Here is a 288,358-nt window from a genome sequence, read left to right on the forward strand (position 1 = left end):
CTTATGATAATTTGGAAGTAGCCATTCATACTGCAAAAATATGGATCTTCATTTGATTTCTCCATTTTACACTTAATGTTTCTGTGAATGTTGTACATTTTCTATCATTTTATTTGAGTCTTTTGTTCTCCTTAACCTCTAGTTTTGTATTTTAATGTTTGTTACCCTGCTTGAAATGAAATATCTGCTTGTAAAAAATAAAGACATTATAGATTATAAATGAGTATAACTTATGCATCTTTTTCATTGTTTCTTTACATTACATATTTGTCTATACTTTTTGAATACCAAAAAAAAAAATTGTATGTATTTTCTTTCATGTAGATGTGTGTTTTGTTTCCAGATGCCATTGTTATTTATTTCTTTTTAATTTCCTGTAGCAAGACTATGTATGTTTTGAGTATATAAATAAACTCTAAATCCAAGCCTTGTTTAAGTCTTTAAAGCTTTCCCTGGACTATAGCACCAAATGATGTCCTGGGATTATCATATTGAGAATCTGATGTGGGTAATAAGAAAAAAAAAAAGCATGTGTCGAAGTCTGCCAGTAGGCTAGCGTTTGTACTTAAGGAACTGTAATCTTCCATGAGCTGACCTCTGCTGAGTCTGACTGCTTCCTGCTGATTGGCTAAGACACTAAGTAGCAGTAAATTGGCCCACAGCTTCTTTACAAGCAACAAGTTGCTGCAGTTCTACACCCGAGTATTTTCGAGACAATGGGTATCTGGTGCCAGAAAGTTAAAATTTTTGCAATTACTAGCTAGAATGTTCTTAAAAACTATGTATTTATAGTTTGATTTAAAACATTTGAAGAGATACAGACTTTCCTCCCAGGGGAAGGTGGTGAAGGTGGTCAAGGACACCTGAGCATATTTTACTTTTTCTGCCATGGATTTTTTTACTGGGCCAAAACTTCTGGATTTTAAGAATTCACCGCCACATCTTCAGTTCAACAAGTATGTCCTGACAGGATACCGGCCTATATCCACTTACAGAGACTGTCTGCGGAGTTTGTTATATCTGCACAATGAAATTGGGAACATCTATACACATGGTATGAAAAATATCCTAATTTGCATTGTAACTTCTGGAATTTGTTTAACATACCGTCTGCTGTAAAGTAACGGAGCTGTAAATGAATTTTGCAGATGTAAAAAATTAATTTAGAATGCCTGTATTATCCCACTAATGGGAAAGTTATTGAAACAAGATGGGGAAATCCAATGGCCTTCTTAAAGAGAAGGGGAACCTTCTGAATATGTAATTTATGCCTACTTTCTCCACCATTCACCTAAGTGACACTCTACGGAAGCGTGCGTAAATAGCATTACAGGAGATTAGATCTAATCCTTGTCAGGGATTTGCTGTCTTGGAAGTGATGCTGTGTAATTGGTGTGATTGGTAAAAGTGCAGTAAAAATTCTGGAGGCCAAAATTTTGTTAAGTTCTTGGAAATATGTAATATATTTTCTTTGGAATTTTGTGGATTTTAGAATACATTTTAATGTATGTCTCAGTATTAAAAAGTCATGTTAACCCTAAAGCATACTATCATATTTGATAAAAAAAAATTCAAAACTTTGCAGTAAAAACCGTCCTAGAAATCTACATGCCTTCTGCCATCTGATTGATAGTTTTTAGCAAGTAAAAGGTCTTTTAGTATAATTCAAAAATTTCCATTCAGTTACGTGACTTTTTGCTGTGAAATCTTTACATATTAAATGCAAGAATAACTTTCATATTGTTTGTAATATTACAAGATTAACAATTACTGGACTGAAGCATATACAGTACCTGATTATCCATACATGTTTTAATCATGTTAAAAATTTATCAAATATGATACATCAGGCTGGGGAATGTTTAAGTCTTCACTTCTCAATCATTATATTGCATTGCATTGCTTTGCATCAGCTCCATGAAATAAAAAAAACTACAGAGCTTTTATCATAAAACTAAGCATTTAAATATCATCTTACTAAAACATTATTGGGAGGTATGGAGTGACAAGTGATATATATATATATATATATATATATATATATATATATATATATATATATATATATATATATATATATATATATAATGCATTTTATTAAATTTGTATGTTTTTATGTTTATGTTCAAATTGATTTACATTTTACATTGCAAGCTATCAGAATTTTGTCTTACTTTTTTATCATATAAATATCAGGAGCTGCACCAAATTGAATATTTTTGCTCTAATGTGTTTTTTCCCTCCTGGAGCTCCATATTTTATTATATCTTGCTATATGAGCCATAAAAGTCTGATGTATTCAATATACTACATGGAAAAACGTATTGGGATACCTGACCATTACAAAAGCAGGGACTTTAATGATATTGCATTTTAAATACAGAGACATTAAAATAGAGTTTGTCTCCTCTTTGCAGCTATAATAGCTTCTACTCTTCTGGGAAGCTTTCTACAAGATTTTGATTTTGTGTTTTTGTGAGGTCAGACACTGATGCTGGACGAGAAGGTCTGGCTTGCAATCTTCCTTTCCATTTCATCCCAAAAGTGTTTGATGGGGTTGATGTCAGGGCTCTGTGCAGGCCAGTCAAGTTCTTCCACACCAAACTCATCCTACCATGTCTTTATGGACCTTGCTTTGTGCTCCTATCACTGTATGGCTGTGTGGCATCCTATCACAGTACCACGCGTATGTGTGTGTATATGCAGAATACATGGATAGGTACTTGATTTTAAAAAGCACAGGATATTACTGGAATATTATCAAGAAATTTGTACAATTCCATAATCTGTATGTCTCCAATTTACAGGGAACGTTTGATTGAAAACGCCAATATTAAGAATGTTAGTGAACCCATTTGGCTTGATCATTACATCAACTCTATCACAGTAATTAATTTCACTCAAATCAAACCAGTCTTATATTCTAACACATTCTTTCTTGGTGTTTTGTCCATCAGGTATCCCCTTCATCTGTTTTTTGCTGTTTTTGCCTTTGAGTATCCCATGGGCTGAAGTCGAGTGGTGGATAGGAGTGGTGCATTATTTGGCTTGTCTCTCTCCCACCGTTTGTTCAGTATTCTACCATCTCTTCATGAACCATGAGGGTGGAGCACCTATTTATGACACACTGCTGTGCTTCGACATGTTTGGTGTCTGTCTCGTCAACACTCTTGGTAAGCTCCAAAATTTAGGACTATACAGAGATTCCTGTTATATACACTGCATTGATGAGCCAATGAAAATTCTGATTCCTTAATTAAATATAAATAAAATCTTGTTAAAGTCTAGCTAAAACTTAAGTAGCTCTATATGTTTTCTTCTATATTGTGATGTGCATATACAAAAATTATCAAAAAAAAGTCTTGCACACATCACCAGAGAGAAAGTTTGTTGTTTTCACTGGGACACTGACGGTCATCATGTAAATTAATAAGAGTAATAAAATGTAAAAAAAAAAAAAAAAAAAAAAAAAAAAAGTAAACATTTGTACTCAAAATACAAATACTTGCATGTTTATAACATGCATTTAGAAAATAGTTTGTTTTTTCATTTCATGTTAACTTTAACACATTATTTATGTCCATTGTAAGTACCTCTATAACCTTGATTTAAAAAAAAAAATAATAATAATAGGGGAGTGCAGGGTGAGTTGAACCCCTTTTTACCCATGATGTGTTTAAAGCGAGCAGATGACAGTAATGGGTACACCTTAAATATGTACATAAATTTCAGGATGTGGTGCATCCTTGGGAATAATATTCACACCTGTCTTGTTTGGTTCGATTGAATCGAACTCAAGTTCGGTTCCCCCTTTGGTGCGGATCTTTTGGGCAAGTGTGAATACAGCAATCGCACTTGGGTGCGGACCAAACAAACTCTGGTATGGTTGAATGGATAAACCAATGAATGGATGACCTTGAATACATGTGTGGTTTTGTTTACAGTTTCTGGTTCACTTGCAAAAAAACTTGTGAAAGCAAACCCGACCAAAAAATAAATAAAAAATCAACATTGTATTTGGTCCAGACCAAAACAAGTGAATAGCAGACTTTTCTGGTGTGAATACTTAAAGGGTTAGTTCACCAAAAAATGAAAATTAGACTGTGTTTTACTTACCCTCGAAGCATCCTAGGTGTATATGCCTTTCTTCTTTAAGACGAATCCCGTTCTAAAAATGTTCCTGGCTATTCCAAGCTCTATCACTGCAGTCAGCGGGTGTTGCAATTGAACAGTCCACAGGTCACCAAATAAAGCTTGCGCATTCATAGTAAAACGTGCCTCACACGGCTCTGGGGGATGAATAAAGGCCCCCTGTAGCGAATCCATGAGTTTTTGTAAGAAAAATATTTCAAAATTAATAAACACTTTTCACGCACTTTTGCTGACTGTCATACACTGAAGCAGTTCCAGCGGATGACGTAAGACGCGCAGCGTTGCGTGATTAGTGACAAATGCAGAGAGAGAACAAAACAAAATGCTGGTCACGAATTAGAAGTACAAACCGAGTATTTGTAAAGAAAAATGTCGCAAGATTTCAATATAAACCAAGAGGAGACTGGTTTTCTTTGCTAAAGTAAGGAAACTTTGCTTCCTTTTCTCCTTTAATTAAATTTGCAAGACTAACATATCTCAGAGGCATGCGTGCTGCGTATACGTGCTGCATCATCCACCAGAACTGCTTCAGTGTATGACAGTCAGCGGAAGTGACAGAAAAGTGTTTAATACGTTTGAAATATGGATATTTTTCTTACAAAAACACATGGATTCGCTACAGGGGGCCTTTATTCATCCCCCGGAGCTGTTTGCTATTATGAATGCGCGAGCTTTATTTGACGACTTGTGGACTGTTCAACTGCAACACCCACTGACTGCAATGATAGAGCTTGGAATACCCAGGGAAATTTTTAATATACTATAACTTCGACTGGAAGGAGATGACTGAAAGGAGAAAGTCATATACACCTAGGATGCTTCGAGTGTCAGTAAAACACAGTCTGATTTTCATGTTTGGGTGAACTAATCCTTTAATTTGGGTCTAAAATAAACTGCTTTCAAAATATGGCTTTCCAAAGAAAAAAAAGTGGTCTCTTGGCTCAACTTGCCTCCAGTGTCTGGTAAATTGAGCCTAGGGAGAGGGCAAGTAGAGCCACATGGAATTAAACTTTGCCACTGATTATGCTAAAGTAAAACTGAATATTTTAACCTCATGCTGTCAAAGAAAGAGAAATTCAATAAAAATGACTTAAAATCTATGTGTGAGCCTTGTGATGAGAAGATTTCAGAACAAAAAGTTCAAATTGAAGATCAAAAAAACCTGACCTTACAGAAATGGGATAATAGTACTTAAAAATGTTGCAGGGAAATACAATTTCATAAAAACTTAAGTGGCCAATTCTCATAAACAAGGCCTATTTAAAATGTACAGAACAAAATCAAGTTCAAAACAGAACAAAATCAAATCATGTTTGGTGTAAATTAAATATAATGTATAATTACAGTAAAATAATAGTTTATAATCATAAGAAGGGGTGAGCCACTGGCATTTCTAGAATCAGAAACACTTCTTACATAATAAAAATACACTAAAGCTGCATTTGAAATCAGTCCCTTTTCCATTTGGTGAATGGCACATAGGAATAGTGAGCATGTCAAACAGTAGAAATATGCTTTCCATATGGGAAAATGAAGCCCTTGACATTATCAACAGCACTTAAGTAGATCAACACTGCTATGCCCCAACATAAAATTTGATTTAGAAATGTACATCATCACTACTGAAACTGTCACTGTTTTGTAGCAAGTTTCAAATGAAATCTAAATATGGGAACTTTTAGCCTACACTTATTAGGGCATTTGTATTTCTAAACGGGGGCCTCGAAATCGCATTCCAAGGGGAGGTCACCCTTGGTTGAAATTGCATTCTCACTGTGCCAACACTACTGGAAAAAGGAAAAAGCTAAACCTAGCCTAAGTTGGTTGATTGGTTTTAGAGGGCTTTTGACCACTTCTGGTTGGGAGACTAGCTGACCAACCAACTTAAACCAACTCAGCCAGGCTGGAAGACCAGCCAAGCAGTTTAGGCTGGTTTTATCAGTTCAGTTTGTTTGTAGTTTTTTTCCAGCAGGGGACGCTGTTTATTGATTCTTTCAAGTGCCATTATTCAATGAATTCCATGTACTTTTCTTTTTGCAGGTGCTCTTCCAATCATTCACATAACTTTGTTGTGTTACCCATCCTCCCGACGTGTGGCGATGTTGGCATATCTCCTGCTCTCTGGCTACGGTGTTCACCGCGCTGTCTCTGCTCAGAGTAATGTACACCGCCTGCAATCTTTTGCCTGGCAGGCGATCTTCCGATTCATTCTCTTTATGTTGCGTCTTACTGGTGCAGGCAGAGGAAGCCCTGCATCCCTTCGCCTCTACCTCACTATGGATACACTTGCATTGCTAGGAGGACTAGTCAATATTTCCCGCCTTCCAGAGCGCTTCAGTCCTGGACGGTTTGACTACTGGTTTAATAGTCACCAGATTATGCACATCATGGTCGTCCTTTCCATTGTGTACTTACACTGGGGAACTCTGGAGGATTTAACATGGTTAAAGGGATATCACTGTCCCAGTGAATAAACTTAAAGACTTATAATTCATCATGATATTTAAAGAACTACAGCGAAATAACTGTAAAACCCAAAGTGTGATGGTACTATGGTAAAGTGTTGATATAATTTGTTTATGCCATGGTACTTTCTTTAAAATACATATTTACAGCTACCAAGTGACATGAAGTTGCACTACAGACGTTAATGGCACACAACCTTGGATGTCAACAACAAAAGACAGGGAAAGAGTCTGTTACCTTTGGTTGATAGTCTAATGTTTTACTATTTTATGCATGCACAATCATATGGTTAGTTGCCCTGTACACTATTTGCATTTAGGGCTGTTTTCCCTGCTACCATATTAAAACAGACCTACAACCCATAGAGTTGAGAAACAATAACATGGTGCAAATCACAAAAAAAGTAAAGCTCTTTAAAAAGGAGTACAATTTTTGTTTCTTAAAAGCTTTCTCTGGTGAAGTTGTGTCAACATAGTGACACAGTAGTGAATAATGAAATGTGAAATATTGCACTTTATCCTTCTAAATTTCAGAAATCAGATTCAGATGATTGTATTCTGGATAACACTACCGTTGACAAATCTGATGCTTTCTGTTTAAATGGTGCTACATATGTCAAATATGAAACGTATATCAATATAAAATATTACTTTAATTAAACAAGCTGGACTTGAAGGTCTTTGAAAGTCTTTCTCTGTAAGTCTCTGAATTATACCATCTGGGCACATGTGGGGAAATTAGAATACATTTGAGAGTATGCACTCATATTTTAAATTTTCAACACTAAAATTTGACAACTTGCACTGGAGGCTGACGGGTAAATTTACCCTTATGGCACATGCATAAAATGTGCTTTAAACTTAAAAACGTATACACTTTTGAAATATAGTCCTTCACAAAGTAGTACAAAATAATGAATTCAGGTACTCACACATTCCTTGAAAAAAGACATCAGTTGGACTTCATGATTTTATCGCAGTGACAGGTACACAGATATTTTATGTTCAGTAAACATGACTAAATTCAGATGTAATTTGAGGTTTAGTGTTAATTTATGGTTATCAAAAGAAATTACTCAACTAAGGAGTCACTTTAAGCATACTTTAGTTTTTACACAAATGCTGAATATAGCCAAATTGCACAGCGTTTTAAAGTATACTCTAGGCTGTCGACACATGACCAGTAGAAAGTTTCTGCATCCACTGTCTGTGCTATTAGCCTGCTGCTGTAGTGAAACTGCAACTATTGTGTATAAATTAAACAAAAGAAAAAAAAATTGTGAGAAAGGTCTTTTATAAACTTTTGCATGGCAAAGTGTGTATTGTGATCAGAGCTACTGCCATGACAGTGTGATGTTACTTAGCTAGTTTGTGATTTAAGTTTTTGTCTTCTGTGTAAAAATAACTTACTTGGGTGTATATATATATATATTTTTGTAATAAAAATAAGCTTCTGTTTCTTAAACTTGGTACTGATAACAGCTTTACATTATTTACCTTAGCCTACCTTTGGGGTCTTTGCTATATTCCAATATCATTATGCCTCAATTAGCTAGTTATAGATTAAGAGTTGTTGATTTAGATGCGCGTTTAATCAGTTATTTTGTCAAAATAACACTCTGTTCCATAAATGCATTGTCTGCTGGTTTATTTAGCTACTTTTTACCACATTAAGTATGCCTCTTAGTACTGTAAGATATAGGATATAGGATATAAGATATATTTTAATGTTAATGTGCAAAATAACACCGAACCACACTTGTGGGTTTGTTACTGTTACAATTAAAAATCGTAGAAGAGTAAAAACATTACAGGCAGACACTGGTATGATCTAAGCAAGACAGCTACAACAAATAAATCTGATTGTGGGTGTGTTAGATTTATAGTCCGCGAATAATCAAGCACTGATAAGAATTAATCATATTGGCAGCACTGAGGGGCCCCCCATGTAAAATTATGATTAGGGCCAGATAAAGGCTTGTGTCGGTTTTTTATTATAAAAGAAATATAACTTAATTTATTTCAACAAATCTATAGTCAATATAAATGCTGCATCTATCGTGTGCAACATGTTGTCTGACTGACATGCCCCCAAATCAAAAACTCAGGGCTTAAATAAAAGCTCTGAGTTACCCACTCATAATTACGACTTTGTGATGCCATTTATGTGCATTAAACTCATAAAAATTATCTTTCCTGCAAGACTTGAATGCATCATAAAACAAAAGTCATTCTCATCAAAGTTGTTACATTAAATCTAAGCTGCATATTGACTGGAAACTGCTCCGGCACGGCTAGGTAACTTGCATTTGTATCGCTTTTGGAGTCTAAAGTGTGTGATATTGTAAATAGAATTTACAGCATTGTGTTTATGCTTAGCACTGGCCTTTTTAGTGTGACTACTTGGGTATGTTTGACACCACTTCTGTATGTAACAAACTGTGACACTGGACAAAGGACTGGTCAAACATGCATAGCAATTTCTGAATAGAATCTTATCACCTCTAAGAACCGAATTTTAAAATTGACACCAATGGGTATTATTCTGAGTAGTGCATATAGAGAAACAGTTGAACATTTACTGTGGGTGTTTTCAAACCTGGCTCGTCTGGAGCATTTGTTTCGAAACCTGCACATATTCTTACTTTGTGTGGTTTGTTTTTCATTCATAATTGTTATTCTCTGAAACAGGTGCTTTGCAAGAATGCTATGCAAATAATCCACAGGTCTGAAATGCCATAAGACTCTAGATTAATTTGCAATTATTTACAATTAAGTGTTGTTTCAAAGACTGCCAAGTACCCCCTTTGCAATGTGGATTATTATACATCTTTGATAAGCTAGCAGACAAAGAATTTATAAAGTAATATACGCTTCATAAAAGTACTTTTTAACATTCTTCAGCTTTCCTACTTAATAAATCACTCGAAATAATCATAATTATACTGGTGTTTTGTGGTGTTTCAACTGATTTCACATCCTTTATTAAGGCCATAACTGAGTCTCAGTCCATTTAGTCCAAACTGGGAAGCATTTCCACCCTTTCATACCAAATCCTTTTGCACAAGAGCATGATGTTAGTCTTCATCAGAGCTGCTGTCCTCCTCAGCGTCAGACACATCAGCGATGGGGAACCTCAGGATGGCCGCCACTCCACTCAGCTGATTCAACTCTACAGAGACAAATCACACGTCAGTCACATGACGATCCAATATAATTCTCTCTGAAACAAAGACTATAGAAAAGAAACTTACGTTCTCCAGATACATGTAGGCTTGAGAATATTCTAAAAATATTATTAAGCAGGAAAAAAAATATATTATTATAGAGTTAAATATTTTGGATAATATAAGAATATGACCATACTGGATTGAAAATCATATGAATACCTGACATTTCCTCCATTTTCCTTCACGTTGTCTACAAGCCGAACATACCGGCTGCGGGTGGCTATGTCTTGATGTCTATCATGAAAAAAAATTATAATAAAATAATAATAATAAATAAATAAATGAATTTTTTTGATGACGTACACAATTGCAACAGGAAAGATCATTACATTAGGAATGTATTACTTATTAAATGTACCTAAATAGTTTGTCACTGATCATCAAGATGTCAACGGCTAAAGCTTCACTCGCTCTTTCCACATGAGCCAATCTGTACAAAGCAAAAGCTTTATTAATACATGTAATGATTGTTTAAGACAATGTCTCAAGAACACGTTACATAGCACAAATGTTTTGGTTACACAGTCCACTTTAGACATTCTACTAACTATAGAAGTAACGTTGCTAGTGCTACTACATGTCAACTAACTCTCATTAAGAGTATTAGTAGACTTAGGTTAGGGTTAGTAGAATAATTTGACACATACTTGCAAAGATACTTAAAGTCAGTAGAAAGTCTGATGGGGGTCCTTCAAAATAAAGTGTTAGCAGATATTAGTCTACTAATACTCTAATGGCTGGTAGTTGACATGTAGTTCCAAAGTTCCATACAGTTAGTAGTATATCTAAAGTGGACTATCAAAATAAAGTGGTACCAATGCTTTTTTTTTTCTTCTCCTTGACACTCTGTGTAACATTGACAGGAATGAATTTAAATGGTAGTGATTTTAAGCACCCATAGAAAGCTCGATCAGGCTCCTGTTGAAGCATCTTGTAAAAGTCTTCCAAAGCCTTGACCTCTCCAGATGCCTAAACAGAAAAAAAACACATTAAACATGACACTGTGCTTGCAGAAGGCTACAAGCTATATGGGCAAATGTACAAATCTAAACTTAATCACCTTGGTGTCAGACAATCGGGCCGTGACTGCTGGATCACACAGCACTTCTGTAGAAGTAAAATCTCACATTTATACTGTCACTTTAAAACAACAAGTCCCATCAAACCCTCTTTTTCTATGACAGCATATTTAAGCATTTTAATTATGTATTTTTTCATGCATGCCTAAGGTTAGTAATTTGGATAAATCATATCTATCCATCTATATATCTATCTATACATAAAATATGAAATATGTAGGATAAAAAATCTATGCATAAAATCATTTATAATGAAAATGTAAGTTTTGTGTATGTGTTTTCAGTTGTTCCTTTGTTTTGTTTTGTTCAGAAATTTACACTAAATTTTTTTAAAGTTTGGAAAATGTTTGTATGTAGATATCACACACATTTGCACTTCCATTTGGTTAGTCAAAGTGACTGATTTCACTGCATTCAACAGTGAATTTCAGTGTTTCCATTAGTATGCAGAATCCACAACTTTGTGGCATGTTGTAGTGTTATTTGTTCACTTGGTGTGTGTCAAATAGATGACCATTTTAATAGTTGCCATAGAAACAACATTTTCATAATATTTCTAAACCGAGCAATTTTGGACCACTATATTGGAGCATGAACGTTTTGTGTAACAAATGATTAAAATAATACTGCTTATTTATTTGCCATTTCCAATTTTGACATGCATGTGTGTAATGTAGCTGTATGTGAATGTAAACAATCTACAAAGCTGTAAAGCCGAAAGTGCACGATAAATAAAGTTATTGTCTCCCAAAATAAAGAATTGACTCTGTACAGCCTAAACAAGTTGTTAGTAATCTGAATCCTACTTCTGTGAAGGCTAAAACGTTTGCTTAATTCCCGCCTATGTTCTACGTTGGCCGGCCACGAACAACTTGACCCCGTCCACAAACACATCATTTTACTGACGAAGGCTTCTCGTGGAGTTGAAAGATGGCTTAGTACCCTGTTTATTTGGACCAGCTGGCTCCACTGAATCCCAATCTCAAAGTATGATAAAAAATAAATGTTTATATTTTCTATCGAGCATTCAGAATACAGAATTATGACAATGGGCATATCGTTTCCGACACGCAATGTACACGGTAGACCAATCACAACAGACTGGGCCATCTGACCAATCAGAGCAGAGTAGGCTCAAGGAAAGGAGGGGTTTAGAGAGACAACCTTAGAACCACTTTAAATCGCTGGAAAATTAGGTGATATTAAATGCATATTTTGAGAAAACGAAAGTGTTTTTTGACCTTACATGCATGTAAACTTATTGTAGAAGACTTGCAAAACAATATTAGGAACCTTAAAAATGGCATAATAGGGGCACTTTAATGTTGTGTATTTTAATTTCATTTAATTACAAGTCAGCCAACAATGCCCCAAATAAATATAAAATTGTTTCTGCTTTTGCACACCCTAGTGGATTTGTTTAATTTTTTAGTTTTAATGTGTGATTGATTTATTGATGAATTATGTTTGATTCCGCATACGCATGTCCATTAAGACCACGAGGCGTGCTCCGCAGCAGACTTCTACCCGACTTCTACTTTATCACCATTCAGGCAAAAGTTTGCTTCAAGAATCACCACACAGCTGACGTGATCTTATTGCTAGCACACCCTGAGCACATGAGTTATTAGACATATCAGCATAATTTTCCAAATCGGGCCGATGCAGAGTTATATATTTTAAGCCTTTATTGGCCGATTCCGATAACCTTCTGGTAATATTGTGCATTCCTACTTGTCAATTATGATAGTTATTCACATCTATACTTTTAAAACTGAACTGAGCATTGACCTTTGAGTGAATATTTGTGTCCAGATGAGGAGTGCACCACCATGAATTTGGATCTGTTCTCCAGGAGAATTTTACAGTCTTGCCTCACAGCCTCTTTAAAGAGGTACGAGATGAACTGATCTTTCACAAATCCTGGACTGGCCACCAGAACACACTTCACCACTGAGAAACACATAAATACAACAAAAATATAAGAATTTAATCGTCCACTGTCCATCCTTATTATCTGAATAAAATAAAAATAAAAATACCATCAAAACTGAAGTGTCTCAGAATGCCCTGCATGACAGCCTCATAAAATCTCTCTAATGCCTGAAAGAGAACACAGTGTCACTGCATGCAATTTGCAATTTTGTTTCAATATCAGAATTTAAAATATACATGCAGTAACAGTAGAGGGATCTATTGCAGCACATACAGGAACAATCGTTGCTATCTATTGTGTTCCTTACTCATTATATTGATGGATTACGGTTTACAAAATAAGAAAAATATATATATATATATATAAATCTATTGACCACTGTCCTTGTTATTTGCTCAATATAATGATAAACAAATACATTGTCAGATTTTTTGTCACAAAGTTTTATTGATTCACCTTGTCATGTTGGGCACAACTGCCTTTCCTCTTGCGGGGGATGGTAACCTCAACCTTCGCCCTTACTAAGGTCATGGCTGGAGTCACAAGAACCAGATTGGCCAGACCTTCCTGCATCACAACAGCAGCCACATCTGCTTTCTGAGCGGGATCACATGCCTGCTCTATAGATACAGGCAGAATCAGGGTTCAAATAAACTACAGATTAGCTGGATCAGATTCATTAACTTTTTAGTATGCTCATGGCTGCTCTGTGCCATGCAGTGAAAGTGAATGGTGATTGCAGTTGTCAAGCCATTAAGATACTTGAAATACGACTACAAAATTCAGCTCTTTTTCTCACACAATAAGGTGAAGGCACACATGAATCAAGTTTCTTTACATAGTTTAGTTCACTTGAAGCTGAAGTGCCTGTAAATGCCAACATAGTAACTTGAATCATATTAATAATAATTAAAAAAAAAAAAAAAGGAACCACTTGCCCTTTAGGTCTTACTCACACTTTTTGTCAAACCAATATGAAAGCATTAAAACCATACTTAAGCATGGCAAATGTAAAAAGTCACTTTCACAATTTCATCTATTTTTATTTTAGTTTGTGTGGGAAATGATTGTAAAGATACCAGATACACGGGAAAAGGCCATTTTAGAGCTTGATAGCTGTGATTACCATCCATTTTCACTGCATGAAAGTAGAAAGCAGTGTGATTTATTTGCAAAATATTTTTTTGTGTTTCACAGAAGAAAATAAGTTACTGTTTTCAAACGTGGATGTCTACATAATATTATAAAAATAATATTATTATTACAAATATCTAAAATAATAAATAATAAAAAACATTTAATAATTGTTTTTCTTTCTTTTTATAAAATAGTTCTGCATTTTACTTATTAATATTGTTACGGGAAATTGTTATCAGCCAGAAAAGCTTTTTTAGTTTTAGTTTGAAAATACACTAAAAACACGCCAACACATTACCAATTCTGTCCAACACCACACTGTCCCAGGCTTTTTTGGCAAGAGTGAACTTCCTGTTGAGCTCCAGCTCAATGGTATGGTAGGCACCCATCTGCATATGATGCAAGAGACGAAACATGATTTAATTCATTCAAGCTTTCACATTTAGACTAAATTAGCATATGGAATATTCCCTGAGGGTCCGTATCTGTTATTCACCTTAATATTCAAACATATTAAGTATAAATTCTATTTGAGGTGTAAAGTTAGCACTAATTTTAACACACTATTTATATCATACATTTACTAAATTTCTATGTCATAAGTAAGAAGGGCAACAAACAATTCTAAATGCATCCTGACCTTCACATACTGGTTCTCCTGGATGTTTGTTCCTTTGACTCTGAGCTGACAGGCCTGGGAATCAAAGTCTATCGTCTCCACACATAAAGTCAGTGTGGTGCGCACACGTGAACTGCCCACACTGCCTGTGGAGGACTCTGTCTGCACTTTCCTGTTTGTGACATCAGATTGTTTTCATTGAATAGAAAAATATCCGATAATAAGGGTGATAAACCAAAACTGGATAAAATGGAGGTCAGTATGGTCAAAAAAAAAAAAACACAGACCTGATGGTTGAGGCTCTGAGGCTGTCGCCCACCTGCAGCAGGTTGTAGGTGTGCCACATGTCCTCTGCTTCCTCAGGGATTAGTGTCACCTGACTGAAAAAAATCCACAAACATAAAAAAGAAATTTTCACGTTTGTGTTGCCTACTTTGCTCATGTAAGTTTATTCCAAGGGAAGTCAGACCAGACTCGGCAGCTATTTTCAGTCATGCAAGTACTGCTTCATTCTGATTGAATGGGGAAATACTGAAATCATGAAATCTACTTATTTTTTAATAACATAATTATTAAAATCTGACATTAATGGCATCATAAATTGTTTCTTACCCTCAAATAATGACAATAAATAATATATTTCACATTGATTTGTTTGTCTGACTATTTCATGGTGAAAAGCAGACTAAGATATAACAAAATATGAAAAAAAAAGTTTGATTAAAAAAAGTCTACACATCTACTTTAGCGAATTTAACTAGTCCTCTGGTGAATAAATTAAACATTTGTGTGCGAGTCTGGAGTGAATGAATTTTCATTAATTACATAATCATTAACTGAAATAAAATAACAAGGGAACATGTCCCTATTTTATTTACAGGTTTAACTAATATTATTATTATTATTTAAAACTTCTCGTACAACTCGCGCTATATTACCTCTCCAAGAACTAGCCACAATCGACCAATAGAGGACGCTATAGGATTTTTGGGCTGTGGCAATATTGTGTTTGTGAAACAATCATGCCAAGTTTGCCAAAAAAAAAACACTGACAGCATCTGAGGTATAACCACTGATCTATAATACAGAACATTTATAGATCAGTCACAATAGATCAGTGGGTTTAACGGGCGCGTTCCAAGTCAGTTCGACAAATAAAAAATCATTATACAAGGGGTCTCCAAACACCTGAAGGGTCGGTGTCCACACCTGAACCAGCTAATCAAGGTCTCACTAGGCATACTAGAAACTTCCAGGCAGGTGTGTTGAGGCAAGTTGGGGCTAAACTCTACAGGACACTAGCGCTCCAGGACCAAGTTTGGAGACCCCGGGATTATACTATCGCAATTTTATTTATACCAAAGTACTCAGTTGATGTCCTATGATACCACCACTGCATCATGGTACAACCACAGCACTCAACTCAGAATGCGCACATGATGTCCAAAAGTGGTGTACAGAAAGACGCAAGTCATGTGTTCTCAAACACTCACCCGGCATTATCCTTCTCGATGTCTTTATGAACCAACTTCATGGTCAAAGAGATTAGCTATTCAAAAACAAAATGCATATTTGAATGACAATGTTCTACTCCATTTAATCGTCGATTTAGGTAACGTTTCCGCATCAGCAGTTACACACTTTAGAATGAATCAGACGATTCGAACTGTCGCTTTCTGATCGCGTCATTGGCTGATAGATTGCGTCATTACGTCATTTCTATCTTTGGTAACTTCCGTAGGGCAGAAGAACGAATACATTTTATATTTCGAATGTATTTTTTAACAGTAACGTACATTTTATGTATAATTAGCAATTGGTGTTAATAAAGTATATTAACCATCCAATCTGAGAATTTTTTTACATCGCTATAATGACTAGGGTTAACATCGTTTAAGATTACACACTCACTGATGAATGTGGTTTTAATTTGCTTGTTACGATTAAATATAGAAAAGACTGACACAGAGAATATCCTATTGGCTCTTCGGATCTGCATTTGAAGCGTTCGTCATGAGTCGAGAATAACCAATCAGATACGCGATTTAGTGTCTACCCCGCCCCTTCAGCGTTTCCTACAACCGTCAGCGCGGTCGTGGTGCTAGTTTACCTCACGCAACGAGCTGTTGAAGGGACCATTCACGGCAATAATATCATAATATGAACTCAGGAATACTATAAGTAGTGTGATCTTCTTTTATAGAGGTTTGTTTTTGAGTTATTGTCGTGTAACTGTATCGGGCGGTTTCCTGGGTCGTCTTGTTCCTGCCTCTTTTAGCCGGCTAATCTCCAGCGAGCGACAAAATGGCTGATTCGGACAAGTTAAACATCGATTCGATCATCCAGCGCCTTTTGGAGGGTAATGAGGCGTTATTTTTTCTTATTACAAACTGTGCCTTTTTATCGTGTTTAAATAGTGATTAAGCTTCTGAAAACGTATTATTTTATTTGTGTTCAATTCGTCATCTGCAATCGAACGTATGTGTAGCTGTGTAGTATTAGGTGTAAATACGTAACACTATCAATCCAATTCAAATTTTCATTCGTATGTTAATTGACTATAATCCGAACAAAAGTTCAGCGCATGCGCAGTGCGTCAGTTGTCGCGTTCGGAAACGGAGAAAGCCACTAGGAGAATGTCACCGGTGTTGTGCCAAATTTTGACCCCCTGATTATTACCCCTTCTTTAAGGTTGCTACCAGATTGACAAGTAGTGATGGTAGAAATGCCTTTGACAGTAATACATCAACAACAGTTGATTGTTCTCCTGATGGTAGGAAATACAGTCAAAGTGTCGTTACCTGCGTTCCAGCGTGATGCTTCAGTGTCCAACATTGTCACAAGCCTATTAGTTAAAATCAAGGGAAATAAAAAACTTTGAGTTCAGTATATTGTCAATAAATACAACAAAACAAAAATACACACCATTGGAAGATATATTCACGGGTGGGTCAAAGGATCCAGAAACTAGGAGAACAGGAGAAGATAAATATCAAAATATCAGGCTATCATAAGAATGAGAGTATTAGTCAGTTATTGCAATTCTTCTGGCTCTCCAGTGGATGAACGAGGTAAACATTGAGAGAGGAGTAATATTGTTTTGTTTTTTTCTCTCTGTTCAGTTTTCTGTGGGAGATGGGCATTTTTAAATTATATCGCGATTTATGGATTATATATGCTAGATGTGGGAAATTCATGCATTTACCCATTCATACATGAATACTAATATTTATGGTTTTCAAATTATTTAGCAATGCAATATGGATGAAGAAAACTGTAGCATCGTAAAAATACCATGTGTGTTTAATGTAAAGTGTTGCATTATAGTATTATAGGCCTAGTATTACATCACATTTGTTTAAAACTTTATCTTATTATTATTACATCAGTCTTTTAAGTAGATGAGAGAGCTGATGTTTCATGGCCCTGTTGTCTGTTTTTTTTGTCATGCAACAGCAGACCTCACAACACAGTTCTTTACACACATAGAGATACATACTCAAATATGTATTTGGTATTCATAATGCTTTTATGGATGATTTTTTTTTTCTGTTTGGATTTTCAGTGAAGGGCTCCAGACCTGGTAAAAATGTTCAGTTAACTGAGCAAGAGATTCGTGGATTGTGTCTGAAATCGCGGGAAATCTTCCTTAGTCAGCCGATACTGCTGGAACTGGAGGCCCCACTCAAAATTTGTGGTAAAGTTCTGATAACTGTACACAAGTTTTTATTTTAGTTCTGATGGAGCTTTATTAAGAAAAAAATAATTTCTCTATTTCTTTCTGCAGGTGATGTTCATGGTCAGTACTATGACCTGCTCAGGCTTTTTGAGTATGGAGGATATCCTCCAGAGAGTAACTACCTGTTTCTGGGAGACTATGTAGACCGAGGCAAGCAGTCACTGGAGACCATCTGCCTGCTGCTTGCCTACAAGGTCAAATATCCAGAGAACTTCTTTCTTCTCAGAGGAAACCATGAATGTGCCTCCATCAACAGGATATATGGATTTTATGATGAATGTGAGTATATGGGGGTGTTTGGTTTGATCAAAAGCTTGGGTCATGGTCTGAAGGTCTCCCTGTGTAAAGCTATTTACTATTCAGTTTATAAGTTTTGCTTAAGTTGAAGCATTTGGATCATATAAACTACTGAGCCTGTTTATCATGTTAAATAGGGGGAGTGTGTGGAAGGAGGGGATACCCTCTAATCAAAGCAAAGCATCATGTCATCTGGTGTTTTCATTGCCTCAGAGTAGCTCAGGTCACAGTAAATGCAGGGAACTCCTCTGCACGTGCTGTGAGTGCATGCATTTAGGAATGCAACTTACAGACAGACTAAATGGAGATTAACTACAAGATTAAGAGATAATTTAGGGTGCATTCACATTTGGCAGGTTTGGTTTGATTAAAACAAACATTGGTGCGGTTGCTCTAATAATTTTGCTCTAATCACAATGCAGTTCATTTGAATAAGTGTGAATGCTGCCATCTGAACCCTGGCGTGCACCAAACGAGCGAACAGAGACTGCTGAAAAAGTGGGTCCGGTCCATGTTCAATTGAAATACAAATGCAGCATTGACCTAAACAAACCAAAGACATCTCAACAAACCAAAAAACAAATGTGAACGCTAAGCAAATGTATAATTTTCTTTTTTGGTATGGACCAAAACAACCAAGCAAACTAAATTACAAGTGTGAGGCATATACCTGAATGCAAATCACCATGTTTTTTTTTTGTTTTTTTTGGTAGGTAAAAGGAGGTATAACATCAAGCTTTGGAAGACATTCACGGACTGTTTCAATTGCTTACCAGTAGCTGCTATCGTGGATGAAAAGATTTTTTGTTGTCATGGAGGTAAGTCAGAAGTTTTCTTGAGGTTTGAAGAATCTTTAAAGACTGTTACAAAATTATCAAATGCTTGTCTGAAAGGAGTAATTTTGGACAATGGAGAAATGTAGCATTCCCTTAATGATTATAAGGTTAATGATCGTATTTATTTAGAATTTACATTGTTGCAGAATTTCTGACATGTAGGTAAAGTCATAAGTTGAGGCATCAGCATAACCAACATATGAAATATTGTATTTCTAACAAATAGAACCTAGCAACAGCATATTGTGTTAAGGTCTGCAGTGTTATAAAGCACACAATAGCTTTTCCTGTAAAATGTGCATTTATCACATGGACAGGTTTATGAAATAGTCAATGAATGGTGGACTTAAGGCTTGATGTGCTTAGTGTGGATGAATTCAAAATATTCTTTCTAAACTGTAGTTGAATGATCCTTTACCCCCAGGTCTTTCTCCAGACCTGCAATCTATGGAGCAGATCCGACGTGTGATGAGGCCCACAGACGTCCCTGACCAGGGTTTGCTCTGTGATCTGCTCTGGGCTGACCCAGATAAAGATGTCATGGGCTGGGGAGAGAATGACCGTGGTGTCTCTTTCACCTTTGGGTCTGATATTGTGGCCAAGTTCCTCCACAAACATGACATGGACCTCATATGTAGGGCCCACCAGGTAAGCAATGTAGCTTATTGAATGTAGTGTCATCACATTGTCTGTATGTAGCCAAAAGCACCATATCTTGATTGAAGAGCAGTATTTCATGGGTTTGTCTCGATTACCAGGCACTGCTGATCAGAAGAGTGTAAATGCAGTGAAAACTCAGCCCAAACATGCGTTAAATACACCTTTTACAAACAGTTGCATATGCTGACATGGCATTAAAGTCTATACTATACATACTGCATTATACTAATGTGTACTATACAGTTGCAAATGTTTTATTCAAAGTATATTATATTCAGTGCAATTAACAAATCATCTGTTACCCTTAAATATGAAGTGTGTGTACAATGTTATTTTATTAAATTATAGGGCTTATGTTCTATAGAGAGCTCGGTTAATAGCCCAGTAAGAGAGTATCAACTATAATGCTTCCTGTTTATTATACAAATGTGTTGTTATAAATGTTGAATGACACATTTATAAAACAGATCAGAGGTCAGGTAAAAAACAGATAATACATTGGTTCATGGGTTCACAGAGATCGCCCCCACTAGCAAACCATTGAAATTTCAAAAGTTATGTAATAAAGCCGTATTTACTGATTTCATATGACTTTGGCATTTTCATCTGCTCAGAATCGCTGGTTTAAAACAATTCACAAACATTTCTACGCTTCACAAAAGCAGTGTTTTACAGTGCTCATCACTAGTGGTAATAACATAGTCTTTTCGTGCAGCATTTGTGACGCATAAATCATGTGCTTTTTGAACAGGTGGTGGAGGATGGCTATGAGTTCTTCGCTAAGAGACAGTTAGTCACACTTTTCTCAGCTCCCAACTACTGCGGAGAGTTTGACAACGCAGGTGCTATGATGAGTGTTGATGAGACCCTGATGTGCTCATTTCAGGTTTGAATGTGTTCTTTTTTTTTTTTTTTTTAACTAGTAGCTACCAGGGATGCCAATTGCTCACCTTTGGGCAAAATTGACAGATTCCTAAAGAAAATCTGTGAAATTGTACTAAATATTTAATTAATATGAGTTCAGTGTATAAAGAGCATGCCAAACGACAAGATTGGATTAAATATTTCCAATCTTGGTTTATTTACATGCAACAAAATATTCAATATAAATATTCAGTAGGAAGCCTAACCTCATTATACATTGTACCTGATAAATGAATTTTAATGATTCTCTGTTTCTGTCAGATTCTGAAACCAGCGGAGAAGAAAATGCTGTCGTATGGAGGTGCAGGAGGATTTGGATCTGGTAGACCTGTAACTCCTCCACGAAACGCTGCCAAGGGTGGCAAAGTGAAGAAATAACATCAACTACTGCAATGCGCCTATACATTCTGTTCATCATTCTACCTCTCCTTCTCCTTCTCCTCTTCAACTCCAAACACCAAATCAGTGCAGGGCTTTTTTTAGCTGTCTCTGTCAAGACGAGACTCCTGGGAATCTGAGCGGTCATATGTGTGTATTTGAATGAAATGCCCCTGTGGAGTGTTGGTTTTGTATGTTAAAAAAAAAAGTGTGTTTTTGTAGAAAAAGGTTTTGTAGCATGAGTTTGTGTATGAGAGTTTCTTTTTTCTCTTTCTCTGGTAATTGCACACCTTCTACTGTGTTTTTAGCTGTTCTGGTCAATTTCCTTGTAATATATCTTCATGTCTTCAGCCATAACGTGATAATCCTTTTTAGGCCATTTATTGGACCTATGTGACGCCCTTCTCTTTAGACCAAGCCTCAGGGTCCAGCTTTTCATTCCCACTGTGGGGATGGACTTTTCCATTCCCCTTTAGCTCTAAAGCAATCTGGAAGGAGGTGATTGTGCTCTTGAACGTGCAAATCACTGGCAGTCTTCTTAATGTGAAACTTCGTCCAAGTGCTTGTCTGTTTACAGTAGTTATTGACGGCATCCTGCGGGTTTTGTCATATAGCTATTTTGGCGCAACCTTTGCTTCAAACTGCACACTCAGGTAGTATTTAGCCTGGCCTGTGGAATTTTTTTTTTTTTTTTAATAAAGATTACAATCATGTACAGTGTGCAAAGAATACCAAGTGTGAATGTCTGCAAAGTGGGTGCCATCGCTGTTTCATTTTGCACAGAAATGCACTGTTCCCGGGTTTTTTTTTTTTTTTTTTTTTTTTTTGTGATTTGTGGCTGTGTGCCACTTCGTAAACTGCAAAGCTCACCTTTTCCTGTTAAAAGGACTTTTTTTTTCTCTCTCTTTTTTTTAAAAGTAGTCATGAATTTAGACAATAAAGTGAGAATCTGGTGCAAATTTTTCTTGTTTTTGTTTTCTGTCCATGAATATTGAGTGCCTTCTAAGATGAGTGTTAAACTAATTGAGACTTTTTTTTTTTTTTTTTTTTTTTTTTTTTTTTTTTTGAAAATAGGACAATCCATTCTGATTTGCTAGCTTCCTCATCATTATGATAACTGTCTAATTACAACACGAACAGAGCTACAGTTGAAATCAAAATTATTCAACCCCCAAAAGTCAAGTTTTGTACAGAATCTTTTATTCTTTATAACTTAAAATAAACACTGCCTGTAAGCGTTTAGAATCTTCTTTCATGTCAGTACTGCAGCCTATTCCTCATTTGAAAAAAGCTTCCAGATCACCGATAATCTCTGGTTTTCATATTGCCACTGTTTTCTTCAAATTCTACCAAATATTTTCAATGAGATTCAAATCTGAAGACTAAAAAGGCAACTTTTTAGAACATTCTACGACCAATAATAATAATAATGGGAACGCATAAATCTTTCATTGAATCTTGATGAACTAAATATTCAAGTTGAAAGTCTTATATGCAATGTGTAATTCATTGAGAATAAAATGATGTGACAATGGTCAATGGAATCCAAAATCTTCAATCCACTGACAGTTAAATTCAAAATCACACGGAAAATTGAAGTTAAAAAAAAAAAAAAAAAAAATGGAACCATTGGCTTGCATGTGAAGGTTTGTGTCACTCCCAGTGAAATTCCTTCAGTGACCCACTTCCAAACTGGTCATGATTGATGACGTTGCAGGCAGAAGGAATCTCCAGACTCGTTCACGTCTTTCACATGCCCTGTGAACCTGCTCTCATCCATGGAGCCAATGGTAAACCTGCCAATTTTGGTACTGCCATATAAAGTGAAAGTGACGTGACATACAGCCAAGTATGGTGACCCATACTCGGAATTCGTGCTCTGCTTTTAACCCATCCAAAGTGCACACACACAGCAGTGAACACACACCCGGAGCAGTGGGCAGCCATTTATGCTGCGGCGCCCGGGGAGCAGTTGGGGGTTTGGTGCCTTGCTCAAGGGCACCTCAGTCGTGGTATTGAGGGTGGTATATACTGGTCCTGCTGCTGGGTTGTTGCTTTTCTACGTCCCTGTCCAGCTCTCTTTGTGCAACGTCCGTCACCTGGCATTTCCTCCATGTGCTTGAGACTTTGCTGGGAAATACACCAAACCTCCTTGTGATGGCATGTATGGATGTGCCATTCTGGAGGAACTGGTCTACCTGTGCAGCATGATTTTTTTGCAGGTACTGTCTCATGCTAAGAAGTGAGAAGGACCCTAACAAAACACAAAACTAGAGACAAATCCCCTGCAAAATCATTCCTTTTTTTTGGAGCTCACCAAACATGACAATACAAGAGTACATGGCAAATGAACCAACATACACCACAAGAGCACTATTACAGCATGTCTCATTTGATCAAAAGAATAAAACTGCAAATCCACAAAACATGTAACAATCAAGCAGTCACTGTCAGTAATGTAATGCCATATTAATGCATGGAATTGTAATTTGTTGTATGCACAAATAAGAAAGGCAAACAACAACATCAAAAAACTCAAATCAAATATCCAGCCCTAGAGCAATCCTTCCCAGTCCTTTCTAAGGACAAAGTGAATTAGCAACCTGTGTCTACAGTGAAGCCATGAGGCAACTGGGTGAGGGGGTAGTCAGCCATCTAACCCAGAAAGAATAGGATTGCTGATATTTAGTCAATAGCCAACAGGTTCTGTGGGCAACCATATAAACGTTATCCACACTATGTATCTAGATATCTATCTAGTCAGCTTGCTGATGATTCTGGTATTTTAGTCAAATAAATGCTGTATATTTTTTACTGTGTAAAAATATACTACATGCATCAAATGGTTATTTATAGGCTACCCTATACATTAATATACATGACTAAAGAAAAGAAATAGCAGTGTGGATGTTGATGGAAAAAACTAAATGTTAATTATAATTACGATTATTCTTAAATACTTACAGGTAGCAAAAAGGGGGTATTTGCAGCGATGCCATAAGTACCATTTGTTTGTTTTTTAAATTAATTCTAGAACCATTTTCCACATTCCACTATAAGCAGAATACATACAACACCTCTCTAACATTTAACATTATGCACGCTGTGTTTGGTGCTCGGGTGGTGACTAAACTAGGCCCGAGAGCTTGATGTATAACAGAGTCATTTGGAAAGCGGGGTGAAGGATTAGCCTCAAGGTAGGCCTAGGAAACATGCACAGCGACCATTCCGGAAATTGAAAATTTCCTCTATTTATAACAGCTCAAGGATGAGATCCAAGACAGCTTGTGAGGAGACCCGACAAATTCAGTCTGACGGCCTGCAGCCATCACAATTTTCAGCCATTCTGTGAGAAGCTGATTATTCATCAGTCATTTACTGGCTGTTCAATCCCTTTCGAAGAGAGAGTCATTTGGGATAAAACTCTCTTTTATGAGACTCAAAGCACCAGTACTGCTCATTTAATACAGACTTTAAGTGACAATTTCACTTGGAGTGACTGGGACTTGAGAAGATCGGAAATTAGAAAGCATGCTAGAACAATTTGTGATATGGAAACCCCATAAGGGGAACAACTTGAGTCATTTTCATTACCCCAAAAGTAAAAATTGCGATGAACTTGTGCTTGCCAAATATTACAATCAATTTTTTTCAGTTCACTGGTTTTGCTGTTTATCGCTAATATAGTCTTGGTCGTTAATCACACTGCAAATCTTACAGCTGTAATCTGAAGCAAGAGCACCAGTGTAATTATCGGGTGTCTCTACTGACTGCCACAGCACAGCTGTATTAAAAATGAAACCAATAACAGTCTCTGAATGATGTTATCCCATTCATCTCATTTTGTGAATGAAGAGACCGTCTGTATAAAATTAGAAGTTACAGCGCTCAGTGGTCTTCTATCTGCGGCCAAAAATGTTGTGCTGAAAGCCATTTTTCTGCTCTCTAAGCTAACTATTGTCACAAAAACATCAACTGTGCCCTCATTCTGGTAATCATGTATAATACTGTAACTGAATTGAATCTATTAGCTGCAATTTAATAAAATAAATCTTTTGAGTCTGGCCCTCTAGTTCAAATCTAACATTGTCCAAATATGCACATACTTGCCTACTATAATGCATGCAAACCGCAATATGTCAAATAAGCATTATATTGGCATATGAAGTATCATGGTGACAGAGAACTGAACTAAGAGCCAGGCTACCATTCAAAAGTTTGGGGTCTGTCACATTTTTTATGTATTTAAAAGAATATCTTATGGTTATCAAGAATACTTTACTTGTTTAGGAAAAAAAAAACTGTTATATGGAGAAGTATTATTACAATTTAAAAGTGTTTTCTATTTTAATTCATTTAAAAAATGTTATTTATCCAAGTGATGGTAAGTCATTATAAATTATAATAAGTAATTATCATAAATTATAAATGTGTTCACATTTTTTTAATCAATTTAATACATCCTTGCTGAATAAAAGCATAAATTAAAAAAATTAAAAATAAACTTATTGACAACTTGAGTTGTTGTGTTTAAATTAAAGACCTGATGTTATTTAATTTTCACAGCTGTTATGTCCGTTACAAAAAAAAAAAGGGCAAAGTACAACTCTAAGCTAGTAGTATATCAGGGAATATTTTTATAGTTCACACCTTCACACCCATGTAACATACTTCATCAAAGGCTGAGAGGAAATTTTGTTCAATTTCGTTCATACTTAAAAGCATTTGATTTTAGACTCATCTTAAATTTGAATTGCAAAGCTCTGAATGTTAACACAATGAAAAGAGTAAAGTAAAACAGCATATTAAAGCACCACTACACAGTTGACCTCTGCAGTCAGTTTATTTTTTAGCTTGAATCCACAAGAGAGTCAAGGTTCCATAGAAGAGTCCTCTACCTGACAGTCACAGGCTCCTCTGCATGTCTTTTTCCTCTGTAATTCTGTTTGCTTTATGAAAATCTTAAAAGAAGCTTTTAACTTATTATTAAAGGTCTAAAAGTAATGCAATCTAAAACAATAACCATACTTTTGTTTTTTGTTTTTTTCCCGTTTAAGTGCATTTTGAAGGACCCCCTTGGAATGAATTCATTTGCTGGCTTATCTACCTCTTTCAATCTTAGAGGAGACAGGCAGGCAGGCTTCTGCTGGCATCTGCTGTCATGTAACCTAGAAGAGCACCAGGGCTGTTCAGTTCAATGAGTGCTGGGATGGCATCAGCATGAGCAACACAAATCTCTCAAATTGTCCTGCTGATAAAATAGTTTAAACCAGCCTAAGGTGGTCTTCACCTAAACTGGCCAACCAGCTAAACCAGTAGAAGTCCAGGAAACCAACTTAAAATGGTTTACACTGTTTTGTCAGCAAGTTTATATCACTGAAAAGACTTCTGTCATTTTCAAATCTCTGGTTAATGTGATTTACTGTACATTCCTGGTTGGGTAGAAATATCTTGTGAAAATGGGAAAATGAAAGCAAAAAAAGAAAAAAAGAAAAAGATTCAAGATTCAAGATTTTTATTTGTCACATACACGATAGAGTATATATAACCAGCAGTGAAACGTGAGTCAGGTCCGCTCCATGGACAGTGCAGTTATTAAAGAATACAACACAGATGAAAATATACAGAAATATAGCTATGAAACAATGAAATAAAAGTAAACAATAAAAATATAAGAATAAAATATGAAAAAGATGTATACTGTGGAATTAAATATAGAATGGAAAATAATGTGCATGAAAGTACACTGTAGTTAAATATTAAGAGACCCAGGGGTGTACAAGAGGCAATGTGCATATGTGCATTATACTGTAGTCTTAAATATTAAGATACACAGGAATGTACAAGAGGCAAATGTGCAAACAGGTTGACACTGTCAGTATGTCAATGTGAGGTAGAGAATGATGAATATCTTACTGATAAAGTGAATATTAAGTGGAGACATGAAGATGTTAAGTTGGTTTTGAGTTTTAATTCTAGAATAAATTATTCAGGACATTCCGCTTTAGCTGTGTTTCTGGAGCAAAATGCATCTGAAGTGGTCGACGTTTGTCTTTTCTTTGCACTTCAATTCTCACATTTTTAAATTATACTCAAATTTTAGTATACTGTACAAATTTTAAGTACAGTTCATTTCAAACAAGGGTTTTGTATGATTTTCACTATATATTTCCCTCTATTTTTGGAAAGCACTTTATTATCCTTCCCATGGATGTATTAAATGACAGAAATCTACATGCTCACCACAAAATTTTTTTTTCTTTTTTTCCATGTGAAAAGAGTTCCCATTTAAGATTCAGATCAGGTCAAGATGAGAAGTCAAAAGTTTTCCACTTTTAGACCATGAGAACCTACTTTCTTTGGATGAAATTCTGTCCATATCTGATTACATCTAAACCAGATATATTTTAGAAAGGGTTACATATTTGGTCACACAAGCCTGAAATAAAACCCGATTTTTCTAGTTTGCCTGAAGAAATGGTGCAAATGACCATGCAAGCCTAAAATTAAACAGCTGTGAATCCAACTGTCAAAATAATTTTGATGCCACAGATTTTCAGAATGGCTGAAAAAAAGGTGTTAAAAAATGCCAGTCAGGAGTCCAATGTCATAATTTAATTTTAAATCTGCAGTGTTGGATAGGAAAAATTGTTTAAAACAATTAAACAAAAAGAGGGATTTACTAAATTGCAGCTCACAGTGATTCAGTACAGGTAATGCATTATGGGAAATGAAGTGTTTTTCCACCCTGGTCTACAAAAGATCATTTATTAAATATGATAAAATATCTATCCATCCATCCATGCAAAATTCAAAGTTGGCCCTGACAAACTTTGCTGTTTTAGGTAAAATTTCTAGTTCTTTGAATTTATGCAAATTTTACTTCAAATTCCAAATCATCCAAAGCAAAAATTTTTAGCTTTGTTTCACAGTGTCTGAAGCAACTTATTTAAAAGTATGCTTATTGCATTATTAGCATCAAAGAACTGTTTAATGCAACATTGCTGCAATAACCCAGATGCAGAGCTGTTGTCATTGTTTGGACATGAAATCTATTAATTAGACCCTCAGTTTGTGCACATGTAAATTAGCATGATTTGGTGATTTGAATCATCCAACACATGCCCTGCAAAGTATTGGCAATTAAAGGTGAGGAAAGCAGGTTGTCCAGCATGACTCACTAACTAGAGTGGTAATGGTGTCTGACAACCCGAGCGCAGACTGTGTGCTCAAGAGAGCCCCATTTGGCTCTTGGCATTTTCCCTTGTATAATCGTCCTCCAAACATGGGCTCTCTTGTCATAATATTCTGCTCTAGTTTATGTATGAGCAACTGTGCAGCAGACAGGAGCTCAGTAAACCATGCCCACATGCACAGATGATAGGAGACAGGCACATTACTGCCTGTAGAATGCATGTTTGCTCTGTAAGTATTTATACAGCATATGCACTGATTCATACTGAACGCTTGCATCCTCCAAAAGCACTCCATGTCCTCCAGACTCCAGAGGGACTGGCTGAAACTTGAGGAGGAAAGGCTATGCTGAAGTGGACTGCAAGATTAGATGACTTGAGGCAAGGGTCCAATGGGGGTATCCTGATGAATGAAACCAATATTGACATAAACACCAGAGGGCCACAAGTGGTTGAGTGATGCGGTCACCAGGTTGATTACTGTATGTTCAATCTAACTGCAACTGTCAGAGATGGATTCCAAGCTCTGCAAATGTCCTGGATGCATACGTCTGGGCATATTTCCCATGCCCTGGTAAAAGTAGGGCTGGCTTGACAATATCGATTACCAGTTTTTAAATGTGCAGTAAGTGATTTCTAAAAAAACGCTATTGTTATTTGAAATCAACAAAACAATCATGACCATACTTAAAAGGATCATGTCTTGATATGTCCGCTCCCAAATTCACAAACATGTCCTTAGTGCTGATTGGCTACAAGTGTGTTTTGGTGCTTGGTCTGATTCACTTTCAAAAGCGTTTCTCAGAAATTGCTTACTGCACCTTTAATTGATTCTCATTTTGAAGAACCAATATCAATTTAATGTGATGTGATGTGATTTAACGCCTGAGTTCAATTGGCAGTGCAGAGATTAACCAATTATCTCTTCTTTTTACTACTAGTTATAGTACAAAATAAACATGAACATCAGAAGGTATTTTAAATAAAAACAATACAACGTACTGAAATGTATCATGTCTCATGTATTCACTCATGTTGTGTTTCAAATGCAAAAAGTCGTCAAAAAAAACAGTTCGTAAACAATGCGTCACGTTACCTTTACCTCAGAAAACACACTCAAACTAACCTGTTATTGGCATCTCATTTATTGCAAGTTTTAATAAATTTGTCATAGGACAACCACAGTTTAAATGTTTGGATTTTAACAACAAATTGGAGTAGAAATATGAAAAACTGATTTAAAAAATGCTTTATTTAAACTTTAAATATTTGTACACAACTCAATAAATTGAATAAATATATCCAAACAAACTGAAATCTGAATCAAGTAGAGAAGCTTGTGAATTGAAATCTAATCAATTAGTAAAATCTGTCAATTCCCGTTAACAAAAAGGGGTAATCCATATCCGTGGGGTTAAAAAGAAGAGATATCTTGATGTATTGCATTATCCATAAAAGACAAGGGAGGGAGCAACATGGTATCAGCTCACCTATCAAGACAATTAACCAGGCACATATTAGCAGTATTCAGGGTAAAGTTGCAGCACAATGCTTTTGTATTGAAAGACTCTGCTGCAAAATAACCAGACGTATGATCCTTTTGTTACTACTACTAGCATTTTTCAAAGACTTCCCAGCCTTATTAGACATAAGGGAGATCAATATTCTTCTGCCATATGTGCTTTTATTCTTTTAAAATTGCAAGCTACAAAGTGATGTTTTAAATGTGTCTGTCTAATGCAGTGGTAATAGAAATCTTAAAGAGAAAATAAAACAGCCCATCTGGTCTTTGAAGACTAACATCTTGGCTCAATCTATTGGCAATTAAGAAAAGAGGCGTGTTGGATGAAAGAAGATGAAACTCACAAAAGTTGATCACACACATGACCAGATACCAGAGATTAGCAATTACTTAGACCAAACTAACATGACTGAGAATCAAGTTGGAAAAATGACAATATCGAGATGGATGAACGGACCGAATCTTGACCTAAATGTCAGCGAGAAACACAATCTGGTCCTGTTCGTGTCTGGTCCTGTTCACACTCCAAGTGTGTTTTGGTGCTTTATGGCTCAATAATGTTGTTCATGATAATAAAAAAATTATCTATATTAAAACACGTGCCTGACTGTTACAAATATAATCTTTTAATTCATATTGAAAAATAATTTCTAACAAAAATTAACATAAAGTAACAACATATACCTCTTATTTGACTACAGTGTAAGCATATTAATCACTATATTCACAAATATCATGCATTTTTAAACCTACTCAAGGGTCATCTTGTTGAGATTTTCAGCCTTTTGATAAGACTTTTTCTTCATTGTACCACCCACACGTTTGACTTCATGCCCCACGCAAAAATATCACCAAAAACATAATAAAACGTATTAAGGAATGCATGAATAAATTAAATTAATGAAAACATACAATAAGCGTTTATCAAAGTATATAAACAATAATTGCAAGCATGTAGTACAGATATATTTAAATTGTATTATATTCAAAGCAAATTTAAATGACTTAAAGCGCGCACTGAAAGAACTTGTTGATGGAATGTCGTTTATTTCGGGTGTAAGTAGGCTACAGTGTTATTTCTCGCAGGTCAGGTGGTTGTGTGTAAACGAGCGAATCATCTCGTCGTACTCACCCAGTCCGGGCACAAATGTGTTGAGAAACAGGCAGATGACAGCTACTGGGTAAGACATATAGAGGATGGCAGCGCGTAAAGCTCCTTTCTTCTCCCTGACTTGAACAACAACTCCGTTGGTAAAAGAAGAAACTCCTTTTTCGTTAATTTCTTTGTATTTCTGGTCCATTTCCCGATTTTTTTAAACTACTTGCAAAGCTTGAAATCCTTGTTTTGGTTTGTACTGGAACCAGAGCTTTATGTTGAAATGAGTGCGCGCAGTGAACGGTAGGCGTCACTCGGTTACTACCGTGTCAGAGTGCGATAGTACAGTAGATCGTTACACAATGGATTTAAAGTCACATAAATATAGTAAATATAGAATATAATTACCTTTCAAATCTCACTTTCATTCAGTGTTTTGGAGCCCATTGAGAACAGTGAGCTCAAGAAAGGCAAAGATAGACACCTCCTTCTGAAACTTTATCTGCTGGTTACTCTTGAACAGAAAAATTAGACAATTATTAGATAATTAAAAAATATTAATTGTGTTAAAATTTTGTCTGTTGATTTTATTTTCCCTTTAGACCACTGTCTCCCTGCTTCTCTTTGAAAATGCTGATGTGTTGCACCTTGACTGTAAAGGCCCTCCAAAACCAGAGCTGTCACAATGAACCATGCTGCAAATCAAAACTATCTGGGTCCGTTGTGTCAACAGCTGTGGGTTTGCAGCCGTGGCACATACTCAGAACACTTGCCATTTCCCAGCCTGCAGACCTGCAGTCTGCATAATTATGACAGTAGATTTTTCTTGTTCCATTATTTGAGGATGCACATACTTATCATGGGAAGAAGTGAGAAAATTATCAAACAATATGATTGATATAATAAGGATATTTTGATCAATTTAACCATCTTTCTAGAGCATCAAGTGGTTAAAATAAAAAATACTTTTTTATTTCAATTAAATGAATGCACTATTGTCACGGTTCATGAATCGGCTGTCTCACACTGAGGTGTCTGCGTGAGTGTAATTGTGTGGGTGTGGTTACTCGTTGTGTTGATTAGTGTCACCAGCTGTCGTTGATTCCACCTCCTTTATATGCCCTGTAAATTCCCTCTCATATTGTCAGATCTTTGTGGTTGTTCCTCGGTGTGTGTCCTGTCCTCGTGCCTCTTCAGCTCAGCTCTCCGTCTGGATTTCGTCAGTTCTTCGTGTCGTCTGGATGTTCCACGGTTCCTGGGGTTTCTCTACACGCTCTTCACCGCACCACCACTGGATCGCCATCTCGTCCCTGCTTCAACTACCACCTGAGTGTTTGTCCCCGACCTGTGTCTTTACTTCTGACTTTCCTTAATTAAACTTTATTTACTTGCATCTTGCATCCTCCTGTTATTTCATCACAACTATGTTATTGATTGCTTTTTATTTTATAATTAGTGTTTGATTTTGTTTTTTTACAATTTAAACATTTTGTTCTAAATTAAATGTATGCACGCAGTACCACAGCACAGACCTGAAAAGGAAATTTCCAACTTATTAAAGTGTCCTAAATCTTTAATGCTTTGAAGCACATATTAGTTTGGTCTCTTTTAATGGAGACACTAGATAATTGTTGAAGTGGAAAAAGGTGGAAAAAAATAAATATCTTTGTTGGCAGCACACAATTGCACTATAGGTGTCCTGAGTTCGAATCCCACTTCATGGACCTTTCCTGATCCCCTATCTCTCTCCCACTTCACTTCCTTTCAGTTCTGATCTAAACCCCAAAAAAACGGATATTTGTTAAAGTGAAAAAAGAGTGAAAAAGTTATAGAACTTTTAAGTTAATTTTAAAAAATTTTGTAGCCTAAAATATATATTTTCCAAAACCTGTTTTAGTTAAGCCGTAAATATACAGTAATCAAGCTGTGTTACAAATTTCAAGTTAATATCTAAAAAATTAGGTTTCAGTAAGATTTTGTTTGGGCGCAGTACCAAACGTTTTCACTAGATGAAATTTGTTTCACATTTGCTTTCAGTGCTGTCATTTTTGAGCATAAGGAGTGTGACTATACATTTTAGGACTATTTAAACTTTTCAGATTATGTCCATGATTTTGTGTGCATGTGTGTGTGTGTTTCATTCCAATGAAGTAAAAAATTTGTAAAAAATAAACAAAGAAAATATAAAAAAAATGATGAAAGAGCACCAGAGGGTTACATATAATTTGTGTAGTATTAGTATTACCATTGGTACACTCTGAAAAGAAAAGGTTCCAAAAAGAAACCTGCAGTGATTCCATAGAATAATCATTTGGGTTCTACGAAGAACCATTCAGTGGACAGTTCTTATATGCCTTTATAAAGAACCTTTTGTGCAATAGTAAGCTTCCATGGATGCAACAGGTTCAGCATGGAAGCATGCCAATAGAGAATCTTTTTTAAAAGTACTTTTCCAGAACATTTCTAGCAAACAAAAACTCTTACTTATTAAATCATCATATTCTCTAGATTTCATCTCCAAATTACTCAATATATAGAATAAGCTTCTCCAAAGTGAAAGGAATTTGTCGTTATTTTTACCCTGAAGGAATTCATTTAAATGTGCTGCTAAGACTTTTATTCGCAGTATAATTATATCAGGGTGTTCATGATAACCCAAGCGCTGAAGTTTGAAGAAGTCTGAAGGTTAATTTGTGAGGTGCATGAGCTAATGTATAGCCTGCAGACATGTGTTCCTGCTTTATTTCCTTGACCTTGGGAAAAACAGCCAAATGAAAACAGACAAATGATTTCAGTTTAGGCTGTTCTGACATTTTTATTACACACATGCACTCTTTGTGTAATGATATCATGTCAGTCTTTGGAGGCTGAAGTAATTCCACTAGTGATATTTAGATGCTCCATTCTTAAACTTAACAAACAGGAATCAGTCGTCAGACATTTTGCTATAAATATTCATGAAGGTGACCCCCCAACCATCCCAAAGTCAGTCATTTTATTGTCAGGTCACCTAGCAACAGGGTATTCTAGGGCGGATGTGGTTAATTTAAAATCTTTCTTGTATGACGTCAGCTGTAAAAGTGTAACGTGAAATGCTAAAAAGTCATTCTGGCTTTTCTTTATGCATGCATTTTGTATTCCTTGTGGTTTTAGAAACCAGGATACCAAAGAAATATCAAATGCTTTGTAATAACAGGACAATATGTTATAGCTTTCCATCTGGAGAGACAAGAGTGGCTGTGGGCTTAATATTAATGATTACTTCATATCTCATTTTTAATATTTCTTTGGCCCTTTAGGCAAAAGAGGAGGGGGGAGTGGAGATGCATGCTCAAAATATATTGCGGCTAGTTTTCATCCACCAAAGGCTGAAGAAAAAACTGTTTTATGTATTTATGTGATAGTTAGTAGTTTTGTCATAATGTCTGTTTTTAAAGCCAGCAGATCTACTATCCACTTATTGCTTTTTTTTAAACCAATTTTCAGTTTTATCACCATAATGCAGATATATGCTGGATGAAGCATAGGCAGGACAATTAATCCTGAAGTCATTTTTGCATTTTGACAGTCAAGTCTGAATACAACACATTTCAAATCCATTTGTCCACAATCTGCGATAGAAAAAACACACCGGCTGGCATCAGTGCTTGCCACCACCTGTCTGGTCTCATGTCTTATCTGCTACATCAAAGCTGTCTGGTTCAGTTGGACGCTTACTTGCAGTCTTCTGCTCTGCTCAGCTCTGCTCTTGGCTGCTGATAATTTTGGAATTAAATATTCAATTTGCAGCCCTGTGAAAGGCAAATAAAAAAGCACATGTCTCATTCCAGTTGCTCTGTAAAAAAATTTGGAAGCTTATAGGTCAAAAATGGCAAAACCTCAGAACTTATGAATGGACATTTAAAAAAGTGCACATAACTATGACATTGAGAGGCTGATAATGGTGCTAGTTAAAACCTGAAACTGCATTAGAATTGTTGTTTAACTGACCGGCTCCAATGAGATTTTAGGACTTGAATACAGGTTGAATGAGTAGAACATGGCATAGTGCTGGTGCGAGAAGAGTGATCGATCAAGAATGTCTGGAATAAGTTCTTTGAGAAGACTGAAGGGAATACAGGAATCCAAGAGCTTCAACTAGACAATGGAGAATCAAAGGAGCGGATGTAGAGGATGACTCACTTTCAAGAATGACAAAGCCTTTTATTGCCTATCCTTTATTTACTTTAGGGACTACATCTGACAAAAAGTAACTTAATTGAAGAAAACTACAAGTGAGTTAATCACAAATTAAAGTCAATTTCAAACTTGGGTCCTGGTAAAACATTTAATATATTAAAAGAAAAATACTATATTCCCAATTTATGTGTGATTTTTTTTTCTTTTTCTTTTATTACAGTTTCTAACCCTTTGGTAAAATATAAAATTAATAAAGGCTTGAAGAAAACTGAAAATAATAATAATAATAATAATAATAAAGAAAATAAGCTTGCAGAACAATACTGTATGTGTTTGTGTATATATGTGTGTATATTCTTGAACACTAAACATTTTCAGGGAAACCTAAAAGAGTAAAACTGATATACTGTAAGAAAGAAAAGGAAACAAAAACTAAAAGAAATGAAGAAGAGAGAAAAGATGAAACGACATTCAGTAGGAATGATTACATGATTAATACCTTGCGGAATATATGACATGCAAAACGGGGATGTGTATGAATAAAATCATTAATGGAACGGTTCATGTAAAAGAAAAAAGTCATGCAAAAATCTTAAGGCAAGGCATTTCTTTAAATAATGATTGTTAACATTAAATGAAAAGAAATCGGTCCCACTTTATATTGTGTCCCTTGTACCTGTGAACTTACATGGTAACTAGATGTGTACGTAGCATGTAACCACAGAGTACATATTTGTACATAGTATCTACAGCTCTAATACTGGTGTAACTACACACATGTAACAACCCACTGAATAGAATGTGTAAGTACAAATGTGTTACAGGACATTGGTAACAACACTTTTTTTCACTTCAGAAAGTACACGTGTAACAAGAATTATGTAACTACATTTTGTAACAACATGTACTCGCACAAGTTTTTACACTTCCACACGGAGTCTTCAATACTGCAGTTACCACTTTGGAATAGCCTGAAAATATATGGAAATCATGATGATTCATATGTACATACCATGTATTTGTGAACACTGAATTAGAATTAGACTGGCAGAGCTAATGCTGAATTAGAAAGTTTCACTTTGTGATACCAGTGTACTTACATGGTAAATCCTCAGGAACTGTCCACTCAATATAAAGTTTAAAATGGTCACAATTTACTGCATAATATGTAAAACAAAACTCTCTGCAACACTTTAATAAGTGTACTTACATGGCAACACATCAGGAACTGTCCACTCAATATAAAGTGTAAATTGGTCACAACTTACTGTGTAATATGTAAAACCTAATCCTCTGTGCCACACCTTAATAACAGTGTACTTACATGGCAACACTGCAGGAACTGTCCACTTAATATAAAGTGTAATTGTTAGGGTCATTGTTGTGTGCCATCAGTGTCCTTACATGATAATTTCATGTTAATTAAATGCCCAAGTATTAAACCTTGCTTGTTTCTCAGTAAGTAAAGTATAGAGGACTGCAATAAAAAAGAAAAGAATGCAGTAAAGCTAAACAATGTTTATTAACACATTACACTCAACAGTGTTACAGATTCTAAAGTAAAACTTTAGAAGTATACCTGCAGTATAGAAGTGCAGAAGAAAGTATACCTGCAGCTGGGTTACCACTAAAACAGCATAGGGGCCTTTAGACTGCCTAAAATAAAAATAAAAAACAAAAATAGAAAAACTCTATTGTGAATCTAAATATACTTTTAACAAACTTACATTGTTGTAAATGAAATACATTATACTCTCTATATCTCAACTTATATGTTATTGGTAGTAGTTTACACTCTTTTTTGGCATTTTCTATGGCAGATCTGATGTCTGCTGTCAGTGACTGAAGGCACCGCTTTGCAAAGTCGAAGAGTTTCTCCTCCTTGGCTCTGAACTTCGGGATGTTTCAGTAAAACTCTGGATCAACAAGCTGTATTTCAACCACAACAGCTGTTAATGTGAGTGTCGATCAACCCCAACTTCGGTGCATGCTTTACTGATGCTCCCTTCTTTGTTGAAGGCACGAAAAACTTTATTGTACCGCTTCAGTACATTGTCTGGGGTTGTTGCTGTAGAAAGATCAAAGCTTCTTAAGACAAAAAAAAAAAAAAAATAGTATGGGGCAAACATCAAATATTGTTATTGGTGCTTGTAACACTAGAGGCACCGGGAACTACTCTTAAACGACTAGCAAAAAATGTTGCATTTCTCAGACATTTTCAAAATGTATTAGTGTCTGAAATAAGATAGAATGAATATAAAAATAAGAAAGAAACAGTTTTGCTTCCAAAGCCACTGCCTTCTATTTACACTTCAACTCAATAAATGCATCAACACTAGAGGTCAACTGATATGTTATTTTTTTGGGACGATACCAGTAGCACTTTTAGTCAAGCAGACCAATAACCAATATTTGGTTTGTTATATTGAGTAAGTACAAGTCAACAGAACTATAAGATACAAAAACAGGATATGTGCTTACCACGTGAGCTGTGTTTGGCAGATTTTGACCTGCTAGCACTCTTTGTCTCCTTTTTATGTCCTCTTTTCCTCTTCCGAGGAATGTCGCTATCAGGTGACTCCGAAGAGGAGGAAGAAATCAGGGACTCCTCATCACTGTCACTGGTGCTTTATTCAGTGCTCATGTCCAAGATTTTCTTTACTTGCTTTTTTGCACCTCTGTCTAAGGAAACAATAACACATTTAGTTACATAAAAAGGTACACAGGTTTAGGGTGGCCACACACTAGATGATTTTCAAATCTTAACTGATTTTAAAACCATGGGAGACCACAGACATGAATACAGTTTCAACCAATTTTTAGCCTTATACTCTCCTACTCTCCACTAGACGAATTGCCCAGACCGAGAGACCACACACTTGTTGACTGTAGGAACGATTTCATACTGACATAAGATCTTACAGAGACTCAAACGTGACTAGACAAGGAAAACAAATGGAGAACAATCGATGTTGTCAGCTGGCTCTCCTGGCATGCATTTTGTTTCACAGTAAAAAACTAGGTATAAAAAAGAATATGAATAAGAAAAGAATATATCTTTCTCAGTACTCTGCTTTTGTGACATATTTGTGGCTGCCAAGTTTCAGCTATAGAAGCACGCAACATCCGGTAGGTGTGGCTTGCTCACTCTCATTGGCTATCACAGGTATCACGTCAGAGGCTGCCCTATCATAAGTCAAAAATATATCAAACATGTTTAATATTTAGAATTTCACTTTGGGGACGCTTCATTGGAAGCAGTTAAATAATTGTAATGACACCACACAACAGAGCATTTTTGGACAAAAAAGAATCATTACCCCCCACCCCCACCCCAATCGTTCAGGGGTGAAAAATCAGGTTTAAAATTGGCCTTAAATCTTCAAGTGTGTGAGACCAGCCTTAGAGAAGTAATCTGTCATGTAATACTCAGCAGTTAAGGATTGATGTGGAAGTTTAGAAATCAGCTTGTGCTGTAATTGTTAAATTCTGTAATAAAATAAGTTGATAGAGCAAAACAGATATATGTTTCTTACTTGAGAGTGTTAGGACTGTCTGATGGAGAAAATCTCATTCTTCAAGTGCCTTTATTGCCTGGGCCATGAACATCAGCTTGTCTTTTTCTGCCAAGGAGGAAGTCTCATTATCTCATCCTTTAAAAACAATGTAAAATCATCACCGGGATTTTTTTTTTTTTTTTTTTTTATGAACAAGTAATAGAAGAGCAGCTGTATCACAGCTTTTCATAAGGTCAAACAGTAAAACCCTTTCTTCTATTTTAAACTTGATGTACCACAATACAATGGATTTCCCATGTGTAATATGGCCTAAGGGTGGCATCAGTGCTAGACTAAGTATTTATATTCCCATATATGCTCAGTGGAACAAGAGTGTGATTGGCTGTTGTAGTTTTGGTTAAAGGGTTACAGATGAAAATGTGCTTGCACAAAATGAATGCTGCTCCATAACATGCTGTTTTTTTTTTTTTTTAAATAGGTCAGTGAAAGCTTCAGAATTCTTGTCCTGTTGAGTTTTCACCCAACCCTAGAAGCGAACACAGAACACAAAAGTTTTCACATGATTTGAAACAAGTTAGCTTCTCATGTCAATCACGGAAACCAAGAGGAGACTACATCTGGCTCATGTGACCATGATCTAAAATTTTAAATGCATACAACCTGTTTCATTTCCCAGTAAGTAAATACAAACTCACCTGGTTCTAGAGTTGCCACTGCAACAACGGAAAGGTCATTGTCGCCGTCTTTTCCATGGTGTCCTTAATCTATATGCTGGGCCACATCAGCTTGGTCTGTAAAAACATAAAAGGAAATGGTTAATGTTCCTGTCTGACAAATGAAGCCAAACTACAGCAACATTGAAGCAGGGACATTCTAAAACACTTATTGTGGCAGAGGTGGAAAGAGTACAAAAATATTCTACTCAAGTAAAAGTACCATTACATTAATGCAATTTTACTTAAGTACAAGTAAAAGTACCAGTCTAAAAATCTACTCAAGTAAAAGTAAAAAGTAGCTCATTTAAAATTTACTCAGAGTAAAAAGTTACATTTTAACAGTGGGAGGGAGGCAAAAATGGGACAGGCCAAGGGTGTCAAACTCAGTTCCTGGAGGGCCACAGTCCTGAACAGTTTAGATATAACCCTATTTAAACTCACCTGATCCAGCTAATCTAAACATTTAGGTTTGTTTGAAAACTACATGATATGTGTGCTGGAGCAGGGTTAGAACTAAACTCTGCAGGGCTATGGCCCTCCAGTAACTGAGTCTGACACCCCTGGGATAGGCCTATTAATCTCAAACTAGTAGTTTTTAATTAAAGGAATCAGTTATTTAGAATAGTAAGACATTTGGGCTGTTACCAGGCAAATCAGTATCAACAAACTCATCTTTTAATGCAGAGGAAATGCAGAAGCTTCATCGGACGTGGCATTTAGGTGTATTTACACACTGTTTAGTGCAGGACATGAATGCATTTAACCTGCAGTTACAAATGCATGAATAATATTTTGATATACAAGACATAAAATGTTGAATACTCATTTGAAATTATAAGAAATTAATTATTTAAAAAAAAAAAATCAAAAGATACTTTAAATGTGAAATTAAAATGGCCAGCATGTGTCAAATTAAAACTGCCAGCATATGGAACACTGCGATTGAACCGAATCATTTTTAAACGGTTGATTCATTCAGGAACGAAACACTGTCATGTTGCTCAGAGACACAAAACTGTGCTTTGGTGGCTGTGTTTGGAATTATTTTTTGTTGTAGAAATAGAGCAAAAACAGGCAATATGGTGTCTAAAACGCAAGTCTCTTAATTAACTTGTTTACTGAGCTGTTGTAAAAAAAAAAAAAAATATATATATATATATATATATATATATATATATATATATATATATATATATATATATATATATATCATGATGATTTTTGGAGTAAAAGACGGCATTTTTGTGTGATTTTTGATTTACTATATGAAATTATATTAATATGTAAATTTTGTGATAATTCTAAATCAGAGGCGTTCCCAGGAGCCCCCCCACCCCCCACCCCCACCACATGTCTTATGATAGACTTGTTGTTTTTAGTAAATTTCTCACTGCATCTGGCAGTGGCGGATCCTGGCATGTGTAGCTGCATAGGGCCGCTTTCTTCTCCTCTTTATAGTTAATTTTAGGCTGTTTCTATAGCGTGATATTTGACAGATATCGAGAGCGCATAATGTTACGTGTGATCCATGTAATGCGCGAGCACGAATCTCCACTCACAAGTGGATTTCCTTCACTCACACAAAACTGGATGTGTGCTTTTAAATATACATTGTTCTTTTATGAATTGGCTCTGTTTGTGCTCAAAGATTACGTGTATGCTCAAACGTTCTTGCATCACTGAAGACTAGAAGCGCCTTTTTTCTAATTCAGATGAGGAGTAGGCTTATCTCATTAAATGGAAGCAAGCTGATTACAGTCAGCCTTCTCTAGTTGTTTATTTTTTTAATAGCCTACTTATTTTAGTTAAGTGTTTAACTTATAAATATGCATTTGTTCTATTGTTTTATTAAGTGCATTTGTATTTTGTTGTTTTTGTATATAGTTTTGCAATAAAAGCGTATTAACCAGGTTCCAGAAATAATCACTGAGGGTGCTTCTAAAATTAGTGACGGTGCTCTAGTCTTAAAGGGATAGTTCACCCAAAAATCTAAATTATGTCATTAATGACTCACCCTCATGTCGTTCCAAACCCGTGAGACCTCCGTTCATCTTCGGAACACAGTATAAGATATTTTAGATTTAGTCCGAGAGCTTTCTGTCCCTCCATTGAGAATGTATGTACGGTATACTGTCCACGTCCAGAAAGGTAATAAAAAACATCTTCAAAGTAGTCCATGTGACATCAGAGGGTCCGTTAGAATTTTTTGAAGCATCGAAAATACATTTTGGTCCAAAAATATCAAAAACTACGACTTTATTCAGCATTGACTTTTCTCCCGGGTCTGTTATGAGCGCGTTCACAGCACATCCGGTTCGCGAACGAATCACTCGATGTAACCGGATCTTCTTGAACCAGTTCACCAAATCGAACTGAATCGTTTGAAACTGTTCGCGTCAACAATAAGCATTAATCCACAAATGACTTAAGCTGTTAACTTTTTTTAACATGGCTGACACTCCCTCTGAGTTCAAATAAACCAGTATCCCGGAGTAATTCATTTACTCAAACAGTACACTGACTGAACTGATGACCGAGCCAGATAACGAACGAAACATTGACTCGTTCTCGAGTCAAGAACCGGTTTGCATCGGTTTTCGGATCACCGGTAGTGATGGGAAGTTCTGTTCTTCTCCGCGAACCGGTTCTTTCTGACAGTTTGATTCAATAAACCGGTTGCCGAAAACGGTTCACCAGTTCTTTTGCGCTCGACGTAATGACTTCATTGGCGATGATTGCCCTTGATTCAAGCCTTCGGTTTACCCGCGCTCATAACATTAGCACAGAATCAGTTCAGAATCAATCACCAAAAGAACCAGTTCAGTTCAGACGCACTGTGTGTCAGTCTGCTTCACGCTGAATCACGCATGCGCAGTATCATCAGCTCCTCGGTTCTCGAACCGGACGCGTCCGACAGAACCGGTTCTTGACTCGAGAACGAGTCAATGTTTCGTTCGTTATCTGGCTCGGTTCAGTCAGTGTACTGTTTGAGTAAATGAATTACTCCGGGTTATTGGTTTATTTGAACTCAGAGGGAGTGTCAGCCATGTTAAAAAGTTAACAGCTTAAGTCATTTGTGGATTAATGCTTATTGTTGACGCGAACCGTTTCAAACGATTCAGTTCGATTTGGTGAACTGGTTCAAGAAGATCCGGTTACATCGAGTGATTCGTTCGCGAACCGGATGTGCTGTGAATGCGCTCATTACAGACCCGGGGGAGAGAAGTCAATGCTGAATAAAGTCGTAGTTTTTGATATTTTTGGACCAAAATGTATTTTCGATGCTTCAAAAAATTCTAACGGACCCTCTGATGTCACATGGACTACTTTGAAGATGTTTTTATTACCTTTCTGGACGTGGACAGTATACCGTACATACATTCTCAATGGAGGGACTGAAAGCTCTCGGACTAAAATATCTTATACTGTGTTCCGAAGATGAACGGAGGTCTCACGGGTTTGGAACGACATGAGGGTGAGTCATTAATGACATAATTTTGATTTTTGGGTGAACTATCCCTTTAATGCCCATTTTCACATCCCGTCTATTGCTTTGGTCATCATTGTGTCAATCACTGCTACTTCGAGAGTGATTCCCACATAAATATGCAGATGTCATTCCCGAAACTTTGCGTGTGTGTGGCTGAAAAACAAAGTTCTACATTTTAAATGGATCATAGACTAGAAAGCTTGCAAAGAGTGCTCATTACCGCTTTTTAGTGGAAGGGTGGTAATGAGAGTGCGTTTTTAGAGTGCGTTCATCACACAGTGAAAGAACGCACTCTAAATGCGCGCGCACATCATTAAAACAACAATTATGATATTATCGCAGACGATATATATTGCACACTCCGCACCACTGTCTTTTTGGCTAATTAGTGCAAAACCTCTTGCTAAAATGTCAAAGCTTCATTTTAACCTCCAATGCAACGATGCAGTTATTTAGCTTACCTCTACATGCTTGCGAAGGGCTGATGTCTTGTCGAGATTTTATAAGCTGCTAGTTTGGTCTCCCTAGGTAGGCACAGCTTACACTGCATAATAAAGCATAAATATGGCCAGGGGTTCACTTCATTTCCTTCGAGTTCAACTTCAGAATATGACGGGTCTGCATCTTGCTTGTGGTTTTAGCGCCAGTTTGCTCTCCTGCCCATTATTTATAGTAGTTTCCAGGGAGCGATTTTTTTTTTTTACTCAGTAATTAATGTGTTTTAAAATGTAGCGAAGTACAATACTTCAAAAAAATATACTTAAGTAAAAGTAAAATTACAGATTTTAAAAATTACTTTAAAAAGTAGAAGTACACAAAAAAGCTACTCAATTACAGTAACGCGAGTTACATGTAATTCGTTACTTTCCACCTCTGGTGAAAAGGCTTAACCTGGCTCGGTGTTCCAAAAATATGATAAATTATCATCAAATTTCTCTCTGACATTTTCTTTCATCAACACTTTCACCAGTCAAAAAAATCTAAATTGAAGTATGGACTTTACCTAAGCATTTTTTTTCCTCCACTGAGTAATACACCAAAAGTACGATCAAAGATCACCATATTGCTTCACACATCTCTTGTTATGAGGTCTCACCCATCTTAAAAATTTAAACTAAATTGATCTGTGGTCAAATTTGCTAATCACTGATTGTCGTTTTGGGGCATTAAGCAATTTTAAACTTTTTCACCCCTTGCAAGAAATCAACCATTGTTTTATTATAGTAAAAGTGTTTTTTATTATTATTTTTTTTTTTTTTGCATAATGACTACTATTTGTAGAACCATGGTTTTACTACAAATACCATGGTTATACGATAGTGTAGCAAAACCTTGTTTAATTTGTGGTTACCATGGTTTAACTGTAGTAATCATGTTTTGTTTTCTGTAGTAAAACCATGGTTCATTTTCATAAAGGACGTTAAGCATTTTACAATGACCTTTGCAGTACCTGGCAATATTACACAAAAAGTGGACTGAGGGGTTATATAGATGTATCACTGAAGGGAAATGATTGCATTTAATAGCAATCACATTTTGTTTTCCTCTTACCTCTGTATGAAGTACTGTGCTGCTTTGTTTACAGCTGTAACCAAGGAAACCTTTACTTCTGGTATTCCCACTGATCTATTCTATATTATAGATCAGTGGGTATTCCACAAGCGCCGCCTGCTCTCAAGATCAGTGCGTCGCTAATTACAATTATTCAATTCAATTCAAGTTTATTTGTATAGCGCTTTTTACGATACAAATCATTGCAAAGCAACTTTACAGAAAATTAAGTTTCTACAATATTTAATAGTAGCTTATCAGTGATGACTGTCAGTTTATGTGCATACGGCAGAAATGTTAAGAAAAATCAATAAAAGACGTAAACACACAGAAGATTAACGCTATTAACAGCAATTATGCAATCAAACTTGTGTTGAAAATAAAGTTTATTTTGATTATTGATTTATTGGTAGATTGTTTTTTCGATTTATTGATGAATCGGTTTATGTACTTATATTTTAGTTTTGCCCATTTTTTCCGCAAGTAAATTATTAACAAAGGGTCTTTATCATTCAACATAGACTTTTTAGAGATTTTAACCATTTTGCATTGTAATATCCTCATCAAAAAAAACATACCTGGAGTTGTGTTTTATTATGTGATGGTTATCCTTTGTCGAACTCTTCTGCAATCAAAACACTGACCCATACATACTCTAGCAAATTTCACAAGGAGGTTTCAAGTAATGTTTTCACCATGGCAGTCCTTAGGGCTCCTAAAGTAGGTTTAACATCCCGAACAAAGCTTATTAAGGAATCTTTCAGAACATATTTTCACAAAGAATAAGAATAAAACAGAATAAAATTGCAGTAAATTGCATTTTATTTTATTTTTTCCTGTAAACACACAGCTTATACCTGGGAAACAGCTTTATAGCTTATGGCTGTGAAATTGTAAACAATCCTTCGAATAAAGTGCCAATGGCATGAAACCTGAATGGAACTCACATTTGTAAACAAAGCTTATACCATCAGAGGTTGTCCAGTTAACATCTCAAAAAAAAAAAAAAAAAAAAAAAAAAAAAAAAAAAAAAAAAAAAAAAAAAAAAAAAAAAAAAAAAAACGTAATCTTGCTAAAAAAAAAAAAAAAAAAAAAAAAAAAAAAAATTTAAAAAAAAAAAAAAAAAAAAACTTGAGATAAAGGCCATTTCAAAGACAATTACAACACTGACCCAACCATAAAAAAAATACACACACAAAACGACCTGGTGTGAAAAAAGAGCAAATGGTTTAGAAAAAAAGTGCATTTCAAATAATTGTGAAAAACCACGCTTAAGCCTCTCTCATTCAGAACTGCACATTTTAAGTAAATGGTAAACAGACAAAGCCATAGTTAAACGCAATGTTGGCTTTCATTGATGTTAAAAAGTGCAATTGGAACACCAAGAAAACCTGCTTGTGTGCAAAAAAAAGGTGATAAACATTTGCATTTCAAATACATTTTAAACATTAACCTCTCTCATTCAGTCATGCTGCAAGACTGAATTATGAACTGGTAAACGACAAAGCTTTAAAAGCAATGTTATCAGCTTTTACGACTAAACATTTGCAAACAACATTGTACTGCAGAATCTGCACAAATAAAAGTCGTTGCACACTGTGATTTTCATCGGATTTAAATATGTAGTGGTCCTTTTAACAGTGCAAAATTCAAAACTGTAATAAATCGATAAAATGTTAAACAAAACAGCTTATGCATGAACTGACAGGAATTCGACTACCTGTGGGAAATGAGGCAGAACACTATTCACTCATTATTTGAGAAAAACTTTGCATTGCAGTGCAAAAAGGTCAACATGTCCAAATGTTCAGGGCTTAGGCTTGCTCTTTTTAGAGGATATTTTCCTGCCGCAGAAAACTGCCGCAGTTTACAGGTTACTCTTCTTTTTTGAAGGCTCAAAGTAAAGTGCTCCCACACTTTGGATGACTTCGTTCGATTAGTTTTATCTTCCGCTTTTTTCTTTTTCTTTCTCGAGCTTACTCCACTGCCGCCTGCCTCACCCATCACGCTGAATGCTGCAGAGACGCTGTGCTGGAAGCACGTGACATAAAACGAGGCCAGCTATTGGCTATTCGCTGCTTCTCCTGCTGTACTGGCTGAGAAAAACCTCCGGTGGCTCATTACTGCCACACTTTGGTCACCGCAGATTTAAAATATGCACGAAATGAGCCGCTTACGGCAAATAAAAAATTATTTAGCAACGAATCGATTACTAAATTAGTTGACAACTATTTTAATAATCGATTTTAATCGATTAAATCGATTAGTTGTTTCAGCTCTAAATCAAACTTATAGCAAAATGTGGTAGTTCTGTATGTTGTCTCTGGGTTAGCATCATCTGAGGTCCTCTGAGGGGCTGGCATCATCTCTTCTCAGGTGTTCTGGATCCAGACTGGAGCTTCTGTAAATCCTAGTTACCACGGGATGTAAATCCTGTGGCAAAACAGAGAAACAAATAGAGACATAATTAGCGTAGCTGCTGTTCCAGCCAAGTAAAATTAATTAGTTTAACCCAAGCTAAAGAATAATAATGCGCATTTGATCAGATATAACTGCAGTCCAAAATTATGAGATGCATTATTTGAATGCTTGGCCAAAGAGGTGTGTTTTAATCTAGATTTAAACAGAGGAAGTGTGTCTGAACCCCGAACATTATCAGGAAGGCTATTCCAGAGTTTGGGAGCCAAATGTGAAAAGGCTCTACCTCCTTTAGTGGACTTTGCTATCCTAGGTACTATCAAAAGTCCAGCGTTTTGTGACCTTAGGGAGCGTGATGGGTTGTAGCGTGGTAGAAGACTAGTTAGGTACACATGAGCTAAGCCATTAAGGGCCTTATAAGTAAGTAATTTACATTACATTTACATTTAATCTTTTAGCAGACGCTTTTATCCAAAGCGACTTACAAATGAGAACAGTAGAAACAATCAGATCAACGAGAACAACAACGGTATACAAGTGCTATGACAAGTCTCAGTTAGTCTGGTACAGAACACATAGCCAGGGTTTTTTTTTTTTTTTTTTTTTTTTTTTTTTGGGAATATGATAGAAAAGAAAAAAAGGTAAGTACTAGTATTAGTTGGTTAAGTGCAGGCGAAAAAGATGGGTCTTTAGATGTTTTTTGAAAATGAGTAAAGACTCAGCTGTTCGAATTGAGATCGGGAGGTCATTCCACCAGCTGGGAGCAGTCCAGGAAAAAGTCCGTGAGAGTGATTTTGAACCTCTTTGGGATGGCAACACAAGTAATAATATTTTGTAACTGATACAGAACTTAATAGGTAGCCAGTGCAGAGACTGTAAAATTGGGGTAATATGATCATATTTTCTTGACCTGGTAAGGACTCTAGAAGCTGCATTTTGGACTACCTGTAGCTTGTTTATTGAGGATGCAGGACAACCACCTAGCAGTGCATTACAATAGTCCAGTCTAGAGGTCATGAACGCATGAACTAGCTTTTCTGCATCAGAAACGGGTAACATGTTTCGTATTTTGTTAATGTTTCTAAGATGGAAGAATGCTGTTTTTGTAACATGGGAAATATGATTTTCAAAAGACAAGTTACTGTCTAATATAACACCCAGATTTTTGACAGTAGAGGAAGTAACAGTACATCCGTCTAATTGCAAATTGCAATCTACGAGATTCTGTAATGTTTTCTGGTCCAATAAATAATATCTCTGTCTTATCTGAATTTAATAGGAGAAAATTATTGGTCATCCATTCTTTTACATTTTTAACACACTCTGTTAGCTTAGATAATTTAGAAGTTTCATCTGGTCTTGTTGAGATTTATAGTTGAGTATCATCAGTATAACAGTGGGAAACTAATCCTGTATTTTCTAATCATATTACCAAGGGGCAACATGTATATTGAAAATAGCAGAGGACCTAGGACAGATCCTTGTGGCACTCCATATTTTACTGGTGATAAATGAGATGACTCCCCATTTAAATAAACTAAATGGTAGCGATCGGACAGGTAGGACCTAAACCATCTTAAAGCCTGCCCTTGGATACCTGTATAGTTTTGTAATCTATCTATGAGTATGTCGTGATCTATGGTGTCAAACGCAGCAATAAGATCAAGTAAAACTAGCAATGAGATGCAGCCTTGGTCTGATGCAAGAAGCAAGTCATCAGTTTCTGTGCTATGATGGGGCCTGAAACCCGACTGAAATTCTTCATAGAGATCATTTTTTTGCAGGTAGGAGAACAATTGAGCAGACACAACTTTTTCTAAAATTTTAGACATAAATGGAAGATTTGAAATGGGTCTGTAATTTGCCAGTTCACTAGGATCTAGTTGTGGTTTCTTAATAAGAGGCTTCATAACCGCCAGCTTGAATGGTTTTGGGACCTGACCTAAAGATAACGACGAGTTAATAATATTGAGAAGCGGTTTTTCTGCTACAGGTAACAACTCTTTCAGTAATTTAGTGGGTACAGGATCTAATAAACATGTTGTTGGTTTAGATCCAGTGATAAGTTTATTTAGCTCTTCCTGTCCTACAGTTGTAAAGCACTGCAGTTTATTTTTGGGTCTGATGGATAAAACTAAAGTATTAGACGCTGTAGAATCTACATTTGTTATTATATTTCTGATGGTATCTATTTTATCAGTGAAGAAATTCATAAAGTCATTACTATTTAACTGTGAGGGAATATTTAGATCAGGTGGCGTCTGGTTATTTGTTAATTTACCCACTGTGCTAAATAAAAACCTTGGATTGTTTTGGTTGTTTTCTATGAGTTTGTGGATATGATCGGCCCTGGCAGTTTTTAGAGCCTGTCTATAGCTGGACATACTGTTTTTCCATGCAATTCTAAAAACTTCCAAGTTAGTTTTTCTCCATTTGCACTCAAGACTACAAGTTTCTTTCTTGAGAGCGTGGGTATTACTGTTGTACCATGGCTCAGTACGGTTTTTCTCTAACCTTTTTCAATTTGATGGGGGCAACAGCTTCTAATGTATTAGAGAAGATAGTGCCCATGTTGCCAGTCATTTCGTCTAGTTCATGTGTATTTATGGGTACACAGAGCAGTTGAGAAAAATATTTGTGAATCTGTCTGTCAGCCAATCATCAACGCTCACACTCCCCTGAGTACTAATCATTAGCACCTGATCTCCATTACCCCGGCACTATAAAACACTCACAGAAACACCAGTTCACCGTCAAGCCTCCAACAGGAATCGACCTCACGATCTTGTCTCCAACTCACCTCGTCTTCTCAGCAAACACCAGCCATAACGTATACTCACATTTGGGAAGTTAACCTGTGTCTTTGTTCTCTTGTCCCCAGAACTCTCATGGCATTATCCGTGATCTGAATTCTCCTACATACCTCGATATCTCCTGAGTGCCCATGTGATTATTCAAACATTGTTCTCCCACTGCAAAGAGAAGAGACAAGTATTGATATTCACGTACTGTGTGGCTTTGACGTCTCGACACGTAATGAACTCACCTGGCTTTCACAGAAGCGGAATCCCCTGGCTTCCACTGACACGAACTCCACAGACCCCGCACCAAGATTGCACTTACTCACCTCTCACGAACTTTGTCTAAATAAAAGACTGTGTTGAATTCACTTACCTCAGCCTCCGTGAACTATCCTGACAGAAGGCTTGACCAACACCGATGGATTCAACACAAACTGAGGACGGCATTTCCACAAACCCTGCTCCCACACTGGTGTATATCGCGAACACAATCATTCAACCAGCGCCCTTCTCAGGCAGGGAGGAGGACTGCAATGGATTTCTGTTACAATGCTCTCTCGCACTGGACACAACATGCACATCAGTACCCCACGGATCGATCCAAAATATCCTTTATCATTCAACAGTTATCCGGGGCTGCGCTGAGGTGGGCAGAAGCACTATGGTTCCATGAAACAGTGGTCACTTCGTCGTTTCAGAATTTCTTAACCATTTTAAAGTGTTTTGCCGTCCGGTGGGTGATTCCTCAGTCAGTGAACGATTACTACATTTACGTCAAGAAAAGAAATCAAGAAAAGAAATCAGTGTCTGAGTACTCTCTTGAATTTCGAAACCCTGGCTGCAGCGAGTGGATGGAACGAGAAAGCCTTACTGACGGTGTACCGGGAAGAGCTAAATTCCGCACTACGGTTACAGCTCGCCATCTTTGATGATAATATGGGGTTAGAAAAATTCATGCAGCAAGCCCAGCGAGTTCACCTAAGATCCAAGTCATGTTATCAAGACGCACCTGCCCCAGCTTCTGTTAACCATCAGCCCGCGTCGGAGAAAATTTCTGAATCACAGCCAGAACGGATGCAAGTGGAAATGAAGAGACTGACTCCTGCTGAACGAATTCGCAGATGAGAGAATAGACTTTGCCTTTATTGTGGGAATGACAATCACTTCATACGCACTTGCCCATCTCGTCCCCCGCATCTAATGGTGAGTTCAGTCTTTCCAAAACCCTCTGTGTCCTCCCCATTAACTATCAGTGTGACTCTGAAAATTAGAGATATCGTCGTTTCAGCCACGGCCATCGTGGACTCCGGTTCAGCCGGCAACTTCATCTCGGGAAAACTCGCCAAAACCCACGATCTCCGAACGACCAGAACCCAGAAACAATACTCCATCTACGCAGTGACAGGTGAGATGATCAATCAAGGGTATGTGACCTCACAAATTGCACCTTTCACTCTCAGTATACAGAATACCCATCATGAGTCTTTCACCCCATTTGTTCTTGAGAAAAGTCAGACTGATATTATCCTAGGACGTCCGTGGCTGATCCAGCATCAACCCTCACTAGATTGGGCCACCGGAGAGATTATAAATTGGGGCTGTGATTGCAATAAGATAAATCAAGTACATTCTTCTTGTGACAAGCCAGATTCCATGATGATTAACTCTACATCTATTGAAAGCCCAAAGGAAAATGTATCCACCAGTGTTCCCTCATGCTATGCTTCCTCTTCTGATGTGTTTAACCCAATCGCAGCAGCCAAGTTACCCCCGCATCGACCTTGGGATTGCACTGTAGACCTTATACCTGGAGAGCCCATTCCTAAGGGTAGAATATACTCCCTGTCCATTCCAGAACAGACAGCGATGCGTGAGTATGTTGAAGAGACTTTGAAACAGAGATATATTAGACCATCTACCTCCCCAGCTGCAGCCAGCTTCTTCTTTGTCCCCAAGAAGGATGGTGGGTTACGACCTTGCATTGATTACAGGGCCTTAAATAAGATCACTGTGAAATTCAGTTACCTACTTCCCTTGATTCCATCCTCCCTGGAACAACTCCGTGACGCTCGCATCTTCACCAAATTAGATCTCAGGAGCGCATATAATCTGATCAGAATCCGAGAGGGAGACGAATGGAAAACAGCTTTCATCATGCCAGCTGGGCACTACGAATACCTGGTGATGCCATATGGTCTTGTTAACGCCCCTTCTGTTTTTCAGAGTTTTATGGATGAGGTCCTTCGAGAGTTCTTGAACCGATTTGCCCTTGTTTACATCGATGACATACTCATCTACTCTCGCAATGAAAGGGAACATCAACAGCACGTTACCCAGGTACTCCAGCGACTCCGAGAATTTTCCTTGTTTGTGAAGGCAGAAAAATGTATCTTTCACCCGACTTCCATGGAATTCCTAGGATGTCAGATTAACGCTAGAGGGGTAAAGATGGATGACCGCAAGACAGAAGCTATCACTTCCTGGCCTACACCCAAGTCTGTAAAGGAGCTCCAGAGGTTCTTGGGCATCGCGAACTTCTACCGACGGTTCATCGATCAATACAGTATCATCACCACCCCATTAACATCATTATTGAAGGGTAAGCCCAAGACACTCCAGTGGACTCCGGAAGCAGAACAGGCCTTCCAAGCGCTAAAGACCGCCTTCACAAAAGCCCCTTTATTACAGCACCCAGATCCAGAGAAAAAATTCATTGTGGAAGTGGATGCCTGCATTACGGGGGTGGGAGCCATCCTATCCCAATATTCTGAGCAAGCTGAAAAACCAATGCCCTGTGCTTTCTTTTCCAGGAAACTATCCTCCGCCGAAAGAAACTATGACATTGGCAATTGAGAGTTACTGGCAGTGAACCTGGCCCTCGAGGAATGGAGGTACTGGTTAGAGGGAGCCCGGCAGCCTTTCCTTGTACTCACGGATCACAAGAACCTTCAGTACCTAAAAGAAGCTAAAAGACTCAACCCTCGCCAAGCTAGGTGGGCGCTATTCTTCACCCGGTTCCATTTCCTCATATCCTACCATCCTGGGTCCAAGAACATGAGAGCTGACACCTTATCCGACACACACTGTAGAGGAAGTCCAGGAAGAACCAGAAACCATCTTGCCCACCAAACTATTTGTTAACCCGATTCAGTGGGACCTTGACAAACTACTCCGTGAACAAGCCCAAAACCAGCCCGTTCAGCCTATGTCAAGTCAAGTCAAGTCATCTTTATTTATATAGCACTTTAAACAAAAAAGATTGCATCAAAGCAACTGAACAACATTAATTAGGAAAACAGTGTGTCAATAATACAAAATGAGAGTTAAAGGCAGTTCATCACTGAATTCAGTGATGTCATCATGCAGCTCAGTTCAGTTTAAATGGTATCTGTGCAATAATTTGCAATCAAGTCAACGATATCGCTGTAAATGAAGTGTCCCCAACTAAGCAAGCCAGAGGCGACAGCGGCAAGGAACCAAAACTCCATCAGTGAGAGAATGGAGAAAAAAACCTTGGGAGAAACCAGGCTCAGTTGGGGGGCCAGTTCTCCTCTGACCAGACGAAACCAGCAGTTCAATTCCAGGCTGCAGCAAAGTCAGGTTGTGCAGAAGGATCATCTGTTTCCTGTGGTCTTGTCCCTGTGGTCGTCTGAGACAAGGTCTTTACAGGGGATCTGTCTCTGGGGCTCTAGTCCTGGTCTCTGCTGTCTTTCAGGGCTGTAGAGGTCCTTTCTAGGTGCTAATCCACCATCTGGGCTGGATACATACTGGATCCGCGTGACTGCAGTGACCATCTGACTTGGATACAGACTGGATCTGGTGGGCCACGGTGACCTCGGAATAAGAGAGAAACAGACTAATATGAGCGTAGATGCCATTCTTCTAATGATGTAGCAAGTACATCGGGTGTTATGGGAAGTGTTCCCGGTTCCGGTTTACCTAATTAATGCACGCCTAAAAATCCTTTAACGGATTTGGATATTAGAAGTGTATTAGTATGTTATGTGTAAGCCAGGTTAAAGAGATGGGTCTTTAATCTAGATTTAAACTGCAAGAGTGTGTCTGCCTCCCGAACAATGTTAGGCTAGGTGTCCAGTAGGGAAGGTCTACGTAACGGAGGATTACCGTGTGCCCCTCATCTCTGACGCTCATTCCTCGGTAGGAACCGGTCATCCAGGAGTCAATAAAACATTGTCAACTCTTCAAAGGAAGTACTGGTGGCCAAGGATGCGGGAGGATGTCATGGAGTTTATTCAAGGGTGCGCACTCTGTGCAATGACCAAGATACCTCGGCAACTACCTACTGGAAAGCTCCTTCCCTTGCCGATTCCTCAGCGCCCCTGGTCCCACATTGGAGTTGACTTCGTTACTGATCTCCCATCGTCTGACGGTAACACATGTATTCTTGTAGCCATTGATAGATTCTCCAAGGCATGTAAACTTATTCCATTGAAAGGCCTACCCACAGCCTTTGAGACTGCCGAACTTCTGTTCAATCACTTATTCCGTAATTTTGGTATTCCTGAAGATATCATTTCCGACAGGGGACCTCAATTAATTTCGAGGGTCTGGTAGTCCTTCCTTGCCTTGCTCAGCGTCAACGTCAGTCTTACTTCTGGTTACCATCCTCAGGCAAACGGGCAAACAGAACGCAAGATCCAGGATATCAGTCATTTCCTCAGGACCTTCTGCCACCGGAACCAGAACCTATGGAACAGGTACCTAGTCTGGGCCGAATATGCCCAAAATTCCCTCTGACAAACATCAACTAATCTAACCCCGTTTCAATGCATTCTTGGCTACCAACCTCCTCTGTTCCCATTGTCTGGATTGCCCTCTAATGTTCTGGCTGTAAATGACTGGTTGCGTGACAGTGAACGGGTCTGGAACCAAGCGCACCGTCACCTTCAACAAGCGGTGAATCGCCAGCAACGTTTTGCGGATACCCACTGTAAGGAAACCCCTGTCTACCAGCCCGGCCAACTAGTATGGCTGTCCACCCGGGACATCAGGTTACGGCAACCATGCAAAAAACTAAGCCCGAGGTACATTGGACCATTCCCGATAGAACGACAAATTAACCCGTCACCTACCGACTCCAACTTCCTGCCCAGTACTGGATCCACCCTACCTTTCACATCTCCCTGTTGAAACCCCATTACTTGCCTGTTTCTGTTCCCTCTGCAGACCCGGTCCCTGACGACGAACCCCCGTTGCCACCCATCGATGCGGAACCCATCTACATGGTTAAGGAGATCCTGGACTCCCAGCGCCGTGGAGGGCGGTTAGAGCACTTAATAGACTGGGAAGATTACGGATCAGAAGAGAGGTGTTGGGTGCCTCGCCAATATATTCTTGACCCAAGTCTGCTTACTGAATTTCACGCCCAGCATCCAGAGAAACCCGCTCCACGACCTCGAGGTAGACCCCCACGACGCCGGAGAGTAAGGCCCACTGACGCGGACCCTGGAGGGGGGGTGATGTCAGCCGATCATCAACGCTCACACTCCCCTGAGTACTAATCACCAGCACCTGATCTCCATTACCCCGGCACTATAAAACACTCACAGAAACACCAGTTCACCGTCAAGCCTCCAACAGGAATTGGCCTCATGATCTTGTCTCCAACTCATCTCGTCTTCTCAGCAAACGCCAGCTGTAACGTATACTCACATTTGGGAAGTTAACCTGTGTGTCTTTGTTCTCTTGTCCCCAGAACTCTCATGGCACTATCCATGATCTGAATTCTCCTACGTACCTCGATTATCTCCTGAGTGCCCATGTGATTCTTCGAACATTGTTCTCCCACTGCAAAGAGAAGAGACAAGTATTGATATTCACTTATCGTGTGGCTTTGACGTCTCGACATGTAAGCAAACTCACCTGGCTTTCACAGAAGCGGAATCCCCTGGCTTCCACGGACACGAACTCCACAGACCCCGCACCAAGATTGCACTTACTCACCTCTCACGAACTTTGTCTAAATAAAAGACAGTGTTGAATTCACTTACCTCAGCCTTCGTGTACTATCCTGTCACTGTCTTTGGTGGCTGGAACAACAGTTCTGCCCGGACGATAACGCGAAGCTATATAGTTATTATCATCAATACGCAGAATGCACGATACAAGGAAATGGTCAGTAACATCATCACTTTGAGGTACGATATCTATGTCAGTAAGATCGATTCCATGCGATATAATTAAACTAACATATGATTAAAACAATGAGTGGGCCCGGTGACATTTTGCTTTACTCTAAAACAGTTTAATAAGTCAGTAAACGCAAGTCCTAATGCATCATTTGTATTATCAACATGAATGTTTAAATCTCCGAAAATTAGCACTTTATCAGTCCAAATCCAAATATATGTATATGTTTTACCTCTCCTAATATTGTCTTGTGTTTATGATTTTTAAGTTTAATCGTGGCCGCTATTGTACTACTTGGCAGAGAAGAAAAGGCTGGGTGTTTGGGATGATGGAAGTAAATGGAGCTCGCTGCCTACCAGTCTTAAAGATGGTAAAGGACCGTTCCAGGACCACACTGATGCCCATTATCACAAGGCACATCAGAAGGGGGTCAACTGTTTACAGTGACAATTGGAGGGCATATCTTAATGCGCTACAACCACTAGGATACAGACACCTAACTGTAAACCACAGTGAAAATTTTGTGGATCCCCAAACTGGCTGTCACACACAACATATTGAACGGGCCTGGCTAGCCATCAAGGCACAGGTGTCAAGATTCAGGGGTAACAAGACTACAAAACTATTAAGAGAAGATTTTAAATTCATCCAGTGGCACTATTGGCTGGGAAGAAGAAATAGGAAAGGTGCCTTGGCACAGCTGATCCATGACATTAGAAGACCATACAGGTTTAGATTTCATTAAAGGTGTATCTTCCCAAAATGCATGATTTTTTGGCTCTAGACAGTCTCTGTTATCGAACTGTTTATGTTGTGACATTTCTTCAGATTCCGAAATTTGACTATATCATGCTAACAACTTCTAACTTGTTTTGTTAAGTTCATAGCTTACTTAAACTACTTAGGAGCGTATGCATACACAGTGTTGCAGAATGTATAGTAAACTTTGAAACATGAATGTGATAGTTTTGCTTTGATAGATATTGGGATATTATTGCACGGCACAGATTTACTTTTTATTTCCTTTATTCTTCTTTTTAATTTTCCATTTCTGATCTGACACTCTAATTACCAATTTGACTTTACAGTCACACTGTAAATTACAGTGCTCTGTTCCTGTGTAAGAACAGTGTAACTGCAATGCAACAAATACAGTTACACTTCATAATAAGTAAACAATTCCTGTGGATTCACCATGTAATTTCTCTGGTGTTACACAGTTATGATTGAACGATTACACTTTAAATTCAGTGAATATAATTTGTTTCAACACTGATGTTACACAGCGGCACCCAGCGAGTTAGGCTTTACGTATAAATTGTGGTTGGTGTCCAGAATTTTACACTTTATATTGAGTGGTCAGTTCCTGCAGTGTTGCCATGTAAGTACACTGTTATTAAAGTGTTGCACAGAGAATTAGGTTTTACATATTACACAGTAAGTTGTGACCATTTTACACTTTATATTAAGTGGTCAGTTCCAGAGGAGTTACCATGTAAGTACACTGTTATTAAAGTGTTGTACAAACGATTAGGTTTTACATATTACACAGTAAATTGACCATTTTACACTTTATATTAAGTGGTCAGTTCCTGAGGTGTTGCCATGTAAGTACACTGTTATTTAAGTGTTGCAGAAAGTTTTGTTTTACATATTACGCAGTAAATTGTGACCATTTTACACTTTATATTGAGTGGACAGTTCCTATGGATTTACAATGTAAGTGGAAGTGTAAAAACTTGTGCATGTACATATTGTTGTTACAAAATGTAGTTACATAATTCTTGTTACACGTGTACTTTCTGAAGTGAAAAAAAGTGTTTGTACTTACACATTCTATTCAGTGGGTTGTTACATGTGTGTAGTTACACCAGTATTAGAGCTGTAGATACTATGTACCAATGTGTACTTACACTGTGGTTACATGCTACGTACACACCTAGTTACCATGTTAAGTTCACAGGTACAGGGGACACAATATAAAGTGGGACCAAAAAATCTAGTAGTATGGCTATAAAGATTGAGAAATAGAATTTGATTGAATAGAAGTCAAGAAGAGATTCATGAAAAAAACAATCAGACTTCCAGTAATTCCTGAAGAAAGGACAAATTAAAAAGAAAGAGTTAACATGCCAAACCCCCACAGTTTTACACAGTAGTAACAATCAACCTCACAAATGTTGCTGACAGCCTCAGCATGCTACTTAATTTAGTAATCATCAGTCAATCACACAAACTATATAATTATTTATATAATATAATTTATTATATATTTATCTATGATGATTGTTGATGTAGTAGTACTCTACTGCACATTAAGAGATGTCATGGTTTCCTTGGTCCTGATGTCTCAACATACTGTAGATAAGAAATGCTGTAGTTATTCTCATCCTGGCCGCATGCAGAAGTGAGTGGATCTATAGGACACAAATGAAAGAGAACTCATTTATAATATATAATACAGTAATTGACTTGTTTTTGTATTTATAAAGCAATTGTTTTAAGTGTATTTTAAGTTTTTTTCTCCAGTATATTATGTTCCAGATGTGGCACCAATGTCATGCATATTGGAAGACTTTAGTGAAAGTTCTTTGATAAAGTAATCTTAATGAATTTAATTAATAACTGTACTGTACTATTAGATTTAGTAAATTTCTATTGGTGTTTGCATGCTCACTATTTGGGATCTGCATTTTTCTGTTCACCAAAAAACACAGAAATAGTTGCCGTTCACACAATAGTTGTATATGCAACATAGTTACCTGTTACATCTGGGATATAAAATTTTATAACACAACTCTACAATGTTTGTGGTTTTTACATTAGAACATTTTACTTTGTACTTTTTACATTGTTGACTATGATACATTTTTTTTTTTTAATCCTCCTGAGTTAAAAGACAACTTAAAAGAGGAGAAAATCTAACCGGTTATGTGACTCTTCAAAGTGGACCAGACCCATTTCCTCCAGCCGATGGAGTGGTGTAGTTTCTATCATTCTGACTGACTCTGATGCTTTCCTTTAAAGAGGGAAGAACAATGTCATTTTAATAATGTCCTCTAAGGGTTTAGATAATATGAAGACTTCCTAAGGTTAAACAGACAATATAAAAGATAAGAAAATCTAACAGGTCATGTGACTCTTTGAGGTGGACTAGAGTTGTTTCCTCTGGTTGGTGGAGTGGTGTAGTTTCTGATGTTCTGACTGACTCTGACACTTTCCTTTCAGGAGGGAAAAACAAAATTATAATTTTCGACAATGCTTGCTAAGGGTTTAGATAATTTTAAGACTTCCTGAATTAACAGATATCATAAAAGAGGAGAAAATCTGACCAGTCTTCTGACTCTTTGAAGAGGACTAGAGTTGTTTCCTCTGGTTGGTGGAGTGGTGTAGTTTCTGATGTTCTGACTGACTCTGACACTTTCCTTTCAGGAGGGAAAAAACAAAATTATAATTTTCGACAATGCTTGCTAAGGGTTTAGATAATTTTTAAGACTTCCTGAATTAACGGATATCATAAAAGAGGAGAAAATCTGACCAGTCTTCTGACTCTTTGAAGAGGACTAGAGTTGTTTCCTCTGGTTGGTGGAGTGGTGTAGTTTCTGATGTTCTGACTGACTCTGACACTTTCCTTTCAGGAGGGAAAAACAAAATTATCATTTGACAATGCTTACTAAGGGTTTAGATAATTTCAAGACTTCCTGAATTAACAGATATCACAAAAGAGGATAAAATCTGACCAGTCTTCTGACTCTTTGAAGAGGACTAGAGTTGTTTCCTTTGGTTGGTGAAGTGGTGTAGTTTGTGATGTTCTGACTGACCCTGATGATTTCCTTTCAGGAGGGAAAAACAAAATTATCATTTCGACAATTCTTTCAAGGGTTTAGATGATATTAAAACCTCCTGCAAATATTTGTATCAAATTTTTTGTTAGATTTTTTTGAATTTCTGAATAAATTATATGATCACATGTTCTGCTCAGTCAATTACAGACATTCACAAGGTATCTGTAACCCAGCATTTTTTGTTCTAAAAAACATAAAAGCATTAGATATATACTGTGACAAGCAGTTTACTTTGCCTCTGTGTCCACTTTAAAGAGGACAACTGACGTCTCAGGTTTGGTGTGAAGATGTGATGCCCTTAAATCCACCAAGTTCATCAGTCTCTGAACCCATCTCTCTGTCGGGTCAGCACAGATCTCCCTTTGAGCTTTTGTGATGAAACTAAAATTCAAAGAGAAGATGGTTCATGATTTCACATAACTAATTCACAATTCATTTTAATTAAGACATTACAAAAAATACTTACATGACACCAGTCCTGTGGCATTCAAGATGTGTAGTATGATAACTCTCAACCTGCTTTACTGGGATTTTTACATTTGAAAAAGAAAAGCAGCACTTGTCGGGACCTTGGCTGACTGCAGGAATAAAAGAAAAGAAAATTGTTTTAAAACACTTAATATAAATCAGTATATGAATGGGATACATTTAAAAATCAAGAAAACGCTTAACAAATATGCATTAAATTTATAATAGACTATATTGTTTGTCTAAAAACTAAATTCAATAAATAAATAAAAAGACACACATTCACTCTGAGCCAGTGAGCAGAAAGCGAAGAGCACAAGGCAGGCGATGAAAACGCAGTAGGGTCTCATGTTTGGGTCTGTGGTCGGTCGCTGATCAGATCTTGATGTGCTGGTCACTTTATCTGTGGCTGATAGCCTCGAAGATGATCACCTCACTGATGCCGTCCGCTTTATAAAGGGGTGAGCTTGTACTTTCCACGCTACAGACCTACAGGGGTTCAGTCCGACGTGGAACAAGTGACATCACAGGCACCGGGGAAAACTGTGATGTGGCCTGCAGAGGTAGTACTTCTTGTTGTACCCTTCCCCAATTCTGTGTATCTACTCTAAATCGCTGACACAGGTAACCAGGGAAATGTGGTCGATTTGAATTTTAAATATTTTGTTTCTTATTTCTTTTCCATCCAAATTCCACAGAAAACATCTTTACATTTATGATGGACCCTCATAAGGACCCCCATGTACAAATTACCTGTCTTACATCAGCATTTTCAGGTTGCATCTTCTCAAGAACATGCCCAAAGCGCTCAAGCGCAGTGCAATGCAAGAAAAGTCCCTTTCTGCAAATGCACGATGGTAAATGATGCAGGAAATGGTGAGCTCTACATTTCGGTAAAGTGGTTGAATTGAAAGTGTTTTTTGTGGTACCAACAGATTTCCACACAGTGTGATCCGAATGCAGATAGTATCAGCTATTACTCACTGAGTTTATACCACATAAATAATGCCTTATCAAGTTTCGTTATCATGTTAAAAATCTATTCAATCACAGACATATGAAAATGACTACTTACTGAGTAACATTTATGATCTTGTTTGATTTGAAATTCCCTGGTTCTTATTAAATTGCTCCTTTCATACCTTTTGTTTTTCCACTTATCTTATTTTGGGCTGCACGTGTCAGGTCGTTGTTCGTCTGTACCCACTGGCCGGCCATTAAAGCACCTCCTCGAACACCACTGCACTTGTTCTTTAATGCAGACCTGTTTAAGACACACATGACTATGAAGTCAGATATTCCAACATCAGTACTTCCATTCTTAGGTTCAAAATTGCCTCTATAACAACCATTTCTCTGTGTGAAATCTAAGCTCTTAAGATCTTAGATTTCACAGCTCTTAAGATGTGCTGTTCAGATCTAGAAGTGTTTTTTGTCAACTGCAAGCCATTCTATTCGCCGCGGGAGTTTCACTCGTTCATTCTGGTGAGCGTTTACATCCCTCCGCAAGCGCACGTAAGTCTGGCTTTACAGAAAACTCGCTGATCAGATGACAGAGACAGAACAACAACACCCAGACTCTGTTTTAATCATTCTTGGGGACTTTAATAAAGCCAATCTCTCCCGTGAACTGCCAAAATACAGACAGCATGTTACATGTCCCACCAGAGACAGTAATATATTGGATCACTGTTACACCACAATAAAGGATGCATATGACTCTGTTCCACGAGCAGCTTTGGGACTGTCTGATCACTGCCTGGTTCATCTTATACTGACCTACAGGCAAAAACTTAAATCTGCTAAACCTGTAGTAAAGACTGTAAAGAGATGGACCAACGAAACAGAGCAGGATTTAAAAGCCTGTTTTGACCTCACTGATTGGAGTGTTTTTGAAGCTGCTACCACCGATCTGGACGAACTCACAGAGACTGTAACATCCTATATTAGTTTCTGTGAGGATATATGCATTCATACCAGGACTTATTTAACATTCAACAACGATAAGCCATGGTTTACAGCAAAACTCAGACATCTTCGTCAGGCCAAAGAGGATGCCTACAGAAATGGGGACAGAGTCTTGTATAATCAGGCCAGAAAAACACACTGAACAAAGAGATTAGAGCGGCTAAAAGGACCTACTCTAAAAAGCTGGAAGACCAGTTTACTTCCAACGACTCAACTTCAGTATGGAAAGGACTGAGAGCCATTACCAACTACAAGACACCATCCCCCTGCACTGAGGCTAATCAATGACTTGCTAACGACCTGAATGGGTTTTATTGTAGATTTGAAACACCCCACATCCATTCTGATCATCTCTCTACACAACCGTTAACACCTCCTGCAATCCCCCTCTCCACACCTCCTGCTCTTCAAATTAGTGAAAACGATGTGCGCCAGGTCTTCAGGAAGAACAAAAGAAGAAAAGCACCAGGCCCAGATGGTGTTACACCAGCCTGTCTGAGAACCTGTGCTGACCAATTGGCCCCCATCTTTTCACAGATCTTCAACAGATCTCTGGAGTTGTGTGAAGTGCCGTCCTGCTTCAAACGCTCCACCATCATCCCCGTTTCAAAGAAACCCAAGATAACAGGACTTAACAACTACAGACCTGTGGCTCTAACGTCTGTCATCATGAAGTCATTTGAAAAACTGGTTCTGGCTTATCTGAAGGACATCACTGGACCCTTACTGGACCCCCTGCAGTTTGCTTACCGAGCAAACAGGTCCGTGGATGATGGAATCATCATGGGATTGCACTTCATCCTGCAACATCTGGGCAAAACAGGGACTTATGTGAGGATCCTGTTTGTGGACTTTAGTTCGGCTTTCAACACCATCATCCCAACAGCCCTCCAGACCAAACTGACCCAGCTCTCTGTTCCTAGCTCTTTCTGTCAGTGGATCACCAGCTTTCTGACAGATAGGCAACAGCTAGTGAGACTGGGGAAATTCATGTCAAATAGCTGCTCCACCAATACTGGTGCCCCTCAGGGATGTGTTCTCTCCCCACTGCTCTTCTCCCTCTACACCAATGACTGAACCGCTAAAGACCCCTCTGTCAAGCTCCTGAAGTTTGCAGACGACACTACAGTCATCGGCCTCATTCAGGACGGTGACGAGTCTGCTTACAGACAAGAGGTTGAGCAGCTGGCTGTCTGGTGCAGTCTTAACAACCTGGAGCTGAACACTCTCAAAACAGTGGAGATGATTGTGGACTTCAGGAGAAACCCCACTGCACTCCCCCCACTCACCATCATAGACAGCACTGTGGCTGCAGTGGAGTCATTCAGATTCATGGGAACCACCATCTCTCAGGATCTGAAGTGGGACAATCACATTGACTCCATTGTTAAAAAGGCCCAACAAAGGTTGTACTTCTTTCGCCAGCTGAGGAAGTTTAACCTGCCACAGGAGCTGCTGAAACAGTTCTATTCTGCCATCATTGAGTCTGTCCTGTGCACTTCAATAAATGTGTGGTTTGGTTCAGCTACAAAATCAGACATCAGAAGACTACAGAGAACGGTTCGGACTGCTGAAAGAATTATTGGTGCTCCCCTGCCCTCCCTTCAAGAACTGTATACATCCAGAGTGAGGAAAAGGGCTCAGAAAATCACTCTGGATCCCTCTCATCCAAGTTACCCCCTTTTTGAACTTTTGCCATCTGGACGGCGCTTCAGAGCCGCAAATACCAGGACAGTCAGGCACAAGAACAGTTTCTTCCCCCAGACAATCTACCTCATGAACAGTTAAATGTTCACCACTTATGCAAAAAATGTGCAATATTCTTATATTTATTTGTTACCCCTCCATCCAAGTACATCTCTGCATCTTACTCTATTCTAATCCATTATCATCTAAAGCACAACTGTTCATACAATTTATTTATTTGCAATTTGTTTTTTGTTTTTTGTTGTTGTTGTTGTCTCTGTGTACTGGAAGCTTATGTCACTAAAACAAATTCCTTGTATGCGTAAGCATACTTGGCAATAAAGCTCTTTCTGATTCTGATTCTGATTCTGATCTTACTGTATATAATTAGTGTATTTCAAACATGACTGCCACCACAACAACATACACACCATTTTGTCAGTTTTGCAGGATATTTTGTGACTTATATTTAGTGATATGAATAATGCAACTTGTCTATAGCAATGTGTCAGCATTATATTTAGAATCGTTATATCCTGTTCTTAGTGTTCTTGATGCTTACTGCATAAACTTTGGTTTTCATTTCTCTTGACTTCCTGCTAAGCCAAAGTTTATTCAAAGGTGCATGCTTCTTCTTTTTTAAAGTAATACTTCACAAAAAAATAATAACAATAAAAAATAAATACAAAATAATTTAATCAACTTTACGTTGTTCCCGTTGACTTTTACTGTATGGACAACAAGAGTTGAAACAATCTTCGAAATATCTTCTTTAGTGTTTCACAGAAAGTCATTTAAAGTGAACTATGCCTTTAATGACTTTAGAAATCAAATCTCTGAAGAAAAGGACTCTAAATACATTATAAAATATCAACACACCAAAACCAAAACAAAATACAAATATTTCATATATTTCTGTATAGCAATTAGTTACCAGTTTCTAAATGGGCCAAGCTGGATTTTCTGTAGTATTTAAACCTAACATAAAAATGTAGTTTAAAATTTGTGGTTGCTTGTCTGACAATGTACAAGCAAAAAGATCAAGTATCTATCTATTTATAGATAGATAGGCTTCAGCTGTCTTTGACTCATGCATAGGCAGGTGTTGGTTTTTGCAAAAGCAAGATATGAAACCACAAAGCTCCAAATAGAACCACATAGGGAGGTCAGGTCGATGAGAACATCATATTTTTCTCTTTCAACGCCACGTTTACTGGGTATTTAAATGCCAATAATTTCTCATCTTTATATAAATAAAATGTATATAAATATTATTATGTAAATTTATTCAGATAAATACTAATATTTATTACTTCTGCTACTAATAATAACAGTTGTTATGATTATTTCATATACACACTGTAAAAAGTGATAACATTCACATTCATGTTCTATGAACTAACCTTTAAAAATTACTTTCAGTAATATTGAATAGTATATATATACATTTATACTAGGGCTGTCAAATGATTAATCACGATTAATCACATCCAAAATAAAAGTTTTGTTTACATAATATATGTATGTGTACAGGGTATATTTATTATGTATATATAAATACACACACATAAATTATATATTTAGAAAATATTTACATGTATATACATTTATATATTTATATTCTTATATTTTATATTATATATAAATATATTTAATATATAAGCATAACATATTCTTCTTAAATATATACATGCATGTGTGTGTATTTATATTTTTAATGTTTTTGAAAGAAGTTTCTTCTGCTCATCAAGCCTGCATTTATTTGATCAAAAATGCAGAAAATATTGTGATATATTATTACAATTTAAAATAATTCTTTTTAAATTTATTATACTTTAAATTATCATTTATTTCTGTGATGCAAAGCTGAATTTTTAGGATCATTATCACATGATCCTTTAGAAATCATTCTAATATGATGATTCATTATCAAAGTTGGAAACAGTTCTGCTGCTTAATATTTTTTTCAGAACATGTGATAATTTTTTAGGATACTTTGATGAATAAAAAGTAAAAAAAAAGAAAAGAAAGAAGCTATGTTTTTAAAATATAAATATTTTGTAATAACAATATACACTACTGGTCAGTAATTTGGGGTCAGTAATTTTTTTTGCTTTCTTTTTTTTTTTTTTTTTTTTAAAAATCAATACTTTTATTCAGCAAGGATGTGTTAAATTGATAAAAAGTGATAGTAAAGAAAATATATTATTAGAATATATATTATTAGAATTTTTATTTTTATTTTGAATAAATGCAGTTCTTTTTAACCTTTTATTCATCAAATATATTAGACAGCAGAACTGTTTCCAACACTCATAATAAATCAGAATATTAGAATGATTTCTAAATGATCATGTGATAGACTGGATGTGACACTGAAGGCTGGAGTAATGATGCTGAAAATTCAGCTTTGCATCACAGGAATAAATTATTTTTTTAAAGTATATTCAAATAGAAAACTATTATTTTAAGTTGTAATAATATTTCACAATATTACTGTTTTTTTGATCAAATAAATGCAGGCTTTATGAGCATAAGAGACTTCTTTCAAAAACATTAAAAATAGTAATGTTTCCAAACTTTTGTTCTGTGCTGTATATATACATACACACACACACACAGACACACACACACATTTTTTACTTAACTTTTAATATAATATAATATAATAAAATAACTAAAATTTGATTTCTCACCTACGTGTTTTTATAAAAAATTATCAATCAAATGAAACTGCTCTTCATCTTTGTTATGAACCCAGTATGGGTCATATTTGTTGGTTGCTTGTTTTTTTCTTTGTTTATTTTGCAGGATGGGGTAAGGGTGAGTGACATCATGATGGCTGAGGATTTACCCCTGTGTTGAAACTGATGCCGGCAGATTTAAGCAGTTCCCTTCAGTTGTGTGGGGCTCACTTTCTTTCTTCGTGTTGCTTTTGTCCCGTTCTTTTCTAATTTAATCTTACTTTAATAAATGTTATTCCTTTTTCTTATCATGATCCAACGTGGTGTCTCCTTCTTTGTCGCGGCTTGCGAGCCGGCCGTGACAATCCTGGTCCTGCAGCTTAAAGCTACTGTCTAAAAAAACTCCTACATATCCTTTCATGCTCACAGGCTATTTTTCTCTTTACACAGGATACAAGAAGCTGATAAAGGCCTAGAAAAACAGGAATATGTACCTTTCTAAAAAGTACTGTCTGTATTTTTGACTTTTTTCAACCCTTTCCTTATCTACTTACGTAATATCTGCTGTCAGAAACCCTGTGCTGTCTTAGGACTGTAATTTTTCATTAACTGGATGCTGTTCATCATTGTTATCAATTGAGCAAGAACCTGCACAGCTATGAGAAACAAACAGACTCATTCTTAACAAACCCCTGTGAACCTAAACTTATCATACATTGTAAGAAGGAAACTCACTATAAATGGCATTCCAGAAAAGTTAACGATTTCTCAAAACTTTAAATAAACCATGTACATTGTTGCATAAAAGTAGTTGATGATAGAAATGTAAACAGGTATGATCGCTCTGACAAATAACTGGATTGATATAAAAGAAAGGAAACCTCTACAGTCACCCATAAAATGGCAAACAGTATTGCTCTAGTATTATTTACTATACTGTTACAGTATTTATTAATTTTTTTTTATATGTATTTATTTTTCAGTTTTCATTTTATTTTAAGTTTTAGGTGTTTTGTTGTGAAAATGCCAATGTTGACTGAGTCAGTGGCCAACTGTGCACTGAATTTCTTGGATTATCACACTGATAAACCACAGACATATAGCTTTTTGGTTTGGTTAACTAGTGACATTGGGAGGAAAAACTACATTGTCTACATGGAACAGATACTATAATCATTAGTCACTTCATAGCAAATGTGTTTCAAAACAAACTTAAAGCTGCAGTCCGTTACTTTTTTGTGTTCAAAATTTCTATAATAAGCGAGTACACCATGGATCTATTTTCCAAACAGTGTTTTTGGCTCGTCCTGAATCACTACGGTACACCTATAATAAGTATTTATATTTGGACTATTTAGAGCGCCAAAAGTTACGGACTGCAGCTTTAAGGACAAATAGAACATTATTTTACAACTGGTAAATGGAATTTTTTTAGCTAAAATGAAAATCCTGTCATTATTTACTCTTTGTGTGTGTGTTCTACAGATAAAATAATGGCATGTTTGTTGTGAATGATATGAGGGTGAGTATATAATAAAATAATTTAAATTTTTTGAGAGAAGTATTGCTTTAAAATTCACATTTATCTTAAAACATGTCCAAACACACAAATCAGTGTCTTGAAACTCTTATATGGGGCAGGGGCTCTGACCCAGGAGAGCACAGCTGGGAACTCTTTCAGCTGAGTTTGGGAAAATTCCTCATGAGACGAGACTATCAAAAAGATCTAAACAAACTCTAACAAGAGCACAAGAAGACTGAAGATGATCACTAATGCAACCCAAATGTATTATTTGCTTTAAATAAAGGATGGTAGATAAAGAAATGAATTTCAATGTGTTTTCTGACTACACAACAATTACAACAGTCATGTATCTAGTTATCAGCTTTTAGAGGTTACATGCTGTTACAATGACCTTGGAAATGTAATAAGTACCCAGAGCACAGCAGCAATGGCTCATAATTCTTTCCACCTCTCTCAGACCCAGAAGACTGCTTGTTCTTCTCAAAAAACATCTTTCAGTATTTTTCTTTATCTATCCCTCATACGTTATCACCTCATCAGTTTTCTCAAGCTGTAAATCTGCCAAATGAAAAATCACATGATGAACTTTGCCCAAACACAAGACTTTTGTGATCATCTTCGTTCCATCCTCCGCACATGCCCTCACCCCAAAGGTCAAAGATCAGTCTTTCAGCGCATTACATCTCTGTGTGAATGCATTTGGCTTGTGAATGAAAAATTCCCAAAGGCTTGCATTGACGGGGGACCTGAACCATACAGTAACAAGGGACAGAAAAATCAAAAACAGCTGATCTAGGTTAGTATGTAACTGCTATTGGCCACTCAGAATACTCAAGCAACAATACCTTAACAACCATTCAATGTATTTTAATTGTAAATTTAGAAAAACAACAGCTTGTATTTTCTATAAAAATAAATCGTGTGTGTGTATGTGTATGTATATATATACATACATACAGGTGCATCTCAAAAAGTATCGTGAAAAGTGAATTTTTTTCTGTAACTTATTTCAAAAAGTGAAACTTTCATATATTCTAGATTCATTACATGTAAAGTAAAACATTTCAAAAGTATTTTTTGTTTTAATTGCAATTATTAGAGCTTAAAGCTCATGAAAGTCAAAGATCAAGTATCTCAAAATATTAGAATATTTCCTAAGATCAATCAAAGAAAGGATTTGCAAAACAGAAAAGTTCAAGTTCTTTAAAGGGGTCATATGAAGCTGCTAAAAATAACATTATTTTGTGTATTTGGTGTAATGAAATGTGTTTATGTGGTTTAAGGTAAAAAACACATTATTTTCCACATACTGTACATTATTGTTTTTCCACTATGCCCCGCCTTCTGAAAAGCATCGATTTTAAAATGGGTCATCGCTCTGAAAAGCCAGGTGTGCTGTGATTGGCCAGCTATCCAGCATGTTGTGATGGCCCGAATGCCTCAAGCATGTGACGGAAATGTTATGCCCCTTAACATATTTTGATGCCTTGTCCGACCGGAGCGACAAAACATAAACACAAAACCCATTATAAACGTGATATAAACATGATTTCTAGTCATGTCTTCTTTTAGAAGGCCAAACAAAGTAGTTTCCCTTTCTCAATGAAACAGTGTCACACTGTGCCTTGAGTGAGCAGAGGCCAGAGGCCTAGAGTGAGCCACGGTCTAGAGTGAACCGTGGCCGGCTTGAATGAGCAGTGGCAGGCGTCTTGAGGTGGATTCTATGAAGTAGCGTACCTTGTGCTTGCGGCAATCACATGTGACGACCCCTGGCTGGACTCCGCTTCGTCCACGGTGAAAGCCGATTCTGCGATCCACAGTGCAATGTTGATGTATTTCCTACCCAATTTCTTCCTTCCAGTCAACTTTGCATTTAATATGCTCAGATACAGCACTCTGTGAACAGCCACCCCTTTCAGTAATGACCTTCTGTGACTTATCCTTTTTGTGGAGGGTGTCAATGATTGTCTTCTGGACCATTGTCAAGTCAGCAGTCTTCCACATTATTGTGGTTTCAAAGAACAGGAGATACCCGGAATTTAACTGTAGGGATGGTCATTTAATGAAACTCAAATGTAAATATTCTAATATTTTGAGATACTGGGTTTTTTACTTTCATGAGCTGTAAGCTCTAATCATCAAAATAAAATAAATAAAAAATGAATAAAAAACTTTTGAAATGATAATAACATGTAATAAATCTATATTATATGAAAGTTTAATTTTTTTAAATAAGTTACAAGAAAAATTTACTTTTTCATGAATTTTTTATTTTCTGAGATGCACCTGTATAAATATACACCCCTGTGTAGGCTTTACAACAACAGAGTCAAGCAATTCCCATGAGGCAACAGGCTATCATCTGTGATAATCACCACTACAGGAAGTGTGCAGAAATGCATCAAAACAAACTAGACCTCTGTGATAAATATGAATGGACCATTGTCTCATCACAAGTGGGTTGGGTTCTACATTTGGCCAAAACATACAGAACAGTGCCCTTGTATGTCCTTCACCCATGCTAGGAAGAGAAGTTCAAGACTTGGCCATGACTGAACAAGATTCCCCACTCTGCCCACAGGGATATTGCTCCCAGCCCACTCACAGAGATAGATTTCTACTGCATCCTATTTTTACTGCTAAACACTTGGAAAACACTGAGAACAACTACATACTGTAACCACAGATATCACAATGTCAGACTGCACGTACACAAGTAACTTTACATGGAAAGGAGCTTTTTTGGGTTACTTATAACTGTGTGCTCTGGAATGACCAGCAGATCCAACTAAGCTAATAGAATATGCTATAATAATTATTTTTTACACTCAGCCCTGATAAGAAGTGATTTCTTCATTAGAAATCTCAGTGTCCATTAATTGTAAGAAAAATAATCAGCTGCCTTTCATGGTTTAATATAAATTAATATTTATTTTACAAATTTATGCCAAAATAATTGATTGATTCATTTTGTAAAGGAGAAACATATTGAACAGACTCACTACAGTAATAAAGGCTTAATATTTTTTTTGTGGTAAAGACCAAAAAAAAAAGGAAGAAAAAATCCTTACAGCATCTTTAAAGGTGAAGTATGAAGTTACTGCGCTACTAGTGCCACCTAGTGGAACTACAAAAAATAAAGCAAATTTTCAAACAACCTTTACAAACGTCCCTTACACTATATTCACCCTTAATATACGAGTATTATCTTTACAATGTCTTAATATTTTATCTCGGGCTTGACAATAAAGTGCTAACATGTTTGGAAAAAGACAGTAAAGAGCTAACATGTTGGGCAAAAACTTAAGCTCAGTTTACCTGTCCAAAAGAAACAATGCAATTTCCGTGTTTCAATTGAAATTCAAACATTCCATCAAATTCCTCCATCCTGTGAAAGCACCGCCAGCATTTTCCCTTCTTTTACCCTGTTCTCTACGTCTGTGTATTTTTGTAAGTCTTCATATTTTAGCTTGCAACCAAATCTTATTTTTTTTCCCCCATGTTAGCTTGGTTCCCACACTGGATAAACACGCTCTGGCTCAGTCTGCTACAGAAGCCACGCCCCAGTTCATGCTATTGATCAAGCTGGAATGATTGACGTATCTGATCTGACGCTCCAAATATTTTGATGGTGTCAGGGAGGCTCAGTGTTGTTTACACTTTTGGGGTAGATGAACCCATGCATAGGTATAGTAGTGAATGAAAATTACATTGGTTTAATTTAACCCTTGTGCGCTCCTCATTTGAGTCACACTCATGGTCTTCACAGTCAAAAGTGACTGGACACCTGAAATGTAACTTTTATTTTCTTCAGTAAAATCAATCTAATATATTTTTGTTCAATAACATTTTTTATTTTATTTTTTTATTTTGAGATTTCATGGTACTAATTAATATTTATGCAATAATTATGATCAATTTTTCCCATTGAAAATAGTACTTTTAAAAAATATATAGTATTTTTTTGTAATTGCTTAAATTATTTTTCAATTAATGCAGTATTTCAGATTAAAATAGAGACTAGGCCTTTATAATCCAATTTTTGAAGGCAGAATAGCATCTCCTGGTGAGAGCAAAAAAAGAAAAACCTGTAATTTCATGGTGTCAGAGGCTTGTGAATTCCCTAGTTTTTAGTTTTTATACATAATTGTTTACTTTTATTAGGTTGTGGATTTAAATGTATATTAAGGCACTCTCAAAGACTACTTTTCTTTTTGTCAAGGTTTATAATTGTTGTTGTTTTAAATGTTGATTTGAAGTGTAGTTTTTTTTTTTTTTTTTTTTTTTTTTTTTGCATTATTATTACTACATTCAAACCTGAGCACAGAAAGCACTTTGTTACACAAAACATTAAAATTCTATAAAAATGTAACAAAAACTAACAGGAATGCTTCATCAGAGCTTAATCCTTCTGGGTCTGATCTGATTTTAATCTCTTTTTTCAGTTCTCTGACTCATTTTGGCTATATGGTTATAGCCATACCAATTCATTTGAGTATGTATAATATAAAGTGTGTGTCTATGAGTGTGTGTAAGTAAGTGTGTGTGAGTGGATGTATCCGTTTTACACTCTTGATGTTTTAGAGTGTACCCCTTCCTTGCTGTCCATTTTTTTTACCGCATTGTAGTCAAATTATTGATTTTATTTTACATAGTTGCAGTGTTAAAGTCACACCAGTTCAGAGGTGTGTATGTGTGTGTACAAGTGTGTGTCCACGCGTGTGTGAGTTGATGTGTTGATTTTGCACTCTAGATGTTTTAGAGTTTCACCCCTTCATTGCTGTGCAATTTTTTCAGCATTATGTGGGATTTGTAGATTTTACACATAAAAATGGTCCGTGTACGTTTTGATAGTTTGTTTTTCCATTTGAAATGAAATAAGCAGAAATGAGAAAACGGTCGTTTTCTTGTTTTGGACTGACAGATCTGTATGACCTCTTGGTGGACATTCTGGTCTTTGTTTTCAGCCATACCAAAGAGTCACAGGTTCCACCGTCGTGAATAGTTTTCCAGCTCAGTAATTCGGGGAGAGGGGGGAAATTTAGGTCCCCGAGGGAGATCACAGGAACATCTACCATGCAGTAGTCGTGTAGGTTGTTCACAAGCGGATTGTGCATTGATACCTGCATGCTGCTGTAGTTGTGGGATGCTAGCTAGCGATGCTGTTAGGCGAGGTTTTTCCCCACGTGTGTTGTTAAGAGGCGAGAATTCTATACGATACAAGCTTAACAATAAGATGACACGGTGCACTTAATTCTGCATTAAGGTATCTCCAAAAATATACTTTAAGTAACTATAAATCACTAATATGCAAGTCAGAAGGTGAACAGCTCCGAAGCGTAGGACTCACACCGTTATGTTCACACACAACCCGTAAAGGTCCCGTAATGACGTGTGACATCAGGATGTGACATGTAATGCAAAGCCAAAAATGCTAGGCACGTTAACTTTCCTTTAAGCTGGCGAACAATCTCAGCTTCAGCTTTGCCTAGTGATGAACTACTTGATCTCTGCTTCATTACAGTTTGCACATATTTTTTCGTTGCGAACGTTGATCTGCCTTTAAAACACCAGGTAAAAGAGTTGCGCAATAACGTACGTCATCACTACGACACGCCATTGGTTCTGGCTTTTGTTCACACAGAGCTCGTTGCAGGTTGTTGCTGTGGGCCCCCTTGAAAATGCATTCCGGAAGGAGGGACCCTTCAAGCCCGGGGCCCCTAGAAATATCACCACCTTTTGCCCTGCTAGCAATGACCATGTGTAAACCCCGGGGTAAAAGGCACCTTTGATATTATTTTTATCTAAACCACTAGATGGCACAAAAACGTTGCGTAGCACTGGCTTTAGGGGGCCCAAGGCGGTCGCCTACCTTTGCCTAATGGGTAAGTCTGTGAGTCTGTGAGAATGTAAGACTGTGAGTTGTTCTTTAATATTATTAAAGAACAACTCACAGTCTTACATTCATAGCTTGAGGCACCATTTCTACGTCCTTATGAAAGAGTTGTTCACAAAGCATGTGGTTTTGCTGTCATTAACAGTTTGCCACGGGCACAGAGGCCACATACACCATAATCTTTGGTCCATAACTAAATATTCAAATATTTTATATATTATGTAATTATTATTATTATTATTATTATTATTATTATTATTATTATTTTCAAGTTTCCCATAGGTCTGAATTTTCATTCAGGTTCTTTTTGTTGTAGCAATGGCCATGAATCACTATTGTTCTGACATACTAAAAAAAAAACAAATTCTTTCCTCTTCCCTAGTTGGTAATAAAGTTCCTGCTGACATCAGGATTACTGCTATCCGTTCCACCACCCTTCGTGTTGACCAGTCCATCCTGACTGGTTAGTGCTTTTAGCAGGGTTCACCTCTACTCTCTACTCTAACAATGATTATAAAAATAGGCCCACTGGTGTAAAATTTGTTAGAACATTAAACTATATAAATACTGCAAACATAACAAGTGGTTTCTTTTTAATTGAAATTAATTTGTAAAGCAGCAGCACTATCTTCTCCAGTGTATGTTTATTGTGTATTATTTTTTTTTTTTTTTATTGTAATTGTATACAAATATGCTTAATTCTTTGTACAGTTGAGTCAGTCAGTGTGATCAAGCACACCGATCCTGTCCCCAACCCCAGAGCTGTCAATCAGGACAAAAAGAACATGCTTTTCTCTGTGAGTTTTCATCCTCACGCTCCTCCAACTACTTGTTGGTTTCTACTCCAAATAGCTACATACCTCAATAAACACAAGTTAAGAAAAATAGTTCCTATTATGATAATGATAACCTTAACCCAACCCCTAACATGGTAACCATGATTTTGCCCAGTAGAATGTGTTTTTGGTATTGGAACAACAAACATAATCATAACCCTAACCATTAATAATCCCAATTCCAACCTGATCATAAAGTCTCTATGGTAGAAGTCTCAAAGTGTTGTTCCAGGAACAAGAAGTAGTTGATCCTGGAAGAAATGCTGCTTGGGTAAATCACAAGTTTCCTCTCCTACCTATAGGGCACAAACATTGCTGCTGGCAAGGCTATTGGAGTTGCTCTCGCTACTGGTGTATCCACTGAGATTGGCAAGATCTGTGACCAGATGGCTGCCACAAAACAGGAGAAGACTCCTCTGCAGCAGAAACTGGATGAGTTTGGTGAGCAGTTCTCTAAGGTTATCACTCTGATCTGCGTCGCTGTCTGGATGATCAACATTGGTCACTTCAATGACCCCGTCCATGGTGGATCCTGGATCCGTGGCGCTTTCTACTACTTCAAGATCGCTGTTGCTCTGGCTGTAGCTGCCATCCCTGAGGGTGAGCATGATAATGTGCAACACATCTCAAAGTTGTGCCCCCCAACCCCCCCCTTCAGTCAATACTTGCTAGAAGCTAAAGCATAGTTACGATATCTAAATCTTTAAAAATTATTAATATTATTAAAAGACATTAATCAAACCATAAACTCTCCTCTCCTCAGGTCTGCGTGCTGTCATCACTACCTGTCTGGTTCTTGGTACCAGACGTATGGCCAAGAAAAATGCCATTGTCCGTTCACTGCCCTCTGTGGAGACCCTGGGCTGTACTTCTGTCATCTGCTCTGAAAAGACTGGCACCCTGACCACCAATCAGATGTGTGTGCGAAGTAGGTGTTGAGCTATCTTTATGTACACACTTCCACTAAGAAAAAAAGAGTAATACTGATATTAAGTGTGTAAGTGTGTAATTATTTCAGTGATGGAATACTCTTGTCCCAGTTTAATTTACTGAAACAACTGTAAGTCATTGGTAGCCTGACCTCCACAGTTTACTTTCAAAACTTTGTTAAGATAATATCATTTAGGCTTCATCTGGGCTGAAATGCCAACTTCTGGATCAACAAAGTTTGGAGAAAGACAATTTTGTGAAATTGTGTATAATTACAGATGTTCATCATTGATAGAATTGATGGGGATCACGTTGAACTTGACTGCTTTGATATCTCTGGCTCCAAATACACACCCGAGGGTGAGGTGTAAGTACAAAATGAAACACTTCAGAAAATCCATGTCTGTATACTGTACCCCTACCAAGGGTGATGCAGGCAGCAAAATGTTTGTGAAGGTATGTGTCCCACTCAAAAAAAGTACCATGGTTTCTTGGAAGTTCCTTTATTGTGACCAAGGGGGCCTTCCATGGTCACAATATTTTTTGTAAGGATTTAAGAAGTAAACGATTGCAGTAATAGTTAATATTGATGGCCATCTTCACCAAATAATAGATGCATTTCCTGACTTCTCATTTTGTTAATATAGGGCGCTCCAGAGGGTGTGATTGACAGGTGTTCCTATGTATGTGTTGGTTCTACTCGGTTAACCCTGACTAGCATTGTAAAAGCTAAAATCATGTCCATCATCAAGGAGTGGGGTACTGGCCGCGACACTCTGCGTTGCCTGGCACTGGCCACCCGGGACAAACCCCTGAAGATTGAAAAAACTAACCTTGAGGACTCTACTAAATTTGCTGACTATGAGGTGAATATGAAAAACATAACACCTTAATAAATTTCATCTATGTATTGTCCCATGTTGGTTTGTAATTGGTCTGGCTGGTGAAGCTTCTTGTCCAGCAAGTCTTTCTAGCTAGTAAGGCTGCCAACCCATGCTGGAGACCAGCATCCAAATCATTCCATATCGTCATTGTCATGGGGAACTTTGGATGTGGGTGCTCAGTTTTTCCTGTTGTTAAATATATTTGGCCAGAATCTTATGTTAAAAGAGTGCTATGCACAGGCTATTTGAGACAATATTGGCAATGACTAGATGGCAAATGCTAGACTAAATGCTGCACTTCAACCTATAGTGGTTTGCCTGCACTATTCTCTGGTTTCTTGAGGAAAGAAAATGCTGTACTTACTCAAAGCATAGACTGTCTCCAAACTAGGGGTGTCCCCGAATAAGGATTTTCATAGTCGAATCAGAGTTTTCGAATCTTGCCGATATTCGACTGATAGTTGAATCAAACGTTTGGGGGCGGGGGCAAAATACATTAACAAGACTCAAGTCAGACATTCAACAGCAATAATTACTAAAGTTAACACACAGGGAAAATGTGTAACGGATGCCTCGCAGATACAAAAATAATGTTTTGAGTAAAAGGTAGTTAACATTAAACATCAGCGAAACTCTAGGAATTCACAAATTTTTTTATAATAGTGCTCTCATTATAACGTTATACATGACAGTAGTTATTAATGATCTGCATTTTTGTTTTGAGCTGCACATGCTGAAGATGACCAGAATGAAGTATTTGATAGTAGGTTTTTAATCAATGGGATTTAACTCATCATTTATCTCATATAGAATACGCTTCGTTATTTATACAACATAGCTAACGGTAATATTATAACTTAGGCTATCTGCACAAAATGCCCCGAATGCATGAACGTGTCTGGGTGGCTCTAAATTAACTCCTTTTGTGGATGTGTTCCTCACGCAACAACGTGCAGAAACACGGCAGCTAAACTCTAAAAATTCACAGAGTTTTATTATAATAGTGTTCTTATTATAATGTTATGTATATGACAGTCCCAGTTATTAATATTATGCATTTTTGTTTGTCCTGCTCGCTTTGCGCGTCGAAGAGATAATTACCGTACAATGAAGCGCTTTACTGCAGCGCAACTCAACCAAATGCATCTTATACGAGATAGCCTAAATAATACATACACAATATATACAAACTGGCTAAAAATTTTTGAAATCACTTGTACTTTATACCTGATCAAAAAATCCAGTCTGTGTCAATTTGAGTCTTGCTAAAGATTTAAATCCCTGCCGACAAGATGCTGTGTCGGTCAGGTACTATAGAAAGTGAAACTTAAATATGGTTGGATTTATTCACGCACGTTAAAATATTTATTTAAAGCTTCTTTTCAGATCCTTATTTACAGCATCATCTTAATAGTCTGTATATTAAACTTATTGGGAGAAAACCGAAAAAAAAAAAAAAAAACGTTAGTTCTATGCGAAATCAGACATTTGAGCACTCCCATATAGCCAAAATGGCATGAGCATAACACCCCACAAATATTCGACTTTGAGATTGGTAGACGAATCGTGCTCCGCCTATCGAAGCAACAAATCGCCGGCTATTTGGGATCACCCCTACTCCAAACAATCACAAATATAATATCAACATGGATAATATAGAGATATATGACAGTGACAATATGTTCCAGCATGGATGAAAGGGAAAGTGGTGACATTTTGCCAAGTATGGTAACCCATACTCAAATTGATGCTCTGCATTTAACACATCCTAGTGCACACACACAGCAGTGAGAAGTGAACACACCGTGAACACACACCCGGAGCAGTGGGCAGCTATATCCAGCGCCCGGAGAGCAACTGGGGGTTCAGTGCCTTGCTCAAGGGCACTTCAGCCATGGGTATTGAGGGTGGAAGAGAGCGCTGTTCATTCACTCCTCACCCACCTACAACTCCTGCCAGCACTGAGACTCGAACCTGCGAGCTCCGGGTTACAAGTCTAAATCTCTAACCCTTAGGCCACAGCTGCCCCTGTGTGATGTATAAGGTTTAAAGTGTACACAACCGGGGAAGTCGTGGCCTAATGGTTAGAGAGTCGGACTCCCAATCGAAGGGTTGTGAGTTCGAGTCTCGGGCCGGCAGCAATTGTGGGTGGGGGGAGTGCATGTACAGTTCTCTCTCCACCTTCAATACCATGACTTAGGTGCCCTTGAGCAAGGCATCGAACCCCCAACTGCTCCCCGGGCGCCGCAGCATAAAATGGCTGCCCACTGCTCCGGGTGTGTGTTCACAGTGTGTGTGTGTGTGTTCACTGCTCTGTGTGTGTGCACTTCGGATGGGTTAAATGCAGAGCACGAATTCTGAGTATGGGTCACCATACTTGGCTGAATGTCACGTCACTTCACTTCACACCACCCTAAAATGATAAAAATCCATCCAGCATTTTTTTTAATCTGCTCAAATCTTTACCCCTTTCTCAAATCAAGCCGATCTCAGATGCCTGTCTGTGTGATGTCACAAAAACAGGCCCATCCCACGATAGTTTGATTGACAGTAGCGTTTTAGCACAGACTCGACGGGTGTCTTACCTTAGACCCGCCCTGAGTGAGCTGTAATCAGTCCGCCATTGTTTCACCGCCGGAGCAGAAGTAGACAAGAATATCTCCTAAGCGATACAGGTGTTCTGTTGTTGGATTTAATAATGAACATAGCAGTTCATAGCAGCAATTTACTCCTGACATCTAAGCCGTTGAAGACGTATTGGATTACGTTTGTTTTTAAAGAGAATGCACCCCCGATCTACATAAATGCGTAAGGTTTTTTAATTAATCTTTGCAAATCACCTTTCCTACCTTAATGTGCTTATTAGCCAGTTCACAATGAATGTGGCTAAAGTAAACAGTCCCTCAGAGAGCAGCTGGGAAGATAGGGGCAGGGTAAGCATAGCTCATTAACATTTAAAGGAAAATGCTACAAAACTGCGTGCTCTGAAAAGAGCTGTTTTTTACACCACCATTGAGAAATTTTAACCAAACTATGTTACAAACTTTTCATTAAGACCCTAAAGAATTATATCAACTTGTGGAAAACGGGCATCCAATTAATCCCTTTAATTAATGCTAAGGTACATAAAACCTTTGTCTTATTACTTTCATGTCTTGTTCAGACTGATTTGACCTTCGTTGGCTGTGTTGGAATGTTGGATCCCCCACGTAAAGAGGTTACTGGCTCCATTGAACTGTGCAGGGCTGCTGGCATTCGTGTTATCATGATCACTGGTATGCTTTTTATCTATCTTACCTTTAGAGTGGTGATGGTGTCAATGATGCCCTTTACTTGAAGAAGGCAGAAATTGGCATTGCCATGGGCTCTGGCACTGCCATTGCCAAGTCAGCCTCTGAGATGGTCCTGGCCGATGACAACTTTTCTTCTATTGTGGCTGCCGTTGAGGAAGGCAAAGCCATTTAAAAACAACATGACGCAGTTTATCCATTATCTGATTTCTTCCAATATTGGGGAGGTCGTCTGGTGAGAATCTATGGCCTTGTTAAATGTTCTCATGTACAGTATGCTCGTGCTTGACATTCTTCTCGTCTCTTCTTTTCTCATAGTATTTTCCTGACCACTGCTCTTGGTCTGCCTGAAGCTTTGATCCCGGTTCAACTGCTGTGGGTAAACTTGGTGACTGATGGTCTGCCCGCCACTGCCCTAGGCTTCATCCCCACTGATCTTGAGATCATGGGCGAGCCTCCCGCACGCCCAAAGAGTCCCTGATCTCTGGCTGGCTGTTCTTCAGATACATGGCCATTGGTGGTTGGTATCCTTGTTATTTCTGTGGGATGTCAGCTTACTCAAATTCTCTATGTGAGTTTTGGTGTTAGTCTAATAGGAAGGAACATTCTACATAGGAAGCAACTGTTAATAGTGCCTTGGGTATCACTTTATAATAACGTTCAGTTGTAAGTCATTAATAAGTGGTTAGTTAATGATGAACTAATCATTTACAAAACATATATAGATGATTAGCAAGTGACATGCTAATATTTTATATATGTTTTGTAAATGCCGTTACAAGTCATTTACAAGTGATTAGTAAATAATGAACTAATCATTTATGAAACATGACTATGTGTTCATAAATGATTAATAAGTGATATGTAAATTATTTATTAATGTTTTGTAGATTCAGTTATAAGTAATTTACGAGTAATAAGATAATGATTAACTAATCGTTTACAAAAAATGACTATACGTATCATAAATGTTCAATAAATTGTTACTTTTTTGAATGTTTTGTAGATTCAGTTATAAATTATTTACAAGTGATTAGATAATGATAAACTAATAATTTACAAAACATGACTATACGTTTATAAATGATTATTAAGTTATAAGCCCGCAACAATTTACAAATCTGTCATAAGTTATCTTTAAAAGAAATAGCGTATTATAAAAGGATCAAACAGATCCTTAGTAAATGGTTATGAAGTTACTAGTTAATATATTATTAATCACTAAAATGTCAATGTACCATTATCTCAATAAACAATTGTTAATCATGAACAGATGATGATCAAAACATTAGTAAACGATAAGTATATCATATTTTGATGCATCGTTTAGGTTGTAAGTTGGTTGGTTAAAACCCACGAAAATGCAATTATGCTAAAGTTTTTTTTTTTTTTTTAAGAATAATAAATTAATAGTTGTCAAATGAATAAACATTTTAAAATGACTTAAAGTCAGGGGATTGCAATGCGTTAAGTCCTTTCACTCATCAATGCAGACTTATGTTCTGTGTGGGATCTAGTGATGTGAACTGGTTTTACCTTCCACTGAAGCTCACATCAGGTGCACAGTGGTTATAGACTCCATGTGTTTCAGAGAAGACAGCTGTCTATACCCTCACCAGTCAGTACTTAGTACTCACTACAAAGTGTTCAACACCTGTTATAGATTATGTGTAAACGCATGAATAAATCATTTACAACCCTTTCTGCATCCCCTAATCTAAAGTGTAAACTATTCATCACTTGTAAATGTGTTACATATCATTTGTAGACCTTTCTCACCTGTTACACATTATTTGTATATGTACACAAGTCATTTATAACACTTTCTGCGTCCCCTAATCTAAAGTGTAAACTATTCATCACTTCTAAATGTGTTACATATCATTTGTAGACCTTTCTTACCTGTTACACATTATTTGTATATGTACACAAGTCATTTATAACACTTTCTGCATCCCCTAATCTAAAGTGTAAACTGTCCATCACTTGTAAATGTGTTACATATCATTTGCAGATTTTTATAAATTATGTACAAACTGCAGTTGGTAAATTTACCATGTATTTGCCATATGCAAAGGTTGTGGTATGTCTTTTAGTTACAGGATATACAAATCTATACAAATCTCTTATATGATATTTAAATTATAAATATTTTTTATGCAAATATATTTTACTATTATATAGATATATTTGAGCCCCTAACACATCCCTTATACACGACGTTTTTAGTCACTTCACAAAAATAAAAAAGCAATATAGATATATTGACAGTGACTATTATCTTAGTTAATATACTATTGTATAAAAAAGATCATTTTAAGCTCCCCTTCTCCACCCTATAATCTTAAACATAACCATTTTGACAATATACAAAGTGTAACAGGCAGAGAAATGTACGTTAGTCCACAATAATTTATTTAAAACATTACAAAAAGCAGTATAAAGAACAGATAAAACGACGCGTGTTACATTACCAGTGATCTGACAGCAAAACAATTTTGTGTGAGTTACAGAATGAAATTAAAGTGTTTAATCGCTACAAACATTCTCCTGATCTACATTTCCAGATTTCAAAGCGTCGCGCCGCATCTCACTCAACACAATTTGGCATGTCGCAAACAATCTATGGTGGTCGCAAATCACAAGTGACAGCCAATAAGGAGCGAGGTTTGACGTCAATGCCGCAAACCAGTGTCGTTGTGTAGGAGCGCCAATTTTGAAAGTTTTAACGGATGAGACGGCAGCTATGTGCTGTTATTAATGTATAATGATTATATTACGGAAAACAAATCTTTTTCTCACACGGTGGTTTCGTACGACTTCTGAAGACTTGGAATAAAATGCACAAAATAATGGACTACGTTTATGGTGCGTTTACATGTTATGGTGAGCAGCTGTCCGAAGGGAAATAAAAAATAAACAATTAAGTGCTGATTAAATGGTGACAGAGTGTTCATTTATTTATTAAAAAAAAAATAAGTTCAAGCTTGGGTAAAGTGATGGAATGAGATGGATCATGTAACAGGAAGATCTGCAAGCGATATGTAACACATTTAGAAGTGATGAATAGTTTACACTTTAGATTAGGGGATGCAGAAAGCTTTGTAAATTATTTATTCATGCGTTTACACATCATCTATAACAGGTGTTGAACACTTTGTAGTGTGTACTAAGTACTGACTGGTGAGGGTATAGACAGCTGTCTTCTCTGATACACATGGAGTCTGTGCACCTGATGTGAGCTTCGGTGGAAGGGGTACACTTCATCACTAGATCCACACACTCCACACAGAACACAAGTCTGTGCTGATGAGAGAAAGGATTTAACACATGCCACTGGAATCATCTGACTAAGGCATTTATAAATGTTTATCAACTTCAAAACAAATGAATTACTCTTCTTAAAAATAGTGCTTTAGCATACCTGCATGTTTGTGCTTTTGAACACGGACCAGCTAACAAATTTGCCAATAAATCATATACTGATCATTTACTAATGGTTTATTCATCATTTGTTCATGATTAACAATTGTTTATTGATATAATTATACAAAACAATTTTGACATAAATACTTCAATGATTTATAAGTGATAAATAATGTATCAACTAATAACTTATAAACCATCTACTAATGATCCGTTTGATTTATTTCATGATTTGAACTTTTTTTAACATAACTTACAACACATTTGTAAATCGTTAGCATACCACTCATTAATCATTTATGAACATATAGTCATGTTTTGTAAAATGATTTGTTCATCATTAACCAATAACTTATAAGTGACTTATAACTGAATTAATAAAACATTACTAAAATGTTAACTTATTACTTATTAATCATTTTTGAATGTATAGTCATGTTTTGTAAATGATTAGCTCATCATTAACTAATAATTTATAAATGACTTATAACAGAACGTTATTATAAAGTGTTACCGTGCTAGTTCACCCAAAAATGAAAATTACCCCATGATTTACTCATCCTCAAGGCATCCTAGGTGTATACTGTATGACTTTCTTTTTTCAGATGAATCCAGTCTAAGTTATATTAAAAAATGTCCTGGCCCTTCCATGCTTTATAATGGCAGTGAATAGGTGTTATTTTTCAATAATCTAAAAGAAGTCCAATACAGTGCATCCATCCATTATAAAAAAGTGTCCTACACAGCTCCGTGGGGTGAATAGAGGCCTCCTGAAGTGAATTGATGCATTTTTGTAGGAAAAATATCCATATTTAAAACTTTCTAAACAGTAATATCTAGTTTCTGCTAACTGTCGAATGCATGTTCACAATAGAACGCCATGTAGGACATAGACATAGTGTAAGCTCCGGTGAGAAGTGTCTAACATTGAAGTGCAGAGGAGAGAGCAAAACAAAACACTGGTCACAAATTAGAAGTACAAAATGGATTTGTAAAGAAAAATGCCGAAGGATTTCTATATAGGCCAAGATGATGTTTTTGCTAAACAAAGGAAACTTTGCTTCCTTTGCTCCTGTAAACAAAATCTTTGTTCTCACAAGACTAGCATAGTCTTACTGCACCTTAATGCTACATCCACGTCCTACATCATCCGCTGGAGTGTGACTCTCTATTTTATGCATGTACAACAGTTAGTGGAAGCTACTGATTACTGTTAGGATAGTGAATGGATGCGCTTTATTAGACTTCCTTCAGACAATTGAAAATAACACCCATTCACTGTCATTATAAAGCTTGGAAGAGCCAGGATGTTTTTTTATATAAATTCTATTGGATTCATCTGAAAGAAGAAAATCATATACACCTAGGACACCTTGATAGTAAATCATGGGGTTATTTTTATTTTTGTGTGAACTGTTAAAGTTTATGTACAGTATAAAAACAATTTGCCTTGACTCCGTCCAGCATCTTGAATTAATATTTTTTCACATTTCTGTGGAACATACATTCATCACAACTTTAGAATTTGGTGAAAAATCATCATCTTAAAACTGTGCTCTAAACAAAACCTGTTTTTGAGGCCACCACAATACACCACCCAGAATATTAGCAATTAAATTTGTCTATGTTATGCATTTGGCACAGAGTGTATTAACTATATTTACTGAATAAATGTAACGATTGGCAAGAAGGTGAGGAAGCAAGTGCAAGTTAGGGTATTTATTAAATGACAAAACAAACAATGAACACGAAGGCAGGTGGTACGGGGAATCTGGAAGGTAAGGGAGATATCCGGGAAGAGGCTAGGCTCACGGGTGATCCAAGGTGCGATGGTGCGTTGGCAGCAGGAGAGTGTGACACAGGAACTGCGGGGGCAGAGCCGCAAAGGTGAGTGGTGAGATCCGGGGATGAGGAGGAGTGGATGAGGTTCCGGAGACAGGACAATCCAACGACGAGCAGAACATAAACAGGAACACTAGAAAACATCGAGTAACACTTGAGACTGACAAACAACGCTCTGATAAACACGAGACGAAAGACAGGGCAATATGTAGGGAAGGGGTAATGAGTGGCAGCTGGTGATCATTAACAATTAGCGGAGACGCCCACACGAAACAATCAGTGCTGACGCCAGACACTCACTCACTCCACCCACATAGTGCAAAACCCGAGACCATGGTTTACCAACCGTGACAGTACCCTCCCCTCTAGGAATGCCGCCTGGAGTTCCCAGACGGGCCTACCTGTTGATTGTACTCATCAATCAGGGAGTGATCCAGTATGTCCCTAGCAGGTACCCAACTCCTCTCCTCCGGACCGTAACCCTCCCAGTCCACCAAGTACTGGAATCCTCGTCCCCTCTGCCTCGAGTCCAGAATACCGTTAACCGAATAGGTGGGTTCCCCATCTACGAGTCGCGGGGGTGGGGGAACCGGGGTAGGCGGGTTAATACTTGAATAAAACACGGGTTTTTTATTTTGGATACATGGAAGGCGGGATGAATCCTCCTGTACGCCGGAGGTAGTTTGAGGCGGACTTTCACCGGACTAATGATCTTGGTGACAGGAAACGGGCCAATAAATTTGGGAGCTAACTTATTAGAAATGGAACGGAGCGGAATGTTGTTAGTAGAAAGCCACACTTTTTGACCCACGACGTATACGGGAGGCTTCGACCGGTGGCGATCGGCCTTGGTGCGCGCCCTTACCTGGAGCAGAGTCTCGCGGGCTCTGGTCCAGGTGCGGTGGCACCTCTGGACAAACGCGTGAGCGGAGGGGACCGCGACTTCAGATTCCAGACTAGGAAAAACAGGTGGCTGGTAACCTATGCTACCCTGAAACGGAGAGAGACCCGTGGCAGACACTGGTAACGAGTTATGAGCGTACTCAACCATAGAGAGTTGTTGGCTCCAGGAAGAAGGATTCTTGGAGAGTAAACATCGCAATGTTCTCTCTAAATCTTGGTTGGCTCGCTCAGACTGACCGTTGCTCTGAGGGTGATAACCCGAAGACAGACTAACCGTCGCTCCTAACAATTTGCAAAACTCTTTCCAAAATTTGGATACAAATTGGGATCACCTGTCAGAAACCACGTCTACCGGGAGGCCATGCAACCGAAAGACATGATCAATAACAGTGACCGCTGTCTCCTTGGCTGAAGGTAATCTGGCCAAGGGAATGAAATGTGCCACCTTCGAGAATCGGTCCACTACGGTCAAAACAACCGTCATGCCATTAGAGGGCGGGAGGGCGGTAACAAAATCTAGTGTGATGTGGGACCAGGGTCTCGAAGGGACAGACAGCGGTTGAAGAAGCCCATCCGGGGGTTGGTTAGACGACTTACCACTGGCGCAAACTGAGCAAGCCAACACAAAATCGTGAACGTCGCGAGCCATCAGTGGCCACCAGAATTGTTGCTTTACTAAGCACTTGGTGCGGCTTATCCCGGGATGACAAGCCACATTAGAGCAGTGACCCCACTGAATAACGTCAGACCGTAACTCCTCCGGCACAAACAACCGATTCGGTGGGCACCCGGGCGGAGGCGTTACCCCTTCTTAGGCCGTCTTGACCTTCGATTCGACCTCCCATACTAGTGATGAGACGACTATACTCTCAGGTAAAATGCACTCGGGAGTCACCGGGCATTCGGAAGGATCAAAAAGACGTGACAAAGAATCGGGTTTGACGTTTTTGGAACCAGGGCGGTACGATAGAGAAAAATCAAAACGGCCGAAAAAAAGTGCCCACTGAGCCTGCCTGGAATTGAGTCTTTTGGCAGTACTAATGTATTCTAGGTTCTTATGATCGGTCCAAACGATGAAAGGTACCCCCGACCCCTCCAACCACTGACGCCACTCCTCTGATGCTAATTTGACAGCCAACAACTCTCTGTTACCAATGTCATAATTACTTTCTGCAGGAGATAAACGATGAGAAAAAAACGTGCAAGGATGCATCTTGTCGTCTGAGGCAGCACGTTGGGAAAGAACTGCATCTACTCCCACCTCTGATGCGTCGACCTCCACCACGAACTGACGTGTGGGATCAGGGGCTATTAAGATGGGAGCCGAAACGAAGCGGCTCTTGAGGTTGGAAAATACAGTTTCGGCTGTATTAGACCACCTGAACGTAGTACTGGGGGAGGTCAAGGCAGTCAGAGGTGAGACTAGTTGGCTGAAATTACGACTAAAACGTCGATAAAAATTGGCGAATCCCAGAAACCGCTGTAGGGCCTTACGGGAATCTGGGCTTGGCCAATCTATCACAGCCTTCACCTTGTCAGGATCCATACGTATTCCCTCAGACGAGACGATGTACCCTAGGATGGGAACAGACTGTGCATGGAATATGCATTTCTCCGCCTTGACAAAAAGCCCATTCTCTAGCAATCTCTGGAGCACTCATCTGACGTGTTGCACATGTTCCTGGAGAGATGAAGAAAAAAATCAGTATGTCATCCAGGTAAACATATAAACTGATCTACCATGTCTCAGTCAACACGTCATTCACGAGTGCTTGGAAAACCCCTGGCGAGTTGGAGAGCCCGAACGGCATCACCAAGTATTGTTTCACCGGGAGGAGAGTTGATGATGTAGTTGAGGACTTCCCGGCGGAGATCCCACCCGATAGTAGCCTCAAACTTACTACCGGGCTGTCTCTTTTACCGGACACGTGTGTAGGAGATGTTCCGAGCCACCGCAGTAGAGACATAGTCCTCGGGACCTCCGCCTCTCTCTCTACTCCCGGGACAGTCAAGCTCTACCCACCTGCATGGGTTCGTGATCGATGACGGAACCGACCATGTTCTCTCGACTGGAGTTACCACTCTCCGGGATGCTGAGAAGGCGTGTGTGACTGGTCTGCACCCCCAGGCGCAGCATGGATGGTGGTTCTCCCACACCGCCGTTCCCCACAAAGCGGCCCTACCGGAGAGTAATGTGAGGGCGAATGCTACCTTGGACTCCTCCATCTCGAAGGTGCGAGGCTGTAGGGAAAAGTGCATGGAACACTTGGTTAGGAATGTTCTGCAGAAATTTGGCTCACCAGAGTAACTCTCCGGCGCCGGAAGATGAGGTTCAGGTCAGTAGTGGGCTTCGGGGATGTCCCGGGGAACGAGCGGTGTGGGGGGCGCAGCGGGAGAGGTCAGCTGATGGATCTGCTGGGTACGCTCAGACACCTGTGTCACAAGCGGTTGGACCGCGCGTCCGGTGTTGACTATACTCTCCTGCTGCTGATCCATACGGGTGACACTGTGGTGAATGAAGTCCGTGAGAGAAGTGGTGCTCGCTGCTTCCATGGTGGGTCAGAGCGTTCTGTAACGATTGGCAAAAAGGTGAGGAAGCAAGTGCGAGTTAGGGTATTTATTAAATGACAAAACAAACAATCAACACGAAGACAGGTGGTACGGGGAATCTGGAAGGTCAGGGAGATATCCAGGAAAAAGGCTAGGCTCACGGGTGATCCAAGGTGCGATGGTGCGTTGGCAGCAGGAGAGTGTGACACAGGAACTGCGGGGGCAGAGCCGCGAAGGTGAGTGGTGAGATCCGGGGATGAGGAGGAGTGGACGGGGTTCGAGAGACAGGACAATCCAACGACGAGCAGAACATAAACAGGAATACTAGAAAACATTGAGTAACACTTGAGACTGACAAACAACGCTCTGACAAACATGAGACGAAAGACAGGGCAATATGTAGGGAAGGGGTAACGAGTGGCAGCTGGTGATCATTAACAATTAGCGGAGACGCCCACACAAAACAAACAGTGCTGACGCCAGACACTCACTCACTCCACCCACATAGTGCAAAACCTGAGACCATGGTTTACCAACCGTGTCAATAAATTAAAACACTGAATTTCTAAAATGTATCATTTTAGAGAAAAATCAGTTCCTAAAATGTAAAAATACTTGATCATAAAAAATGAAATACGATCCCAAGTGATCAGATGGGACACATGTTATTGACAGGTGTAATTGAGGTGATGCTATACAATGCTGTCAGGTTATGAAACTGAGTTAATTTTACCCTGACATAGATGGAGGCAATAAGGGTTTCCTCTCTGTGTTTTTGTGATTTTATTAGTAGTTTGTCTGAAAATCAGTCCCTCCATATGCCTCCATGGATTAATGGCTGGCTAGCAGCTGTCCCTCCACTTCATGATCATCTATGTGGACCCCTTGCCTGTATTTCTCTCACCTTTATTTCATCCTTTTCTTTATAGTTGGCTATATCTCTACACTGGCCACAACCTTCCTTTTTCTATTACAGATGATTTTCAAGTTAACTCACTTGAATGTGGAACAGTGGATGGTGGTACTGAAGCTTTCTTTCCCCGTTATCCTCATTGATGAGGTGCTGAAGTTTGTTGCTCGCAACTACGTGGACAGTAAGTTCTCAAACATATGTAAATACGCATGTATTCACCTAATTATAAAATAAAATGCATTTAAGTAAACACATTTTACATGTAAAATTACATTCTTATACTCTATTAAAAACTTAGATAATTATACTGTTTTTGCTGACTTGTTTCTATGAATGAAACTTGATATAATTTCTTCCTTAAACTTATATTTTTTCTATTTATTATTAATTGCATTTAATTTTTTTCCTCATTTAACTTGGTTGCACTAAAAATCTTGTTTTTAATCTGACACTCTTCCATCCTTTCTCTTATCTCTCACACTCATTTCATTTATTTCACACTAACCTACTATATTATTTTCTAGCCTAAGCAGTCCTCACCTCCCAGATTTCAAGTAACAGAAGCAAGGTATCCAATACCACTCTCACTGCCGTTGTGCTGTACTTGTCTTTATACTTGTCTACATGTCTCTATTCTTTTGCATGTTTATTGTTTTGGCTGGTGTTGCATTGAGAGAACATGTGGTCTTAAACTTGTCTGTAATTCAGCTATGCATTGAGCTCCAGTGAAATTTATGCTGAACTTCTCATTTGTCTTCTTCAGTCACAAAAGTTTTATCTAGTTCACAGGTTGCACCAACCTATGATTGCATTGTTATCCCAATAGAAAAGCTGGCTCATTTCTATTAATGGAGACATGATATTTTATATGATATAAACTTCTTTCTAATGTGCATGTTAAATATTTATTGTGGATAGACAATGTGCATTTTACAGATACGAATTGTGTTGTGAGGTAATGGATGATACCCAGTCCTGCTGATACCCAAAACAGGGTTTCCCAATCATGTATAGTGCTTCTTAACATTTGCTCAGTGTTGACCTTATGTTTATTAAAACGTCACTTTTTGTGATTCCCAGCTAAAGTGCGAAATGTATAGACAAAGATGTGGGAGTGAAAAAAAACGTGATAAAGAAGAAGAGAACAGCAAGAGAATGAATGAGGAAGAATGGGAGAATAGAGTATTTACGTCCACTGAAACAGAATATATATATATACAAAAACTCAGAAAAACTAACAAATTTAACAAATGAGCACTTGACACATGCACTGTCAGCCGCACGCATGCGCTTTGAGGACATGCACGCTCAGGCTCACGCATTTTGTCTTCGGAGTGTATACACTCTCAGCCTACATCAAAATGCAAACTAAGAGGCACGAGATAAAAGAAATTATGTTAACTCCGCCTGAAATATATATGAAAATTAAAAAGTACTTCACAAGGTGAAATCCTATTTTCAAAGGATGAAGATTACTGCTTTTTAAGAGTACCATAAAGACTGGTGGTTCAGGTCACGAATCGGTTTTCTATAAAATTATAGCTCAAAGACATTGTTGAACATCCACACCAATATTGTTTGCATATGTACCTATGTAAATGGTCCGCATATTGGCAAAATACTTTACTAATTAATGGTAATACATTATTAAAAATGTTTTTTTCCTTGTACACATTCTTCAGGTCTGAAAAAAATTGACTTAAGACAAATTATATAGTAATTACATTTACATTTACATTTAATCATTTAGCAGACACTTTTATCCAAAGCGACTTACAAATGAGAACAATAAAAGCAATCAGATCAACAAGAGAACAACAACGGTATACAAGTGCCATGACAAGTCTCAGTTAGTCTAGTACAGCACACGTAGCCAGGTTTTTTTTTTTTTTTCTCATGTCCAGTCTATATATATATATATATAGACTGGACAGCTTCTGTCCTTACACAAGTACTTGATCAACTAGTGTGCTTCAGATTTCACAGGAACAAATGATGAGTTTGGTTCCAAAATGCCTTTTTTTTATTGAGTTTCCACCTAAATCAGTATTGTATCTGGTCGGTATTGAAAAGTAAATTTTTAATTCTACGCAAAATGCGATATCCTCCGAGTTGTCATGCTTTCTCCCTTTTTTCCAAACCGCGACAAACGAGTAAATTTTTTATTTTAAGAATGATGTGTTTTCTGTCGAGTTATTATGTCGTGATTTTTCATTTTTTTTAAGTATTCTTTTTCCAGTATCATTTCTTTGCATTATGTGATATATACTAATGGCGGCGCTCTGAATACACACGGCATCCTAGTTCCCTTTCAAAGCGGTAACTCAACATTACGTCAGCCATGACGTATATGGGAACTCCTCCCTTCTCTATTTTCACTGAAATGTTATGGGCTAACGCCAGCTGGGGACAGCTGGCCAACTGACACGAAGCATGCAAATACTGACAGGTCAGCGGGCAGTATAAAATGCATGGCCACGAAAATTACGTCAGAATCTCTTTCTTCACGCTAGAAGTTTTATCGAAGTCATCGTGGAAGTTGCATTAGAGGACTACTCACCCCTGTTTTTCCTCTCCGCATCCGATGGCTGCTACATGCCAGATTTGCGCGGGTCCCATTGACCCGCCCGACCTTCACCAGTTCTGTGTCACCTGCCTGGGCCTCCCCCACGCCGAGGCGGCACTCACGGACGACACGTGCGCCCACTGCGCCGAGCTGCCTCAGAGCCAGGAGAGAAGTGTAGCTCTCGGCGTCAGAAAACGATTGGGAGTCTCAGTCGGACCACCCCGACCAAGAGGGTCCTGCAGACCTCCAGGAGGATCTGGTCAGGGTTCTCGGCAAGGTCATCACGGAGATGGACCTCACTTGGAACGCACCTGACGAGCCTGTGAAAAGTAAGCTGGACTCGTGGTTCCTCCAGTCAAGTCGCAGCCAGACCGCATCGAGGAGAAGAACCCCGTTCTTCCCAGACGAACACGAGCACATGGTGAAGTCGTGGGCTGCACCCCAATCGGCGCGCACCCACTCTGCCACGCAGGCAATGTTCGCGCACGTGGTCTGAGTGGAAGCCCACGGGTATGTGCGCATGCCCCCCGTCGAGGAGACTGTTGCCGCGCACCTGTGCTGGTCTTCCTCTGCATTGGGTTTGGACCGCAGCCTGCCTTCTAAGCCGTACAGGTTCAAAAGCCTATGCTGCTGCAGGGGAGGCAGTTTCTGCTCTTCACTCTATGGCTATACTCCAGGTGTTCCAGACAAAACTGCTTCAATCCCTCGACGGTGGCACAGTTGGCGCTGACATCATCAGGGATCTGCGCGCAGCAACTGATCTTATGCTGATGGCTACTAAGCGGTCTGCTCAAGCTATCGGCCATTCCATGGGGTTCATGATCGTCCTTAACAGGCACCTGTGGCTTACCCTAGCTGACCTAAAGGACACTGACAGCAAGATGCTCTTAAATGCTCCAGTCACTCCCTTCGGCCTCTTTGGTAACGCCGTGGAGTCGGTCATGGAGCATTTCTCCGAGACGCAGAAGTGCGCCAAGGCGATGAGCCACGTGATGCCCCGTGGCTCACTCCAGTTATCGTCTGCGAGGTCCCGTTCTTCTTCTGCACCTCGCCAGGCTCATGGACCGGTTAGACAGCCCGCCGTGGCGCCCTGCCCCAAACTGGCCACTCTTTTCAGCCGAAACAAGCAGTGGTCAGGGCCTGGAAGGAAACATCAGGGTCAGAGGAGGAGCCCGCACCGCGAGAGAGTCAGCGTGCCATCCTTGGCTACCAAGCCGTCTTCCTGACGGACCATTAAGGAGGAAGAGAAAGCGCGCTGGAGGCCCCGCCCCCAAGCACCATGTTCAAAGGCATCATGCCCCCCATGTTCCTACGGGCGACGATTGCTATGTGGGTTTAAATGTTGTTTGTGTGAGTTACACAATAAAAAACATGTATCCATTCACAAAAAGAGCTTTTTCTTCTTCTTGCACCCAACACTGTGTCACTCACCCTGTCTCAGAGCAGCGCAGAGCCACAACCCATGATTATAATGGCCTCTCAAGGGCGCAAGAGTGCCAACACCACACAATACCCGCCGCGAGCCGCCCTCCCGCCAGTGCTTCTAGCCTCGCGGGGAAAGGACTCTGGTCAAAACACACCATCAGTAGCTACGGTGGCCGTAGAGCTAATGCGTCCGCTGTGTCACTATCTGGATGCGTGGAGGGCTATCCCGGGCGTTTCACCATGGATACTGGGAATATTTCAGCACAGATATTCTCTTCAGTTCAAACACAGACCTCTCCGCTTCAATGACGTGGTCCCGTCACTGACTTTGCCCCAAAACCTTCCCGTTCTGAGACAGGAAGTTCTCAGTCTGCTTGAGAAAGGAGCGATAGAGCGCGTCCCTCCGAGCGAGCAGGAAAGTGGGTTTTACAGCGCTACTTCGTGGTGCCAAAGATGGATGGTGGACTCCATCTGATTCTGGACCTCAGTGCTCAGAGCACTGCCACTGTTTGCCCTGTTAGGGCTTTGCAGATGTATGTGGATCGCTCGGCCGCCTTTCGTGAGTCGGACCAGCTGTTCGTGTGCTTTGGTGGATGTAATAAGGGACGTGCTGTTTCAAAACAGAGACTTTCTCACTGGATTTTGGACGCTATTGCATTGGCTTATGAATGCCAGGGGAAGGATTGTCCCCTCAACATCAAAGCTCATTCTGTGAGGGCAATTGCTTCCTCATGGGCCTGGTCAAGAGGTATGTCTATCCAGGATTTATTCATGTTTCATTCATGTGTTGTGAACTGTTATAACCAGCTATACAGTAGTTACCATAGCTGCTAACTCTGTGTTATGGTTTATAAGGTTTATGCAGGTGTCACCGCAAACACTGTCGACTCAATTGGCCAGCTGTCTACTTTGTAATTTGTGATCAGCAAACAAGGGCTGCATGATAAATTGCATGTGATTGTCATGCGCATCTCATCAGTAAAGCCGGTTCTGTGAAAAATCTCCATTGCGTGCTTTCAAATGGAGCGGCATTTAATACACAGAGCCGTACATCACTGACAAGTTATGTAATATCGCGTTCATAATCGCAGATGAGTCGCATTCAATTATGAACGCGATATTGCGTAGCTTGTCAGTGTAAGTGTTTTTATTAATGCCATTAATGTTTTTTTTTTATACAGCGTATAGCACTTGTCAACTAAATGAATGTAACATGGCAAAGATGAATGCACTTTTGGTAGCTAGTTAAACGTAAGGGAAATATCATTTTGGAATTTCTGTTGTTTAATGTGATGTTGTTGTTCATGTATGTTCATGATGAAATGTTCTTTTATTGTAATTAATTTTTAGCATTAACTAGATGACCCGTTGAATTCATTTTGGGAGCAATGACTGATTGAATATATTTTTAGTCCAGTGCCTGTATATAAGATTAGTATTGACCAAGTTCAGAGCTTGTCATATGTGGATCAACTTACTATGTTGTGTATTTTCAACAGTTTCAATATGAAAAATAACTTTAATATTGATTCAATGGAAAACAAACAAACAAAAAAATAATAAAATACTGTCATGGATTTATTGCATTTGGGGGGAAAAATAATAAAATTTTATAATAAATCTTTGAAAATCCAAATCTGGATTTGAATTGTTAATGTTATTATAACCTAAAGATGGTATGTGAAACAGAAAATAGTGGTTTTCATTTTGCCACTTTCTTAGTAAAAAAAAAAAAAAAAAAAATTTTTCCTCAAATTGATCAAAATGGATTTATTGCATTTTGGAACCAAACTCTTCAAATGTCCTCCTTCATTTTCAGTTTTACCTCCCCTTCTTCTTCATTTTCCTTCCTCTTTCCACTCTCCCATAGTGTTAGGATGCATTTTCCAGAGCACATAATCACCTGTGGCCCTAACTATCCTGAGTTTATGATTAAGTGCGTCGTCAGTTTTGCTACGTATATTTATTTTTTATTTCCATGCTGCACACACACCAGTACATTCTGCAAAAATGTATGTTATGTGGCCAATATATCCACCATCATATTCACACAGTTTCACACACACAAGTAACTGTAAGTAAATTCAGTAAACACAAGCTACTTTACACTGTCAAAAATCTGGGAGAAAAAAATAAATAAAAAAAATAATAAAATAGCACACAACATCTGACCTGGATAACTTCACACTCATTTGAAATTGAGACATGCAAATAATCTAAGTGTAAATATTTAACATAAGTCGACATACACCACATGATCTCAAGCATAAATATAACCATAGTGCACATCAACACAAACGTAGTGCAGCAACAACTGCTTGTTTTTGTACACTAGTTTTGTGTTATCAATGTACAAAACCACAAAAGTTGTGTACCATTTTGAGCTTCTAATATATTAAAGCGTTTTCTTGGTTGTTGTTTCAGCACTACAAAGCGTTCCACATTAGAGTTTAAACAACAGTTCACATGCATTAGAAGACCACATCATAGAAATGATTTCATATAGATACACTGACTTCCAATAGCAGAGCAACTGACAGAGAGCAGTGGTGACTTTCAAGAAAGACTTGCTCTGTTGTTTGAGAGTGTGGGCGAGAGCTGTAGTGAGCTCTCACATTTCTTGCATCATCAAGGCTGTCTCACATTCCAAAGTAAGAATGAAACTGCAGTAATTACGTCTTACAAGGAGTAACAGTAAATACTGCCTACATTACACTATGCTTTTAGACACACACTTGGAAAGATCTAAGCACTTCCTCCTCACCATTTTTAAGTGATCAACTTTGTCAAGTGTATGAGGGAGGTTTATATGAAGAGATTCTGGAACCCTTGATTTTGACCAAGGGAGTGAGTCTACTCATAAAGCTCAGAGAGAATCATATGCCATGAAACAACATAATTGTGACATGACAGAAGATTGCGTATCCTACCTAGGACACAGCCTTAGAAATGAGACACATGCAGCTACGTTGTCTTCACCATCTTCAGCAGCTTTAAGAGTAAACTCAGAAATGTGGACACCAAAAGTGTGATAAACACCACTAACGGAATGCCAAACCCACACACAAACAGGGCGGGTTCAAAATCAGAGAACAACGGACACTTAGCTTGGTAAACCACAATAAATATGAGAGTCAGAGTCTGTGAACACATGGTAGGGTGCCACAGAAACCAAAGACTTGACACCAAACAAAGGAGACAGTTATAGAGTTGGCCTACTGAATAAATATTTAATTTATTTTATTTATTTGTATGTTTATGCAAGATTACAGTTGACATGAAATGGAAGTTGTGATTGTTTTTCTTTCCTATTGTGATGCATATCCAAGTGAAAAGCTACCTGAATGGCTAACTTTGTGGGGAAGCCAAGGCCTAGTGGTTAGAGAGTTTGACTCCTAACCCTAAGGTTGTGGGTTCGAGTCTCGGGCCGGCAATACCAAAACTGAGGTGCCCTTGAGCAAGGCACCGAACCCCCAACTGCTCCCCAGGTGCCGCAGCATAAATGGCTGCCCACTCCTGCGGGTGTGTGTTCATGGTGTGTGTGTGTTCACTGCAGTTTGTGTGCACACTGGATGGGTTAAATGCAGAGCACAAATTCTGAGTATGGGTCACCATACTTGGCTGTATGTCACGTCACTTTCACTTTCACTTTTTGAATGAGAAAAAAAAAAAGTAGGGTGGGACTTGATTGATTCTTTCTCATGAGAGTGGATTGTTCCGCATTCTTGCACATGTACACATCATCAGAGAAGAGATGTTATTATGGGGGAAGGGGAAGTTAATGTTATTGATTAAAGTTTACAAGGGCACAATAAAAATTACATGAACAATTGAAATCAGTTTTTGATTTGATGGTGACTAAATTTAGTTGTACTCCATTAATTTCTCAGATTTTTAGAAAAATGCATTATTTCCCCTGCCAAATAGTTTAACAAGCCTAAATGCATATATTTAGCCTACTATCTTCAGTTAGTTGAGAACAACTAGAGTTTTCTTTAAAACAAAACAAAACTCTAATATTATTATGCCCACACAGTAGTCTGTTAATAAAGTCTTTACGTTCCTTTTGGATTTCATTTCAGTGTGTGTGTGTGTGTGTGTGTGTGTTATGATGACAACATGAAAAAAATCAAATAAACAATAAACAAGTTTAATTCTAGTGTTTTCAGTTGAGACTTTACATTCTCATTTCATGAGAACGCTTATTGTTCTACTACATATTGTGGACAATGCATCACATTTAACACAGTATGAACACACTTCTACAGTGTATCAGTTTTTTCCCTTCTAGAGGCTTAAATGAATGCTCCGTAATATCACGTGATTTCTGGGAAGCGTGCAGCTCTTCTTCTGAAATGAATGAACCTGGCAGAAGGGAAATTGGCTGGCTGGATGAATACACCAAAGTGGGCGTGGTTTATCGTCCCCTTAAGCGTTAATTATATCGGATACGCTATGATTGCTCAATAACGATATTATAAGTTATAGTTACATAACACCTAGTCATGTTGCAGCAAGTAATATTAATTATTACCTGGAAGTGGCGTAGTTTACGGGTGGGCCGTAAGTAACGTCACGTGGTACTTAAGATTTTTCTCATCGCTGGTGAAGTCGGACCAATCGTTTAGGGGGGACGAAGGAAGAGGACTTTTTCTAAATGATTTTACAGTAAACGTTGGCAATGTTTGTAGAATGCCTTGACCTTATACACATATATTACATATTTCATGAATAATTTACAGATTCAAAAATATAGTGTATTTACCGAAGAAAATTATGATATGCAGGCTAATTGAGGTATACTGTGGTAACCGAGCCGACGAGCGCCCCCTCCAGATGTAAGTGGCATGTATTTATTGAACAGCCTCGGTCGCTGCTTTGCTTTCAGAAATGTATAGTGCTGTGGGCTGGACGGACTGTGATCTCAAGAACGACTGACATTGTACAGGACCGAAACTACGGTAATCGAAACTACAAAATAATTACATAAGTATTTCCACAAAGTTTAAACAAAAATATTGTTTTATCCGCGAATGTATGTAAACACACATCTATTATGCTACACTGATTTGGAATGGATGATTTTCGAAGAAATTGCTGAAATTATTAAATACCTTGTAGAATTACTATTTGATTTTCTTTCTCACGAGTTTTTAATAACGTTAGATCATTGAAGATTATTTTAAGTAGATCACTGAATTGTAAGATTTACAAAAAGTAATGTGGCGGTAACGTTACCTTTGTTACAGTTGAGGTAAGTTATGTGATTTACAAATCAGGACCGCTGCTCCTAATACACGGAGAGCGCAGCCTACTTAGGGCACTACCAAGGGGACACCAGGCGGCGATTTCTATCGTGGGTGATTACCACATTGATCGAAAATATTTAAGAATCTTCTAGAGTCAAAAAAGATGTCTATCTTGGTACTTTTTGGTACTTTTTATTATTAAAAGTGTGACAATTACTCACTTCCGTGAACTTTCAGTGTATGATATAGGCTACCTGACTTTCCTAAGACAAATCAGCATTTGACAATCAGTGTGTTTTTCAGATGGCATCTGGAAGGATTCGTTCCACACGTCGCCTGCGTTCCTGGATAGTGGATCAGGTGTGTGTGTGTGTGTGTGTGTGAGTGAGGGTGAGTGAGTGAGTGAGTGAGTGTGTGTGTGTGTGTGTGTGTGCACTATGTTGAGTATTTCGAAGGAGATATGCATCCTTTATGGATTAACGTTGTACTAGATGCACTTTTTTCCTCCCAGAAACATCCATTTTCAGATGGTGTTTTGTATTTGGTTTAATGACATGGTGAGCTTTGATGAACTTTGATTCATCATATGGCTTTCTTTTTACCACTTGTGTTTTAAAGTTGATGTCAGTATATTATGGAGATACATTTTTTTAAATAATTTGGCACATTAACATTATTTCAGTTAATAAGTATTTATTTTTCTTTCTTTCTTTTTTTTACTGTAAATTTAAGTACAATCTGTAAAACTTTAAATGTTAACAGGTCAGAATTTTCCACCCCACAGCCAATTCTAAAGATTTCATTGATCATGTCAGTCACAGTTAGTAATTTATTTATTTTTTAATTTGGTAGTACAGAGCATTACTGAGCAGGTTCATTCATAATTTTTCTAAATTCGAAGTTGAATCCATGAAGTCTGAACATTTCTTGACAGATTACTGGGTGATTTTGGTGACCAGTTGAAAGAAATCATGCAACGCATTAGCCTACTTGTAAACCTCTCATGTTTTAAGACATGCACTTTTCCTGCTGCAGTTTGCTCTCTTTTAAATGTGTTTTATCATATAACAACCACTAGTGCTTCATGGTATGTTTTTGTTTGTTGTTGATGACTTCTGGTTTGTTTCTTTATTTTGTGTGCTTTGGGATGTAGGTGAACAGTGGGAAGTATAATGGCCTAGTGTGGGACAACCATGAGAAAACCATGTTTCGTATCCCATGGAAACATGCAGGAAAACAAGATTTCCGAACTGACGAAGATGCAGCTATTTTCAAGGTGCAAATATGTCTCTACCTTTCTCTCTGTGTCTTTGTTTTTTACTTTTTACACAGTGCACAACTTCCCAAGTGTGAGTGCTACCTTGTGCACTGAACAATTAGTGCAGTCATTTGCAAACTCAAGCGATGACTTCTAGACATCTAATTATAAACAAAGTAATAATTACCTGTTGATATCTTGGCCACGGGAACTAGGGGTGCTGAGGGTGCTGCAGCACACCCCGCAGCAGGGCCGGGTCTAAGATTTTCCCTGTGCCCGATCATCCCCAAGATACTTCATTTTTGTGTTAGTTTTGTGATTAATTATTTATTAAACTGACCAGAAATATAGGCTTTGTGCTGCTGTATATTCTTGTGCGACTTGTGGCGCGTCATTACATCTCGCCCTCACACTGACAGAATTATGTGTGAAATGTTCATGCAATATTACCGTAATTTTACATTCTGACTTGTAAAACCCATTCACGTCCTCATCCTTTTTATGAGCTGTTTTCCGAAGCTTTCTCGCTTCTCAAGACGGCCACCGACAATCACATAAGCACAGCTCTTTAATTGCGCTCTAGTCTATGGTCAAACGCACTCAAACCACTGTAGCCTAATATGTACCCTAATCTAATCTATTAACTATGCACATCATAAGGTTTTAGGCAAGTAGGCTATCATTATTATGACAAAATATTTTAATAAGATTTGTTTTTAACCTGATAAAGTTTAATAAAAATACATTTTAAGTTTAATTATAATGCTGCATGTCCATGATTAAGTTTTTAAAACAATGAACAAATTATAAAGAGAGCAAAGAACATTTACATTATCAAAGAATATCACTGAATTCAGTCTAGCTTGAGTGTAAGCACTCTTAAGAAAGCTATAAGCTATAATCAGTGATGTTATCTGCAGTGTATGATGAATTCATCTCTTACATTGCATGTAGGTACATCTGCACTTTGTTGTTTCTGATGAGAGAATTTGCCAAAGTACACTAACCAAAACTTTTGCGCATGCAATGTAATATTTAGTAAAACCCTCTTAAATGATAGAAATATTAAAGAAAAAATTATTGAACTAAAATCACAAAAGCACAAATATATTGATTCGCATATACATTTTCATTTGTATGTTAATCTATAAATTTTGGGCTGTTTAATATTAGGATTTTGTCAAAAATCCCTCACCATGGCCCCTCCCTGCAACATCAAGCCGCAGCTATGTTGATGATAAATAATTTACACATTTATGGTCAGTATTAATTAGAAAATTAGTTTCATCTGTAATTTACTTAAAGTAAATGACAATAATGTTAAATCAAGATTGATCCACAAATGGCAGCCACGCACTGAGCTCTGCAATTCTTCTGCTAATTTTGTTTGTTTGTTCTGTGTTTAGTCATTCTTCTTCTATAAGTTTTACCAGAATCAAACCCCTTATCATTAAGCAACACATCCTAGACAATATTTTTCCGGTCTTTGATTATTCAGATGTTTTGTTGGACATTCTAGTCGGAGGTGTAGTGATGCTGTTCAAACATGTATACAGACACAGAAGAGCAGGCCCGTTTCTAGGCATAGGCAAACTTTAGGTGGTCGCGACTGATGAACATTGCCTTGTATAAGACACCACACCCACAGTCTGTGGAGAATCAATAACTGGCTGACGATCTGAATGTGTTTTACTGCTAATTTGAAAAGCCCAGTCTCACACCCTTCACCCTCTCTGATCTGCACTTCACACATACACCTACCCCCTCTCCCTCCCTCTTCTACCCTTCAACCTGTGCTTAATGTACAGGATGTGAACCGGGTCTTCAGAAAACAGAAGACTAAAGTCCCTTTCACACTGAGATTCCGGATAATACACGGGTAATGTGTGCCGGCAATTGTTCCTGGATCGTTAGATTTTGGTTCATTCACACTGCCAGTGATTTCCCGGAATCTGTGCGTGCGTTCACACACTACCCATAAAGGTCCCGTAATGACACGTGACATCAGGATGTGACGTGAAATGTACAAGTTGAAAATGCTAGGCTGCCAAGAAAAGGGAAGAAGAAGACCCTTACGAAAAAGAAGTTTATTCAAGTGTGCTATTAGTATACTTCTTTTAAACTAAAAATAGGAAAGTATGCTTTTAGTTTACTTTTTATGTACTTCTCAGAAATGGGCTTTATGTACTTCTCAGAAATATACTTAAAATGACATTTAAGTATACTTGACTTATACGTACAAAAAGTCTAAATATACTTGAACTATACTTAAGTATACTTAATAAAATAAACTTGAAGTATACTACTTTTTGGTAAGGGGAAGCAAAGCGGAAGTGTTTTCATTGCTTTGTAAACATGGCAGCTGATCATACTAGTGACATTGTTGTTTATGTACAAAGCCTCTTTTTACATAGAAATTCCAGAAGATACATGGATAATGTGTCCCAGGATTGTTGACTGTGGTTCATTCAGACTGCCAGTGATCTTCCAGAATCAGTGTGTGCGTTCACACACATCCCGCAAAGATCCCGTAAAGACATGTGAAATGTCTTTACGGCATTGGTTCTGGCTTTTGTTCACACAGAGCTTGTTCTGGGAGTAGGTCCCCAATCCGTGTCCCCAGGGACGTGTTTGCGCTCACACAGAAGGCACTCCGTCAATTTTTCACCTGCCTGTTAAAAAAGTCTGCTCTGACCAACTGGCCCTCATCTTTACACAGATCTTCAAACAGTTGTCACAGTTGTGTGAAGTTCCATGCTGCTTCAAACGCTCCACTATCATTCCTTTCCCCAAAAAAGCCAGATTTACTGGACTTAACGACTACAGACCTGTCGTTCTCACACCTGTGGTCATGAAGTTGTTTGAGAGACTGGTGTTGGCCTACTTGAAGGACATCACTGCCCCCATCGTTGGATCCTCTTCAGTTTGCTTACAAAGCAAACAGGTCTGTGGATGATGCAGTCAGCATGGTAATGCATTATATTCCGCAACACCTAGATGGACCTAGGACTTATGCAATCTTGTTTGCAGACTTCAGTTCAGCCTTCAATACCATCATGCCTGACCTTCTCTCAGACAAACTGACCCAACTCTCCATGACAGACTGGCAGCAGCTAGTGAGGCTGGGTAAACTCACATTCAGGACACTCACAATCAGCACTGGCGCCCCTTAGGGATATGTGCTCTCCCCACTGATCTTCTCCCTGTATATGAATGAATTCACTGCAAAGTTCCTGAAATTTGCAGATGACACTAACGACCATCATCAGCCTCATACACAACAGCGATGAGTCTGATTACAGACAGGAGGTTAAAGGTGCAGTCACAACAACCTGGAGCTGAACACGCTCAAAACAGTGGAGATGATAGTGGACTTCAGGAGGAACCCCCTTGCACTCCCCCACTCACAATCATATACAGCACTGTGACAGCAGAGTCATTCAGGTTCCTGTGCACCACCATCTGTCAGGACCTGAAGAAAGGCACTCACATAAGCCCCTTTCACACTGCACGTTGGACCCGGCAAATTGCCGGAACATTGCCGGGTCGACTTCTGTGTGAAAGCAAACACGTCCCGGGATTGATTCCGGGATTGAACCCGGGTCGGGGACCTAGTAACATTGCTGGGTTCAGTCCCGGAACGAGCGCTGTCTGAACAAAAGCCAGAACTAATGCAGTGTCGTAGTGATGACGCGCGTTATCGCGCGACTCTTTTACCAGGTGTTTTGAAAGCAGATAAACGTCCGCGACGAAAAAATATGTGCAACCTGTAACGAAGCAGAGATCAGTTAGTTCCTTACTTTCCGCGCTGAAGCTGAGATCGTTCACCAGCTTAAGTAAAAGTTAACGTGCCTAATGTTTTCGACTCGTACATTACACTTCACAGCCTTATATCACGTGTCTTTACGGGACCTTTACGGGTTGTGTGTGAACGCACGCACATATTCCGGGTAATCACTGGCAGTGTGAAAGTGCAAAATCTAGCGACCCGGGTACAAATGCCGGGACACATTACCCGTGTATTTGCCGGAATCGCAGTGTGAAAGGGGCTATAGACTCCACTGCTAAAAAGGCCCAGCAGAGGTTGTACTTCCTTCGCCAACTGAGGAAATTCAGCCTGCCACAAGAGCTGCTGAAACAGTTCTACTCAGCCATCATTGAGTCTGTCCTATGTTCATCCATTACTATCTGGTTTGGTTCAGCTACCAAATCAGACATCAAGAGACTATAACGGATAGTCAGGACTGCTGAGAAGATTATTGGTTCCCCCTGCCCAACCTCCAAGGTCTTTACAATTCCAGAGTAAGGAAAAGGGCTAAGAAAATCACTTTGGATCCCACACACCCAGCTCACTCTGTCTTTCAACTGTTGCCTGCTGGTTGGTGCTACAAAGCACCGACAACCATAACATCCAGGCACAAAAACATTTTTCCCCGCAGGCTATATTCAGCCTGAACAATTAAAACTTTCATAACTATACATTGTCCATTATAACTCACACATTTATACATAGCATCTTAAAATTGTACATTTGTAAATTGCATATTTTTTAATATTGTATTATAATTTTTCTGTTGTTTTATTAAAACAGTGTTTCAACTTCTGTATTATAATTCATTATTTAATTTTCAGTTTTTCTTATATGTGTTATATTTCATCTCTACTGTCTAATTCCTATGTATGTCTGCACTATGTCTGTACTTTCTTTCTGCACTGGAAGCAACTGTCACAAAGACAAATTCCATGTGTGTGTAAATATACTTGGCAATAAAGCTCTTTCTGACGGACCTCTGACTTGAGCGTACAAGCCATTTGAAAGTTGTTGATTGAAATTTTCATTTGAACTTTTTCCATTTAGCTTGGGCGGAGTTTAAAGGGAAGCTTTCGGAGAATGGAAATTCAGACCCTGCATCCTGGAAAACTCGACTTCGCTGTGCCCTCAACAAAAGTCCAGAGTTTAGTGAGGTCACTGAAAGGTCACAGCTGGACATCTCAGAACCCTACAAGGTGTACCGCCTCGTACCACTAGAAGAACAAGGTAACCAATGGGTATGGAAAATATATGGATATTAACAGGGTTGCCAACTTTCACGCATTTGACATGAGATTACACTTTCAGGCCCTTCTCACTCTTCTTTAGTCTCTAAACATCTCGCCAATTAACAAAATGACATAAAATAAATCTCTAACTTATAGCTTGCATGTTCTGTTTGGTCTGTTCATTTCACGATGTCAAGTTGTCTTGAACGTCAAATCGGATACATTTGGGCTGTTTACTACATCAGGTACCCATAACAGTGCTTGTGCTGTTTCATGTGCTTGAGAGATGCTTTCCTCAGCGCATAAATTACATTACTCTTATATACATATTTACATTTCACAGAACAGTTTGCCATAATAATAGCAAGTAAGACTCGTTTTCTTTTTGGTTTATTAAAAAAAAATGACTGGTAATAATTCTGACTTGCTGGAAAATTATCTGATATCCTGAAGGATTTAAATTTATCATATTCTTTAAGTAATAATTGCTTTTCAGTCCCTCTCAGTCATCAATCGTCTACACGGTCATGGAAAGGGTTGTTAGACATGCATTTCCCAAATCTGCAATATTCAAGCAGTTTACACAATTTATACTTTGCATAGAAAAAAACCCCACTCATCCTGAGTTTTCCCCTTCAGAGGGTGCACAAAGGTAAAACAATAAAAGCAATCAGCTACTCCTTAACACAGATGCAGAATAACAATAATTTAATGTAATCTTGAACAAAGAAAAACAGGAAGTAGTTTAATAGACTTTTTTTTTTTTAAGCCGGAAACTCCTAGCTCAAAGAAGAGCTACTGTAGAGCCTAAACAAATGTAAAACAATAAGAGTAAAAATGATCTTTTTGGATCATCAAAACCCTTAAAAACCACTTACTAGAGATGTGTAAATGGCTGACTAATTGACTAGTTGTCAATAGTGAGGTTGGCTAGCTAGTTGGTTTGTAAGGTGTATTTGTGCAATCTGTTGTTTTTCTTTATGTTCTGTCTGTAATTTTTTTTTTTGTTTGTTTGTTTTTTTGAATGCAGAAATAGTATCCTGAAACATTAATTAAACAAACACAACTGGTTGATTATTAAAATTAGCAGATTTGCACATCCCTACAACTTTCATTTTCAGCAAAACGTCTGTGATAACTACACTGAATATGTAAAGGAATTACTTTTTGTTATTATCTAATTCATGTTCCTCTCATCATAGGAGTGTTGAAAGTAAAAAAAGAGAATGGACAGAAGCCAGTGAGGAACAGCAGAAGGAGACACAGTAAATCCGAGGAAGATGAGCTGCAGATTGCATGCAAAAAGATCAAAGAGGAGGTTTTTGTGCCCCAGCCCATCAACATGGTAAAAACATCCAGCACATCATAACTAATCACTGAGGAACTATGCCGTTCAAACTTGAATAAAGTTGCAATTTGCAGCATGCATGCAAATAGTGAAAGCCCGTGTTACAAAAGCATAATAATGAGTCAAGAACAAGCATTGAGAGACATTTTGCTTTCCACAGCTTGGTTTTGCAATGCAGAGTATGAGTCTACAATTAATTGGGCACTATTTCTGATTTTTACAGAGTGCACAGGAAATCATCCCACACACAGGAAGAGAGATCACACTCCATGCAGAGGTGGAGACAAACCCCTTAAAGACTGACACAAGTAATAATCTAATTTTACTCTATGAATTTTACCTTGGTGTTCAACTTGCATGGTTCTTTAGTGATTAATGTTGATAATGCAAAATTGGTGAATGATTTATTATCATTCTTCTCTTTCTTGAGACACTGAAGATATCCAGGTAAACTTCACCATTGAAGCTGTAGAGAAGAGAGGTGAATACAAATAACATTTGTGACCCGTGCTGGCAAAATGAGTTGGAATATGTGCATGGGCTAATTTTGAGCTACAGGGAAAAAAAAAAGTTGATTTGAGTTTTTTACAAAAATGAGTTCATTAAGTCCTTGTCTAGTGATCCAAATGCTCCAAATAATCATTTTAGATTTTTAATTACTTTTATTTGTACATTTTCTGAGAGGAGTACCTTTTCTCCGATTGTTTCTCGCACTGACTGTCATCCGAAGTCATCCCGATAAATATACACAGAATTACAGTATTTAAATATTCACACAAACATAATCTGTTATGTCTTAGGGGCTGTTTACACAACAACTTTTTCAGCCAAAAACGGGAAGCTTTTTATGCGTTTTGCGTGTTCGTTTACATGACAATGGCGTTTTGGGGACTGAAAACGCATTATTTTTGAAAACAGGTTCAAAGCGCAAGTTTTTGAAAACGCCACCGTTTGTCATTTCCGTGTAAACACCCAATACGTGAATCTTTGAAAACGTTGACATCATGCAAGTGCTAAGTACGAGTTAGGTTTGTAGACATGCGCAGTACGTGTCGATTTTAAAGGCAAGCGCGAACAAACATACACAACAATGGCAGAGTACATGGTAGTGTTGTTAAAGCTCAAGAGTTTGCTAATGCTTCTTCAGCAAAGTGTGGATTTACTTCACCAATATTACAACCAACAGCGGAGACGCATCATATACAACATATAATCGTCACTTCCCTACAGGTACTGTTTACTAATAAGGTGACAGCTCCAACTACTGGCCTGACATAGGTAATGCAGCGTTTTTGGTAAAGCGTTTTGAAAACCTTGTTGTGTATATGTTAAACTTTTTAAAAACGCAAGGGAAAAACTTGTCCGTTTTTGACTGCATCGTTGTTGTGTAAACGTTGCCTTAAATGAACATTTGGAGAACTGTTGGGGAAAAACATCTGATGTATATTAACATCTTAATATAAGCGGCCTCATTAATATTAATCTAACAATAAAAGAAATGAGGGAATCACTTGCTGCTCTTGATTGAACTGCTTTTGTAGTTTTAATAATCAATTTATTTGTAATTAACAGACCAAAGGGATTTTTACATTTCATTATTTTTTTTTCTTGAATGATTTTGTTTAGATGTAAAATGAAAAAGGTAATGCATTTTTTGTTTCTTTCTTATATTTGTTCTACTGTTTTATTTTTGCATCTGTTCTTATTTATTTAAAAATATTGTGATTATTAATATAGCAATTATTATTAAGAAACGAAGTGAAGGAAAAAATGCAGCGATGCAGGTGATTTTGCTTTGGAACCTTTCAGAAAACTTTAACTTGATTTTTCTCAAAATTGACTTTGCTGACATTTTTCGTATCATTCTGAAGGTCTTTTAATGGAGAATGTGAATGTGAAAATAACAAATTTTTAAAAGTGACTCATTTTGCCAGCATAGTACACATTTTATTTATTGATTAGTAAAACTCTTACCAAATGATTTCCTAAAACTCTTTTGTTCTTTCAGTGCTGCACTCTTTCCACATTACCGTTCTCTACATTGGTCAGGAGGTTCTGCGGCGAAAAGTAATGGGTAATGATGTTCGGATCGCTTACCTGCCTCCCACACCTGTTCTTCCATCTCCACTGTCTCTTAACGGCACTGGCTTCCATCGAATCCCTCTCCCAGACCCCCCATCAGACATGAGCTCTGACCCCAGCCTCGCCCCACGTTTGACCGCTCTTAACAAATTGCTACCCTTCATGGAGAGTGGAGTAGTCCTGACCTTGACAGGAGGAGCCATCTATGCCAAGCGCTTCTGTCAGGGACGGGTGTACTGGAGAGGACCACATAACACCACCACAGGACCCTGTAAAATGGAGAGAGCAGGCAAGCCCACCCAGCTGTTCAACAAGGATATATTCAAACAGGGTAAGTGTTTCACAAGCATATTTTGTGCACTGTATAAATAAAACCGGTCATTCAAATTTCTACGCTCTTATACTTCTTTGGCTTAAATGTACATTTAAAAGGCGTCAGTAACAAAATACCAGAAATATCTAGAAACTTGTTGAATCCATATGATTTTAGCTAATAAGATTGAATGGTAAATTCTTAATAAAGGATTGTAGCTGTGTAAGACTAAGGGCACAAATGTAATAATAGGTCCTGAATAGTGGTGGACCGATAAATTTGTGATTTTTAATTATCAGCAACGGCTTTTGTTTGGCCATTGTGTCGGAATTGGGACTTTTATTTTTACAACACTGAGAATGTCATTCTTCATTAGTGCACTGTCTCTGTTTAATTGCCTAATAAATTATTACACAGAACTATTAAATAAAGTAAACTATATACAAAAAGTGTAATGGCATTTGCTATTATACTTCTATTATTATTAATTATAAAAAGGCAAATGCTATATTACTAAATTATCTACTGTCAGCATTCAACAAATATGGATTTCTAACATTTAAACAAGTCTTTGAATATCTTTTAATATTTTATAAGCATTTAATTTGAAAGATTTTGCAATTTCATATGTGAGATGCTCTGAAGTATGCATTTGTAGACTGTATAAAAATGTGTGTACTGTGTGTGTAATGGCTGGTCCATGCCTATTGGATGTTGTCTGAGGGCACTATTGATTACAGTGATAAATTTCTTTTTATTCATACTTTTAACCATTTCTTTATTTGTGAAAAAAATTATAGTAAGATTACAGAATCACGAAGTTGCCATCTGAGGTATAAATCTTTTTTTTTTTTTATTGGGTTCAAATAATTTGTTATATAATATATTTTTAAATTATGTAACATTGTAACAAACGGTCCACTGAAGGCGAGTTGTGATGAACCCAAGTGCAGCTTTTATTTAAAGTCATCCAAACAAACAAAGAAAGACTTGACTTGGCACGAACAGGACAAACTCACCAAAAGCAGGTTACAACATCAGTACTCAACAGGAGACAATGGCAACATGAAGGCTATTTATATCGAACAATCAGGGTCACATGACAGGAACCAACCAATAAAAGAGACAGGACACATGACTAAGACAACCAATGAGAACATGACACATGAACCAAAGAACCAATAGCAGGATAACATGAGGGTAAAAGAATCACATGACTAGACAGGAACCATGACTAAACTCCAAAATAAAAGACCTGAAAACATGAACATGAAACAAAACCCAAAAACCCGTTACAAAAATAAATACTGATTTAATTTCAGCAATTCTAGATGTGGTTTTTGGATATGTTTTTGCTATTTACATTAAATAGTGTAATATCATAAATGTTTGCTTTATATTGGCCATCAGCCACCCTGCTCTCGAACATCAAAAATCTATATCAGTCAAAAACTAGTCCTAAATGTAATTAAGGCCCTAAAAGTAATGAAGGCCTTACATGCAATGCTGTCAAGTCAGGGTTTGGGTTCACAATAACTTTAAACACAATAACAAATATATAGTTTATAGTTTTCAGTAGCCCACTTCCATTTTATGAAATAATGTGTTTGCATCATTGTGTGAATTATTATTATTATTATTTTAAATGGTGAGAATAGTGATTGATATATATTGAAGCCAGAAGAATCATTTGATTTGTGCCCTTACCATGATAGAAGATAACCCATCTCATGGCACAAGATTTTAGTCATACTGCTCACTTTCTTTAAAGGTTAATGCATGAATCTTTAGTCATTTAGCCCCCCAATGAGAATGCCAGGGGTGACTGTGGCAAGGATCAACAAGCAATTTGAAAGTTAAAGGAATACTCCACCCCAAAATGAAAATTTTTTCATTAATCACTTACCCCCATGTCGTTCCAAACCCGTAAAAGCTCCGTTCGTCTTCAGAACACAATTTAAGATATTTTGGATGAAAACCTGGAGGCTTGAGACTGTCCCATAGACTGCCAAGTAAATAACAATGTCAAGTTCCATAAAAGGTATGAAAGTCTGAAAATCTGCCATCAGACTTGCAATCTGGGTTATATGAAGTGACAGGAACACTTTTTGTAAGCGAAGAAAACAAAAATAATGACTTTATTCAATAATTCCTTTGTCAACGGTCTCCTCTGTGTCTCTTCATATCACTGTATGCTGTGTATGATCTTTTGTGTTATACGGTCTACAAGGATGCACTGTTTCTACGTGTATTTAGCTTTGATTTTACATAAAACAGCGCATCCTTGTGGCGGGGATGACACAAAAGAGCATACACAGCATACAGTGATAGGAGGAGACACAGAGGAGACCGTTGACAAAGGAATTATTGAATTAAGTCATTATTTTTGTTTTCTTAGCTTACAAAAAGTGTTCCCGTCGCTTCATATAACCCAGATTGCACGTCTGATGGCAGATGGAGTATTCTGACGACGACTTTCATACCTTTTATGGACCTTGACACTGACAGTCTCAACCCTCCAGGTTTTCATCCAAAATATCTTAAATTGTGTTCCGAAGACGAACGGAGCTTTTACGGGTTTGGAATGACATGGGGGTAAGTGATTAATGACAAAATTTTCATTTTGAGGTGGAGTATCCCTTTAACAATGATCTTCACACCTAAAGTTGAAATTAGAAACACAGTTCTTTCCTCCTCTGATTTCCTGAATTTTGAAATGATTACAGCATTAATTTAAAAATTCTTTGTTCCTCTCAGAGCTGGATTCTTTCCGCAGTGGAGGAAAACAACCTCAAAGTGAGATCACGCTGTGTTTTGGAGAAGAGCTGCATGATGGAGATAACATTGATGATAAACACATCATCATTAAGGTACAGACCAAATGTCAATGCAGCAATATCTTTTGTTTCATGTGCTGGTAATTTTCTGCTTGAACATTGTCCAGTCATTTTAAAGACATTTCTGTTAACTGTAAAACACAACACAATGGAGTCCAAAATTCAAAATGCAGGTGAAACAAAAAAGAGGTGAAACAAGAAAAGTGTATGAATCATATGCAGACATCATCTCATTCACACTAGTACACAAAAACTTGCCACTTGGATCTTGCATATTGAGACCATTTGTGTTGCAACATATTTGAGTGTTTTGAATTGAACAGAAGCATGAATGAGAGTTTTTGAGATATGGCAGGGAAAAAAAATACATTTCCACCAGCATGATTCATTTTTTCTTCTTTTTTGCTTTCTCCAGATCTCTATCCCCTGGGTTGAGTCACAGATAGAAGAGGTCAAGACCCTCAGAGAATCTATTGCAATTTTCAAAAGTTTTGCCAGCCAGTCTCCTACAGAGGAAGTGACGCGGAAGTATTGAAGTAGTAACAAACCTCTAAGATAACACTTTCTGCATTCTTGACATTAAGGATCAAAATGAAGATGAACAACTATATATATGGCATGACTTGAGACAACTTGTATAAACACTTTCCTGTAGGTAACTTGTGGAAATAAACACTGTAATTATTAGTTGCTTCAAATACATAAAATATATAGCCATATAGTAGTTAAATCCACATATTTATAAAGTAATATAAAACATGTATTTTCTCAATATAGAATTGTATGTTACACTGCAAAATGTAAGAACAAAATATTTTGTGTCATTTGTACCACTATGCATATCCCACACTCTTAAAAATAAAGTTGCTTCACGATGCCATAGAAGAACCTTTTTGTCTAAATGGTTCCATAAAGAATCTTTAACATCTGAAGATCCTTTCTGTTTCACAAAAGGTTCTTTGTGGCAAAAGAAGATTCTTCAGATTATAAAAAGGTAAGAAAGAGATAGTTATTTAAAGAACATTTGACTGAATGGTTCTTTGTGGAACCAAAAATGGTTCTTTTATGGCGTCGCTGTGAAGTACCTTTATTTTTAAGAGTGCATCTGGCCTAGTGGAGTCTAAGTAAAGATGTTTAAACTCATCAAATGCATTAATAACAATGTACATGGTTTACTACAAATGGATTGTTAAATCACCTTGTACATTTTCATCTAACACTAATGTTTCACTGAATTTTTCAATTGTTTTGTAAATAAATTAATCAGTGGCAATAAATGATGTTATCACTTGCCTTGTTCTCTGATGCTGGCAGTCTCAGTCGTAATGGCAGAAACTGAGATTCTATCCATGAAAAATGAGTTTGAGGCTACTTGTTTTAGATTTTAGTCACCAGTAGCCATGCAAACACAATTACCATGCAGGTATCTGGTGTAATGCACTTTTTTAAGGGATCCAAATTTCAAAATTGCTGGAACTCAGTTCTGTTTGTGCTGATTTTCTTCTTCCTCCTATTCTCTTTTTTAATTCTGCCCTAAAAGTGTACCGGCATCAGAGACTAAATTTTAAAAACTCCAAACATGGCAAGATGGTCACAATCATGTGCATCTGCTTGGGCCCACAGAAACCAATCAGTGTGACACTAGGTGGCGCTATAGAGAGCTGCAAGGATGAAATATTTTTGTAGGCCAAAACCCTGGAAGTGAGTATTTTAGCACTTCCAGCTTCATAGGTCTGAAGTCCATGGATTTTTTTGAAGTTTTTCTTTTTTGTTTTTTTTTCTTTGGCTAAATGGCCGAAATAAGGTCTGTGGTTAACACAAGCTCAAGATTTCTCAAGTGTTATTCTATGGCATAAAATGTATCTGAATAAGCATGATTCATTCTTGTATGTGTCATGCAAAAAGGTCATTGATAACAAGTGGTAAAATGGGAATACAGAGGTTGTTGGGACATTAAAACTCATCTACTCACAAGTCTGCTTTTACTGCCTTATTGTGTTTATAATTGTGCACTTGCAAACTATTCTAGCTCAAAGGGTAAACTTTTTCTTTAAATAAAGACTGTAAGAATTGTGGAACGTTTAGAGATGGTGACAATAGTCTTCTGATTGTACTGTAGTTTCTAGTTTGTTTATAGCCAATTGCATAGACGTCAAAGTTCATTAAAGTTATGATCATTTGTGAAGACTATCATAAAGAAACAAAACATGTAAGAATCGTGAAATTTTGCTGGCTACAAAAACTAATTTTAAACAATAATCCAAAGGTCAATGGAAACATCCTATTGGGTTTTTAATCAACGGAACCAGGGTGACGCTAACTTTCGGGTTGCCCTACAAAAAAATACTATCACTACAGCACTCTAAGGCAGTTTTTGATCATAACTGTGGAATCCTAAAGGCTAGTAACAAATTGTTTTTCCCCTGAATCCTTGAGTCAAGCCCTAACAAATGTCCTTTCAGTAATATCAGATTATATTTCCGTCTATAAAATTATTCAGCCATTTTGAATTTACTGAAAATCATACTTTTTCAAACTCCTCCTAGGCCCTTGATCTAATCTTCACTAAATTTTGCATATAGTAGCTAGGGACAATGCTGGCACAAAAAGTTATCAAAAACTTATTGATTTGTCAAAGCATTGTAAGTCACAAATTGACTTGAATCTTCCGACTGCAATGTCCAAAGTTAAAAAGATCATAAGATACTCTGGGAACACACTCCATGTTGCATCAGAATTGCACCTGTAGGGGACCAATTATCTATTAACCAAACCGTTTCAGTACCAGTTGACTTTCAATGCATGGACCCAAAAAAAAAAAAAACCCCACTGAGAAATTTTCTAAATATTTTATTTTATGTTCCACAGATTCAGGTTAGTCATACAGGTTAGGAAATGCAAACATCAGCAGTACTGGAGTGGAAAAAAGGGATCAGAACAGCAAATATAAGCTCCAGACAGACCTGAAGATTCACATATTGTAGGACACACCTTGCATGAATCATACACTCACACAACTCTGAGCTGATTTCCTCTCAGTTTGCTGAAAGGAATCGTCTAAATTATTAGAGACTGGATTAGCTCACAACAACCTTCATATAGTTAAAGCTGAATAATACACTACTTCATGACAACATAAAATCTCTTGAAACTTTTCTGTAAAATGGAGAACCCCATGTAATGACAGCACCTGAGGACCATACGTAGTTTCATTACAGATTAATTTAATGTTTAGATAGATGGATATCTAGATCTTAAAAAACTAACCAATTAATGACAGACGATCAAAGTGGTCAAACTAAGAAAAAATATGCTGCTTGTATGCTGCTTGAGTCCCCCTCAATTGTGTTTGTGCTAATTTTTAGGGTCAAAGCACCAAATCATACCAAACTAAAGACGATGGTTCTTTTTGCATATATTGAGGACATCATGTATATAATGTGTCAAAATGAAATACGATACACTGAGTCAAATAATCGTGAAAACACAATTTTGAGGCAACACAGAGGGGAAAAAAACTATGACGTGAGCAGACTTAGTCTATATGGTTAAACATTTCCATTGGCTGGGGAGACCAGCTCCATGATCTTGGCATTGAGTTTCTGATTGGTCCAATCTTTTGTGATGTCATCCAAATGGCTGTCAAAGTCCACCAATAGAGCCTGATCACCAGAGCTGAACAGCTGATTAACAATGGAACAGGTTTCTTCCCACTGCCGAAGCATTATTCTAAAGAATACACATCATTAATTGATTGCACTGCATCATTTACCATCAACAAAGCTGCTAATTTTTTTAGATTTGTCTTACGTGTGTTTGTCTTTAAGAGCCCAGCGGGCGTCTTTACGCTCATACATCACGATCGGAGGAACACGGCAGCCTGGAAACATCTTTTCTCCGTCAATCTGAAGCACAAACATTTTTTTCCCATTAAAACAAAAGGACTATTCCAATTAACTTTTGCACCAAGGTGACAATTTCTTAATTACCATAAGCAACACGGCATTGTTACACTGCTCGAAGATCTTCTCTGCTATCTTCAATGCACATGGTGTAGGGCTGGAAAAAACAAACAAAAAACTGTGCGTGAAAAGTAAAATGCAGAGAAAATAAGGAACTCGGGTAAGATGAAAAAAGATGGAGGAGTACCTGCTGTCTGAGGCACAAGCATTGGCTTGATAATATCCCACAATCCTTTGCTGTGTTTGCGAACACCAAACGTCGACCTACAACAGGAAATATTGACATGTAGTCTATAAAAGAAGCATTTAAACTTTATATTTAATCATTTAGCAGGGACATTTATCCAAAGAGACTTATAAAAGAGGAATACAATGTCAAAAAAAGGAAAAGAAAATCAAAAACTTAAATATTGGATTTTCATAAGATTATGTAAATATATTAACCATCATTTATAGAGTACTTTCTTTAAGTGGCTGACTGAATTAAAATTATTTTGACTTCTGTCAAAGAAATGAACAAGATTTAGATCCTATCGAAAGTTATTCTTTAAATATTATATATATATATATATATATATATATATATATATATATATATATGCATATTGTAAATCTCTCTCTCTTTTGGCATAGATTAATTTTTTTAATCTAGATTAATCTCACTGTAATCTTGGAATTAATCTAGATTAAAATGGCTAATTTGAATTCTTCCGAAAGCATTCAAATTATGTTCAATAAAATGTACTTGTTAGTACTGATAGAGCTGTGCTGCACTCAAACATAGTAGTTTGACGACGACTCTTCCCCTGCGCTACATTACTTGGCCCGGCATCTTCCGCATTAGCTAAGGGATGCTTTGCGTTTTGGTGGTACTTGAGACTGGAAGAACTCCTACAGTAAACTAATTCCGCATTGCACAAGTTGCAAACAACCTTACGCCTGTTTCACACATACTCCGTCTGCAGTGCGTATGCGTTGCGTTTTTTTTTACGCACCTGTTGTGGTCCGTCAGTGCGTTCCAGGAGCGGTGCGTCTGCAGCACATGACAGCGCATTGTTCGCGGTAAAAAATTAACATGGAGTGACACGGAAATGCAGTAATTTCACAATAAATGTATACTAATTAAAGCCTACTGTGTTTCACACGCAACACATGGGTTTTTGGCTATGATTATGAAAGACTGTTAGTGGTCTGTGATAAGAGACAATTTTTTTTTTTAACATGGTTTGAAATATAGAATGATGAACAAATGTTGTGTTTGTGGACTAAACAGCCGGGGATCAGTAGCGGACTGCAAACGCGTCCTGTGTGAAAGCACAATGAGTCCGTGCTGCTTCTGCACCACACACACACACAAGGACTGCATACGCACTGCAGACGGAGTATGTGTGAAACAGGCGTGAGTCTTGTTGAGGTTTTTTTTGGGAATCTTGGTAATTTCTCAGTAGGCATACACACAGGTTCGAAGACTCGTTCTCGCCTCCTACAGTGCAATTCGTCTAGGTATACATTCGCGCTAAACTATCACGGTGAAAGTCATCATAGCTTGCGTAGTATAGACCCAGCTCCCAACCCAACTTTGAGAATAGATTAACGGCGATATTTTTTTTTATCGCCCGATGAGAGTCTCACATTAACGCAGCACGTTAACGGCGATAACGGCCCACCACTAATATATATATATATATATATATATATATATATATATATATATATATATATATATATATATATATATATGTGTGTGTGTGTGTGTGTGTGAGTTTGTGTTTTATATTTATGTGAGTTAAAATTTGTCACTAAGTTTTTGTCTATTGACAGAGCATGATTTTTGATTTTTCTTTTTTGGCAATTTATGACCAGCAAGTGAGACTGCATGAACAGTAGCTGGATCCCATCATTTTGAAGATTCAATACACTTCAAATACAGTGTACAGAAGCTCAAATATGCTTGCTTGTCACGTGAAAACAATCCTTTTGAGGCTTGAGAATGTTGAGACTTTCAATAAAAGAACAAAAATAAGAGAGAATAATAAAATAACTTCATTTTGTGTTCCCAAAATAATTCATATACGTTTAGAACAACACAAGTGTGAGTAAATTATGACAGATTTAATTTATTTTAGTGAACTACCCCTTTAAGGGACACGGTCAACCAAAGCAAAATGAGTTCAGTTTAAGGAAGTCCTACAGTAAATGTGTTTCATGTATTCTCATTGAACAATTTTGCATTCATGACCCTTTTGAATCTTAAATGTGCTGTATGTACGTTTTTGACTTTACCAAAGCATAAAAATACCATAATATGTTTGCAGATAGTTAAGAAACATGCTAAGTTAACATACTTGTTTATCTGAAAAACAATGCTACAGTCAGTTATTCTCCTTCGAAAATTTGCGTTCCGGGCCGGAATGTCGGTCTGTGTTTTGGTTTATGAAACCCACCCACTGCCAATTTACCCAATTGTATTTCGGCACACCAGCTTGCCAGTTGGCGGAAAAGACCGATTTTTCCACTGCAAATATTCATTAAAAGCACACTTACCTGTGTAAGAGCCAGCTGTGTGATTGGAGCCAGAGACAAGTGTGTGTGGAGCAGTGGCACACAGTCTGTGATGCATACGGCTCCCCCTGCTGCACTGGAGGACAGCAGCAGGCCGTTCACACTGCATCGAGGAAACTGACTTGCATGTAGGTACATTTTGGCATAAGCCAGACAGGACAACTCCACCTCACCCATCTGAAAACAACCCACAAGGGGGGGAAAGGGGGTCATAATTTTATCACTAGATGCTGTAGATAACACTAGATGTTCACAGTACTATTAATTGCAAGTAGATTTGGTTATTCAGGTCATATAAGGAATATTTTTGTGCATGTAAATACAGTCTTGTAAAAGGGCTGTAATGTCTTCTTGGACCTGGAACACAAGGGATCCAATGATCAATATTTTATCTTGGTGTTTTTGTTCATGTGTTTAATGGTCATAAATAACTCAGACTGCAGATGAGCAGAAAAAGTTACACGGCTGAAACTAAATTTAAGCGTGTCTTACACAAAGTTGAACAAATCAGTCTCTGTTTACATGTCCTCTCTGTGTTGATATTGGTGTTTTACAGGTAATCCAGTCTTCCACCACAATCCAATGACATGAAGGATAGATGACATTGGAGACAGTAGATTGCCCTAAAGTAGGAGTGTGAGTGTGAATGTGTGTAATATGTCTGTGTGTGTGTGTTAGCCCTGTGATGGACTGGCCATCTGTCCAGGGTGTTTCCCTGCCTTTAGCCCGAGATGCTCCAGCATCCCTGTGACCCTACATTAGACCAAATGTTTTTTTGGAAGATGGGTGACAGGATGCAAAATGACTGAACATGCAAAATTCCGAGCTCATCAAAACAAACTGCCGACTAAATCAATCTAGATTGTTATACTGCAACCCTCAAAATCGATGGCCAGCAAAGGAATCATACCAGTTTAAGTAAGCAGAAACCGTTTAAACACTTCTCGTGTGTGAACGGGTTGTAGGATGCTCTACGTTCATAAAGGTTGGTGAAACGCCTTGATATCATCTGAAGATAACACTTAATTCAAACAGGTAATGTCTTTAAATGAGCATATCTATTACTAAAGTTGACAGGGCTTCCAGCCTGATTTCAATCAAGTCTTTCCACACTATGAAGAAACATCGTCATAAATCTACAGAAGAACACTTACCTTTGTGTGTTTATGCTTTTTCAGTAATCAAATATGAAATCCCAATTATTTAATCAAACACATTAAAACAAGAATATTTGACTGTTTACTTCATGAGAACTGAGGGGAACGGACATCGAGGGTAACTGCAGCGTCCTTTTCTTCGTGACGCCACTGTCATCCTCGTGCATATGTCGCACGTTACTGCCGCCTGCAGGTCCTTAGTGGAACATACCTATAATCAACTGTTTTGGCTTTGTTTTTGAACCATCAGGGTGGGCAAACAATGCATATCCTGTGTTCAAAGTCTTTAAATTACAACTTAGCAAATTACAATAAAAACTGCTGCAATCAATGTTAAAGGAATAGTTCACCCAGAAAATTAAAATTTGCTGAAAATTTACTGAAAGGGTTAGAATAAATGTATTTTATTCATTATTTTATATGGTTTGTCTATTACTGAATATAATCAGATATCACTAATAGGCTTTGAAGTGGAAGATGAGTTTCTAAAACAATGACTGACACATTTTAAATCAAGTTTTGTAGTTATTTTTTTTTTAATGTTTTATTCATTTTGTTCTGCAGAAACAAAACTGCATTCTCTAATTCATGTCAAAATACTAGGGGTGTAACGGTACACAAATATGACAGTTTGGTACGTACCTCGGTTTTAACATCACAGTTCGGTATGATTTCGGTAGAGCAGGGGGAAAATCTTTTTTTTTTTTTAATGGTTTACTGAACAAGTTGCTCTTTCTTGAAATACATTCAGATATAGTTTAAATTTTCTTAGTGATGCAAATCTACCTCAGCTTATGCTTAAAACTTTAGGGAGCACTTTTACATTATAAGATTACAATTAGGCCTAACAACTTAACCAAAACATAAAGCCACAAGGATGTTTTATTTCAAATCAAAGCTAAATACACGTAGAAACAGCGCATCCTTGTGTGGATAACACAGAAGAGCACACACAGCATACGGTGATATGGAGAGACACAGAGGAGACTGTTGACAAAGGAATTATTGAATAAATCGTTATTTTTGTTTTCTTTGCTTACAAAAAGTGTTCCCGTTGCTTCATATGACCCAGATTGCATGTCTGATGGCAGATGGAGTATTCTAACAACGACTTTCATACCTTTTATGGACCTTGACACTGTTATTTATTTGGCAGTCTATGGGACATCCACAGGGCTCCAGGTTTTCATCCAAAAATATCTTAAATTGTGTTCTGAAGACGAACGGAGCTTTTACAGGTTTTTTATGGAATGGGGGTAAGTGATTAATGACAAAATTTTCAATTTGGGGTGGAGTATCCCTTTAAAGTATATTGGAGTATCATGTAAATACACATAAACGTGAATAGAGCGTCAAATTCGCGTCTACCTCGTCTAGTTTGCCGCTTGAACTTTTTGAATGCATTCGTGCGTCTAGAGCGAAATGAGTGACTCCTTAGCAGGCTCCTGATTGGTTAACGCGGCGCGAATTGACGCCAAAGTTAAAATTTTTCAACTCGGGCGTCAGACCCGAATTTGCTTCAAACGCGTAAATGCACAAAAAGCACCATTCGCGCGTAATGCGCGTATCGCTCGAATTCGCGTCTACCGTGCCGGGCTAAACGCCTCATTTGCGCCGCGAAACCTCCAGACGTGTCTTTACATTGACTTAAAATTGAAATCATTCACGCCAGATGCTCTATTCGCGTTTGGTGTGAACGCGGCATTATGATCGCGTTCACTCATGCTCCGCTCTGCACAAATCAGCGGGGTGTCACGGCTCAGACACGGGAACCGGAGCTGATCGTGGCCCCTCTAGTCAGTGCTTGTGTTGGGATTATATCAGCACATTTCTGAACCGTCCCAGAAGCGGCTCTCCAAGGCGTTTATACCGCGATCTGTCATGTCACATCAAAGACTCTCAAAACGCCATTTGTTATTTGAATTTCCTGAGAAAAAAAAACAAAACAAAAAAAAAACTGTATTAGTTTGGTACACATACGTACCGAACCGAAAGACCCGTACCAAAACGGTTCAGTACGAATACGTGCAACGTTACACCCCTACAAATACCCAGCTAAAAATGCTGCCAGATTGTAGGTCCAATGTAGGTCCTCCCGCTCGTGTCTAAGCGACGCCAGCAGTGCAGCAATTCTATCAATCTGGTGCAAGGGAAGAGGAAAAATAAGAAAGAAATTGAGCGAGATAAGGGTAAGGAATCATCTGAACATGTAAGAAGGATACGAGTTGTATATGTGACCAACCCGCAAGCTGCTCTTCAGTTGTCTTGCCTAAGACTTCAAGAAACCTGTGCCACTCCAGAAGTGATAGAGAGCACCCTGATCAAACGTCCAGATAGCTTTCCTTGTCTCTCTTCAAAAGATCACAGAAAACTTAAATAGCTTGGTGACCTTCGTATGGAGTTGCTTCATCTCTAAAGGAGATGAATACCTGCCTGGATTGACTTATCTTGATACCCTCCGTGGTATTAATCCTATAATTGAGAAGTTGCCTGTGAACCTGCAGAAATGGTTGTGTGCTGTCTCACGATACAAGGATGAGAACAAGTTTAGCTTTCCCCATTCTCATTCTTTACACATTTTTTTTGCAGTGAGGCCAAAGCCTGGAATGATGCTAGTTTTATGCTCTCAAAAAGTAGTCACACTTTCAACAGAAATGAAAGTATTCTGTTCAAGTACAGTATTTCCAAAGCCCCTGTGTCAATGCACAAGACAGACATGTCTACAAATGCTGAGTTGGAATTCTTGCAATATTAAATACTGCCCTCTTCATAACAAATTGCGTCCTCTGCAGAAGCCTTCAGAAGAAAATCATTAACAGAGTGCAATAACCTCTTTTTAAGTGTTGCTCTCCAAATCATTTGGCCAGGAAAAAAAAAAGTGAAAGTGACATGACATAGAGCCAAGTATGGTGACCCATACTCAGAATTCATGCTCTGCATTTAACCCATCCAAACTGCACACACACAGACACACCATGAGCACACACCCGGAGCAGTGGGCAGCCATCTATGCTGCGGTGCCCGGGGAGCAGGTGGGGGTTCGGTGCCTTGCAAGGGCACCTCAGTCATGGTATTGCCGGCCCGAGACTCAAACCCACAACCTTAGGGTTAGGAGTTAAACTCTCTAACCACTAGGCCATGACTTCCCCATGGGAAGTGCACTGAATGTAAGTCTGATAGATATTGCACAGCCATGCATCCTGACATTGCTCCATTCCCTTCTACATCTTCTATGCAAGAACCAGCCACTGCAGGGCAAGACAGTGTTGCTCCTGAGGTAACTTCAAGATGTACAGAAGTTTGTGGAGAAGGTATTCACCGTGATAGTGTGCTAAAATGTGTTTGGTGCATGTCTTTCCTCAAGGTCAACCAGAATGCTCCATAGATGATCAGTGTAATCAGTCACTTGCCAAATCGGGGTTCTTCCAATTCATAGTTTTCAGTCATGTCATGTGACTGGCTTGAAGACCTGGGGCACAAAACATCCATAGAACTGCAGCACTAGCCTGTCAAATTTCCATCTGTTCCAATCCAAAAATATTTAGATCACCTCTCAAAAGAATAAAACAAAGATATGTGAACAAAATGCAAGTTTTGGCCATTAGCAATCGATATAAAGCACCCGCCGCAATATTTCAATCATTAAAAACAGCGGGGCATTCTAAAACATTTAATGTGAAAACATATGTGACTGTCCCATAGACTGCCAAGTAAGTTACACTGTCAAGGTCCAGAAAAGTATGAAAGACATCGTCAGAATAGTCCATCTGCCATCAGTGGTTCAACCGTAACGTTATGAAACGATAAAAATACTTTTTTTAAGCGAAGAAAACAAAAATAACTACTTTATTCAACAATTCCTTTGTCAACAGTCTCCTCTGTGTCTCTCCATATCACCGTATGCTGTGTATGCTCTTCTGTATCAGCCACACCACAAGGATGCTCTGTTTTCTTTCAAATCAAAGCTAGATAAACGTAGAAACAGCGCATCCTTGTGGCACGGCTGAAACAGAAGCACATACACAGCATACAGTGATATGGAGAGACACAGAGGCTTTTACGGGTTTGGAACGACATGGGGGTAAGTGATTAATGACAAAATTTTCATTTTGGGGTGGGGTATCCCTTTAAGGGCTACTGGCAAGTGTCTTTGAGAAATCCATATTCTGAGATATCTGCATTTGTGACACCAGATCATTTTATGCAGTACAAGGTTCTAACGTTATGCTTCAACCAATCTGAGAGTGTGCCCTAGCTACCTTTGGTGTGCCTGAGCTGGATAGTGTGTTTGTTGTAAACTATAGAGCTATCTGAGTGGTTTATTTTGAAACTGGTGTTGCTGAGCATTTTTGTGTGTCTGCCCTGGGACCTGGAGAAGGCAGTCCTCTCAGCATCTCCTCGCTATTTTTGTTACATACCTCTTCTTATCCCTAGATTTTTTAAAGGGGTGCATAACAAAGGTACACACATTGTAGGATGGGGGATTGTGGTTACATGAATCGTAGGTAGTGGGGGCTTCTATTCTGCCCTCACTTTGGTGTCTCTCTTCCCGAAGTTAGACAGATAGATAAAGTCTTTCCAACACTTAGACTTGTGGGAGAATGCGCTTTATCCCACACCACGTTGACTGTACAGTCGTGGCCAAAAGTTTTGAGAATTACATAAATATTAGTTTTCAAAAAGTTTGCTGCTAAACTGCTTTTAGATCTTTGTTTCAGTTGTTTCTGTGATGTACTGAAATATAATTACAAGCACTTCATACGTTTCAAAGGCTTTTATCGACAATTACATGACATTTATGCAAAGAGTCAGTATTTGCAGTGTTGGCCCTTCTTTTTCAGGACCTCTGCAATTCGACTGGGCATGCTCTCAATCAACTTCTGGGCCAAATCCTGACTGATAGCAACCCATTCTTTCATAATAATTTCTTGGAGTTTGTCAGAATTAATGGGTTTTTGTTTGTCCACCCGCCTCCTGAGGATTGACCACAAGTTCTCAATGGGATTAAGATCTGGGGAGTTTCCAGGCCATGGACCCAAAATTTCAACATTCTGGTCCCTGAGCCACTTAGTTATCACTTTTGCCTTATGGCACGGTGCTCCATCGTGCTGGAAAATGCATTGTTCTTCACCAAACTGTTGTTGGATTGTTGGAAGAAGTTGCTGTTGGAGGGTGTTTTGGTACCATTCTTTATTCATGGCTGTGTTTTTGGGCAGAATTGTGAGTGAGCCCACTCCCTTGGATGAGAAGCAACCCTACACATGAATGGTGTCAGGATGCTTTACTGTTGGCATGACACAGGACTGATGGTAGCGCTCATCTTTTCTTCTCTGGACAAGCCTTTTTCCAGATGCCCCAAACAATCGGTAAGGGGCTTCATCGGAGAATATGACTTTGCCCCAGTCCTCAGCAGTCCATTCACTATACTTTCTGCAGAAGATCAATCTGTCCCTGATGTTTTTTTTTTGGAGAGAAGTGGCTTCTTTGCTGCCCTTCTTGACACCAGGCCATCTTCCAAAAGTCTTCGCCTCACTGTGCGTGCAGATACATTTACATTTACATTTAATCATTTAGCAGACGCTTTTATCCAAAGCGACTTACAAATGAGAACAGTAGAAACAATCAGATCAACGAGAGAACAACAACGGTATACAAGTGCTATGACAAGTCTCAGTTAGTCTAGTACAGAACACGTAGCCAGGGGTTTTTTTTTTTTTTTTTTTTTGAATATTATAGACAAGAAGAAGAAGGTGGTTAGTAGTATTATTTGTTTGTTTGGTGGAGGAGAAGATGATTATTTTTTTGTTTTTTTAAATGAGTAAAGACTCAGCTGTTTGAATTGAGATCGGGAGGTCATTCCACCAGCTGGGAGCAGTCCAGGAAAAAGTCTGTGAGAGTGATTTTGAACCTCTTTGGAATGGCACCACAAGGCGTTGTTCACTTGCAGAGTGCAGACTTCTGGAGGGTGCGTAAGATTGAACTAGTGAGTTTAGGTAAGTTGGCGCCGTGCCAGTGGTCGTTTTGTAGGCAAGCATCAGTACCTTGAATTTGATGCGAGCGGCTACTGGTAGCCAGTGTAACCTGACGAGGAGAGGAGTAACATGAGCTGTTTTTGGCTCATTGAAGACAACCCTCGCTGCTGTATTCTGGATCAGTTGTAAAGGCTTGATAGTACATGCAGGAAGGCCCGCCAGGAGAGCATTGCAATAGTCCAGTCTGGAGAGAACAAGAGGTGGACAAGTTGGGTGGCTTGCTCTGACAGGAAGGGTCTAATCTTCCTAATGTTGTATAACGCAAATCTGCAGGACCGGGTCGTTGTAGCAATATGGTCTGTGAAGCTTAACTGATGATCCATCACAACTCCTAGGTTTCTGGCTGTCCTGGAAGGAGTTATGGTTGACGAACCCAGCTGTATAGAGAAGTTGTGATGAAACGATGGGTTAGCTGGAACCACCAGCAGTTCAATCTTAGTAAGGTTGAGCTGAAGGTGATGGTCATTCATCCAGCTAGAAATGTCACTCAGACAGGCTGAAATGCGAGCAGCTACCGTCAGGTCATCTGGTTGGAATGAGAAGTAGAGTTGAGTGTCATCAGCGTAGCAGTGATAGGAAAAGCCATGCTTCTGAATGACAGATCCTTATGACGTCATGTAGATGGAGAAGAGAAGCGGTCCAAGTACTGAGCCTTGAGGAACCCCAGTAGCAAGTTGTTGTGACTTAGAAACTTCACCCCTCCAAGACACCATGAAGTATCTATCAGAAAGGTAGGAGTTAAGCCACTGGAGTTCGGTTCCAGAGATGCCCATCTTTCTGAGAGTGGACAGGAGAATCTGGTGATTAACGGTGTCAAAAGCAGCAGACAGGTCCAGCAAAATGAGTACTGAGGATTTTGAAGCTGCTCTTGCCAGTCGCAGGGCTTCAGTAACCGAGAGCAGGGCAGTCTCAGTTGAGTGGCCACTTTTGAAGCCAGATTGGTTGCTGTCCAGGAGGTTGTTCTGTACAAGAAACATAGAGAGCTGGTTGAACACAGCTCATTCGAGTGTCTTTGCAATGAATGGAAGAAGGGATACCGGTCTGTAGTTTTCTAAAAGTGCTGGATTTAGAGATGGTTTCTTCAGCAGTGGGCTTACCCGAGCCTGCTTAAATGCTCTCCGTCTCTGAAAGGTTGGAGAGAAGGAGGAGAAAGAGTGAGCATAAGTCGTTGTGAAGTTATCCTCAGTGTGCGGTGTGGAGAATTGGTCACTGATGGTTCTTGTCTTATTTGTGAAGAAAACTGCAAAGTCGTCAGCTGTAAGAGTCGATGGAGGAGGAGGTGGAGGTGGATTAAGAAGAGAAGAGAAGGTTTTGAAGAGTGTCCGGGTGTCACAACAGTTGTTAATCTTGTCGTGGTAATATGATGTTTTAGCAGTGAAGACGTTTGCAGAGTAGGAAGAGAGGAGAGACTGATACACACTGAGGTCGGTAGAGTTTCTTGATTTATGCCATTTCCTCTCTGCAGCCCTGAGTTTAGAGCGATGTTCACGGAGTACATCGGACAGCCAGGGGGCAGATGGGGTGGTGCGTGCTGGTCTAGACGACAGTGGGCAAAAGTTGTCCAAGCAAGAGGTTAGAGTGGAACAAAAAGTGTCCGTAGCACTGTTCGTGTCCAGAGCTGAAAACTGTGAGAGTGAAGGAAGTGAGGATGAAACCACAGAGGATAGGCGAGATGTAGAGAGCGTAGGTTCCGTCGAAAGGTGACCCGTGTTGGAGCGTGTGCTGCTTCAGGAGTAAGTGCTAGGTTAGCAGTAATGAGGAAGTGGTCTGAGGTGTGCAGTGGAGTAACTAAAGTGTTGTCCACTGAGCAACAGCGCGTGTAGATGAGGTCCAGTTGGTTGCCCGATTTGTGAGTCGCTGTAGTAGAGACTCGCTTGAGATCAAATGAGGCGAGCAGAGTGTTGAAGTCAGCAGCCTGGGGTTTATCTAGGTGGATGTTGAAGTCACCAAGCAGTACCAGAGGAGTACCATCTTCAGGATAGTTTGATAGAAGCACGTCCAACTCCTCAGCACGTCCAACAGATGCGCTCACACCTGCCTGCTGCCATTCCTGAGCAAGCTCTGCACTGGTGGCACTCCGATCCCATAGCTGAATCCTCTTTAGGAGACGATCCTGGCGCTTGCTGGACTTTCTTGGATGCCCTGAAGGCTTCTTTACAAGAATTGAACCTCTTTCCTTGAAGTTCTTGATGAACCTATAAATTGTTGATTTAGGTGCAATCTTAGTAGCCACAATATCCTTGCCTGTGAAGCCATTTTTTATGCATTGCAATGATGGCTGCACGCATTTCTTTGCAGGTCACCATGGTTAACAATGGAAGAACAATGATTTCAAGCATCACCCTCCTTTAAACATGTCAAGTCTGCCATTCTAACCCAATCAGCCTGACATAATGATCTCCAGCCTTGTGCTCGTCAACATTCTCACCTGAGTTAACAAGATGATTACTGAAATGATCTCAGCACGTCCTTTAATGACAGCAATGAAATGCAGTGGAAAGGCTTTTTTGGGATTAAGTTAATTTTCATGGCAAAGAAGGACTATGCAATTCATCTGATCACTCTTCATAACATTCTGGAGTATGCAAATTGCTATTATAAAAACTTAAGCAGCAACTTTTCCAATTTCCAATATTTATGTAATTCTCAAAACTTTTGGCCACGACTGTATGTTAAATATTTGTGTAATTATAGAAAGTTTTGGTATACTGAAGCTATAGTTATCTCTAACAACACAATAATAAGGCCTTTCGCACCGCTTTAGTTCTAGAACCAAATGTATAGTACTAAAGTACTGGGACGATTTTGCGTGAACTATTTTCCAGTACCATTTAAAGGGTTGCATGCGCACCAACAATGTGTAGTAGGAAGTGACCTAAGCCGGTCGACAGCGACGTCATTTGTGCGCGGCGTTCAACAACTGAAACAAAGAACAATGTTAACAACAGGAGGATGCAGGACGCTGTGATCGGAGCTGTGTTTTTGTTGTGTCTCGTAGGTTTCACAATAACAGACATGGAATGTCGACGTCTACGTAAAGTGATTGAAAGAATGGAAAGGAGGATTAAGAATCTCCAATGACAACTGGCAGTGCTACATTTGCTACAAGTGCCTGCACCTTAGCGTCCATCCATCTATTGCTGTTCATCATACTTGCGAAATAAGTTGACACAATGTTTGCAGTATGTTTACACAGCGTTTTAAATCATAGCGGGTGAGGGCGTTTTCGAAACGCGTCTGGCCAATCAATGTATACTTACGTCACAGGTAGTACCAGTTGTGCTGGTTAGACCCTGCTCTGGAGTAGGAGCTAATGCTGCGTTCCAGGCAGATTTTTGAGCCCATAAGTCACGACTTCAAACCACGACTCACAACTTTGTAGCGTTCCAGGCAAGTCACGCCAAACTGCCTGAGCTCAAGGAATTGTAGCTAGATTATTAATTTTATTGCAACGTTATATTATCCTAAAGTCTATTTCTCACCGTGTACCACTTGCATAAACACAGCATAAGTAGGCAATATTATCCGTAGGGCTGCCATTGTTGTTTTGCGGGCTATGTGACATCAGAGCTTGGAACTGGGAATACATCTATCTAGAACGAGTTCACGGGTGGGAAGTCACGGGTTTGACTGCTGTTCTGGCGCACTTTCACAGGTAGAAGGTTGGAAAAACACAGGTTACGGGTTGCCTGGAACGTGTCATTATTTGGTTTTCGAAAAAGGCAGTCCGGTAATAAAATCGTACCCAGTTCCGGTGGTACGAAAACACCAAAAAGTGGGTAGTTCCACAATTAGTTATGGTACTATGAAAAGGTTAAACTATGTGTGTGGTTTTTGTTTGTGCACGGCAGTCATCCGTGAGGGGCTGTCGCGCTGTTTTGTGTTTATTTGGTTATTAAAGTTTTATTTGAATGTCCGCCGGTTCCTGCCTCCTTCTTCCCGTGATTATGAAGTTTGTACGTTGTTACACTGGTGCCGAAACCCGGGAGGAAGCAGGGACGCGCTGCCGAAGATCCCTCGCCACTGGGGTGAATCCGTGGGCTGGGCTGGAGTGAGTTGCCAGGGACAGACGAACTCGCTGTCGGCCACCCGCGATGTGGAGGGGCGGCTGCCATCCGTGAGGGAGCGGAGGAGTTGGCGCCGTTCACCAGGGGGCCGGAGCCTGCTGCCATCCGCCAGAATGGAGAGGAGCAGGGAACGGGGGACTCCTGCTGGCTGCCCGAAAGCGGAGGAGCCATCGCCGTCCACTGGGCAGTGGAGGAGTGTCGTGCCGTCCACCGAGGGCCATCCAGTGCCGCAGCCAGGCACCGCGAAAGAGTTCACCCAGCTGGTGGGGGGCCGAGCGGCACTGTATCTGGGAACAGGAAAAAAAAAATAATTCTCCTCTCTCCCCTCTCTTGTCTCTGTCGCTCCTCATCCTTCCATCTCCTTTTCTCTCGCCTCGTCTGTCTGTCCTTACCCCCAGGTTCCCGCAGCCACCGTGAGGGGGGGGGGAGTAGAGCGCAGTCTCGTGGGTACCCCCCGGCTTGCGAGGGGCGATGGGGGTATGTGACGAGTGGGGCGGGGCCGAGAGCCGTGGGAATGGAGCGAGGTCGGTGGAGTGATTTGGAAATGAGCGACACCTGCTCCACTCACCGGTCTCGAGTCCCACGGAGGAGATTGGAAGGATACAAAAGAGGAGCGACGACAGTGAAGGACGAGAGAGGACCAGGCCTGGACTTTATTTTGTGTTTGGTTTTTGTTTGTGCGCAGCAGTTGTCCGTGAGGGGCTGTCATGCTGTTTTGTGTTTATTTGGTTATTAAAATTTTATTTGAATGTTCCCGCCTCATTTTTCCTGTGATTATGAAGTTTATACGTTGTTACAATCTTCTTTTAGTGTCTTTTATGTTATAATGTCCTTTCGTAGCTTTATAAACAAATTCATTAAATTGAATACAAATTAACCATAAAAAACTTACAGACATTGCTTTCTACAGATGATCACAAGATGAATGGTTTGTGGTGTGAAGTTCTACTTAAAAAAAGCAACTAACTGAATTAGAATGTTACTATGGTAACTATAAAGGAAGCTACATGACTAGGTGTCACAATTATCATCACTACAAACATAAAACTTAAATAGATGATCCAGAACACTCCCCGCCTGGCATCTGTAAGATGTCATCACTACACTGATATATAGTCCACATTTATTTAATTTCTGAAGGCAAGAGAAGGACTGTGTCTGAGATAAGACGTAGGTAGACCCCTGGTATTCCATCCTTTGTCTTCAACTCAACATTCCTTATTGTGCCTGAAAATTGTGATTGCATTTTCTTGCAAAATTGTAGTTTCTGAAATACTCAATTTCATGTTTGAGGGCTACAGAATGTTCACAATGTTTTACTACCTTTGTTCTCAAATGACCTCTTAACTCATGCATAAAAGGGTTGAATGACAAAAACTGAGAATATTGTATTAAAAGCCCTATTTAATTTCTTTCTTTTTCTTTCTTTCTTTTTTTTTTTTTTTAAGGAATGACACTAATAAGTTGATTTGATAGGTCACTCACCACGTGGGTGTCTTTAGAAGCTTTGGCCACTGCATCACCTCTCTCTGAGAAGTACCTGCAGATCAGGGGCAGATTTAGTCAACTGGGGGCCCCAGGCAAATATAGGAATGGGGCCTTATACATTTGCACACATTTACCGAGATCAACCTTGAGGTTCCTTTTTTGTCGTGATGCTTGCTGCTGCACAATGGTGCCACATTGTTGTGTCTAATGTTTGTACAGTTTTTTATGTACGTTATAATGGGATTCTTTCATTTACATTTACATTTATTCATTTAGCAGACACTTTTATTATTTCATATTGTAGACCATGAAACAGCAATTGATTTACCTTTGAGATACAAGTTTTAACAAAAAACTAAATAAATAATAAAATGATAAACCTCACAACTGAACCTTTAAACCATTTTTTTTTAAAAAAGGGATGAGTCGGAAGTATAAATTATTATATTATTCAAATGGATTTATGTGGGTGAATTGGTCTGAACAAAAACTGCAGACTGGATTACTGAACATGCAAATTCATTTTCTACCAGTAGGAGGTGCTTTTGGAAAGTCAGAAATATAGTGGTTTCCCTGGTAATGGCTGTAAACAAAACAGTTTAGCTCATAAATGATACTTTATCAGGTACAATGAAAATGCGATCAAAACTTTTCTGAAGACAATCAGTTCCCTTCAGAGGTTTATTCATATAAAAACTTGAATTTGAGAATGAGAAAAGTGTGAAAAAATATAGCCTATAATGACGAAGAAATCCACTGACTTACCAGCGTAAGCCTACTTTTTATTTTAGTCATTTTAACTTAGGGCTGTCAGTCAATATATATAATCACGATTAATCGCATGATTGTCATGAGTTAACTCGTGAATAATCGCAACTTAATCGCACATTTTTATCTGTTCTAAATGTACCTTAAATTAATACTTTTCCCCATGGTTTCAAAGACCTGGCTTAAGCTAGTCCCAGAAAAAATGCATGTTTGAGCTGTCTCAAATGAAAATATTTTGCTCTGACATATCTTAAAAATCATTGTTCTGTGTCAAGATGCACATCTGTAACATTTTCTTCTAAGGCATTTTGTAAAAGTTGCTTAAATATCTTAATTTAACTAAGGCCTAGTCCTGGCTTAAACTAAGCCCCGTTTGTGAAACCAGGCCTTAAAGTTTTTAATCTAATCAACATGGGCATGGAAAAATATGGATGCTTTATGTAATATATGTTTATTATTAGTGAAACCATAGTTAACAGAGCATAAAGGGTAGACATGTTTCATAGGTCATAGATGTTTTTCAAAGAACTTGTTTATGTCTATTAGACACATGAAAAAAAAAACATAGAAATACTAGGTTCCTATTACTTCTCTTTCTTTGCACTGAGCAATTTACTTACACAAGCCTGTTTGCATTTTCGCATGACAGGGCAGCTTCTTCTGAACATGCAAAATGTACATTTATTATTTATTATTACATTTGTTTGCCTCTCTGTGCCACATACTGTATTTTGATGCAGCTACATTCTCAAAACTGTTTTCATTGATATATTTGAATGTTTTTGTTGTCAGACAACGGGATGAATATGAAATAGTGACTGAAATGAGACCCATTAAGACTAACCAAGCTCTCCCTTCCAAGATGTTAATCTGCACAAAAATCCTGATTTATAATCGTGCCGTCGTCTGATTGTCACGTCCGGGATACAAGGAGACACAGTGAGAGATCCAAATGCGAGTACGTCTTTATTTAGGGGCAATTCAAAGAATAAACAGTCCAGGCAGGGGTCAAAACCAAACATATCCAAAATAAACAAACAAGAACACCAGGCTAGACACGACTAGAGACGGACGAGAATAAACAAGGACTCCGTGACACATACTAAGACAGACCGTTATAAATACACAGGGACACGACAAACGCTAATTGGGAATTGACTGCGTGCAATGATTACTAACCAGTGACAGCTGAGTGCAATGAGGAGACAGGTATCGTGGGTAATGTGGTTCATTAAGTGACAGACACCGTGGGGAAGGAGGACATCTAGTGGTTACCCAGGGAACACAACCCAGACACTGTGACATAACCCCCCCTCTACGGAGTGGCTACCAGATACTCCAAGACGTCAGGGACAGGAAGTGGAAAAAAAAACAAAAAAACAACAACAACAACAACAACAACAACAACAACAACAACAGCAACAACACAACCAGAAGACCAGGAGGGAGGTGGACTGGTGGAGGTAGCACAGGAGGAGGGATGGAGGGCCAGGCCCATGTAGGGGAACAGGGACAGGAAGCGATGGCTCCACCGGTAGCCAAGGTGGATCAGTCAGTTTAGGGGCCAGGGTGGACCCGAAAGTTCAGGTTGTGCAGACGGCCAGGGAAGAACCCGCCATTTGAGCGGCTAGGACGGAACCTGCCACTCCGGGGCCCCTGTGGAGACGTGAAGGTGCTCTGGACGGCCTGTGGAGACGTGAAGGTGCTCTGGACGGCCTGTGGAGACGTGAAGTGCCTCGGCTTCGGGCACCATCTCGGACACCGCATCCGACACCGCCTCGGCCTCCGGCACCGCATCGGGCACCGCCTCGGCCTCTGGAACAGCATCGGGCACCGCCTCGGCCTCCGGAACAGCATCGGGCTCCGCCTCGGCATCGGGCACCGCCTCGGCCTCTGGAACCATCCCGGGCACCGCATCGGACACCGCCTCGGCCTCCAGAACAGCATCGGGCACCTCCTCCGGGACGGCAGCGGGCTGCTCGGGAACGGCCTCCGGGACGGCAGCGGGCTGCTCGGGAACGGCCTTTGGGCCTTGAGGAACGGTCGATGCCTGTCCCCTCCTCCGCCCTCTATGATGGCGAGTCGGCGGTTCCTTGTCCGGAGACTCAGGCATTGAGTCGGCCATCTTATCTGGCGACACAGGTGTGAATTCGGCCATCTCGTGCTGTGGCGATGGGCTGGCAGCCATCTTGTGCTGTGATGTTGGGCTGGCGGCCATCTTGTGCAGTGGCCCTGGGATGGCGGCCATCTTGTGCTGTGGTGCTTGGCTGGCGGCCATCTTGGGCATTGGCGCTGGGTTAGCGGCCATCTTGTGCTGTGGTGCTGGGCACACTGAGCTGGCGGCCATCTTGGACTGTGGCGCTGGCTCAGCAGCCGTGACGTGAACACTCCTGGGAATCTCTAGGATCTTGTTCAACATGGAGAAGTAATCCAAAAATGTCTCAGCGGCCATCTTGGCCAGTGGCGCTGGGCTGGCGGCCGTCTGGCCTCGTGGCGTGGGGCTGGTGACCACCTTGTGCTGTGGCGCTGGGGTGGCGTCCATCCTGCCTCGTGGCGCTGGCCCTGCGGCCATCATGGGCAGTGGCGCCACCATGGCGGACCTGCGCTTCTTCTCCCCTCTCCGTCCACCATGGTGAGATAGTGGCTCTAATCCATCCCACCTGAGCCCCGGGTCGATGGGGGGCCATGGTTGAGAGCGATGCTGAGCCTCTTCTCGACCACTCCCTCCTCGGTGACCTCCCCTGGTCCCCCAGAAAACCACCAGGCGAGTTCCCTCAAAACTATTCCTCTCCCGCTCTGTGGCTGGGGAGGAAACATGAGCCGACATACCGCTGGATCTCGGATTGACGGAGTCCTTCTGTCGCGTCCGGGATACAAGGAGACACAGTGAGAGATCCAAATGCGAGTACGTCTTTATTTAGGGGCAATCCAAAGAATAAACAGTCCAGGCAGGGGTCAAAACCTAACATATCCAAAATAAACAAACAAGAACACCAGGCTAGACACGACTAGAGACAAAGTGACGTGACATTCAGCCAAGTATGGTGACCCATACTCAGAATTTGTGCTCTGCATTTAACCCATCCGAAGTGCACACACACAGAGCAGTGAACACACACACACACTGTGTGTGAACACACGGAGGGGTGGGTGGGCAGCCATATGCTGCGGCGCCCGGGGAGCAGTTCAGTGCCTTGCTCAAGGGCACCTAAGTCATGGTATTGAGGGAGAGAGCGCTGTACATTCACTCCCCCCACCCACAATTCCTGCCGGCCCGAGACTCGAACTCACAACCCTTCGATTGGGAGTCCGACTCTCTAAACATTAGGCCACAACTTCCCCAGACGGACGAGAATAAACAAGGACTCCGTGACACATACTAAGACAGACCGGTATAAATACACAGGGACATGACAAACGCTAATTGGGAATTGACTGCGTGCAATGATTACTAACCAGTGACAGCTCAGTGCAATGAGGAGACAGGGATCGTGGGTAATGTGGTTCATTAAGTGACAGACACCGTGGGGAAGGAGGACATCTAGTGGTTACCCAGGGAACACAACCCAGATACTGTGACACTGATAAAATCAAATAAGCTACACAAAAGATAAAGACCATAGCTGTGCTGTGATTTCGGCTATACTTGCATGTAAAATTACAGAACAGAGCAGACGCAGAGATAGAAGTGTGCGCCCGCGCTGGGAAAGAGAGAGCTCGCGCTCGTGCGGCAGTCAGCTTCAGATGCATAATATGTTCATTTGTTACAAGCAGGATACACAATAAACACTTTCAACTCGGACACGCAGACGGTTGTCATGGTAATAAACACCGTAAACAGCAACCGTTCGCGTGTCCGCGCTTAATGCGCATCTCCTATATGAAAACCATTTTAGGGGGCCTTTGGCTTTGGGGGGCCCAAGGCAGTCGCCTACCTATGCCTAATGGGTAAGTCCGCCCCTGTTACAAGTGAAAACAGTTCCAAATAAAAATATGTTGGTGGATTTTGATGTGACTTTTTCCACTGGAGGAAGCTATAAGTTAAAACTGTCTTGATGGATTTGTTTATTAATACAAACACAGCTTTTCACTTTACAAGATTTATCAGCTGTCATTGTGTGATGTTTTTATCAGCAACTCTTGACGGCACCCATTCACTGCAGAGAACAGTTATCCAATTCTGTTCTCACTGAGAATGAAACAAACTCATCCTCAGGATGGATGTCCAGTTTTGAGCAAATTTTCATTTTGCGCAAAGTTGGAAAGTTGAAGAATTAATTATCTCCGGTGCTGATATCTGCCTGCAGCATGACTGCCGCACTCGGTCATCGAGTGAATAGCGCCCCCTATTGTTATGTAAGACAATAGGTGTCCATTTTAGCCACTGCCAGTGTTTAAATTAAATGATCATATTTCTGCTTTTCAGAAAAGAAAAGCTGTTCATATAATAACAGAAGAAAGACAAAACAGCTTTTGTGGATGAAAAATTTGTGAATGACATGGCGAATTAATGATACAAACAGTAATCTAAAAACATGAAGCGTTTTCTGTAGCTACTTCATTGGATCCTTTTGTAAATTGTGGGCGTCATCAAGAAATCGAAAGTATCGCGAAGTGAACCTGCGCGAGGCACCTAAACGTCTGCTGCTACAGTACCGCGATTCTGCTTGTCTGAAAATAACGAACATTTGCATTCATTATGTCCAAATATAATGTGCTGAAGATAAACTCTTGCAATGCAGTGAAGGTAAGTTCATCTCTTTAGTATTTCCACGAAGTATTTCCACTGTCAACAGAGTGCACTAAAACTAAACGCGTTCGCGACTTGTGCTTTGACATTATGGCTCCACAATGTTTTAAAAGAGCTTTATGGGGTTTTCTTTTTGGTAGTTTTTGAACATAAAACACTGCTGGAGATCTCTGTTAATATTTACAAAAATAAAAAATAAAAAAATAAAATAAAATCCTGAGTCACTTCCTCATCCACGAATGTTGAAAGTGAAAGTAGCATGGAGGCGAGATCATGTTTATGGACAAAGACAGTGTTTGAATTGTAATTGTACATTTGTGTTTCCTTTATCAAGATAGAAAACTACCGTCAGTCACTGTATAAGCAGGTATGAATTCAATAATACACACATTGGCTATATTTGAAATGGTTGTTTATGGTTGTTTGTGTTGACAATTTTCTATGTGTTGACAGGCAGAAGACCTGTTCTCCAATCACATACCTCAGAAGATCTCACAGCTGGACAACTTGTTAAAAGTACATTTATCTTTGTTCATTTGGCAGAGGCTTTTATACAAAGTGACCAATACATTTAGGTACTCATTTAGGCTGTGTGTATCCATGGGAAATGAGTTTGTGACCTGCTGCCCAGGTTACCAATTGAGCAATTTAACCACCTTGACTTCAGCAACAACTGAATTAAAATAATTCTCTTTTATGGTTTAGGGGGATGAGTTCAGCATCACTGACCTCTCATCTCTCCATGCACCCCTGGACATTCCCATTCCTGATCCCCCTGCTCCGGAGGACGAGGTTGGCATCCAGCTTGTGATTCATAAAGATGCCTTTTGAATAAAGATGCTTTTAGTACATTAAATAAAAATATTTAAAACATTCATTAAAATATTTGAACAGGAGATGGAGACGGATAAAAATGAAGATGATGAGAAAAAGAAGAAAGGTAATTTGAGACACACACACATGCACGCACGAAATGAACACACACATGTTGGGTTTCCATGTTTTATGGGACATTCCATAGATATAATGATTTTTAAACTGTACAAACAATTATAGATTTAAAAATAGAACATTCTGTAACATTCTGTATGATTTACAGTATAAGCTGTATTCCTCATGGGGATTTCCACATGCGATCATGAGTACATGAATGACTGAGCGAAATTGTATTTATGAGTGGGAAATTTGGAAAGATGATACACAAATAACTGGTGTTGAGAGAGGTATGTTCATTTGAAACATTGCAGAAACACTGATCTATAGCTAATATAGATCAGTGGTTCTCAGCCTTTTTGACTCCAAGATCCCTCAATGTCCACAACAATATCTGAAGGGCCCCATCCCTAGTTTTGTTTTCAAAACTTATTTTATGGGTACTCCTAGTTTCTGAAAATTAAAAAGTGACTAAATTAATGATAAAATTAAAATTGGAGCTTAATGTTCTTCAGGCAAAATTGTTATGCACAGATTAAATGCAGATAAATGTTTACCAAAGTTATATAAAGAAGAAACATTGATAAATGTGCGCTAAATTTGCATATGTGCACCAAGCCATAACTGTGATATGGAATATGCCATATTTTTGTAATGTTACATTTTTCTTTTGTCAGCTCCCAAGTGCGGCTTCATCAAAGGAAATGACCGGATTGTGAAGTTGCTGGATATTGTAAAACCAGAGATAATGGCTCTGAAGGAGACCTGCATCACTGTAAATGGGCAACATTTGACTCATAAATAAGTTTTCAGCATTTCCCCAGATGTACAGTAGTGGCAGCTTTATTCTTTTATTACCCCCCCAAACCCCCCCCCCCACAGGTTTCTTGCTGGATTTCTCATCTTATTCCAAAAATAGAGGATGGAAATGATTTTGGAGTTGCAATTCAGGTTATTAACCCTTAAAAGGCTCAGACTCATATTAAATGCTGCTAAGTCTAAATCTCAAAGATAAGCAGTGGTTAACATGACTGGTTGATATTTTAGGAAAAAATCCTTGAGAGAATTACTGCTGTGAAGACAAAGGTGGAGGGTTTTCAGACCAACATAAACAAGTATGAGCAATTCTTATTTCAGTACAATATGTTTACTGAAGATTATAAAGATTGTTAGATTGTACACTGCCCACATGTATTGATTTTGTCGTGTTGGTAATGAAAGTGTGTTTATCTGCAGGTACTTCTCAGAGAGAGGTGATGCAGTGGCCAAAGCTTCTAAAGACACCCACGTGGTGAGTGACCTATCAAATCAACTTATTAGTGTCATTACTTTTTGTTGTATAGCCACAGTTATTAAATAGGGCTTTCAATACCATATTCTCAGTTTTTTTTTTTTATTTAACTTTTTTGTGCAAATATAGAGGTGTTTTTTGTAGTATTTTGTGAAAACAAAAGTGTTGTAAAATTTTGTGAATTTTGTGTAGCTCTAAAATGTGGTTTTGTGTTTTTGAGATTACAGTTTTGTAAGAAAATGCAATTGCAATTTTCAGGCACAATAAACATCCCCACCTTTAAGAATACGAACAGGGAAGTACAAAGCAATTAAACCCATGTAATTATTAAAAATATATTATTAATTTCATTTTATCTGCAGTTTACTCTAAAATTAATAGACAATAAATCAGCTCATTTACACATTGACCTCAACACATCAGAAGTATCATAATATAGTTTCGTCACTTTTAAAGCCTTGTGATACACTTTCATACCCTTTTTGTGTAATAATAAAGAAAATGTTTTTGACAGATGGATTATCGCTCTCTGGTGCACGAGAAGGATGAAGCAGCATATTCTGAGATTAGAGTGATTGTGCTTGACATACGCGGTTTCTATGTGAGTTGCTTACATTTATTCACTCAGCAAGCAATTCATCCTAGAGATATGGCTTTTTCATATGAATCTTGATCGTTGTAGACACATCCGTATGGCTGTAGATTCAGATGTCTCTTGTTTCCAGGCTGAACTTTATGATGTCATCAGCAAGAACCTGGAGAAAGTGACAAATCCCAAAGGAGAAGAGAAGCCCTCCATGTACTGAGACAGATGCTTACTGGGAGCAGTGCAGTTCTACAACTTGACAAGTTTTCAGAATTTCTCATTTCTTCATTTTTGACACTCTACAAATACATCCCTAAAATGGTTAATAAACTTAAGTCAGTCATAAACATAGTGTGTTGTAGTACAATGAGTTCAAATAAATCCAAATGTACGTTTATTTCAGCATATACAAAATAAATCAGGAAAACGCACAAATTCATAAATGTGACATATTCTTAAAGCAAAGAACCATATTAAAAGCTAAAAACGATGACTTCACAAAACATACTCAGTTTCTTCATTCACACTTCAGAAATATAATGATGTTATAACATACAACTGAATTCCAACTCAGTCCAATTCATTTTATTTGTTTTATTGTAACAAACAACAAATGTTTACAAAAACTTTTTGGATCACTTAAACAATAGAAAGAACTAATGTGGAAATCTCCCCTCATGAAATGAAAATGAATTTTTGAAAACAAAAAGTTTTTTTTTTTTTTTTTTTTTTTTAATGAAACAAGAACATAAATTGTATTTTTTTTTTTTTTTTGTGGAAGGTGCTACACATTTCTCAAACTTCTGGTCCTTCTCCTCCTGGAATCAACTGGAAAACAACAGAAACACGTTATTTAATTACATTTGAATGTAATAATTTTGATTAGCGTCTATTAATGTCTATTAATCTATTATTACAATTTCAGTTTGGTGTGTTTTGGTAATGTTTGAAATGGATTAATAACTCAATTAATTAATAATTAAATGTTTCAGTAAAATTCGCACATGGACAAGAATTGCTATTTATTAGGATTTGTTTTATTGGTCTATCATAGAAAATGATTTAACATTCTTCCTTGTTTTTTTTTTTTAGTTAAAAAAAACTTTCAAAATACAGAAAAAAATGTGGATACAACTTTCTATATGACCCAGCTTTACTGAATCCTAACAGTTGGTGGTCATTGTAAATGTAGTGCCCTGCAACTTTCATTAACACATTGGCTAAAAAAACAACAAACTTACATTAGAGCTTTACTCAGTTTCCTGTTACTCATTTGCATATTCATACACTAAACCAATCTCAAGGCAAATGTTGTCAATGTTGTGATATATAGTGGATTATTAGTTGATTTAAAGCTGAACTCAATAATTGATCATACCATTGTGATATTATTGCCATTGAGTAGAATCTGATCCAGCTTTGTTATTCTTCTTCCTTCTGGAGTGATTTCACTGACACACAAAAAAATAACTGTTGTTATGGCTCAGTAACATCTGAGATGAAGATTCATCTCTTCAAGTTTTCTGAAATGTAATCTCACATTCATGATGATATCAAACATTTTTTGTAAAATGGTGGAGCCACATAAAAAGTCTTGAATACCTTGAATACACAGGGGTACACTTCAAAAACTTACTGTATATGTGAATTTTTGAAACATTATTATATAATAATCAATTTATAACATATACACCTGGCATGTTGGAGACAAGCCACATGAATGCCATTTCTTGGGGAGCCAAAGCAGAGACACATGTGACACATTAAGCCCCCTTTTCAGACTATTTCTGTTTATAACACTATTTTAAAGAAATACAAAAATTTGAAATATTCCAAACTCTGTATTAACCTTCTTAATAATAAGAGCACCATGGTGTCTGACCCCTGAATATTCCAGCAAATAAATATAGCCTACAATAGAGTATTAACATTCACAGATATCATATATATTTAGTCATAAGTTGAGGAGCAGTTAAAGTCAAAGCAGATGGGTGCATACATCGAGGAAAGATAATAATAAAAATAAGCACATTTTTAGGAAGGAACATATACTTACAACTCTGTCACATCCTCAAGAACCATGTCTGATTAAAGCAGTCAAGAAAATATATCTGAGGTACAGTCCTGCCACACGTTTTGAATTTAAGGCACCTTCTCTTTCTTTAAATCACGTGAAACAAATTGTAATGCAGACTTTATTAAAACTGTAACTTATAATGGCATTACAACAAAGAGTCTTTTACATTCACAGGACAAATAAATGATAGCAAAGTGTTAGTATGTCCAGAGGAGTGAGTGTGTAACAGTGTCATCGGCTCTGTACTTGTATGTGTGTGTATATATATATATATATATATATATATATATATCTATGTGTGTGTATATATATATATATATATATATATATATATATATTCATTAACCATCACAAATATGTGCCAGTGTTTCTCCAGCATGTAAAAGGATACTGACAAAGTCATCAAACCCGAGCAGAGTTCCCACAATCTCTTTATCGTTCTTCATGACAATGTGAATCCGTGAGCCAATGCATTTATCCACCAGCTCTGAAAGAGATCACAAAAGCCATGACAAACACAATCACAGACAACTGAAGCAGCACAGGACTGAGGCAGTTCATGTCTGCAGTACATGTTGAGGGCAGTGTGAAATCATCTAAATTGTCTATAGCACATTACAGTATACATCTAGACACATACAGTAAGTATCCCACAATACAATGTGCTTTATCACTCCAAATCAGTGTGATGAATGAAGCAGAAATGACAAACAGACAAAAACTTTACACTTTTCATAACTGAAGCACGTCAGTTAGCTAAGTGTTAATTTAATATTAAGGTTTTGATGCACTTTAAATCAAAGAACGAACTGGTGTGACATCGTTTCGAACTAATTCTGGCAAAAATGAAGAATTCTGGGTTTTCCCCTTTTAAAACGACCCGGTCTTGCCGCTTGGTCATTCGTGTGCTTGTAGCTCGAAATTACTATATCTCCGACTACAACTGAACAGCACATAAATTAGTGAACTAATGAAGGGAAGGGAATGGCAATAAAAGTGTATGGGGGTGAATTCGATACAGTCACAGTGACGCACTTTGTAACAGAATTTGCCCATACTCACTGCAGGTGCGGGTTTCATTTTATCTCTTAAGTACGAATCACTTAAATTAAATCATATAACGTTATTTTAAATAAAGGATTAGACCTATCCATTTAGTATACACGTGTGTCCAATAAAATAAAACAATAAATAAAACGTACTGAGATTTGAATGCGCGAATTACACATGAATTACAACAAGTGCAAAAGTTCAATTAGTAAAGCAAATAATCCATTAAAACGAAAGACGCACATACCGAGAGGTAAAAGCTGCGAGGGATTCGTCGCCGCGACTGCTGCCATTTTGATAACAGACCTGAATAATCAGCAGTGAAAAAAAATTACAGACATGATAAATCGATATCAGCAGCCATCGATGACTGTGTAAACACCTCTATGGTAAACGCAAGGGGGTGCTGCTCTTCCGTTCGTTCGGATAATAGTTAGTAGATGTTCGACTTTTCTTGTAAAAGCTGATCATGTTATACATAATCTCTGTGATAAAAACAAAAACAAAAACTTATTAGTACACATTATAAGCAACGTTCAGTTTTTAACATTACAACATTGAAAATGTTGTAATGTTAAAAACAATTATTTCATACTTAAGAACTATTTAAGTAATTTTTTTTACTTCTCCAAAGAAATGTACTTTGGTCTCCCACCAAGAGCAGGAGAATGTCTCATTTCTGGACCTGGAGAGCATGCAGCCTTCTTCAGACTGGAGATGCTGTTCATTTTTTAAACGTTGCTCAATATCAGGATATCTGGGACCTATGCACTGCTCTTGTAATACAGCTATGCTTAGGAAATCTCGTTTTACTCAGAATGAACTTTCCAATAATATGATATTGAAAAAAATATATATTGTACTGATGTAAATGTCACAAATACAATTGTATAACTTTTTTTTTCCAATTAATTCTGGAAAGTTTTAGGATTGTTATTATGGAATACTAATATTAAAATAAAGACATTCATAAAATGAAGAGGAAACATTTTGGATTGTGCACTATTAATGGGTTATTAATCAAATGTGAGTTAATGAGTGTAACTGATCATGTGATTCTTGGTCATACCTTATGGATTCTCTTTCAAACATCTCAAAACCTAAGAGTGTGATCATCATGTTTTATTTTGTCTGCTCTAGGGCTGCTGTCATTACATGAATAGTTCAGCCAAAAATGTGAAAGCATGATGATTTTTTTTAAATTACAAATATGTTAGATGTACACACAGAAAAAAAAAATGATTACAAAGTAAACATTTACTAGACGTGTTGACCTTATGTGTGAACTCTGCACACTCCAGTCCAGTTGGTGGCAGTGACGCGCTAAAAGAACAAGAAGAAGTCTGTTTCAGCGAAGGATCATTTCTCGCGCTCTCATTGGGTGCGTGTCAGCATCAATCTGATTGGCTGCAGCACACCGCATCGTGAACGAGCTGAGTGAAGCTCTGCATCATAAACTTAGCATTTTTATCGCAGTAAACATAAAACACAATAAACAACATCACTGTTTTATTTCTTTAGTTTCTAAGCGTTAGCGAAGCCTTCGAAAGGTGAGTTGTATTCTTTAGGAATGAAATGTTTGACTTCATAATTAAATTGTTGTTCTGTCTGATGCTGAAACTGTAGATGCATTTTAGAGAGGTGTTAAAACCATAGACTGTAGGGTTAAAACGCCAGGTGAAAATACCTCCCAAGATGCATTGATCTTTCAAATCAGGTTTTGAGACGACTCCCAAGATTGGACTCGGCCAGGGACCTGTAACGTTATAACGAAGCAGGTTTGCAAGGCCAGTGCCATGTCAAACCACGAAAAAATCTTGTTTTATGTAAATCGCTGCTTCCAAGACATTAGAAACTTTGGTGTCTTTGGCCTCATAGTTAGAAACTGCTACTATGTCTAAAGAGATGTTATTACTGCCTTCTCATATTTAGAAACCGCTACTATGTCGTAAGTTATTACGTTTCGCTGTTCTCGTAAAGGAATAACAACCTGACTTCTGTGGACCACAAAGGAAAATATTTAGAAGAATGTTTTGGTTACTTGACCACTGTATAGACAAACTGAGACATTTCTCAAAATATCGTTTTATATGTTCCACAGGGGGGGAAAGTCAAACAAGCTATAACGATATAAGGTTGAATAAATGATGGAAGAATTTTCGTTTTTGATTGAATTTTAATTTGTTTTTACAATTTTGATAACACAGCTAAAACTAATTCTAGGCTAACTTATAGAAGTAAAATGGCTTAGAAGTCAAGTAAATGGACAGCAATTTAAAAAAAAAAAAGAGAGAAAAAACTCAGATGTGTTTCCTCCGGACTGACTGTTGAAAGTGTTTCAGTCACACTGATGTCTTTATATGATTGGCCACAGGTCACATGTGATCCAAGCTGAACAACATCTTTATAAGAAAATCTCTGGCTGTATTCACATCTTTATCACATCCATGTCTTTTTTACAGATGTCTTTCCATGCTGGCCGTGGATGCCCGAGGGGAAGACCAGCAGCTCCGGGCCCAATGTATCGGCCCGCTCCCCCACGGTATCACTACGACCCTCCAGCCACTCCCAGTCCCATCTATAACCCTCAAGGCGGCAGTTGCTACATGCCACCTCATCCCGACTTCATGCCATTCCATTTCCCTGCACCATCACAGGGCACTAACGCTCTTCCCCAGTGCCCCATACGCCCTCCGGTCTTCACAGAGCCACCCCCTTTTCCTCCACCTGCTCCTCACAACTCAGACAGCTCTGTTCCCATTCCAGTTCAGAGCTCTTACCCCTACATGATGCCCACCGTCACCCATCCACCCCTTCCACCTGTGCCACCCTCAGTGCCACCTTCCATGCCCTACCCGCCATCATATCCCATGAGCTACCCTCCACAGCCACAGCTCCCTCCTCCACCGAGCTTCAACCCAGCTTACGTGCAGCCTGGAGGTTCCTTCAAACCTGAACGCTCCCGCCCGCCTCTGCAGTACAAGGCAGACTCCGGTTCTCAATCTCCTGAAAGACTTCGTCACCATGATGACCACCGGCACAGTGGCCACAGCTATGGAGGATATGGAGGCCGACATAACCGAGAGTTTGGAGGAGAGAAACGGGACAGAGGGTGCAGTTCCGAGCGCAGGAGGTCAGACAGCCCACGGTGTAAAGCAGACTATGACAGAGGACGCGTGCCATCGAGACACCGCAGCAGGTAACACAGTTTTGCTGCTTGTATTCCTCATTTTCTGTTATCAGAAACTGATGAGATCTCTGTTGGGACCAGCTTATCGTAAGCCATCTTAACGTTTCCAAAGCGGCATCTGACACCGCATTATAACTCAAAAAGGTGTTTAATGCTGTGACGAACTGGCACAAATGCTTTTTCCTACCTAACAACTCAAGTAACATTTGTTGCTTCATCACTTGTTCGCACTGCTGCACTTGAACATAAATGTAAATCTTTTGAATACAAACCATAATATTAATGTTAAAATTACAGCTTTGACTAAAAATAACTTTTAAATTTGAAATGATTTTTAAATATGAACAATTAAGGTTATAAAATTATGAAAGTGTTCATGCTGAAGTGTATTATTTAATAAAGTGTAATCCACTTGGATCAATAAGTACTATTGCTGGGTTGCCTGTTACTGCATTGTTTTTACCACAGTAATATTGTCTCCGTCCACCAGAGAACGCTATCGGCATAGAGATGAGCCGGGTTCATCCCCCTCAGACAGACACAGAAAACACATTCGCAATCGCTCAGGCAGTCGCGAGAGAAAGCGCCGACGTGTGGAGGAGGAGAAAGAGAGGAGAACAGACAGCGCCTCAAGCAGTCGAGAGAGATCTGTAAGCTACAGCAGGAGTAGAGATGCAGAGGAGACGTCGACTGAACGTCATGAGGAGGAGAAAGGAGAGGAGGAGTTACTCAAACCTGCCTGGATCCGCTGTACACATGCTGAGAACTACTACTCAAACGATCCCATGGACCAAGTGGTAATCAACAACACAACACAAACTGCAGACAAGCAGATAGTCCCGACCCATATTCAAAAGTCTAAAGTTGACATGTTGGCCTGCTTCATAGTGTTACAAACTTCAGGAAGTGAAAATAACTATGAACATTAAACAGACATTTTTATAAATTTACCACAAAATTACACTCTACACCTTTACAGTAAAGAGTTTTGTACTAAAGATTGTGATCGCATCATGAACAAAACATGTCAGATACTCTGAAGCTGTTTCTGGAACTGTTTCTCATCATTTTTATTCATCTGTAGGGTGACTCTACAGTCGTGGGCACTAGTAAGTTGAGAGATCTGTATGAGCGCTTTGAGGAAGAGCTTGTTCAGAGGCAGGTGCGGGCCAAATCCAGTAGGCCTAAATGGGAACCACCCGAGACCAAACTGGACCAGGATAAGGGTATTGTGTATTTTACTATTTCAAATGTGTAGAGTATATTTTATAATACAGTGCCAACCACTAATATTGGCAGCCTTGGTAAATATGAGCAAAGGTGGCTGTGAAAATTAATTTTTCTTTCAAAGAATTCACAAAATTCTAACCTGTCTTTGAAGTAAAACAATGGAAAGTGGGGGGGAAATCTCATTATGAAATCAATGTTTTTCTCTAGTTCACATTAGCCACAATTATTGGCACCCAATTATTACAATGTCCTTTTCCCAAGATAACAGCTCTGAGTTTTATCCTATAATGCCTCATGAGTTTGGAGAACACCTTACAAGAGATCAGAGACCTTTCCTTAACATAGAATCTCTCCAGATCCTTCAGATTCGCAGCTCCATGTTGGTGCTTCTTCTCTTCAGTTCACCCCGCTCATTTTCTATAGGGTTCAGGTGAGGGAACTGAGACGACCGTGGCAGAAGCTTCATTTTGTGCTCAGTGATACATTTTTGTGTTGATTTTGATGTTTGTTTTGGATGTTCTGTATATGCTGGAGTTTGTTTTTGGGTGAGTGAATTAGATTTTTCTTGAAACTTCTCGAACAACATGTGATGTAGGGGCTGTTTGATATACTAATCTCTGTAATTCTACAGCTGTGATCTTTGGAGAGTCTTTGGCCACTCAAACTCTCCTCCTCACCTTGCATTGGGATGATATAGACACACAGGCAGATTTGTAATATCGTTAGTTGATTTGAACTTCTTAATTGCTGCCCTAATGGTGGAAATGGGGATTTTAAATGCTTTAGCTCTTTTTTTACAGCCACTTAATCTTGTTCTACACATCAGAACTATATTCTTTGGTTTTACACTTTGTGTTGGATGATTAAGGGAATTTGGCCTTTGTGTCCTTCTATTTATAATCCTGTGCAACAGGAAGTCATGGCTGGAGAATTTCATGCTCCTAGTAAAAAAAAAATGTTAAATATGAATGGAAATATACTTCAGAGATATTTTACTCATAAGAATTTCTAGAGGTGCCAATAATTGTAGCCAACATGCATTGGATAAAACATTTATTTCATAATGTGAGTTTCCCAATTGTCAATTGTTTTACTTGAATAATAGATTAGAATTTTGTGAATTGTTTGAATAAAAAAGATCAAAAAGATAAGATTTATTTTCACAGCCACCTTTGCTCATATTTACCAAGGGTGCCAATATTAGCGGTTGGCACTGTATAATATTCTATCAAATTTGCAGTATTATGAATATGAACAATCTTCAGTGAAGTCATGAAACTGTATATGTCTTTATCTTTGCAATTGTATTTAAAATAAAGCTAAAATAGCAACACCTAAAAGTTTTGCTCAAATTGAAATGTAACAAGAGCCTGTGCATTTGAGCGCAGACGGAGTAGAATAAAACGTCCCAGTGTTATATTAAATATAAGCACTCTAGTTCATTACGTATATAAATGAAAATGTAAAAATAAATAAATCTTTTTTCATTTACATGAAGCAATAAAGAAAAAAAACTTTTTTTAAGGCTGTCTGCAGTGCTCTAAATGCATGTATCCTGTTTCTCTAATGATATTTTAGACCTAAGAGATGGGTGAAGGTGGGCAATATTGTAGAATTGAAGGGGTAAAGACATGTCAAGGTGGTTTATTTAATCAGCAGCTTTGTGTGTACATCCAAAGTGTGAAAAGTCAGAGTTTGATTTAGTGATTGATTTAGTTTTAATTTCAGAGCACAATGATAAGCAAATGCACAAATAGTTTTAGCTATAACACTCAGGCCTAACTCTAATAGAAAGATAAATTTGTTGTGTGTTGTGCAGATGAGAGCTCCAGTGATTCAGAATGTGATTCTGATGGAGGCGGTAGCAGCTGCTCCAGCAGTTCTGACTCTGATGTATTTGATGTCATTGCTGAGATCAAGAGGAAGAAAGCTCATCCTGACCGCCTCCATGAGGAGCTGTGGTACAATGACCCCGGACAGGTGAGCTTCACCTTCACTGCAGCCTTTTACTGAGAAATTCTGGTTGTTTTAGCGATGCATCAGAATAAATAAATAACTGAAACCAGATCATTCTGGACCTTATAGGCTGCAAAACCAAATCTGGAGATGCTAATTTAAAATTTGGAATAATTAAACTAATTATATTATCATACGATTTTTAATTTTTTACCTATGTTCTTACATTGCTGTTTTACAGACGAACCTCAGTACTTTATGGGTACAATAATGTTAAATTGCCTGTGCTGATGCTTCACCCAAAAATTAAACTTCTGTCATCATTTACTCACCTTCATGTCATTTGAAGTCCGTAAGACTTCAATTAGTTTTCCAAACACAAATTAAGAGATTTTTTTTTTTTTTTTTTTTAATAAAACCTAAGAGGTTTCTGTCTCACGAGTGAAAGTCCAGGTAACCAAAACTTAAAAGATCCAAGTAGTATTTAAAGGCATTGTAAAACAAATCCATATGAATTGAGTGTTTTAATTAAGTCTTGTGAAAAAATACAATTGCTTTCTATGGTGAATAGAGTTAATTTAGGTTTTTACTTACATCTGTTCATCATATGATGTAATTGTATCTCTTTACAAGAAGTTTTGTATTAGGAGTGCGAAGGTGAGTAAACGATGACAGAATTTTCTTTTTTGGTTGAAGTATCACTTAAACCAGATGTGTTATTCATGTAGCTAGCTATAGACGTGTCAACAGTTTAACTAACTTTTAAATGAATTGTTTGACAAGGTTCTCTTCAAGCAGTAGTACTTATCTTTATGTCACATCCAGTGATGTTTACTTAGTACCCATTTAAAAATCAGGAGAGGGAAAAAAATCTAAAGAGTTATAAAATAACCATTAGTGCTGAAATTGACATTTGCATAAGTATCAGTTGTTTGTTTAATATAAGTGTATTTGAATGGCTTAAAATCAAGTTACACTGATTCTTATTTCTTTGTTATTTTGTTTAAAACTCAGATGAATGACGGGCCGTTATGCAAGTGCAGTGCCAAAGCCAGGCGAACTGGAATCCGACACAGTATTTATCCGGGTGAACAGGTATACATGCATTCATTCAATCATTTCATCTCTTTTAGAGCTGTAATTAGATTTTTTAATAAATATATATTTTTGGGTTATACACTTTTATAGGCAAACATTTGAAATTTAAAAGTATCTGAAGTTTGGAATTAATTAGACAACTGGTGGGAAAAGACTTATTCTGTGCAATATGCAAAGCACAAACTGTTCAGGAGAGAAGCTTTGGAAGCATGTTTGAAAAAGCAGGAATATTCTGGGATTAGACAGTTGTAAACACTTAATCTAAATTTCTGCATGGATGGGCTAAATGATTGCATGGCTCTGTTGGGCCTAGGATAGCAAGGAGTTGATAGTAAATATTTGCACGTGGTGAAACTCTGCATTGACAAGTGTTCTCTGAGTCAAGTGCTGCACTGGGGGCCATTCACACAGAACACAAGTTTTGGAGTAATGGAAGTAAATCTGCGAATCTCAGTGTGCATTTTTTCTAAAGATGAACTCTATTAACTGAACAGGTGCTGAAGAAATGTGCCAAGGCGTCTGTCATAAGCGGTCTGTGTGGGATAGATTTTTCTGTCTTGCTTACTTTCAAAGACATAAAGACCAAGAAAATAGTCAATTTTATTATCTTCTCTGCAACCTTCAAAAAACACAGGTAACAGATACCTCTCCAGAATGGTGGAAGTTTCAGCATTTCTCAGCCCCTGCTCCACAGCTTCACTTGAGACCAGCATATTTGTAGGGCCAGAGTTGAACCGATGTCCCTGGGACTCGCACCTGACCAATGTCAGTGGAAAACTGTTAGAAGTTTTTGTTCTCCAACTTGACCCAAAAGGAGAGTGAGGTTAATAGGCAGGTATAAGAGGTTTATACTTAATTTCTTAAGCCAAACTATAACGCCTAATGAAAATTTGCATTCCTGATGTCAGTGGATTCATTCATGTCAATGTTTTGTTTCACTTTTGTGCATTGTAACATTTCATCTATTTGATTGTTATAAATGTCAGTCCTTGTCTGGTTTGTCAAACTGAGTGGATTGGTCAGCATCTTTTTCTCTCTTATAGCCAGTGAAAGCGTGTCGGCCGATGAATAACAATGCTGGTAAACTGTTCCACTACAGAATAACCGTGTCCCCACCCACCAACTTCCTAGTAGGTTTCTGTGCTGTTTTAATCTAAGTATTAATCTGATTATTATTTTTCTGTTCTTTTATTGTTTCTGCCTGTGAATAAAGCTGTTGCTTTTTCTCTCTCTCTCTTTCAGACAGATAGACCCACGGTTATTGAGTATGATGACCACGAGTACCTTTTTGAGGGCTTTTCCTGCTTCTCTCACACACCACTTAATAATGTAAGCATATGACTTCTGCATGGTTGCATTCAAAACTAATGACTAGATTACTATATGTTCTTTATTGTTTGTGAATAAACAACAATTAAAAAAAAAACAGTATCGAAATAATATAAACTTGCACAAAAGAAAAGCAGATGAGCCATGGTGTAACTGTTCGTGAAATAAACTCCATTCATAGGAATTTGTATTTAAGTTGTTTAACTCAGAAGTGAATACAATTAGTATGTGTCAGTAAGCGAGCATTAATGGGATTTAATGTGCCAGCACATATCTCCCAGACTAACTGTCTACCCCCCACACACACACCCTTTTAGATCCCTTTGTGTCGGGTTATTCGCTTCAACATCGATTACACCATCCACTTTATCGAAGAAATGGCACCTGAGGTATGTGGCAACCCACATTATCGTCAGTTCACTATTCTCATCTTGTATAAATGATTGTAATTATTAATGTTAGTTACTGTGAATAACATTTCTATGCCTATACTTAATTTAAAAAACTAAATAGAAAATTCTCAGAATGAGACAAACATATTTTGACACTTTGACTTGATTATTAATGAAACTGAATTTAATTTTCATTTAGTTTCCCTTTGTTATTGATATTTCTAGTGCTACTTCAGACATATTGGTTGTTTCTAGCACAAGTGAAGTGACCCACAAATGCTCAGCTATTGTAATCTGTTGTGTTTGACCAGAACTACTGCGTTAAAGGCCTGGAACTGTTTTCTTCGTACCTCTTTAAAGACATCTTGGAGTTGTATGATTGGAACCTCACAAGTAATGTGCACACACACATTCAACTCCACACAAGCACAACATAAGCATATAAGCCGTAGTAATATAGTTTTGCTGTCACACAGGTCCTGAAGAAAACAGCCAGTCAGGTTGTCAGATGTTTCATTTTATGCCACGGTTCGTTCGGTTCCTCCCAGGTGAGTTTTAAACGCCCTTCTGTCCATTTTATTGAAGAACAAAAATGTACTGATGAAAAAAGGGCCACTGCCCTCCAGAGTATAGCTTATGCCGCATTCCAGGCAACCTGTACTTTTCCAACCTTTTACCTGTGAAAGTGCACCAGAACGGCAGTCAAACCCGTGACTTCCCACCCATGAACTCATACTAGATCGATGTACTCCCAGTTCCGATCTCTGACGTCACATAGCCCGCGAAACAACTATGGCAGCCCCTACGGATAATTTTGGCTATGGATGCGGTGTTTATGCAAGTGGTATATGCTGAGAAATAGACTTTAGGACAATATAACGTTGCAATAAATTTAATAATCTAGCTACAATTCCTTGCGCTCAGGCAGTTTGGCGTGACTTGCCTGGAACGCTACAAAGTCGTGAGTCGTGGTTTGAAGTCGTGATTTACAGGCTCAAAACCCTGCCTGGAACGCAGCATTAAACCCTGATCAATCTCACTTACCTGTGATTTGCTAGGGATACTGAAGACCTTGATAAGCTTGCTCAGGTGTGTTTGATCTGGGTTGGAGCTAAACTTTGCAGGGTAGGGCTGCACGGTTAATCGCACGCGGTTAATTGCGATTGTCATGCACATTTAGTCAGTAAAGCTAGTTCTGTGATTAGCAGTAAATCTTCATTACCTGCTTTCAAGTGGACCAGCATTTACTACGCAGAGCCATAATTCTCTGACAAGCTATGCAAAATCGCGTTCATAATTGCAGACGATATAATTGTAGGTTTATGAAATCAACGAAATCGTTCTCAATTATGACAGCTGTTTGCGTATCTTCTTAGTGAACTGGGGCTCTGTGTAGTAAATGCTGCTCCATCTGAGAGCACGTGAAAATACTTTTAACTCCAAGTTCACTTCATAACGTCAGTCGAGTGTTTAAAATAAATCCTTCTGTGAGATGATGTGACTTCTTAAACAGAATAATTAAGGCACACAATATTTCATTGTATTCTAAGAAGTGATAAAGGCTATGTCGATTAGCATTTCATTATAGATATATTTTATTATGATGAAATTTATAATAAGAACTCAGATAAACCATATATTGCCGTAGTCGTTTGTTTATTAGTCACGTTGAATCAATGAAAGCAGTTAAATCTTCTGTTTATTCAGCTGCAGCTATAGGCATTTCCTGGGTTTCTTCTTTAGGGGAATATTTGGATTTTCAGTGCGAGAGCGCCCTCTGGCCTTTGGATGGAGATTTACTGCTGATCACAGAACTGTGCTTCACTGAAAGATATGCATGACAATCACAGCTTCTGCCTAATCACGATTGAATGCCTTTGTGTTTTAATTTCGATTAATTGTGCAGCCCTACTGCAGGGTATTGGCTCTTCAGGGCAAGATTTTAGGAACCCTGTTCTGAATTTTGAAAAGATTTGCTTTCAGAAGATTTACACAACATTTACAGTCCCTCTACAGAAGAATAGGCATCCAGAAAAATGGATGACTTGCTAATATATTGGTGATTGGTTTATTTATACAGTAGAGAGTTTTTCTCCAAGATTGTTCAATGGATTGCCGCCTTGTTGTGGAGGTCTACAGTTGTTTTAATGTTTTAATTAGTTCCTCCTGTTTTTAACTATATTCCTACAATCAGTTTCACCAGGGGCAAATTGCTGAACATTCAGCAGTACACACAACCCAATATTTCACCAGTTTTCGACTATTCTAATATTTTGCTGGACAAGTGCTTTAAGACACGCAAGTGCGGGAAGCAAGCTGGCACACTCGTCAAGCTCAGACAGTACGGCTTTAGAACGGCACTGCCTAGTATCCATCAGGCGAATCTCATTCTGGACAGCGGACTACATCTGCAGGGCTTCCAGCTGTTCAGAGTGGATTGCGATGCAGAATTAGCAGGGTAAATTGCTTGGCGGCGGGACATGCTTCTTAATCAAAGAAAGGTTGTGTACAGATGTAACTGCGTTGAAGATATGCTGTCCTGATCTACAAGTTAGGGCTGGTCTGAATACCATTTTTTAGCTTCAAAGCTTCGGCAGTAATCGACACCTAATATTCGAAGCTTTGGAGGGAGGGGGCTGAACATATTATTCTCTCAACACTGTGTCTACATCTGACGCTGTGCTGCGACAAAATACAATAGAACCTATTATGCTCTCTACTCCTGAAGTGGCCCGGTGCGACAAATTCCCAACAGTAAACTGCTGCGTTCTATTTATGACGTACTGACACAAATTTCAAATGATTTTCAACAGTCGCTTTATAGACAGACTTTAGCTGTTGCTGCACGGTGCAGCGCGACACGACAACGATAACACATTAACATTTGGCACACTGCCTTTGTCTTGTCCTCACTCAATTTAAAGTGTTCCCACACAGCTGAGGTCTTCTGCATTTTTGTCTTCTCTTCCAGATGAAATGAATCATGATGTTCATGACTTTCACTCATGGGCAATTCATATTCAAGCTGAATGAGAACCGTTTTACAGGGGATGCCAGGTGTTAAAATTTTTTTATAAAAATTTGAATCTCAAAATTTTAAATCGAATGCCAACCCACCAAATGCCATCCAGGAGGGTGACAAGTCTGCTTATAGACAGGAGGTTAAAGAGCTGGCTGTTTGGTGCAATCACAACAACCTGGAGCTTAACACACTCAAAACAGTGGAGATGATCGTGGGCTTCAGGAGAAACCCCCCCCCCCCCACCACTCCCCCCACTCTCCATCATGAACAGCACTGTGGGTGCAGCAGAATCATTCAGTTTCCTGGGCACCACCATCTCTCAGGACCTGAAGTGGGACACTCACAGAGACTCCATTGTGACGAAGGCCAAGCAGAGGCTGTCACTGAATCCGTTCTTTGCAATTCTATAATTATCTGGTTCAGCTCAGGTACCAAATCAGACCTTTTGAAGATTGCAGCGGATAGTCCAGACTGCTGAGTGAATCACTGGTACAACCCTACCCACTCTCCAAGAACTGCACTCATCTAGAGTGCGTTAAAGAGCTGGGAAAGTCATTCTGGACCCCTCACACCCAGACCGCTTCCTCTTTGAACTGTTGCCGTCTGGTCGGTGCTACTGAGCACCAATACAGCCAGGCATAAGAATAGTTTTTTTCCCTCAGGCAATCCATCTCATGAACAGTTAACTTGGCAATAAATGTGTAATTCTTATTTCCATTTCTTTGCATTTGTACATACATGCACACACAAATACCATCTATTGTCTATTTTGTATATGTGTATATATATAAATAAATATAAAAAAAAAAATTGTATATTATTTCCTATTTACTTATCCTATTATTATTCTTGTTATTATCTGTGTCTTGTCTTGTCACTGTCATTCTGTTCGTGCTGTGGAAGCTTCTGTCACCAAAACAAATTCATCATATGTATAAACATACCTGCCAGTAAAGCTCTTTCTGATTCTGAGAATGCTTCATCTGTGTGATTGACGTTGTCATGTCTGCTCGTGTGTCAGATGGAGGAAAGGAGGTGCTGTCCATGCACCAGGTGCTGCTGTATCTGCTGCGCAGCAGCACAGCTCTAGTTCCCGAAGAGGAGATCGCAAACATGCTACAGTGGGAGGAGCTGGAGTGGCAGAAATACGCTGAGGAATGCAAGGGCATGATCGTCACCAACCCTGGCATGGTAAAACACATTCACACAAAGAGTGGCCTGATGTCAGGTGAGCAGACTGAATAGTCAAATGCCTCTGAATGGCACAGAGGAAGATGAGGAGCCTTTTTTAATGGGAGGAAATATTGTACAATAAATAAATAGTAGGTGACAGATACATATGTAAATAGATTCTTTCTGCACTGACATCAGTAGCCAAAAGCTTTTGCATGATTATGCATCCACACAAATAAGTTCAAGGCCACTGTCATGGCATTAAAACACGACTGCACTTTAAATGTCTGCTTGTGTGTGTGTGTGTCTGTATTCACACAGAAACCCAGTTCTGTGAGGATTGACCAGTTAGATCGTGAGCAGTTCAATTCCAGTGTCATCACTTTCCCCATCATTGTGCATTTTGGTATCCGACCTGCCCAGCTTAGCTACGCCGGTGACCCGCAGTAAGTCTGACTGAGCACTCACCACTTCTCATTTTGCTTTTTAGCTTGAATTATAATGGTAAGAGTTTTCTGAAATGGTTCTTATAATTTGATTTAAACCAGTACTATGCTGAAGTTCCTAAAAAAGTTTACTTTAAGGGTGTTTACACTTGGGTTTACCCTTTACAAGACAAGCACAGACCTCTTTTAAAGCAGTGGTTCACAATTCCAGGCCTCGTGACCGACCGCTTTGCATATTTTGTATGTCAGATGTCACTTCAGAAGTTTGTTCTAACCGACCATAAGTGCCCTGCAAATTGGACTTCACAGGATATTCCGCCATGATTCCAGTTCAAAGGGCATAAAAGTCTGCAAGCCAAGACGTGAATTTAAATTGTATTTATTTGCAGAGGTAAATTATGTCATGCTGCAGGCAGTGGCATTGGCATAGCACAAATCCGTGAATGAATGTTTCAGAGGAAAAGTAAACTTTCAAAGGATTTCCCGTGCTCAGGGAGTAGGAACCAATGAACACTGTGTTAGGGACTTTGTCAATCAAAACACAGTTCATGCTTGGATCTCTCTTCTAACAAGCTGTTTATCTGAATCAGGTGTGTTAAATAAGAGAGACATGCAAAATATGCAGAACGGTGAGTCGCCAGGATTGAGAACCACTGAGTTAAAGGGAACAGAGTTAAACAGAAATCTCTCCCCACTTGAGTTATCATAGGCCACATTCCCACTGTTTTTGACCTATTCAATATTATAATAAAACAACGATAATCAAAATGAGTATGTTTTTTTTTTTTATGGTGACTATTAAAAAAAAAATAAAAAAAATTACAGCAACAAGATTTTACAGTACAACTGTAAAATTGCAATGCTAATATTTATTAAATTTCTTCATTTTCAAACATTATACCATTAAGCTTTTATTTTGATGCAGGGAGTTATTATTAATAATGATTTTTTTAATAATATAATAATGAAAAAGGTGAAATACTGCAGTTTACTGCTTTCTTTGCAGGTATCAGAAGTTGTGGAAGAGTTATGTGAAATTGCGGCACTTGTTGGCCAACAGCCCAAAGGTTAAACAAATTGACAAACAGAAGTTAACGCAAAGAGAGGTAAGTGTCTGCATGTGTGGTTTATGTACATAGAAATAGCTAATGTGACAAAGATGCCTTAAATAATAAATATGATCATTATGGAAGGGTAGCATGAAGTTCTTTTTCATAAAAAATAAAATAAAATGCGCATTGACTGAATGAGCAGTTTGAAGGCAAGGCAACATGTTTTAGTACAGTACAAAGTCATAATTGTGTGAATACTATGTCCAAAAACTGATTTACAGGAAGCTCTGCAGAAGATCAGGCAGAAGAATACAATGAGAAGGGAGGTCACAGTGGAGCTCAGCAGTCAGGGTTTCTGGAAGTCTGGTATCCGCTCTGATGTTTGCCAGGTACACATTTACACAAACACACATTCACTTCAGAACTTAGGTTTGATGAAGTGTTGGCTAGGGCCCAAACAAGATAAACATAGCAAAATAAAAATGAACATTTGTCATAATAAAAATGAACATCAATGAAAAACTGTGCTTTTGAATTTAAAAAGTATGGCGAAAACTTGATTAGCACAGATGTTAATTAAAGGGGTCATATGATGTTTCTAAAACAGAACATTATTTTGTATATTTGGTGTAATGAAATGTGTTTATGCTGTTTAAAGAGCAGGTCAGATGGTATTTTAAAGTGTCCCAATATTGTATTGGAGTCCCCTACATCAGGTTTAAATGCATCTAAGTTCAGAAAACATTGTAATTTTCTCAGAATATACATTTAATATTAGAGTCATTTGCCAATGATTAGGAAATGATTCGTTTCAAGCAAGTTCAGAGCAAGCCCCTCCCTTCCTCAAGCCTACTCTGCTCTGATTGGTCAGCTGGCCAAACCTGTTGTGATTGGCACAGAGATGAGTCCTTGAGCCAGCTAGCCAGCACTACCATTGACAAAGCACCTTTACATAAAACAATAATATAGTCAATCCGTTTCTTATAATGACATAAAATACAAAAACACTTATGCAAGCGAATCGTGCCCACAGCTAAAGTTTAGCTGCTAAACTGTGAACACTAGGTGGATACGTTAGCCGAGTGCTAACGTGACTAACTGATGAAACAATACAGTTTGTAAACCAAAATATGTCTACTGTAATGTTTGAAGAACGACAGACAAAAGACGCTTGGTCTTAACTTTTAATTAGAACGCAGAACAGTTGTATCACAGGAGCACCAGCCGAAATCACTCATCTCTCCCGCATTAACCCTGTAACTGCCAGTGCAGCACAATAAACAGCAGTTTCACAATTATTATAAAGTGTGTGTGCTACACTACATTCTTTATTATTAAACAAAGTAATTAGAACAACGTCAGTCTAGAATAATCGACATATTCTTAGGTTCACTGCGAATTTTTAGAACTACTTCAGTAAGACAGTAATATCGTGCTTTACCTGGAAACCTAAAGCTGCGCTAGGTATACATCACATATTGGCACAAAAAAATTATATTTTGAGCACTCAATTGAAAATGTACACCTAACGTATCAATCGTACTACTTACAGGTGGTGGTTCAGAGAGCTTGTTAGTCCAAATTAAGAAGATTAGAAGCCAACGAAGATAAAAGCCCAGATTAGAGAAGCAGTTCTTGATAAAATGACAAGCACACAACAAAAGGCTCGAATTGTATTTCTGTGGTATCCTTGAACACCGCGTCTTCTCAACATGATGTAAACGCACTAATAGCAGAAGTGTTTGTGGGCAGATCAGACTCTGTTCGTATTTCGCGGGCAGGCAGGGATTATGCAAATGTGTTACTCAGTGACGTACACTGGTAACAGACAAAAGAGTCGAACATATAACGACTCGTTACGGCGATTCAGAACCGACTCTCTCTTTTGAGAGACAATATCTTTATTTATCATGCACTTTTTTGATTAAAAACTTTGCAGATTGTTTTCATTTAAGGATAGCTACGTTATAAACTGCAAAAGAGAGATTTTTCAAAAACCCATCTGACCTGCTCTTTAAGGTTCAAAAAACTAATTATTTTCCACATACTGTACATTATTGTTTTCTCCTCTATGCCCCGCCTTTCTGAAACGCGTCGATTTTTACAAAGCTCATCGTTCTGAAAAGCAAGGTGTGCTCTGATTGGCCAGCTATCCAGTGTATTGTGATTGGCCGAATACCTCAAGCGTGTGACGGAAATGTTACACCCCTCACCATACTGTGATGCCGCGTCCCAGTGCGATGAGATTAAAACCAATAGAACGCATTACAAATGAGGCATTTGTTGCTTCCAGTGGAGACATAATTACTGATTATAATGACTTGAACTGTCTTTTTACGCGTTGTGTTGCATCGCGCTGTGTAAACATAAAACCATATCTGCATTTGTGATCGGAAAAACAACAAACAACAAGTGCTGCTCTACACTGCTCAAAATTCGCGTTTGAATAGTCAGTGGCAAATCCTTTAAATATGAAAACGTACTTACCGGCTGTGAGTCAGCATTATTTGTCAGAACACCAGCATTGTAGGCTCCTCTTCCAGGAAACAGTCCTTGTCCTCAGTAAAATGCGCTGTGTACATCTGAATATTTGGGTTGAACTGTTCTGGAACAGTGTTGTAAATACTTAACCACTTGTAAACTTAACCACTGGTTTCTAGTTGTGTCCTCTTTTGGAAGACCAAACAAAGTAGTTTCGCTTTCACAACAAAACGCATCTCCACAACATGGCGAAGGCGGTAACAATACTACAACGAGAATCAAATTTACGCCTTCTTTCTTTGCGTGAACATTTGGGCGGTGTTATGCAAATCTTCCCACACAGTGACGTAGATGTGGGGGCATGTTTAAACGAGGCGTTTTAGGAGGGCGTGGGCGAGTCTTAACTTTTATAAAGAACATCTCTTTGGGTTTGAGACTTTAGTCTTTGCAACTTTAGGGGTCTTATCTATTCACGAACAGCTTTTAACACTCCAAAGAGAAAGGAAAACTTGAAATCATATCATATGACCCCTTTAAAACACTGCATTCAGAAACAATTCAGTTCTCTTAATTTTTTTTTCCACATATTGTTCTTTTGCACATAATGTTCCATCACTCAAATAATTGTACAAGTTTACTGTGAATTAAATAATATTCAATACTTGAGTAGTTATTTAGTAAACATTGTCTCGTAAATATCTGAGAATACAATGAAGTGCACGTTTATAAAGCATATAAAACAATGATCTGCTGCATTACACTCATGGATGTGCAGATTCTGTGTTACCAAGTGTTTTGTCTATTTTATTGCAGATATTTTTCCTCTCTTATGACTGTAAATAAATATCAGTTAGCCAATTAGACAATAGCAGAGAATGGATTTTGAGTCAGATGCTTGTTTTTGCAGCATGCCATGATGCTGCCGGTTCTCACCCACCACATCCGCTACCACCAGTGCCTGATGCATTTAGACAAGCTGATCGGTTACATGTTCAAAGAACGATGCCTGCTGCAGGTAAGAGAAAGAGTAAATACTTGTGTAGGGTTTTTTTCTGTTCATTCTGGAAAATTGCGGCACATGTTACCAGGGCTGCAGAATAAGAATTTAGTAGTTCAGGTTTTTCCTTGCTCTGCCAGTATTTTCTCTGGCTCCACCAAAGATAAAATATAGATTATTATATAGATTTTATCGTGAATATAAACACTTGACAGTTTTACTTTTGTTTGTTTGTTTTAAGAAAAGTGATCTACATTTTTCAGTTTGCAATAACAGCTGGAAATTAAAAGCTAAACAGCTATAATGTATAACCGTTTTAAATTAGTTTACTCCGATTATGTGTGAAGCACTCCACTGATCTCAGTTTTATAGCTGATAGGCCAGATGGAAGCCTCTCCTTTGTCAAGGCACATTAAATCCCACTTGGAATTTGCAAAGCACCAAATAAAGGCCTCTCAGAACAACAATTCTTGGAATTGAAGCCTCAACTTTTTAATTTGCAATAACTGGAAAGTAACCCACTATATTGTAACTCCGCAACAATAAGAAGTACATCCACATCCAGAAATGAAATTGAAATGAAAAATTATGGCATACGAATCAGAACATGACTGGTTGATTAATAATGTTCATCCCATGTAACTGATGATTCCAAGATTATCCCAAGTTTTTCTTGCAGTTTTGACACATTCTTATCTTTATTAGTTGGCTGGCAATGTTGCCTCAGTGACATTTAAATTAACACAATTTTCAACAAAAAGTATACAAAAAGGCAGTGTAAGACTCTGATTTTACAGAACAGTTTTCAGTTGTTGGATGTTTATTCCTGCATAGCTACAAGTATGTGCATGTGTTATGTGTTAGCATGTAACTATACTTAATGGTCATAAAAGGTCATTGTACTGTGTTCAGTGGTAGTTTGTTTGGATTCATGTTATGCATTATAACACTCACTTTGCTTTTGTTTTGATTTTCTTTTTTGCCCAGTTGGCAATGACTCACCCCAGTCATCATCTAAATTTTGGGATGAATCCTGATCATGCTCGCAACTCTCTGTCAAACTGTGGCATACGCCAGCCCAAATATGGAGACCGGAAAGTGCATCATATGTTCATGAGGAAAAAGGGTTAGCATAAGTGTCTGTACATGGTTTTTAGAGGGTTTTTTTTTTTTTTTTTTTTTTTTTGAAGTAGTCCGACTCTACTAATGGTTTTGTCACTTTTTCACTAGGAATCAACACCTTGATTAATATTATGTCAAGATTGGGCCAGGATGACCCATCACCCTCCAGGTTAGTGTGTGTGTGTGTGTGTGTGTGTGTGTGTGTGTGTGTGTGTGTGTGTGTGTGTGTGTGTGTGTGTGTGTGTGTGTGTGTGTGTGTGTGTGTGTGTGTTTTATTGTATGATTTTATTTTAGTCAAATGATTTGTGATAAACATTTGGTGAATTTTTTGTTATTTTTTTTACATTTTAAAAAAGGCAGTAGAAACATTATAACAACTAAAGGATGTGATCCCTGTACTTTTAACAGAATCAATCATAATGAGCGCTTAGAGTTTCTTGGTGATGCAGTTGTTGAGTTCTTGACCAGGTGAGACCTCTTACTTTTCAACAGTGCTATAAATCTGTCACTACATAAGAGCATGTCTCACTGAGATTAGCTTTAGATAAGTTTCTTTTTTTATTTCAAATCTGTTGTTTCTCTATTTATAGCAGGATGTTTTTCTCTTAAGGTTACATTCGTTAGCCTATTGTAGTCATATATTTGTCTTTTTCTTTTTTCTTTTTCTTTTTTTTTTCCAGTGTGCATCTCTACTACCTGTTCCCAAACCTGGAGGAGGGAGGACTCGCCACATATCGCACAGCAATCGTTCAGAATCAGCATCTTGCTATGCTTGCTAAGGTGACCATTTACTAGATGATAGGGATAACCAAAAAATAATGTCCGCACACTGAAAATTATAGATCCATAAACATTTTTTTAAAAATACACACACACACACACATCAGTGTGTTGACATTAAGCATTAACATTAAGTCCAATTTAAACCTTTGCATAAATTTTATCACTGTTTTGATGAGTTAAAGTCTTCTTATATTATATATTTTGGCATGCATACGTGGAGTTTTCAGAGTTTTGTGTTGGTAGGTGTTAGTAGTCATTGTTTATGTTTAGTTTAGTTTTTTGTTATTTTTAATCATTGTTTTGGATCACCAGAAATTGGAGTTGGATCGGTTCATGTTATATGCCCACGGCCCTGACCTGTGCAGGGAGTCAGACCTCCGACATGCCATGGCAAACTGTTTTGAGGCCCTGATAGGTTAGTGCTTTATCATGTATGCTCTCTGTCTGTGTTTAATATACTGTATTACCACTCACTGAGGTCAAAATTTTTTTTTATCTTGATTTAATTTTTTATTTTTTATATATATTGCAAGCATAGCTTCAGAAACTTACTTTGTGTTTTGTAAGAACAAATTTACAGAATGCTTTAAATATTGGCCTAGGTATGTGTGTTTTGTTCAGCTGCTGTATGATCTGACTTCCAGCAGTTTTCCCAAGACAGCCTTAGACAGTGGTTCTTAACTCTGGTCCTAGGGATCTACCGCTCTTTTATGTTTCACTTAAGCCAGGCACGCACTGTGTGATTTCAACAATGTTTTAGTTAAATACCAAGATTTACAGTGGGTATAGAAAAGAATCACCACTTTAAAGTATGAAGACAGACACAGTTTTTGTTTTATCCAGCTGTATTTACTCAGTGCAACATATAACATGAAAGTGAAAGATATAATACAAACATGTCAGGAAAAATAAATAAAAAAACAGAATCAGTTGGAAAAAGTATCACCCCTTGTGTCAGTATTTTGTTGAACCACCTTTTGCTTTAATTACAGCCTTTAGTCTGTTTGGATCTGTCTCTATTAACTTTGCACTTCTAGCCTTTGCAATATTTGCCCACTCTTCTTTGCAGAACTGCTCAAGTTCAGTTAAATCTGATGGTGAGCGTTGGTGGACTGCAGACTTCAAGTCATTCCACAGATTTTCAGAGGGTTTTAAGTCTGGCCTCTGATTAGGCCATGCAAGGACATTCACCTTTTCTCCTTCAACCACTGTGTGCTCAGTTTTGCTGTGTGCTTTGGGTCATTGTCATGTTGGAAGGTAAACCTTCTTCCCATTGACAACTTTCTTTTTCCCATTGACAAGTGCTCCAGTCCCTTCTGCAGAGAAACACCCCCATAACAGGATCTTACCACCTCCATGGTTTACTGTAGGAATGCTGTTATTTGGATGCTGAGCTCTATTGGATTTCTGCCAGACATATCGTTTGGTGTTGAGGCCAAATAATTACATTTTAGTCTCATCTGCCTCAGGATCTTCACGGTGTGTTTTGGGCAAAGCTCAGTTGTGACTGTATGTGGCCTTTCTTGAGGAGTGACTTGTTTTTTTTTTTGCAACCCTCCCATACAATACACATTTGTGGAGAATGTAATATTGTCGTCACATGAACACAATGACCAATCTTTGTCAAAAATTCCTGCAACCACTTCAGAATTGCTGAAGGCCTCTTGGTAACCTCTCTGACCAGTTTCCATCTGGCTCTTTCATCCAGTTTGGAGCGACGTCCTGATCCAGGGAGAGTCTGTGTTGTACGAAATACATACTACTTCTTGATAACAGACTTCACTGTGCTTCTGATATAACCCAAAGCCATGCCACTGTGTAGCCTCTATTGCTTCATGCCACTCAGCATGTCGCCATGGTTTGATTTCTGTTTTTCGTGCAGGCACAGTGAGGGAAAAAACACTAAGTTTAGGGAAATCGGTTCATACCTCTGCTTCAGCTATGCGATAACCCTCACGAGGGGCAACCAAAGTGTCCTAATGAGCTGATGATATGAATTGTGTGTTATACAAAATGTGAAGATCCGGATTTGAGAACCACTGGCCTAAGAGAACCCATGAAGTCACTGGTGAAAGCACTTGACATGTTTGATGTGAAAAAAGCATTATTAAGCACAATAAGCCTCAGAAAAGAACACAAGTTACTAGTGATGATTATTACAATAATACAGTGACCTTGCTTAATAAATGCATAATTTCCTATTTAAAAAGAAACATAATGATTCCAAATTTTTGAATGACAGTATATTAATTGTTTAGTGTGTGTGTGTGTGTGTGTGTGTGTGTGTGTGTGTGTGTGTGTGTGTGTGGTTTTATTTTTTTTATTTAATCTTTTTATTTTATTTTTTATTTTATTTTTTGTAGGGGCCGTTTACCTAGAAGGTGGTTTAGAGGAAGCCAAGCAACTCTTTGGGAGACTGCTGTTCAGCAGTGAGGTGAGTTTTGGATGTATGTTTGTAGGACTAAACATGGCAAATTTTAGTTAGATTTATTATTGTGAGCCTACTGTATATAAAAGTAAAATAAATAGGTGTTGTGTTCCAATATAAAGATATTGCATTTAAAACTAACAGGGTGTTTAAATATAAATTTTGTCTGCAGAAGTAATTTGTTAGTAAGTTTTACTTTCCCCAATACAATTTATAGTGTTAAAATATTTTCATAAGAAGTAAAAATAATCACGTTAAGCATGTTTGCAGCTTGCAGAATATATATTAAAGCAAAAAAAAAAAAAAAAAAACATCAACATTTTAGAGAACAGTCAGGTTTTTTCAGCAGAGCTTCTGTTTGGTCATAGTGGAAATGTGAAAAACAGCAAAGTGACAGCATAAAGATGATCTGGCTCTCTTGCTGTCATTAGTAAATAAGTTAATTGACTGTTGCCTAAAACTGAAAAAAAAAAATCACATAAATAAACAAAAAAAAAAATAGATGAAACATTCTAAAGATGTTTTTTTTTTAAGTCTGAATTGTCCCTCATATACACTTATTCTTCTCAAATTGACGTGTTGTATTTAGTTTGTTTCCTCTCTCTATGTCTTGCAGGAGCTGAAGGACGTTTGGCTCAACTATCCACCTCATCCTTTACAGGTGTGAGCAGAATTGATTTAAAATGTTCAAATGTCATGCAAAAGTGTAAGACAGATACATACATACACTTTCATCAGCTGCCTAGGTAAATAACAAGAAGAATAACAGTAAACAGTGCAGTAAACAGCAGAACTGCTACTGGTTTATGATTATGATAATAAATTAAAATAAATACTAGTTTGCAGTATTTATTGTTTTGTATTTTTTAGTAATATTTAAGTATTTTAAGTGGCTAAAACCGGAAACCTTGCACATTCAAGTTCGAAATGGCCATGTCCACTCTTATTTCATTATATATATTTTCCTAAAATATGCATTAGTGGAATTGTGCAGGGCAATTTGAAGAGACCGTTTATCCAGACATTACAATTCTGTCATCATTTTCTCATCTTAATGTTGTTCCATACCCATAAAACTTTCATTCATCTTCAGAACACAAATGAAGATATTTTTAATATTCTCGCATCATATTTGTTCATCCATTGAAAACTCACACAGCCAAAATTTTCAAGATTCAAAAAGAGCATAGATATTTCATAAAACAAAAAATGTAAGAACTTGACACACTCTCTGTACAGTATGTGCTACAGAATGCATTAAAATCTGTTTATTTGTGAATAAAAGCCTAAATTATGTCTATTCAGCATGTAAAGTCATTGTGTCTCTTCAGAAGACTTGAATTAAATAAAAATATTTTGTCTTTGTGAACTTTTTAAGCTTGAAAATATCGATTGCCCAGATTGATTGACAGACTTACAATGGATGAGCAAAAATAATAAGAGAATATTACTATATTTTCATTTGTGTAAGGATGATGAATAAAAGTCTTAAGGGTTTGGAACAACATGAGGGTGAGTAAATGATGACAGTTTTTGGGTGAACTATTTTTTAAGTTTCATTATAAACTACAAATATTTCAGCTTTTATTTTAATTATAAATTTTTTGAATTAAAGAAGCTGTCTGTAAGGTTCGTTGTAGTAATGTAATAGTTGAGTTTATTTCATGCATAAAAGCACACATTTCATGGTCTGCTGTATGTTTAGGTACAGGAGCCACTGACAGACCGGCAGTTGATCGAGTCCTCTCCAGTTCTGCAGAAACTCACAAATTTTGAGGATACCATCGGAGTGCTATTCACTCACGTACGTCTCCTAGCACGGGCTTTCACTCTGCGAACAGTGGGCTTCAACCACCTCACCCTGTAAGTGCTCTAGTGCCTCTGTGACTTTTTAAAATCTATTTTTTTTTAATGGAAAATTGTACTGAACCTTTAGACAATATATATATATATATATATATATATATATATATATATATATATATATATATATATATATATATATATATATATATATATAAATATATATATATATATATATATAAAAAAATCCAAACACTTGCATATGTGTTTTTGATGAGTATCATATTTGATACATAAGGCTGTTTCAGCTCATATAATATGACATAAGAGAATATGGAGATCATACTTGAGAAGACCAGAAAGCTGAGTCATAGCACTTTTAACCTTTATGAAGTTATTCTTAAGTCTAGGAATAAGAGAAAAATTGTCATTCTTGAGACTACAATTTTACTCTGAGCTTTATACATATGGCCCCTGAAGTGTTTATAAATCTGGATCCAGCTGGTTGAATTAAACAGTCATTTGCTTGTTTGCTGGCGGGTCTGGCATTATGGCCAAATGTTTCAAAAAGTGTCTGTGCTCCCTCAAATTGTGAACCCACATGGTGATTAGGACCCACAGAGACAGAGGCTGTTTTTCCACAGCCAGGAACTACGCAACAGTAATCTTATCATTAGTTAACTATCAATTGGAGCTTCATGCAACCACTGTATCTGTCTGCAGAGGCCACAACCAGAGAATGGAGTTCCTGGGAGATTCTATCATGCAGCTGGTGGCAACAGAATATCTGTTCATCCACTTTCCAGACCATCATGAAGGACATTTGACAGTGAGTATATCCCTCATCTGTTCTCCATTTCATTGTATTTTCTTTAACTCACTATGATGCATAGTTCTTTCACTACAGTAATTTTAAAAACCCATTTTAAAAGCCATCCTGTGCGAACAAACTCCCTGGTTACCCCTGCTCTGTAGTACAAAAAAATCTAGCCATTTCAGTCACTGTGCCCCTCTCTTCTGGTTGGTCAGACCGTATAAAACCCAGAAGTATAAAGTGAGTTCATTTGTGTGATTTTTAGCTACTGCGCAGCTCCTTGGTGAATAACCGGACTCAAGCGAAGGTTGCAGAGGAATTGGGCATGCAGGAATATGCTATTACTAACGACAAGACCAAACGTCCTGTTGCCTTGCGGACCAAGACTTTAGCCGATCTGCTGGAGTGTAAGTGTGACATGACACTGCAGATTATTTTAAAGGAATCTTTGATTTGATTGCAAGGACAGTGCACAGACTGCCAAAGTCTACTTTGGGCTTTATTGTCTGAATTGCTACTAAATTTGATCTCTCTTTTTTTTTCTCCCCAGCATTCATTGCAGCTCTTTACATAGATAAAGACTTGGAGTTTGTGCACACATTTATGAATGTTTGCTTTTTTCCACGACTCAAGGTATAACAAACTTAGATTTGTTTTTTTAAACCCATGTTTATATGCCAGCACTTTATCTATCATTATAAGCAATGATTATGAAATGGCCCAATGTCAGAGGCACCTAGTGTAAAATAGCATTCATTGAAAAGAATAAGGTGACATTTAAAAAGGTCATCATGGTCTTGAATTCTGACAGGACTGTTTCTAATCTTCTGTGTGTGTACATTTGCAGTAGATATGTTATTTTAGCATCTTTTGCAGAAACCTACTCAACCGATATGTTTTTCCTAAAACAAATTCTTGTTATTGGTTTGTTTTTGTGTATATATATATATATATATATATATATAAGTCAATGTCCTGCTGTTTGATTGGTTCAATTATTGTTACAGGAGTTTATCTTGAACCAGGACTGGAATGATCCAAAATCACAGCTGCAGCAATGTTGCCTAACCCTGCGGACGGAGGGCAAAGAGCCAGACATTCCCCTATACAAGTAAGAACCTTCTGTCCGTTAATGTCCTTTGATTTACCTGCCTTTTTCCTCCTTCAGTTATCTGTTTAAAGATATTTGCCTTGCGAAAGTATACAAACCCCTTTATATATATATATATATATATATATATATATATATATTAGGCCTGGACAATAAAACAGTACCGATATTTATCAATGGTACACCTTCTTCGATAACGCTAGAAAAAATGTTCGATATAGGCACGTGCTATGAGTGACGCAGACAGCACACACAAACACGAACTCATGCTGAATTGAGTGCTGTGGCTGCCAGTGATGAGGAGATTGTGATTAAATTGAATATTAGTCGAATTTAAAATAAACTTTTGCATATGAATGCAAAAATAGTCAAATCAAATGTTAGGTGTGTGTCAGGGAGCGTCATCAGTGGTGCATGAGATGCGATGATGATGTAAGGGACGCTTTTGCATTTTAATGTTTTGTTACTGTATCCCACGAGACGCGTAGTTGCTGTATTATTTATTCAAAATATTAGAGAAATATAGTAGCTCAATGCGTAGAAGATCTTGATTAGGTTAAAAGTGAAACCAAGTCATTCACACAGAAGGCAAATTCAGTGCATTCTTTAGACGGACAAATATGACTGCTGCACAAACGTCTCACACAAGAGATGTATAGAAAGCCATGCAATGTTAAACCAGTTTAAACTTAGAAAACACATCATGAATTTGTGGAGGTTTACTTCTTTTCCCTGCGTCTCATATGTTTTAAAATGCAATCTGTTTGTTCATAATTGTTTATGCAATTTACGAAATTATATTTGATTTATGAGAGTTAATTTAGACGTAATGCACGTTTTTTATGGACAGTTTTTTCCGTGTTGACAATTTAATGCGCTGCATTAGTTTGCTCATTGTGCCCTCCTATGGCCTATTTAATCTGCATATAAAACATTAGAAATTAGATATGTTTAATTTTTATTTTGTGTTTGACTTAAAACAAAAAAAAATGTTTGTTGGTTGTATCAATAAGTTGGGTTAATCCAAAAATAGTGGTTAAATGTAAACTTTTTTTCTATTGCTCTGTTTTAAAAAAAGGTTATAAAAAATGTCAATAATTATGTCTTGTCTCTGGATCATGTTTGAAATGTTTCTACAGTTTGATTGGAGTCCATCTGCTGCAAATTCAGTTGATCAGGGATGTTTTTGAAAGGCACATGACTATCTGTATAAGGTCTAACATGCATATCATAGCAAAAGCCAAGCCATAAGGTCAAGGGATCATCCTCTGCCTGTGTAGCTCAGAGGCAGGATCATGTAGATCCACAGATCTGGGGAAGGCTACAAAATCTTTCTGCTGTATTCAAGGTTCCCAAAAGCCCAGTGGCCTCCATTTTTTCATTTCTTTTTTTTTTGGTGTTTTAAGTTCCTACAGTAGATCCTCCATTGCAAACTTGGAATGTTCGAGATTGTTTGGAATGCTCATGTATCTTTCTTCTAGTAAGATGAGACATCAACTCTGCAACATAAAAGTTTACATTAAACTGTACAGAAAAATCAGCTGAACTAAATGAGACTGAATTGAAGTGATATGTTTATAGAAATTGGTCTGTTCATCGCTGATTGCTTATGGTTTGCTGTATATTATAATTGGTGCAAAGTGTCATGGTGATAGTAAGGTGGACGTTTTGCTTTAAGGTCTGTCATGACAGCTCTCTGAGATTAGTTCTGTCATCTTCTCTCAGAATTAGTTCTGTCATCTTCTCTCAGAAAGTTTATCTGCTACACTGCTGCTGCTGTGGTAGAGCAAGTACCAAGACTTGCTACTGCCAATACATCAACAGACATGCTGCTGTGAGCATGTAAGAAATACTGTTGCTGCACATATAACATATGAAATAACCCCTATATATAATATACATGAAATCACTCCGTAGCAGATCTATGCAGGTGGAGCTAGGGAAGGTGGAGGGATTCTGAACTTATAGCTGAGTATTTGAATGTTAAGCAGCAAACTCATTGGCTGCTGATATGAAAAGAAACCAATCAACTGCTCCATATGAATAATAATGTCATTATATTAGGTTGAGTTGGAACTTATAGGCCAGCGCCATCTAGAGTTTTGTGACAGAACTTTGGATGTATGTTGTCTCTTCTATGTTTACTTGCTTTTACTGATGCAAGGCCACTGGTCTGAGTAATGTGGCCACAGATCCTCTTAATTGTTCCAGTTTGTTTTGTTTTCATTCATATCAACTGTGATGCTCTTCATCTTGTTTTACAGAACACTTCAGACAGTTGGACCCTCTCATGCCAGGACCTACACAGTGGCAGTGTATTTTAAAGGTGAACGGATTGGCTGTGGAAAAGGACCAAGGTACTAATACACCCAGATATTTACCCTCATTGCCACATCGCTGCATATCTGCTTTTATAAAGTTGCTTTTATAAAGTTGTTTTTTGCATGGATGACGCACAGAGGCATATGTTCAGTATGCAGTATTATATTGCTTCCCTGAAATGTTTTGTTTTATTGCCTTTCCGAGAGACCTGCAAAAATATGAAGTATCTGAAAATATTGTCTGAAATTTATGTCACTCAGTATGAGCTAATTGTTGTTTGAACTACTGTATAAAAGCAATATCACACCAGCAAATATGATATCATCCTAAAAATGGAATATATAAAAACCTGGTTTAAGGTCATCATTAAACCCAAATGTATTTGTAGGATGTTTAACTGTTTTTAAGTTATTCAATTATATTAATATTAACACAATATTAAGAGTGTTTTGTTTTCATGTTAACATGTTTACCATGTTATATAAAACATGCCATGCTTATGTTTAGTTATGTTAATACATTGAAAAATGTTTGGCCACCCGTGAATTTTAATTTTAAACATGGCCATTGAGAGAGATGTTGATCAAGAGCCCTGCTGCAGGTTCATTGTGTCATATGTACTTTATTTAAACATTTCATTAAAATGAGAAAGATCCATTGTTTGAGTTGCTTAACATGTAAAAAATTTCATTTTATCCTGACAGTATTCAGCAAGCTGAGATGGGTGCAGCCATGGATGCGCTGGAGAAATGTGAGTGACTGTTGCATTTTGCAAAAAAAAGAAATGGTTTTAGAATAAATATTTTCACGTTATGGGAATAAGTTGTTTGTTACAGTGCCATTTTTTTTGGGTGGGGGGGGGGGGTGCGGTGAAGCAGCTGTTATAATGCTGAAGGTTATGAAAGTCTTGGTTTTCTATTTTACATGTTCTTTGCCTCTTGTCTCCTGCAGATAACTTTCCTCAGATGGCTCATCAGAAACGCTTCATTGAAAGAAAGTACCGACAAGAACTGAAGGAGATGAGAAGAGAGCGGGATCGACAGGAGAGAGATAGTGATGAAGGGTAGAAAAGCAGAAGGTGAAGGGAAAAAAGCAAGATGTTACATGTAGTGAGTCATACAACAGCAAGCTAAGGAAAGCAAGAATCTTTTTGTTTTGTTTTGTTTTGTATATAAAGGTGTATAAATCTGTTTGTTAATCCAATTCATACCGTTGGAATGTTTTAAAAAGAGAAAATCTTAATAAATCAGACCATCAGAATGTTTATTGTGTGCATCATTTGGTCAAACCACAGAGCATATCATTTGGTCAAACAGTCTTTTGTACAATGATCATAATCTAACAACATTTGATTGTGAAAAATGGCTGTTACATACAAGGCATATGTGCAACAACTAATTTAATTCACATTTAAATGGAAATTTTGTAACTGACTAGTTGACTGGTCTAACAAACCCCCAGACAAGGCAAAAACATTATTTATAAATGATCCATTTAAAATCGGCTTACATAATATATTAATCAAACATGATGCTGAAAAAAAAAAAAAAAAAAGTCGTATACATGAGATGTGCTTGCCTTGCATTATGATCATTGTTCATTAATTAAACTTATTTCAGTTACTTTTAAGTGCAATGCAAGTGCTTTTTTTTTTTCTGAGTATGTATCTCTTACTTATCCAGCTACTTTTTTCTTAATCATGCAGGGGGAAAAAATATTAGAGAGATGAGTATTTTAAATATTAGATGATTTGACCTTTTAAAATGGGTCAAGTTTAGTTCAGGTTAAAAAATGTGATGTGGTGTGACCCAAAAATGCATAGTATTACTGCAAAACATTTCCTGATGTGCACACTCAAGATATATCTGGTTACGTCACAATCTATTTTGAGCAAAATGTAAACTGGAAAATATAAAATGGAATAAATTTTGGTTTTTGTAACCATCATGAATACAAATAGTTTATTTCTAATAATGTGGCACTTGCTGTTTAAAGGATTTCTTCTTTTTTCTTTTTTTTTATATATAAATCATGGACCAGTTTATCTGTCTGTGATTTGTCTACCTCAGCCACAGAAACATCATGTTAATAACATGCTGCTTTGGGTGCAGGTGCATGTCCCAAGTGAAGCATGCAGAGGCCAGAGAGTTGATGTACAATGGAGCATTGCTCTTCTTTAGTTAGAATCAGGTAGGTGTTTCTCTGTAATCAGCTTCAGGTCAATCAGAGACTGTAATCTATCATGAAATCTCTGAACAGGTCAGTTGTTACTGAGATGGTTCATTGTTTGGAAGACTTTCCCTCTCTAAGATATTGGTGCTAATATTTGTTTCCTGAACAGAAAAACAGTGCTGCAGATGAATTAGTAAGTAATAAAGTTGTGGTAGTTAGCTAGTCAATGTGTTTTCATACCTCTGAGAACTACTTTAATTATACATTTCATAATTACCTAAACAAACTGCAGTTTCTTAATTAATGTAAATAATATAAATATAATATATTTATAATATAATTAATATATAATAATAAATATATATATATAAATGCATAAATCATTCTAAAACAAAGATCATTGTAGTGGTAGTTATTTACTTTCAGTAAGGCAGAAACTCCCATTTTGCTGTAAGACAACTGCTGCCACTGAGGCCATGGTGACACAATGCAAAAAAAAAAAAAGGTCCTATCTGATGTATCCAGTCACCAGGTTTTTAATGATTAAGTGTCAGACTAAAGTCAAATATTGAGTGCCACATGGCTCAGTATTAGGCCCTGTAACTCTCTTCTTGCACTGTATATAAAATTCTGCTCACTGCACACAAAACTTTGAATGGACTCAAATGACCTTCTATAATCCATCCTATTCACTACTGTCACAAAATCCCAGCCTGCATAGTTCCTAAAATATCAAAATCCACATAAGAAGGTAGATCCTTTTCCTATTTGGCTATTAAACTGTTTCAGTCAGTTCATAAGGTTGCCTACATATACCATTTACAGTAAGCCCAGCTGTGCTCCAGATATGCCAATTGTGTGTTTTAATGTAAAAGCTTTTTTATTAAATATTTAGAGCAAATTAGAATTTTTTTTTTTTTAATTCTTGTAAAATTAATAAATGAATTCACCCGGCTGTTGTAAAAACATGACATTTTCACTCTTCTCTTGTCTTCCATATAAGGGAACTACTGTATGCTGATTTCAGTCAGAATGAGATTCCCAGCGGAACATAAACCCATTCAAACTCCACCAGAAGGCACAAAATACATTCCAAATTCAAAGAGCTTTATTGCAGTGTTTCTCAACCTTTCCTGTCCCAATGTGTTTTCTGTCCGAAAAATAACTGGGTAAATAATAATTTATATTATTTATTATAATATATAATTTACAATATTTATTTTTATACATTACTATATTGATATTACTTGATATAATATATATATATTAATAAACATTTTCCAAATAGAACAAAAAATGATTTTATGACATGATTAAAGGTGCTCTTCAGAAATTTTTTGGGGATAAAATGAATGAAAATCCAACTCCCACAAGATTTTTTTATAAATCCATACAGATACAGTTTTTATAAAGAGAGAAAAAAAAAACACCCAACCACCAGTGGGGTGAAAGCAGGTTGTAGGAATGAGGTCCGAATTCATGTGAATTTGCCACCAATCCACAAAAACGTAAAATAGTTACAAACTGCCATGAGTGTGTTGGAATTTCAACAAACCGGTCTTTTTTATTCTAGCCCATTCACAACAATAAGAATATAAAGATATAAAGTCTTTTTTTATTGCAGAACAAAAATACCCCAGGTATGCAGGTATACTGTGCCCAAACAAAACAATGTTCCTCTGCAAGTAACCTACAGTTACCATAATGTACCTTTAAATTTCACAAAGTACTTTTTATTCTTTAGTTTTGAAAAGATTGTCTGTACTGGTACAGCAAAAAAACGTTATTTGGTAGGAAGAGATTTATGCTGCATAGAAACCTTGATGAGTGTACAGTAGGTTTGTGTCTTTGTTCTTCTGCGTTCTGAGGTCTGTCCTCTGTTCTTCACTGTATGTGGGTTAATATTTTTAGCAGTGCCCTATTTCTGATGGTTACGTTATTCTAGTTGCTTTCTGTGATTAGACAAAACCCTGATAAAAATTACCTTACCTAGGCTTAATTTTCCATCACAAGAAACAATGATATACTTTTCTTTTTCCAGTGGATGGAGTATGTGTCTTGGCACTGGCAGACTGAAATATCTTAGAATAGAAATTATTATTTTTCAATTTGACATCAATGGCATTTCATAATCCATAAAACACCCTAATCATTTTATACCTAATATTTTTTCCAACAATTTACATCAGTCTGAACGAGTGACTAACTTAAACTGAATAAAATAGCTTAACTTAAAGCTGGATAAAATAAATGAATACTTATTCATACCTCTTTTGTGCCTTTTCAGAATACTTCTATATTAGTACAGAGTCCAAGATTGCTGGCTTGCAGTAAAACCACTTAATCGTATCACCTAATCGTCTACATGGGCCATTGGTGTCTGGACACTTGATGAAGTGGCTATATTTATTATTTTTATTTTAATTCTCATTTTAAGGCTCTTTATTTATTGTCGTAAAGTATGTAGACTCATGTCAACACAAGTTTTTGTTTAATGGTTTTATATAAAAGTAATGAATATGCTGGCTGTCAACTTTTTTGATGGATGAAGACCTTTGACCTTTTAACCTGAGGGGTCTGACCTCGTGACCTTGGACCACCTATGTCACGTTCACCTTTGACCCTTTTAATTATTTCTGGGGGCAATATGCCATTTGAGGCCAATTTTTTTAACAGATCATTTTCCATTTTAACAGATCATAAGAGCATATCACAATAGGGGGCCACACACAATTGGTTGTACAAAATGTATTTATTCTTATTTAAAGATGTATATAAATTAAAAATACATACATACACACACACACACACACACACACACACATACACATATATATATATATATACAGTATATACACTGTTTAAACTGTATGATAAGAAAGACTGGAACAAACCAGAACGTTTACTATAGTTTTAGCTAAATTAATAAATATTAATCATCCAAGAGCGAGAAAAATAATTTCCTAGTGAAATGTTGAATGTAAGGTTGCAAAATAGTTTGTTGAAATTTAAAACTACAGTGTGAGCACTCTTCACACAGCAAAATGCCCTCACCCTGCCAAAATGATGTGTCACTCGACATAATGGGTGTGGGGCTGCTTAGAAGCATCAGATATGGGTAATAGTTTCACATTAGAAGTAACCCCTAATGTTTTACTCGATTTAAAATGCACAATAGGTTATTCTGTGTGCCTGCAACACATTTGCATCCCCATCCACAATGCCTTCGGGGCGTGCATGCTGTGATGCTTCCTCATAGAAGATGGCTAGCACAGAGGTCATTGTTCAAAATACTGCTTCAACAATGACAATGACTGTATAATGGGTGAAGTTGAGCTAATGTCGAGCTGGTGCAAGATGATCATTTGTGGTTAAAAAGTATATACATTTTTATTTTTTTAAGAAAATGACCAATCGTTTCCCTTTGAAGCTGCATTGAAACTGCAATTTGGACCTTCAGCCCACTGGCCACCATTGAAGTCCATTATATGGAGAAAAATCCTGGAATGTTTTCCACAAAAAACATAATTTCTTTGTGACTGAAGAAAGAAAGATATGAACATCTCACCCAAAACAACAAAATCCAGGAGGGTGGAGGACTGAAGGTGGTCCATGGAGAGGGATGGAGGGCCAGGCCCATGAATTGGAACCGGACCTGGATCATGGCATAGCAAAGGACCTGGATTGAGGAGCAGTGGTGGGCCTGGGCTGTGGAGCAGAGACAGGCCTGGGCTGTGGAACAGTGGCAGACCGTGGAGCAGTGGCAGACTGGGAGCAATGGCAGACTGTGGAACAGAGTAGGACCTGGAGAATGAGACAGAAACAGCAAAGCAGGAAGCTAGGGCGAAGCTGGCAGAGCAGGAAGACAGGGCGGAGCAGATGACTACTTTAGTGGAGCTGATGTTGTAGGGGACCACCACAGTGAATCAGGCGGGACTAGAACAGAGTGCCTAGAGAGGTTAACAATGGCCTTTGTGGTTGTAACAGGACAGCTAGACAGTTCAGAGGCAGTATTGTTGGCCTTGACAGAGCAAGCATAGAGTTCAGTAACTGCCTCCTTGACCGTGACAGGACAGGCAAAGAGCTCAGAGGCGGTCTCCATGGCAGTTACTGGACAGGCAAAGAGTTCATGGACAGCCTCCTTGGCCATGACAGGGTAGACTGTGAGTTCATATGTGACCACTGTGGTCAGAACAGGACAGGCAGGAATCTCACAGGCTGGTGCCAACACAGTACCGAGCTCTAGGGCTTGAGTGGGCTCTGGAGTGGACTTATGGATGGAAGCGAGCTTTGGAGCAGACGCATGGACTTGAGTGGGATCTGGAGCGCAATCATTGACAGAAGCGAGCTCAGACTCATGGACAGAAGCAAGCTCCAGAGCAGACTCATGGACGGAAGCAAACTCCAGAGTGGACTCATTGATTGAAGCGAGCTCCAGAGCAGAATTATGGATGGAAGTGAGCTCCAGAGCGGACTCATGGACAGGAACGGGCTCTGGAGCAGATTCATGGACAAGAGAGGCCTCTGGAGCACAGTGAGTAGCTCACACACATTAAAGATGGCAACCACCGTCATGGGCAGCACAGTAGACAGAGGGAGGAGCGCAGGGCTTGACAAAGCAGCCATGATGGCTTGCCACTCCAGCATTGCGGCCGTGACGTGGAGAGGCTTTTGCGTGGTGGCCGTGTTTAAAAGAGGCTCTGGCTTGGCAGGCTAGATGTGAGCAGGCTCTGGTGTGGCAGCTGTGGCATAAATAAATCCTGACATGACGGTCAGGGCATGGAAGCACTCTGGTGTGGTGGGTACTATAGGATTGCAGTAAGTAAATGAGGAATGTAAATGAGTCTAGTGAGGGGTATGGGGAGGCATTAAATGAGAAATATTTTTGTTTAAACAAAAACAAAACATGTCCTTGAGTGCTACATCAAAGTCCACCAAATGGCAGAGACCACAAAAATCCTCAACATAATCCTCAATGGAGTGACTGCCTTGACGAAGATTCAGGAGGCGAACTGCTGGATCCATTCTTGGTGGGGGATAAGAATAAGTGATTAGATTAGAATAAGTGTGTCCCAAAGCATATTATGTTGAAAAGAGTATGCCAAAAGTCCCCAGATGGTCTACTATTTCAGGTCGATTTTTGAAGTGTGGATCCATGCACACTCTAATGGCTAAAATTGCCCACAATCCAATGCACTTTGGCGAAGGATTCGGTCCAGAACTACAAACACTAATAAAACGCATTAGAAAAACTACAAATGTGGCGGATGCACTCTATCGACAAGTCGGTAGGTTTACAAAAAGAGATTTGAGTTACTAATAATCAAAAATCAACATGGTAAAAAATATGTATTTATTGTTATCCATGTTATATTTAATCTGCAACAGCAATGTAAACTTTTATAAACATCTATTTGGTCGTTAACATTTAAATGCATCATTATGCAGAAAATATGAGCAGAATTCTCCGCATGAAAGACCTGTGACTGGCAGATCAACAAGCTACTTCTTTTCTCTCCAGTATGGTAGGAAGTTAAATTAAATTAAATGTGGAAGATGTTAACTGTGACGAGATGATTGACAGGCCAGTTTACAGTGACAGGGTGTGTGAAACAGCTGCGACAGAGCGGTCCTTTAAAGACGCAGTTGTGTGATGTGATAGTATGTCCCAAAGCTTGCCTACTCTTCTGCTACACAATCAAAAGTGTGTACTTTTTCTTTACCAAAAGAGTACATACCCCTTACCGGTCACCCCCCATTTTCAGCATGGAGACACAAATGACATACCCAAAATAAAAAGGTTGCTGCTCATGAGTATTTCTGATTAGATACATAATCAACATATGTTCACAAAGCTGACACTTCAAAGTTTATTGTTCAGAAATCAGAATTACTCAGACTGTTATGATAATAGAGACATATAAGCTCAAACTTGAAAACAAAAAAATATTAAAAACATAATATTTAATTGTATATAAAAAAAATGTTGATGTAGGATATGATTTTAGATACATAATGAAGCTAAAGCCACAAGTCTACTAATGCTTCATTTTGATATTTCAGAACATTTACGTTTACGTTAACGTGAACATAATCTCACAAACTGTGAATTTTATGAAACATTTTCTAAGACCATGTCATATGTGTTTTTAGAGAAGGCTAATAAAAGGCTAATAAAATTGATTTATGACCCCTGTAAGCTCTCCTGTGTGCTATTATCTCATGTCTGGACTGGCAAACTGCCCCATTCATGATTCTATTGTTGTCACTCGATGAGCCTTTCACACCTCCACCAGGTATGAGACATAATCCACATTATTCTTTTATCATTATTCTTTTGTTTTATTCAGCCATTATTAGCCTTAATTCTGGCATTACAAGGTTTACCAAGCCACATCGCTTCAATCCCAGTATACATTTACACAACTATTATCAAAAGCCTTTCTATAAAAATACGACAAACATTTTCTTATGACCTTACGTGAATTATTATGACAAAATGCATTATGAAGAAGCACTGCACCTGCTATGTAGCTGCATTAGAGCTAACGTTAGCATCAAGCTACATAAAACAATTTATGAAATTATTAGTATACTTTTACTCAAAACTCACTTTAAACCCTAATCGAGTGTTTGTAATAACTTCCTTTTGAGATCTCATGTCGAATTTGGTTGTTTACTGTTGTAAAAATATGCTATTTATAGCCTTTTATATCACTGCACAAATTAGCATTTCAGATGTACATTTTCTATATTGTTAAAAAAAATGCCCCAAATCTCAAGAAAATCACATACAAACCATTTACTAACGTAATCGTGTGTTTATTATTTGGATATTTTGTGGGTACAGAGGATTCTCTGTGTTGTTGTGTTGTATTATTTTGCACTCCTGACATAAAATACAAAATTACTGTCACTGCAACAATGTTTTATCAAAACAAAGGGTCAAATATTGAAGCTAAAATCTTTATACTTTCAACTGATGCACAGTTTCTCCAGATCAAGTAAGAGTGTGTGTTTAACGTGCCGTTGAAGTGAAACAACAGTAATCTGGGGCCGTCGCCAATCTTTGACCACAAAGGGATTTTAAAGGCGGAGTATGAGTAGGCACATTTAGACGCAGGGAAAGTTTAAGTAGAAAATACACTTTTACGCCTTAGGGTAAAAGGTCAAAGTGCGTCATGAATCAAAAAAGTTGACAGGTGGCCCAGCATATTTACTACTTATGAATTAATTTGACACTGACATTGGTCATGCCATTAACTTTCATTTACAGTGAACTTTAACATTCTGCATATGGTTCATCTGTTGTATAAATGAGGTGAATTTGACTGTCCTGAGTACACAATGTGGGTATCCTTTAATGAACCAGGGAGGATTTACAAGAGTGCATCTGTCAATGGATACTGTGCAAAATCCTTCCAGGGATTTCAGAATAAATCTGTGTTGCACATTTCTTACTGTGAGTGAGGGATAATGGGAAATTCCTTAGAGAAATTATCTTTGGCTCATATGAACAGATGGAGGATTTTTCTCACAATGCAAAAAAAAAAGTTGACTTGATTGCTTTACAGACTTGTTATAAGTGAAATAAAGTTTTCTTGCTCCTTTTTTTCTCTCTCTTCTATCCTGTATTCCTCTAAAAAATTGTGGAACTTTTGAAGCTCATGTTACTGGCACCTCAGGATGAAGCTCAAGCTTTAACACTGCATCATGAAATCTGAAATATGGTCACTTAAGCCCCTTTCACACTGCACGCTGGACCTGGAAAATTGCCGGAACATTGCCGGGTCGCCTTCTGTGTGAACGCAAACACGACCCTGGACTGATTCCAGGATTGATCCCGGGTTGGGGACCTAATAACATTGCCGGGTTTCAGTCCCGGAACGAGCGCTGTGTGAACAAAAGCCAGAACTAATGCCATACAGGTTGTGACATAGTGATGACACACGCTTTTAGCGGTTGTTTTGAATGATTTATTAGCATCTTGATTTGCTGAATTTTTATAACTTCCATGAAGATTGATGTATAACTGTACCCACACATTTTCCATTACTTTAGCTTTTGGGGTTGAAAGGGAATATACATCACTCACCTGTTGCTGAATCATTCATAGAGCATGACACTAACATACCTTGCTCACACATTTGATTCCCTTTGGATAAAAGCACCTGCCTAATGCATAAATGTAAATATATGTGTGCTATATGATAGGATGTGCTATATGTTAGTATGTTAGTGGCACGCAGACGGCAACGCAATGTTGCTAACCTGCATCCTATCTCTAAATCCTCTACTGCACCTCTTTCTTTCTCTGTGGGTCTCTGGAATTGTCAGTCAACTGTCAACAAAGCAGACTTCAGACTTCATGCTTTTTCTTTAAACTCCACACTCAGCATCTTGGGCTTGACTGAGACCTGGATTCGTCCAGAAGACTCAGCAACCCCAGCTGCTCTCTCTAACAATTTCTCTTTCTCTCACACCCCCCGTCAGTTTGGTCGGGGTGGGGGCACTGATCTGCTCATTTCTAACAATTGGAAATACTCAAACCACTCTCCCCTATGCAATTATAATTTGAATCTCATGTGATCACTGTAACAGCGCCTATAAAACTCCAGGTTGTGGTAATTTACCGCCCTCCTGGGCAAATTCTATCCACCTTCCTCGAGGAGCTGGATGGGGTGCTGTTCTCATTCCCGGAGGATGGCAGTCCACTTTAAGTCTTTGGCGACTTTAACATTCATCTGGACAAGCCTTATGCTACAGATTTCCATTCACTCATTGATTCATTTGATCTCAAACATCCTACCACTAAAAACATTCACTATTCAGGCAACCGACTTGACTTAATTTACACATGCAATTGTATTGCAGACAACATTCTGGTAAAGCCCCTACATATCTCTGATCATTTCTTCATTACATTTAAACTACATCTTGCCACCTGTGTGCCACCAACCCCTATACCATTTACTTTTAGATGAAACCTACGCTCCCTTTCTCCCTCCCATCTTTCCTCCGTAGCATCCTCCTCTCTTCCCTTACCTACCCATTTCTTATCTCTTGATGTGAATGCAGCAACTGACACTTTATGCTCTACTTTAACCTCTTGTCTACTTGACATTTGTCCTCTCTCCTCCAGGCCAGCACGGGCTGCCCCTTCTAACCCCTGGTTATCCGATGTTCTTCGTGAGCATCAGACCAAACTCAGGGCAGCAGAAAGAAAATTGTGCAAATCAAAAGATCCATCAGACCTGAGGATGTATCAGTCTTTGCTTTCATCTTTCTCTGCTGAAGTCCATACTGCCAAATCTTCATACTTCCACAGCAAGATCAACAGTGTCCCAGACACACGTAATCCCTTCGAAACATTTAATTCTCCCCCCGTCCCCCTCCGCCACTTCCCACCACTTCTATAACAGCCGATGATTTCACCACATTCTTCACAGACAAAACCAGAAAAATCAGTAGTCAGTTCTCAGCCCAACACACACAGGACATCAAACCAACCACACCCACCGCAAAAACTCCCATCTTCTCCTCCTGTCCCCTCACTGAGGCAGAAGTATCAAAACTTCTCCTCTTCAGCCACCCTACAACATGCCCTCTAGACCCAATCCCCTCACACCTCCTCCAATTAAACACTTCACTTACAGATAGCTACAGACCTGTCTTTCTCCTTTCATTCATAGTAAAAAAAAAACATCGAAAGAGTTGTTTTCAACCAGATATCATTGTTTCTCTCACAGAACAACAAACTGGATGCTAACCAGTCTGGTTTCAGGAGTTGCCATTCAACTGAAACTGCGCTACTGTCAGTCACAGAAGCCCTGCAGATTGCAAAAGCTGATTCCAAATAATCAGTTCTTATTCTGCTGGATCTATCTGCTGCTTTTGACACTGTCACTCATCAGATCCTCCTGTCTGCCCTCTCATCACTGGCTATCACAGAGATTCCACTTCACTGGTTTGAATCCTATCTCACTGGTAGGTCTTTCAGGGTGACTTGGGGAGGGGAGGTATCCAAAGTACATCAGCTTGTCACTGGGGTTCCTCAAGGATCAGTTCTTGGACCCCTCCTCTTCTCCATATACACAATATCACTGGGTCCCATCATACAGGCACATGGCTTCTCCTACCATAGCTATGCTGATGATACACTTTCATTTCAACCAGAACAAACAAAAAAAATTGTCTTTCTCTTTATTTATTCCTTCTTTTTCTAGCTTGTACTTATTTGAACAATGTCTAAAACTTGATATTACAAGCACTTTCTGTGTCTTGTTTGCCTCTTTAAGACGAATTGCTTTATGTATGCCCCAATTGTAAGTCACTTTGGATAAAAGTGTCTGCAAAATTACTAAATGTAAATGTATATTGAAGTCAATAAGAGATTAAAAATACAAGTGAAAATTCATTAAGAGACATCCTGGGCTTTTCAAAAATACCAAATGTTGTACATCATAATTCAGTAAATTGTATCCACCTTATTTTTCTCGTAAGTGTGGGTGTGGCCATTTGTAAATTTAATGTGTCAGGCTTCTGGTGTAATCTGCTTCCAGCTATTTTTAACTGTACAAAATGGCTAGTTTAATAGCAAACTATTGTAGTGTAGTGTATTTGCTTGTTTTAGGTTAATGCCATATATGCTTTGATATAAAAATGCTATCACTTGCAATAGGGTGGCACTTATTGGGGGTAAATGTTTTTTTTTTTTTTTTTATTGGAAATGTTAACCTCTCACCCCCTCATTTATTTCTCCACTAGAAGTACGCAATGTATGCTACTGTAGATACCATCCAGATAATTGATCATTTAGTGTATGCTCAAAGAATGATTATTTTTTTTATCAACAGGTACTTCAAAATCTGATTGTTCATAGGTTTCATTCACTGATAAACTTTTGACTGTTTATCGTGGCCATTTTGAATAACAGGATGAAGTGTACTTGCTTGGAAGCAAGAAAAGGAGTCTTTATCAGGTTGCAAGCTTCTGTCCATTGATGATGTTCTTTAAGTATATCTGCACTGAATGAGAGGAATTGGTCACACTTGCCTTGTTTGATTCAGATGTCATGGTGGAGGAAAAAAAGGCAATGGTTTCTGCAAAGGAGACTGAAGTGGACAAGGAGCCATGCACGTTGAGCAACTTCTTCACAAAGAACACTTGCAACATATTTGTTATTAAGGATCTCCACCAGTACTTCCTAAATTAAAATCCTGGTACCTGGCCAAGCAATGCAACCTACATCGCAGCTGAGGAGACTGCCAAGAGCCTGACAGTGACCAATAACAAAGCAGAAAGAGATGATGTGCTTTTCCAAGAGCACTGAAGAACAAATGCAGTTCATTATGCAGATTGTCATAGAGCACTGAAATGCCCACATTTTTGCTGCAGCACCCGGGGAGCAGTTGGGGGTTTGTTGCCTTGCTCAAGGGCACCTCAGTTGTGGAACTGAAGGTGGAAGAGAGCAATGTTCATTCACTCCTCCCACCTACATTTCCTACTGAGACGCGAACCCACAACCTTTGGGTTGCAAATCCGACTCTCTTACCACCAGGCCACAAGTGCCCAATCTCAGACTATCACCATGATCTAGATCAGACTGCAGTTTTTCAAAGATCAGTTCTTATCAGCAGCATTGTAATTTAACATTTTAACACTAACGACACTGTTCTGTGTTCTAGTTTTTAACCTAATTCACCATCTACTAATGGTCTTGTATAATTATTAATTATGTGCTGTTGTGGTCACCTGCTCATACAATTGTCAATTTGTATATTTTTATTCCTTACTTACTTGTTCTATTTTTTATTCCTTTATTATCTGTGTTTTTGTTATGTCGCTGTCATTCTGTTGCACTGTGGAAGCTTCTGTCACGAAAACAAATTCTTCGTATGTGTAAACATACCTGGCAATAAAGCTCATTCTGATTCTGATTAAGACGGAATGTTGTTGAGCATACCACACGAATAGTCCAGTCTCATCGAAATTTGGCTTGTTTCCATTTCTTTGAAGTAGTTGACTGGGTGGATGATAGCAGATTTTAAAAGCTTGAAGGATACCTGATGCCCTATTGAGGGGCACTTAACAGCCTCTCCAATATTGTCGTTTAGAATTTGAGTTTAGAACTCATAGCTTAGCTGATTTTGTTTCATTTTTGCATCAACTTCTTTGTATTGTAAACAATAAAATAAGAGATTTTATTGTTACAATTGCCTCCCATGAAATTTTACTTACAAACTGCAAACTGAGCCTCAAACAAGAACAACCAGAAGGAAGTATTCTATTTCATTCCTGAAGTACTTCAACCTGCAGGCGGGTGAGTACTTCATGGTTTAGGCTAAATTTGACTATCCTTACCCTACCTAAATTGTCATAGGGTTAAAGGTGCAAGATAAAAAGACACACCAAGTAACAATATTTACAACTTATTTGGGATTATAACTGGGAGTATAACACACAATGAATTAGTGTTGTAGTTAAACCACTTAAACCGAGACCAAGACCACCTATCTCTCAAGTGGACCATTGACACTCCTGATTGAGATTGTAGATAGAGTTTTAATGGTCCATTTGAGAGATATGTGGCGGTAATACACGTATAAGTCTGCGATCTGCCATAAAGCCACAAGAAGAAGATGCAGGCTGCTGTGAAGCACGTTCACAAGAGTTCTAACAGTTCGGACATTGCGTGAATCAGAGGTAAAATAATATACGGTTCAGTTTCTTGCACAGACCGATCATTTTGTGTCTTCACACATCAACGTATCATCACGAGCCGCAGGGTTTAATTTGGATTTTTTTGTGCATGTTTTTTTTCTCTTATAGATTCTGTGACCATTGCCAAGCACTGTACTGCTGAGAGACTGCAACGCCTGAAGCCTGAACGCCTGAATAGTGTAAATTCCGGTCATTTTGGACACTTTTTGCCATCAAAATGACTTTTTCAATCATGAAGGAACTCATGATTAGTAAATGTTTATAAACCTTAACAGTTGTAGAATAGTTTCCACTTTAGATATATATAGAATAAATCAATTATTTAAGATGTGAAAATAATAGAAGTCTATACAACAAACGAAGACCAAATATATGACCCTTACAGACTGTGATTATGAGTTAATGAATATATTAACATGAATAGTTTGTGAAGTGCTTAAAAATAATTAAGCTATATTTCCACAACATTTGTAAATGTAAAAATGAGCATTAGCTAATATGTGAACTAAAGTTTAATGACACTTGTTAGCATTCAACAAAACATTAACAAATAAACTTGTAATCATTGTGTAATTTCTGTTAAAATCATTTGTAGATTTTTAAAATGCATTGAATGTTAATAACATTTGTAACCATTAACTAATGATCAGTTAAGCATTATATAATGTTTGTTAATGATTTATTAATGAAGCTTTTAATCATTGTAAACCATCTGTCAAAATCATTTGAAGATTATTTTTTTTTAAATGCATGATCATATGAATTGAAAGTTTAATGACATTTGTAAGCATTTCAATTTACATTAAATAATGATCTGTTAATTATTTGGTTATGTTTAATAAGTTTATTAGTTAACATTAACAAGCACATTATCTCATATTTCTTGATATGTGAATATATATTAAATAATGATTAGTTAAACATTATGTAATGTTTGTTAATGATTTATTAATGAAAGTTATTATAAAGTGTTACCCTTCTTGGAAAGAAATGGCATCTGCAAGGAATTCCAGTCAGGTTTTAGACCACTTCATAGCACTGAAACTGCAATCATCACAGTGTCAAATGACTTGCTTTTTCGATCGTGGTTGCATCTCTCTATTAGTGTTTGTAGATTTCAGTGCTGCCTTTGATACTATTGATTATTTAACTTTTTCTTGGATAGGCTTAAAAATGATGTTGCAATTAGTGGAAATGCATTAGCATAGTTCAATTCATTATTTTCTGACTGTTATCATTTTGTAGCTGTAAATGCAGAGGTGTCATATCGGTTATCGGTCGATCAGTGCCATAAGTTCAGTATGGAGTACCACAAGGCTCAGTACTAGGACCATTGCTTTTCACTGAATACATGCTACAGTATATCATTAAAAATATAGAGTTAGTATTCATGGTTACACAGATGATACTCAGCTCTGTATTTCTTTGAGGGCTCGACAAAACATGCCATTTCACAAAACTATTGGAATGCATATTTGATAGATAGATAGATAGATAGATAGATAGATAGATAGATAGATAGATAGATAGATAGATCGATAGATCGATAGATAGATAGATAGATAGATAGATAGAAATTTAGATGACTAGTAACATCCTACTACTAAATTAAGGAAAAAATAGAGATGTTAATTACTGGACCAAAAGCCTCCACACATAATTACCTAGAACTCTGCTGAACACTTGATGCATGTCTGTCAATCAAGTCATCAGTCAAGAACCTGGGTGTGTTATTTTATAGCATTTTTTTTTTTCATTTGAAAGCCACATTTCTAACATTTGTAAAACTGTGTTTTTCCATCTGAAAAAAAAAAAGATCAATTATGATATATGCTCTCAATGTCAAATTGTAAAAACAATAATTCATGCATTTATGACCAGTGACAGCTTTTGTACCTTCTTTTCTGAGAGTGTGGGTGTATGTAAAGATGCATATGTGTGATAGATTTCCTTCAAGAATGTGTGTGTGTGTGTGTGTGTGTGTGTGTGTGTGTGTGTGTGTGTGTGTGTGTGTGTGTGTGTGTGTACTCTCATTGGCTGACAAGAACTGGAGAAAATGAATAATGGGTGTGGATAAAGAGAAAAAGAGCCAGAGAAGGAGGGGTGAAGAAAAATGCAACTGTCTCTGTCGCTCTGCCACGGTGTGTTACAGAACAACAACAAATCCACGCCATTCTGCACATCTTGTGGATTCTCCTCTATCATGCAGGTGTACATAGCTGAGACAGACTTATCAGAAAAGACAAACGAGTGGAAGCTGGTTTCAGTGTATGCACTGACAAGGAAGGGAATTTGTTTGTTTCTTCAACATACATTCACTGGACTCCAAAAGCTGGCCGAGGAAGTATACAGTAAGGAATCATCTTTTGGGGCACGTTTACTCTATTAGGATGCATGTTCCTCAAATTTTGCCTGGCCACCTTTTCACTGGGATGTAGTGAGGATTGATGGTTCATACAGGCTTTTCCCCTAAACATCTGCTGACTCTGGAAACCTGGCATCATGCCAGTGATGAAGGGGCTGCTGGCACCCCAGAACACTTTCCTGGACACCATTGCCACTCGTTTCGATGGCACTCGTAAGTACTGGCACAAATGCACACACACCAAATCCACATGAGAAAGATAAAATGTGCAGTTTTCAAGGTAGCCTGAAGATGAAGTTTTTTTTCCTTTCTATAGCATCACCAGCACTAAATGGATGTACAAAAATAATAGCTTATCTCAAAAAAAAATAATTGACAACTCTGTATTGAACAAACTTTCTGTTGTTATAGAGTCTTGCTAAACAAGCCAGCTATAGACGTTTATAGCAGCTACCTGAATTATAACACATCTTGGTTTGATACTTCCTTGGTAGCGTGAAAGCACATTAAGTCCTGTACATCTGATGAGACTGTGCGCTTTGAATCTGCATTTATGTAATTGTATGTTTCTGGTATAAAAAGTCACTTACCTGATCTGAGCATTGAAAATTCATTCAGAAATATTTTCCAATATTAAATAACTCGCTGTGTTTCCAAGTTCAAACAGTGTGATGCTAACAATGCCACAGTCATGGATTCTGTCCCAAGAGATTGGATGAACCATATTTTCACCATATTTATTAATTTACAGCTAACCCAAAAAATAATAATAATAATAATTATTATAAAAATATAGTAGCATTTTCTGTTAAAAGATATAGGTTACATTTTTACATTTTTGTGGGATGGCTGGATCAGTTAGTGATTTTACTGTTTATTCAACAGCTAAATGAAAGCATATCATAAGCTTCAAGGTGAAAATAATTAACTGCGTTAACAAATAGTTGTGTCGTAAATTAATCAACAATGCTAGGGTACATCTACATCTGTACTGTATTTCTGTATTACTATTATACATTATACTGATTATTGTACAATGTAAATATGTATATGTGTGCTGTTTCCTGTCCTGCAGGTTAATACATGTAGTGCACAGACACCACATACACTTCCTGTTTTATCATGGGAGATAAATTTCTTGTTTTGTTGTAGCGATAGTGATCTCATGGCATAAGTCTTTGAGGTAAGTGTGTGTGTGTGTGTGTGTGTGTGTGTCATGGGAAAAGTAACAAAGGGACAAAGCTGTTTGTGTTCATATAATCCTGTTACCTTGACATAACAAGAACCTTCACAAGCCATTATAGTTAAAAGGCTGGTTAACAGGTTATAATAATTCATAAAAATAAAACCAAGAACTGAATTGCACTATATTGCATTGAAATATCGGTTGCACTTTATTTTACAGTACGTTTACTTACATGTACTTATAGTGTACTTACAGTGTATTTATCTAAGAAAGTTCTGGTAATGCAAGGTAACTACATGGGGTAGGGTTAGGTTTAGGGGTAGGTTCAGGGTTAGTACCTAGTCATTACATAGTTATTGTAATTACTATAATAAGTACATAGTATGTACATAAGGAACAGGACTGTAAAATAAAGTGCTACCGAAATACTAAACACATACTACACACACAATTCAACATGACACAAATCTTACACATGACACATTACTGAACAGTATTCATACTAGTACACAAAAAAGGCAGCCATACAACATATATACAAAAACTAGAATAAAATCCTCCCATCTGTGCTTTCTTACTAGTAATGAAAAGAAAATCCCTCACACAGTTTACAAACATAATCTCTTCTGTTAGACAACATCTCTCACATAAATACACAACAGCATGCACATTCACAGCTTCTTATTGAACAGTATGCTATGCTTAAAAGATATACATGACACAAAGACATAATTAATAAAATAATAATAAATAAAACTACACATTTATAAAACATAATTAATGAACATTTTATGCATATATATATATATATATATATATGTATATATATATATATATATATATATATGTACCTGTATGTATGTTTAATATATATATAGCTACGAAACTGCACACAATCTCAGTGCTTAGACTGTTCCTATGAGTGTGCCAAATTTCACAACTTTTTACTTTCTATTGTCTGCCGTTCATTCTCAGCCAGAGGAAGAGGACATTTTATTTGCTTGTGGATTCATTTCTTTTTTCTTCATTTTACTTATTGTCATGTTCTTCAAACTAAAGCTTGAACTGAAGTTGACTTTTGCCATTATGAGAAATAAAATGTTAATGATGTCTTAATAGGTCTGTATTTCTTAAAACAGTTTAAGATGGACAGTTTAAAGCCAATGATGTGTCAGTGATGTTAACTTCGCAGATGCTTCTGGGTAACAGAGCACCAGTGTTCTCACAACCTAAAATAGCTGCCTTCTTGTTGCCGTAGAGACCAGCTTTCCTGTGCAGTAGTTGCAGTGATAAGCTTTCCTGTGCAGTAGTTGCAGTGATAAGCTTTCCTGTGCAGTAGTTGCAGTGATAAGCTTTCCTGTGCAGTAGTCGAAGTGATGAACAGTGATGAAACTGGGCTTTTGGTACTAACCGGTGATTTACTGAAAGAACTTTGGAATATCTATGCAGAAAACATGATTTACTATGATTGATTACAGTTAAATGCTGATCATTTTACTTATATTCTTTACAACCTTTATTTTTGTAAGCCCATATAATGTAGATCAGGGCTAGTTGTCACACGGTTTTACTAGAAAATAATTGTGGTTGATGCAATATGACCCTAGTGGTTGTGACTAGACCTCAAAGGACTCCCTCATTATGAAAGGTAGTATGACATTCAGATTTTCATTTCTAACTAAGGTTGCTCACTAAAATCTAAACAAATATTATTGTGACTGTACTTAATGCAAAGAATACTTTTTCTTGTAAGGTGGACAAATATTGCTGGCCCACTTTGTATCCATTTAAATATATACAAATGTATATATTTAAAAAGATTTAGTGATCCCCAAATGTCAAGGCAGGACAGATGTGAATAATAATTTTAGCAAATCTGCATCACTCATTAGCCCTGCTGCAGACACCCTACTGCTGGCATTGAGCAGTGCTCGATCTGCCACTAAATGCAGAAGATCTGTTGAGAAGAACAACAACAACAGCTGCTAAATTTCTGGAAGGAAAATAAGGAAATGTACTGTTTGCAACTCATCAACGGTACTCAATCTCTCAACATGATGACAGCCCAACTGCCTACTTCTCGGCTGAAATATCATTACCTTAAAGTTTGCATTCATCATTTCCCTACTCACTTCAGATTAGAGAGATTGGGCCACTGCAGTTTGAGGAAACAAGACTGAGCCTTGTACTGTAGGGATTACAGCACTTCTGTGAAGTTTTTTGAATAACTAAGGAATCCATGGTAATCAGTCATTACTGTCTTCAAGCAACTGAACGGCAACAATGTAAATTCTACTCAAAGTGTGATCACAAGTTAGCCACATACAACAGTGACAGGGATTTTCAATTCTGGTTCATTAGCAGAGCGCTCCATGAACTGGGTGTTTTAGAAAAAGCACACAAAATGTGGGCCCTTAGAACCAGGATTGAAAACCGTGGCCAGTTTGTGTCCCTACCCTAATATCCTCCACTACCCAGACCCTACTAAACCTTTCATTTTCGAAGTGAATGCATCAGATATAGGGTTCAAGCTGTTCCTTCACAAAGACAAGGTGATTCAACAAATCATTACTTGTGCCTTTTAGTCTCAAATGTTATCCCCTGTCAAGCTGAACCTTCATGTCAGAGATAAGAAGCTACTCAGTGACCTGGTTTTTGTTCTTGTTGACTGTCCACTTCACTCTTTACACCCAAGGACCTATGGACCAAAGAAATCCAATAGATTCACACTGCTTTAACACCCCCAAATTATTTTGAACTAGGGTAGCTATAAGTTACCACATACTTCATCTTTGGTGCAGTGTATACAGGTGTTGTGTATACAAAAAGTATAAAGTATATAAAAAAGTATATTTTTATCAAAGAAACAACTTATAGTATTATTCACTGTGCACTGCAATTATTAAACTAATACCAGAAATACATCAAGAGACATGGAGTCATGTGCAGAAACTGCAAAGTGTGGGTATTGATTTGGAAATGATGAATCAGTACAGCAACAATACTGCACAAAACACAATACTTACAACTAGCTTTAGAATGTCTTTCACAATATTAATAATCCTGATCTCTCTTCTGTCCCACAGACAGCAACTTCCTCCTTGGGAATGCTCAGGGTCACCGTGGCTATCCTATTGTGTACTGTTCGGATGGATTCTGTGAGCTGACAGGGTTCGGGCGAACAGAGGTGATGCAGAAGAACTGCAGCTGTCATTTCCTATATGGCTCAGGCACGAGTGAGCAGGTTTCTCAGGGTGTGGAGAAAGCACTGGAGAGCAAGGAAGAGTACCAGGCTGAGGTGCAGTTCTACAAGAAGAATGGTAATAATACTCTACTACTCTAGGACTTTTATCATACATTACTTGTACTGCAAGCGGCTGAGAGAAGTGGACAGCTTTAACAGCCAATTTAATACAGCAGCCCCAAAAAAATTCTGGTGTAGATTGTGAGGAATTTCCTAGAACTGAGTTCCCTTACATCAGTGGCTCTAAAATCTCAAAACTGCCCCACTGCTCTGCACAATTTTATCTGACATAAATAAGTGCTCTCTTCTAGTTGATGATCTAAATGAGGTGTGTTAGATATGAGGGACATACAAAATGTGCAGTGACTTGGGCTGGGTTGGGGGTCGAAAGGAATTGGGAACCACTGCCCTACTTCATATACTGTCACTGCTGTGACTTTGAGCAAATTATATTCTAACAGCTCATGTTTGGAAGAGTTTGGTTCAATAATTAAAACCTCTGTTTTTCAGAATTAAAAAAAGAGAAATTACTAGCCTTCCAACATCAGTTACCTCTAATACTCTCTGCTAAATTGGAAAATTGAGGAGTTTTGTCAAGTCATGAGGAAATATAAAACAGAGTGTCATCTGCATAACAGTGAACAAATGTGTCATACAAAATCATCTCACCCAAACAAGGACTGGAGTAATCACATCCTATTTTGACATTTATAGTATAATACCGAACAGTTAAATAAACAAGAAATTATATGTTAGTAGATTTCAGATATAATCCATCCATTCTTAAAGCTGCTCTGTAGAGTCGCATCTTGCAGGCGAGGGAAAAACTCTGTCTGGACACCAAAACACAGTGAAATACCATGTTCTTCCACATAAAGTCCAAGTTTTCCATTTCTCACTCCCCACACAGCTGAGAGACCAACCTTCGCTGACCATGCACAGAGAGCGAGAGAGAGAAAGAAAACACAGACACTCAAAAAACCTGCTCCTAGCTCAAATCAAAGTCACTCCCCACACCGCACCACTCACTCTCACCTGAAACGACGTGAACACAGTCAAACAGAGTGACACAAATAGTGATATCCAGTGCTGTTAACCTCACTGCAAGAAGCCCTTCTTTGCCAATCACAATTTAGGAATGATTATTGTTTAAGGAATGATTATTACTTTTATTTAAGTATTTTATTCCAATAATTTTTTGATATTTTCTTAAAAAGCTCTTGAGTATAGAACAATACTTTGCATTCATTATTCTGGTGCTAATTTAGAACTTTTTCCACATTAAGAAATAAACTGTGTTTTTGTGAGGGGTTATTTAAATGGTGCACACTCACATGAGATAATAGTTTTCTATACAAAAAAAATAAAAAACATTTTAATTATGTATGGTGCTGGTCACCCCCTTCAGTGTATTTTGTCATGATGATGATATGTGGTGTTTCATTATTTATTGGAGAGGATCCTCTGCAATAGTGACGTGAAGTGCAAAAAGAGAATGGAACACACTTATTATTGTGCTTTACCAGCACAGACAATGTTTGTTAAAACTATTATCTTTTAATTGTTTATTTAATATAATATTGATATGGAACCCACAACAATTAAAAAATATATATATATCGTCCCTTTTAAATTGATAGACAACATCAAGTGAGATTTCAATGCTATTTTAAACATTGAACTAGAAAAATGTCCCCAATTTCCATTTCAGAAGTCTGGTCACCTTAATTAATAGTGAAAAAGCTGTAAGTTTAATTGCTTCAAAATCACCACCCCACTACTAATGTAGCTCTTCTGTAGCTGTCCTCTTCTGATATTTTTATCACTGTTTTATGTCTGTGTGTAATTCTGCAACTCTATTCTGTGTGTTATCACAGGAAGCTCATTCTGGTGTCTGTTGGACATCATGCCCATTAAGAATGAGAAGGGGGAGATGGTGCTTTTTCTGTTTTCATTCAAGGATATCACAGAAACAAAAGACAAGAGCCATCACAGCAGCAGAACTGATGGTACTGTCTACACTACAAACATGAGTCTCACTAGTTTTTGTTTGTTTGTTTGTTTGTTTGTTTGTTTGTTTGTTTGTTTGTTTGTTTGTTTGTTTGTTTGTTTTTTTTAATTTGGGAAAATAAATAGTCTAGAAAACACTTACCTTTGGTTGTTGACATTTAAATTTACATTTGCATTTAGTCATTAAGCAGATGGTTTTATCCAAAGCGACTTACAAATGAGGACAATGGAAACAATCAAAATCAACAAAAGATCAATGATATACAAGTGCTATAACAGGTATCAGTTAGCTTAACACAGTACACATAGCAAGGGCTTTTTAAATAATATAATAAATAAAAAGAAAACAGAATAGAAAAAGAATAGAGCAAGCTAGTGTTAGAGGTCTTTTTTGCTTTTGTTAATTGATTAGATTAGAAAGCTAGTTAGTTTTTTTTTTTTTTAGAATAGAATTAGAATAGAGAGTGCTAGAGTTAAAGGGTCAAATAAAGATGGAAGAGATGTGTTTTTAGCCGATTTTTGAAGATGGCTAAGGCTCTAATTGAGTTGGGAAGGTCATTCCACCAGGAGGGAACATTTAATTTAAAAGTTCGTAAAAGTGACTTTGTGCTTCTTTGGGATGGCACAATCAAGCAACGTTCACTTGCAGAAATGCAAGCTTCTAGAGGGCATATAAGTCTGAAGTAATGAATTTAGGTAAAGGGGTGCAGAGCCAGTGGTGGTTTTGTAGGCAAACATCAATGCCTTGAATTTTATGCGAGCAGCTATTGGTAGCCAGTGCAAATTGATAAACAGAGGTGTGACATGCATTCTTTTTGGCTCATTAAAAATTTATCTTGCTGCCACGTTCTGGATTAATTGTAAAGGTTTGATAGAACTGGCTGGAAGACCTGCCAAGAGAGCATTGCAATAGTACAGCCTGGACAGAACAAGAGCTTGAACATGGAGTTGTGCAGCATGCTCCGAAAGAAAGGGCCTGATCTTCTTGATGTTGAATAAAGCAAATCTGCAGTCCCAGACAGTTTTAGTAATGTGGTCTGAGGAAGTCAGCTGATCATCAATCATAACTCCAATATTTCTGGCTGTTTTTGAAGGAGTTATGGTTGATGTGCCTAACTGGATGGTGAAATTGTGATGAAACGATGGGTTTGCTGGAACCACAAGCAGTTCTGTCTTGGCAAGGTTGAGTTGAAGGTGATGGTGTTTCATCCAGCAAGAAATGTCTGTTAGACAAGCTGAGATGCAAGCAGCTATCGTCGGATCATCAGGATGGAATGAGAGGTAGAGTTGAGTGTCATCAGAATAGCAGTGGTATGAAAAGCCATGTTTCTGAGTGACAGAACCTAATGATGCCATGTAGACAGAGAAGAGAAGTGGTCCAAGAACTGAGCCCTGAGGAACCCCAGTAGTAAGATGTTGCGACTTGGACACCTCACCTCTCCAAGATACTTTGAAGGATTTATCTGATAGGTAACACTCAAACCACTGGAATGCGGTTTCTGAGAAGCCATTTGATAAGAAATAGCATGTTTGGAGCCTAGAGGGCACATGTACTGTAGAACAAAAAATTAAGTAAGATCAAAACATAGCCCTTAGGATGACCACACAGTAAGAGGAGCTTCCAGAAAAAAGATTATATCTTTTAGATAGAAGCTAAACCATTTTAGTGTGAAAGCTAACATCACATGCAAATGGTGTAAAGGGATAGTGTAATCAGTAGTGTTCACAGGCCTTGGAAGTTGCATAATCAAAACATATAACTGCTAAAACATATGCACACTCCAGTGCAATCATACAGTTAGACAATTTTAAATGTTTATGATTTGTAAACTGTCAAGGCTGTTATAACTATTTTCATTTTGTGCAGATAATAAGCCATACAAAAGGACTACTGGAAACTCTAATTTCAGTAAAGCCAGAAGGAGGGGTCACACCATGATTTACCAGCTAACCAGCCAGTTTACCAGTGACAGGAAAAATGATGCCAACTTAAGCCGGGTGAGTAAATGTATAAACTACGTACTAAAAAAGTTAAAGCCCATTAAAACATGTTTTGTAGTAATTATTTCTTAAAACTTAAGTATTTGATGACATCCTAGATTAAATTTTGACATCTTTTTAAACAAATCTTTTAGTCACCTTATGGATATATGAAAATATAAGTAGATCTTTTTGATTTATTGATACGTCATATCAGAAGTCCTTTGATGCATCTATCCTTTGATTGATGTTTCATTACACCGCTAATAAAAACTATACGTTTACAGTTGCCTGTATAATTGCATGTTTTTATTGATTTGTAACTCCTAGAAAGAGGGAATTAGTCAGTGCTTATTAAATTCAAGCCTGTTTGTAACATTTTACAATATTACAATGCATTGAGAGCAAAAATTATATTATCAAGTTTTTTTTTATGGTATCACAGTTTTAGAATACACTTGACAATAAGTTTCTATGGTTCTTGAATGTGTGCAATGCACTGCTATGATGCTGAAAATGATATGTAGTTGTTAGGGTTTTCTAGGTGTGGGATGAGTTGCACAGTTACTGCTGGGGTTTGCTCAAATCACCAACACTACAACACTACAAAAGTGTTTTTTTTTTCTCATGAAATAATCTGTCCACTATTTCCTAATACCATTTCTTTTTTTAATCATTGGATTGTGAATTACAGTTACTGTAAAGCATTGGATCTGTGCAGGATCCCATTTTCCAGTGACCATTTGACTCAGGAAATGTTCAAACAGTGTGAAAGGTGCAGGCCAGAAGTATAAAGGATGTCTAATCCTACATGTCACATTGCCACGGCAGAACAGGATGCCAGATTGGCAGGTCACATTTCCGATCGCTCCTGTGAACAGATGGTCATGTTTTCAGCACAACTTCACTCTCAGCAGAGCCACCTGCCTTCGCTCCATCACACTCCAACCGACTGAGAGAAAAATAGGCAATAAAGCATCACAAGCAGGGCAAAATATTTAGATTTGAATGTGTCCTACACATATTTTCATTTGCTCCATCACAAAAAATATATTTTTTTCTCTTAGCAACATGTAAGGGCCAGAAAATTTTATGTAATTTTTAATAATTCATAATTTACTGTAATAGCTGGAAATTCTATAGCTAAAATGTTACTCCAAGACGGCTGTAAATTCCTAAACATTTCACACTTTTGATGGTTCAGGGCTGTGCACATGCTCAGGACATACTGTTTTAGGCTATATTTACATGACAACGATGTAGTCAAAAACTGAAAAGTTTTTCCCTTGCGTTTTTAAAAAGTTTCATGTATACACAACAGTTTTTTTCAAAATGATTCGCGTTTACACGTATCCGCGAAAATGGACTAAAATGCTGTATTACATATGCCAGGCCAGTAGTTGGCGCTGTCACCTTGTTAGTAAACAGTACCTGTTGCCATGTGTATATGATGCATCTCCACTGTTGGTTGTAATATTGGTGAAGTAAATCCACACTTTGCTGAAGAAGCATTAGCAAACTCTTGAGCAGCAACAACACTACCTTGTACTCCGTCATTGTTGTGTATGTTTGTTTGCGCTTGCCTTTAAAATCAACACGTACTGCGCGTATCTACATACCTAACACACGCATGAAGTCACCATTTTCAAAGATTCCCGTTTTGGGTGTTTACCCGGAAATGACAACGATGGCATTTTCAAAAAATATGTGTTTTCAGTCCCCAAAATGCTTTTGTCATGTAAACGAACAGGCAAAACGCATAAAAATGTTTCCTGTTTTTTGCTGAAAACGTTGTCGTGTAAACGGCCCCTTAGAGATGCTGTGCTAATGGGGGCCTTTAGGGTGGCATCTCTGCTGTTTTGTGGATGATGTAGTTCTAATGGCTTTTTCGGGCTGTGACTTTCAGCAATTACTTTGCGACTGAGTGTCGGGAGTGAGGGTCAGCTCCCGAGGTCATGGTTCTCAGCCAGGAAAGCATGGATTGGCTGCTTCAGGTAGGGAGTGAGATGTTTCCCCAAGTAGAGAAGTTCAAGAACCTTGTTTTCTCCGCACAGTGTCTGGGCTGACCCTGAGAGACAGGGTGTGAAGTTTGAACATCCAGGAGAGACTCGGAATAGACCCACTGCTCCTTTGCATTGAAAGGAGCCAGGTGAGGTGCCCGGATGCCTCCCAGACACCTTTCAGTGGAGATGTTCCAGGCACGTCCAACTGGGAAGAGACCCCGGAGCAGACCCAGGACATGCTGTAGGGTTTACTTGGCTGGCCTGGGAATGCCTTGGCATCCCATGGGATAGGCTGGAGGAAGTGCCCAGGGAAAAGGACACTGGGCGTCCTTACTCAGCCTACTGCCAATGGTTGGACGGGGATCCAGGATCCAGTCCCATCTCATTTACCCTCTCGCACACCTACCTTCCAGTCTGCTGTCCTGTAAAATTAGGCAAAAAGCCAATTAAAAATGATCAAATTCAGCCTTTCCTAGTGATGAGATCAAGCTTTTCAAGTCATTGTTGCAATTTTGACAAAGCCTTTTACAGTATATGTCAGCCAGCTAGATGTTCAATATTAACAGAGAAAACAAATATTTATAATTTAACTTTAACTTTATTGTAAAAAGTTAAAGTTTAAAGTTACATTTATTGTAAACTTTATTGTAAAAATATAATTCCAAATGCTCATGATAGCTTCCGCCACATAAAGTGGAAAAGCAAGAGTTGAGAACATTTATTCAGCATTATGGCAGACCAGTGACCTTAATTCAAGTCAGTTACATTGCATGTAAAGTTTTGGGAGTTTGGGGATTCTGTTGCATATTGTTAGTTGATCCCTGATGCATGTAAATTATATAAAATATACTGGAAATCATTACATTTTTTGGCGTTTCATTCAACATGTCAGCTGAGATGAGTTTATCGTTTCCAGCTCGTAAACATGCGTTTTGAATGTGTCTCCTCTGACCACTTGTGTTCAGATTTCGTCACACTCTACATCAGTTTCACAGGAGCACTAAGTATGGTGCATGAATGCTATTGAATTAACCAACCCAGGTAACACAGTTTATGAATGAGCAACTGAAGAAAGGAGAACAGCTGTGATTTTTGGTGATAATGTCATTTACTGTAAATTGAAATTAGCTGACTAGTATCTGTTATGGAGCTACTCTTTTTATGAACTAAATGAGGCCTCATAATGTATTCTCAGATTATATATATATATAAAATTATTATTATTATTATTATTTTATTTTTATTTTATTTTTATTTTTTTTGGAGAGGGGGGTCTTAAAGCTTCTGTTGTGTGTTCAGTGACATCATGGATCTGTTCTTTAACCTTAATGAAGAGTGTGGCAAATGAGAGCATGGAGGATTAGAAACCACATGATTTGCTGCCTCAAACTAATCATGTCCAAAAACCACGAGCTTGACCCATGCCCTCGCCTCTGTGATGTAAAAGTTAAATTAAAGAAATACCAAGATTTATCATCTGTCATGAGATGTCCTTGCAGATAAAGATTAAATGTAGTTTCCTGTTATTTACTGAATAATAACAAATTATTCTGTCAGTTCTACTTCTCTATTACTTTCAGTGATCAAAGACTTTATTAAAACAGTATGCCAGTAAGTAATTTTTGTGACATTTGAACAGAACAGGATATTTAGGGCAGACCTTGACTTTATTCATCGTATTCGTCATTTTATGACTTATGGAAGGGGTTGTAAAATATGAAGAGAGATTCAGAACGAGATTCGGGACAGTTGGGACAGTTCTAAGGGCTCTGGTCAGATGGGTGGGTCAGTTTTGTTTTTTTGTTTTTTAATTTCAAAACATTTATGCTGTACCATCACAGGAATAAACTGCATTTTAAAATATATTCACATAAAAATAAATAAATAAAATTTAATGGTATAAAATTTCACATTATTGCTGTTTTACTGTATTTTTGATCAAATAAATGCAGATGGTAGTGACTTGTAGTGTAGTGTAAAGTATTTTTAGTTAAAGGGATACTCCAAACCAAAATGAAAATTGTCATTAATCGCTTACCCCCATGTCGTTCCAAACCTGTAAGAGCTTTGTTCGTCTTCAGAACACCATTTATGATATTTTGGATGAAAACCAGGAGGCTTGTGACTGTCCCATTCATTGCCAAGTAAATTACACTATCAAGGTCCAGAAAAGTATGAAAGACATCATCAGAATCAGAGCCGATTCCTCCCAATACACAAAGTATGCAAGCTGCGTAGGGTCCCCGAAACACCAGGGGGCACCCTTGCTCTCAAAGATGATTTAATTTTAGTTACGTTTTTGAATTTGGCCATTTATGTCATTTCTTTTAATGCGGTGTGCTGTCGCCCTTTCTATGTAAAAATCAGTCAAATCATCTAACATGAATGTCATACAGTGTCTTACTCAAGACAAAAAAAAAACCCTGTTGAAAGCGTACTGAGCTGCAGAACAGACACTGTTGCTCAAGCACTTTCCATGAGTGCAATTCGAGACAGAGTGAACAAGGACAAAGGCGTTTCGTTAATTCATAACTGATCTCTCGGTTGACACAGAATAGCGTATGCAGTTTGCGTTCAGCGGATGTTCTCCAAAATGGCTCTACGGTGATGTGGAGAGACACAGAGGAGATAAATTGTTGAATAAAGTCATTGTTTTTGTTTTCTTCGTGTACAAAAAGTATTCTCTTCGCTTCATAACGTTACGGTTGAACCACTGATGGCAGATGGACTATTCTGACGAGGTCTTTCATACTTTTCTGGACCTTGAAACTGTTATTTATTTGGCAGTCTATGGAACAGTCACAAGCCTCCTAATTTTTTTTATTTTGGGTGGAGTATCCCTTTAATGTGGTATGAACAAACTTCATGAGTCATTACTTCATGAGTCAATCTTAAGGAGAGGAAACAAATGTGAGATTACTGTAGTATTTTTCTCATGAGAAACATATGAAAAGCAGGAGGCTTTAGCAAACCCACTTATTTGCTCTTCATTATCTCTGTAATGCCTTGAAGAAGTTGAGATAATAAAATAGAACTCATCTCTGAATTTCTTTGCTCTCATTCCTTAATCTGTGCCTCTCTCCCTCAGGACATGTTTGAAAAACCATCCCTGCCTGAGTACAAAGTGGCAGCAGTCCAGAAGTCTCGATTCATCCTGCTGCATTATAGTGTGTCCAAGGCATTGTGGGATTGGATGATTCTACTGGCTACATTCTATGTTGCTGTTACCGTGCCGTACAATGTGTGTTTCACAGCGTACAGTGATCTGGAGACTGCAGGCAGGAGCACGATAGTTAGTGACATCGCAGTGGAAATGCTTTTTATTCTGGGTGAGTTTACTAAGAAAGCAAGCCTCTGAACTGAAAGAACATTCATTATAGAATTGGATGGTTTATCATCAACACAGAAAACTTCAGTTACCGCCTGTAATACATAAGTGTATAAATGCCTCAAAAGAGACTCAAAGTAAATAATAATAAAAAATTAAATAAAAGGAGACTTCCAAGAAAATGTCATTAATCTTCTTTCTCTTTCAGACATCATTCTTAACTTTCGCACCACCTACGTGAGTCAGTCAGGGCAGGTGGTGTACGAGCCTCGCTCCATCTGTCTGCATTACGCTACCACGTGGTTCTTCGTGGATCTGGTGGCTGCACTGCCCTTTGACCTGCTCTATGCATTTAACATTACTGTTGTAAGTTCACATGTGTGAATGTAGAAAGCATTTTATTTCCCAATCATATGGCTTATATAAAAAATTGTAGAATGGGGAGGGTATGATGGTTCATGGTGGTACCATGATCTACATGTATAGGCCATGGTACTGAATGATTACCATGTTTGTTTTCCAAAGTATTACAAAGTACTTTTTTGTTAGTTTTTTGGAGCAAGCAAATTATGTGATTACTAGGTACTATTGACACACACGTTTGTGCTTGTTCAAACATCTCTAGTGCACCTGCTGAAAACTGTGCGATTGTTGCGTCTGTTAAGACTGCTGCATAAGTTGGACAGATACTCGCAGTACAGCGCCATGGTACTAACGCTACTCATGTCGATGTTCGCTCTGCTGGCTCACTGGATGGCCTGCATCTGGTACATCATTGGACGCAAAGAAATGGAGACCAATGCTAATGGAGCCTGGGACATTGGTGAGATATTAAAACACTCTGATGAGTTAAATAAATCTTTGAAAGAGTTGCTTTGGTGACACATTGATGCTTATTCTGGCCAAAAACGCCCACTTAGGAATAGGAGAGGAAGAGACCATGTGACTAACGCGTAAAGTGACCAGCTTTTGATCAATAGCATTTTTCTGTTGGCTTTTGGATCATTGCAGAAAATAATTTCAGTGACCAGCAAAAGTTTATGATTCTTAAACATTTTGTTCAACACAACCTAGTATAAAGCTAAATGTAGGCTTTAAACTAATTACACCAACAGTTACATGACTTCAATATCACCCATTCAAAAAACCCATCGACTTTAGGATTATGTAACCACTAAAATGTTAACTTGTTAGCAATGATGTAATGCCTGCAGCACTCTATCTTATCCTTCTGAATAAACAGATTGGTCTCAATCCATCCTGGATCTTAGACCAGAGACTGCTTTGTGGATCTAAAAAATGTGTACTTTCATGTAAGATTATCCCTTATCACACACCTCTGAGGTTTATATTTGAAGGAAAATGTTATCAATATACAGTTATCCACTTAAGGTTATTTTTGGCTTCATGCATGTTCACAAAGTGCAAATTATGCTTCTTTCACATTCTGAACTACCTTGGCAATTGGTTGGTATTGGCGCAGCTGGAGACTAGTGCATTATACATTGTTTTCTTTTGTAAAATATCTTTACAAAACAAAAATGACAGCTCTAAACTGTTGGTAATTCACTGCAGTATACTGTATGTTACATGCTTACATTACAGTACAAAATTATTCATAAACGTCTCATTTTGTATAGATGATCAAAACTTAAAGTCTAAAACCAATGTAGGTTTAGCTACATACAATTGTTTTTCATTTTAATTAGTTTAGAATATATTTTAATGTTACTGTAGAAATGTAGCAAATTTCTGTTATTCAGTTTTGTTTTATGTTTGAATTTAAGTTTAACAGTTTTGACATGTAGTACATAGAGTTTTGGTGGTGGTTTTGCCTGAGTAAGAAATGTAATTTGAAAGATGTGGTCACTGAATGTATTTTGTGCCAAATCAAAGGAAAATGATCCAGAGTTTAGCCCACATAGACTATTGGTGTAAAGAGTTTTGAAAAAGTATTGAGAATTGGGTTCTAGAGCTTGTAAAAAACTGTAAGAAGTCCAACTCGACTTAGTGACTGTGTGTGGCTAATGCGCATTTCACAGTCAAGCACGTGGAAACTATTCATCAGTTTTTGGCATATATGAAGCTAGGGAAGAGTGCCTTGGAGCTGATGGTGGTTGTGTCTGCCAACACGCTGTTGGGGACTTTTGCATGAGATTTCTGCTGCTGGCTGAAATTAACTTGGTTCACAGTAAATGCTGCCCCATACAAACATAATTTCTGTATGTGCTCTGAATTGGAGTTGCTTAAACATTTGGGTACACAACATCTGCCAGGTTAACTCTTCCATTTGCATAATTTCCAATAATTTTGTGAACAGAGAATTCCACCACATTTCTAATAAAAAGCATGTATATACTTTGTTGTCAGTTAAACAAAGAATCTCCATGCACCAACATAGAAGCTTGATAGTTTAATGTTGAAAGTGAAGAAATAAATATTTGAAAATATTTGTAAATATATACTACCAATCAAAAGTTTGGGATCAGGTTTTTAATTCTTTTTAAATAAGTCTCTTATGCTCATCAAGGCTGCATTTATTTGATCAAAAATACAGTATAAACAGTAAAATTGTAAAATAATATTACAATTTAAAATAATGGTCCGCATGAAATCAAAATAGACTTTATTTACTTTGCTAGCGCACATTGCAATTCTTGATGTGAACAACTAATCCGTGCAAGTTAATCTGCTGAAAAAAATAGTTTGTCTTGGTAACCTTTAATCAAAATCTGAACATTTGCTTCTGCTCTGGAATGGTATTCCTTCTCTGATGACGTCGGTTTGACGGCTTGGGCAGAATATCCTTAAACATGCCCCTCCAACCGTTAGGTTGCTATTAGTGAGAGGCAGAGAGGAGGAGCGCAAAAATAAAACCATGTCCTCTATTCAATATTCTGCTTCAGATGAAAATACGTCACTACACTGAAATAAAGTCGACAGAAACTTCCGGTTCATGCAGACTTTAATATATGTTTATATTATTATTTAATGTATTAAAATTTAATAAAATAACATAATTTATTAATGTGGTGGCATAGCTGAATTTTTATCAGCCATTGCTCTAGGCTTCAGTGTCCAATGGTCCTTCATAAATCATTCTAAAATGCTAATTTATTATCATGTTGGAAACAGTTTCATTTTTTAGAATCTGTGATACTTTTTTCAGGATTCTTTGATAAATAAAAAGTTAAAAAGAACAGCATATATATTTAAAATCTAAATGTTTTGTAACAATATAAGTCGTTACTATCACTTTTTATCAATTTACCATATCCTTGCTGAATAAAAGTATTAATTTCTTTAAAAAAAAAAAAAAAATTACTGACTACAAACTTGTTAAAATTATTTCTGTTTTGAATACATTAAATAAATGCAGTCTTGATTAGCATAAGATAAAAATAAAACATTAAAACATTAAAAATCTAACTTTTCAACAGTAGTGTAAATATTAGTATTATAATTTTACTATTGTACTGTACAGTAAATTATAATTATTATTAAAGGGGTGGTTGATTGCGATTTCACTTTTTTAACGTTAGTGTGTGATTTTGCTGTTTGAGCATAAACAATATTTGCAAAGTTGCAGCACTGAAAGTTCAATGCAAACAGAGATAACGTCTTTTAAAATTCTGGCAGTTTAATGTCTACAAAAACGGCAGGTAAGGGACTACAACGAGCTTCTTCCCAGGTCCATTACGTCACAAACCCAGATAAATAAAGATCATTCAGATCGTCAGATCAGCTCCAATAAACTGTTCCATTTATACACTTATTTTCACATAGCAATGAGAAGCGTTATACATGGACACGCGTACACTGTAAGAAAAATCTGTGACATTTACGGTAAAATACCGGCAGCTGTGGTTGCCAGAACTTCAACGTTAAAAATATGGTAGCAACATTTTAGGTTTTACAGACTTAACTTAAATTCACAATAAAATACCGTATTTCATTAAATGATCTAATGTTCATAAACCAACATATTGAAGTACTAATATCTGTTTTGAACCATTGTAATGCACTACTAACCACCAAAAACTGGTTGTGATGAGAAAGTAACATGGTGAATCAAAGCTCATCACCAACTTCCACAAGCTGAGAAGGGATATATATATATATATATATGATATATATATATATATATATATATATATATATATATATATATATATATAATATATATATAGAAGGTGCACAGTCACATTTTGACATTGTGTAAAAACCATCATGGTAACACACATGATACTGAAGTAATGCAATAAACATTAATTTAACAACTTTAGATGAAAGATAAAACCCTAATGTACACAACTGATAAGAAAAAACTAAGAAGAAACATAGTTATTTCAATGAAAAAACATAAAATATGAAGTGTCATGCAGTTTTTCACTGTAAATTCAACAATGACTTTTTCTTTTTCACTTCCAAAAACTGTAATTTTAACGTTATTTTACCGTAAAATTACATTAAATGTAATTACATTTATTCACCGTATATAGTATGGAAACTTACTGATAACCAATTAACAGGTTTTTACTGTAGCATTTTTACAGTCTTTTACTGTTAAGATCACAATCATTTTTTACAGTGTATGGTTGCTGTGCTGTATTAAAGCTTTAATCAGAATAAAACCGTATATTGTTTACGTCATTGTTTACAATACAACCGGAGCACATTGTGAGCTTGAGGGGCGGGATGTTCAGACGCGATCTAGAGGCGGTTTAACGAATCACAGTACACTGAGCCAGCTGACCAATCTCAGCCCATCGCGTATTTCTGAGGGAGGGGCTTCATAAAAACAGGAAATAATCGAGGCGTCTGTCAGAGAAGGGAAAGATCGGTGTGGAATAAAGGTAAATTATGTGAAAAATAATGCGTTTTTTAAAAAACAAAGCATGAACACATGTTAGGATTTGTCCCATAAACACATTCTTGCATAGAAGAATTAGTAAATAGACAATTTGAATTTGATCATCACCATAATGTACAATTCGTTGAATACTAAGACTTTATCTCTTCATTTTTTGTTCACTGAAAGAGGGCTTAGTATATATATTTGTGTGTGTGTGTGTGTGTGTGTGTGTGTGTGTGTGTGTATGTGTGTGTGTGTGTGTGTGTGTGTGTGTGTGTTTGAAGCATGAACTCCCTTAAAAGTAATAATTTTTATTAAAAGCAGACTGTATTTATATTTGACAATATAAGATGTTTCGTTCTTTCTGTCAGGCTGGCTACATGAGCTGGGCAGGCGTTTGGACAAGCCCTATTTCAACAGTACAGTTGGTGGTCCTTCGGTTCGCAGTGCTTACATTGCCTCTCTGTATTTCACCTTGAGCAGTCTGACCAGTGTGGGCTTCGGCAACGTTTGTGCCAACACTGATGCTGAGAAGATTTTCTCTATTTGCACTATGCTCATTGGGGGTAAGCAGTAACTTCCACAGTATTCTAGACAATTTCATTTGTCACAATGTGCTGCTGCATTTGAACTGTTTTTGATAATTGCTTACGCACGATTTCTAAAAAATATAGCAAATTTTTTCAAAACTCTATAGACAAAACCTCAAAGACACACACAAAACATGAAAATTGTCACACATTTATTAAACACCATTTTACAGTTTTTCTCAATTATTTGCATGTTTACTGAATCTTTGGCCCATTGTCCCAAACACACACACACAAAAATCTAACCTTACAAATGGGTTTTTCTTTTTTTACTGTAAAATTTTTTTTTTTTTTTTTTTTTGAATTAGTAATTATAAAAAAATAATTTGCCATCTATGATCAAGAGAAAACAATTAAGGTGAAAAAAATACCACATAATACCTATACCTACTCAAATATTAATAAATAAACAGACACACAATGCATTTTAATGCTTATAATGTCCACAATTAGTTAAAACAAATGTTTTCCCAATTGTTTACACAAATTTGCCAATGTTTTGGCCCAAAACCAATACATTTAAAAAAAATTGTACAGTGGTGATTTCATATGAATTTGTACAATTTCACTTATAAAACCACAAACACAAAATGCTAAACTCTGCAAATCTCTAGTACAAGCAAACTCTGCATCTAAAACTATTTTATCTCTGGCTCTGCCCAAAATTGTCTTTTGTAGCAAAATGACATATTAGCATCATATGAATAGATCCGGCTACCAACTAACACAAACCATTGCACAACTCAAACGTTACTCTGAATATCCCAGTGGGTCTTTGTCTTTTTTCATTGTCAGTGTTACAATGTAGCTGGTTATAAAAGAATTTTACAGTAATGCATAACTACTCAGGTATACATAAAAATACACACACAAATGCAATATAATGACAAATAACTGGGATGTAAGATGTACATCCCAGGAAGTAAGACCTCCCTCCTATTTTGGTCATTTGTAGCATACCCAAAATGCATTCTTTTTATATATATATATAAAAAAAAACACATTTTCCATACCCAACTGGAGAAAACCAGGAAAAAACATTATTAAGATAATGGGTTTTCTGGAAAACAAACAAATAAACACATGCAAATGTAAGACCTCCCTCCTATTTTGGTCTGGCCACAGCACCTCATCTATATCACAAACAGTGGGGAAAGAATCTATTTAAGTGTTGAATCCAGCTGCTGAAAGACACATCATTCTTCACCATATGCCACATCGACTTCACCATATGCATACCTCATTGCCTGGAGAAGAGACATGGTGGTCATACACCTTCCGTCACCATGCAAAAAAAAAAAAAAAAAAAAAACTCTCTTCCACTGGGTAGGAATGGAGAATATATTGTACAAGGTACAGAATAAATAATAATCATCTTGTCCCAGGGGGCATCTTACTCCATCTTATCCAACCACTTTTAATGTGTGAGCAATTAAACAAAAAACAATGGTCACAGGAAAGCACAATATGCTGTCATTAATTATTAATTATTAAGAAACAGTGTCTTCTTGTAGGATAAGAAAGGATAGTCTCATAAATAGTTATACTACAGCACTACAGTGCTTCAAAATGTTACGTAGAATGTAGATTTTAAATCTGGACAGAAAGAAGAACAAAAAAATCCATAAATGTAAAACTTTTCTATAAATGATTAACATTATTAACATCATCTTCTATGATTGGCAACACAAACATCTCTGCTAATGTCTCAAAAAATGTAGTTTAGAGTTTTCCCACAACCTAAAAACAGTTAACAAAACAATAATTCTCACCATGTGAACAAACCACTCACCCATGAGCCAGAACCTCAGGATTTATAATAACAGCCACAAACAGGTTCATGGACTTTTTTCATTGTACTGTAAATGTCACGTGTTTAACATTACATGTTTAACATTAGCCTGTTTAATGCCCTTATTTCTAGTTTGTTAGATGGTGGATCAGATTGGTTGTTTCTCTTACACAGCTCTCATGCACGCTGTGGTGTTTGGGAATGTAACAGCCATCATCCAGCGCATGTACTCACGTCGCTCACTATATCACACGCGCATGAAAGATCTGAAGGACTTCATTCGTGTTCACCGGCTACCACAGCAGCTTAAACAACGCATGCTGGAATATTTCCAGACCACCTGGTCTGTGAATAATGGCATTGATGTCAATGAGGTGAGAAAGTGCTTGGCATTATCAAGTGTTTATTTTTTCTTATTTATTTACATTTTATGTCTAATTATTTTAGTCTGTGTAGAGATAATCTTTTTTTTTTTTTTTTTTTTTACCACATGTGGTATATCAACACACCATCCAAGGTGCTGCGGAATATTACTTAAATATAACATGTTACACTATTGCATAACTCCAAACAAAACATTGTTACTTTTTAATTTAAAAGTGTGTGCATGGTCTGTTTCTCTTTACACTGCAAAAGTGGCATAGATTTTGATTACTTTTGACCTAACTCATTTATCACTGTTTAGTACCATATTGACAAAAATACAAAAAGAAAGATAATATATTCCATTCTTTGTCCATCCACTGTTTAAATGTAAACACACTCTAACTCAGAGCATAGAGCCTAGTGCCTAGTAACAACCACCTTACCAACTGAGATAACCCTGTAAACAGTAAAAGATGATACTGGTAAACTCTGCTGAGCAACGAAACGTAGGCTGCACAGCTCTGGATGTCATATTGTGTCTTGCACAAAACCTCTGAGCAAATCATAGAGTTTGTTCAGAGTGCAAATGCTGCTTAATTTCTGTGGGGCAATTCTGTTCCCTTTAAATGCACCCCTAGATTAATGCTGAACAATCAGCATATGAGAGTACGCATCCATTAGTTTCTCAGACACAAAACAGCTCTCAGTATGGGTGTGTGATAGGATTCGTTTATGAGAAACCATTTTGAATAGGCACCGTGGAGAGTGCCAATTCAATTGTCTTACGTAGATCCAGAATTGGTTACACCACCTAGCCAGAACTGAAAGAAACTGCAACACATTCGTGTGACAGGATACGGGCACAGAGGCTCATTCATGAGATAAGGCTGCACTGGTGGCACTCACCGGTGAAGAGGAAGAGCCCTTTGTTAAAAGGAGACTGTTTGTATTTGTTGTTTTTTCTGCAGCTCTTGCATGATTTTCCTGATGAGTTGCGTGCCGATATAGCCATGCACTTAAACAAAGACATCCTGCAGCTGCCCGTGTTTGATGGTGCTAGTAGGGGCTGCCTGCGCTCGCTCTCCCTCCATATCAAAACCACTTTCTGTACACCAGGGGAATATCTCATCAGACAGGGGGACGCATTGCAGGCCAACTACTTTGTCTGTTCTGGGTCACTGGAGGTTCTGAAGGACAACATGGTCTTGGCTATTCTGGGTTTGTAACATGTATTTGTTGCTTTTCTACCTTTTGACTTGTTATTTGGACATTTTATATTGATTATTCTTCTGAACGCTACATGCTGATGTACCATATGTTGATGGAATGTTTCAGGTCTACAACTGTCCATTACCACAGCAACTACTTTCAAATCTTCTCCAGTTCATGAAAACAAACTAAAATCATGTTTACAGTACAATAACAAACTTAGGAGCAATTGTGCCAGACACATTAAAAATACAAACATGAAGTTTATATTATTATTATTTTTTTTTCTAAAAATGTCTATCGTTTGAACTATACAGTTGTCTTAAAAATACTTCTAGTAGTGGGATTACTGGTCTATGTGGTCTACAGTATAGTACAACTACCATATTATACATAGGTAAACAAAATTAAATATTAGATTCATACAGTATAAAAATGAATTGTAATAGAGTAGATGATTTTATTCAGTGTTGATGTCATTACAGGAAAAGGAGATCTGATTGGCTCAGACCTGCCAGGCCAGAATCATGTGATCAAGACTAATGCAGACGTAAAGGCACTGACATATTGTGACCTGCAGTACATCAGTATGAAAGGTTTAAGTGATGTTCTTGAACTATATACCGAGTATGCCAGCATTTTCACTACTGACATCCACCTAAACCTCACATACAATCTAAGAGAGGACAGTGAGACTGAGGTAAGACTACAATCTCTCAACACACATACAGTATTTACTTACATAGTAAACCAAAACATTCATTATCACTATCAAAGCTGTCACATCAAAATTAGCTAATCCACTGTGCTTGTATGCCTGGCTCGGGCCCCAAGACTTGGCTCAAGCTCTGAAAAACAAAACACTTTTGGAAAAAGACAGATGGACTTCATTTAATGTATGCAGCAATCTGTAGGCTAACCACAAGTTCCACTATTTAAAGCAATGGTAACCAGAGAACTTAAACAGAAATACAAACATTACTGACCTGACCCTTCCTTTGAATTATGGGATTTACTTTACTACAGCTGCCAACTTGGCCATTCCAATTTTTCTGAAAGTGGTCTGTCTCAGCTATATATTGTACAGTCTCTGACCTATTCCCTGGTGTCATTTCTTTCTCCTTGCAGCAGAACTACCCAGACTCCAGTGCAACAACTGAGAATAAGCTTCCTTCCATTGTAGACAAGGCTAATGTTCCAGACAAGTACTCCCATGTCCCACCTGCTTCCAATACATGCCGAAATCTTCTTCTGCCCAATCTAAGCAGCCCAGTACGACATTCATCACTGGGGAATCTTTTAGGGGAAGAGTTACTGCAGTTCAACACCCTGCGACAGTCTCGTTCACCTGTCAGGGGCTGGAGTCCAAACCCTTCCCCCAAACATCAGATCAAAGTACAGAAACAAACCCATCCTCCCTCACCTATACCCAAATCCACCCATAGGACACAAACAGATTCTGGAGGTACAGGACGCAAACCTGCCAAACTGCTCATCCCCACTCTCAACTGCTTTGGGCCACCAGATCTTAGTCCAAGGTAACATTCTTAGACAGTATATTCTACTTAAAAGGATGCGCATTTTGACATTTATGCCATAGATCATCAAAAGAATTGATACTTGCTGTGAAAGGTGGTCTTAAAGCCGTGACACACCAAACTGTCATCAAAGAACTAGCGGCGATAAAAGACAATTGTGCTGTCAACCTCACGTCATCTGCATCTGGGCCAAAAAGGTGCACTTGAACACACTGAAAAGAACATACATTCTCCACTGGTGGTGTCAGTAAGCAGTATTCATATTTGTCATTCCAAAAAGTAGTCGTGTTTGTCATTCCAAAAAGGTCACCAAAACTAGGACTGCAGATATACAAACCTTAAACAAAGCAGCACTTGTTAACCATATGTTTATTGTTGATCAGTTGGTCTTCACTTTCTTCATTCCATACGGCCATGTCATTTGAAAATATTTGCACATTGGAATGCTCAGGTAAAATTAGAACAGCCTTTAATAATTGCCCTGTTGACTTTGTCATTTGCTCACTTTCATCACTTTTGGTTTTCCTCCCGTGCTCTGGTTCCCTAAGCTGAAAGATCAGAGGGATCTGTCTCACTGACTTCCCAAAGGAGACTCAAAATGCACAATTGTCCAAAACGTTGCCAAACAGGATCACACTGGTGCAGACAGTGGGGAATACATCGCAAAAACTGAGCTGACAAATGTTCAATGATGGCTCGACATTAGCCGACAATTGACTGTTAGCTTGGTGTGTTACAGCCTTAGGCTTTCTTATTGGGAAGAGCAGAGTTGCCCACCCCTGTATAAATGCATGTTATTGGGTACTTTAAAAAGACATTTGATCTTTTAAAAAATATTTGTGCATAACAGACTCTGACTGTATGGCTTTTCATAGAGTTGTAGATGGAATTGAGGACAACGGACATGTGTTTCATTTTAATGTGGAGGACACCACTGCCAAAACTAGTACAGTGACATCACTGGGTAGTAAGACACTGGACAGTAAGGATATTTTATTCTTAGAATCTAACATATAATATTTGTCAGTTGGGTCATTGCATCTTTGTTTTAATGCAGGGTCTGGTCAGGTGAATGCGTCACTGCTTCAGGAAACAAAGGAAGTGAAAGAGACCATTGACCAACTCAACAATAAGGTACAGTGACAATCTTACAAGACATTAAATCCTTCTAAAATGTTCCTATTTACAGTATAAACTCATAATAATATGAAATCATAATAATGACATGAGGTGTACTCAAGTGGAAAATAAAGGACACAAATTAAGTTTGCAACTGATGGATTATTTGTGTTTTATGATTCTCATGTTTACATACAATATTTTAATACAACTCATTCCTGGGTGCTAACCCAGAGACAACATACAGAACTACCACATTTTGCTATAAGTTTGATTGCAAAATTGCTGTTAATAGCGTTAATCGTCTGTTTGTTTACGTCTTTTATTGATTTTTCTTAACATTTCTGCCGTCTGCACATAAACTGACAGTCATCACTGATAAGATAATAATGTTTATTGTAGAAACTTAATTTTCTGTAAAGTTGCTTTGCAATGATTTGTATCGTAAAAAGCGCTATACAAATAAACTTGAATTGAATTGAATTCCAGATGGGCAACCTGAAACAGGAAGTGTCAATTCTAACAAAGGATCTGCATCACATAATGCACCTCCTGCAAGCACAGATAGCTGTTCGTCATTACACAGCACCTTTGTCCTCCTGTCCCTATGGAGTCCACATGATGTCCAGTTCTTCTATCAGTATGTCTCCAGCCTACATCTTGGGTTCCAGCATCCACATGCAGCACAAAGACCATGTTGTCCCTGAGGGTCTCCTGGGGTCCACATCTTGGAGTCATAGCAGACCTGGTAGTACAGACCCAAACTACCTGTAGCTTTTTTATTGATGAATCCATCTGTAAGTTGGCAGAGACTTTACAGTCTTCATCATCAATTGATTAAATTGTTTCTCTGATATGTGCAGGTGGATCTGGTTTCGCTCAGCAGACTGAGATACAGGGACACATTCACCAGAATGAGCTTAATCAACCCTCTCCTGCCACAGCAAATGAGCCCTGTTCCCATGACTGGAGTTCCTTGTACACCTCAATTCCCTCCAATATCAGCCACCATCACTTATCTTCTGGCTCCTCCCTCCTTAGCATCAGCCCAGGAACCCAGGGGCCAACACCTGGAGAAAGTCCCAGAGCAGAGGGCTTATCACTGGGCATTTGTGCTGGAGCCAGTATCAGCCAGTCACACCCTGTTTTGCATACACTGTTTCCTCAAACATTGGGCGATTCATCTTTTTCTTGCAAGGTCACACCAAGCTCATATTCACACCTACACCTTTCCACAGAACCAGCGTTTCCCTACCCCACTCCAACCATGAATAAAGAGCACTGGACTCTAGAGATGGCCCTCAGTCAGAATGTGGAACCTTCCTCTTTCCTACAAGAGAATTCTCCACCCTCTCCAAAGGAATCGGTTGTAGTTCACTCTTTTCTTGAGAGGTCATCTAAAGTAGAGCACACCAGTCAGGAGTGCCTACTGGGTAATCAAAGGCTGGGCCAAGATAGTGAGACATCAGAGAGCAGGTCTAGCGGGGCCAGTGTAGGAATTTGTAGCCAATCTGAGAGCTCAGAGACCACATGGTGCCTGGATCTGATGGACTGACAATAAGGAATGACTATAATCAACTCTGCAACCAAAATTTCTGTTTGAATTTTAACACCATTTTACTTCATTATGAATTTCATAAGTTCATGAGTATGAAGAGAAAAGGCTGCTCAGCAGTTAATCATCTGGACCATCACCGAATCCCTTTTCCACCAACAGGGTGACTCTGTCGGTCACAGATCCAGTGCCTGATCTGGAACCTTTTCCTGTTCCACTGCAGAAAAAGTAATGGTGTGGAAGAACTGGCGCCACAACTTCAAAAACCTGCTAGTCTTAACCAAGAAATCACAAAATGTTAGAGGCCAGGGCCTGGATGTGCTTACAAAGTAAGTTTTTTTTTAAAAACTAGAATATCTCTCACACATACACTTACACACATACACAAAACTAAACCTTTCCCATTATAATCAGTGAAGCTATTATCACTTTATCTATATTCACATTTCTGGTAAATACACCATAATTGCTGTACACACAACCAACTGCTTTCCTCGTTTTTATTGTTAAAGGGATAATTCACTCAAAAATGAAAATCGTGTCATTTACTCACCCTCTTGTTTTTCCAAACCCATAAGACTTTTGTTCATTTGCATAACACAACTGAAGATATTGGTAATTCTCTCATCATTTTTGTCAATCCATTAAAAGTTCAATCAATCACAATTTTCAAGCTTCAAAAAAGTTCAAAAAGACACTGAACGTATGACCAGTCCATATGAATGGAGTGGTTTAATCCAAGTCTTCCAAAGAGATGCGATATGATGAACAGATTTAATTCAGGCTTTTATGCATATATACAGCTCTGGAAAAAATTAAGAGAACACTCAAATTTTTTCTTAAATCAGCATATCCACATGTATGGCAGCCATTGAATTCATCTGTTGAATTCCAACACAGACACACCTCATTCTGCTGAATGAAGTACTGATTAGGTGATCGCCTCAACCAAATCTCATTTAACAAGGAAATGTATAAAAACCACTGCTGTGGTCATCACTATCCTCTTGCAATAGGCATCAGCTGGATGGCAAAAACAGTGCTAGTAGTACCTCAAAAGTAATTGGAATCAAATAACTATTGACCATAACAAAAGAATTAAAAAGAAAAGTTTTGAGTGAAGAAAAAAGGGTTCAATTTTGGCTTTACTGGCAGAGGGACGCAGTGAGGTTGCTTCCATCCTTAAAATTTCACAGACAGCAGTTCAAGCTGCAGACATTGGGGACAATAAAGCTACAGACCAGCAGAGACTGAGATGACCACCAACTCATTTGAATGTCACTCAACAACCGTAGGATGACACTAAGTGACCTACAAAATAATGGCAAACGGCAGCTGGGGTGAAGTGCATGGCAAGAACAGTTTGAAACTGACTCCTAGAGGCAGAGCAATGCTAGAAAAATGCCCATCAATGAGAAGCAAAGAAGAGCCAGGCTGAGGTTTGCAAGAAAAGACCATAAGGATTGGACCTTCTCGGATGAGTCCAGTTTTAAGCTTTGCCCAACACCTGGTTGTCTAATGGTTAGAAGGAGACCTGGAGAGGCCTACAATCCATCCACTGAATCAAGCCACGTACAGTACAAGGTTGTCCTTGTGCTCTGACAATGTTGGTTTTTCCAGAAGGACAATGCTCCATTCCACAAAGCCAGGTCAATCAAGGTGTGGATTGAGGTCCACCAGATCAAGACCCTGTCATAGCCAGGCAAATCTCCAGACCTGAACCACATTGTGATCAAAAGGAAGATGGATGGTCACAAGCCATCAAACAAAGCCAAGCTGCTTGAATTTTTGTGCAAGGAGTGGCATAAAGTCACTCAACAGCAACGTGAAAGACTGGTGGAGAGCATGCCAATCGAATGAAAGCTCTGACTGAAAATCAGGGTTATTCCACCAAATATTGATTTCTGATCTTCCTAAGTTAAAAACATCAGTATTGTGTTGTTTACAACTGAATATGAACTTGTTTTCTTTGCATTATTTGAGGTCTGTAAACAATGCATTCACTGCTTTTTTGTTATTTTGACCAGCTGTCATTTTCTGCAAATAAATGCTGTAAATGACCATGTTTTTTGGGAGAATTTGGGAGAAATGTTGTCAGTACTATTTAGAATAAAACAAAATTGTTCATTTTACCCAAACATATATACACCTATAAATAGTAAAACTGATCATTTTTCATTGGTCTCTTAATTTATTTTCCAGAGCTGTAGAGCAAATATAATAAACAGAAGCTCAAATGTGTCCAATTCAACAACCTTTTTGGTAACATTTTACAGTAAAGTTCCATAAGCTGACGTCAAATATCTAGAAGAATAACAAAGTGCATTAAATGGTACAACTTTTAGCACTACAAACCAATGTTTTTATGATTATGATGATACTTAAAAATTTGTAAAAAAAATTCTAATTTCAGTTATATCGACCAGCATCTTACTTTGCAATACAATATACTGTACATAAAAATGTCAGCTCATTATCCATTAGATGATGAGCAGGCAAAAATGCAAACTAATTTTTTAACCACTTTATCTTTTCAGAAACTTGGTTCCTGGCATTCCATCCCATTCTCAAAAATTGTAAAACTATGCAAAGTTATGGGAATTATGTCATCAAATGGAGAGCATCACTAAAAAACACCTGGTGACTGTATTATGTTCATAAGTACAGTAAACATGTAAGTTGTCTACTGTGTACATCAGTTCAATTAGCAGAAATCACTATGATTTAGTTTTCTGTGTGTGTCTATATGCTCCTGACCTGCATAATGGATTATTCTTTTTCCAACAGAAAATGTACTCTGAAATGTTGAATGAATATTTTAAATTGCTGCAGATATTTAGGACACAGCATGTACGTACAGTATTTTATCATTTCACTTTACCTATCAGAGCTTGACTGTTTACTCCAATGGGACATATCAAAGAAAAGCAAGCAAATGCACTTATGGAATAAAACTTTTAGTTAGATTATATTCAGAAACAGATTGTATTATATTCAAAATGTCCTGTAGTTTACAGTTTTTGCAGCAGACTATTCTGACATACCTCTATAATCTATGCCCATGATAGACTGCCCTCATTTTTAATTTTTATTTAATTTTTTTTTCAATCAGATGACCTCATCATAATGTATTATTTGATGGCCATGTCGTACTGGAAGAAATGTTACCATAAAATTAAAAGCCCAGAATGTATCCACAAAAGGATTATTCTGTGTAACTATCAGAACAGATAAAATATCACCCACTTTAATACATATACTGTATGCACAGTTGACAGAACACTGCATGACAAATTAACAATGCTTATTAATAACAGTTACTGTCTTTGCTGAATCTGGGAATGTTGTTGCATGTTGTTGGAATTATGTAAAACTTTAAAAAGCTGCTGTCAGAATTCCGGTAGTACTCTTTTGCACTAAGTAACTGAATTTAATACTTGGATTAATGAGACTCAGGGTATATTTTCATTTGCACAATGTGTGACCACTTAAATTAATGATAATGAGCTATTTAATTTAATTTAATTCATTCTACATTATATGCAACATGGACCTGCACACATATGAATTAATACAGTATTTCATGTGGACACTTTTAAGTGTGACTATAGTGCATGTAATGAATAAAGTTTTTAATAATGTGCACAAATTACTTTGAGTGGTCATAAAACTAGCATTGCAGTAGCAGATGATTACACACTTTCTGTATGTATTGTATTGTTTTATACTTTAGAAAACTATGACACTGAATACTCAATAAAGAAACTTTGATTGTTCTGTAGTGGGCTGTTTTTATTGATTATCAATCAAAACTCTGTCAAACTTTTTCATTGCTCTCATTTACATTAACCTTGAAACTTGTATAAAATTATTCCTCTTTTTGGCACTTTTTATTATTCATGTATTCATAGCACTTTTATTATTATGAATAATTATTCATTATTCATAGCACTTTTATTCCAATTGTAAATTTGCTTTGTTTATGTGCATGTAATTATATTTCATGATTAGGGCTCCAATAAAACACTTTTTCCCTTAATGTGTTCTTAGTATCTTTGTCTCAATTTCATCACACGAGCTGTCTTGGACAGGGTCACAATTAACTTCCATTAAGGGGCAATATTTGCCCCCTGCAATTGATTTCCAGCAGCATTTTTTTTGGCTTTATATTTACCTTTATACTTTTTATAATTATTTTAGCATATATGTGTTGTCTTTTATGTCAAATTTATATTAATTCAATCAATCTAAATTGGATACTATAGGCCAGTGCTTCCCAAACCTGTCCTGGAGGACCGCCTGCCCTGCATATTTTGGGTTCAGAAGCCTTCTTTCAAAACTTGGAACTCTGAACTCAAGGATACATTTTTCCTTCATTATACTAAGGAATTGCTCGATTGCAACGTCAATTGCAACTTGGTGCCAAAGTGGTTGGCTGTTGTTATAACATCTTGCCACAAATTGGCCCACTCTGGTGCATCAAAAATTCAGTTTGAACAGTGTCTTTAATGTTTTAACCATGTATTACTGACTTTTTACACCTTCCAGATGCATTGTACTGAATGCATAGAAACCAAACATGATCCTGAAATGTTAAACGTTCATTCATACATTCATGTATACCCCAATACCTACAGGTAATATTGTATATATTGTCAAAAACAGCACTCTTTAACCCTTTCAGATCTTTGAATAGATTGTGTAAATATACAAAAATGTCACTTTTGTGTCTGTTTACAAAGCAGTTCCTGTGATAAGTTCATTATGCATGTTTTATGTTGTTTACAAAAAAAAAAAAAAACACACACACACACACACACACACACTGGAAGCAAGACTTAGCAACCTTTTCACAGAATGTCGTGGAATTGTTCTCTGCTTGCTGCCCACAATAATATGTTCAGTCGTTGCCTGGTCAATCAGGATGGTATCACAAATTATTTTTCATGCCACCTAAGTAAACTCTTGAAAGTTCAAATGGATGCAAGTAAAATCAATTTGTGTTAACACAAACCTTAGGTCAGACAAATGAGAACACGATTGCTTATGCTTCCCATTACTTCAGAGAACTGAAACATCACACCCCAAAAAGGAATGTTTTGCTGTAGTTTGGCCAGTAGAGAAGTGACGGCAGTACCAGGATCAGTACCCCAGTCCAATATCCCATAGTAAAGCAAAGGCCAATCCAATGTTGTTCCTGACTCTAATGTAGATTATGTATAGAAGCCCAAGCTCAGAATGCCATATACCAGGCACAAGGTGATAATAGAAATGTACCCATCAGCTGGGAGGAAATCAGAAAGGTAGAAATGCCAAATGCATCCATTAAAAACCTTAAGCTGACGAATGTTGTAGATTGGCCAGAGATACATTATGATATTTGGAAATATTGTAAATTGTGCCAAATCTTTCAGAAATACAAGGATACATGGATCTCCAAGGATATTTACAGTCTATGTTGGTGGTGGAGCCTGGCCATATGTTGTGTTCTGACCTTATGGACCCGTTCCCAAAAAAGCCCAATGTTAAATCAATACCTTCTTGTCACTGTGAATTATTTTAGCAAGAAGGTTGAGCTGTTCCCCATGCGGTCCATCAAAACACAGCTGATTGTCAACAGCCTCACCAAGGAGGTCTTTACTCATCAGAGAACTCTGGCATATCTTGGGTTCAACAGAAGACTTGTCCAACAACTTTTAAGTTTTATTTAATAGTTGTATGTTGGCTTACCTGCTTAGAAGTTTACCTTTTTTGATAGGATGCCACATTATCTGTTTGTTTACAATCAGTATGTTCAATCATCGATTGGAGATGCATTTACTTTGGAACCTGATTTTTTTTCTTTGGCTTTTTCTTACTGCTGTGATTTTAAATAAGACTAAGGTGTTTAAAACAGGTGGAAGGTCACTATAAAGACCACTCTCATTCAGGTTTTGTATGTGTTGTAGTTGAGACCAGCTCATTCATGTCCAAGCTCAGGCTGAGACCAGAAGAACTGTAACTTGACCAGAATAACTGGTCAAATTTATAGATTTCAATTTTGGTTTGTTCCTGACACATAGTTATATGGCTCTAGCAGTCTTTTAATACAGCTTGAACTATTAGAAGTAAATATTTTGTGTTGCACAGATACGTTTCACACTGCATTAAAAAACTAAAAAAGTAATGTAATATTTCACAATGTCAGTCATAAATGTTGAACTGCTAATGAGCTCTAAAAACAATGAAGCAATGTGCAGTGCATGTGCTTGATACAGTCTCGTGTGGTTTCACGTCATGTCCAAAAGGAAAAAAAATTCAATCATTGGTAATACTGGATGTCAATCAAATTTGGTGAAATGGATTTTGTGAGGTAATAATAACTGATTATTATAATTAAATAATTTTTCTACCTGATTCTATTTCACAAGCTTTTAATTACATTACAATCTGATTATGCACTGTCCCATTTGGTCAGAACAAACTACAGTATTAGCATGAACATAGCATGAAAGTTACTCAGGTTTTTGGAAACGGAAATTGAGGTTAGGCATTCTCTGCAGTAATTTACCATGAATAAATTACTACCTATAGAAACCTTGTGTGCTAAATAAGGGAAAAATCCAAAATGTGCAGTATTGTGGTCCTCCAGGACCAGGATCAAGAACCATCTCTCTGACAGCACCAAGCAGATCTTAAAAACAAATTTTCCAAACAATCCAAACAGATAGTGCCACCCTTAACTCATGCCACTGGCTGAGCCAATCTTCCTGTGTTTGGCTGATCTGAATGCTCAAACGGCTTTGAAAATCAGACAGCCACATTGTTACACTTTTCAAAGGAATCACCATAACAACCTACCATCTCTGTATATAAAATTAGGATAGCAGAAAATATTTTAACATTGCCAAAAATGACACTTCATTCATCTCTAATTGAAATGCTCATGAAAAAGCCCTCTGCAATAGAAAGTCTGCAAACTCTCTGCTGCGTATCACACGTTGCATTTTGAAGTTGTTGGACGAAGCACTGGAGAAGGCCATCATGCGATCTTTCAGTTCTTGGAAAGTTCCCTCACGAACGAGCTGAACTCTCATTGGTCCGATGCTGCCCTTCATCCTGAAGGATCGGTAGATATCAGAGTCCTCCTGTAGGCAGTGGTCTAACTGTTGGATTTAAAAAGCAATCTAGAATATAATGAGCAGTTAAAGAGAAGGGTGTCTTCAAAGTTCTCAAATCAAAATTACAGATAATCACCTTGTATCTTTGTTCCTCTGAGAGGTTCCTCACACCTTTTAGCTCAACAAACACAAGATAATGCGGCTGAGCTATTCCAGATGCACTGCCTACAATAAACACAAACAACAAATTAAATGCAACATTTAATGCATTTATTTGCCTTTCAGTATAACATAAAACATCAACCTTAGGAAAGTTCAATTCACGTTCCAGATTCAATACAACATACATTATACTGATGTTTACACAGATAGACAGACGTAATTCTATAACACTATCCACACTTATAATAACAGCAGAAATATTCGCAAATTGCTATAAAGAGTTTCAATTGTATTGTTCCTGGAACATTCCTTTAAAATACAAAGAAATTTCACAAAAGACAAACATTACCTAAAATGCCACTCTCAACGCAGCTGTAGTCTATTAGTCTGGCTCCTGGCCACTGTGTCACTGCCTTCTTTAGAGCCCCCAAAAACAGTGATTCAGACACTTTCTCACCACGCACGCTCAACATCTGACCATGCCTGAACACACACGTTAAACAAACAATTACACAGAAATTACGATTGATTAGATAAGTGCTTCTCAAAATCTCAAACAAGGTACCATGTTTAGCTTTTCCAGAATTAGGCAAAAAGAAATCTGCAAGTATGAATTTGTTAGAAAGTGTAATGACTGTAGAAGCATTCATAATAATATATACTGCTGCAAGGGCACACAGAATAATATTGCTCCAGCGATTAGTCAGAATATAACACCAGCAAACATAACACTACATGAATACTATTTCAAGTTCATGCATTCCCTGGTAATCAAACCCACAATCTTAGCCTTGCTAGTCCCACACTCTACTGTTTGAACTCCAAGAATGAAGCTACTGCAGAAAACTTCACATCCCTATTCACATTTCACACTGCCAAATATCTTGTAGACACAAAAAAAATATTCAAAATGTAGCAATAAATTGTAATTATAACATTTAAAAAATTTTACTTTTAAAAGTGCTGTGCTGTGTACCACCTGAGGACACTCAGTTTTACTACAGTTTAAGAAACATTTAATTACATAATGTATAGTAAAAATGTGTACCTATACTGAAACTCCACTTTTGGACACTGGTTATGAAACCCAACTACTTTCACAACATCTCCAATGCGATACCTGAAAAACACAGATGACAGACTTTAGAGAACGTCCATTACATTGTTTCACCAATTTCCTCAATATTTTACTTCCTCTAAATGTTTTTTTCTTCTTTTTTTCATTTTTAAAATATCCAATGCACTAATTCTTGGCATCATCTATGTCCTTAAAGAACCATGCTCAAAAACAGCATTACAGCACTGCCTGTTCACAGGTAAAGTAACTTAATGACTTATTTGATGCATTGTTCATATTAATAACATTTCATAATTCTGTCAGTCATGCTCAAATGCTTGAGACATTGCATTTAAGCCCAAACAGTCAAGCTTAAAGTATACTTTTCTGTTTTTATTTGTATGCTAAAGTATGTGTACTGTGTGTGTGGTGTAACTATCATCAGCATAGTATGAGTGTGTATCATACATGTGCAGTCCTATTTTTTTTCACATAGATCGCCCCCTAAGGCGAACCATTGGAATGTCAAAACGTTTCAAAACAGTTATAACGTAACGAAGCCTCATTTACTGAATTCACATGACTCTTGCATTTTGATACGCGCTCCGAACCACTGTTTCGAAACAAATGATTCGCAAAGGTTTCCAAGCTTCATGAAGCAGTGTTTCAAAAGCAGCCACCAGTAACGTGTAGAAGCAGGATCATGTACCTGACCTGAATAATCCTGACGCGTTGGTGACCAGCAACTCATAGTTATGTCCCTCCTGAAGCTGCTCCATCAGGAGAGTTTTAGGGCGTTCTGAATCCAGATCCTCCTCTGGTATAAACTCACAGAACATGGAGCGGGGACATAGGAGATATTGTCTGCTCTCCTGCTGAGGCCACAGGTTCACACCTATCAAGCCTAAAACATGTATTACAGACCATTATATGCAAAAAATCCATGCATGTGAACTGTACTATATTCAGGTATACAGCTCCTTTACAACTTTACATATGCATGTTGCCAGTTACTGTGCTGGGGTGCGTTTCTCAAAAGCACTGTTTGCTAACTATGGTCATAAGTTTCAACTCTATTGGTAATGACAGAACTTGCGACAATAGTTGCTTTTGGGAAACACACCCAAGGAATGACTTTCAAAAATGTTTTAATAAAATTATTGTACTTATTTCAAACTTTTGACTAGTAGTATACTTCAGTAATCTTAGGGAATACCCTACAAATAACATTTTTAGGCATTCTGTTATCTCAGATGTAACCCTTCCAATTCTGCCCATGAAAAAAACAATGACACAAAGACCTATCATGGGTTATTACTTTAAAATATCACTATCCAGTTCAGAAATGTACACACATTCATCCACAAACAAACTCACCTTCAGTGGCAGCATAGAAAGGGGAGTAGAATGGGATATCTTTACAGTACTGCCGCCGTAACATCTCCCCATAAATCTGGTTGGAGCCCGAATCCACTGTCAGAACCAGGTGTAACTGGGGCCATATTCTGAGTGCGATTCTCTCAAAGCCTTCCTCAAACTGGGCTGTGAGCTCAGCGGCTCTCTCTGGATCTGGCTTCATCAGTTTCTCTAGAGCATGGCGCACATCAGCCTTCAGGCTAAGATTGGAGTTGATCATGCCCACTTCCACATCCACCACAAGATCTTTCCAACGTTCCTAAATGCAGATACACAGATTGCTACTCAGGATCTTTCTGATCTATTCAGTGTCAGTTATAAAATAAAATAAAAAAATTATTAGACAAATCTGGGAGCGGGACAAGAATCTCAAGTGTAATGCCACTTCTTTCTAATTCTATTGCACTTCATACACCTGTATTTTTGAACATGTACTGTTGAGTGGAGCCCAACAGTCTGAGACTACACTGAAAAACTTACATTTTCATCTTTTACAACAGCAAAAGTTTTGAAACATTAATGATTTAAAATGAATTCTTCATTATGCCTTGGTCGCTAATCAAATAAGCAAATTTAGCATTCCTGTTCACCTGATAGCATTATACAGTCTTTAAATCCCATTTAAACCTTAAAATAAACAAAGATACAAAATAAAATATAGCTGCAAGCAGCAATTACGGGGCCAAGCACTCCACCGGTAAATTGAGGAGCTAAGCATGGCATGGAGCATCACACCAAATGCAACAATGAGCAATTACAGCAATTTTAGGATGATTGTAATTGAAGTTGCGGAAAAATCATAAATACAAGCACTAGTATTATGATTAAATGGCTTATAACTTTTGACCAACAGGTTGCGCTGTAATCAAATCATTTTGGTGTGTTCAGTGTGAGGTGACAATGGCACAAACAAAGGTTGGTGTCAGTATGCCAAAGCATTGCAGAGATACAGGCTGAAGTGTCATTTTGGCATCATGCCCGAAGTTCGTCGCTGTGGTATGCGAAAATGGTTTTGTCTATCGATACAAAATCCATAACATTTTGTCAGCACAGTCTGAAGATCATCTGATTCAATTTTGGTGAAAATCGGACTAACAGTTGAAGAGGTTTTCAACATAAATCAAAATGGCGGACAGGAAGTTCAGCTTACTCTGGCATTATGTTGTCGGCATAAGCCACGGAATATTTTGAGACCAGTTTCATTGCAATAGGCTAATGCAATAAAAAGTTATTAGCATTTTTATAAATGTAATTATTAATGGTTAATGAATGGTTTATTACTCTTGACCAATAGGTGGCGCTGTTGCCAAATTGATGTGGCATGGTCAGTGTGAGGTGAAAATGGCACATACAAAGTTTGGTGCAAATATGTCAAAGCTTTGCAGAGATATAGCCTCAGAACCATTTTGGCACTGTGCCTAAAATCCGTAACGGTGCTGTATGAAAACGGTTTTGTCAATCGACACGAAATGCATAACTTTTTGTCAGCACAGTCTGAAGATGATCTGATTCGATTTTGGTGAAAATCGGACCAACAGTTGAGGAGGAGTTAGAAAAAGTAGGATTTTAACATAAATTAAAATGGCGGAAAGGGAGTTCAGATTTCCTACTAAAAAATTGATATGTCTGTTGTCGGCACGACCCAACGAATATTTTGAGACCAGTTTCATTACAATAGCCTAATGCAATCAAAAGTTATTAGCATTTTTGGAAATTTTATAATTAAGGGTTAATGAATGGTTTATTACTCTTGACCAATAGGTGGCGCTGTTACCAAATTGCTGTGCCGTGGTCAGTGTGAGGTGACAATGGCACATACAAAGTTTGGTGTAAATATGTCAAAGCTTTACAGAGATACAGCTCTCAGATGCAGTTTGGCATCTTTCCAGCAAATTCATTCATGTGCTAAACGAAAACCGTTGCGTGTAGCAACACGAAATCCATAACTTTTTGCCAGCTTTGTCTGAAGATGATCCGAGCCAAATTTGGTGAAAATCGGACTAACGGTCTAGGAGGAGTTCGAAAAAGTATGCTGTCAACATGAATCAAAATGGTGGACAGGAAGTTCAGCAAATATTGGTAAAATTGGTATTGGTGTTCTCGTCATGATCCAAGGAATCTATCAACATCAGTCCGGTTACAATAGGCTAATTTAAGCAAAAGTTATTAGCATTTTTCTAAATTTCATCATAACTTTTGACCACAAGGTGGCGCTGCCAACAAAATTTTTGAGTACCTTCAGGTCATTGAGTCGAAGATTTTTGTAGTTATTTTCGTAACGATACGATAATGCGTTCAAAAAATACAGCATTTTAAATCATAATTCAAAATGGCCGACACCTAAAATGGCTGACAGGGGAAAATTGGATATCATTTGACTCGACATGACCCACCGAATCTAAAGAGACCAGTTTTGTGATTTTTTGGCCAAACCTATCAGAAGTTATAAGCAAAAATATGCATTTTTCATATCTCCTGACCACTTGGTGGCGCTGCATCGAAACACTGCAGGTAGTCTCAGGTCATGCTTGTTATAACACACACCAAGTTTGGTCTCAATACGCCAAACTGTTGCGGAGTTATAGCCTCACAAGCATTTTTGAGTGCTTTTCGTAGAATTTGTTTACGAGGTATTCGAGAACGGTTTGACGAATCAACTTGAATTCCATAACTTTTTGCCAACATCATCTGAAGATGATCTGAGCCAATTTTCGTGAAAATCGGACTAACCGCCTAGGACGAGTTTGAAAAAGTAAGTTTTTCGAACAATTGAAAATAGCGAAAAAACTAAACCTTGTGATTTTTGAATTTTGGGATCCATTCGACTCGGCATGAGCCAAGGATTCAGAGGAAAAAATAATTTTCCTTCTGTGCTTTACGGTTCAAAAGTTATTAGCATAAAGATATTGAAATTTTGGACAAGTGGTGGCGCTAGAGAGTTGGAGTTAGAGACTCCAAATTTGCTATGGTTAATGTTGACACTGTCCTCTATCAGTGTGCCAAATTATACAACTTTCCCGCAAGCGGTTCTATGGGCTTCCATAGACTTGCGGCGGAAGAAAAAAATCACGCTAACGGATACAATAGGTGCCTAAGCACCTTCGGTGCTTGGCCCCTAATGATAATAACTTAGATGCACTACTAGGTGATCATTCAAAATGCAATGATGATTATATAGTTTGCAATAAATAATATAATATGGAAGCATTTTCATTAGTGGTCTCAGACTTTTGGACCTCACTGTACCTCTAGGGCTCTGAAGGCATAAAAGACGGTAGAGCAGAAGTTGGATTCCAGCATGCCAAGATTGTGATCTTTCAGCCCAAACAGCAGATGGAGATACAAGGCGTCTCTCTCATTCAGCACCTAGAGACATAAACAACAGTTTCTTTTAGATTCTATAAAGTAGTGTTCTGATCAGATCTACAGTTATACAATTGTTTTTATTTTAGTTGGTAGGCTCTTTTATCCAAGCTAACTTCCAGTGCCTTCACAGCAGGTTTGTGGACTTGGGCATTGGGGTCAGCATTTATAGACATTTTGAACTCCAGTGGGGTTAGACAACGTGTCAGGGCCTACTCATTGTCGGAATCATACTTTAGATTTAATACTGTCACATGGAATTGATGTTAATGGTGTTGAAATTCTTCAGCAGAGCGATGATATCTCAGATCATTATCTAGTCTTGTGTATACTCCATATACCTAAAGTTGCACATTCAACTCCTTGTTACAAATATGGTAGAAACATCACTTCTACCACAAAAGACTGCTTTGTAAATAATCTTCCTAACTTGTCTCAATTCCTCAGCATATCCAATAGTTCAGAAAAACTTAATGCAAAAGAAACTATTAAATCTCTCTTTTCTAGCACTTTAGATACGGTTGCTCCTTAATGCTTAAAGAAGATTAAGGAAAACAGTTAAGAATGAGTATGGCAGAATAGTATAATGTGCACAATCGCGCCTTAAAGAGAGCAGCCCTTCTCTCAGCCCGTCTCTCTTAGAAGAGAACAAACACAACCTAGGCATTTATTCAATACAGTGGCTAAATTAACGAAAAATAAAGCATTAACATACGCAGAAATTTCCCAACAGCACAGCATTAAGGATTTTAAATTCTTTACCTCCAAGATCGATACTATTAGAGATAAAATTATCACCAAAAGGCTCAGAGAGCAGTTCTTTATTTAAACTGACAGAAGAGGTAGTTGAATGAGGTCAGTTCAATGTTGAATGAGGTAGTGAGCAGACCAATGCTGCACAGAGTGACTGTGTACCAATTCTCTGCACAAGTCAAATTCAATAGCCAAGAAAAATGTATTATATCTACAATATTAACAGTAAATACACCCAGAACGAAATAATACAATTCTTCAGTGTGTGTGTGTGTGTGTGTGTAAACTGTGTCATATATACAAAAAAGGATTGAAAAAAAAAGAGTTCAGATCGGTCTCACTGGTAATGTCTTTATAGTCCTGAAGCTCTAATCCACCCAGCGCTGGCGATTTAAATGAACAGCAAGTATTCCACACAAAAAAAAAACATTTAAAAAAGGAAAAAAATATTAATACTCCACAAAAAGATGTCCCAATAGCCCATAGGGAAAAACACAACCAAGACGTTAGATAATCCTCTTAGTCCAGTTGTAGGAAAGGAAGAGACTTGTGAGCAACGCCGCTCTCGAAAGCCGGGATGCCGGCATTCTATAAAGAAAAAAAAAACTTCCCACTTCCCGTTTGGATGACGACACATTCCGTGACAATGTGTTGAAGTGACTTGCGGCAGGACGCGTAGCAGGCGCCATACCACACAGTGATGCAGCTCGTCAGAATGCTCTCGATGGTGCCTCTGTAGAAGGTGCACATGATGGGGGCCGGGGCTCTGGCTTTTCTCAGTTTACGGAGGAAGTAGAGATGTTGATGTTGTTTCTTTGGAAGTTGTGCGGTGTTGTCAGTCCAGAAGAGGTTCTCTGTGATGTGGTATAATTCTATAATTCATATAATTCTATAACTGAATTATTCTATAATTCAAATCTGTTAAAGGATTGTTAGGCTGGATTAATTAGGTCAACCGGAACCGGGAACACTTCCCATAACATCCATACTTCATACTCGTTACATCGTAAGAAGAATGGCATCTACGCTAATATTAGTCTCTTTCATTCTTCTTCCGAGGTCACTGTAGCCACCAGATCCAGTCCGTATCCAGTCCAGATGGTGGATCAGCACCTAGAGATGACCTTTACAGCCCGGAATGTCAGCGGAGACCACGTCAACTAGATGCACACCAGAGACAGATTCCTTGCGAAGACCTCGTCACCTCGATGACCATCGGCACAAGACCATGGGAACCAGTCAAGACCTCTTCACCTGTGTTGCAGCCTGGAATTAAACCACGCCATGCTGGTTTCATCTGGCCAGAGGAGAACTGGCCCCCTGACTGAGCCTGGTTTTTCCCAAGGTTTTTTCTCCATTTCTGTCACAGATGGAGTTTTGTTTCCTTGCCATTGTCACCTTTGGCTTGCATAGTTAGGGATGCTTGACTGATTGCACAGACACTATTGGAAGAGAACTGAACTGGATGATGACATCACTGAATCATCAATGAACTGACTTTAGTTGACAAATGACTCTGTTATTGTCTTCTTGCATCACTGACAAACTATTTTCCTGTTTGACTCTTTGAAGCTGCTCTGACACAACCAGTATTGTATAAAGCGCTACACAAATAAAGGTGACTTGACTTGAGTTTCTTGACTTGTACTTGACTTGGATTGAAGGAACAGCATAATCAATCAGACATTATCAAGAAGACTCTTTTTACATTTCAGTTCAGAGCAAAATCTTTATTTTTCAATCTGTTTCCAGTGTTCTTAGATCTCCTGTCCAACAGGTTACAGATAAGTTGATAAGAGTTATCCGTATTAAGAGTGATACAGATAAGAGATTTTTCAGAGACAGATGCAGTTTTAACTAAAATGTTTTTGTTTTTTTAAATGGTCTACATAGCAATGGAGAGGTTGACACAAGAAGAGGGGGTTGAGTTTTACTGCAGTAAAGTTTAATGTTTGACCTTCTTTGGATATTTGGTTTCTAACCCATTAAAATCTCTTTTAATTAATAATTATTTAGCCTATAAATCAATTAAACAATTTAACCATATGACATTATGACTTTTTTTGGTACTTGTTAATATTTCTTTGATTTAAATCTATTAAACTCCAAGACTGTTAAAAACAGTTCATTGAGAGTAGTCAGTGTCTTATTAAAAGGCAAACAGTTCTGTTGGACTGACATTCATTATATTACATTATGCAGACATTGATTTTATTTTGTCACAGCATTTGAATGAAAAACTGTATGTTCATCAGGGTTATTACAGTTTTTCAATAATTCAATTCAGTTTCAGTTCATTTAGTTTTTCTTTTAGTATTGTTTTGGCTGCAACAATTAACAAATCAACTGGAATTATTGAAAAGCTTTTCATGGTGTTATTGCTGTCTAGTGGCATTTTCATGTTTCTTGCAGTTGGTTTCCAAAATGATTTTGTGGCCATTTACAGTGGGTACGGAAAGTATTCAGACCCCCTTAAATTTTTCACTCTTTGTTATATTGCAGCCATTTGCTAAAATCATTCAAGTTATTTTTTTTTCCTCATTAATGTACACACAGCACCCCATATTGACAGAAAAACACAGAATTGTTGACATTTTTGCAGATTTATTAAAAAAGAAAAACTGAAATATCACATGGTCCTAAGTATTTCAGTATTTGCTGTGACACTCATATATTTAACTCAGGTGCTGTCCATTTCTTCTGATCATCCTTGAGATGGTTCTACACCTTCATTTGAGTCCAGCTGTGTTTGATTATACTGATTGGACTTGATTAGGAAAGCCACACACCTGTCTATATAAGACCTTACAGCTCACAGTGCATGTCAGAGCAAATGAGAATCATGAGGTCAAAGGAACTGCCTGAAGAGCTCAGAGACAGAATTGCGGCAAGGCACAGATCTGGCCATGGTTACAAAAAAAATTTCTGCTGCACTTAAGGTTCCTAAGAGCACAGTGGCCTCCATAATCCTTAAATGGAAGACGTTTGGGACGACCAGAACCCTTCCTAGAGCTGGCCGTCTGGCCAAACTGGGCTTTCGGGGGAGAAGAGCCTTGGTGAGAGAGGTAAAGAAGAACCCAAAGATCACTGTGGCTGAGCTCCAGAGATGCAGTCGGGAGATGGGAGAAAGTTGTAGAAAGTCAACCATTACTGCAGCCCTCCACCAGTTGGGGCTTTATGGCAGAGTGGCCCGACGGAAGCCTCTCCTCAGTGCAAGACACATGAAAAAACACCTGAAGGACTCCAAGATGGTGAGAAATAAGATTCTCTGGTCTGATGAGACCAAGATAGAACTTTTTGGCCTTAATTCTAAGCGGTATGTGTGGAGAAAACCAGGCACTGCTCATCACCTGTCCAATACAGTCCCAACAGTGAAGCATGGTGATGGCAGCATCATGATGTGGGGGTGTTTTTCAGCTGCAGGGACAGGACGACTGGTTGCAATCGAGGGAAAGATGAATGCGGCCAAGTACAGGGATATCCTGGACGAAAACCTTCTTTAGAGTGCTCGGGACCTCAGACTGGGCCGAAGGTTCACCTTCCAACAAGACAATGACCCTAAGCACACAGCTAAAACAACGAAGAAGGGGCTTCACAACAACAGCGTGACTGTTCTTGAATGGCCCAGCCAGAGCCCTGACTTAAACCCAATTGAGCATCTCTGGAGAGACCTGAAAATGGCTGTCCACCAACGTTTACCATCCAACCTGACAGAACTGGAGAGGATCTGCAAGGAGGAATGGCAGAGGATCCCCAAATCCATGTGTGAAAAACTTGTTGCATCTTTCCCAAAGAGACTCATGGCTGTATTAGATCAAAAGGTGCTTCTACTAAATACTGAGCAAAGGGTCTGAATACTTAGGACCATGTGATATTTCAGTTTTTCTTTTTTAATAAATCTGCAAAAATGTCAACAATTCTGTGTTTTTCTGTCAATATGAGGTGCTGTGTGTACATTAATGAGGACAAAAAATGACCTCAAATGATTTTAGCAAATGGCTGCAATATAACAAAGTGTGTAAAATTTAAGGGGGTCTAAATACTTTCCGTACCCACTGTATATTTTACTTTACTTAGCTTTTGAATTTCAAGTATGTTAGTTTTTATTTCAGTTAACGACACGTTTTCATTTAGTTTATTTACCAATATCACTTGGTTTTATATTAAACTGTTTTATAAAAGTACCTTTCAAAAATCTTGCCCATATTTAGCTAAGTGAATACACATGTGCAGCAAATCAATGAATAATTTCCCCACTAAACAATTTATTTAATTTTAGAATTAAAATTTAATTTTGTTTTGAATTCTCATATGAAATTGAACTGGGAAGTGCACATCTTTTAAAAGCCTACCTGTACGGTGCCCATAAGGAGACATGGTCAGTTTCACTTAGTTTTTTCGTGGCCATGACATAACTCGTGGAAACGTGATAATATGTCGTGGCCACGAGATTATTTTGCCGAGGTAATGACATCCTTATGTCGTGTCCTCGAGATGTTATGTTGAGGGAACGCCATCCATTTCTCAACAATCTTGGTGTCATCTGTCCAACCTTTATTCAGACCCTCTGCTTGCTCTTGTAAGTACTTTTCGACAAACTTAGAACCCACTGAGATAAACAGACCCCCTAATGCAGGGATGGCAGCTTCGGTCATGGTGGTGCACTGTCATGCAGATTCAGCTCCAATTCTAATCAAACATTCCCAAAAGAATCTAACCAAAGCCTTGAGGTTTGCTAGAGAGTTACAGGCAGGTGTGTTTAAATAGAGATGAATATTATGGTGGCCTGTAACGGCTGAGGATGACTAAGTTTAAAAGGTACTGGCATTTGTACAAGTTGAAAATAAAATGTGTGACAATACCCTTTAATTAAAACCTGAGAATGTGCACTTTAATCAGTTGGGAAATGTTTGATTCCAAATCTAAAAAGAGCGTGTACACAACATGACTTCAGCAGTTTATTTCTACTACAAAAGAAGTGATATCACCAACTACAGGGCACTGAAAGTACTATTTCTTGTGCGTTTTGCCCTTAGTCACCCATATTTGTCAACAAGGATACTTTACGTGAATGCGAGTTACTTAACAAGTGGTTGTGAATCACAGGTGTTTTATACAGTATATGAGATGAGGACATGACTGCAACCAGCAATGAAACCAGCACATACAGTGCAAGAAGGCTTTGACTATTTAATTTTACTTAATATCAATTTACTTATTATGTTGAAGAGACCTTTTTGAAGGATTTTATTTATTTATTTTTTCTAAATGCTCTCTTCACAAATCAACTCTTTCTTGTTTTTCACTGGCATGTCTCTTTGACTAGTGCATCTTTGAGCCTATGTTTAGTATAAGTAAAATACTTAAGTACTGTTGAGATCAGATACTCTAAGACTTTTACTAAGTTGTTTTGGAATTGGTGACTTGTAACTTGTAATGGAGTAATTTTAACTGCAAGGCATCTGTACTTTTACTCAAGTATGGTTTTTAGGTACCCATTACACCTCCGACTATTATTATCACTAAATATCATATTAAATTCATATTCATCTCCCACCTACCTGATAGACGGGGGCTGGCGTGGTGTACAGATGCAGCATGTGTTTAGAGGAGGCAGGAGTTGAGGAGTTGGGGCCAATAGGAATACCTGCCTCACTCTGACGAAAAATGGGCGAGTAAAAGAGCTTCAGGATTTTCTGGAGACAGTCAGTGGCTGGAAAGGCGTGCCTCATGGCATCTAGACAAATTGTCACCCCCTGCCAGAAAAGTGCACAGAAATAATAGACAGGTTCCACTCAAGCTCTTTGAAAAACAAACAAATACTTGATGGGCTGTTGGAGTACATGTTCAGTGCTGTCTGCTAGATTGGAAGCTTGAGAGCTGATGATTATATTACTTTCATAGATCACAAAATGTGGTAAATTAGCTTGATATTCAACTCACTTGTTGCTAGTGGTTTTTTTTGGCCTTTTATTTGTAAACATGTATTAAGGAATCTGACATTGTACAGTGGGTATAGAAAGGAACCACTCTCTTTAAAATAATCACATTTTGTTGCTTTGCAGCCTGAAATGAAGACGGATGGTTTTTGTTTTATCCAGCTGTATTTAGTCAGTGCAACCTATAACATCCAAGTGAAAGTTATAACACCAACATGTCAGAAAAGAAAAAAAAAAAAAACAGAATCACGGAGTTAGAAAAAGGATCACCCCCTTGTGTCAGTTTTTTTTTTTTGAAGGCAAGCACCAAAGGTGCAGAGGCCCCTATTGTAATCGTTAGCATTCTTTTTTTCTTCCGCCGCAGGTCTATGGCAGCCCATAGAACCGCTTGTGGGAAAGTTGTGAAATTTGGCACACTGATAGAGGACAGTCCCAACATTAACATATGCATAATGCATATTTTTGCTCATAACTTCTGAATGGTTTGGCCAAACAAAACTGGTCTCTTCAGATTCGTTGTATCATGTCAAATCGAATGATGTCCAGTTTTCCCATGTCAGCCATTTTGACCATCGGCCATTTTGAATTATGTTCTAAAATGCTGTATTTTATGAACGCATTAGTGTATTGTTACGAAACTAATTACAAAAATCTTCGGCTCCATAACCTCATGGTACTCAAAAAGTTTCAAATGAAATTTAGAAAAATGCTAATAACTTTTACTTACATTAACCAATTGTAATGAAACTGATGTTGATAGATTCCTTGGATCATACCGAAAACACCAATACCAATTTTGTTATGGATTTTGTGTCGATACACGAAACGGTTTTCATTTAGCGCATGAACGAATTTGCTGGAAAGATGCCAAACTGCATCTGAGGGCTGTATCTCTGCAAAGGTTTGACATATTTACACCAAACTTTGTATGTGCCATTGTCACCTCCCACTGACCACGGCACATCAATTTGGTAACAGCGCCACCTACTGACCAAGAGTAATAAACCATTCACTAACCTTTAATTATGAAATTTTTAAAAATGCTAATAACTTTTGATTGCATTAGCCTATTGTGAAACTGGTCTCAAAATATTCCTTGGGTTGTGCCGACAACATACATAATTTTCGCTTAGGAAATCTGAACTCCCTGTCTGCCATTTTGATTTGTTAAAAACCTACTTTCTAACTCCTCCTTAACTGTTGGTCCGATTTTAATCAAAATCGAGTCAAATCATCTTCAGACTGTGCTGACAGAAAGTTTCGATTGACAAAACTGTTTTCATACACCGTTTTTTCGGCATGGTGCCTAAAAACACAAATTTTAGGCATGGTGCCAAAATGAGTCTTAGGCTATATCTTTGCAAAGCTTTGACATAATGACAACAAACTTTGTGTCTGCCACTGTCACCTCACACAGAACACACCAAAATGATTTGATTATAGCGCCACCTGTTGGTCAAAAGTGATAAGCCATTTAATCATAAAACTAGAGGTTGCATTTATGATTTTTCAGCCATTTTAATTACAATCATCCTAAAATTGCTTTTATTACTCCTTGTTGCATTTGGTATGATGAACCACGCCATGCTTAACTCCTAATTTTGCCACTGGAGTGCTTGGCCCCGTAATTGCTGCTTGCAGCTATTTTTTTTTTGTTTGTTTGTTTTTTTTCCATCTGGCTGAATTGCACCTGTCCACAGCTTTATCCGGGTGCCCATAGTTAATTTGTTTGATTCGGTTGCACTACTAAGGACTGAAATGCTCCAGGAAAGCTCTTTTCATGCTGAGCTAATCAAAATGAGCACAGCTGATCACAGTTGAAAGTCAAATTGATTTATGTGGCATTGAGAAGGTGATTAGCTACACCTGATTGAGTATAAAGCAATTTTTAGGATGGGTTGATCCTTTTTCCAACTCAGTGATTCAGATTTTTATTTTTTCTGACATGTTGGTGTTACATCCTTAACTTGGATGTTATAAGTTGCACTGAGTAAATACAATAAAAACTGTGTCTGTCTTCATTTCAGGCTGGAAAGCAACAAAATGTGATTATTTTAAAGGGGGTGATATACCCACTGTACTTTCTCCAAATCTTTACCCATTACTTTGTGCCATTTAGTGTTTGGTGCCACTAGTAATGCAGACATAATTTTGTACTTGTAAGAATGTGTATGTGTTGTGACCTGTAGGAAGAATTCTGTGTTGGTGTCTTTGGTGCTCAAAAGCATACGGCTGGATCCAGAGGTTCCTGACGTCATAGCCAGAATAAGAGGCTTTTCCGATATTAAAACATTCTGCTCTCCTTTAGCCACACGCTCCACAAACTTTTCATAATGGTTATAATCCGTGACCGGATGCTGCTGTTGAAATGTTTCGGTGTCTGAAATGATACAATAAAAACTACTTCATACTTTTTATGACAAGATGGTAGCACATCTCACTGGTTATTTCCGTTCCATAGAAGCAAAGAAGTAAAATATACATGCACTGCACACAACACTGCAAATTTTCCGTATGCTACTGTCAAACATATGATTCTATTATATGTTAAATTAAAAAAAAAAAAAACACTATATCCTACGTATCTGGCTTACTGGTAGACCCTTCAAAAATGTATTACATGCATAAATCATTAACTTTAAATTAATAAATAAGCTGTGTCAACGTAATATTTTAGTTTTTTTTTTTTTGTTTGTTTTATAAATTTATCACAAATCTATTTTTGCTTTGTCATTATGGAGTATGGAGCATAGACTGATATATATATATATATATATATATATATATATATATATATATATATATATATATATATATATATGTATGTGTGTGTGTACTGTATATACAACTAAAGCCTTTTAGGAAAAGACTGCAAAAATTAAAAACAGGGTTGTGCAGACACTGGAGCAAAGTGTCAAACCATCTCAAAAACACCTTGGACAGATGTCCAGTCCATCGCTGAGCAAATTTTAAAAATTATTTTCAGAAATTAAAGAATGGCACTAAAAAACAAAAGTGATATGCACTTTTTGCAAAGCTACATTTAAGTATCCCCAGAGTGATTTGTCTTTGTACAAGTGAAAAACTCTGTTGAGACATTACTTCAGTGTTTCAATGTTGTAGAAGTGGGCAATTAGCCCAGCAAACATATGACAATGTAATGAGACTGTAGTTAAATGGACAACTAAAACTCAGCTCATACACAGTTCACACAGTAGGAAAAAGAAAAAATATATATATGTATATAATCGTTAAAATCAATCACCTTTAATGGATCTGAACGCGTAGTGCTTGCCGTAAACAGTGTCGGAGTGTTTCTGCAGACGCTGGAGCAGAGTTTCCTCCTGAACGCGATGAATGTCCCGTGTGTCTGACTCTAGTCTGTTTCTCTGGCGACTCCCCAGCCACCCCACTGCTTTCACAGTCACATACTGAGCCAAAAGACTCGGTATGGAGCGATTCTTGATCTTTATCTTCCATAGAAGAGCCATACAGCAGAGACACAGGAGCACAAGTGAGCCCGCAGGAGCTGTTACACAAAACACAACAGCGCATTGACAACGGTTGACCGGTAGTGGGAGCCAATAACACACTTAACAACGGACCAAATATTGGGCCTCATCTTCTTCAGATCAAAAATGTAAAAACGTACAGTACACAATTTTAAAAATGTGTAAATATTCTCAATGATTTTATAATTGAAATGTAAACGATATATAATCATTTACACAATTTAGATGTAGTCAAAAAAGCCAGATTTTCGCTATTCTGGCAGCTCGAATAACTTTTTGGATTGACAGCTCCTCACCAAGAAGTACTGTGCACTTCTGAAGGTAATACGTTGACATACTGTGCTATTTGGTAGCCTACTTCAAGGCACTTAAAATGATACCATGATGAATGTCTTAAACATGATTAAACATGATTATAATGTTGCTTTTTGTTACGCACAAAGCTACCAATAAAAAATAATCATATCTGCATATTTTGGAATCAAAGAAATTGTTCCACACACTCACCACATGTAATGGTCACGGCCAATAATGCAATAAAACATGGTAATATGATCCACAAACGCTGATGTGTCTGCATCATTGTGATGGACTTTTCATGATTGAAAACTGAAAGCAAACACTGAACTACTTCTTCTTCTTTGAGGTTTAACGGCGGCTTGCATCCAAGAGCATTGCATTACCGCCCTCTTCTGGATTATTCTACTTGGATGTTACTCCAGTTTATTTCCTCCAGTTTGTTTTCCGCGATTACATTGTCCTCATCAGACCCGTTCTAATTAAGAAATTCCAAATATTTTTCCTGCTTTGTCTAATCACACCACATGCAGTATATATTTAATGTCCTAAGCATAGTCTCAATGTTTTAGCCTGTATTATATCAAGTCTCGCAAGTACAGATTTGGCTGCTGATCCATATACCACTCTCCCATAATCTATTCTTGACCTTATTAAACTTACATATATGGGTGTTTCTTCGACTAGGGGCACTTTTAGCCTTGTGAAGTTGAATGAAAAAAAAAAAAAAAAAGTCACGTAACACAGTCTCATATGTTTAAATAATTTGTCTAGTCTTAAGGTCCGTAAAAGGACAAACTTAGATTACAAGAGAAATTGTTAATATTTTACATTTTTTTCAAACCTGCAATGAACAAATGTCATTTCCAGAACATCTCAATATACAGCTGTTATTTAAAAATAGAATAACGTATGCCACTCAAGAATTGTCTAAGATCATTTTTGTAACTAGTTTTACCAGTTTTTCCACAATGTGCAATAATTATACATTTGTCAATGAGATAAATTAACTGCCTTAGGACCAAATGCTGAACTGTACACCTGTCACACTCTGAAATTTAATATTGTCTTGGGTAAGAGCTTTTTAGAAAATAAATAACTTGAATTTATCTGTGGATACATTTTTAATGTGATGAGAACTTTTTAAATATTTTTTAAAAATGTGTGTGGTGATGGAAATGACAGGGTGGTGCTGGAAATGACAATGAATTAACGTGAATGTAGAGAAACAGTAGAGATATTAGTAAAATTCTTAAACTCATCACACTCATTAAACTCAATTCACAAAGTCATTAAACATAACCACACCTGTTTTTAGTGTAGTGCTGAGTTTGATGTATAAATCTGATTTGTCTCATGAACATTTGTCAGAAGAACCATAAAAATAACTGACAACTGTTGGCAAGGCAAAAATATAAGCAATAAATGATGCATCAAAATTTCAACATTGTGAGATAATTATGAGGCTATATAATTGTAAGAGTTTGATACTGAAATGTTCTCATTGAACACTCATCTTTTGAAAAGTGTATAGTTTAAACAGAGATGTGGAATGTGGAAAATTCTGAGCACCTTGAATGTGTGTGTATGTATTTTTACATGTGTGTGAGAGGGAGAGCGTTTGCGCCCGCACATGTGTATGTGTGTGATGTGATTCAAGGCCAAATCTAATTGTTTCACACACTGAAAAAAGTGTTTCAGTCATCCAGTTGAAAAAAATTAGGGTAATGATTCACATCTATATTTTTTTAACTTGAGCCAATGAAAAATAAATAACTTTGCCTAAGGTACATACAGTACACAGTATTTACACATTCTACATTATATATATATATATATATACATAGAATATGGGAAGGTGCAACAGATTATACATGAAGTGGATAAGCAAAATGTCATGGAAATGCATTGGATGGTATCCAGTGGTAGCAGATAGATTATTGTATTAAGTGCAGTGTGTACGTATAGTCCAGTATTGAACTTTGTTGGAGTTAAAGTGCAGTGTGTGGCATACCGTATAGTGGGAGTATGCTGTAGGGCAGCAGTTCTCAATTCCAGTCCTGTTTCTCTTATGGCTTCAAATGTTTGTTCTATTCGAACGTAAGTGTCCTGCAAAGTGGACATAACAGGATATTCTGCCATGATTCCAGTTCGAAGCGAATGTATATGTTCCATTCAAAGTGCATTGAAGTGTGCGAGATGTGAATTTAAATTGAATTTATTTACAGAGGTAGCCTATATGATGTCACACTTGTCCGTGTGTGAAGATGTTGCACAGCACAAATCCGTGAATGAATGTTCCGAAGTGAGGTAAACTTCAACAGATTTCTCCTGTTCAGGGAGTAGGGAACAGTGAACACTGTGTAGGGACCATGTCAATGGGAACACAGTTCATGCATGGAGCTCACGTCTAACGAGCTGATTATCTGAATCAGGTGTGTTAACAAAGAGAGACATGCAAAATATGCAGAGCTGGGAGACGCAAGGTGGAAGACTGGAATTGAGAACCGCTGCTGTAGGGTGTACTAGTTCTGACTGTTCATTAGTCTGATAGCCTGGGGGAAATAGCTATCCCTTAGTCGGCTATTGCGGGATTGGATGCTGCGGAGACGTCTTCCTGAGGGCAGCAGAGAGAGCAGTCTGTGGGATGGGTGGCTGGAGTCACTGATGATCCTCCGGGCTTTCCTTATACACCACCTGGTGTAGATGTCCTAGAGGGAGGGAAGTTCACCTCCAACAATGGGGCGGGCAGTTCGCACAACCCTTTTCAGAGCTTTGCGGTTGCCAGCTGTGCTGTTTTCAAACCAGGCAGTGATGCAGCCAGTCAGGACACTCTCCACAGTGCAGGTGTAGAATGTTCTGAGGATGCTGGGGCTCATTCCAAACTTAATCAGCTGTTTCAGGAAGAAGAGGCATCGATGTGCCTTCTTCAGCACTGCATCAGTGAGTGTAGACCATGTGAGATCCTCATTAATGTGAACGCCGAGGAACTTAAAGCTGTTTGACCGCTCCACAGGTGTCTTGTCGATAATGATGGGTGTGTTCTCTGCTCTGTCTCCTGAAATCCACCACCAGCTCCTTGGTCTTGTTGATGTTGAGTGAGAGGTGGTTCTTCTGACACCATTTAGTCAGGGTGCTCTCCTCCTCTCTGTAGGCCGTCTCATCATTGTCGGGTATCAGACCTATCACCGTTGTGTCATCAGCGAATTTGACGATGACGTTGGAGCTGTGTGTGGCTGCACAGTCATGTGTGTACAGGGAGCACAGGAGTGGGCTGAGGACGCAGCCATGAGGAGCACCAGTGTTGAGGGTCAGTGGGGATGAAGTATTGTTGCCCATTCTGACCACCTGACTTCTGCCAGTCAGGAAGTCCAGGATCCAGCTGCACAGAGATCTGTTTAGTCCCAGAGTCTGGAGCTTCGCAACAAGTGTGGCAGGCACTTTGGTGTTAAATGCTGAGCTGTAGTCCACAAACAGCATTCTCACATAGGTGATCTTATTTTCCAGGTGGGAGATAGCAGTGTGTAAGGTGAAAGCAATAGCATTATCTGTGGATCGGTTGCTACGATATGCAAATATGCAAGCAGATTCAGTAAGGCAGGCAGCACAGGGCAGATGTAGACTGATGAGTCTCTCAAAACACTTGCTAAAGATGGGTGTCAGAGCAAAGGGCCTCCTGTCATTCAAGCATGTGATTTTATTTTTCTTTGGTATGGGCACAATGGTGGATTTTTTGAAGCACGAGGGAACCATGGACGTAGAGAGGGAGAAGTTGAAAATGTCTGTGAAAACCCTGGCTAGTTGGAATGCGCATGCTCGGAGAACACGGCCTGGGATGCCATCAGGATCCACAGCCTATTTCGGCTTTTGACTGCTTTTTTACATTCATTATCCCACCATGGCACTTGTTTTCTTTTTATATTACCTTGACTTTTTGGAATAGACTCTAATGCTGCTGTTATTATACCCTGTCTCACTTTATTTTCTATAATTTCTATATCACAATTATATTCAATCTGTTATGTTGATTTTACACTATACTGGATAGTGATCAGTTCCTACATTCCTTCTTTATACACTCCAACTACAAATTGCTGCCATACTATTGGACACCAGTGGAAGATCAGGTACAGACTCCCTTCCAGTATTAAGCAAGCACTGAAAAGAACTTCTTCTTATTTTGTGCCATGGTAGGCACAATTGCGCTACCTAATATTCGTGTTCTGTTGAGTAGCCCACACTGCAGTGTCAGCTTTTTGATTTACAATCTGTCACACATTATTCACAGCTGCCACTCAAAGGGGGATATCATATCTGTAGAAGTTTACTTGACATTACTTGTGTTAGGCTACATGACTATGTATCATGTAGATTCTTGAGCTGGCAAAGAGAATAATGGAGAAAATAGTTTGTCTCATCATAAACCAGATTTATGGCAAGCTTGAAGGGATAGTTCACCCAGAAAATGAAAATGACCCCATGATTTACTCACCCTCAAGCCATCCTAGGTGTATATGACTTTCTTCTTTCAGACAAATACAAACAGAGTTATTTGGTTAGAGAATCTGACTTGTAACCCAAAGGTCACAAGTTCAAGTCTCAGTACCAGCAGGGATTGTAGGTAGGGGGAGTGAATGACCAGCGCTCTCTTTCACCTTCAATACCACAACTGAGGTGAGACCCCTGAGCAAGTCACTGATCCCCCAACTGCTCCCCAGGCGCACAAGCACAAATGACTGCCCACTGCTCTGTGTGTATTTGTGTGTACTTGAATGGGTTAAATGCAGAGCACAAATTTAGAGTATGGGCCACCATACTTGGCCACACATAACGTCACGGTCACTTTAAAAAATGTCCTGGATATTTCCAAACTTTATAAATTTTGAAGCAAAAACCATCATAAAAAGTACTCCACACAGCTCCCTGGGGTTAATAAAGGATTCCTGAAGCGAAGCAATGCGTTTGTGTAATAAAAATATCCATATATAAAACTTTTTAAACTGTAATCTCTAGCTTCTGCTTATTGTCGTCTCCTCTTGGCTTATATAGAAATCCTCCAACATTTTTCTTTTCACCGTGTTTGTCTTTGTTCTACGTCATTCGCTGGAACGCCACTCTCTCATGAACACACGTACAGGAGGCTTTTATTAACCCCCTGGAGCCGTGTGGAGCACTTGTATGATGGATGGATGCACTTTATTTTGCTTCAAATCTGGTCCTCTACCCACTGATATTATAAAGCTTGGAAGAGCCTGGACATTTATATATATATTCGTCTGAAAGAAGAAAGTCATATACACCTAGGATGCCTTGAGCATGAATAAATCATGGGGTATTCATTTTTGGGTGAGCTATCCCTTTAATCAGTGCTACTGTTGATGAAAAAAATGGGATAATCTTAAAAGACAAGAGATAAAAGCACGATTTGCATATCAGCATGTTTTCTTAATTAGCTACATACTAAATAACTGAAGTAATGGACATTTATTGTTAATTAGAGAAGAGTACAGACTGCTGAAATGAAATTCAAGACAACACAAATAAAAATTAAAGTATTTGTGTAACCATGAAGTTAACTGTTCATTTCCCTATACAGGCCTTGAATTGCCCCCCAAAAAAGAACAGAGGGGATGAAAGCACTATTGCTACCTGGAAGTGGTACCATCTTATGGATGAGGTAACTGGGGTCAGGCCATCTGTGACTCCACCTGGCCTCATTTCCTCATTCTCCCAGGATACAGCAGTGGTTTCACCTCTTTCTTTGGTGACTCATGAGAGACATGATCTGCATAAGGTCACACCAAAAAGGTGAAGGATAGAGGCCAATGACATACTATTTCAGGTCCATGGAAAGGAATGAAAGGCTGGAGAGAGATGATGGAGAGTGAGGACAGAAGACAGAGAGAGAGAGAGAGCAGAAGACAGGAAGATATAGGGAGATAGCTGTATGGGAGGACCACTTCCTCCTGTGATTAGGTATTAAACAGCTGCCATTTTGTTTATCTTTTCTGCCCCACATACAGAACTGTCTGCCTGTACTACAAGTTCATTCTCATCAGTGGTCTAAATTTGTCTCCTTTGCATTAATGATATCATCATTTATGCGCTGCTATGCAGAGCTGTACAGCAGGCCTCTACCTCTAAATAAATAGAATGAGCTTCCAGCACTTCCCGTGCCAACTGGTTTTCAAAAACCGAAATGTCATCTCCACAACACTGTATGCTTTTGACAGGCGGTGGTTAAAAGATTGATGATGTGTGAAGAAGTCATCATTTTAATTTGCTGGGACAGACAGGGGAATCCACCATCACCAGCAGCCAGGGGGTGGATAAAGCCTTGTGATAGATGGGACTGTTTTAAAACTCTGGCATCATGAACATACCCAGAAAATACTAATGATTTTGGAATGTGCAAGCAAAGTTTGCCTGAGGAGACAATTAAGCCTTTACCTAATGGTGAGTGAGGACATATTGAGCATAAAAGCCAACATTAGGTGCATCCCAAATCGCATACTTTTGCAATATTCTATGATGTTTTCTAGTATAAATAGTGTGAGTACTGCGTTCACACTGAAAATTCCAAAAAGAAAAGTGCATTTTATATACCCGAATGTGTGTAATGTTGGACACTTCATGCACTCAACTGCCGCAGCCATAGCGTAGAGGGAGGGGCTACCAGACTTTGATGCTGAATGACAAAATAAACATATAACTCATACACTATATAGTTGAGTACATAGTGCATAAGTACATGGTGTATGAGTGCATAGCGTATAGTGCGTCATTTGGGACGTAGCTATTGACAAGCAGTAAAACATTTAAATCAATTTTCATTGTCAGTCTGGGTAATAAACTAACGTTTCATTATGGGTGTTTTACATAAATTGCCTTCGACTGGGAAAAGGCTTAAACTTCAGATTAGTAAAAAAATTCTAGTGTTCCATTGAATACAATACTACCCTTCTAATCTCATACACTAGATGGTACAGTACACAGCGCTTAGTGTAAGTGCATAGAGTACAGTGCAACTGCGACTGTGTAATGTGTTTATGAATAGTGTTTATGCACCGTGCTCAAATAATTAATTTGAATAAACTACAATTCAGAGTATCAGGGCTTCTTGGAGCTCCTAGGTGTGGCCCTATAAAGGGGTACCACCTGGGGATTCCCTAGTTCTACTGTGTGAATTCAACATCCATGTTGGTGAAAGGGGAAAACCCTGGAGGAGGGGTGACTGTGAGGAATGGCCTGTCTGCTTTGAACTTAAGTGGTGTTCTGTCCTTGGACATCTTAGCTCATCATGGATTGGCAATAATTCGAACATAAGGTAGTGTAATGTATTTGGTACCAATGCACCTTAGGACAAAAACAATGATTGTCTTTGCTGTCATACCATCTGACCTGTTTTGGACACTTGGGTAAAAAGAGGAGCAGAGCTGTCATGTCAACTGATAAGTTTAAGAGGCTACCGGACAGACCCGGGAAACCCAAACAAGTTTGTTAGGGTGAACTTGGAACATTTGTCCAGATGATCTTTTGCTACTACTGATGGAGAAACTACTACCTTATACCAAGGAAGCAGAGGACATGGAATCCAAGTAGGCCCTGTTTAAAGCCTCTTTCATGAAGGGGATTGCTTCAAACTTGACATTAACTAACATTTTCAAGGGACCAACAAGGGATGACAAATTAAAATATTTTTTTAGGCATTTGATGCCATATACTGCTCTGGGATACCCAAGTTGAATGTCCTGTACTGGTGGTGTACTGTTAAGCAAATCTCATCTTAAAACATCAGCACACCTACCAGAAGAACCAGTTAAGTTACATTATCATTATTACACAGCTACGAGGAATTTTTGAACATGACTGGTCATACAGAGGATTATGGTGGTCAGATATTTCTGAATAATGACCACTGTCCATGACAACTTTGTAACTGATCATAATTGATCCGTGACACCTGATCGCCGTCTTTCCACGCTCTCTTCAAGACACAATCATTCAACTCAAAACCATGCATTTATACATTTATTTGTTAAGCAGCCATGTAATAAAAGGATTAGCGTAGAGCCAGCCAATCATTACTATTACACACACACACACACACACAAACAAAAAAACATTCCAGGACAACCCATGAACTTACTGCCAGGGTCCTGATCACCTCTCATCTATGTTAATTTATAATGACAGGCTGACTGGACATCATCCCTTACATATTGAACATAATGAGATGTTATTTCCCACAATAGGAAAACGTACAAATAATAATCAAAAGAGGAGATTTTAGAGAAAAAAAAAAGACAGACACTAAAGGCAAGCCATCACATTAGGAACACTTTAAAACCAAGGTAAAGTTGCTCTAACGATAATTCAAGCACAATTTATTTGCATTGCAACAGTATATTTATTTTTAGATAGCACTGTGGTAATTGTAACTATTTTTCAATATATATATATATATATATTTTTATTTTTATATAAAATTCTGTGTCTGCATAGGTAATTATAAAAATTCTCAAGACTTTCTCTTGACTGACATGAAGTTCTTAAATTTTACATTATTTTGTTTTTAAAAGGTACTGGCTTTTTAAAGACAGATTTTTTTAAATTAACGTTGTCATTTGCTCTGATATCTATAAAACCAATTTCACTATTCAGGCAAGAAGGCTTAAAAGGTTTAAAAGAAGCATTTACCAATGAGGTAAAAAAAATATAAACTTCACAAACAACTCCTGATATCTTGTGCAATTTTGGCTCTCAAATACACTGATTACTCTTTAGAGATATTTACTGGGAAAAAAGACTGCAGTGTCAAAATAATCTAAGATCAATATATATAATCTGAGAGGATTTTAAATTGACCACAAATTTACCAGACTTTGGTGTAACTACTGGACAAACCTCACAGGAAGTTTGTTTAAGGCACAGGAAGAATGGCTCAGGGAAAATTAGGTATCTGGGGTGGGAGGGAGTCAGATAATCAGAAATTGCCAAAATGCTAGACAGTTCAGACACCAATAAATTATTTCAACTGATTGACACCTTTCAAGTTAACAAAAATACAGACCCAACCACCATAACATGATCGCCTGTTTATCAGAGAATATGCTGTTTATGACTAACATGAGCCAACTATTGTTAGGTCATATGTCAAATACGCTTAATCTAGACACTGCTGTTGAAATCAAATTAAACACCTCTCTTATTTCTCACCCTCTCCATCTTCCATTGGTCAGACAAGAAGTCAGTCCTGACCCAAGCGCAAGCCACTGGGTGAGAAAATGTTGCTATATGGGGTTGGTGGTAGATTGATATTTAAAAAGCTTTACAGTCACAGTGTTCACACTTTTGGGGGAATCGCCTACTAATAGCTGACCAAGTCTCTGCACATCAAGAAAAAGAAGAAGAGAGCATTTGAACTTGAAAAATACTCTCTTCAACCTTAACCAAAATGCTAATTTAAATATAAATAAAATAATATTTAAAAAAAAGGTTATCGAAAGAATTTTAATTCTTCAGTTTGTTCTGAAGATAAATTGTGTCAAATTCCATCCATAGGGGACAACACGACTAAAAAAAAAACAACAACATTGTAACTCAGCAACCGTTTGATAAAGGAAATGCTTCCATACAACAACATTCCCAATCCCAAATCTTAAGAATCGCCAATCAAATTCCAGAAGCTAATAGCTTAAAGCGTAAATGGTTAAGAACACATGGATATTCTGAGGTGACATGACAAATTTCATAAATTTTCAATCCTATTGGATGCTGTAACTACAATTATCAGGTCAGCCAGGACTACCTGTTTGGTAGACAATGCAGGACAGGGTGATTGGAAAACCTGTTGAATACAATCAGCATTTTTTGCAATTCTGTGTAGTGCCACTAGTTGCAGAAATGACACAATGCAACATTTTACACTGTTGCCGTGGGCTGTTTTTTAAACTGCAGGTTAAACCAACCTCTCGCTCACCACCCTCGAAACGCTATTTTGACAGAGGGGGACCCCCCGGAATGCGTTTTCAACAGAGCGGACCTCCAAAGGAGGGGGAAACTGAAGAAAAAAAACATGATAGTTTTGAATAGCTGGTTTTGTTTCACAGACCTGGCAACCTTGAATGTAGCTATAAAGCATCCTAACTGGAGGTGGACAAATTGAGAAGAACGATTACTGTCAGCTCAATGTCTTAGCCAACTGTGTGACTGGACAAAGATTTGATCAAGTAGATTTTATAAGACTACTATAACAATCAAGATAAAGGGTATTAAAAGTGGCAAACCCACACCAGCTATTAAAGTAGCTACTCATATTCAGCCAAATAGAAGTGTATCGTTGTACATGACAGACTATTGTTCTTCAATGGTTAATGATGGAAAATTACACATCAAACTATATATAAAATGCAAAGGCAGTAACACATCCACTGATCAGCTTTGACAAACATAACATTTCACATTTGTTAAGATAAAAATATGGAATGGAACCATTGAGTTTTTGTGTAGTTCAAATTAGAGATCACAAGCTTAAAGGTCATGACTGTTGTCCACTCCACTGGGTTTCCATGGGCTGTCGCAGGAACTCCTCCACCTGTCGGGCCATGTCCATGGTCTCATCCAGATCAAATTCACCTTCAGTGTCTAACATGGTGTCATTCTTCAGATGCACACACACATACACATACACCAGTCATGCACTGGGTTCGTTATTGCAGAGATCAACAGTGATAGCAATAGGAAAAAAAATAACCATATACAAGATGTTCCTCAGAACTTACATTGATGGATAGATTGTGAAGTTATGGTGTTGATTGACAGTGGGTGATGCGGAATGCTCCATAAAGGAATTCCCAGGAGAGGGTTCAGGATTGGGCGAAGAAAACCTGAGAAAGAAAAAAAATGCATACAGGTCATCTGTATTAACATCTGTTGTCTTAAGTAATTTTTTGCAATAAACTGAGAATGTGTAATGCTTCCGGTATATTGCATTCAAATACACATTATAATTGTGTGAAATAAGTGTTCAAATTCCACAGTTTCATGTGCATATAATTTCCATTATTAAATTTAATTATTATAATATACTGATATGATTTTGGCCATTTTCACCCTTAGATACTAGTATTCACTGTGAGGAAATAAAAATACATACATATGGGTCCATAATAGGGTTGCTCTAGTCCTTAAGTCCATATTGAGATTATGTGTCTGTGTGTGTGTGTGTATATATATATATATATATATATGGAAAAAAAACTAATACTAGTCCTACTAATCTAAGTAAATAGCCTCAAACAATTATTGAAGACAAGTAAACAGTCAGTAATACAATAAAAGAAAGATTACAGGTAATAATGTTGTAAATAATGTTCAGTTTCTTGCACAGACTAATCATTTCACTTCATAAGACCACAAAATATTGTCAGGAGCCATGGGTATTAATTTTTATGTTCCTTGATATGCTTTTTTTAATTTTTCAAAAAACAGTAGCCATTGACTTGCATTTTATGAATCACCAAGGACCACAGTATAATCTAAAAACCTTCTTTACTGTTCTACTGAAGAAAAAATTCACCTACATCTTGGATGGCCTGAGAGTAAATTAACAGCCATTTTTTGGGGGTGAACTATGCCTTTAAATCCAACTGTATATATTGGAACGTGTAGAAACACATTTCTCTAATATCCAGGAATTATTGATGATAATCAATAAGGTGAGTTTTTGACTTTTTGTATATTAATAACTTGAGAGAAGAGAATAATACTCACTCAACCTTCACCACCTGCTTGATCTCTGGTTTTACATATCCATCCCCCACTGCTTTTGCTGAAAAAAACAAAATCATGTTCATTAAAGATTGTAATAGAAACTTTTTAACAATTTAAATTCACAAGAACCAAAGCATGTATATATCGAGCTCAGTCATTGAGCTTGTGCTGAACAAAAACATGTTTTCAGCAGTAGATTCTGACTCTCTTTATTATCCCTTTATAATAACTGAAGCTGTCAATCCCTAAAGTTAACTCACTTTGTTCTGCACTCTTTAAAAAAAAAAATCCCCTAAATTTTGAAGTTGCCTACATTGAACAATTAATCTCTTATTTACTGCACATCATGTTTATACTGTGTGGTTGAATTAAACGGAAGAGCTTGCAGAACCCAAATGGTGAGCTTGTGCTGATGGTGAGCAGTATTGAGTTGATTCTAAGTTAAAAACCTCTGATTGACCATTGCTTTTACATGCTAAGCAGACATGTCTGTGATTGGTTATCTACACCAGTTACACAAATGACCTACATTGAATTCTAAAAACCTTTGTTGCTGAAAGGTGACAAGTTTGCATCCCTGAAATTTGGGAAACACTATGCTAACTAACTGTAACTATGCTAACAATGAAGCATACAATCATTTGATGATATTTCTGTCTGCAAGAGAAACATGCATACAGTTTGGAGGTGTGCAGTAACGGGAGAAGACTTCCTCTTTTGGCTGATTGGGATAGAGGAAGAGCAGATGATTCAGATCACTGATCCGATCGGCCAGAGAGCGGATAGAGAAATCTTTAGTAGTGAAGGGCATCAGGTTCCACACCATCCGTTCTCCTGCATAATGAAACGCACATACTCAGAATGATGGCTGCTTTGTAAAGTCAAGCATTTATGTTCAGCTTGGACCCACGTATCGGAGTTCTCATAAGTATTGTCTTCACTAACCATTTACTGTGCTCCTTACCTGCTTTGTTCGGGTTTTCTGCGACCCACGCTATGGTGATGCCTCCGATCTCAGAGTCGCTGAAGCGCAGAAGGAACGTGCCGTTTGGTTTAGACATCAACATGTCCTGAGCTTGCTGCTTGTTCAGGAAACCCAGAATCGCTCTGCAGATAAACATACAACATTTTACCAATAGTTCTCTTATTAGTGTCCGAAGTGTGCTGAATCAGTCTTTACCCATCATTCCAGTGAGACTTCAGGTGTTTCTTCATGAGCTCAATGACCCCATCAAACCACTGCCAGAATGTGAAGTTCCTGCCTGGCAAACTTTCCTGTCAAAACAAAAACACCCAAGTCTGGATCCTGAGACTGGATATATTGCATTCATTTCAAATGTTCGGTTGCTTTTCTTCTTTTACATCACTGGATGTTCTGAGGGAAATAAACTAAAGTAATGGCTCTGAAGGGAGATGATGTATAATATGATTAGTAGCTGCACACTAGTTTTGGAAAGTCCAACTTATTTATGTTTGCATCCCATATTCTGTGTTTATGTCATGGTGCAATTACATGTTCCCAGACACCCTGCACTAACATATTACATGTCTCAAATGTAATGCATGCCTCTAAAATTAAATTCTTTTAAATTAAACTCTGCTTCATATGTGTGTAGCAACATGCTCATTTAGAGTCTCATGATAACAAAAGGATGCATCAGTCAGTTAAAGCACACAGTCTGATTTTAACTCAAAGAACAACATCTTTAGATGAGAAGATCACTGATGTAAAGTTTGGCTATTAGTGATGGTTACCCTATTGAACTGAGACCAGGTGATGGTCATGTTGCAGTAGTCCTCAGGGTTGTTGCTGGAACTGCTGAAGGCTTTCTGAGCGAGAAACACCAGATTGTCTTCTGACAGTCCTCTGTCGCTCTGAACCTCTGATTTATATTTCATGTTCAAAGCCTCACACAGCTGTGGCCACAGCACCTTTTCAGGCACCACAAATGGCACTCGACCCTAAGGAGAAATCATGAAGAACCAAATGAGCACAAGATTAGAAGACAACACAAACAGACTATTTTTGTTGTGCCAAATTTTTTTATAAACATTTTACTTTCATGTCCATCAGCTGGAGGGAAAAAGATACTGTTAATGATCTATCAGCTGAGAATAGTAGATTTTGTTAAAATATGCTAAGAATATGTAAATGATGTGTCCACTAACCGTCTCAGAGAAAGCATTATCCCACAGTACGGTTGCTGTAGCGTTATTATCTTGACTCCCATGAACGATGACCACAACAGGCAGGGATAATGTCTGCACAAGAGAGAGAAACAAAAAGGGACAAATGTATAAATGACACAAAGGCGCATAATAAAATACAACAAATAAGAATAACTTTGACAAAATTTCTGTTTTAGTTTTACCTTCACGTGAAACACAAGTTCATTGCCTCCCACACTGAACTGAGACTCAAACAGAACCGTAAACTTCTCTTCAGTCACTGACTCGGCCCCGCGGCGGTCTGACCTCTTAATACGCTTCAGAGACTATAAACAAGAGGGAAATAAGTCATCATCATAAGTCATTATTCATTAAAATATCCTTAAAACAACAATGTAGTTAGTCATGAAATATTACTAAGAGTATAAAAAATAATCTTAATAATAAGATTAATAATATAAAAACAGTTTCACAGTAAAAAGATGTGTACCACAGCCTGAAAGGGGGACATTTGCAGAATTATACTAAAAGGCCTTTTACTTGCTAAAAAGTATGAACTGACAATCACACGACAGAAGGCATGTAGTAAATTGTGTATAACAGGTTGCTCAGCAAATTTTGATCATGCTGATATTTTAGAGGCCTCTGAAATTTGCGAATCAAATATGACACAGAATGGTTTATAGGGTTTATATGGTTAACAGCATTTTGTTGGGCATGGGAACACACACAATGTGTAATGTGAAGCCTTTAAGCACAAGTTACCATGGTCCTGAAGTGTGCACTCAGGGTGCCAGTGGTTTGGTGGTACTCCATCACACAGTTGTTGTTTAGAATCTCTCCACTGCTGTCACTTCAGTGAAAAGAGAGGACAAGTCATGTCACTTTTTACTGTCATTCAAAAACATGCACACATTCAGAAACAAAACAGTGTTTCTCTACAGGTCTTGGTGGTGATGTCCATAAAACAAAAACATTTCAAAACCATGACAATGACATACAGAGCTGTAATTTTATGGTGCGAACCTATCACAAGTACCTCTTTGTGTTTTCAGGCCCCCAAAATGCCATTTTCATGTGAATGAGCAACTGAAAAATTCCAGTTTTTAGTCAAAAACTGTCATGTAAACATACCATTATTTATTTGCCAAACTGTCTGGTGTGTGAAAAAGTTCGTTTCATTTTGGAAATGAAAATTATCTCTAAATCCATTCTCTGTGAAGTGTGCATTGATTTGAAGAGTCAGACATGTCATTGCACTCACAGCTGACCGGTTCAATATCTGTTTGCAATCTGTGAATGAGAACAAAACCTGCTACGGAGGTTAGTTACTACGACCAGGGATTCACATAAGTTGTGCGCAAACCGACATGGCTGGCAGCTGTTAATACACAATTTTAGATTGACTAACTCTAATACTAAATATGATTTCCATTCGATCTGAAAGCATAAATCTAGGCTAAGTGCTGCCAGAATGCTAAACCATGCAATGCCTTCCATTCCTCGCCAAAATTTTAGAACAAACAGTGGCTTCTCAACTGCTTTCTCATCTTTCCTCTAATGATCTTTTTGAGCCACTTCAGTCTAGATTCCGTAAACTCCACAGCACTGCAACAGCGTTAGTAAAGGTCACTAATGACTTGTTAATGGCTTCTGATTCTGGCCATCTATCTATATTGATTCTTCTTGATCTTAGTGCCGCTTTTGACACTATAGATCACTCTATTTTAATCACCCGTTTAGAGACTATCTTTGGAGTTTCTGATTCTGCATTAAAGTAGTTTAAGTCCTACCTCTCTGATCGCAAGCAGTTTGTTGTGATGGGTGATTGCAAGTCCGAGGTCGGTGTGGTGCACTCTGGTGTTCCCCAGGGATCAGTTTTGGGCCCTTTACGTTTTAGTATTTTCAATTTTTCCATTTGGCCAACTTTTAAGAACACTTGGTCTTAACTTTCACTTTTATGTCGATGACATTCAGATCCACATACGTTCAAAATCTGATGTCAATATGCCTGTGTCTCTTCTTTCTCAATGTTTTACTGAGATTAAAAAATGGATGTCTGAAAATTTTCTCGGTCTAAACAGTGACAAGACTGAAGTGATGCTTATTGGTTCACCCCATCAGTTGCGTAAAGCAGAGTCAATAACCTTAAGTGTGGATGGCTCTGCTTTACAATTCCAAACTAAACAAAAAAGTCTGGGGGTGATATCTGACGACAATTTAACATTTGATCTTCATGTTCGTAACACAGTCAAAGCATCATTTTTAATTTTTCATCTCAGAAACATTGACATGTTGACTTTCTCTGTGGCTGAAAAGTTAATCAACACTTTTGTTTTTTCACGTATTGATTATTGTAATGCTTTGCTGGCTGGAGTTTCCAAAGCTACGCTAAGTAAATTACAGTTGGTACAAAATTCAGCTGTTAGAATTCTGACTAGGACCAGACAGTGCAAGGGGGCACATAACACCTATCCTGGAAAAACTGCACTGGCTTCCTGTTAGTTTTCGTATTGATTTTAAAATTCTCATGCTCATTTATAAGGCCTTGAATAATTTGGCCCCTCAATATTTGTGTGAGCTTTTAACCCCCTACACTCCTACACATGCTCTACACTCTTCTGAAGCTGATCTTTTAACTGTCCAAACAACACGGCTAAAAACTATGGGTGATCGGGCTTTTTCTTCTTTGGCTCCTAAATTGTGGAATTCCCTGCCCTCTGAGATTAGGAATGCAGAATCCCTTAGTGTTTTTAAATGGTCCCTTAAAACTGACTTTTTTAGGGTAGCTTTTATGTGATTCATGTGATTACTTTGTTTGTTATTATATTTGCTTTTTATTTTATTGTTTGGTTAGTTTTTTACTGCTTGCACTGTTATGTGTATCTTTTAGTTTCATATTTTTTATGTAAAGCACTTTGAGATGCTACTTTTAAAGGCACTATATAAAATAAAGTTTATTATTATTTTTATTATTATTAAAACTTTGAAATTTTATTCACTGATACGCTTCACTCAGCAGTGCTAAATAGGGCAATGCATATTTACTTGCCGGTAACCTGGCAAAATAAAAGCTTCCTAAATTAACTGTGATGCAATAATACTATTATTACTATGATTAATTATTTTGTATAGTTATATTTTTTTGGTAATTTTTTTTGTTTTTTTTGTTAAAAACCAAATCTCCAGGTGCTCTCATGGGAACCAGACTGAAAAACTTATGTGCATCCATAATTATGACCATAAACATTGGTAAAAGCAGACCCAGATTTGTAGCACCTTAAGCCCATGGTTGGCACAAAATAATCTAAAACTTTCCTGGCTAGCCACCTAAACTGGATTTAAGGGCACAAGTCCCTGATGTTACACAATAAAGCAGCTAAATCTAAATCTAATGCTAAATCTATTCCATGTTAAGTTTTAGTCAAAGCCATATGAGGCCATTATGTCAATTGCTTGGTTTTAATTTCTGTAGTCAAAGAAAAATTAGTTGCTGCTGAAAAGTGTCTCTTTTTATTCGAGTAGGACAGCGTAAGGGTCTGTCTGAATGCAGTTAGTGTTTTGTAACCTTACTTGCGGGTGTTCTCATTCTTCAGTAAGGCCTTGGCCTGCTGTTCGCTGATGATGGTGGCCTTAACCTGTGGAGGATTCATGTGGACATTGAGTTTCCCTCCGACCAGCAAGCGAACTGTTGCTGAAAATTTGGTTTGAGTCTTCAGCACTTGAGGAGGCTGTTTCTCAATTATAAATGTGCTGCAAAGAGACCAGAAGCAAAGACACTGCTGAAAACCTTGTTTCTCTGAGAGATACGATAGTGACCAATGATGGCAGTGACTGAGTACACACCTGGTGACGAGTGCTGATATGATGTCTGTGACAGTAGCGTTGAGGTCAGTAAGCAGTTCTTCTGTGGGTCCGGGAATGGGCAGCTGCTGTGTCAGGTGTTCAACTCTGCGAATCTGCTGTCTGTTTTGCCAAATCATATCGGCCAACTTCTCACACCTGCATTCACAAAACAAGAAAATAAAATACTGTACCACCACTGTGTTCAAATCAAGTTGCACATAATATTTACGTTATATTTCAGAGTTAAATGAAAAAATGTCCTTGCTCTTCCGAGCTTTATAATGGCAGTTAATGGGTGTTATTTTTCAATACTCCAAAAGAAGTCCAATAAAGAGCATCCACCCATCATAAAAAGTGTCCCACACAGCATTTTGTAAGAAAAATATCCATATTTAAAACTTTTTTCCGCCATCTGTCATATACGCGTTCACAATAGAACTCCGGTGTAAAGTGCCTGATGCGAAAGCACAGAGGAGAGAGCAAAACAAAACACTGGTCAAGAATTAGAAGTACAAAACGAGGATTTGTAAAGAAAAATGACGGAGGATTTCGATATAAGCTAAGAGGAGACTTGCTTCCCTTTGATCCTATAAACAAAATCTTGGTTCTTGTGAGACTTCAACATATTCTCACCGGACCTTACGCTACCTACATCCTACTTCTTCTGCTGGAACGCGTCTTTTTTCATGTACGCACTTACGACAGTTAGCGGAAGCTAGAGATTATGGTTTATAAAGTTTTAAATATAAATATATTTTTCTTACAAAAACACATTGATTCACTTCAGGAGGCCTGTATACACACACACAAAGGTGTGTGTGTATACTGTGCATCAGTACCAGGCTTGCAGTATGTCCAGTCCTCCCTCTGATGGTCCTCCATTGCCTGCGAGCTGCTGTCGTCTCTTCCACTGAATCAGTTCATCATCTACGATCACAGTTTGCTGTTTCCTCAACAGAGCTAGAGTCCTCTGATGCTTCTCTGCCAGTTCCTATACACAAACACACATTATGTTATTCAACCAATGGATATGATGGAAAATACTGCTTCTGCTTCTGAAAACAAACAAAATATTTGTTACTGATTTTATACTGTTGTATTAAAAAAAAATAAAAAATAGACTTGCGTATCATATGGATTCAGTGTACCTGTCTGTATTTCTGTAAAGTGTTGGCCTCTCGTGTGAGCCAGGCCTCTAGCGTTGACTTCCTGCTCTGCAGGCCTGCTTCTCTCTGAACCCGCTCAGCTGGAGGAAGGCTGGCCAAACTACTCAACTGAGCTATTCGGCAAAGAGAAAACTTCAATTAATCATTTAAAGATACAGTTCAATGACACATTACTCAAAAGCATTGCCTGTGTAGCTTTGTTTTTTTCCCCCCAAGTTTTACTATTTATTTCAGAACAACTCAATCAGCTTGAGTTCAACATGTTCAAAACTTGACATGCTTTGATTCAACTGTTTCAAAAGATGATTTGTTCACATAAAGGACATCTCTATGCACATCAGACCAGGGAATATTGTCCCATCTGTCCAGAATTGGTTCCTGTAGATTGGGGAGTCCAATCTTGCTCTTGGAGAAGCTATTTCCAGCGGAGTTTAGCATCAACAGACCTGTTTGGAAGTAGTAACCCTGAAGACTCTGTTATCAGGGTTGAGTTAAACTTTGCAGAAGGGTGGACCTCAAAAAGTAAGAATGGTCACTCTTAGGAGTCATTTATTCAAATAAATTGTTTAAAAAATTCCATTCTCAGAATCAGTCTGACAATTTTTTCCCAGAATCAGCTGTGTGTTTCTCGAAAGCTTCATTAGCTAAATCATAAGTCGTCGGAAGTACTAACATAGTTCAATGATTTAGCCTAGGGGTGCACCGATCCGATATTCAGTATCGGTACCGCTCCGTAAACTATCATGGTGAAAGTCATCATAGCTTGCGTAGTATAGACCCAGCTCCCAACCCAACTTTGAGTATAGATTAACGGCGGTTTTTTTTTTTAATCGCCCGATAAGAGTATCACGTTAACGCAGCACGTTAACGCCGATAACAGCCCACCACTTATATATATATATATATATATATATATATATATTCGTAGACATCAAAGGTATATTATGTTTTATTTCAAATTTACTCTAAAAAGTTTTTGAATCAAGCACTCACTGTATATGATATATGTAAATGATACTGGATGTGCAGATTAAGACAACATATGTTCATACCCTGTATCCTCAAGCTCTCCTGGTACTGAATGATGAAGTATTCTTGACTGTGCTGTAGCTTGCGGAGGTCGTTCTCTGTGTCCTGTGTCATAACACGTAGCTCCTCAAACGTCTGGTTGATCTGCTGATATCTCTGAGGGGTACCATCTACTGGACCTGACCCCGGACTGCTGGCCTGATTATGACAAACAAACAAGATATCACTTGCTCACAATCCAATTATGACATCCTCAGTGTAAATCAACAACCAAGGAATCTGCATGTGTGACTTACATTGGATGCTTCCTGTACAAGTCTTTGCTCCGTGTACAGGATGTGTTTGACACACCGCACAAGCTCCAGAGGGCAAGGGTCATATGAGCTCTAAAAAAGCATAGGATCATCATTGGTATGAACTCAATTCAACAGGGGTACAAATCTTTTGCAGTGAAACAATTTACAATAGACCTGAATGATGTGTCACTTTAGTCTGTGTGCAATGCGTGAACCAATATTATTTTATTTTTTAACAAATAAAGTGTTTTTATTTCTGTTTCTTTTTTCTGAGCTTGGGCAGAGCTAATAATGCTCTGTGTGGCGCGGTTCAAATGAGTAGTGCTGTTCCTCTTTTGGCACATTTCTCAAGAATTCTCAACAAAGGTGGCAGCACTTATCAGTTACCAAATTGTTGTCACTCGCATTTTACTAATACATCTGGCCTAACTCTGTTACCTTGTGTTGACAATGTGAAACTGCATGATTTGTAAATGATGTGTGGCGGGCCACATATGATATATTCTAACAGTCCTGCGGGCCGGACTTTGGACACCCCTGCACTATACAAAGGTATATACAGAATGTAAAAAAATCAAGCTAGTAGCCTGATTAAAAAACTGATCTTAACTTGTAATATTTATGTCCAATTTGGCTCAACTGATAAAATATTTTAACATATTTCAGAGAAAACTTTTCTGACACCACTGCTTTGTCCTCAATATCCTTTTCATTGATGATTATTTGACCATTTATTTTTTTCTTTTATAAAGTACTGCTGCTGTCCACATGGAAACCTCCACTGGGGAGGAAATACAGAGATCTGACCTCTCGTAACTAACTCCATCTAGTTCTTGTACCTTCAGCTGTGTGGCATAATGACCCAGTTTGATCTTCAGCAGGAAACCATCTTCACCCATCTGATGCTCTGCCTTCCTCTGCAGCTCCTTGATCAGACCCTCCAACAATCGCTTTGCTTTAAACTCGTCCTGCTGGTTTTCCAGGTCGATGGCATCCCTGCACATGACACAAACACTCTTCAGTCCATTTCATGCCCTGCTGATAGTAAACAGATTTTATTACATACACAGATCTGAGCTGCTAGTGGAGCAAAAGAGCTCACCATGGCTGTGCCTCCAGCCACTGCGCCAGGTAGTGACGCACCTCGATGGGAAAGTGCTGCCCATAGAGAGATTGCATCTGATGCAGGGCGTCCCCCTGCAGCTGCTGTGCCTGAATCCACAGCGCCATACCTGGCTCTGAACAGACAGACCGAGATGTGCACTTGAAACTTTAAGAATGGTATGAAAACAGTATTCTACAATGAAATGTGCTCTGCATGATCTTCTGTTTCCAGCGTTTGATGAATGCAAAACTGGATTAAAAATCCAGACAATAACTGAACCATATTGATGCATTTAACTTTTATAATTTTATTTTCTAAAACAGTATACACAGCACAGTACACAGAAAACTAGCATTCCATTGTGAACATAGACTTTCATTAGGACGTTTTGATTCATTGGTTTATGTTGAAATACAAGCATGCATGCATACTAACTAAAAACTTTATACTACCTAACAATATGTGAATAAGCACAGTAGGCACTGGCTGTGTTCTAAATGGAACATTGATTACTTCCTATTGAATACTGCAGAGAACACATTGATTGCTGTCAACAGCTTCAAGTCAGCATCAAACAGAAGTTGCTATGGTCTCTTCTTCCTTACTGTGACACATACTCTGTCAGAAAAAAAATGTGTAAAATTGTTTCTTTAGCTTGTCACTGTGGCTTTAAATGGACACCTTTGTACCCTCTTTACCCCTAAAGAGTACATATTAGTACCTTAGAGTAATAATATGTACCCTTAAAGGGTTACTCCATCCCAAAATGAAAATTTTGTCATTAATCACTTACCCCTTGTCGTTCCAAACCCGTACAAGCTTTGTTCGTCTTCGAAACACAAATTAAGATATTTTGGATGAAAATAGGGAGGCTTGAGACTGTCCCATAGACTGCCAAATAAATAACAGTGTCAAGGTCAAGGAAGGTAAGAAAAGCATCGTCAGAATAGTCCATCTGTCATCAATGATTTAACCATAATGTTATGAAGCGACGAGAATACTTTTTGTACACGGAAAAAACTAAAATAACGACTTTATTCAACAATTCCTCTCCTCTGTGTCTCTCCAAATCAGCATAGCGCCATTTTGGCAATTCTGAGCTGTACGCAGATGACATACGCTCTTCTGTATCAGCCGCACCACAAGGATATGTTTTTTACGTGTATTTACATTTTGGTTTGAAAGAAAATAACGCATCGGCGAAGCGCGGCTGACACAGAGGAGAGGAATTGTTGAATAAAGTCGTTATTTTTGTTTTCTTCATATACAAAAAGTATTCTCGTTGCTGAATCACTGATGGCAGATGGAGTATTCTGACGATGCTTTTCATACTTTCCTGGACCTTGACACTGTTATTTATTTGGCCAGACAAAATTTTCATTTCAATTCTATTAATAGTAGTATTCACTTTAGAAAATTATCATGAACAAAATGTGTAAGAATCATAAACATTTGTTGGTAAAATATTGTTGGTAAAATAAAATGTCTTTCTTTTTTTCTTGTTTTTTTTTTTTTTTTTTAGTTTTTTGAGGGAACCAGGGCTATAATAACTTCCAGGTTGGCCTACAAATTTAATTCTCACTGTAGCCACAACATGGAGGACATGATCACAGCAACTTCCATTTCATGCCAACTTTAAGAATAGCTGGCATCATTGCACAATAAATGTCTCAAACAGTAGTTTGTTACATTGTAATCACATGACTTCTTGACGTTGCATGTTTAATTCAATGATCATCCTGAAAATACACATCATGGTTCATTTTTGTGCACTTTTGTGTAAAAACAGCTGAACTTCTGGCAGTCCCATCAATCAGTCAACAGAAAATGCTTAAAACAGAGAGGCAGTATTAACTTTAAGTGACATGGCTTCTGATGTACGGAAGCCTTTGGCACATTCCAGTATGCTCAGTGGCACCACCGGTGACACTTCCAGTTTTCACTGACATTTGTGACATGTGCCGATGGATTATTTTTTATTTTTTTATATCAATCAATCAGCACATGCCATTCTTCACTGACACATTACAGTGAAAACCAGAAATGTCGCCAGATGTGCCAATGCATAGTGGCATGTGCCAATGGCTTCTGTAAGTCAGATGCCATGTCACTTAATGCTAATCCCACTACTGGAGATGAGGCTCGCGCTGAGTGAAAGACTTGTGGGGAAATCAAAACAAATGAGCGCAAAAGCACATAAAAAGTAACTCACAGAAAGTTATAGAAGCATACCGCAATAGGAAAAATAATAATAATAATTAATATTTTTTTATATATATATATATATATATATATATATATATATATATATATATATATATATATATATTTATTTTTTATTTTATTTTAAATTTCTTTATTTATATTTTTGTTAATTTTTTTATTTTTATATTTTTATATTGTTTATATATATTTTTATTAATGATATAGGTAAGAAACAAGCGACCAATATGTTTTCACAAATAACAGCACGACTGCAATATGGCATTGATTTTATACAGCAGTAGTTCAATAAACAAAAAGTTAAAATTAACTTGCATTTAGACACAATATCGACTGTTTCTGTTGAATTTCGCTGACGAAAATGATCCCAATCAAAGCCACAGCAGAACTGTTGTTTCTCCGAGCGACACAGCAGTGCTTTGTTACTCTCAGTTTCATTAAACAGTCGTTGTAAATACATCTAATGTATTCATCTACAGCTTCTGTGTGTTTCCTCTACAGTGGAAAGATGGAGTTTGTTGATACTGATTTCATTTAAATGGTAACAAACTCTACAGTGTCTTATTATTTTAACTGAATTAACTGATAAAATGTAAGAATTTGACATGAAAGATGACATACATTTAATAAGGTTAGAAAAAAAAAATTCCATTTTTAAATATAATGGAAAATAATGTGTTTTTTTTTATTTATGGCAACTCTTTTTCAGTTAATTGTTATTTCTACCTCTTTCCAGTCACAGAGCGATTTTGGGAAGAGTTGTTTTAGTGAACATCCTGTAACAGTGCAGTTTGGAGGAAGCTGCAATCTTTATGTATTTATTTATTTATTTAATTATGAAAAAAATCTTGCATTGAAAAAAAAATTACATTTTTGTTTGTATATGCTGCCAATTACAGTTCTTAGGCAAAAATCGGTATCGGCCAAGAAAATTGCAATCGTTGCATTACGTTACATTTAAACATACTGCAAAACCAGATCAGCGTGGTGCCATGTTTCAACTGAGCTTCTGTTTTTGACAAGCTAACAATGTCCAAACATGCTGCATGTGCCCACACGTACCAAAGAGTATCATGATTTTTTCGATGAAGCATGTAAATACCATGGAATCAGTTACGTTAGTACTTATATGGTAATTAGTACTATAATTCCACCATGATACTGTCACTTCACCATAGTAAATCACGGTACTTTCTTGTGTAAGGTATGACTCCAGAAACTGATATTTAGGTAGATAACAGTTAGCTCAAACGCTCTTGAGACTCACAGATTAATTAAGCTAATGTTTATTTATTTTACAGAAGCATGTGTTTATATTCCTTTTAGCATACTCAAACATTATCATCAACACAAACTTGTTGCTTTAAACTCAAGAAGTGTGTAAACTGTTAGACTACAGGCAAACTAAAATGAAACATCGCCGAAATAATGTTTTACGTTATGAAACCTCTACACTACACATTTATTTTCAGACGATGAATATAACGGCTCGTGAGATGTTTAGTTAGCATTAGCAATTAGCACTGGTAGCTAGCATTAGCTTGACCCAAAGGATAAAACATACAAACACACGTGTTTAAAACTTTAGCGTTTACATCTGACAGTTTACCTGTGTCATAAACCAAATAAACCTGTATTTGTGTCAGGATACATGAATATTATCACTCAGTGGAGCAGTTTAACGTCTGCTATGCTAACCAAGTTAGTTAAAGTTACTCATAATGCACAGTCAGCTGAAACCAGTCGCATGAGAACAACTGAATAATAAATGTGATAAAACATGTGCTCACAGCATTAACGGAGACCTGCAGCAGAACAATCTGATGATGATTTGTAGATGTTAAACGTTTGACAGGGTTTATCCATCCATGAGCTCAACTGTACAAAATCACCACCGCAACTCTGAGTTGAACACACCTGCACTGACATCTGCTGACCACCACAAGCTCTTATTTTATTTTATTTTATTTTATTTTAATAAACTATTAAATTAAATAATTTATAAATCTTCCCCTTTATGTTAGTTCTATGGATGTAACGATGCACCGCAGGCCGGTTGAAAATCGATTCAAATATGTGACGATTCAAATCATGATACATTTGGGGGTAAGAGCTTGTATCTCTAAGGGGAACTGACTGTCTTTAGAAAAGTTTAGATATTTTCTTTTCACCTTGACTCTATGCATATTAAAGCCACAATATGTAAGATTTTTTATTAAAATATCCAAAAACCAGAACAGTGTTATATTTTGCGAACTTGTATACTTACATTATACCAAATGTTTCGAATAATGAAATCCAAAGAAATTAGCATTTTTAACTAGTGACACAAACCGTGTCCATAGTGTCATTGTGTCACCTGCCAATGACGTCATACACCCTCGATTTCCGGTTTTGCTTTGTAGAAAACATGGAAACACCAAAGACGCTTTAATATGTTATGCGTTTTATTACACAGGTGACGACTGCACAGAGTAGCATTATAACAGAACTTTCAAATGTATCTAGTATGATAAAACATCGCTGCTTTACCCCACATACTCACGACCGCAAGGAGCGGACGCGGTCGACTCGTTCAGCAGCCTTGTTTCGCTTCAACGACTTTCAGCCTCACCCTGTTTCATTCTACTACATTAATAAATCATTAGCTCATCTATGAACATGATTTATGCCCGAGTCCGTCGGATTGGATGAAGACGACAACTCCCATGATTCCACACTCAGTCACGGTGTCATCGAACTATGCCTTTGTTTCTTCATTTGTTTTGAATACTCCCCCTCTAGCGGCAAAAACTTACACCGGCGCGCCACCGAGCTAAAGTCTGTCTACACTGGATGTGACAAAGCGACCGCTGAAATCATTTTAAATTTGTGTCAATACGTCATAAATAGAACACAGCAGCAGTTTTCTGTCTGGGATTTGCCATGTCGCGCTGCATCCAGTGTATACAGCATAACTAATTATAATGAGTTCATGACTAGACTAGAGCCCTGCACGGGCCTCAAATATAGGCCCTAGCCCGGCCCTGGCCCGAGACGCTCAGGCCCTAGCCGGGTGTTCTGGTTTGTTAGTTGTTTGATATATTTGGTGTAGCTTGTGTTAGTAAACATGAATATTCATGAGTTTCCTGTTTCGTGTTAAAGCGACTCGAATTTTAGTGTGTTTTCACCGGATCACAAACACTTTTCAACAAGGTAATTACGTTTCAGCTTCGAACAAAGTTAAGCAAGCTTAGAATATAATTGGTCATTTGTGCACAAAATGTTATAAATTGTTTCCTGTGTTATATGTTTATTCAATGATTACAGCTACTGATTTGCCAGAGGTAGGCTATCGTTAGAATACGCTACAAGTAAATGGGCCAACAGCTGTTAAATATTTTCTTATATATCTCTGTTTTGCTATTAAAAGTATGTTGTTTGATAAGTATGTCGTTTGAAGTGTATAGCCTATATATGGTGGCATAATAAAAAATGCTCACTGTATTGTAAGACTGTTAGGTGAGAAATAAGGGACAATATTAAGACTGTTAGGAAGTAACAACTTTTTTACTTTTTTTTTCTCCTTCATAAAGTTTTCACATGGAAGTTTATGACAGCCTACAACAAGATAACAGTTCATGTGAAGCTGTTTGTTTGTAATTAATGTATGTTACAAATCAGTTTTGCTACTTGCACTTTTGCCTGTTATTTTTTTCCTAGTTTGCAGAAACATTTCTAATGGGGAAGACTTGAATTTTCTCTAGTTATATATAAGGCCACTAACGCACACATACATGAAGACATGGGTAAACGTTCTCAGAATTAACTTTTGTTTTTGTGTTTGTTTGTTTTTTTAATCCGATGCAGGGGATGGTGGATGTTGACCAACACAATGTGTACTTTGTCACTTTAATAATTAAACAAATTGAATGCAATATATATATATATATATATATATATATATATATATATATATATATATATATATATATATATACATATACATATATATATATATATACATATATATATATATACATATATATATATATATATATATATATATATATATATATATATACATATATATATATATATATATATAAAATATATATATATATATATATATATAAACCAAAAAAAAAATTATACATTATGATACAAATGTTGTATTATTTGACCAGTTTTAAAGTTTAACTACATTTTGTTCCTGAAATCCACACTTTTGGAATCAAGATAATCAAATGCAATCAAACTAAGCACAACCTAATAAAAAACATTAGCATTATACATTACATGTATAAAAATGTATATTAAAAAAAATGATTTATACATTTCATGGATAAAGGGTTTTGGCAAAAAAAACATGTTGGTGAATATTCACCTAATATTAAAAACATGTGGATCATTCTTGAATGGCCTGTTCTGCAATGGGTATAAACAATCTGGTCCCATTGATTTGGAAGTATGTTTCTTCTCCCAACATTTAGACTGATTTCACTGAGTTTGTGGTGTATAAATCTCTATTTGCCATTTGTTGTTCATATAGGAATTTATAACAGAAATCCTTTGTGCTTGCTTGTGTTGTGATCAGTAGGCCTATCCCTAAACACCTATACAATGTAGACACTTGTGTCGCTTTCACCTTTTTTTCTTTGTTTTAAAAACCTACCATGTATTTGACATTTATACAGGTGTCTTGTAAATGTCATTAATGTAATGATTAAAGACTTTTTTTCTTTAACATATAGTACATTTTGTCCACTAAATGTATCATTTTGGGCTGAAAAAATATTTATATTTAAGTTCATGTGTGTAAAAACATTCAGTTTTCGCTTTGTTGTTAAACTTTTTTGAATGACTGAGAAAAAAATAGGAATGGCATAGAATAATCACAACAAATTTTATTATGGCACAACAGATACATTTTGGCAAAGTTATTAAACAATGCATTTTAGGGAGTCTCCAGGTAAAATAAGAATATTATAAAAATGGTTAATAGTTGTAGGCTCATTTACTTGGAGCATAGCCTACCTCAGGGAAATCATTAGGACAATCACTAACCATGAGACAATCTGTAAATTATTTTGCATATTAACTATAATGTCATTCTACACTGAAACATACCTTCTTGAAAATCTTGTGTGTTTCAGTAACAACGCACTAATATTTACAGAGAAACTCATGAATATTCATGTATGCTCCGCCCAGTGACACCAAATATCTCAGACACCGAATATTTCAAGTCCAACAGCTTTTTTTCCCCCACCTTCTCCCAAAACAGCTTATACTATTGTTTCAGCAAAAATAGTTAAGTTTTGTATGTAATGTCAAAGTGATTATATTTTGTTTATTTTTTATTCTTTGTTAAGTTAATTTAGAAAAACGTTTAGAGCATTTACATTTATTTGTTCATTAAATTATTATTATTTTTTTATTTTTTTAAGTATAACCAAGCGGCCAGCAGCAGACAGTGAGTTGATCATATGTTTGATCAATTTAGCCTTCTCAAATCATCATGACTTGCCTAGAATAAAATCTATAGATATAAAACAGTTCAAGCATATCACAATGTTAGTTTAAATGTTTAACCTATAGCCTATAAATGTGAGCTATTAGACTCATATCTTATCGTTTGTGTGGAGAGTTAAAGCGTGCTTTACAGGACATGGAGGCGCAGGCACCATCATTTTTTTTCTTAAAGTTGAGGGTATTAATAATTCGGAATATTTTTTGGTTATAATTTTATTTGTGATAAATCACTATGTAATGTAAATTGTGTTTTTTTATTTGTTTGAGAAAAAATACAGAGGCCTACAGGATGCGCTTTCTGCAATTTCACCCAGGAGCGCCTCACAATGATGGACCGAAACTCAGCAAATACTTGCCTCACAGACTTGCTGAATATATCTATATAAAGCTTTAAATTACTACTTTAAAACTAAATAATTCAAATCAAAAACAATAACTCTTTTTACAGATTTTATAAAATCGTAAATATGCATCTCGAATGAGGAGATGGCAGGTCAGTATGGAAGCAGATTAGTCTCAAATATAATTCACGCAAAAAACACGATTCACACATGCATAGACAATTTCACATGCATGAAACCTAATTCACGTACACACAAAAAAAATTCACGTGCGTGAAAAAAAAAATATATATTCACAAAAAGCAATTCACATGCGCAAAATATAAAATTATATATTCATAAAATACATTTCACAAATGCAAAACACAATTCGTAGATATACAACTGTGCACAAAAACCTTTGAATGTTTAAAATGTACGAGTGTCTGAATGTACAAATCGTCATTTACTACGAATCCACTCGGATTTGTGTGTGTGTGTTTTTGAGACTTTCCTGGCAGAGCTCTCTTCCCACGTGGGTCTGTCGTACTCTTTAGCCAATCAGATGCGAGCTTACCATTCAACCAATCATATCATAAGCCACTGAGAGTGCATTCAGAAGCTCGCAGGCAATCGGGGAGACGTCAAGAGAGAAGCCCATAGAAGCCCTGGCATTACATTTTAAAATACTATACAAAATAATTAATCAGAATACTTACTCCTGCTCACTCACGCCAAAGAACTCCCCGCTCAAGCTCGCAGTCTCTGCAAGATTAACGATGGCAGTTTGCACGCACAGCTACTAGAAGATTTACATCTGTCAGACAGGTTGCTGACGTCATCCAGCTTAGTTTGAGTCTGCGCGTCAGAAACGGAAGTGCTAAAAATCGCTAAAAATGGGCTTCACTTGTCTCAATTGAGTTCCAATTGGGTCGCTGTGTCCATTTCTTTTACTGTCTATGGGATTACTGATGTAAAGGCTTAAATTCCGTTCTAATTAATCCATATTGCGCAAAAGGTGCGCAGAATCGTGCTCCTTGAATGCACTCTCAGCGGCTTATGATATGATTGGTTGAATGGTAAGCTCGCATCTAATTGGCTAAAGAGTACGACAGACCCACGTGGGAAGAGAGCTCTGCCAGGAAAGTCTCAAAAACACACACACACAAATCCGAGTGGATTCATAGTAAATGACGATTTGTACATTCAGACACTCGTACATTTTAAACATTAAAAGGTTTTTGTGCACAGTTGTATATCTACGAATTGTGTTTTGCATTTGTGAAATGTATTTTATGAATATATAATTTTATTTTGCGCATGTGAATTGCTTTTTGTGAATATATTTTTTTTTTCACGCACGTGAATTTTTTTTTTTGTGTACGTGAATTAGGTTTCATGCATGTGAAATTGTCTATGCATGTGTGAATCGTGTTTTTTGCGTGAATTATATTTGAGACTAATCTTCTTCCATAGGTCAGGATTGTCATCTTCATCTTTGCAACACGTACTCAGAAAACACTAATTGATTAATAAATAATTAAAATATCTCCTTAATGCAGTTTTTCCCGAAGCATTGGGAACTTTTAGTAACTCTGTATGCTCCAACTTCTCCCTGAAGCTCTAGCATGGTCAAATGTCACCTGTATCCTAATGCGTGCATATGCATTGCGTATTGCATAGGCGATGTAGGCTATAATATTTATAATATAATCGATATAACAGTATTTCATACAGTAGCCTATGTGTGCTCTCCGCATATATGGGCACAATAAAAGGAGATTAGCTAAATGAGCCAGAGTCTGACCCGAGCCCCGTTGGGACCCGACGGGCTTGCAGACCTCTAATGTAGACACAGTGTCACATACTGTGCCTTTAAAGCAGTGTTCATAAGGGCAGCACTGCTGTTTTTACAGCAGTAACCATGGAAACGCTGTATTGCTGCTGATCCATAAGCGCCACCTGCTGTCAGAAAGTGAGTTTGCGTCTCATTCAGCCCCTTTGCTGTTTCTGTGTTGTTCAGATGTTTTATGTAGCATAATTTCACAAAGTCAGACCATTCTGACTTTGCTTCAGATTTTGAAATTATACAATCTAATTTAGATAAAAAAAATGCTCATGCAGCATCTATTAAGCATCTTCAGGGATTGTAAAATCACTAGCCCGACATCCCCTGGCTATTGGGTTTTCCATTTGGGCTACCAAAATATATCACTGCCCTGCCCTACGGGCTATCTTAAACAATGATATAAAATTCCTTCCTTGATTTGCGTTGTTCACTAGCTTTTAGGGGTAAAACAGATCATAGTTGATTGTTTGCGTGTGTTTCTAAGTCTTACTTATTTAAAAATTAAAGTGTTTGAAACCATTCACACGCATTCGGAGCTGCGCGCGCTGATTCAAAGTGCACACAGACAGCTGCGTTTCAGACAATGCACATACACAGAATTGATTCCTCTTTCGCATATCCTTGCATCTGAATCAACACATACACACAAAATAACTCTCGGCAAGTATTCTTGTAAACACAGTCGCTTATGTTTTAAGTGAATGTAAACAGTGGTGAAAGAAATCTCAAGCGCATCATTGTATTGGAGCCATGCATTCGGTCTTAAAGAGGCAGCAGCCTATAAATACCTGCTGTTCCATTAGTGGCACCTGCTGTCAGAGAGTGACGTTTGCGTCTCATTCACAAAGCTAAAATCAGACCATTATGTTTTTGCTTCAAATTTGCAGTGGTTGACTCTGATTGTAAATGGAAAAAGCACAGCCAAATCCTTAGTTTGTTTATGATATGATAATGCAATATTATTCAAGCCGTGGGTTTTGTGATTTGTTGCACCCCTACTCTCTTGACTTGTTATTTAAAGAAAAAAAGCAATCACTGAAGTTTTTAATCATGCTGATTTGTCTGTAGGGAATTTCATCAAACGTCTTTTTTTTTTTTTTTGGCTACTTAAATTCATTTTGGGCTACCAAAATCTGAAGAATGTCTGCCCAAAGGGCTACCAGTGATTTTGAAATTTTGCGAGCCCTGATCTTTGTTTAGATCATGATTAAAATACAGTAGTTGCCTATAACTGAATGGAAAGAGCACTGGCAAAGGCTTATGTTTATATGAAGAGGTTTATTTTATTTGTGTTATTTATTTAATTTGGGGTTTATTTTAAAATGTCACATTTCAGTTTCACAAAGAAACATTCAAGGGGTCCTATTATGCTCTTTTACAAAGTCTTGATTTTGTTTTGAAGGTGTGCTTGAACAGGCTCTCATACTAGGTTGTTTGAAAAACACATTATTTTTCACATATTTTACATTATTACAACACCTCTCTTCAAATGAAGGGCCGCCTTCTGAAATATGAAATGTGCTGTTGAATGGTTAGCTGGGCCAATGTGTGTTGTGACTGGCACCTCTCGGCAGGTTGGGAAATGTCATGCCCCTTACCATAACCGCCTGCAAGCTTCAGTGTAAATATTGTATCAAATCAATTTGAGCGCGATTTAAACCTGGATGATTGTAACCACTAATTTCGTCTGCCTTGGGAAAACAAATGTGTCTGCGACATAGTGATAACACTCGTTGCCTTCTCTAGTGCAGCTCAACCAGGTCTCGTCCCATTCGTCGGTTTTTGTGATACCACAAATCCCAGAAAATATGCATTGTAATCCAAACGAGTCATTCATTGTAGTTTTTGAAGTTATTTCTGTTAAATAAAATATTTCCTTTTAAAGTGGACTTTGAGCTTTGTAACTTTGCAGATCTTTTTAATGCGCAAACAGCAACATTACAGACTAACTAAAGTTGAAAAAGTGAGAAAGTATAATAGGACCCCTTTCAGCATTTTGTCCAGGCAATAATGAAAGGACATCTTTTCATTTATAATTTGTTCTAAATCTAATTTTGTAAAAAAAAGAAAAAAAAAGAAAATCGTATTGTGAAATCAGTATCATGAATCATATTGCATTGTGATTTGAGTGAATCATTACATCCCTAGTTAGTTCAGTTTGTCAATGGAAAACACATGGTAGTGTGCAGAGCTCTTACAGTAAGTGAGAAGTTTGGTACATTTGGAAGCTGTCCAGCAACACGGTATTGTCACGGAAACAGCAGCTTCGTCAAACCCTCTCACCAGTCCAGCAAGATCCCAATCACCTGAGTTCTAATTATCCGCATCTGTCACCGCCCCATCAAGACCAATACATATTCACTTCCAATTCTCATTCACTTTGTCTGGATTCGAAGTCTCAACAGGACTCCATCACCTGCTGCTAGACTTACTTTAGGGATCTTTTTCTCATCATCATCTTCATCCTGAGAATCCCCTTTGATGGTCCTGCTAAGGAAACGGAAAGAACTGTTAATGCTACGGAGCTAAACCTACAAGTCTATATATAGATCTGTGCTTACCGCTTTCCCGCCTTTGCTTCTCATTGTAAAGATCTGTGAATAAACACATCTTGAACCTTACCTGTTCATCTCTCTTGTGGTCTCCTTCTGTATTGTGACAGGTATAAGCTGAATGTCAGTTATCATTAAAATAAATGGGTTTTTAAAAGGATAAACCACTCAAAGAATAATAATGATAATTTACTCACCCTCACATCACACTTGTATCACGGTTGCCTTCTATGGCGAAACGAAGAACAAGGAGACGTGGGCTGAACTCAAAGTAAACAGTCTTTATTAATCCAACACGGGGTAACTAAAAGCAGACAAAGGCACATAGGAGACACAACATTGACATTCAATATCAGACGCTAGACTGGAAACAATACAGGGCTTAAGTAATAGGGAGTAAATTAAACACAGGTGGAGACTTATGAACTAATAATGAAACAATGGAGGACAGGAACAGAAACAACTAAATAAAGGCATAAGGAAACAAAAGGGTGAACTATGACATGGGCACTGGGCAGCACATAGACGAAAAACAACAACATAATGGGAACATAAGTCTGACAACCTACAGGTGCTGGTCATATAATTAGAATATCATCAAAAAGTTGATTTATTTCACTAATTCCATTCAAAAAGTGAAACTTGTATATTATATTTATTCATCAAAAAGTGAAACTTGTATATTATATTTATTCATTACACACAGACTGATATATTTCAAATGTTTATTTATTTTAATTTTGATGTTTATAACTGAAGACTAAGGAAAATCCCAAATTCAGTATCTCAGAAAATTAGAATATTGTGAAAAGGTTCAATATTGAAGACACCTGGTGCCACACTCTAATCAGTTTATTAACTCAAAACACCTGCAAAGCCTTTAAATGGTCTCTCAGTCTAGTTCTGTAGGCTACACAATCATGGGGAAGACTGCTGAATTGACAGTTGTCCAAAAGATGACCATTGACACCTTGCACAAGGAAGGCAAGACACAAAAGGTCATTGCAAAAGAGGCTGGCTGTTCACAGAGCTCTGTGTCCAAGCACATTAATAGAGAGGCGAAGGGAAGGAAAAGATATGATAGAAAAAAGTGTACAAGCAATAGGGATAACCGCACCCTGGAGAGGATTGTGAAACAAAACCCATTCAAAAATGTGGGGGAGACTCACAAAGAGTGGACTGCAGCTGGAGTCAGTGCTTCAAGAACCACTACACAAAGACGTATGCAAGACATGGGTTTCAGCTGTCGCATTCCTTGTGTCAAGCCACTCTTGAACAACAGACAGCGTCAGAAGTGTCTTGCTTCAAAAAGGACTGGACTCCTGCTGAGTAGTCCAAAGTTATGTGCTCTGATGAAAGTAAATTTTGCATTTCCTTTGTATACCAGGGTCCCAGAGTCTGGAGGAAGAGAGGAGAGGCACAAAATCCAAATTTCTTGAGGTCCAGTGTAAAGTTTCCACAGTCAGTGATGGTTTGCGGTGGCATGTCATCCGCTGGTGTTGGTCCACTGTGTTTTCTGAGGTCCAAGGTCAACACAGCCGTATACCAGGAAGTTTTAGAGCACTTCATGCTTCCTGCTGCTGACCAACTTTATGGAGATGCAGATTTCATTTTCCAACAGGACTTGGCACCTGCACACAGTGCCAAAGCTTCCAGTACCTGGTTTAAGGACCATGGTATCCCTGTTCTTAATTGGCCAGCAAACTCGCCTGACCTTAAGCCCATAGAAAATCTATGGGGTATTGGGAAGAGGCAGAGGCGTGTCTACGTGGTGGCCAGGGGTGGCACCGGCCCCCCCTGAAATTTGGCTGGCCACCCCAGGTGCCCCCCCCCAACCCCCCTAGATGTCTTGCGATAGACTTGTTTTTAATAAATTTCTAACTGCATCTGGCAGTGGCGGATCCTGGCATGTGTAGCTGCCTAGGGCCGCTTTCTTCTCCTCTTTATACTTAATTTTAGGCGGTTTCTATAGCGTGATATTTGACAGATATCGAGAGCGCATAATGTTACGTTATCCATGTAATGCGCGAGCACGAATCTCCACTCGCAAGTGGATTTCCTTCATTCACACAAAACTGGATGTGTGCTTTTAAATATACATTGTTTTTTTATGAATTGGCTCTGCTTTTGCTCAGAGATTACTTGTATGCTCAAACGTTCTTGCATCACTGAAGACTAGAAGCACCTTTTTTCTAATTCAGATGAGGAGTAGGCTTATCTCATGTTAACTCATGTGTGGCTGAAAAACAAAGTTCTACATTTTAAATGGATCATAGACTAGAAAGCTTCTGCTCATTACCACTAAAAAAAGCTGTCACTCTTTGTTTAGTGAGTGTATACGATTGTGATTGTATAGTATATGGGTTTAAAGTTTGTGCCCATTATTATCCACTGTATGGACATTTAAAAAGTTATAGAAGAGATTTCTAATTTTTTTTTTTAATGTATTCATTTTTTCTTCTGGGACATTTAAAGTGAAGTCATTATGTACATTAACAACGATTTAGAACAAATATAATGGTTGCCAACTTTGGCTCCCTGGCTGAAGTTAGATTTTTGGGCTGAATCAATCATACACCTCAATTTGAGGTTTTAAGGATCCAACAATTAATTTCTAACTAAATAGCCTGATACACAAAATTATAGTCAGATTTTTTAATGGATCAGTTTAAAGGAAAGGTTTGTGTTTTATGTTGCGTATAATATTTGACACATAAGTGTTTTATAGCTCATATAATATAACAATGAGAATATGGATAGTGAAGGAGGAGCAAAACCTTTATTCAGAGTCCCAAAAATATGCAGTTTGGTGCACTTGCTGATATTTATATGGTCAAAAGAGTAAGAAGAATTTCTGATAGTTTGTAATACAATACAAGTCTTTTTAACACAGCAGACTACTAACATAAAATGCATATAAATATCAGTTATCTCTCTGCATTTCACAATAATACGTTTGCAAGATGTTATATAATGCTTAACTTTGATCAAAACTCTGAAGTCTTTATTGTGAGGACCAAAACATAATACAAAGCAATATGATAATTTATCATTTGAAACTCACATATTAACATGATTTTTCTAAAAAAAAAATAATAATAATAATAATAATTATGTATAATCAAGTAAACCTAAGTTGCTTCAGTCTAGTAAATGTTAGAATGTTATAACATTTACTTCATAAAAATTAAGGTGGACATTTTAGAATGATACAAAAAGGTCTTTCACTTGCTAAAAAAATATGAACTTAATCAGAAGACATAATCAAGTGGACAACACAAGGCATGTAGTAGATCGTGTGCAACAGGTTTTTCAGCAAAGTTCTGATCATGCTGATCATTTAGAGGTCTTATAAATTCACATTTCAAAACTGATACAGGCTTTATAGGGTAAATGTAATCATATTACTGCAATATGCCCAAATACTTAATGCTTAATTAATGCTTAATGTTGTACACAATTTCTAATGGCAATTGTGCATATATGTTGTCCATCTGGTAGGGAAACCTATTCATTTAAAAAAAAAAAAAAAAAAAAAACTTTTTAACAAGTGAAGGTTTGGTATTACTGTTCTTCGTAGTTCGGAAACTCTTCAAAGACAAATATATGATGACGTTAAAATAACCTGACATGCACGTCTTCTGGAAATCCTGCAGAATTGAAATTGAAACTGAAGAAAGATTGAAGCATCCTTCAAGATGCTTTCCATTTTCATTCAAATTTTGCAGTTTGCTGTTTCAATACATAAAAAGAAACAAACAAACAACAAAAACACAATAGCGTCAATTATGAGTTCTATTAACAACCTGAAAATAGGTAATTTTTCTTACCTGAAGAAAAATTCAGGTCACTTTCCATGGTCCATTCAAATTTTTTGCAATTGCAATTTGTTGTTTCAATACCAAAAAAAAAAAAAAAAAAGGTTAATTATGAATTTTAAAAACAAACTAAAAAAAAGTACTTTTATTTACCTAAAATTGAAAATCATCCTTAGAAAGATCCAGGCTGCCTTGCCCCTTCATTCAGATGTTGCAGTTTGTTTCAATACAAAACACACACACACACACACAAAACAATGTAGTTAATTATGAGTTCTGTTAACAACTTAAAAAACAGGTACTTTTTCTTACCTAAAATTGAAAATCATCCTTAGAAAGATTCAGGCTGCTTTCCACCTTCATTCAGATGTTGCAGTTTGTTTCAATACAAAACACACACACACACAAAACAATATAGTTAATTATGAGTTCTGTTAACAACTTAAAAAACAGGTACTTTTTCTTACCTGAAATTGAAAATCATCCCAAGAAAGATTCAGGCTGCTTTCCACCTTCATTCAGATGTTGCAGTTTGTTTGTTTTGTTTTAATACAAAACACACACACACACACACACACACAACCACACAACAATATAGTTAATTATGAATACTATTAACAATTTAAAAAAATAGGTACTTTTTCTTACCTGAAATTGAAAATCATCCCAAGAAAGATTCGGGCTCCTTTCCATGTTCAAATTTGCAGTTTGTAGTTTTAATATAAAATTTTTTAAATAAAAACAATAGTGTTAATTTTAAGTTTTATACTAACAACCTATTTTTCTCAAGAAAGATTCAGGCATCTTTTAACCTTTATTCAAAAGTTGTAGTTTGTTGTTTAAACAGAAGAAAACAGTTAACGAGTTAATTCAAGATATAATAACACCAATAATTTGAGTATAAATACTTCTTGGACAATCAAATGTTTTTGAAGTAGGTTTCTGTATGTTTTCTCTTTTCTCTCTTATCAGCTTTAGAAGACCTTACTTACCTCTGTAGCGACTTCTATCGTTCTATCAGGAGTTCTACAGACATAAGAGTGGTCTGTGACACCATAGATTAATAATCATTTGGTCCTTTCTACTGAGAAGGCAACAAAGGGCAGCTGCAGCAAGCTCCAATTTGTTGTCATGACAACAAGATTCTTTGCAGCTGATTGGCTGAAAGACGGCCTACTATGTTAAGAAATAAACTTGAAATGGCAAAGCAACTTTTTTTCTGCAAACGATACCAGATACAAGTTTTGAAAGGCACTGAGGATAAAAAGCCAGTAAGCCTAAACAACTGAAAATGGTATACAGTTATATGTTTGTCAAAATGTATTCCTCAAAAAAGTCGATAGATGGCAATATTAACTGTGTGGTGTCACCCATTGATAGCATGGTCTTTAAGGGGTCATATTATGTTTTTTTTAAAGATTATTATTTTGTGAATTTGGTGTAGCAGAATATGTTGACATGCTTTAATGTTCAAAAAACACATTATATTTCAAATACTGTACATTATTGTAGTTCCTCTATGCCCGCCTCTCTCAAACGCATTGGTTTCAGCAAAGCGCCCCCTTCCGACATTCACAGTCTGCTCTGATTGGCCAACTGACCCAGTGCATTGTGATTGGCCCTACACCGCAAGCACTCATCAGGAATGTAAGGCCCCTTTCCATAATCGTGAGCTCCATCTTTCAAAATAAATGTAAAGACAGTTAATAATGTCATTAGTTTTACCATCAGTTCAAGCCCCTAAAGGGGAACAGAGTCGTGTGACAAACACAGTGATGAAGCTCCTATGTGTTTGCACTACACAAGCCACAGATGGTTAAGACAGCTGACTCTGTGACGTGACCCTGTCTCTCTCTTTCACACACACGCACACACGACATTTGAACAGTCAATAGCAAATACTTAAACTAATAAAAAAACATACTTACAGTAGCTGATTCAGAAACGCCAGATTGTCGTAGCAAAGTCAGAATTACCTCCTCTCCTAGGTTCACGAAACGGTTGTCCATAAAATGTGTTGCTGTTCTGTTATAAGTAATCTTAAAGATTCCTAAATGCATCTACTTTCGGAAGGCCAAATAAAGTGCTTTTGCTTTCGCCTAGATACACCCAGCATCTCCCTGACATGACTTCTTCAACACCAACTGCGGTTACTGAAACCACGCCTTCTTTCTTTGCGTGAACATTTGGGCAGCATTATGCAAATATTTCCACATGGTGACGTAGACGTGTGGGGGCTTGTTTGAGTGAACCATTTTAGGGGGGCGTGGCAGAGTCTTAACTTTGATATCAAAGAATATCTCTTTGGTTTTGAGACTTTAGTCTTTGCAACTTCAGGGATCTTATCTATGCACAATCAGCTTGTAACACTCCAAAGAGAAAGGAAAACTTGAAATCGCATTACATGGCCCCTTTAAAATTACCGCCATAGGAAATTCATTAGAAATACAAATGCAAAGAATTTTTGGTGCACCCAATAAAAGCTAATTAAATTAAGTAACTATGTCTGAAATTACAATAAATGCAAAGCAAATGCAAGCCAAGTTTAAATATAGACAGAAACCTTGGTTACACATGGTATTACGATTTCTTTCTTTCTTTGTATATTTATTTATTTATTTTACCAGCACCAGTGTGCATTCATTTGTTAAATGTAGGCTATGTGCTCTACTGTAAGATGCATGAAAATATTCGAAATTACTATTTCAAACTCTGGGCCCGTATTCACAAAACATATTAAGGCTAAAAGTAGCTCAAGGTGCCGATTTAGGAGAAAATCTTAAAAATAATGGGCGTGTCAATCCTAAATTTAGGACTCCTAAATTTTTGCTCTAAGAGTATTTCACAAAGCGTTTTAGCTCTAAAACTAGCTCCTAAATCTGTGAAAGGTTAGGAGTAGTGAAGAGGACTCCTAAGTCACTAAGATCAAACCACAAACTATCCTGAAATGGCTGTTGCCGGCAATCTGCCTCTGAATGTAAACATTTTAAAAACATTTGATGATAATTACATTTAAAAAAGTTATCGCCTTTGGTTTTGGAGGTTATCCCAACAAATTTTCCTTTGATTATATCCTTGTTTTCATGAACCAGTTGGGCAAGAAGTAACAGCTGTTCTCGCGTCCAGTTTCTTTTCTTTTTTTTTCTTTTTTTTTTTTACGTTTGCATGTATTACTGTCAGCCATGATTATTCTACTCTGTTAATTAAAAGGCTGTTTATATGCATACTAATTGTTTATGAGAAGCATACATGTAAGAGGCTGACAATTAGCTGAACATATACTTGTTTAATTAGTGACACTTAGCCTGCATTTTAAAATCTTTATTTGAATGTGGCAACATTTTTTATTTTTAAACCTTTATATATGGCAACATCATGCTCTACAATATGAGGTCCACTTCGCCCTTACTCTTAGCTTAAAGGGGTCCTATTATGCTCTTTTACAAGGTCTTGATTTTGTTTTGGAGGTGTACTAGAACAGGCTCTCATACTAGGTTGTTTGAAAAACATGTTATTTTTCACATATTTTACATTATTACAATACCTCTCTCCCCAGTCTGGCATGAACGGCTGGAATAGTTCCTGCATCAAATGAAGGCCTGCCTTCTGAAATACGAAATGCACTGTGATTGGTTAGCTGGGCCAGTCTGTGTTGTGATTGGTTAGCTGGGCCAGTCTGTGTTGTGATTGGTTAGCTGGGCCAGTGTGTGTTGTGATTGACAGCACTTGGCTGCCTGGTCGGGAAATGTCATGCTCCTTATCATAGCTGCCTGTTGTGAGCTTCAGTGTAAATATTGCTTCAAAATCAAATCAATTTGAGTGCGATTTAAACCTGGATGATTGTAACCACTCTAAGCTTATCTGCCTTGGAAAAGTTAGCATCTCTCCGACATAGTGATAACACGTTGTCTTCTCCAGTGCAGCTCAACCAGGTCTCGTCCCATTTGTCAGTATTTGTGATATCACAAATCCCGGAAAATATGCGTTGTAGTCCAACTCCAAACGAGTCGTTCGTTGTAGTTTTTGAAAAGCGATTTCTGTTAAATAAAATATCTCCTTTTGAACTGGACTTTGAGCTTTGTAACTTTGCAGATCTTTTTTATGCTCAAACAGCAACATTACAGACTAACTAAACTTAAAAAAGTGAAAAAGCATAATAGCACCCCTTTAAGACTTCTCTCTGTTCCTTAGTAAAAGTTTGTCTCAGCAGCTTTGTAAATAGGTTTTAAGAGAAAACTCTTATCTAAAAACTTTTACTGTTGTTTAGGAGAACTCTTAGTGGTAAGATAAAATGTTTTGTGAATATGGGCCCTGGTCTTTTCACGTCTTTTTTAGATGTTTTAATGGTCATGAAACCCTAAAACATGTTTGATGACTAACTTCATGTTCTGTCAAACTATTTAGTGCAATGCAAATGCTTAAATGTACATGAGGGGAGTAAATGAAAGAATTTCTACATGAAAATAAAATATTAAAATACAATGTGACGTTAAAACCATTAGATCCTAAGGGAATATATGGCCCAAAACACACTGGAAAACATTATGTAATAGTTTTAATGGTTAACATTTGATTTGCAATGCTTGTAATGGGTGAACTATCCCTTTAAGGAGGCTCAACTAGGATTCGTCTTTTTACGCAATCACGCGTGTGACGAGCCAGGTGTGGGAGAGCCGAGAGAGCGGGCTTAGTCACGTGAGATCTCAGGAGGCGGGGGCGGTGTAGCAGAGGTGGTGCTGAACTTTACTCGCATCGGATTGGTGAATTGAAGCTTCGCCAAGGTAGTGGTAAACATTGTGACAATAGAAGAGGTGTCTGTTTATTTCTTTTTCCTCTGCGTCTCAAGTGTAAGTACAACAGAACATACTAATGTTGTGATTGTTTAATAGGTCGTGCATGCATGCATGCATGCATTCATGCGATGCTTACAATGACAAAAACATTGCAACGTGTATTAGCCTATGTAGTCCGTGATCTTAAGCTTAGTTAAGGTTAAAGGGACTGTGCTGGCCTTTATTATTTCACTCGCTTTTTAAAAATGTATCATAGATTAGTTCCACGTCTGCAGTATAACTACTGACGTTCTAACTGGAAATGATCGTTGCGAACATGTATACATTTATTTCTTCTTTCATTTTGAGATGGAAGAATCTCTCACTTACTTACTTACTTATCCTTTAAAGCATTTGCTTCGGATTAACATTTAGTAATTACTTCAAAAAAAAAAAAAAAAAAAAAAAAAAAAAAACTCCAACAAAAAGCTTGCTTTCTTCTGTGGAACACAAAAGAAGATATTTTGAAGAATGTTTCTGTCCAGAAAATGAAAGACAGTTAGGTTCCAAACAGTATTGGACCCCATTCAATTTCACTGTATGGTTAAAAAAACAAAAAAAAATCTTATTTCACAAAAGAAAGAAAATCATACATATTTGGAATGACATGAGAATTAGTAATTGAAGACAGATTTTCATCCTACCATTAAAAAGTTTAGGGGTATGTAAAATAAACTAAATAATAATAATACTAATAATAATACTTTAGCATGGATGGACTCATTAAATTGATAAAAAAGTGACAGTAAAGAGGACATTTATAATATTTTATATTTCAAATGATGTTCTTTTGATGTATCACGGTTTCCATAAAATAGCCTTGTTTTTTTCTTGGTGAGTCTTCTTTAAAAAAAATATATAAAAATGCTCATTTCAGCGACAGTCTGTTTTTCCAGCATGGCTGAAACTAAAGGGAAGTTTGATTTTGCGATTGATCGGGGAGGAACCTTCACAGATGTGTTCGCCCGTTTGCCTGATGGTAGGGAGAAAGTCCTAAAACTGCTGTCACATGACTCCCAGAACTACAGAGATGCTCCTACTGAGGGCATCCGCCGAGTACTGGAGGAGGTGAGGAGGAAGACATTAATATATTTGGACTTAGATGCTTATTGGGAAGAGTTAAGTTTGTGGTTATGGATTTGATCTGGGAATAATAGAAGATAAGAATGTAGTGAACAGAAGTCTGCCCAAATATCGCATGAAAGTCTGCTTGTTTGTTGGGTTTATGAATTAAACAGGAGACGGGGGAGAGCTTTGCTCGAGATCAGCCCTTGGACACTTCTCAGATTGGCTGGATTCGGATGGGCACCACAGTGGCGACTAATGCCTTACTGGAGCGGCAGGGCGAGAGAACAGCACTGCTGGTGACACGCGGATTTCGGGACTTATTACATATTGGCACGCAAGCACGACCTGCTCTGTTTGATCTGGTGAGTAGTGCTGATGATCTAGACTCATCCCAGTATGTTTCGATTCCGTTCACTAAAAATATTTATTCTGAACCATCTGGAAATCAGTTGGTGATCAGATTATCATTCATTTTGTTCACAAATGATAGGTCTCTGTTCATTGAGTTGCATTCCAGTCTTCCAAAAACACTGGGTGAATTCAAAACGACATACTACTTTAACTTTTTCTGTCAGATATGGCAGAGATAATAAGAGTTGTATGTTCCTATGCTACTCTCTATCCAGCCACCACCTTATTCAGTAAAACAGCATATTTTTGTTCAGTAGGTCCAACCAATGTAATACTCTTCACAGAGACCGCTCAACTGCTACTTGTGCAGGCAGGAAAAGCATCCAAGGGCTTCTAAGAGATTTTCAATTGACAGAAGTAAGCAAAAACAGTCTTTAAAGATTTGTACATCGACACAAATTACATTAAAAATGAAACACTACTACTGGTTAGAATAAGTAACTGAGCAGCATACTTATAGTGACGGTCCAGAATGTTACACAACTATCTGAGCACAGACTTGGCCATTAGAGTATAATGGTAAGCTGTCCTTCAAACTGTTGCTTCTGCTTGACCTGGCAGAAAACTGACTGTAGAAGAAGACACTAAAAAACACAAATAACTGCTATAACATTTGTTAACTATCAAGGTCACAAAATGAATGCATTACAAGTATGCTTTGCTAGCTTTGGAAGACCATAAAATGGGCTTATTGTCCAATGGGGAAGTTGTCCCAAGGGCTATATCATAAAAAGATTTTAATTCAATTTAAATTTATTTGTATAGTGCTTTTCACAATACAGATTTGTTTCAAAGCAGCTTTATAGAAAAAGCATGTGTCTACATTAAAATTTAGAGTGATCTTTTATCAGAAGTGAATGTGTCCAACTAATGTTGATTTCACAAATGAACAGTTCAAAATAATAGAATCACACAGTTAGCTAACATGAAATTAATTTTAGGCAAAAAGTCATTAAAGCGATTTTACAAGTGTGATCATAATGATTACAATATAGGGTAAACATACCTATTTAGCTCACTTACCCATTAAGCACACTTCCATTTTTGAGCTCAGATTATAAAAAGAAAAAATTATTTATTATCCTACTTGATATCTTAACCAATTGATATGTTTGTTACTATATACCTCCTATAATTTCAAGTCAATCAGATCATTGCACACTGAGATATGAGTATCCATTGTGCCCATTTTGAAAGCTGTCTGAAAACATTCACCAAAAGAGGAGGCCCTAAAATGTGCTTTTTTTTTTTTTTTTTTTAGATATTTAAGCCTTTATTTTGGGTAAGTTTTACTACTTATTGTAAAGTTAAGAGATTAATGTTCAGACTTTTGCATATTATAACCAAGAACTTGGATGTGGGAAATAATTACATTAGATCCAAAAGATAGTTTTAGCAACATGGCACAGATGCTACAGAACAAAGTTAGCTGACTAGCTGTACTGGCTTGTACTTGTACATCCATAATATTATAAATTGACAGTTTATTGCTGGTCTGTAATTTTACAGTGCTGTGATTTTTAAAGAATTTATATTAGTTTAAGGTGAGCTTAAAGGGTGCACTAGTATGAAATTACACAGCTTCAGTGTGACATCAATAAGAAAAAATATAATATCATAGATATTGTTAATAATAGTTGTTCATATTAAAATATGTATGAACTTAAAACATGACCTAGACTAATTAGCAAAATCCTGTCATTTTAATAAATATTACATGAAATTTATAAAAAGTTGTTGCTGCTCCAGTTAAGCTCAGTGTGCTCTCTTTAAGCTCTTCCACATTGAACGTCTATGTAAATACTTCATAAACAGACTAAATATTAACTGATGCTTGTCACTTTAAGTTAAGTTAATTGATTTTCTATGGATTCTGTCAACTTAAATCTGCAGACTGGCTCTGACCTTTGGCAGCTACTGTGAACCTCTCCAGGCTGTAAATCAGTGGAAAATCAGGGCAAAAATCGTGCAGTGTATTCCAGCCTTAAGAGAATATAGATAAGTTGATGTCCTAGGATAGTTTTGAGTCATAAAAGCTTGTCTTCTCTAGTAGAGGTTTTGTATGTTGGTTTCAAATAACTGGTTTAACACTGGAATCAAATTTGTGAATTCTGCATTGTACAATTCCTGTATCATCATGTTTTTGTAATAGCTCTTGGTTAAAAAGTAAAACCACATATAGTAAGGGAAGTTAGATTTTAACAGAAAGGCTGAACACTGTTCCTAGGACAAGGGTATTTTTCATAAATGACTGCCCTGGGCAAGTTGTCTCAGTTAGACCATTTCTTTTGGCCAAAATAATGGCTTGATATTTATATATATATATTTTTTTGCAGTTTTCTGAATAGTTTTACTCTGAAATGTTGAATAGTGAATTCTAGTGTGGTGTTGTGCCAAGCTATTGGGGAACATAAAAATCTTCATGTGTGAAATAAAAATGTAGATGTATTTTCCTGGAGGTAATGTTGAAAATGAAAATCTTTTTTGTTTTTTTTAGTTGGCAGTTTTATCAATGGTTTAAGTATGTTTCACTCAAGAAGATAATTATATAATAAGAGCGGGGTTGTTTGTGCATGTGAGTGTGGCCCTCCTGAGGACCATATTTAAATATGTACTGTAGGTTATTTTTACTAAATGCAATTCATTCAGCTTTTGGTATCATAAAGTAAATTATTGAACAACACAAACTAACTATATTAACTAACTAGCCATCCCAAACTGACTTGCAGGAACCCTGTCTGCCATGATTCCTGTTTCCATTTCTCAAGTTGCTTTGATGAAAGACTTAGATAATCAAGTGTCTTGTTGTTTGTGTTAAAGTGTTTGTTGTTTTAGGAGGTGTGTATGCCGGAGGTTCTGTATGAGGAGGTGATTGAAGTGGAGGAGAGGGTAATTCTCAGACAAGATTCCTGTCAACTACCCAGAAATGAGCCCGAACGAATAGTAAAAGGTGATTAAGATTCTTGATATTTTGTAATAAAGGACTTTTATGTATTCTATATAAAAATTAAATCTATCACAAAAAAATATTTTTACTTCTAGACATCCCAAAGGCAAAGTAACAGAAATGGTCTGTTTAATTCTTAGGGTCAGACAGGGAGAGATTGTAAAATTAAAACCTCGACTAACATTTTATGTTTATGTCATAGGAAAGTTTTATTGGTTCATACAACCTCAGAAAAGTATCAGTAATGTCACCTGCATGGAATCTCTTTCTCACTCAGGCAGTACAGGAGAAAGTCTGGAGGTGTGGCAAGAATTGGATCTTCAGCGTGTGGAGCAGGATTTGAGACGTGTGCAATCCAAAGGCATCAGCAGTATAGCGGTGCTGCTACTCCATTCTTACACGTGTGTATAGATCATTATATACATTTGATGTATTTATTACATGACTCCCTCAGGGTTTGTACAAGGTGCTTAAAGTGCTTGAAGTACTTGAATTGGACTTTTCAAATTTAAGTCCTGGAAAACTGCCATATTTACGAAAAGGTACTTGAAAAGTACTTGAATGTTTAAAAGGCAGTATATATGAAATTAGTAGTTTTGTTTTCGATAAAATAATCTTTTCTCACAAAATTAGCCATGCACTGCGTCTGATATAAACACAGAGCCGTTTCTCCTGGCTTTTAGCAGCGCACAAGATCTCGTGATATTACTCCTGGAGGTGAAAATTTTTGTAGCTAATAAGGTTTTGTGTTATAAGTTGATTTTGTGGTAGAACCTTTGATAGTGCTTGCATGATATTGTTCAGTCTTTTATTACACGTGTTGTTTGTTTAGGTTTCATTTGGGAATGTGTATAAAGTCTGACGCACTTTGTGTTGCACTGTTATCATTTTACAAGCTTGGACTGCGTCTCCATCTCAGGCGCTCGGTCCAAAAACTCTTCTTCTGCATATATGCTATGAGTTTGGGCTGCTTTAACGTTTATCTGGGAGAACAGTGTGCGTTATCTCACTAAATTTATTATGGAAATCATTAATAAAAATATGCAAACACAGGAGAATAAATCAACATATTTCTGTTATGTGATTTGTTGTCGCTTTTTCAAAATAAAAGTTCAAACCCTAGCTCGGAGTTTATATGTGGCCAAATATTAAAATTACATGGAATTAAACATTGTTGAATCACACCGTAAAATTAAACATCACCAGGCCGTTGGCGCCCTCTACAAGGTATTTGTTATAATGCATAATATTATTTATAAGCATATTACACTGTTTTTTAAAAGAATTGTTCAATAAAACCATGTGATTACTTAGTTTTGATACTTTATTTGAACCTATTATTATTGTCTTATCGTTAGTTTAATATATATACAAATGTAGTTAATATAAAGCCTGTTTTTCACTTAGTTAGGTCTGTTTTTATTTCTAAAAGATATAAGATTACTCAATTGTTAAAATAATCATTATTATTTGATTACCAAGATTATCATTAGTTATGGCTCTAGATTAGTTAAATGTTTTAAAATATAACTACCCGGTACATTGTTTTGCTTTTTGTGATTAAAAGACAAATATTTTGTCATTGAACATTTCTTAAAAATAGTATTAAAATGCTGTCTCATTGTAGTAAACCAAGTGTCTGTATTTTGTCTCATCTAGTGAGCTAAGTGTATTGTCACACCCCTAGTGTCTACGAGCATCATATATTCATTAAAATATCACTTTGAATAAGGAAATAACTTTGCCATAGTATTCTTTCAAGTTACCACAGCCATTGCACACTTTGCATGTGCTGCACTATATTTGTACCATTTAGTTTTATTAGTTTATTTATTATAATTTGAAAGATAATGATATTGTGATTGCTGATTTTAGTCCTTGAAAACAAAAAAAGTAGTGCTTGAAAAGTCCTTGAAAGTCCTGGAATTTCATTTTGCAGTTTCTGTACGAACCCTGTCTCTGGAATATTTGATTCTAATTAGTCTATCATGGCCTTCAGCAGTCTGATATTCACAAGGAAACTGCAAGTTGAAAAGCTAGTAATTAATTTAATTGAATGTGATGCAATATTAAAATAAACAAATGGCTGAACAAACTTAATTCAAATTCATATAATTTCTAACATTATTGTGGACAAACGTTATTTCACTAATATTCTGCCAAAATTTTAACATTTGAAAGTGAAGAATTTAAGACGTAAATTTTAGTATTGTACTCGTAGTTTTAGTTGGTTCTTGTAAAGAGTGAACCCAAGTATGAACACCCCTAAGAGTAACATTTCCATTAGTGGTCAATTCTTTGCTCTTTGTGTCTGAATGTCTCAGCAATAGTGCTATGAGACATTTTCATATGAAATATCTTAACACAGTTAAAATGTTGTAATATAAATATAACACAGTAGCAGTATATAACAACAGTATATTACAAAATAATCGCAATATATATTGTTGGCCAAATCATGCAGGCCTATATATAATTAATT

The 288,358-nt window shown here is 37.7% G+C and overlaps 14 protein-coding genes and 2 long non-coding RNA genes across 20 annotated transcripts in view; 8 read left to right on the top strand and 8 right to left on the bottom strand.

Moving 5' to 3' along the window:
- The first annotated feature begins 295 nt into the window (after positions 1-295).
- LOC109068392 (progestin and adipoQ receptor family member 4) lies at positions 296-8,057 on the top strand. Its single transcript, XM_019085202.2, has 3 exons — positions 296-1,054; positions 2,958-3,173; positions 6,193-8,057. The coding sequence occupies exons 1-3, from the start codon at positions 889-891 to the stop codon at positions 6,624-6,626; spliced, it is 816 nt and encodes a 271-aa protein (XP_018940747.1). The 5' UTR covers positions 296-888; the 3' UTR covers positions 6,627-8,057.
- Positions 8,058-9,557: 1,500 nt separating this feature from the next.
- On the bottom strand, positions 9,558-16,311 carry LOC109068391 (protein pelota homolog). Its single transcript, XM_042767368.1, has 13 exons — positions 16,112-16,311; positions 14,906-14,998; positions 14,640-14,790; positions 14,298-14,388; positions 13,319-13,482; positions 12,969-13,029; positions 12,718-12,879; positions 10,908-10,954; positions 10,743-10,816; positions 10,206-10,277; positions 10,007-10,081; positions 9,872-9,903; positions 9,558-9,789 (listed from the first exon to the last, which is right to left on the bottom strand). Exons 1-13 carry the CDS (start codon positions 16,150-16,152, stop codon positions 9,695-9,697), a joined length of 1,158 nt encoding a protein of 385 aa, XP_042623302.1. The 5' UTR covers positions 16,153-16,311; the 3' UTR covers positions 9,558-9,694.
- A 347-nt stretch (positions 16,312-16,658) lies between these two features.
- On the top strand, positions 16,659-22,411 carry ppp1cab (protein phosphatase 1, catalytic subunit, alpha isozyme b). Its single transcript, XM_042767369.1, has 7 exons — positions 16,659-16,977; positions 18,184-18,315; positions 18,406-18,636; positions 19,368-19,472; positions 19,915-20,138; positions 20,902-21,036; positions 21,336-22,411. Exons 1-7 carry the CDS (start codon positions 16,923-16,925, stop codon positions 21,450-21,452), a joined length of 999 nt encoding a protein of 332 aa, XP_042623303.1. The 5' UTR covers positions 16,659-16,922; the 3' UTR covers positions 21,453-22,411.
- A 35,527-nt stretch (positions 22,412-57,938) lies between these two features.
- On the bottom strand, positions 57,939-61,169 carry LOC109080476 (fractalkine-like). 2 transcript variants are annotated; one of them, XR_006161420.1, is made up of 8 exons: positions 60,680-61,169; positions 60,398-60,509; positions 60,163-60,312; positions 59,827-59,919; positions 59,625-59,717; positions 59,419-59,511; positions 59,013-59,307; positions 57,939-58,503 (listed from the first exon to the last, which is right to left on the bottom strand). XR_006161420.1 is itself a non-coding variant. In XM_042768237.1 (8 exons), the coding sequence occupies exons 1-8, from the start codon at positions 60,747-60,749 to the stop codon at positions 58,473-58,475; spliced, it is 735 nt and encodes a 244-aa protein (XP_042624171.1). In that variant the 5' UTR covers positions 60,750-61,168; the 3' UTR covers positions 57,939-58,472. The 2 variants fall into 2 exon arrangements, 1 of the variants encoding a protein (XP_042624171.1); XM_042768237.1 differs by having other exon boundaries at positions 59,215-59,307; positions 60,680-61,168.
- A 13,272-nt stretch (positions 61,170-74,441) lies between these two features.
- LOC122146973 (sarcoplasmic/endoplasmic reticulum calcium ATPase 1-like) lies at positions 74,442-76,285 on the top strand. The gene is made up of 5 exons (XM_042767370.1): positions 74,442-74,621; positions 74,870-74,955; positions 75,297-75,594; positions 75,758-75,922; positions 76,203-76,285. The coding sequence occupies exons 1-5, from the start codon at positions 74,477-74,479 to the stop codon at positions 76,214-76,216; spliced, it is 708 nt and encodes a 235-aa protein (XP_042623304.1). The 5' UTR covers positions 74,442-74,476; the 3' UTR covers positions 76,217-76,285.
- A 22,246-nt stretch (positions 76,286-98,531) lies between these two features.
- On the top strand, positions 98,532-112,738 carry LOC109082457 (interferon regulatory factor 8-like). 2 transcript variants are annotated; one of them, XM_042767371.1, is made up of 10 exons: positions 98,533-98,684; positions 99,276-99,332; positions 100,126-100,249; positions 105,089-105,268; positions 106,473-106,615; positions 106,842-106,926; positions 107,049-107,099; positions 108,627-109,031; positions 111,771-111,883; positions 112,266-112,738. In XM_042767371.1, exons 2-10 carry the CDS (start codon positions 99,276-99,278, stop codon positions 112,383-112,385), a joined length of 1,278 nt encoding a protein of 425 aa, XP_042623305.1. In that variant the 5' UTR covers positions 98,533-98,684; the 3' UTR covers positions 112,386-112,738. The 2 variants fall into 2 exon arrangements, with proteins under 2 accessions (XP_042623306.1, XP_042623305.1); XM_042767372.1 differs by lacking the exon at positions 107,049-107,099 and having other exon boundaries at positions 98,532-98,684; positions 100,126-100,248; positions 105,088-105,268.
- A 1,946-nt stretch (positions 112,739-114,684) lies between these two features.
- Positions 114,685-119,688, bottom strand: emc9 (ER membrane protein complex subunit 9). Its single transcript, XM_019097334.2, has 6 exons — positions 119,529-119,688; positions 118,357-118,551; positions 116,000-116,076; positions 115,840-115,909; positions 115,661-115,755; positions 114,685-115,579 (listed from the first exon to the last, which is right to left on the bottom strand). The coding sequence occupies exons 2-6, from the start codon at positions 118,549-118,551 to the stop codon at positions 115,399-115,401; spliced, it is 618 nt and encodes a 205-aa protein (XP_018952879.1). The 5' UTR covers positions 119,529-119,688; the 3' UTR covers positions 114,685-115,398.
- A 16,785-nt stretch (positions 119,689-136,473) lies between these two features.
- On the top strand, positions 136,474-139,793 carry psme2 (proteasome activator subunit 2). Its single transcript, XM_019089518.2, has 11 exons — positions 136,474-136,633; positions 136,971-137,003; positions 137,090-137,152; positions 137,342-137,428; positions 137,531-137,576; positions 138,247-138,344; positions 138,452-138,520; positions 138,617-138,684; positions 138,806-138,860; positions 139,375-139,461; positions 139,586-139,793. The coding sequence occupies exons 1-11, from the start codon at positions 136,586-136,588 to the stop codon at positions 139,664-139,666; spliced, it is 735 nt and encodes a 244-aa protein (XP_018945063.2). The 5' UTR covers positions 136,474-136,585; the 3' UTR covers positions 139,667-139,793.
- A 216-nt stretch (positions 139,794-140,009) lies between these two features.
- Positions 140,010-142,974, bottom strand: lsm5 (LSM5 homolog, U6 small nuclear RNA and mRNA degradation associated). The gene is made up of 5 exons (XM_019089528.2): positions 142,821-142,974; positions 141,915-142,010; positions 141,503-141,530; positions 140,825-140,897; positions 140,010-140,274 (listed from the first exon to the last, which is right to left on the bottom strand). The coding sequence occupies exons 1-5, from the start codon at positions 142,864-142,866 to the stop codon at positions 140,242-140,244; spliced, it is 276 nt and encodes a 91-aa protein (XP_018945073.2). The 5' UTR covers positions 142,867-142,974; the 3' UTR covers positions 140,010-140,241.
- Positions 142,975-143,964: 990 nt separating this feature from the next.
- On the top strand, positions 143,965-173,266 carry LOC109073395 (ribonuclease 3-like). Its single transcript, XM_042767373.1, has 31 exons — positions 143,965-144,123; positions 145,036-145,772; positions 146,254-146,560; positions 146,848-146,989; positions 148,813-148,973; positions 149,964-150,044; positions 151,091-151,177; positions 151,290-151,376; positions 151,694-151,765; positions 152,080-152,161; positions 152,245-152,316; positions 155,812-155,981; positions 156,285-156,409; positions 157,416-157,515; positions 157,743-157,850; positions 160,850-160,957; positions 161,927-162,065; positions 162,170-162,230; positions 162,470-162,529; positions 162,742-162,841; positions 163,157-163,259; positions 165,208-165,278; positions 165,889-165,933; positions 166,978-167,135; positions 167,799-167,904; positions 168,155-168,296; positions 168,440-168,522; positions 168,897-169,000; positions 171,265-171,357; positions 172,027-172,073; positions 172,274-173,266. Exons 2-31 carry the CDS (start codon positions 145,036-145,038, stop codon positions 172,387-172,389), a joined length of 3,867 nt encoding a protein of 1,288 aa, XP_042623307.1. The 5' UTR covers positions 143,965-144,123; the 3' UTR covers positions 172,390-173,266.
- Positions 173,267-188,290: 15,024 nt separating this feature from the next.
- On the top strand, positions 188,291-219,138 carry LOC109050289 (potassium voltage-gated channel subfamily H member 4-like). Of its 2 annotated transcripts, XM_042767375.1 has the most exons (18): positions 188,291-188,795; positions 192,855-193,088; positions 194,890-195,021; positions 196,890-197,020; positions 202,094-202,334; positions 202,542-202,699; positions 202,949-203,156; positions 207,560-207,754; positions 209,745-209,944; positions 210,905-211,154; positions 211,631-211,845; positions 212,274-212,683; positions 213,559-213,665; positions 213,741-213,817; positions 214,292-214,550; positions 214,666-215,686; positions 217,895-218,031; positions 218,145-219,138. In XM_042767375.1, the coding sequence occupies exons 1-16, from the start codon at positions 188,720-188,722 to the stop codon at positions 215,355-215,357; spliced, it is 3,585 nt and encodes a 1,194-aa protein (XP_042623309.1). In that variant the 5' UTR covers positions 188,291-188,719; the 3' UTR covers positions 215,358-215,686; positions 217,895-218,031; positions 218,145-219,138. The 2 variants fall into 2 exon arrangements, with proteins under 2 accessions (XP_042623309.1, XP_042623308.1); XM_042767374.1 differs by having other exon boundaries at positions 217,895-219,138.
- A 2,615-nt stretch (positions 219,139-221,753) lies between these two features.
- ghdc (GH3 domain containing) lies at positions 221,754-239,323 on the bottom strand. The gene is made up of 11 exons (XM_042767376.1): positions 239,167-239,323; positions 238,413-238,676; positions 237,331-237,527; positions 234,770-234,964; positions 228,339-228,458; positions 225,054-225,351; positions 224,391-224,580; positions 223,668-223,739; positions 222,969-223,102; positions 222,594-222,682; positions 221,754-222,502 (listed from the first exon to the last, which is right to left on the bottom strand). The coding sequence occupies exons 1-11, from the start codon at positions 239,240-239,242 to the stop codon at positions 222,281-222,283; spliced, it is 1,857 nt and encodes a 618-aa protein (XP_042623310.1). The 5' UTR covers positions 239,243-239,323; the 3' UTR covers positions 221,754-222,280.
- Positions 239,324-246,974: 7,651 nt separating this feature from the next.
- stat5b (signal transducer and activator of transcription 5b) lies at positions 246,975-264,512 on the bottom strand. The gene is made up of 19 exons (XM_042767377.1): positions 264,356-264,512; positions 260,340-260,475; positions 260,077-260,233; positions 259,238-259,327; positions 258,965-259,139; positions 257,895-258,025; positions 257,586-257,737; positions 256,747-256,902; positions 256,474-256,653; positions 253,666-253,753; positions 253,104-253,226; positions 252,901-252,993; positions 252,487-252,693; positions 251,912-252,006; positions 251,696-251,838; positions 251,410-251,565; positions 250,732-250,789; positions 249,741-249,845; positions 246,975-249,620 (listed from the first exon to the last, which is right to left on the bottom strand). Exons 2-19 carry the CDS (start codon positions 260,465-260,467, stop codon positions 249,497-249,499), a joined length of 2,361 nt encoding a protein of 786 aa, XP_042623311.1. The 5' UTR covers positions 260,468-260,475; positions 264,356-264,512; the 3' UTR covers positions 246,975-249,496.
- Positions 264,513-272,168: 7,656 nt separating this feature from the next.
- On the bottom strand, positions 272,169-277,637 carry LOC122147105. 2 transcript variants are annotated; one of them, XR_006161422.1, is made up of 4 exons: positions 277,611-277,637; positions 272,998-273,104; positions 272,871-272,896; positions 272,169-272,738 (listed from the first exon to the last, which is right to left on the bottom strand). It is a non-coding gene; the product is annotated as an uncharacterized LOC122147105 (long non-coding RNA). The 2 variants fall into 2 exon arrangements; XR_006161421.1 differs by lacking the exon at positions 277,611-277,637 and having other exon boundaries at positions 272,998-273,399.
- Positions 275,616-277,104, bottom strand: LOC109053358. Its single transcript, XR_006161423.1, has 3 exons — positions 276,631-277,104; positions 276,426-276,532; positions 275,616-276,307 (listed from the first exon to the last, which is right to left on the bottom strand). It is a non-coding gene; the product is annotated as an uncharacterized LOC109053358 (long non-coding RNA).
- A 3,741-nt stretch (positions 277,638-281,378) lies between the features above and the next one.
- The window catches only part of oplah (5-oxoprolinase, ATP-hydrolysing), a 50,400-nt gene continuing 43,420 nt past the window's right edge, over positions 281,379-288,358 (top strand). The window contains 5 exon segments of the mRNA XM_042768274.1: positions 281,379-281,465; positions 282,334-282,518; positions 282,689-282,880; positions 285,765-285,879; positions 286,154-286,277. Of these exon segments, the coding sequence (XP_042624208.1) occupies positions 282,348-282,518; positions 282,689-282,880; positions 285,765-285,879; positions 286,154-286,277 (602 nt within the window). The 5' untranslated portion in view covers positions 281,379-281,465; positions 282,334-282,347.

The sequence above is a fragment of the Cyprinus carpio genome, chromosome A12 (assembly GCF_018340385.1).
Source record: "Cyprinus carpio isolate SPL01 chromosome A12, ASM1834038v1, whole genome shotgun sequence".
Classification (NCBI taxonomy): Eukaryota; Metazoa; Chordata; class Actinopteri; order Cypriniformes; family Cyprinidae; genus Cyprinus; species Cyprinus carpio.

What these genes read in the sequence shown, in the direction of transcription:
- LOC109080476 (XM_042768237.1), bottom strand. Translation starts at nt 60,749, where the DNA reads ATGAGACCCTACTGCGTTTTCATCGCCTGCCTTGTGCTCTTCGCTTTC. An exon ending in CTCACTGGCTCAGAGTGAAT is followed by an intron (nt 60,510 to 60,679) that starts GTGTGTCTTTTT and finishes TTATTCCTGCAG; the next exon opens with TCAGCCAAGGTCCCGACAAG. An exon ending in TTCAAAGAGTCAGAAGACTG is followed by an intron (nt 59,718 to 59,826) that starts GTCAGATTTTAT and finishes CCCTCCTGAAAG; the next exon opens with GAAAGTGTCAGAGTCAGTCA.
- stat5b (XM_042767377.1), bottom strand. Translation starts at nt 260,467, where the DNA reads ATGGCGCTGTGGATTCAGGCACAGCAGCTGCAGGGGGACGCCCTGCAT. An exon ending in CTTTACAGAAATACAGACAG is followed by an intron (nt 257,738 to 257,894) that starts GTACACTGAATC and finishes GTTTGTGTATAG; the next exon opens with GAACTGGCAGAGAAGCATCA. An exon ending in TTACTGCACACCTCCAAACT is followed by an intron (nt 250,790 to 251,409) that starts GTATGCATGTTT and finishes TGTTTTTTTCAG; the next exon opens with CAAAAGCAGTGGGGGATGGA.
- ppp1cab (XM_042767369.1), top strand. Translation starts at nt 16,923, where the DNA reads ATGGCTGATTCGGACAAGTTAAACATCGATTCGATCATCCAGCGCCTT. An exon ending in CATCCAGCGCCTTTTGGAGG is followed by an intron (nt 16,978 to 18,183) that starts GTAATGAGGCGT and finishes TTGGATTTTCAG; the next exon opens with TGAAGGGCTCCAGACCTGGT. An exon ending in CCCTGATGTGCTCATTTCAG is followed by an intron (nt 21,037 to 21,335) that starts GTTTGAATGTGT and finishes TGTTTCTGTCAG; the next exon opens with ATTCTGAAACCAGCGGAGAA.
- psme2 (XM_019089518.2), top strand. Translation starts at nt 136,586, where the DNA reads ATGTCCAAATATAATGTGCTGAAGATAAACTCTTGCAATGCAGTGAAG. An exon ending in TGAAGGAGACCTGCATCACT is followed by an intron (nt 138,345 to 138,451) that starts GTAAATGGGCAA and finishes CCCCCCCCACAG; the next exon opens with GTTTCTTGCTGGATTTCTCA. An exon ending in TTGACATACGCGGTTTCTAT is followed by an intron (nt 139,462 to 139,585) that starts GTGAGTTGCTTA and finishes TCTTGTTTCCAG; the next exon opens with GCTGAACTTTATGATGTCAT.
- emc9 (XM_019097334.2), bottom strand. Translation starts at nt 118,551, where the DNA reads ATGGGTGAGGTGGAGTTGTCCTGTCTGGCTTATGCCAAAATGTACCTA. An exon ending in ACAATGCCGTGTTGCTTATG is followed by an intron (nt 115,756 to 115,839) that starts GTAATTAAGAAA and finishes TTTGTGCTTCAG; the next exon opens with ATTGACGGAGAAAAGATGTT. An exon ending in GCTCTTAAAGACAAACACAC is followed by an intron (nt 115,580 to 115,660) that starts GTAAGACAAATC and finishes TGTATTCTTTAG; the next exon opens with AATAATGCTTCGGCAGTGGG.
- LOC122146973 (XM_042767370.1), top strand. Translation starts at nt 74,477, where the DNA reads ATGGCCATGAATCACTATTGTTCTGACATACTAAAAAAAAAACAAATT. An exon ending in TGACCAGTCCATCCTGACTG is followed by an intron (nt 74,622 to 74,869) that starts GTTAGTGCTTTT and finishes TTCTTTGTACAG; the next exon opens with TTGAGTCAGTCAGTGTGATC. An exon ending in TGTAGCTGCCATCCCTGAGG is followed by an intron (nt 75,595 to 75,757) that starts GTGAGCATGATA and finishes TCCTCTCCTCAG; the next exon opens with GTCTGCGTGCTGTCATCACT.
- ghdc (XM_042767376.1), bottom strand. Translation starts at nt 239,242, where the DNA reads ATGATGCAGACACATCAGCGTTTGTGGATCATATTACCATGTTTTATT. An exon ending in TTTCTATGCTGCCACTGAAG is followed by an intron (nt 224,581 to 225,053) that starts GTGAGTTTGTTT and finishes TACATGTTTTAG; the next exon opens with GCTTGATAGGTGTGAACCTG. An exon ending in AAAGTGGAGTTTCAGTATAG is followed by an intron (nt 223,103 to 223,667) that starts GTACACATTTTT and finishes GTGTGTGTTCAG; the next exon opens with GCATGGTCAGATGTTGAGCG.
- LOC109068391 (XM_042767368.1), bottom strand. Translation starts at nt 16,152, where the DNA reads ATGAAGTTGGTTCATAAAGACATCGAGAAGGATAATGCCGG. An exon ending in ACACAAATATTCACTCAAAG is followed by an intron (nt 10,955 to 12,717) that starts GTCAATGCTCAG and finishes TTACTTCTACAG; the next exon opens with AAGTGCTGTGTGATCCAGCA. An exon ending in CCTGATCGAGCTTTCTATGG is followed by an intron (nt 10,278 to 10,742) that starts GTGCTTAAAATC and finishes TGCTTTGTACAG; the next exon opens with ATTGGCTCATGTGGAAAGAG.
- LOC109082457 (XM_042767371.1), top strand. Translation starts at nt 99,276, where the DNA reads ATGGCATCTGGAAGGATTCGTTCCACACGTCGCCTGCGTTCCTGGATA. An exon ending in AGATGCAGCTATTTTCAAGG is followed by an intron (nt 100,250 to 105,088) that starts TGCAAATATGTC and finishes TTTTCCATTTAG; the next exon opens with CTTGGGCGGAGTTTAAAGGG. An exon ending in TGCCCCAGCCCATCAACATG is followed by an intron (nt 106,616 to 106,841) that starts GTAAAAACATCC and finishes TGATTTTTACAG; the next exon opens with AGTGCACAGGAAATCATCCC.
- LOC109073395 (XM_042767373.1), top strand. Translation starts at nt 145,036, where the DNA reads ATGTCTTTCCATGCTGGCCGTGGATGCCCGAGGGGAAGACCAGCAGCT. An exon ending in GGTACAATGACCCCGGACAG is followed by an intron (nt 148,974 to 149,963) that starts GTGAGCTTCACC and finishes TTTAAAACTCAG; the next exon opens with ATGAATGACGGGCCGTTATG. An exon ending in AGAAGTTAACGCAAAGAGAG is followed by an intron (nt 157,516 to 157,742) that starts GTAAGTGTCTGC and finishes ACTGATTTACAG; the next exon opens with GAAGCTCTGCAGAAGATCAG.
- LOC109068392 (XM_019085202.2), top strand. Translation starts at nt 889, where the DNA reads ATGGATTTTTTTACTGGGCCAAAACTTCTGGATTTTAAGAATTCACCG. An exon ending in TGGGAACATCTATACACATG is followed by an intron (nt 1,055 to 2,957) that starts GTATGAAAAATA and finishes TTTGTCCATCAG; the next exon opens with GTATCCCCTTCATCTGTTTT. An exon ending in CTGTCTCGTCAACACTCTTG is followed by an intron (nt 3,174 to 6,192) that starts GTAAGCTCCAAA and finishes TTCTTTTTGCAG; the next exon opens with GTGCTCTTCCAATCATTCAC.
- LOC109050289 (XM_042767374.1), top strand. Translation starts at nt 188,720, where the DNA reads ATGCCAGTGATGAAGGGGCTGCTGGCACCCCAGAACACTTTCCTGGAC. An exon ending in ATGATGCCAACTTAAGCCGG is followed by an intron (nt 197,021 to 202,093) that starts GTGAGTAAATGT and finishes TCTCTCCCTCAG; the next exon opens with GACATGTTTGAAAAACCATC. An exon ending in TTGACCAACTCAACAATAAG is followed by an intron (nt 213,818 to 214,291) that starts GTACAGTGACAA and finishes ATTGAATTCCAG; the next exon opens with ATGGGCAACCTGAAACAGGA.
- lsm5 (XM_019089528.2), bottom strand. Translation starts at nt 142,866, where the DNA reads ATGGCAGCAGTCGCGGCGACGAATCCCTCGCAGCTTTTACCTCTCG. An exon ending in CTCGCAGCTTTTACCTCTCG is followed by an intron (nt 142,011 to 142,820) that starts GTATGTGCGTCT and finishes GATCTCTTTCAG; the next exon opens with AGCTGGTGGATAAATGCATT. An exon ending in CGGGTTTGATGACTTTGTCA is followed by an intron (nt 141,531 to 141,914) that starts GTATCCTTTTAC and finishes TGCTTTAATCAG; the next exon opens with ACATGGTTCTTGAGGATGTG.